General features: G+C 43.0%; 4 protein-coding genes and 1 long non-coding RNA gene across 9 annotated transcripts; 3 read left to right on the top strand and 2 right to left on the bottom strand.

Moving 5' to 3' along the window:
* Window positions 1–81,314: 81,314 nt before the first annotated feature.
* Window positions 81,315–100,923, bottom strand: LOC109899928 (G-protein coupled receptor family C group 5 member C). 3 transcript variants are annotated; one of them, XM_020495570.2, is made up of 5 exons: window positions 100,600–100,923; window positions 90,758–91,838; window positions 84,968–85,068; window positions 84,538–84,617; window positions 81,315–83,621 (listed from the first exon to the last, which is right to left on the bottom strand). In XM_020495570.2, exons 2-5 carry the CDS (start codon window positions 91,821–91,823, stop codon window positions 83,483–83,485), a joined length of 1,386 nt encoding a protein of 461 aa, XP_020351159.1. In that variant the 5' UTR covers window positions 91,824–91,838; window positions 100,600–100,923; the 3' UTR covers window positions 81,315–83,482. The 3 variants fall into 3 exon arrangements, with proteins under 3 accessions (XP_020351159.1, XP_020351160.1, XP_020351161.1); XM_020495571.2 differs by having other exon boundaries at window positions 84,486–84,617; window positions 100,600–100,922; XM_020495572.2 differs by lacking the exon at window positions 84,538–84,617 and having other exon boundaries at window positions 83,468–83,621.
* Window positions 100,924–114,769: 13,846 nt separating this feature from the next.
* On the bottom strand, window positions 114,770–169,018 carry gpr142 (G protein-coupled receptor 142). Its single transcript, XM_031836491.1, is given in 8 exon segments — window positions 114,770–117,177; window positions 117,179–117,841; window positions 118,167–118,324; window positions 120,070–120,230; window positions 159,772–159,834; window positions 160,106–160,203; window positions 168,021–168,356; window positions 168,989–169,018. Coding segments are annotated over 8 exon segments (1,659 nt in total). The 3' UTR covers window positions 114,770–117,027.
* A 4,688-nt stretch (window positions 169,019–173,706) lies between these two features.
* btbd17a (BTB (POZ) domain containing 17a) lies at window positions 173,707–199,604 on the top strand. Its single transcript, XM_020493975.2, has 6 exons — window positions 173,707–174,078; window positions 178,941–179,068; window positions 179,286–179,443; window positions 195,935–196,093; window positions 196,379–196,538; window positions 198,013–199,604. Exons 1-6 carry the CDS (start codon window positions 173,976–173,978, stop codon window positions 198,766–198,768), a joined length of 1,464 nt encoding a protein of 487 aa, XP_020349564.1. The 5' UTR covers window positions 173,707–173,975; the 3' UTR covers window positions 198,769–199,604.
* Window positions 199,605–208,009: 8,405 nt separating this feature from the next.
* map2k6 (mitogen-activated protein kinase kinase 6) lies at window positions 208,010–251,715 on the top strand. Of its 3 annotated transcripts, XM_031835397.1 has the most exons (13): window positions 208,058–208,566; window positions 211,674–211,771; window positions 237,199–237,262; window positions 239,485–239,533; window positions 240,532–240,645; window positions 240,916–241,035; window positions 244,039–244,155; window positions 245,326–245,377; window positions 246,173–246,300; window positions 247,199–247,276; window positions 248,700–248,839; window positions 250,202–250,247; window positions 250,562–251,715. In XM_031835397.1, exons 5-13 carry the CDS (start codon window positions 240,607–240,609, stop codon window positions 250,637–250,639), a joined length of 798 nt encoding a protein of 265 aa, XP_031691257.1. In that variant the 5' UTR covers window positions 208,058–208,566; window positions 211,674–211,771; window positions 237,199–237,262; window positions 239,485–239,533; window positions 240,532–240,606; the 3' UTR covers window positions 250,640–251,715. The 3 variants fall into 3 exon arrangements, 2 of the variants coding, with proteins under 2 accessions (XP_020351162.1, XP_031691257.1); XM_020495573.2 differs by lacking the exon at window positions 211,674–211,771 and having other exon boundaries at window positions 208,010–208,566; XR_002256528.2 differs by lacking the exon at window positions 211,674–211,771 and having other exon boundaries at window positions 208,048–208,566; window positions 250,056–250,247.
* Window positions 214,090–215,861, top strand: LOC116376189 (uncharacterized). The gene is made up of 2 exons (XR_004211583.1): window positions 214,090–214,736; window positions 215,338–215,861. It is a non-coding gene; the product is annotated as an uncharacterized LOC116376189 (long non-coding RNA).
* Window positions 251,716–288,358: the final 36,643 nt, after the last annotated feature.

Raw genomic sequence — 288,358 nt, 5'->3', positions numbered from 1 at the left:
TGTCCACAAGATGTCAGTGGATAATATCTATGGATTTGGCCTTCAGTTGAAACATGTCCCACCATCCAACCTTTTTATGCAAGTGAAGTACATAACAAAATGTCATGACAGGCCTGATGGAAACAGCACATTTTTTGGTAAACTTTCCAAATGTTGTCGACAACTATTTAACTAACTCTTTAGCAGTCTTATAGCTTGGAGGTAGAAGCTGTTCAGGTTCCTATTGGTTCCAGACCTACAGTGTATGACTTGGGTGGCTGGAGTCTTTGACAATTTTTAGGGCCTTCCATAGACACCGTCTGGTATAGAGGTCCTGGGTGGCATGGAGCTCGGCCTCAGTGATGTACTTGGCCATACACACTACCCTCTGTAGCGCCTTGCTGTCGAACACCAAACAGTTGCCATACCAAGCGGTGTTGAAGCCAGTCAAGATGCTCTCAATGGTGCAGCTGTAGAACTTTTTGATGTGGATACGGGCATGCTCGGCTCTCCATTTCCTGTAGTCCACGATCAGCTACTTTGTCTTGCTAACATTGAGGCAGAGGTTGTCCTGGCACCACACTGCCAGGTCTCCGAAGTCCTCCCTGTAGGCTGCCTCGTTGTCTGTAATCAGGCCTATCACCGTTGTGTCATCTGCAAACTTAATGATAGTGTTAGAGTCGTGCGCGGTCACACAGTCGTGGGTGAACAGGGAGTACAGGAGGGGACTAAGCATGCACACCTGAGGGGCCCCGTTTTGAGGGTCAGCGTGGCAGATGTGTTGTTGCCTTCTCTCACCACCTAGGGGTGGCCCTTAAAGAAGTCCATTATCCAGTTTCATAGAGGGAGGTGTTTAGACCCATGGTCCTTAGCTTAGTGATGAGTTTGGAGGGCACAATAGTGTTGAACGCTGAGCTGTAGTCAATGAACAGCATTCTCACATAGGTGTTCCTTTTGTCCATTTGGAAAAAGGCAGTGTGGAGTGCAATAGATTGCATCACCCGTGGATCTCTTGGAATGGTATGCAAATTTGTCCATAATAACTCATCATGTAGGCTAGACACGCACAATGCGAGCTGTTGGTTATAGCGCACATGCCAAGACCATAGTGAGTACATTTGCTATATAACGCAATTTTCTTTGCGACAAAACCATCAGTAGAGTTGAAAAAACATTGGAAAACCATTTTCTATTCGGTATATGGGAATGGTTATGTGCGCTTCGTCATCACGCACAGGCTTTTATCCACAACAAGTCAATTTGATGTCAACATATCTCTGCTGGGAAAATGTGCATATTGTTTTTATGCAAATTTTTGAACATTGCATGTAAATCTGCCCAATTGGATGAAAACCTACCCAGCTAGCACATAATGTTCTGATAACCACATGTTTCTTAGAGCTTGGTGAGAGTGTGTTTGTTCTATGGTTATTTTGGATACAACCTTCCCACAACTTTCTAGGAATGGTGCAGGATAATTGCTTGGCTTTGTGACATTCTCAGTACATTTACATTACAGTAGCAATGCAACGACCGATATGACATTTTTGGCCGATACAGATATCTGATATTTTCCTTGCCCCCCCAAAAATTATACCGATATTTAAAAAAATTGCGGCCTTTTGAGCATTCTAGTACAGTTAAATAGTTAACACATACATGCACTGATGCAGCGGTCTATGGCACTGCATTTCAGTGCAAGAGGCATCACTACAGTCCCTGGTTTGAATCCAGGCTCTATCACATCCGGCCGTGATTGGGAGTCCCATAGGGCAATGCACAATTGGCCCAGCTTCATCCGGGTTTGGCCGGGGTAGGCCGTCATTGTAAATAAGAATTTGTTTTTAGCTGACTTGCCTAGTTAAATAAAAGGTTACACACACACACACACACACACACACACACACACACACTGACCCAAAAAATGTTTTGTTGGTATTTACGTATGTCCCCATTACCAGTAAGACATAATCAAAAACGTTTTCTTTCAAATACTTGCTGTGCTGTTTCCTTGATCATTTCTTCAGTCGTTTCATTCTCAGACAGGATTTCTATGGAACGCGTTTGCGTCTTTGCGTGTCAAAAAAGATACGTGTCAAATAACACTATTTGACATACCAAATAAGCTTGTTGACCAATCAGGATCTGAATATGACTGCACGTCACATAATAATTTAATGCGTTCATACATTTTTTATGTAGTTATTACACATTGATTACACTAGCACTCGTATTTCATGTCACAACAATTCATCAATATGTATGCTATGAAGCTGGTAAAGTTGTTCTTCCCCAAAAACATATCAAAACTACATGATCTGTTTCAGGAGCTATACTATATATATCTAGGTTTCATCATCTAAAATCATCTAATGTGAAGCTAGCTAGCCACAATAAGGATTTGCCACAATAGTGGACTTATCGGTTAGCCTTCAAAATAAAAGTATGGCATTCTTCTATTTGTATTCATTTGCATCAAATTTGGATCACAGTCAATGACACTTTTATTTTGAAGGCAAACCGCAAATTCCACTATTGTGCCTAATCCTTATTGTGGCTAGCTTCAGAACATTACCCGGTCCGGTTGAGCCTCACTAGTCAGATGAAGCTAGCTGCTTATAACGTTAGCTTTGGGCAACAGGGTTAAGTAGCTGGCTAGCTATTTATTTTCATTAACTGAAGTTCAGTTTCAATAGGCGAACAACAAGTGGCAACCAGCTAATACTTACAAGGATTCCTAAATCATTGCTAAGAATAATGAAAATGACTGCAGTTTCTACTGGTCATTGTTTTCAGGCTGGTTGTATTGGTGCTAGCTAGGTACCAAGCTAAAGCTAGCTACCCCAGAAGTTGCGGTCGAACAATTTTATTTTATTTATTTCACCTTTATTTAACCAGGTAGGCCAGTTGAGAACAAGTTCTCATTTACAACTGCGACCTGGCCAAGATAAAGCAAAGCATTGCGACACAAACAACAGTTACACATGGGATAAACAAACGTACAGTCAATAACACAATAAAACAATTTGTATACAATGAGTGCAAATGAAGTAAGGCAATAAATAGGCCAATAGTGGTGAAGTAATTACAATTTATCAATGATGTTATGTGGCAATTTAGCAATGATTTTACGTGGCGTCATTAAATAGGTATGAACGGCAGCTTTGACGTCGGTTTTTAACATCGGCATTAAACTAGACATTGGGCAGATACCGATGTTGGCATTTTTAGCTAATATCGTCCGATTCCGATATGTTCACATTTATATTGTGTATCCCTAATTAACAGAATGTTTCCGAAAAGTTCGAACATGGTTACATGGTTTCAATGTTGGTAATGTTCTAGGAAACTTTTCCAACTGGTTTGACATTGGGAATGTTCTCAAACACTTCAGAGAACTTTAACTGTGGGAATTTCAGTAGTTCAGCATAACGTTTTCTACATTTCTTCATGGGTCTATTTAAAGTCATGTTCTAAAATTGTTCAGAGAACTTTAAGAAAAGTTTCCATAAAAAACACAAGAAAACGTATTTCCTTTAAAATGGGGTCAGTTTGAATCAGCTTTGTATACATAAAAAAACATGGCATGCTCGCTCCATCCCGGGGTGCAGTGGATTAATTCCATGGCTAGAGAACCGAAGATAAAAAAATCCAAATACCTTCACAGATCTTCATTGTAAAGGGTTTAAACACTGTTTCCCATGCTTGTTCAATGAACCATAAACAATTAATGAACATGCACCTGTGGAACGGTCGTTAAGACACTAATAGCTTACAGATGGTAGGCAATTAACAGTTATGAAAACTTAGGACACTAAAGAGGCCTTTCTACTGACTCTGAAAAACACCAAAAGAAAGAAGACCAGGGTCCCTGCTCATCTGCGTGAACGTGCCTTATGCAAGGAGGCATGAGGACTGCAGATGTGTCCAGGGCAATAAATTGCATTGTCTAAACTGTGAGACGCCTAAGACAGCTCTACAGGGAGACAGGACGGACAGCTGATCGACCTCGCAGTAGCAGACCACGTGTCACAACACCTGCCCAGGATCGGTACATCCAAACATCACACCTGCGGGACAGGTACAGGATGGCAACAACAACTGCCCTAGTTACACCAGGAACACACAATCCCTCCATCAGTGCTCAAACTGTCTGCAATAGGCTGAAAGAGGCTGGACTGAGGGCTTGTAGGTCTGTTGTAAGGCAGGTCCTCACCAGACATCACTGGAAATAACATCGCCTGTGGGCACAAACCCACCGTCGCTGGACCAGACAGGATAAGCAAAAGTGCTCTTCACTGACGAGTCGTGGTTTTATCACACCAGGGGTGATGGTCGGATTCGCATTTATCACCGAAGGAATGAACGTTATACTGAGGCCTGTACTCTGGAGCGGGATCGATTTGGAGGTGGAGGGTCCGTCATGGTCTGGGGCTGTGTATCACAGCATCATCGGACTGAGTTTGTTGTCATTGCAGGCAATCACAATGCTGTGTGTTACAGGGAAGACGTCCTCCTCCCTCATTTGGTACCCTTCGTGCAGGCTCATCCTGACATGACCCTCCACTATGACAATGCCACCAGCCATACTGCTCGTTCTGTGCGTGATTTCCTGCAAGACAGAAATGCTAGTGTTCTACCATGGCCAGCGAAGAACCCGGATCTCAATCCCATTGAGCACCTCTGGGACCTGTTGGATCAGACGGTGAGGGCTAGGGCCATTCCCCCCAGAAATGTCTGGGAACTTGCAGGTGCCTTGGTAGAAGAGTGAGGTAAAATCTCACAACAAGAACTGGCAAATCTGGTGCAGTCCATGAGGAGATGCACTGCAGTTCTTAATGCAGCTGGTGGCCACACCAGATACTGACTGTTACTTTTGATTTTGGCCCCCCTTTGTTCAGGGACACATATTTGAATTTCTGTTAGTCACATGTCTGTGGAACTTGTTCAGTTTGTCTTAGTTGTTGAATCTTGTTATGTTCATAGAAATATTTACACGTTACGTTTTCTGAAAATAAATGCAGTTGACAGTGAGAGGACGTTTCTTTTTTTGCTGAGTTTAGGTTTGAATCTCACTGTTGTGTCACAATGAAAATAAATATTTTGCATGATTAATTCATAAGAAAATTAATTTCCATGTGTCTTATCTGTGCATGGAGTAAAACAAATGTTAACCCAAAATAAGCTACTAGTGTTATTTAAAGATTTAGTGAAAGTTTTAAGGAAGTTATTTAAAAACCTCCAACCTCCATCATTTCCACTCTCAGAACATTAATAAAACCTCCCTGGAAAACTTGAAAAGAACCAGAATAAAACGTTCTCAAAACCTCCCTGCCACCTAAAAGTAAACGTTCCCAGATCAGCCTTAATGTTCACTTCTGTAACAGTCTTCGTCATCTGAAGAAGAGTAATCATCAGACCAAAGTGCAGCGTGGTTAGTGTTCATGCTTGTTTTAATAAAACTGAACACTATAACACAAATAAACAGTGCAAAACAGTGCAAAACAGTGCAAAACACTAAACAGAAATTAACTACCCACAAAAACCCTGTGGGAAAAGGTCAGGAAAGTATGGCTTTGTTCCCAGAACCAATGTGAAACCAAAACATCACGTTTCCACAACTTCCAAAGAGCCAAATGTCCTAGCTGGGTAGCTACTGTCTCAATGATTTTGCCAAGAATTACTGAGAAAATGAATGTACAGCATGGAGGTACATTTATAAACAATGCATATTTAAACTGATATTTTCCTGGGGAGATTTGGAATACAGATGGTAGATACATTTTGTGTCCTGCTGGCTTTACATCAATACATGTCTACTTTCAACAAAGAGAGACCCCTGCTTCATCACTACTATATCAAGCTAAGGTTGCATGAAGCATATGAGTATATCCCAATGGACTGTCCTGTTGCCAAGCACTACCTGCTTAGAGAGTTGTAGAGCCATGCATCTGCCCTGTCAGATTCTGTCATTAGTGCATGAGGAAGAGTCTACCATACTATACAGGAGCTCTATACAGGAACTACTTTTTGTTTTAGTTATATATAATGCTCTATGTTTTTAGCAGCATACCAACTAGTCTCCTCTGTTCTACAGTATGCCAATTTTAACATATCGATGCTGGTCCTTTCCATGTTTCAGTTCCTTGCAACTACTCACACCTTGAAAAAACAATTTTTCCTTTGACTGTATTACAATGGTTGGCAAACATACACAGCACAATTGTACCTTTCATCCAGAGGTTTTTAGTATTTTATTTGGATCCCCTTTAGCTGCTGCTGAAGCAACAGTGACTCTTCCTGGGGTCCACAAGGTCTATTGACATTAGGCTACTAGCCTACCTCTGTGTGTGACTGTGAATCATGGAAGTCAATATTTACACTAACAGGAATCTCTGTCACTGTATAGCCAGTCTAAAGACATGCGATAAGTTATGTTATTTCTCTACACAGGCTAAACTACTAAAGCGGAAGGGAGAGGTAGAGAGGTAAATAGGGACAGAGAGAGAGAAATAATGAGAAACAGAGAGAGAGAACACCATTGTATATGCAACCCATATTTATGTTTAGTTATTTCCTTTTTGTACTTTAACCATTTGCACATTGTTACAACACTGTATATGGACATAATATGATATTCGAAATTACAGAATCACCCACCACACACGGACCGAGCAGCGTGGAAACAGGCAGCGACCGCAGGAAAAGCGAAAGGAGGAATGGACATGGGAAGACGTATTGGATGGCAAAGGTTGTTACACTTGGGAGGAGATACTGGCTGGAAGAGATCGCCTCCCATGGGAACAGGTGGAAGCACTGAGGAGAGCAGAGGCAGCCGGAGATAAGAGTCGACGATACGAGGGAACACGGTTGGCAAGGAAACCCGAAAAGCACCCCCAAAAATGTATTGGGGGGGGGCTCAGAGGGAGAGTGGCTGAGTCGGGTGTCAGACCTGAGCCAACTCTCCCTGCTAATCGTGAAGAGCAATGGCAGTGGGAGAGGCTGCATCACTTGGAGTATTGGACATGGGAGGAGGAACTGGACGGAAAAGGACCCTGGGCTCAGCCTGGAGAATATCGCCGTCCCAAGGAAGAACTAGAGGCGGCTAAAGCAGAGAGGCGCTGGTATGAGGAGGCAGCACGGCGACGCGGATGGAAGCCTGAGAGTCGGCCCCAAAAATGTATTGTCGGGGGGCTTACAGGGAGTATGGCTATGCCAGGTAGGAGACCTGCGCAAACTCCCTGTGCTTACCGGGGGGCTAAAGAGACCGGGCAGGCACCGTGTTATGCTAGTGAGCGCACGGTGTCTCCAGTGCGGGTGCATAGCCCGGTACGGTTCATACCAGCCCTTCGTATTGGCCGGGCTAGAGTGGGCATCGAGCCAGGTAAGCTTGGGCAGGCTCGGTGCTCAAGAGCTCCAGTGCGCCTGCACGGTCCGGTCTATCCAGAGCCACCTCCACACACCAGTCCTCCGGTAGCAGCTCCCCGCACCAGGCTTCCTGTGCGTGTCCTCGCTCCAGTATCACCAGTGCCCGCACCACGCATCAGGCCTACAGTGCGCCTCGCCTCTCCTGTGCTGTCGGAGTCTCCTGTCTGACCAGCGCAGCCAGCGTTTTCCTCCTCTCCTGCGCTGTCGGAGTCTCCTGTCTGACCAGCGCAGCCAGCGTTTTCCTCCTCTCCTGCGCTGTCGGAGTCTCCCGCCTGTTCAGCGCTATCAGAGCCTTTCTTCTCTACAGTGCTGCCGGAGCCTCCTGCCTGTTTGAAGCAGCCTGAGCTGCCAGTCTGCAGGGTGCTGTCAGCCTGCATGGAGCAGTTAGAGCTGTCAGTCTGCATGAAGCAGCCAGAGATGTCAGTCTGCAAGGAGCTGCCAGTCTGCAAGGAGCTGTCAGTCTGCAAGGAGCTGTCAGTCTGCAAGGAGCTGTCAGCCTGCATGGAGCAGTCAGAGCTGTCATTCTGCAAGGAGCTGCCAGTCTGCAGGGAGCTGTCAGTCTGCAAGGAGCTGTCAGTCTGCAAGGAGCTGTCAGTCTGCAAGGAGCTGCCAGTCTGCAAGGAGCTGCCAGTCTGAGCCAACTCTCCCTGCTAATCGTGAAGAGCAATGGCAGTGGGAGAGGCTGCATCACTTGGAGTATTGGACATGGGAGGAGGAACTGGACGGAAAAGGACCCTGGGCTCAGCCTGGAGAATATCGCCGTCCCAAGGAAGAACTAGAGGCGGCTAAAGCAGAGAGGCGCTGGTATGAGGAGGCAGCACGGCGACGCGGATGGAAGCCTGAGAGTCGGCCCCAAAAATGTATTGTCGGGGGGCTTACAGGGAGTACGGCTATGCCAGGTAGGAGACCTGCGCAAACTCCCTGTGCTTACCGGGGGGCTAAAGAGACCGGGCAGGCACCGTGTTATGCTAGTGAGTGCACGGTGTCTCCAGTGCGGGTGCATAGCCCGGTATGGTTCATACCAGCCCTTCGTATTGGCCGGGCTAGAGTGGGCATCGAGCCAGGTAAGCTTGGGCAGGCTCGGTGCTCAAGAGCTCCAGTGCGCCTGCACGGTCCGGTCTATCCAGAGCCACCTCCACACACCAGTCCTCCGGTAGCAGCTCCCCGCACCAGGCTTCCTGTGCGTGTCCTCGCTCCAGTATCACCAGTGCCCGCACCACGCATCAGGCCTACAGTGCGCCTCGCCTCTCCTGCGCTGTCGGAGTCTCCTGTCTGACCAGCGCAGCCAGCGTTTTCCTCCTCTCCTGCGCTGTCGGAGTCTCCCGCCTGTTCAGCGCTATCAGAACCTTTCTTCTCTACAGCGCTGCCGGAGCCTCCTGCCTGTTTGAAGCAGCCTGAGCTGCCAGTCTGCAGGGTGCTGTCAGCCTGCATGGAGCAGTTAGAGCTGTCAGTCTGCATGAAGCAGCCAGAGCTGTCAGTCTGCAAGGAGCTGCCAGTCTGCAAGGAGCTGTCAGTCTGCAAGGAGCTGTCAGTCTGCAAGGAGCTGTCAGCCTGCATGGAGCAGTCAGCGCTGTCAGTCTGCAAGGAGCTGCCAGTCTGCAAGGAGCTGTCAGTCTGCAAGGAGCTGTCAGCCTGCATGGAGCAGTCAGAGCTTTCAGTCTGCATGAAGCAGCCAGAGCTGTCAGTCTGCAAGGAGCTGCCAGTCTGCAAGGAGCTGCCAGTCTGCAATGAGCTGCCAGTCTGCAAGGAGCTGCCAGTCTGCAAGGAGCTGTCAGCCTGCATGGAGCAGTCAGAGCTGTCAGTCTGCATAGAGCAGCTAGATCCGCCAGTCAACCAGAATCTTCCAGATCTGCTAGTCAACCAGAATCTTCCAGATCTGCTAGTCAACCTGAATCTTCCAGATCCGCCAGCCAGCCAGGATCTACCGGAGCCTACTACCTACCTGAGCTTCATCTCAGTACTGGGCTTCCTCTCAGTACTGGGCTTCCTCTCAGTACTGGGCTTCCCCTCAGTTCCGGGCTGCCCCTCAGTCCCGAGCTGCCCCTCAGTCCCGAGCTGCCCCTCAGTCCCGAGCTGCCCCTCAGTCCCGAGCTGCCCCTCAGTCCCGAGCTGTTCCTCAGTCCCGAGATGCCCCTCAGTCACGAGCTGCTCCTCAGTTCTGTGGGGTTCTGGGTGAGGACTATTAGGCCATGGTCGGCAGCGAGGGTGGATTATCCCAGGACGCGAAGGGGAGGAACTATGACATTTATGGAGTGGGGTCCACGTCCCGAGCCGGAGCCGCCACCATGGACAGACGCCCACCCGGACCCTCCCTATGGTTTTGAGGTGCGTCCGGGAGTCCGCACCTTGGGGGGGGGGGGGGGGGGGGGGGGTCTGTCACGCCTTGGTCTTAGTATTTAGTGTTTTCTTTAATTATTTGTTCAGGCCAGGGTGTGACATGGGTTATTGTGTTGTCGTATAGTTTTTTTTTGTAGGCATTGGGATTGTGGTTGATTAGGGGTGTGTCGAGTGTAGGCTTGGCTGCCTGAGGCGGTTCTCAATCAGCAGTCAGGTGCTTCTCGTTGCCTCTTATTGGGAACCGTATTTAGGTAGCCTGAGTTCGCTTTGTATTTCGTGGGTGATTGTTCCTGTCTCTGTGTAGTGTTCACCAGATAGGCTGTAATAGTTTCACGTTCTGTTTGTTGTTTTTGTATTTATTAGTTATTTCATGTATCGTCACTTTTTTCATTAAAGAACATGAGTAACCACAACGCTGCATTTCGGTCCGACTCTCTTTCAACGAACGAAGAACGCCGTTACAGATATGTTTATTTTTTAACCATTCCATTGTAGATTTTGCTTTATGTTTTGGATCATTGTCTTGTTGGAAGACAAATCTCCGTCCCAGTCTCAGGTCTTTTGCAGACTCCATCAGGTTTTCTTCCAGAATGGTCCTGTATTTGGCTCCATCCATCTTCCCATCAATTTTAACCATCTTCCCTGTCCCTGCTGAAGAAAAGCAGGCCCAAACCATGATGCTGCCACCTCCATGTTTGACAGTGGGGATGGTGTGTTCAGGGTGATGAGCTGTGTTGCTTTTACGCCAAACATAACGTTTTGCATTGTTGCCAAAAAGTTCAATTTTGGTTTCATCTGACCAGAGCACCTTCTTCCACATGTTTGGTGTGTCTCCCAGGTGGCTTGTGGCAAACTTTAAACAACACTTTTCATGGATATCTTTAAGAAATGGCTTTCTTCTTGCCACTCTTCCATAAAGGCCAGATTTGTGCAATATACGACTGATTGTTGTCCTATGGAAAGAGTCTCCCACCTCAGCTGTAGATCTCTGCAGTTCATCCAGAGTGATCATGGGCCTCTTGGCTGCATCTCTGATCAGTCTTCTCCTTGTATGAGCTGAAAGTTTAGAGGGACGGCCAGGTCTTGGTAGATTTGCAGTGGTCTGATACTCCTTCCATTTCAATATTATCGCTTGCACAGTGCTCCTTGGGATGTTTAAAGCTTGGGAAATCTTTTTGTATCCAAATCCGGCTTTAAACTTCTTCACAACAGTATCTCGGACCTGCCTGGTGTGTTCCTTGTTCTTCATGATGCTCTCTGCACTTTTAACGGACTTCTGAGACTATCACAGTGCAGGTGCATTTATACGGAGACTTGATTAAACACAGGTGGATTGTATTTATCATCATTAGTCATTTAGGTCAACATTGGATCATTCAGAGATCCTCACTGAACTTCTGGAGAGAGTTTGCTGCACTGAAAGTAAAGGGGCTGAATAATTTTGCACGCCCAATTTTTCAGTTTTTGATTTGTTAAAAAAGTTTGAAATATCCAATAAATGTCGCTCCACTTCATGATTGTGTCCCACTTGTTGTTGATTCTTCACAAAAAAATACAGTTTTATATCTTTATGTTTGAAGCCTGAAATGTGGCAAAAGGTCGCAAAGTTCAAGGGGGCCGAATACTTTCGCAAGGCACTGTATATACACTTATGTTCAACCACTCCACAAATGTATTGTTAAACTATAGTCTAAGTCGGTTACGACATCTACTTCGTGCATGACACAAGTCATTTTTCCAACAATTGTTTACAGGCAGATTATTTCACTTATAATTACCTGTATCACAATTCTAGTGGGTCAGAAGTTTACATACACTAAGTTGACTGTGCCTTTAAACAGCTTGGAAATTCCAGAAAATTATGTCATAGCTTTAGAAGCTTCTGATAGGCTAATTGACATAATTTGATTCAATTGTAGGTGTACCTGTGGATGTATTTCAAGGCCTACCTTCAAACTCAATGCCTCTGCTTGACAAAAATGGGAAAATCAAAAGAAATCAGCCAAGACCTGAGAACAAACATAGCAGACCTCCACAAGTCTGGTTCATCCTTGGGAGCAATTTCCAAACACCTGAAGGTACCACTTTCATCTGTACAAACAATAGTACACAAGTATAAACACCATGAGACCACGCAGCCGTCATACCGCTCAGGAAGGAGACGCATTCTGTCTCCTGGAGATGAAAGTACTTTGGTGCGAAAAGTGCAAATCAATCCCAGAACAACAGCAAAGGACCTTGTGAAGATGCTGGAGGAAACAGATACAAAAGTATCTATATCCACAGTAAAATGAGTCCTATATCGACATAACCTGTAAGGCCGCTCAGCAAGGAAGAAGCCACTGCTCCAAATCCGCCATAAAAAAAGCCAGACTAAGGTTTGCAACTGCACATGGGGACAAAGATCGTACTTTTTGGAGAAATGTTCTCTGGTCTGATTAAACAAAAATAGAACTGTTTGGCCATAATGACCATCGATATATTTGGAGGAAAAAGGGGGAGGTTTGCAAGCTGAAGAACACCATCCCAACCGTGAAGCACTTGGGTGGCAGCATCATGTTGTGGGGGTGCTTTGCTGCAGGAGGGACTGGTGCACTTCACAAAATAGATGGCATCATGAGGAGGCAAAATTATGTGGATATATTGAAGCAGCATCTCAAGACATTCAGGAAGTTAAATCTTGTTGGAAAATGGTGTTGGGGTAAAAGCATTTAACGTTATAAAATCCATGTACACAAACAACAGGTGTGCGGTTAAAATGGGCAAAAAACACATTTCTTTCCACAGGGCCGTGGCGTGAGACAGGGATGCAGCTTAAGCCACACCCTCTTCAACACACACACACACACACACACACACACATATATATATATATATATATATATATATCAACGAATTGGCGAGGGCACTAGAACAGTCTGCAGCATCCGGCCCTACTATTGAAGTCAAAAGTTTGCTGATCTGGTGCTTCTGATCCCAACTATTGAGGGCCTACAGCGGCACCTAGATCTTCTGCACAGATTCTGTCAGACCTGGGCCCTGATGGTAAATTGTAAGACAAAAATAATGGTGTTCCAAATTAGGATCAGACTAAAAATACTTGAATCGGTTATATAACCCATTGCCCTTTATGGTTGTGAGGTCTGGGGTCTGCTCACCAACCAATAATTCACAAAATGGGACAAACATCAAATTGAGACTCTGCAGACAGAATTCTGCAAAAATATCCTCTGTGTACAATGTAAAACACCAAATAATGCATGTAGAGCAGAATTAGGCTGATACCCGCTAATGATCAGAATCCAGAAAAGAGACGTTAAATTCTACAACCACTTAAAAGGAAGCGATTCCCAAACCTTCCATAACAAAGCCATCACCTACAGAGAAATGTACCTGGAGAAAAGCCCCTAAGTAAACTGGTCCTGAGGCTTGGTTCACAAACACAAACAGACCCCACAGAGCCCCAGGACAGCAACATAATTAGACCCAACCAAATCATGAGAAAACAAAAAGAAAATTACTTGACACATTGGAAAGAATTTACAAAAAAACAGAGCAAGCTAGGATGCTATTTGGTCCTAAACAGAGAGTACACAGTGTCAGAATACCTGACCACTGTGACTGACCCGAAATTAAGGAAATTGTTGACTATGTACAGAGAAAGGCAGCCAAAGGCAGACCTGGCCCTCAAGAGAAGACAGTCTATGTGGTCCGATCACTCTTACTCCTCATCAGAGGAGGAGTACGAAAACCCTTACAGGAGGTTGTTGGTCAAGGTCTTGCAATACATAGCCCCATCCATCCTCTCCTCAATACGGTGCAGTCGTCCTGTCCCCTTTGCAGAAAAGCATCCCCAAAGAATTATGTTTCCACCTCCATGCTTCACGGTTGGGATGGTGTTCTTGGGGTTGTACTCACCCTTCTTCTTCCTCCAAACATGGCGAGTGGAGTTTAGACCAAAAAGCTATATTTTTGTCTCATCAGACCACATGACCTTCTCCCATTCCTCCTCTGAATCATCCAGATGGTGACTGGCAAACTTCAGACGGGCCTGGACATGCGCGGCGTAGTGTGTTACTAATGGTTTTCTTTGAGACTGTGGTCCCAGCTCTCTTCAGGTCATTGACCAGGTTCTGCCGTGTAGTTCTGGGCTGATCCCTCACCTTCCTCATGATCATTGATGCCCCACGAGGTGAGATCTTGCATGGAGACCCAGACCGAGGGTGATTGACCATCATCTTGAACTTCTTCCATTTTCTAATAATTGCGCCAACAGTTGTTGCCTTCTCACCAAGCTGCTTGCCTATTGTCCTGTAGCCCATCCCAGCCTTGTGCAGGTCTACAATTTTACCCCTGATGTCCTTACACAGCTCTCAGGTCTTGGCCATTGTGGAGAGGTTGGAGTCTGTTTGATTGAGTGTGTGGACAGGTGTCTTTTATACAGGTAACGAGTTCAAACAGGTGCAGTTAATACAGGTAATGAGTGGAGAACAGGAGTGCTTCTTAAAGAAAAACTAACAGGTCTGTGAGACCCGGAATTCTTACTGGTTGGTAGGTGATAAAATACTTATGTCACGCAATAAAATGCAAATTAATTACTTAAAAATCATACAATGTGATTTTCAGGATTTTGGTTTTAGATTCCGTCTCTCACAGTTGAAGTGTTCCTATGATAAAAATTACAGACCTCTACATGCTTTGTAAGTAGGAAAACCTGCAAAATCGGCAGTGTATCAAATACTTGTTCTCCCCACTGTATATAGAGCAGCAGCCTCTAAGGTGCAGGGTTTAGTAACCGGGTGGTAGCCGGCTAGTGATGGCTATTGAACAGTCTGATGGCCTTGAGATAGAAGCTTGTGGGAAGTTTATGCAAAATAACCATAGGACAATCACGCTCTCACCTAGTAAGAAAGAAGAGAGAGAGAATCGTCCTCTTTCTCACACACTACTGTCCCGTGTGCATCTGAAGCAAGCTGTCTGCCCCCCTTGTCTGGATAGGGTTTCACTCCACACCTGTGCCCTTGGAAACCATGTAACCTCAGTTTTCCTCAGGCAGGTATTTTCTTAAGGCCCTCAGCTGAAATTAAAGGGATATTTAGAGATTTTAAGCCCTTTATCTACTTCCCCAGAGTCCGATGAACTGGTATTTGCGCTACAGCTACTGTTGTTAGCATTGGCTTGCAAAACTACCTCTATCTTTCTTCATACTGGACGCAGAGATAAACATTGCATCTATGAGTTCATCTGAGTTCATCCGTTGAAGGGTCAGACACACCAAAAAGTTAGACTAGGACTTCAAAAAAATACAAAATATATGCATGTTACATCATATTACATTTCACATGAACAGTGTTGGCATGGATTGCCTAAAAGCTACAGGGGATAAAGAGCTTTAGCTGTGCTTATACCTTTGTTTGCAGCCCTGTGACTGTGGGCCACACAATGGGCCTGTCTGGCAGCCCCTGGACAACTGTTTCACATTCCTCAAACTGGTGGCCGCTCTGCAATGTCCCTGTCCCACTTTAGAGGGGAAACACTCACACTAGTGACAGTAGTGTACTCCATACATCAGTGTTTTCCATCTCCAGTCCTCCAGTTCCCCCAACAGCACACATTTGTTTTGTAGCCCTGGACAAAAACACCTGCTTCAACTTGTCAAGGGCTTGATGATCAGTTGACAAGTAGAATCAGGTGTGCTAGTCCGGGACCACAACACAAATATGTACTGTTGAGTGTACTGGAGGACCGAAGTTGGGAAACACTGCCATACATCATGACCAAAAATAGATGGTCTTGTGGTCTTAAACTGAAGCGGGGAAAATCTGTTTCTCTGATCTCAGTTTCTCTTCCGTTTAATTCTTGGCGAAGCCACTGTTTTCCTCCATGAGTGACAGAAGAAGTTCAAGGGGTTAATTTATGCGATTGTGGGCCATGCATTAGTTCTATTTCTAGCTACTTGCGTGTAGCATTCCCATGACAGTCTGACTGTGCAGTACTTGACAGAAGAAGCAGCTGTGTCAACAGGCTGGGCAAACACCTGCAGACCTCCTCCCCTGATTGCTCAAACAGGGGATAGTCAGAGTAACTCAGTATTAGCACAGTATTAACACATTAGTAGGTAACACAGGAATACTGACACATCAAGCTCTTTCCCTTAACCACCCTCTACTAACAACTCATTTACAAAACATTTTTTGGGGGGTTGCCTGTTTTGCATGTTATTTTGGCATTAATACGTGTCACATATCAGCTTGCATACAATTTAAAACAAAATATTATAATAATTGAGTTAATAAAGCCCAAACAAAAGCATGGTCTCTTTTTTTCTTTCTTGAGTAAGCCATCTCAAAAATGCAGGTGTTTCAGCCTAGCTATGTCACGCTGTATAATGATAGGAGACAGGCGAGGGACTACGTAATGGTTTTATTTATTTCGCCACCCAAAATAAAGTATGTCATGAAAATGACGGGGACAAAGCCCAAAACAATACAACAGAGCACAGATCAACGGACATGGGGACAATAATCGACAAGAACAATGGGGAACAGAGAGCACATACACTTACTAATCAGGGGGAATGGGAACCAAATCAAATCAAAGTTTATTTGTCACGTGCGCCGAATACAACAGGTGTTACCTACCTTACAGTCAAATGCATACTTACAGGCTCTAACCAATAGTGCAAAAAAGGTATTAGGTGAACAATAGGTAGGTAAAGAAATAAAACAACAGTAAAAAGGCAGGCTATATACAGTAGCGAGGCTATAAAAGTAGGGAGGCTACATACAGACACCGGTTATTCAGGCTGATTGAGGTAGTATGTACATGTAGATATGGTTAAAGTGACTATGCATATATGATGAACAAAGTAGCAATAGCGTAAAAGAGGAGTTGGCGGGTGGTGGGTGGGACACAATGCAGATAGCCCGGTTAGCCAATGTGAGGGAGCACTGGTTGGTCAGCCCAATTGCGGTAGAATGTACATGAATATATAATTAAAGTGACTATGCATATATGATAAACAGAGAGTAGCAGCAGCGTAAAAAGAGGGGTTGGGGGGGTAATGAGCATAATGAGACAAGACAGTCCAGGGTTGATGGTAATGAATCCAATTCAGTGACGCCTAGAAGGCCATTGACGTAGACCTCCGGAGCTGGTGAATGGAATGAGCAGCAGTACTGGGGGGATCCGTGACAAGCTCAGTGCTTTTCTCTGGTGGGGCAGCCAGTGAAAAATATGGAGCGTAGGTGTAGGTAATGTTCTCTAGTTGCGCCATGATTGGATAATGTTCTCTAGTTGCGCCGTGATTGGTGTTCTGTCACTCATGGAGACACTACGTTACCACCAAATCTAAGGGTAGACCTCGAAAATTCAAGCCCCTGGGTGCTGCCATAGAGTTACATTAGAAGTGCCCATCTAAGAAGGCTCATGGTCATTGGCCACAGATGAAATTACATCAAATCACGTTATATCTACAGTACCTTTGATTGGAATGATCATGTCAACAAAATACTTTAACATATTACTTAAGTAGTTTTTTGGGGTATCTGTACTTTACTTTACGATTTATATTTTTGGCAACTTTTACATTTACTTCACTACATTCCTAAAGAAAATAATGTACTTTTTACTCCATACATTTTTCCTGACACCCAAAAGTACTCGTTAACTTTTTAACAGGAAAATGGTCAAATTCATGCATTTATGAAGAGAAAATCCCTGGTCATAACTACTGCCTCTGATCTGGTGGACTCACTAAATACAAATGCTTTGTTTGCAAATTATGTCTGAGTGTTGGAGTGTGCCCCTGGCTATCTGTAAATACAAATAAAAAATTTAATTGTGCCGTCTGGTTTGCTTAATATAAGGAATTTGAAATGATTTATACTTTTATTTGAGCAATTCCATTTCCTTTGGTAATTAAGTATATTTCAAATCAAATACTTTTAGACATTTACTCAAGTACAATTTTACTGGGTGACTCACTTTTACTTGAGTCATTTTCTATTAAGGTATCTTTACTTTTACTCAAGTATGACAATTGAGTACTTTTTCCACCACTGCTGTGTGGTCCCAAGTATGGGTTAAAGGGTCTATTTTCCAAGCTTAAAATTATAGATTGGGAAAGTTCAAGACACCTGGGAACTCGGGGAAAAAACAAACTCTGACTGGGAAAAGTACGTTTTGAATGGTCATCCAACTCGGAATTGTAAGTCGGGAACTGGGGCCTCTTTCTAGAGCTACGACCTCATCATGATTTGACCCTTTTCTGAATTCCCAGGTGTCTTGAAAGCACCATAAATCCAGAGAATGACAGACATTGATGACCAAAGTTTGATGACAAAATTTGCCCATGAAGGACCGCCGCACTGTTCAAGTGTGTACAGCACAACAAGGTGAGTCCAAAATTGTCCTGTATGCTGCTGAATAAATTATGTAATATGCCAGGTGAGATTTGTGTACTTTAGCTAAGAAAGTAATACTAAGTGTATGTTGTGTTAGTAGCCCATGTACCTCACCCTAATATTTTGGTCAATTTTCCCCTCTTAATTTTACCTTCTGTTCTAACTTGGTGGTACACATGTAGCCTATAAACTGTTTTAGAGAAATGTAATCATTCAATATTGTAAGAGCTTTCATTGTCTGCTTATATGCCCCCTTTATTTATCCTAGGGTTCTGACTTGGTGTACATGGAGAACACTATAAAACGGCCCATGTTCTGAATTCTGTCGCTGTACATTTCAAAAGTGCTGAACAAATAGTTATATTGACTACGTCTGTCCTAGCTTGCTCATTAATGTCTTAATCGAAATTATGGATTGCCTCTTATCCGCTTGTCATCCCCTTATGCAATTGTTTGTATATCTCAATTGTCAGTAGAAACAACATTTGTTTAAAAAGACAGTAAATGAGGCTGAATGAGCTGTTTCGCTGCCAGACAAGGTTCCGCTGATAGCCAGTTGTAGCAGTGGTAAGGTGTTGGGACTCTGCTGTTGGCACAACTTTATGTAGGCCCTAACAGTTTGTGGGACCGTTTTTCACCATATAGTACAAATAATGTATTGTTTAGTGTTGTGTAGTGGCTTTGCTGGCATGCATCCCCCCCAATAATTGTTTTTGCCCCACCAAGATTTACATGCTAAAATCGTAACTGAGTGCACGTGAGATTTGGTTCTGGGTTGTGAGATGAGCTGTTCAGGGGATGACACTGTGGTTGTCCGTAGTAGCAGGACAGGGGCTGTTGTGGTGTTCAGATGGTGCCCTTCCTCAAAGTCCTGCCGTCAGTGTAATATCTCCCATGGCCCTGCCTTCCCCTGGCTCTCTTCTCTCACAGGACCAGCTTTGTCCCAGACACACAAAGACCACACTGTTCATCTCATCTCCGCTGGCAGTGGAGTAGCCACAGATCCAAAATGACATCTTAGTGACACCCCAGACTCCTCACCTGTCAGGATGGCCACAGGCCACAGTGTTTAAAGCATGAGAGGGGGGGGGGGGGTAGACAGGATTAGGGGAAGAGGAGGACACAGAGATCTGTCCCGAGGGGATATTTTTGAGCATGTCTGTTCCTACAGTAGTTGGCAGTATTTTATATTTTTTTGCATCCAGAGCATCCGTTTGGATTTTTATACAATGTGTGGGTATCTATTATTCTCATGCATCAAGACCATGCCATAGATATGTTGATATGGTATAACTCTGTGGTTATCACCCCACAGTTATGGGCTCCCGAGTGGCACAGCAGTCTAAGGCACTGCATCTCAGTGCTTGAGGCGTCACTACAGACACCCTGGTACGTATCCAGGCTGGATCACAACCGGCTGTGATTGGGAGTCCCATAGGGCGGTGTGCAATTGGCTCAGTGTCATCCGGTTTTGGCCGGTGTAGGCTGTCACTGTAAATAAGAATTTGTTCTTAACTGACTTGCCTTGTTAAATAAAGGTAAAATAAAAAAATCCATCAATAGTGTGAAACAGTTAACGGTAATGACTGTGGTGGTGATGATCTGGTACAACAAAGCCCTTCTCCGCAGAGAGGTAGAGCCCAGAGCAGATAATGAGATAAACAAGGGAGGGAGTCATCAGAACACTCCAATTAAGCACATGAATACAGAGACAATCACATGGGCAGTTAGTAGTGACGAGAGCTAACCCCCGAAGGGATAGAGAGCAGAATGAAAATCTTCACAGGGATAGGTGTTATATTCCCCTGAACATCTTTCTCCAAAAGCATCTGGTTGATTACAAAGAGTTTGCTTACGAAAAAGTAGTCTAGCACTTGGTTCTGGGTTCAGAGATTAATTAAAAATAAACTGGTTTTTATTGCTCTCTTTAAAATGAAAAAGCAGTTCAAGCATTTCAGTGTCAACTATACTGTATGACTCACTCACTCACTCGATATCACAGGTTCTAGTGTTGCTATGGTTTCCTCCGTAAATTGACTGTTCATCTCGCAGGTGCTTATGTTTGCGGATGGTGTGAGTGGAGTGCCTTTGGCCTTGACATAACTCAACACAATAAGTCAAGTTACATACAGTTGATGTACACAGTAACAGCTGTAATGGACCATAGCCATATACACTGAGTGCACAAAACATTAGGAACACCTTTCCATGACAGACTGACAAGGTGAATCCAGGTGAAAGCTATGATCTCTTATTGATGTCACATATTAAATCCACTTCAATCAGTGTATATGAAGGAGAGGAGAAAGGTTAAATAAGGATTTTTAAGCCTTAAGACAATTGAGACATGAGTTGTGTATGTGTTCAATTCAGTGGGAGAATGGGCAAGACAAAATATTTAAGGAACCTTTGAACAGGGTATAGTACTGTACTAGGCCAGCCGCACCGCTTTGAGTGTGTAAAGAACTGCAATACTGCTATGTTTTTCACACTCAACAGTTTCCTGCGTGTTTCAAGAATGGTCCACCACCCAAAGGACATCCAGCCAACTGACAAAACAGTTAACATGGGCCAGCATCCCTGTGGAACGCTTTCGACACCTTGTAGAGTCCATTCCCCAATGAGTTGAAAGCAAAGGGAGTGCAACTCAATATTAAGAAAGTGTTCCCAATATTTTGTACACTCAGTGTAGATTTGCACTGTATATGTAACATTTGGATCTGCTATGGACAGTTAATTACTGTAGTTGTGAGACAAATGTGTACTCCTATATCACATGCTTCAACAGGTCTCTCTCTGTTTGCCTTGACCACAGGGCTGTTGTAACTGTCACCAGCTCTATGCAAACTGCTCCCCAGCCTTGTGAGTCCTGTGCCTGCTCCATGGGCCAGTCCGGGGCCTACAGAGAGGGTCCCCAGTCCGGGGCCTACAGAGAGGGTCCCCAGTCCGGGGCCTGCAGATAGGGTCCCCAGTCCGGGCCTGCAGCGAGGGTCCCCGTTCAGGGGGCCTGCGGCAAGGGTCCCCAGTCCGGGGCCTGCGGCAAGGGTCCCCAGTCCGGGGCCTGCAGCGAGGGTCCCCGGTCCGGGGTCGGCGACGAGGGTCCCTGCACCAGAGGCGCCACCAAAGTGGGGGGAGCCAGAGGTGGAGCGGGGTCTGTGTCTCGCACCAGAGCCGCCACCAAGATAGATGCCAACCCAGACCCTCCCCTATAGTGTCAGGTTTGCAGCCGGAGTTCGCACCTTTGGGGTGGGGGGGAGTACTGTCACGCAGTGTGACTCGGGTGGGAAAGTCTATGCTTTCTGGTTCTTTGTTTTTGGCCGGGTATGATTCTCAATCAGCGACAGCTGTCTATCGTTGTCTCTGATTGGGAATCATACTTAGGCAGCCTTTTTTCTTTTTCTCATTTGTGGGTTGTTGTCTTCGTTTAATGCATGTATAGCCTTACGGAGCTTCACGTTCGTTTTTGTAGCTTATTGTTTTGTTGGCGACATTTAAAAAAGAAAGAAAAATGTACGCTCACCACGCTGCACCTTGGTCCGGTCATTTTCAAGACGACGCTCGTGAGAGTACCTGTTTCCTCCAGCAACTTCACAAGGTCCTTTGCTGTTGTTTTGGGATTGATTTGCACTTTTCGCACCAAAGTATGTTCATCTCCAGGAGACAGAATGCGTCTCCTTCCTGAGCGGTATGACGGCTGCGTGGTCCCATGGTGTTTATACTTGCGTACTATTGTTTGTACAGATGAACATGGTACCTTCAGGCATTTGGACATTTCTCCCAAGGATGAACCAGACTTGTGGAGGTCTACAATATTTTTTCTGAGGTCTTGGCTGTTTCCTTTTGATTTTCCCATGATGTCAAGCAAAGAGGCACTTCGTTTGAAGGTAGGCCTTGAAATACATCCACAGGTACACCTCCAATTGACTCAAATAATGTATATTAGCCTATCAGAAGCTTCTAAAGCCATGACATCATTTTCTGGAATTTTCCAAGCTGTTTAAAAGCACAGTCAACTTAGTGTATGTAAACTTCTGACCCACTAGAATTGTGATACAGTGAATTATATGTGAAATAGTCTGTCTAAACAATTGTTGGAAAAATGACTTGTGTCATGAACAAACAAAGTAGATGTCCTAACCGACTTGCCAAAACTATAGTTTGTTAACAAGAAATTTGTGGAGTGGTTGAAAAACGAGTGTATGTAAACTTAAGTGTAAGTGCATATAAACTTCTGACATCAACTGTATATACAGTGTGTGCAAATGAGGTAAGATTGGGGAGGTAAGGCAATAAATAGGCCGTAGTGGCGAAGTAATTACAATTTCAGCAATTAAACACTGGAGTGATAGATGTGCAGAAGATGAATGTGCAAGTAGAGATACTGGGGTGCAAAGGAGGAAAAAAAAGAATAACAATATGTGGATGAGGTAGTTGGATGGGATATGTACAGATGGTCTATGTTCTGCTGCAATGATCGGTCAACTGCTCTGACAGCTGATGCTTAAAGTTAGTGAGGGAGATATGAGTCTCCAGCTTCAGTGATTTTTGCAATTCATTCCAGTCATTGGCAGCAGAGAACTGGAAGGAAAGTCGACCAAAGGTGGAATAGGCTTTGGGGTGACCAGTGAAATAAGGTGGGGAGATAAGGTGGGGCTTTACCTAGAAAAGACATAGATGACTTGGAGCCAGTGGGCCAGCCAACGAGAGCATACAGGTCGCAGTGGTGGGTAGTATATGGGCCTTTGGTGACAAAACGGATGGCACTGTGATAGACTGCATCCAATTGGCTGAGTAGAGTGTTGGAGGCTATTTTGTAAATTACATCGCCGAAGTCAAGGATCCGTAGGATAGTCAATTTTTTGAGGGTATGTTTGGCAGCATGAGTGAAGGAGCGAAATAGGAAGCAGATTCTAGATTTACTTTTGGATTGGAGATGTTTAATGTGAGTCTGGAAGGAGAGTTTACAGTCTAACCAGACACTTAGGTACTTGTAATTGTCAACATATTCTAAGTCAGAACCGTCCAGAGTAGTGATGCTAGTCGGACGGGTTGACAGGTGCAGGCAGCGATCGGTTGAAGAGCATGCATTTAGTTTTTCTTGCATTTAAGAGCAGTTGGAGGCCACGGAAGGAGAGTTGTATGGCATTGAAGCTCGTCTGGAGGTTTGTTAACACAGTGTCAAAAGAAGGGCCAGAAGTATACAGAATGGTTTCATCTGCGAAGAGGTGGATCAGAGAATCACCAGCTGCAAGAGCGACATCATTGATGTATACAGAGAAAAGAGTCGGCCTGAGAATTGAACCCTGTGGCACCCCATAGAGACTGCCAGAGGTCCGGACAACAGGCTCTCCGATTTGACACACGGAAGTCAGTCTGAGAAGTAGTTGGTGAAACAGGCGAGGAAGTCATTTGAGAAACCAAGGCTGTTGAGTCTGCCAATAAGAATGTTGTGATTGACAGAGACGAAAAGCCTTGGCAAGGTCGATGAATTCGGCTGCAGAGTATTGTCTTTTATCGATGGCGGTTATGATATCGTTTAGGACCTTGCGCGTGGCTGAGGTGCACCCATGACCAGCTCTGAAACCAGATTGCATAGCGGAGAATGTACGGTGGGATTCGAAATGGTTGGTGATCTGTTTGTTAACTTGGCTTTCGAAGACCTTAGAAAGGCAGGGTAGGATAGATATAGGTCTGTAACAGTTTGGGTCTAGAGTGTCTCCCCCTTTGAATAGGGAGATGACCGCGGCAGCTTTCCAATTCTTGGGGATCTCAGATGTCACGATAGAGAGGTTGAACAGGCTAGTAATAGGGGTTGCAACAATTGCGGCAGATAATTTTAGAAAGAGAGGGTCCAGATTGTCTAGCCCAGCTGATTTGTAGGGGTCCAGATTTTGCAACTCGTTCAGAACATCAGATATGTGGATTTGAGTGAAGGGGAAATGGAGGTTTGGGCAAGTTACTGTGGGGGGTGCAGGGCTGTTGACCAGGGTTGGGGTAGCCAGGTGGAAAGCATGGCCAGCAATAGAACATGCTTATTGAAGCTTTCAATTATTGTGGATTTATCGGTGATGACAGTGTTTCCTAGCCTCAGTGCATTCGGCAGCTGGGAGGAGGTGCTCTTATTCTCCATGGACTTTACTGTGCCCCAGAACTTTCTGGAGTTTGTGCTACAGGATGCACATTTCGGTTTGAATAATCTAGCCTTTGCTTTCCTAACTGCCTGTGTATATTGGTTCCTAACTTCCCTGAAAAGCTGCATATCGCGGGGTCTATTCGATGCTAATGCAGTACGCCACAGGATGTTTTTGTGCTGGTCAAGGACAGTCAGGTCTGAAGTGAACCAAGGCCTATATCTGTTCCTGGTTAAATTTTTTGGGGAATGGGACATGCTTATTTAAGATGGTGAGGAAAGCACTTTTAAAGAATAACCAGGCATCCTCTACTGACGGAATGAGGTCAATATCCTTCCAGAATACCCGGACCAGGTCGATTAGAAATACCTGCTTGCTGAAGTGTTTTAGAGAGCGTTTGACAGTGATGAGTGCTGGTCATTTGACCGCAGACCCATTGCGGACGCAGGCAATGAGGCAGTGATCGCTGAGATCCTGGTTGAAGACTGCAGAGGTGTATTCACTGGGCAGGTTGGTCAGGATGATATCTATGAGGGTGTCCGTGCTTACGGATTTGTGGTTGTACCTGGTAAATTCATTGATAATTTGTGTGAGATTGAGGGAATCTATCTTAGACTGTAGGACGGCCGGGGTGTTTAGCATGTCCCAGTTTAGGTCACCTAACAGTACGAGCTCTGAAGATAGATGGGGGGCAATCAATTCACACATGGTGTCCAGGGCATAGCTTGGGGCAGAAGGTGGTCTATAACAAGCCACAACTGGGACAAACTTGTTTCTGGAAAGGTGGATTTTTAGAAGTAGAAGCTGGAATTGTTTGGACACAGACCTAGATAGTATGACAGAACTCTGCAGGCTATCTCTTCAGTAGTTTGCAACTCCACCCCCTTTGGCAGTTCTTTCATGTGGAAAAACTAGCACGAGGCTAGTTCCAGGATCACTGGTGCTTGCTTCGGGACAGAGACGTTAGCCAGGGGGTAGCCACTCGGATAGCAGTTAGCTAGCTGCGATGATCCAGGTTCAGAGCTTGTAGTAGGAAACCAGAGACGTGGAGAACAAGCAGTCCGGTATGCGCTGTGCAGACTGGCAGGAGTTAACTGGGCTAAGATTAGCTGATGACAGCTAGCAGTGGCTAACTGACTACTCGTAGCTAGTTAGCTGGCTAGCTTCTGTTGGGGGTTCCGGTTCTAAAGTATAGAAAATAGCAGATCCATACCACATTGGGTAAGGCGGGTTGCAGGATCCTCTGGGATGTTGAAACTGAGATTAATAATATTTAAAATATATATGAAATATATACAAAGGAAACAATATATATATATACACGGGACAAGACAAAGACGTCTGAACTGCAACGCCATCTTGGATTTCAAATCAAATCAAATCAAATTTATTTATATAGCCCTTCGTACATCAGCTGATATCTCAAAGTGCTGTACAGAAACCCAGCCTAAAACCCCAAACAGCAAGCAATGCAGGTGTAGAAGCACGGTGGCTAGGAAAAACTCCCTAGAAAGGCCAAAACCTAGGAAGAAACCTAGAGAGGAACCAGGCTATGTGGGGTGGCCAGTCCTCTTCTGGCTGTGCCAGGTGGAGATTATAACAGAACATGGCCAAGATGTTCAAATGTTCATAAATGACCAGTATGGTCGAATAATAATAAGGCAGAACAGTTGAAACTGGAGCAGCAGCACAGTCAGGTGGAAGTTGAAACTGGAGCAGCAGCATGGCCAGGTGGACTGGGGACAGCAAGGAGTCATCATGTCAGGTAGTCCTGGGGCATGGTCCTAGGGCTCAGGTCAGTTGAAACTGGAACAGCAGCATGGCCAGGTGGACTGGGGACAGCAAGGAGTCATCATGTCAGGTAGTCCTGGGGCATGGTCCTAGGGCTCAGGTCCTCCGAGAGAGAGAAAGAAAGAGAGAAGGATAGAATTAGAGAACGCACACTTAGATTCACACAGGACACCGAATAGGACAGGAGAAGTACTCCAGATATAACAAACTGACCCCAGCCCCCCGACACATAAACTACTGCAGCATAAATACTGGAGGCTGAGACAGGAGGGGTCAGGAGACACTGTGGCCCCATCCGAGGACACCCCCGGACAGGGCCAAACAGGAAGGATATAACCCCACCCACTTTGCCAAAGCACAGATTTGACTGAGTCTGAGTCAGAACTGGCACTCTATTCCCTATTAAAAACAAAAAAACTAAGTTTTAAGTGAGATGTCAGCATTGTTATGAATTCTAATAAAAAGGGATATTCACATGAACACCACAATGCCTATTCCACCTATGCTATACCAAGGTTTTCCAGCACACAGCTTTGACCTGCTACAGTAGCTATGTTGGTATTTTATTGCAAACTATGCATGGGCAGGTTGTTTAGGATTCAAACCTTTTCAAACAGCCTAATTCATACTCTTCAGATGGATAATGGACTTAAGTGTCCTGCTATTCAAATGTTGTATATGGGTATGTCATTTGACTATGTATTTTTAGATGTAGGCCTATTGTAAATGTGTACAAGTACAGACATAACTTTAAGCTACATATTATTTTAAGAGGTAATAAACTGTCCACTGATCAGTACAGCGTTTGATAAAACAGGACCATATTTGAAATACACCACAAGTGGTTCTGAGCTTATGTCAATATTACACATGTAAGCTAACACTTACAGAAATCAAGAATGAAGACAGACTCCATCTATCTGAGCTACTGTGTCCAACACACCACCACTTGTTGCTATGTTGGGCACCTACTGACTAAAATAGTATGTTATGATTATTATTTTTCAATTACATGTATTGCTCTAATATAGGTTTAAGGAAATACAGGCTCCACATTACTACAAGACAAAACATCCCAATCAAGCCAGATGGTCTTGTAAGTATAAAAGCAAAGCTTGCTTAGGTAGCGCAATGGGATAATGTCTCACTGTGGTGTGTGAAGGATCCAATACTTGACCTTGTATGTGGTACAAATCACATTGTGGAAGCATCTCCTCTACGAGTATGAATTAGGCTCTGAGGTTTGAATCCTAAGCAACCTGCCTACAGTTTGAAGTACAATACCAACATAGCTAGTGTAGCAGGTCAAAGCTGTGTGCTGGAAAATCTTGGTAGAACATGGGTGGAATAGGCTTTGTGGTACTCATGTGAATTTAGGCTGGGTAGTAGCCTAGCGGTTAAGAGGTTGGGCCAGTAACCATAAAGGTTGGTTGTTTGAATCCCTGAACTGACTAGGTGAAATCAGTCAATGTGCCCTTGAGCAAGGCTCTTAACCAATCCTAATTGCTCCTGTAAATCGCTTTGGATAAGAGCATCTGCTAAATTACTAAAATGCAGTTTATTTTTCAGCTTCAGACCTATGCCTACTTCTCACTTGAAACAAAAAAAGATAACATCTGGCTCTCAGTTAACGACTGTAGTTGTGAGGCAAATCTGTACTCCATTATCACATGCTTCAACAGGTCTCTCTCTGTTTGCCTTGACCACAGAGCTGTTTTAACTGTCACCAGCTATATGCAAACTTCTGGTAAAGCCTTCCTGAGGGAGAAAGAGTCGCCTTCCCTCTAGGTCATAACTGAATTCCAAACCGATCCCCTTATTGATTCAGCAACTCGCACTGAGGAGGACTAGAACTGTGTTTTATAAATATTATTCATATGTTTTTTTTCTCATTCACATCTGTCACGAACCGGCTCAAAGCCCGTAAGAAAAGGGAGACAACGTGGAGATAAGGAGTAACAAAATATATATTTATTAAATAAAGTAAACTAAGTACAATATACAATGGTGTGTGTAATCAGTAATCAGTAGTGTAAGTGAGTGTTTTGCATGCATGAATGTGATAATGCAGGGTGTTGAAAAGGTGCCAAAGCAAACAACCAAAAGGCCACCAAGATACACAACAAAATCTGTAAAGGTGTCTGCATGGAGAGAGTCTCCTCCATGAATGGGGAAGTGGTGTATTTATCCTGACACAGCGGACCCAGGTGTTTCCCATGTAGCTGACGACCCTCCCAACTCCGCCCACTAGCATCCTAATAAGGAAACAAGAACAAGGAGAGAATACGGCAGACAGAGTGGGAGGGTCGTCACATCCCCCCATAAAACCGGGGACCAACAAGGACCCCGGAACAACATACCGGCCCCTGCGTCCCCAAATTGACACGGCCCCTGCGTCCCCAAATTGACACAGCCCCTGTGTCCCCAAATTGACATGGCCCCTGCGTCCCCAAATTTATGAGGGGTTACGTGTTCACACTTCCACTTGCCCCAGCCAACCTCCTCCTCCCCAGACCTTGCGCACAGGAAGCAACGTTTAAGAGGAAAGAAGAACACAAGACCAGGAGGGAACAGACAGGAAAGAGAGCATGACAACACCAAACAATGGTCAGTCACGTAAACATTCAGGAACAGGGCACAAGAGACCGCATCAGCTACAAACTCCAACGAAAGAACATCCCAGTGTCCTTCTTAATATTTACAACTCCCAACGATTCATAGTCACTTCCTAACGATTCATAGTCACTTCCCAACAATTCAGTCACTTCCCAACGATTCATTGTCACTTCCCAACAATTCATAGTCACTTCCCAACGATTCATAGTCACTTCCCAATGATTCATAGTCACTTCCCAACGATTCATAGTCACTTCCCAAGTATCTGCATATATCACTACATCCTCCAGATAAACAGCGCACCCGGTCAGACCTGCGACAACCCTGTTCATAATTCGCTGAAAAGTGGCAGGTGCATTACGCAGACCGAAACTCATAACCGAATACGAGTACAGACCAAGTGCCCTAGTCGTCAGTGGCACCTGCCAATAGCCTTTTAACAGGTCAAATTTGCTCACAAACTTAGCTGCACCGATTTGATCAACGCAGGCCTCCATCCGAGGAAGAAGAAATGAATCTGGCTTTGTGACACTGTTTACCTTACGGTAGTCCGTACAAAATCAGTTTGTACCATCCAGTTTACTGACCAAGATACAGGGAGAAGCCCAACTGGAGAAAGGCTCTGCTATCTTACTCTCCACCATGTACCTGACCTCAGCATCCAGACAACACAGTTTCTCTGAAGAAACTTTATAGAACCGCTGACGAATGGGGTCAGCATCATCAATGTCAATATCATGTTATATTAAGTTTGTACGTGTAGGGGTATCAGAAAACAATCCTGGAAATCTCCAAATCAGAACCACCATCTCTTTCCGCCCATCAACAGGTAGGTGTGTGAGAAGGCTGTCTAAAACATCCAGTGTCTCTGAATTTTTCAATCTACCCTGCGGTATGCAATCGTCATGACCAGGAACATCTTCCTCCTCATGCACAGATCTAGCCTGACAAGAACCCAAGGAAACAACGGTATCAGCCAAAACAACAGGGTTTTACCGTCCTCTGTAGACTCCCACTGTTCAGTATCAGAGGAACGTGCATAATAGGTTTTTAGCAAATTTACATTTCCTTTGTTCTGGAGTGGCAACTAGATAATTTCGCTCAGTGTACTGGCGCACCACTGTATATGGACCTTGAAACCTACCCTTTTTAGAACGAGGCAGAGGACCCACACAGCCAATAATCAGATACTCAAAAAGGTTGGCTGAGTACAGGAATAGGAAACAATGGTACCGGCTTAATAGCTTGATTAGGTTTACCAGTTAATTGACAGGTGTGACAAAAATCAGAAACATCCCTCTTTAATCTAGGCCAAAAGAAATGTCTTAATATGCGATTGTAGGTTTTCCTCACCCCCATATGTCCTGCAACGTTGTTGTGAGAAGTTGCCAACACCAGCTCACGAAGCTTAACTGGTACAACAACCTGACTAATTGTCTCCCCCAGAAAACAACTACCATGAGACACCCACTTTCTCATCAGGACATCCTCTTGGAGAAAATACCCATGGGTGACATCTCCCAACTGTTCTACAGGCACAATTTGGTCACGCAACTCTTCCAACGTGGGGTCATCCCGTTGCGCATTGATTAGATCTGAGCGGGTAACAGATAACGGGATAACAGGGAAAGCAGTGACGTACTTTTTTGTATTATTATCATCATTAGTCGGCGCAGTGACCAGTTCGCCACGGCTCATAGAACGTGTCACTGCAGACGGAGAGAACACCTCTGGGAAACTCTGTACACTCATCAGGAATCCCAACAAATGACGGCTTAGTGGAAACCACTAGAGATGGAAATACGACAGGCCATACACGCTCACCAGCCAAGTTATTCCCAAGGATAATGTCAATACCCTCAATAGGCAACGAAGGACGCACCCCCATAACAACTTCACCTTTCACCAGTTCACAATCCAACATCAGTTTATGCAATGGAACTGACAGAGTGTTCAAACCTATTCCCCTAATTAGAACACTATTCCCTGAATCAGTCTCAGCAGAAAAGGGTAACAGACTTGAACACAAATGATTCAGAGGCAGCTGTGTCTCTCAGGATCTTCACTGGCACTAGGTCCTTACTTCCTAACATAGACACAAAAACCTCCGCAATGAAAGGTAAATAGCCTTGATCAATATGGACTTTCACATGCTCCTGGGCCTGAGGCAATGAGTCATGAGTGAACTGATGTGGAACAGGCGCAGCTAACACGGTAGGCTTAGATTTAGCGTAAGCACACGTACTGAATTTACCCTTTGCCCTGCCAACCAGACATTTGTTTTTCCAATGACCTGAACCTTGACAGTAGTAACACTCTTGACCAAAGTCAGCTTTACCACGGGAGTCAGGCTCAACCCTAGTTGAATAGAACTCTGCCCTTGAACCAAAGTATCTCGGCGAGCGAGGCCCAAATCTATCTGAACGCCCCCACTCATTCCGAATACTGGCTCTGCAAAGACACTTGTGAGTCAACACATACTCTTCCGCCAAAACCGCAGCTTCAGCGACAGTCTTTACTTTTTGTTCGTTAATATATATGTGGCAATACGATCAGGGATTGTGTCCTTGAATTGCTCTAACATAATAAGATCACACAGCCCTTGGAAAGTCACAACTGCAGAGACGGACACCAGCGATTAAACTGTGAAGATAATTCTCGCACAAACTCAACACAAGTCTGTTTATCATCCCTTTTTAAAGTTATAAATCGTTGGCGGTCTCAGGGACCAATTCATAAATCTGTAAAACAGCCGTTTTAACCTTATCATAACTGGCACTGTCGTGTACACTAAGAGGTGAATATGCTTCCTGCGCTTTACCAGTCAGCACACACTGCAACATTAAAGTGCGGTCAGAATCAGGCCAACTCCTAGCGTCAGCAACACGCTCAAACAACGAAAATAATGTCTCAGGGTCCTTTTCATTAAACTGAGGCAATAACCGTAAGTTCCCAACAATATCAAATGTGTCCGGGGAACGACCAAAAGAGGAACGACCCCTAGGTAAATCTGGGTCACCTTCCCAGAACAAACTCTCCCCTGAGATCTTTCCTTCCCTAACCAACTCTATCCGTTCTTGTTGCAGCTTGATTTTAGTACGCTCCATATCTAGTTTAAATTCCAATTCCTTTTCATACTTTACACGATCATGCTCCAGCTTCTCCCAATCATGCTCTAGCTTCTCTCGATCATGCTCCAGCTTCTCCCAATCATGCTCCAGCTTCTCCCAATCATGCTCTAGCTTCTCCCAATCATGCCCTAGCTGTAACAGAAGCAGTTCTTTCTGCTGTTCAAAAAGAAGACCACTAGGACTAACCGATGGAATGGCCATTGTAACGTTATGGGGAGACGAGTCTTCAGCAGAGGCTGCCCCAGTGGTAACTTCAAGAATACCACTCTCCATCAGATTGGCCTTCAGTATCAACCTAATAGAATTTCAGACGCTTATCACTAATTTCAACCTTTTAGTGTTCAGCGACCTTCAACATAATTCTAACAATTCCTCTGATGGAAAGCGAATTAACTCATCTACATAAGACGCCATAGTTACAAGAAAATCTCGCTCTTCCCCTCTGCTGAGCACATCAGACCACAACCAGAAAAATGACAATCACCCTGAGCACCACAGAAGAGAGATGATACAGAGCTTTCCCAAAACCTACAATAACTCAACCCTAGTCCTCATGGGGTTTTGCGGTGGGTATTTACGCACTGTAGCCCGCTGGCCATGAAATAGAACTCCCCAGCATGCTGGTAAATTCCACCAAGCCACGGATGTGCCCCGAGACAACTGCTCAGTCCAGACACCACACAAAAATAAATATTAACCATGCCCAACACATTCCAAAAATGAAACACGTCACTAAGCCTATCAGGGGAAAAAGGCTATAGCTCCAGGTAGCAAGTTCCACTATCCTACCCAAATAGCCCACTGAGGTACACAGCCGATTAACTCACATCCGACCAATGTCCCAACAGAAAGTAGAACAAGAGTTTCCAGGATGGGCAGGGCCTGGAAACTAACCATTATACTCTCCAACACAGCACACAAACGAAACAACAAAGGCAACCAATACTGGGCCTATCAAACTCAAACAAAAAAAATATGCAAACCAAACACGTACAGAATTTAACATACCTCCACGTTCTCCCAAACCAATAACTTCAAAGATCCCAGATGAGCGCCAACTTGTCACAAACCGGCTCAAAGCCCGTAACAAAAGGGAGACAACGTGGAGATAAGGAGTAACAAAATATATATTTATTAAATAAAGTAAACTAAGTACAATATACAATGGTGTGTGTAATCAGTAGTGTGAGTGTTTTGCATTCATGAATGTGATAATGCAGGGTGTTGAAAAGGTGCCAAAGCAAACAACCAAAAGGCCACCACAATACACAACCAAATCTGTAAAGGTGTCTGCATGGAGAGAGTCTCCACCATGAATGGGGAAGTGGTGTATTTATCCTATGACACAGCGGGCCCAGGTGGGGCCCAGGTGTCCCATGTAGCTGACGACCCTCCCAACTCCGCCCACTGGCATCCTAATAAGGAAACAAGAACAAAGAGAGAATACGGCAGACAGAGTGGGATAGTCGTCACACATCTCTCTTTTTTTACCTGTGCTGTTGAAGTTTGGAGAATAAGAATTTCACTGTACACTGTGATTACATCTGCGACCCAGTGCATGTGACTAATAAACTCATCTAATCTAATACAAAATGGCACCCTATTCCCCATGATGTGGCTCATGGACCAATAGCTCTGGTCAAACCCAGTGTACTATATAGGGAATAGGGTGCCATTTGGTAAACATCCTATGTTTTTCCAGTGATGTACATTCCAGTCAAGAGTTTGGACACACGTACTCATTCAAGGGTTGTTCTTTATTTTTACTATTTTCTACATTGTAGAATAATAGTGAAGACATAACAACTATGAAATAACACCTACGAACTCATGTAGTAACCAAAAAAAGTGTTAAAAAAATCAAAATATATTTTCGATTTTAGATTCTTCAAAGTAGCCACCCTTTGCCTTGATGACAGCTTTACACACTCTTGGCATTCTCTCAACCAGCTTCAATTGGCATGCTTTTCCAACAGTCTTGAAGGAGTTCCCACATATGCTGAGTACTTGTTAGCAGCTTTTCCTTCACTCTGTGGTTCAACTCATCCCAAACCATTTCAATTGGGTTGAGGTCGGGTGATTGTGGAGACCAGGTCATCTGATGAAGCACTCCATCACTCTGCTTCTTGGTTAAATAACCCTTACACAGCCTCAAGGTGTGTTGGGTCATTCTCCTGTTGAAAAACAAATGATAATCCCACTAAGCGCAAACCAGATGGGATGGAGTATCACTGCAGAATGCTGTGGTAGCCATGCAGGTTAAGTGTGCCTTGAATTCTAAGTGTGCCTTGAATTCCTCCTCCTCCATGCTTCATGGTGGGAACCACACATGCGGAGATCATCCGTTCACCTACTCTGCGTCTCACAAAGACACAGCAGTTGGAACCAAAAATCTCAAATTGGGACTCATCAGACCAAAGGATAGATTTCCACCGGTCTAATATCCATTGCTTGTGTTTCTTGGCCTAGGCACATCTCTTCTTATTATTGTTGACCTTTAGTAGGAGTTTCTTTGCAGCAATTCAACCATGAAGGCCTGATTCACGCAGTCTCCTCTGAACAGTTGATGTTGAGATGTGTCTGTTACCTGAACTCTGTGAAGCATTTATTTGGGCTGCAATCTGAGGTGCAGTTAACTCTAATGAACTTATCCTCTGCAGCAGAGGTAACTCTGGGTCTTCCTTTCTGTGGCGGTCCTCAGGAGAGACAGTTTCATCATTACGCTTGATTATTTATGAGACTGCACTTTAAGAAACTTTCAAAGTTCTTGAAATTTTCTGGATTGATTGACCTTCATGTCTTAAAGTAATGATGGACTGTCATTTCTCTTTGCTTATTTGAGTTGTTGTTTTCATAATATGGACTTGGTCTTTTACCAAATAGATCTATCTTCTGTATACCCCCCCCGACCTTGTTATAACACAACTGATTGACTCAAATGCATTAAGAAGGAAAGAAATTCCACAAATGAGCTTTTCACAAGGCACATCTGTTAATTGAAATGCATTCCAGGTGACTGGAAGCTGGTTGAGAGAATGCCAAGAGTGTCCAAAGCTGTCATCAAGGCAAAGGGTGGCTACTTTGAAGAATCTCAAATATAGAATATATTTAGATTTTTTTAACACTTTTTTTGTTTGCTACATGATTCCATATGTGTTATTTCATAGTTTTGATGTCTTCACTATTATTCTACAATGTAGAAAATAGTACAAATAAAGAAAAACCCTGGAATGAGTAGGTGTGACAAACTTTTGACTAGTATTGTATAACCTGATTGACCAGTGACCGCACAGCAGTCCTACATAGCAATGCTGTCAGTCATCACTTCTCACACCAACAGTTAGAACACCCAACGGGGCCTCTGGCAGGGCAGGGGCCACGTGGAGCAGCTAGTGGTAGTGATGTAAGCCTGTTGGTAAACAGGACAGAGGTTCAGGCCAGGTTCATGAGTCCATAATGAAAGGCTTTTTGTTTACATAGAGGGGGAACATGTAGCCTATATGTTCAGGAAGAGCATTTGTCAAACACCACTTTATCCCAACACCTTGCTTACACCCTGCTTACACCCTGCTTACACCACCCTGCTAACCTTGAAATCCAAACCAAATGCGGTATGTTTCACTGACATTTCAGAACTGTTTCTGATAAATAATAGATTGGATTAGTGGAAAAGCCAATAAAAAAAACGTTAATTAATGTCAAAGTAGTGGGAGGAAGAGATTGGTAAATCTAAACAATCCTATCAAGCTTCAATAAACAAAAACACTACAATCAATGTCTCGCTATCACTGATTCATTAGTCCATATTGTGCCATTCAGTTTATTGCCTGGCTTTATTTTATAGATCAGTTACGCGCAGGTCTGCAGTTGCAGAGGAGGACTGTTCATTCGACCAGAATGTTCCGGATATGTTTGCCTTGGATGTGTAGTGTATTAGCTAGTTCCTAATGTTACCACATTCATCAATGGCTGCTGGTGATTCTCAGTTTGTTTGCTGAGGGGCCCTCGGTCCTGGGGCAGTGGACAAGAGGTGGGCTGGAGGCTGGCTGAACGGGGGCTGGCCTGGACGGGACTGTTATTGCAATGGGACAGAGGGGCTTTGATGGGAAGCCTGGTCCTGCACTGCCATAGATTATGTGCGTGTGTGCAGGTGCCTGTGTGTGTGTCTTACTCTCAGTCAGAGAGAGAACATGTTCCTGAACTAAGTTTATCAGGCAGAGCTCTACCTGGGTAAACATCAGACCACAGAGTCAAAGGTTCTCTATCACGTAGGCCTACGCCATTAGAAATAAGGCTACAGTATTGTTCCCTGGGGTACAAAAAGTATCACAATACACATCATGTACTTTCAGAGGTACACATAATGATGTCACATGGTACTGTTCGATACCTTTTAGGGTACATGTGTGGATAAAGAGTATAATTATCCCTTTTTGTAAACCATATTTTGAATATAAATGCACAATCATCACACTCTCACAAGGTATAATGATGAATTTTTGCTAACTTAAAGGAACTAACAGCTTTGAGGTGGTACTCTAAAAAAGGGACATTTGTGCCATAACTATTATTCTCGTCATATTTCTCAGCATGCTCTACTGTAGGTCTATTATTCTGAATTGGTTTTAACATCTGTGTTTTTCCATGGACATTAATTGATTGATTAATCTTATGCTACACAAAGATAAATAACATACATTCTTCTAAACTAATCCAATCAGTTAAATGTTTTAAACCTGTTATCGAAATGGTTGTTCCAGTTTAAATGGCTTAGTTGGTCTACTCACAACGTTTTCTAACCCTGACAGTCACTAGGGATGTGGGTGTGCGCGCCCGCACTTCAATGTTAGGCAAGTTTTTCTTGAAAACAATCTCATGGAGAGGTTGGTGGTAAGATGGCGGACAGGAGGAAAGTAAAACACATGATGTGTAAATATGGAGTGGGGGAGAAGGAGGAAAGTGGAATATGTTTTGAGTGAATATGGAATGGAGAGTAACACAGAACTTTTGGAAGAGCTACAAAAGGAAATTGAATGTGACGAGAGTGAGGTTGAATGAACTGTGGTGGTAGGTGCAGTGATGATCGCAGAGAAGGAGCAGAGTGTAGTGGTGCAGTGAGGAAGTTTGGCATCAAGAGCAAAAAGAGGAATGAATACACGCTCCATTAGTTTAGGAGATGGAACCTGACGAGAGTGAGGATGAAATACCTGAGGACCGCAGAGTTTAACTGTAATGATAATATATGCCTAGGAACTCACTTGGTGAACACTACAGTGCTGTAAATAAATACATTCAACAACCATGTCTCTGTCACTAACAAATACAGTAATGGGTGGTAACTCTACAATTATCTTAAAGGCAAGGCATACTGGGAAAATATATTGGAGGTGTGGCTTTCCGATAGTTATTTTTGGCCACCTGTGAGTGGAAGTGTTGTGCCACTTTAATTGTTCTATGGTAGAGGTACATTTTTGTCATTATTAAGGAACAAATAGCTTCGTCACTGTGGTGGTACTCTGTAAAGGCAAAAAGTATTTGTGGAGAAAGTTACTATCTGAGAAATGAACTTGGGTACAATTAGGTACCTTAAAGTACAGGAGGACGCTACACGATACCACCCCAGTGACAAAGTAGTTGTACCTCTTTAGGATCAATTCTATGGTTGAGATGGTGCTAACAGAGAGGGCCTCGTCTTGAGCTACAATAAGGAAAAATTCCAGGTAAACAGAAAGTGTCCGGATGTAAAGATACTTTAATAGAAAAGGACTGAAGTAAAAGTAAAAGTCACCGAGTAAAATACTACTTGAGTAAAAGTCTAGAAGTATTTGGTTTAAAAAAATACTTACGCATCAAAGTAAATGGAATTGCTAAAATGTACAGTACTTAAGTATCAAAAGTAAAAGTACATGGAATTGCTAAAAGTAAAAGTATAAATCATTTCAAATTCCTTAAACCGGACGGCCCAATTATTTTTATTGACAGATAGCCAGGGGCACACTCCAACTCTCAGACTAATTTACATACGAAAAAACTGGATGACTTTCCAATTGTTTCTACCCTCAGACCAGCAAGCTGCTGAATAGCCACCACTAGTCAGCAATCTGCTCCCCCTCCCCCTGCTGCTCCCCCTATGGACATTTCCCCCCGCTACTCCTTCTATGGACATTTCCCCCCCACACCCCATCAAACGTCACTTACCTTACATGCTGCTCCTCCAGTGGACATTCCCCTCACCAACTTACTTTTATTCTGGCCCAACTCCAATGACATTCATCACTGTTGCAGTTGTTAATATGTATATTATTGATTTGTTTTTATTATACTTTTTATTGTTTTTATTTCACTTGTCCCCCACACCCGTCAATGCTCATGCTCCTCCCCCTATGGTCATTTCCCTCCTATCACCAAAACAGTGCTTACACTGCCTCCACCCCGATGGACATTTATTTATTCATCAATGCTACAGTGAAGATCTATATAGTGCTATTTCTATTCATATTGTTGTTGTTTTTTATTACCATTTTCATTATTTTATTTAACTTAGTCCTGCATGTTGAAGCTCGGGGCCTAAGATTTTCACTATACCCTGCAATCACTCCTGCAATCCTCTATTCATGTGACCAATAAACACTCTGAATCTCTGAAATATACCATATTAATATTTTTCAATGTGTTTATCCAAACTGTGTCCAATGTGGTGTGTGATATGCTGTCCAAGTGTACCATGTTTGAGGTCATTTCGCAGACACTTTCATTCAAAGTCGGTGTCCAATATGCTGTCGACTGTGGTGTCCAATATGGTGTCCAATGATTGTGGACTCAAATGAGGATATAATAGGCTCTATGCATTTTTCCGCCTCCAACGTTCTAATATATTTCCGACAGGGTTGATGACTTCCGGAGCGAGTTCTGCTATTGTTTTTATCATTAGCTTACTAGCTATCGTCGATGCCTTTCTGACTGAAATAGTTTGCAATGACTACGTTTAAATTACAGCCCCGCGAAGGAGGTGCTAATGAACATTGTTCAGTGCCTCTGTGTTCAGTTTCTTCCAAATGTAATGGTATTGTGAGCTTTCATCGTTTCCCAGTCGATATAGAGCTCAGAAAAAGGTGGTTAGTGGCAGTACGTCGTGACAACTTTACTGTCACCAAACACACAAAGGTGTGTAGTACACATTTAGTTGAAAGTAACTTTGTTGAGGGAAAGATTGGGGGGCGACAATACCTAAAAAGAGGTGTTGTTCCTATTGTCTTCGTGTGGAACTGGCAAATTCAAAAGAGACCTTGTGTTGTAGTGAATATCAGTTTGTGTGCAGCTTGTATTAGCTTTAATTAGGCAATGAGTAACAGGGGTGGGGGAAAGAAATCAGGTAAACACAGAACAGCCAGAATGCAAGATTGAATACAATGTTAGAGATGTGTAATTGATTAATTGAACTGTTGAACATTTGCTGAAATACATTTTTTTAAACAAATCTATTCAACTGTAGATTTCTTCACAAGAACATCAATACTTATTTTTCATAAAACCACTAAACTTGGCACCCATGCAGGGGATCCATTCAGGTGCGAGAGACACTTCTGCAAGTAGTGGTAAAAATAAAAGTGGTCAACCTTCTCTCTTATAGTTTTTGAAACCTGTAGATCTTTATATATCCTTTCAACTAGGATGTCCTCCTGTGCACAGCTGACAAAGTCACACCAGCTACAACCTGTGAGAAGGATTTGACCTTGCACCTGCCAGTAGTAAGCATGACATCTCTTCAACTTCAGCTCTCCATTCTGTATCTTCAGGTAAGGGCAGTCAACATAACATGGTACATTTGGGCACTTGACCTCTAAGAGTCCAAAGTGTGGTCTTATACTGGGATCAAACATGATGCCATCTGGAGAGGATCCTAACCATGGAGCATCTGGGTGCACTACGAAGCCACACGGAAAGAAGTTAACAATCTTCAGTGTGCAGTACTCCTGTACAGCCACTGGCTCCATGCCTAGCCCCCTCTTCATATCCATGGTCTGCATACAAGATCCCTTGAACATCCGCTCAGCTAGGTGGTCAGCTGAGGTCTCTCCCCGGACATGGCAAACCTCTCGGAAACGAGAGGATGATATTCTCATTTTCCTGAGCTGATGCCATTCCGGGCTGCTGCTCTGCTCCCTTGTAGCAACCTCGACTTTGTGTGACATCTCGTAGGTTGTCTCTAATGCCTTGAGGTGGAACTGCTCCTGATGGCTAAGGACATAAGCACACTGGGAATCCTGAAGCCTGTAGCCATCTAATGGAAGTATTGGTGGAGAAGGAGCATCGGCAATCTTCACAATTTCACGGGTCTTTGGCAGTGGAAGCTGATAGGACAGAACACTGCCGCATTGCACTGGCCCAAAGGCGGACTCAACCAGGTGCACGTCAGCTGACATTTGTTGTCACAAGAGGTGCAGTAAGTGGAGAAAAGTTGGCATACGTTTCTGAGATGCGGAGAAGGTGTCAGGCATGTATCCATTGAGTGCTTTGTAGAGAGAACTTCTGCAAAACATCAGGTTGGAGAGATTACTATGACAAAGACTCATGAAACTTTTCCAGAAACAGCACAAGCCCGAACGTTCAAATAAAATGAATTAAAATATACAGATTTATAGATTATATATTTCCCCCCAGTCTTTGTCCCAAACATTTGTCATTACATCGTAAAGACGCCACTGTTTAGGCTGTTTGGCCCTGTCCGGGGGTGTCCTCGGATGGGGCCACAGTGTCTCCTGACCCCTCCTGTCTCAGCCTCCAGTATTTATGCTGCAGTAGTTTATGTGTCGGGGGGCTAGGGTCAGTTTGTTATATCTGGAGTACTTCTCCTGTCCCATCCGGTGTCCTGTGTGAATTTAAGTATGCCCTCTCTAATTCTCTCTTTCTCTCTTTCTTTCTCTCTCTCGGAGGACCTGGGCCCTAGGATCCATGCCTCAGGACTACCTGACATCATGACTCTTTGCTGTCCCCAGTCCACCTGGCCGTGCTGCTGCTCCAGTTGCAACTGTTCTGCCTGTGATTATTATTATTTGACCATGCTGGTCATTTATGAACATTTGAACATCTTGGCCATGTTCTGTTATAATCTCCACCCGGCACAGCCAGAAGAGGACTGGCCACCCCACTCTAGGTTTCTTCCTAGGTTTTGGCCTTTCTAGGGAGTTTTACCTAGCCACCGTGCTTCTACACCTGCATTGCTTGCTGTTTGGGGTTTTAGGCTGGGTTTCTGCACAGCACTTTGAGACATCAGCTGATGTATGAAGGGCTATATAAATACATTTGATTTGATTTGATTTAACATCTGGAAACAATAACAAGAAAATGTTTTCTAAAATGTTTCCATTCTAGGAACCTCCAACTTACCTTATTCTATCAGCACATGAGTTAGTAGGTTTACAGAACTCTATCCCACCAACCGGACCTGGCTTCAACACTCTAATTAACAAGGATTTACCGTTACATAGGCTGAATACTTTTCAGGTGCGTTTTCTTATGGACATTGATAGACTCACAAGTGTTCTTGGCTTGTGCCAAAGCTGTTCTGTGTCTGTGCAGCTGTGAACTGGTGGTGCAGCAGGAATGTTTAGTTGAGAGTAGTGCACTGTCTGGTAAAGAAGGGCCACCTGATGATTGCACAGAGCACTTCCTGCAACACAGGAACAGTGGCTTTGGACCCTATCTGTGAAGGTAAGTGAAGTGACTGAAGTGAGAAACAAGAATGATGCGGTCCATAAATAACAATAAACATAGTAGTGTCTACAGGAATACATTGTGTCTCAGTAACACAATTACCAAACACTGCATCAACAGATCTTTACCAAATAACCTGTTAAGTGGGCAATTCTAAATTGGGATTGGGACCATCATTAATATATATCTACTGATAAGATTAAACGTTGATACTGCCTCCAACACATTTTGACCATGATGACAGTGTCTCACAGGAGATGTTTAACAAGGTCCCTAGTAGCTATCTATAACCTTTCCCTACTCTCATGCTGTGCGGCTTTTCACTCTTCCTCATGGACCTGTGGCAGGCAGCCCTCACGGTGATCTCCCCTTTGTTAGATACTGTGTAGAAGACATGAATAACAATGATTTTTAGCTAGCAAATATAGCTAGCAAGCATAACTTAACCAAGCTAACGAAAATACACACATTCTCAGGTAGATTCTCTCAACGTTACACAATTTTACGAAGTAACTAGCGAGCTACAGTTATTAGTTAAATTAGCTAGCTAATGATTGTAGCTAGCTAACGTCATATCTGTCATTGACTTGGTACTCACTCATAGTTGTCTATCTATGTAGCTTCCTATATACATCTTGAACCCCTTTTCATTCTTGCTAGCTGGAGTCTCGGAGGCTGATTTAACAATTCGATGTACATCATTAATATTCATTTGAGGCAAGTCCTGAAGACACCTAGTAAAAAACTGCGACATATTGGTAGTAACGTTATATCGTCGATAAAACTAGACTGACCAGAAATTGCCAAACCGATAGGAAGTGTATTTAGAACGTTCGATCATGGAATGTGCATAAGGGCTATTAACATAGACAAAGATTGTATCCGTCTGACCTCTTTGCATGTGTTACAGTGAGTTGTGATGTAATACAGTATTCTGACACCTTACATTTCATGGGAACACAGACATTTGCACACAGTAAAAAAGCCATCTTAACCAATTGCTTTATCAGAGTTATTCTGTGAGTTGAGTGGTCAAAAGGACAAGAATTTGAGCTAATGTGTTAAAGTTTGTTTACTCAACGAACTCTGCTCGAAGTGAACTGAATTTGAAAAAACACGTGTAGTAAAATGACAAATTCATGTTTGCCTTTGGAAGGCAACACTGTAAAAAAGCCAACTCAACCAGAGAGAATAAAGTAGATGTCACGGGTCAAAATTTTGATTGATGACCCTATGTGAACCTATGTGAACTCTATGTGAACCCTATGTAGTGATGACGTGTGCATGTCTTCTGGTCAGGCAAGCCTGGTTAGGTGGGGGCTATGGGGTGAGTAAGGGTCCATTTGACAGGCCGTTAATGATTGATGACCCAAGCCTGATAGACAAGCCTGGTTAGGTGGGGGCTATGGGGTGAGTAAGGGTCCCTTTGACAGGCCGTTAATGATTGATGACCCAAGCCTGATTTATGACCCTATGTAATGATTTATGACCCTATGTCATGTAGAAGGGTGCATGCCCTGGGTTGAGTAAGTGACCATGTGTCAGGTCAACCTGTTACTGTTTCTCACGGTTTGGGTTGGTTAAGGCCCCTTATAAAGCCGCTGAACAATACCTGTTTAAGACTGTACATGATAACCCCCCTGAATATTAAACAAAAAGGACACCTATGCCAATTTTAGGGATGTTATGCTCGGCTTGTCATGAACCCAGTGACCAAAGCCTTGAAGAAGTTCTGTGTGAAGCTCCAGAATGTTTTAAAGGATTTTTGGGTACGAGTGAGGGCCACATGTCTTACATATTCCACCCGGAGGATTCTACGGTAAAGATATTCACAGACCGTGGACCCAAACCCCTTTATCCTGCAAAACCTGGGAGTTTTCCCCCGGCTCTGGGGATGAGAGAATGGCTAAACATCAGGCTGGCTCTTTGTAAAATTGAACAGGTCCTAAGTGTTACAAATGTGCCAGGATATGCGTTGGAAGAACAGGTCTGCGGCCGCAGTGATCTCAAGGCTCTAAGAATTGCTTCAATGGACTATAGCCCTGACAACAAAGTGACAATTTTAGCCTGTGACCTTTATGATAAGGCTAATGCTACAAAGTCTGTCAATTCTCCGGTAGCTTCCAGAGCCCGCAAACATGTAAACTTTTTTATTCCTGTGTTTAGTTTTAAATGGGTGGATTATCCAATTTTCATAACACTTATGAATAAGCTGGACATTCTCTTCCAAAATGGGGAACAGTTAAAGCGCTGGGCGAGGCTTTCCTTGAGACAGAGTCAAGACCAAAAGGCCCGACGGCGGATCTACCCCTGGAGTGAAAACTTACCATGTGTTGATGGACATAGCAAGAGAGCCTTGCCTTTTGAGGGTGAACTCGACACGGACAATGGCGGTTGGTTGCATAAGCCCCCAGGATCTGTAAGAAAGGCATCGTAAAATACCTTAAGAATGTAACGATATAAAATGTATGTACTAAATATTTTGAATGAAATAAATGGTTTTAAAATCAGAATCTCACCACGTTATGAACTCTCGCGTTTGTTCACTCTTAGCGCAGTCTGTCCCTGAGAAAAATCTTGCGGAAAAAGCCATGTGCGCGCGCATGTGCGTGAGGGAGTTTTCTGTAGTGGCTGTGTGTGTGTGTGTGTGTGTGTGTGTGTTTCAAAAACAGAAAAAGGGGGGCGGGTTGTTTGTTAAAAAAATACCCTTGCATGCCTGGTGGGTCGTTTGAAACCAAGGTTTACACTAGCCTGCAAAACAGATGCCTACCCCCCAACAATAATATTGTGTCTTACGACTCCTAATCTTAAAGGCCTTTCATAAAACTATTTTTTTAGGTGGGCTAAAAAGTCATTCATCCCAGCGATGTCGAGAACAACACACCCCCATGCATCTAGGTGCTAGCACCCCGGAGATTTTAGAAGCTCCAAAAGGATCCTAATGTTTAGACACACCCAATACCATGTGTTTGAAATGTGTCAAATATACCATGGGCGGGGGTATAGCCCGAAAAAAACGACAAACCCCAAATGCTATGTAAAAAAATCATTCAGGGGTTTTTCTCTAGGTCGTAGGGTACAAAAGCGCTAGAAACCATGGGCAATGTTAGCAGCGTTTTAGTTCCGATGCAAACAGCACCTCCAGAAACTCCAAGAATCGTTATCGGACTGAAGCGTTAAAAAAGATAATCGGGGAAAACAGTCTAATGGATCTATCGCAAGGTGAGTTCTTGAAATAAATCTTTATTAGATTTGATTGTTGTGGGGAATTGTTTGAAAAGCGTGGGATGTTATAGAAATATTAAACAATCATTAGGATCAGTATGCTTACCGTATAACAAGGCAATATTAGCTAAAGTGATTATAGCTTTAATATTGTCGAATGTTTTATAGATTCTGAAGCATTCACGCAGATACTCCGAGGTATAACTGAGCTCGAACCATCCAATGGGGCTCCGAAACAAAGTGCCTACAAACAAACGCCTGCCCTGAATTGTCAACGTAAGTAAGCTCCAAGAATTCCATACATAAAAATATTTATACCTTAAAAACAAAAAGTGTGGGCATCTTATATTAAAAGTTATTTTATATGTTTACAGAGGACCTAAAGCCTAGAAGGTTAAACGATGCCCTATGGAGCCTGAACGGTTTCTGCGAAGCATATGACTACGAGACAATTCTGCCCTACTCCCAGGATGTATTTACACAAAAGCAGCGAACAGAGACTTTAAACGGCAGGTCAACTCCCCTTGGCCAGGACAACGTTGTCCCCCATATTTCTAAACACCAAAGGATAATTAGTGCTCAGATCCACAGTTCCGCTTCACCCGAACAATTCTACTTGGCCGATATTCACGAGACGTCGTTCCAAGGACTAGGTATGAATCAATTATATATTATTATTTATATATATTATTATTTTAATATTTATATATTTTTTTTATGCCGGAATATGTTAAAACAAGGCCTAATGCTGTTTTTTGTTTGTTTGTTTGTTTTTTTCAGGCTCCCCATCTACCGAACCTGCAGATGCTGTAATACAGGTTGAACAAAGACAACAGCCCCTGGTTTCAGAGCTTCTTCAGAACAGCCCTCGTCAAAAAAGCCGAGGTATTTAATTAATGTATTGTTAATATATAGGCTTATATCTGAAATGTATTTGGCATTTTTAACATATTTGAGGGTTAATAACCTATTTGTGTATGTATTATTTTTATTTCAGACTCCTCACCGGCTTATGAACACAACGCACAAACATCGGAGGATGCCCAGACAAGCATCCCCGAGGAGGCTCCAAAGACACCAGCGAAACCTGATGATGTCAAAGATTTAAATGACATTTCTGAGGTAGACGATTTGATGTTCTGTGAAGCTGCCAACCTTCTTGAATCGGCCAATTCTGTGGGGGAAACAGCAGATTCTGAAATAGACCAGGAACGTTTTTTCAAAGCGTTTACCCTGGGTTTAAAATCACGAAAGGCTCTACTCCAGAGGCGCATGTGTATTCTACTCGAGCATCAATACAATCAGGATGTGTCATTCTGGCGTAGCGAGCTACCCCGTATGTTAAAAAACATTAGGGCTAAAACAAGCAAATACCGCCGTTAAAAAACACACATGTAAACACACACACACACACACATCCTTAATTAGACAGATGGCGCCCCCTATAGACCAAAGTGAGACAATTGAAACCCTCTTAGCCAGGATCCCTACAGAGCTCCAAGATATAGTTAACCATATGAATGATTCGGGGGTAATTGACATAATGACAATAGATGAAAATCTATTATCCCAGATTCCCTCCGAACTCATAGACATTATTACACGTATGAATGAGTCAGGGCCTTCCGAGGAAAACATGTTAACACAGATTCCCGAAACCATCATATCTCTAATTACCCAGCTTAACGCGAGCCCTAGGTTTAATTCGGCCCCACAGACACCTCTAAGACAGCCTTTAACAACATTGTCCGAAGAGTCTGAAAGTCAATATGATGTTTTTGAACAGTTGGACAAATGTCTAGCAAATCTGGAGGGGGGCGGTCTTGAGATCAGTGTACAGAACGAGAGCGCTAGGTTTAATTCGGCACCCCAGACACCTATAAATCAGCCTTTAACACCAATGTCCGAAGAGTCTGAAACCCAATACGATGTTTTTGAACAGTTGGACAATTGCCTAGCAAATCTGGAGGGGGGAGGTCTTGATCGAAGTGTACATGTTTTGCGTCGAAATAAATTCAACAATATTGAGGTTCGCCAGTTTTTCAATTTCGCATGGGGGGGTCAGATTCGGGAATATGCTGTGTTTTACGTAATGCTTATGGACACTTTGAATGAACTGTTAGCGAGGATTAGAGATTATAGCGAACCTAGGGATCTCTTACAGTTGGAAATTTGTGGAGACAGTCTACAGAGCAAGGTATCGCTTATTTTACAGAATGGTGAAGCAGAGCTTGAACAATTTGTTAAACTGCTAGAACGCCTTGTTCAGTCAAATTTAAACGTGCTAGCAGATAGGACCCTCGAACTTGTAGTACAATTAGTACGCCAACCACAAGGGGGCGGGGGTCAGAGACGAAAGCTCGAGAGTTTAATGCAGTCCGAAATCATAAGCAATAAAAGGGCCTATCTCATAAACGTTCACAATCCAGGTAATAAGCTATGTTTTGCCATAGGTTTGGCCCACTTACTCAGCCCCGGATGTACTGATCAAGCCGCGTTACATAAAGCTCGAGAGCTACAAACTGCGGTGGGTCTCGGTATACAGGATGCTGTGGCTTTCTCAGACATAGTCAAATTTGAAAACTTTCTGAACATCAAGATTGTGGTTTTGTACCACAGTAGGGCTAATGACGCTCTCCTCAAGTTCCAAAATATACCCGAACCACATCCTAAGACTATGTACTTTTATGTGCAAAATGAGCATTACTATGCCGTAACTAACATCACAGCCTTTTTAGGCGCGCCATATGTCTGTCCAGCCTGTCATACCGGCTACACACGCATGGGGGGGCACTCGTGCCGTTACAACTGTTCAGTATGTCTGGATAAACATTGCCCTATGCAGCCGCTAAACTTGACCCCCTGTGCGGATTGTCACCGCACATGTCGTTCGGCCTACTGTTACGAAAAACACAAAACTGAAACATGGCATCCCAAGGCATGTAAATCTGTAAGCAGTTGTGACATTAACAAGAAATGTCCAAAATGTCATTGCAATTACAACCTTAAAATAGATAGCCCTAAACCTCATGTTTGTGGAATTATACACTGCCCAATCTGTAAAGGTCCTTTGAAAAGCAGAGACGCGGAAGCGGTTCAAGAAGTAACACATGAGTGTTACATTCAGCCCTTGGCTGAAGATGAACATACAGAGAAATATGTGTTTTATGATTTTGAGACAACTCAGCAATCAGGGGTTCATTTGCCTATTTTTGTGTCAACCATGACTTTCAAGGGTGAAAAATGGTCGGCCGAGGGACCCGATTGTGCCCGACTCTTTCTAAAACATTTTAGAAAAGCCCAGTACAGAAACTTCACGTTTATAGCTCACAATGCTAGGGCCTATGACTCCTATCTGCTTCTGAACCCTTTGATACAGCAAGGCGTGGCACCCAGTGTCATAGCTCAAGGGAGTAAAATATTATGCTTTGTTGACCCCGCCTTCAAACAGAGATACATTGACAGCTTAAGCTTCTTACCCATGAGATTGGCTCAAATGCCAGAGGCCTTGGGTTTTGAAAACTCTGTCAAAGGCTATTTCCCTCATTTCTTCACATCTGAGGAGAATCTACATTATATAGGATCTTATCCAAATCAAATCAAATCAAATTTATTTATATAGCCCTTCGTACATCAGCTGATATCTCAAAGTGCTGTACAGAAACCCAGCCTAAAACCCCAAACAGCAAGCAATGCAGGTGGAGAAGCACAGTGGCTAGGAAAAACTCCCTAGAAAGGCCAATACCTAGGAAGAAACCTAGAGAGGAACCAGGCTATGTGGGGTGGCCAGTCCTCTTCTGGCTGTGCCGGGTGGAGATTATAACAGAACATGGTCAAGATGTTCAATGTTCATAAATGACCAGCATGGTCGAATAATAATAAGGCAGAACAGTTGAAACTAGAGCAGCAGCACAGTCAGGTGGAAGTTGAAACTGGAGCAGCAGCATGGCCAGGTAGACTGGCATGGCCAGGTAGACAGGTATCCAGCCCCCGAAATGTACGGGTGTGATCAAATGTCTCCCAAAGAGCGTGAGAGATTCATGACATGGTACGAGACCGTAAGACATGGCACTTTTGATTTCCATAAAGAGATGGAATCATACTGTGACAATGACGTTGTTATACTTCGTGAAGGATGCCTCAGATTCAGAGAAGAGGTAATCAAAGATGCGGGCATTGACCCCTGGAGCTGTACAACTATTGCATCAGCGTGCATGAAAACCTATCGTACACACTATCTAACTCCTGAATCTATAGCTATCCCATCGCCAGACAACTACCGACGCCAATTCAAGGCCTACTCTAGTGGTTCCATTCAATGGTTGGAGTACTTGGCCCAGGATAAAGATATTTTTATCCAACATGCTTTGAATCGGGGGGAGAAGGCTTTTGGGCCTTACCATGTAGATGGATACACACAGATTGACGGGGTTGAGACAGTGTATGAGTACAACGGTTGTTTCTTCCACGGTTGTAAATTATGCTTTGTCCCCCACACCTTGTGTGTCCTAACCCAAAAGACTTTTGGGGAAATGTACCAAGAGTTTCAAGACAAACTGAATTCTTTAAAGGCTACTTACGGGTTAAAAGTTGTGGTTTTGTGGGAGCACGAATGGACAGCCCTCAAAAAGGCAGATCCTAGTGTTAAGGCCTTCCTTACCCATTATGACCCTCCAGAGCCCCTGGAACCGCGACAGGCCTTGTTTGGAGGCCGGACCAATGCTTTGACATTGCGTTATGTAGCTCAACCCGACGAGACAATAGGCTATGTAGATTTTACATCCCTATATCCTCATGTAATGAGTTCCTCATTCTATCCTATAGGGCATCCTGAAATTATTCACAGCGACTTTGACGAACCCCAAAATTATTTTGGTTTAATCAAAGCGACTGTCTACCCTCCTAGGGGGCTGTTTATACCTGTGTTGCCTTACAAGGGTCCTAAAGGAAAACTTTTCTTTCCCCTTTGTCGCACATGCTGTGAAAACCACAACCAGGAAAACCCCTGTGATCACACAGATCAAGAAAGAGCCCTGACCGGTGTATGGGTCACTGTAGAATTCTCTAAGGCTTTAGAGAAGGGGTATCGTGTGGCCAAAATCTTTGAAGTGTGGAACTTTTCCAGGAAATCAGACACACTTTTTAAAGAGTACATCAAAACCTTCTTGAGATGCAAGCAGATGGCTTCAGGCTATCCTGCATCGGTCACAGATCAAGAAAGTAAAGACCAGTACATTCAAGACTACCATGACAGAGAAGGCATACTTCTTGACCCTGACAGAATAGAGATCAACAAAACCAAAAGAAATGTGTCGAAATTGTACTTGAACTCCCTTTGGGGGAAATTAGCGCAGAGATGCAATATGCTAACAACTTCGATCATTAAAGACCCCGAAGAATTTTTGGAATTTGTTTTTTCGGACCAATACGAAATTTCACATTTTTCCTTCTTGAGTCAAGACATTGCCTTGGTGCAATGGAGGCGCCACCAAAAGTGGGTTCTACCCCCGGGTAATGTAAATGTGTTTCTTGCAGCATTTACCACAGCCTATGGCCGCCTTGAACTGTACACCCTCATGGAACAGCTTCAGAGGCGGGTTCTTTACCACGACACAGACTCTGTGGTCTATGTAAGCAAACCGGGGGATTGGACCCCCCCACTTAGCAACTATCTTGGGGGTTTAACGAGTGAACTCGAAGAGGGTGACCATATTACAGAATGGTCCTCATGTGGTCCAAAAAGCTATGCTTTTAGGACTAAAGCCAATCACGTGGTGTTGAAAGCCAAAGGCGTGACTCAAAACTATGAAAATGCACCGCGTGTAAACTTGGAATCAATCACGCGCTTGGTCGAGGGGTTCGTAAAGGACAAGAATAGTGACTTGGAGATTTTGAGCTCCTACAACAAAATAGTGAGGGATAAAAAGGGGTTCCATCTAAGAAACGCACCACTCACTAAAAGATTCAGGGTAGTCTATGACAAGAGACAGCTATTGCCTGACGGTACCACATTGCCCTTTGGCTACTGACTTATGCTACAAGCCCCAGTGTGTCTTAAAGCTTAAGATATTATGACTGCTGTCGAGGGTTTTGACCCCCGGCTACAATTGCCTTTTTCAGCATTAATTGCAGGACCTTCAAACAGTGGCAAAACTTTTTTTGTAAAAAGTATTTTAGAGAATTCTGAACATGTGTTATCTCAAAAGCCTGACAATATTGTATGGTGTTATTCATGTTACCAACCTCTGTATGATGAATTATTGAAGACAATAAAAATCAAGTTTGTTGAAGGAATACCCGATTCTCTGTCTGATGATGAACTTCTCCCCCCACATGTAAATAATCTGCTGGTTTTGGACGATATGCTATTTGCTGGTAGCGAACACCCTGAAATTGCACGAGCTTTTACCCAATATACTCATCATAGAAACCTGTCCGTGCTTTACTTGGTCCAGAATGTGTTTCACCAAGGTAAAAATAGTCGGACCATTAGCTTGAATGCCAACTACATGGTATTGTTTAAAAATCCTAGAGACAAACTGCAAATTAGCACTCTAGCTCAGCAGATGTACCCTGGACGGAAATCATACTTTATGGAGAGCTATGAGGACGCTACCAAAGAGCCATTTTCTTATTTAATCGTGGATTTAAAAGCAAATACTCCAGAACACCTTAGGCTACGTACAGGGCTGTTTCCGGGGGAGAGGCCTGCTGCATACCTTCCTAAAAAGTAAACGCTATGTCTCTGCGTTTAAAAAGAAACCTCCCCCTCTTGAGAAGGCTAGTAGGTTCTACAGCTAAAGAACGGAAGGCCATCTTGGGTCGCTGTTCTTCAGATCTCATATTAGCCCTATGTGAGATTGCTTTGAATCTTCTCAAAGGACGCATTCCACTCACCCTGAACCAATTGAAAAAATTAAGGAGACAAAAGACAGCGATCAAACTCTTTGCCAATAAAAGGGCCAGTCTTCAAAAGAAAAGACATAGTATACAACAGTCTGGGGGTTTTCTTCTACCTTTACTCAGTATAGCCGTGCCCTTCATCACCAGCCTTATTGCGGCCAGACGTGGTGGTTGAACACGTGGTGTGATGGCCACTAAAATGTACTTGGTGCCTCAACAAGAGTTGGATAGACTTAAAAAACAAATGCAGGGTCCTGAAGATATCAGACAAACAGCGGAAAATGATTTGGATACGGCCATGAAGGATGTTTTGAACCGAAAAGGATTGAACCCCTATGATAAGATTCAAAAATACACAAACCTAATGCAAAGGTATTTGACTCGGGTAAAGCAAGGGGAGAGAGAGACTAACCATTTAACCCTTTCCCTACCGGACCTTTTAACAGATGTCGAACCTAACGATAGCCATGCCCCTGTAAGGCCTGTACCGTCGATCTTACCTAGTGGAGATAATATGTCGGGTGAAGCTCAAATGCCATTTGAAGATAAAGTTATGCATGACCTACTGACACATGTGCCTTTACGTAACAGGAAGAATGTTAAATACATTATGAACAAGATAAAAGACTCAAAGGGGATAGCTGCTTGGAACGACTCTGGAGAGTTTATCCTTCAGGGCTCTGTGGTTAGGGGGTCCCATATGCAGGACTTGCTTAAAAGTACCACGGCTGCCCACAAGGTTGCTGATGACCGAAGGCCTCCCGGCTGGCGTCAGTTTCTTAAGGCCCTGGCAATCCTCAACATCCCCCTCTCCGGTGTACCCAACCATAAGCTTCGTCAACAGATTCAAGCTTTAAAACAAAAGCCTTCAACGAGATACAGCACCCCTAAAGATGCCCCAACGACACCGGCCCCATATGAAAGCGATGATGCTAACTCATTTACTCCCATGAACGTCTCAGGACCTTTTCCTAAACCCGATCTCTCGGCGTGGTTAGACTTTTGAAAATGACTTTTGAATGACTATGATTAAATTCAATAAATTTTTTATTTGAAAAATAAGCAAGTTAACATTTGTGGCATTCTTGAAACATATGACGTGAGCATACGCCTTGATTACGCGTTCTTAAAGGACACACATTTGAACACTTTTGATATTTTCTAACAAAACAAGATACAAGGTTATCATTACTTCTTAAATCATCCTTATAAAGAGACATAACATCTTCAAAAGAAACTCCCCGGGCTCTTTGGCACAGGTAAAATACACAGTGGTGACCGCATGTAGTGGAAAGGTTATCTTGCACTTGTTTGATGTTGTAGTAGATCTTTGTACCGTTTAGGGTCAAAAAATCTTTAATAGATTTAGGGAAATGTGAAAAACCGGGGGGAAAGCCATAGGAATCAAAAAAAGTTGAGATTTTTCGTCCACCTTCCTGTTCTAATGTCATAGCTAGCCAATGTTCACCAGGCATGTGTTTAGGATGGGTATTGACAATAAACATTGCAGGCCTCTCAGACCATATCTCCATAGGTAATTCATCACAAGCCAACACTCCACAAAATTGTTTTCCAATCAAGCGGCTCATGAGCCCGTCCAACTCTTGGGTATTCATGTCTTTGTTCAAAGGTCCTTAATAATAATCCACTAAGACCTGTCTTCGGGCATTCACTTCCAAGATTGAATCAGAGCATGCGTAAACAATCATGCTAACTGTACAGGCTAAAGGTGTACGGAAACGCATTTCCAGCCTGAGGTTACCTTGGGACACCACAGACAGATTTCCTGAGGTGTCATCATCAGGTGATAAATTGAAAGCATACAATGTGTAACCCTCTGCAAAATCATTTCTGTCAATAGGTAAAGAGAGATCTTTTAGATGTCGCCCTGTAGCCAGGAATAGATTGTAAAATTCTCGCACAGATATGTTGTTATTAAATTGTGGTTGGAAAGCCTTCGCCGGAACCTGACGTCCGTCCTGACAGAGCGCTACATACTCTGCATTGAAGTGCTGAAAATTAAAGGGGTTTTTATCTAAACTGCCCGTATTAGAGGCGTGATCAACCAGACCTATAACCACATATCTAGGTAAAGGGCCTAGAAATAGGTTTTCTTGACTGCAGATTCTACTGCCCACAGGTATGCTAAAGGTTTTCATGGTAATTCTTTGGAGAGGGTAAAGGGCATTTCCTTTCATCAAAGCATGTGAGTGACCCAGGCGCACGGCCGGAGATACAGATACTTTTTTAATAAAAAGGGTTGCCCCCAACACTTTCAAACTAAAATCCCCGTCTTGGGGAGACATCAGGCAAAAATCATCCTTGGCCCTGGTTAATTTTAATCTTAAATCAACCGAATTTAAGAGTAACCGTTCTTGAAAGAAAATGTCAGAGTGTATAGGGCCTAGCAAATGAAACTCTCGAGATTCGGCGCAGTAGCGAGCTCGTGCCGCTAGTCCTTTGTTTGCACCGGTGGAAGGGTCTGTCGATTCCATAGAGGCTCCTGCAGTATCCTTGCTAAACAGCCCGGCGCTAAATTGGGTTTTGAGAGTGTCTTCGGAGTAGTTTAGTAAACACTCCATGATGGCTCTATAAGGGTATGTAGCGCTGCTTTGACTGATTAGGCGTTCACCCAAAGTCACATCAACTTGGGAGAAAATGGTGGCCAAGGGGTAATTAATGAGACTCACTTTGGCATCGTCTGCAATATTAGACCCATCTCTTTTGGTCACTTTTAGACGTAAATGCACCAAGGTGTTGTTGAGGTCCAGATAGTTGTCACCATGGCCTGGTATGAAAAATTCGATAGGCCCGTTATCGGTAATAGCAGAGAGAGGGGCTATCTCCACATAACTGGATCTATCTATTGAATGCTGCGTTAACGGTGCCGTGAAAAGATCAAGTTCTGTCTTTATAGCTTCAGAGGACATTCGATGTAAAAGAGCCATGTCACTTATTCTTTTAGAAAATACTTCCTAGTATTCTTTTAGCCTGTTTTGGTACAGACCTCCTCACTTTACCCCGTCTTTGACTTACTGAGGTTCTTTTAACAGTTAACCGCCGCTTTTTAGGTGCAGGTCTACGCCTTAAACCAGGGGGTCTCTTTTTTGGCCTTCGAGACAATATCATAAGCCCCGAGCCTTCTTGATGCTCCACCTCTGGTGACGCCCTTCGGGTCATAGCATTGGCTACAACCTCACTTACTATATTTTTAGCCGCTGATTTTAAATGTGGTTTGGCTATGCTGAAGCCTCTCTTCATAAACGGTAAAACCATCCTGAAGAGGTTACGGAATATACCTCCTATCCCCGAACCATACATTGTCGGCGCTCCATGATATCCTGGTAGTCCATTACCCACTTGATCCACATAGTATGAAACATAACGGTTAGGGTCGAGCTGATGGTGCTCCATAACCCTTTTATTTGTATTATGTTTATAAATATAATACAGCTATTATATATGTAGAGAGGTTTTGGTGGGTCTAAAGTGGAGTTTTACAATCGTTTTACCATAAGTAAATTCAATGTTTTCGTTCTGATCCGTTTTAAGCTCAACCAGAATGTTTTCAATATAGTTCTTGCTGACATGTACGTAGTGCGGCTTGTCATAATTGACAGTGACGATGTCCCCATCCTTGCCGTCTATATGAACTGTTCGCAGGAGGGGCACACAGCTGTCTCCGACCCTTTGATAGGTTATGATGTCGGTATAGACAAATATGTTGTAAAAGCCTGCATGTATATCCGCAGGGAATGGGAATAATTTATCGTTCACATACGTCCATTTATTGGGACCCATCCCCAACATGTAGGATAAATTACCGCTGGTCTTTATACCTCCGTTAGCAGGCCCTGAGATTTGTATCCTTTTATGGATTGGATTGTAGAATAGGAATATTTCCATCTTGTTCAGGGTTAGGTGTTCATTCAACTCTGAGACGATCCTGTCGACGGTTCTATAGAAACCTTTTTTAAGCTTAATAAGTTTCGCAGGTTCCGAGAACCTTTTGCAATAAAAATCACGGTCCTTAGCTTTGATATTATACCAACTATGGGGGTATGTAATCTCGCTGAGACCTACTTCCCAAGCCTCTGATAACTCTATAGGCTTTGGAAAATTGGTTGTATACTTCGAACTCTGATTATTACGATATATCTGTGCCGACGCATTACTGGGGAGAGTCAGGTAGAAGCCGCTGTGTTCCATGATGCCCAACTGTGTACACGCGAATGATGCGCTAGTTATCATGACTAGGGGTTTAAATTAACCCCCGTTGCCTCCACCACATCCTGCTCCAATACCCAACTGTTGAACTTTTGAGGCCAGTTTTTCCAGCGGACCAGCAACCATTTTTTACCCTTTTCTCTCTTCTGATCTAGAATCTCCTCCACGTGAAAGACTTTGTCTTTACCCAACTGGACCTTCTGTAATTCCTTCTCATAAAAAGATCCCTCTATAAGATCCCCGTCATAATCTTTTAATTTGTAGACCGGCGGAATGCGTGGCAGACATTCGGTAACGGTAAACAACTCCGAGCTAAAGCCTTGTTCGTATTTTTTGTCGAAAACACCCCTCAACTTTGATATACGCACCAAGTCACCCACTAGGAATTTAAAAGTCATTTTTTTCTTACGGCGAAGTGGGAACAAACCATACATATTTTTAAAGACTTGAAAAGAGTTTTCCGAAGAGACCTCCGAGGGCTTCATACGTATAGTCTTATGGTAGCTGTGGTTGTAACCGTTTACTAAATCCTGAACTATGTCTGTATATCGGTTGGTGTTGTGAGCTGTAAAATAGCGCCACATCCGCTCTTTCAAAGTCCTATTAAAGCGTTCCACAACCGAAGCTTTCAAATCAGAGCCTGTAGCAAAATGTACTATATTATACTTATTCATTAGCTTCTGAAATGTTTGATTAAAAAATTCTTTTCCGCCATCCGTCTGCACTTTCTTGGGGGCGCCTCCTGCCTTCAAGATCGATTCAAAGGCCCTGGTCACCTCTGCCCCGCTCTTATTTTTTAACACCCTTACATAGGCTAATTTAGAGAAAATATCTATAACCGTTAGCATGTAGCGATTTCCATCATTTTTATCGGCAAGGGACTGCATGTCACATAGATCCGCCTGAAATTGGGATAATGGATGCGTAGAAAAAACTCTATTTCTTGGAAAATGTTTTCTTACAGGTTTATGTAGAGTGTAGGCATCTTGCTCTGATAACCATTCATTCACTTTAGCATCGCTTAACAGACTACCTGTTTCTTCGACTATAGCTCTCTGTAAACGCTCTTTACCCCCATAAGACCCGGGGTTAGAGGGATTATAATATATGTTTTTCAACAGCTGCTCAGCCATCCTTCTTGCCTCTCTGAGGTACAATAACTGTAATGAGCCACTTTCATATAACGACAACATTTCAGTTTGTGAATTTTTATTTTAAGAATGCAACAATTATTACGTATACAGACAATTCAGGATTTGTTGCAAGATACAAGTCCCCGTTTTCTCAACAATCACAGCATGCAACACCCTGTATATATTGTTTAGATTTACAGGTTTGTTTCGCTGAATTTTTAAAACACACACGTCTGATATATAAGTATATAAACAACAAATATGATACACATTCACATTAAAGGGTGGTTCAAACAAATAATGTAAAATCTTAGCCAAAGTGATTTCTAGTTCTTCAGAATCCTCAACAAGCCTTGATACCATATGTGACCATTGTAAACTCTCGCCCGTATGTCGGACATGTTTCATGATTTGCTCCATTTTTAACACACGCTCTACAATAACCCCTGTATTGTGGGTTGTGTAGAACTTTACATTGTTCACTTTATTTTCAATAATCTGATGCATAACATTTGTAAGGTCTCTCAAAAGAAAAAATGTATTTATTCGCTCAAACATCGTAGACACATAGTTACCCATAGCTCTAAATAAACAAAATGTCACTCGGTCTCTTGGGATTTATTGAGCCAGAAAAGCATCACATCAGCCATCACAGCTTCCCTGTATTTGTTGTCGTCCACCAGGGTGTGTCGGATTTCTTTGAGTTTCTCATGGATGAAGAGGGCCTCCTTCAGTTCATGTAGGAAGGCTTCGGTTACCCCGTAAACTCTAGGGATAGACGGCGCAATACCCATAGACTCCAGGGCGATGACCAGCGCTGGTATAAAACGGCAGGACCACAGTCTTTTCACCAGCTCCTCAAAATGATTGAAAAAGTAGTATCTAGGAGGGTCGTAGAGGCAAGGATGACGACGCTGGCTGGGATGATTGATCTCACAGCCGATGCATTTTTCTCGTATATATTCGCCAATCACCACGTTTAAAAGTGTAGCTACAGAGGCCTTGATTGTATCCACAAAAACAGTACTGGCCACCCCATCAAACACATCCTCAGGCTGGGTAAATGTCGGGGGTGTCACGGGTCTTGCCAGGGGTGCGTAGAGTGTAGGGCTTCGTGGCATAGAGTCTTTAGTGTCGGGCCCCCATGACGTAGTGGCTTCCTCGTAGATGGTCTGGAGATCCATGGTGTATGCTGAAATGAAGAACTGTCTGCTTTTTTTCTTTTTATTGTAGAACAAGGCCCTTGGGTATCTGGGGGGGCGGGGTTAAAGCATCCGCTTACTTAGTTTTCTTCTGACGCTGTATCTTCTTGAGGCTCTTTTGCATCGTAATCTTTACGATTCGTATATATTATGCACTTCTTTAAATGAACAAGGCTCTGACGCTGTTGGCTCTGTACAAAGAGAGCATCCAACGGTTGCAACATTTTCAATTCCAGTACATCCCAACTGTTAAAAGGAATAAGCAGACGCAGTCGGGTATCCCCAGTCAGGCCACCACCCCTAAGTTTGTGGTTTCGGATTGCCTCGGTGCCGATATAGAACTCCACGCTGCCGCACGGTCGGCCATTCTTTCTTTGTATTTTCACCCTGTGAAATATTTGTCCTGAGGAGTCCGGGGTACCTTCCCAACGGGTCTCGTGGCCCGTGAACACACTATACCCCTTGGTGATAAGGCTCAGTTCAGGACACACAACCTTGCGAAAAACCGACCAGTCTTCAACACCATATTCCAAGCCTACAGTCTGGTCTGTATATTCTTCTCCTTCATCTACCGTATAGAGGGTCACTCTACAGGCCAGGTAATCAAACCGATACCCCCACTGCTGGCCATTAGACATCAACACTTGATCTGTCAGAGCATTTGCTGGCGGTATTTGGGTTCTATACACATTTAAAAAACGTTTTTTTGGCGCATCATATATTGCTGGTTGATACTTTGCCCTTGCTCTATGGGCAACCCGAAGGCCTGTTTCAGTTGTTACAGTCATCACTGCTTTGGTACCAATCCCAAATTCCATGGTTATTCTTAAGATCTTGTGCACTCTTAAACAGGTATTGTTCAGCGGCTTTATAAGGGGCCTTAACCAACCCAAACCGTGAGAAACAGTAACAGGTTGACCTGACACATGGTCACTTACTCAACCCAGGGCATGCACCCTTCTACATGACATAGGGTCATAAATCATTACATAGGGTCATAAATCAGGCTTGGGTCATCAATCATTAACGGCCTGTCAAAGGGACCCTTACTCACCCCATAGCCCCCACCTAACCAGGCTTGTCTATCAGGCTTGGGTCATCAATCATTAACGGCCTGTCAAATGGACCCTTACTCACCCCATAGCCCCCACCTAACCAGGCTTGCCTGACCAGAAGACATGCACACGTCATCACTACATAGGGTTCACATAGAGTTCACATAGGTTCACATAGGGTCATCAATCAAAATTTTGACCCGTGACATCTACTCTATTCTCTCTTCAACCAATTGCTTAAAAGCCCTGTGTTTTATATATACACTGCTCAAAAAAATAAAGGGAACACATAAACAACACAATGTAACTCCAAGTCAATCATACTTCTGTGAAATCAAACTGTCCACTTAGGAAGCAACACTGATTGACAATACATTTCACATGCTGTTGTGCAAATGGAATAGACAACAGGTGGAAATTATAGGCAATTAGCAGACACCCCCAATAAAGGAGTGGTTCTGCAGGTGGTGACCACAGACCACTTCTCAGTTCCTATGCTTCCTGGCTGATGTTTTGGTGCTTTCACTCTAGTGGTAGCATGAGACGGAGTCTACAACCCACACAAGTGGCTCAGGTAGTGCAGCTCATCCAGGATGGCACATCAATGCGAGCTGTGGCAAGAAGGTTTGCTGTGTCTGTCAGCGTAGTGTCCAGAGCATGGAGGCGCTACCAGGAGACAGGCCAGTATATCAGGAGACGTGGAGGAGGCCGTAGGAGGGCAACAACCCAGCAGCAGGACCGCTACCTCTGCCTTTGTGCAAGGAGGAGCAGGAGGAGCACTGCCAGAGCCCTGCAAAATGACCTCCAGCAGGCCACAAATGTGCATGTGTCTGCTCAAACGGTCAGAAACAGACTACATGAGGGTGGTATGAGGGCCCGACGTCCACAGGTAGGGGTTGTGCTTACAGCCCAACACCGTGCAAGACATTTGGCATTTGCCAGAGAACACCAAGATTGGCAAATTCGCCACTGGCGCCCTGTGCTCTTCACAGATGAAAGCAGGTTCACACTGAGCACGTGACAGACGTGACAGAGTCTGGAGACGCTGTGGAGAACATTCTGCTGCCAGCAACATCCTCCAGCATGACCGGTTTGGCGGTGGGTCAGTCATGTTGTGGGGTGAACATTTCTTTGGGGGGGCCGCACAGCCCTCCATGTGCTCGCCAGAGGTAGCCTGACTGCCATTAGGTACCGAGATGAGATCCTCAGACCCCTTGTGAGACCATATGCTGGTGCAGTTGGCCCTGGGTTCCTCCTAATGCAAGACAATGCTATAACTCATGTGGCTAGAGTGTGTCAGCAGTTCCTGCAAGAGGAAGGCATTGATGCTATGGAACGGGCTCCTCTTTGTTCACTGCTGTTCACCCCCGGATTTTCAAGGGCCAGCGAGAGCTCACCGGACGCCGCCGGAACCGCGACGCTTTCCAGGGCTTGGGCCCCTCTCTCGGGGCGAACCCATTCCAGGGCGCCCTGCCCTTCACAAAGAAAAGAGAACTCTCCCCGGGGCTCCCGCCAGCTTCTCCGGGATCGGTCGCGTTACCGCACTGGACGCCTCGCGGCGCCCATCTCCGCCACTCCGGATTCGGGGATCTGAACCCGACTCCCTTTCGATCGGCCGGGGGCGACGGAGGCCATCGCCCCTCCCTTCCGAACGGCGTTCGCCCATCTCTTAGGACCGACTGACCCATGTTCAACTGCTTGGGGTGCCTGCTGTGGAGTTGAAGTCCCTGCTGCATCGAGCCTTTGTCGTCCTGGTGTTGGAAGACCCAATCTTGGGCTCTCACTGACGAGTTCCGCCTGGTGGGGAGCTGTGAGGATAGATTGGCGTAGGCCACGTAACTCCTGCTTGAGGTCTTCGTCCCTCCTCTCAAGGCAGGTGAAAAGTTGCTGAAAAAGGGTTACCATGGTTGGGTGTGGTTCTGGTCCCCCAACTGCTCCTTCAGTCAGCAGCTCACCCAGTTCTGGTTGTCTTTGGCCCCGCGGTCGGGCTCCTAGTTTCTCATACTTGACCTCTTCTTCACCAGACGATTCCATGGGATCGCCCGTTCCCCAGACCTGAATCCAATTGAGCACATCTGGGACATCATGTCTCGCTCCATCCACCAACACCACGTTGCACCACAGACTGTCCAGGAGTTGGCGGATGCTTTAGTCCAGGTCTGGGAGGAGATCCCTCAGGAGACCAACCGCCACCTCATCAGGAGCATGCCCAGGCATTGTAGGGAGGTCATACAGCCACCTGGAGGCCACACACACTACTGAGCCTCATTTTGACTTGTTTTAAGGACATTACATCAAAGTTGGATCAGCCTGTAGTGTGGTTTTCCACTTTAATTTTGAGTGCGACTCCAAATCCAGACCTCCATGGGTTGATAAATTTCATTTCCATTGATAATTTTTGTGTGGTCTTGTTGTCAGCACATTCAACTATGTAAAGAAAAAAGTATTTAATAAGGATATTTCATTCATTCAGATCTAGGATGTGTTATTTTAGTGTTCCCTTTATTTTTTGAGCAGTGTATTTCCACACTATGAGGTTGGAATAATACTGTGAAATTGTGACAACGATGATAATGCCCTTTAAATGTAAGAGCTGTTTGAAAAGACCCTCTGAAATTTCAGCCTGTTTTGGTGGGATGGAGTTTTGGTCTGCTTGGTGACGTGAGTTAATGAGTTAATAGACCAATAAGAAAGAGAGTTTTCCAAACCTCTCTGCTAATAACAGCTAGTTTTCAGTTTTCCCCTCCCCACTCAGATCACTCCCTGACAGTCCTAGCAAAATTCTTGCTAAGAAGATATTTTGGTTTCTTTATGAAAAGTTGAATTGAAAACAATCACAGTAAGGTACTTAATTGTACACAGAAATGCTTTGATATTGAGATAAAACGGCTGCATTGGACCTTCAATCAGCATTAATATGTGAGTTGAGGGTAATAAAAAAATACAAGAGTTTTAGCTAATTTGTTCCAGTTTGTTTACTCAACAAACTCTGCTCAAAGTGAGCTGAATTTGAACAAGCTTGTTGAGTAAAATTACAAATTCATGTTTGCTCAAAACTACACCCATCATCATATTTCACAGCATGCTGTATTGCAGGCTGATTTTCAGAATGGTTTCTTTCAATACCTGTGTTGTTGCATTTACATTGATTGGTTGATTAATCATATGCTACACAAACATAAATAACATACAATTTTCTAAACTAATCCAATGTGTTAGTAGTTGGAAATGAAAACTTAAAAAGAAAGACCATTAGATCATGACCTTTTCCATTCATCCTACAAATCATGATAGCCCTGAGATTCCTAGCATCGGGATCCTTTCAAGCCTTGCTTGCAGGGACAGTGGGAGTTAGAAAGTCCTCTGTGAGTCGGGTGGTTAGGGCAGGTATGATGCACTGTGTCATCATGTGCAAAGAGTTATCAAGTTCCTATCAACTGCAGCTGAACAAATAAGCACCAAACAAACGTTTTTTGAGGTGGCTAAATTCCCCAATGTTATGTGGCAATAAAGGTCAGTGACGATGACAAGCTTCTGTCAAAACATGTCTACATAAGTAGAGTTTGCACTCCACCAAAATGTATTATTTCAGTAAGCCTTATAAGTATCTGATGTAATCTTACCATTTCTCCTGATAGGATCCACGTGATGAGGAGGAAATTTAGGTTAATCGAAAGAACTTCCACTCTATCAATGTGCAACTAGTCTGCAATGCCACACTAGCCTTCACAAATGTTTTTGACGAATGGCCCAGGAGCACACATGACTCCTTCATTGTATCAAATTCAGCCCTTGTAGTTTGAGGAACGTCACATTCCTGATATTTTTATATAGTTTGAAAAAATGTAACCAGGCAAGTCAGTTAAGAACAAATTCTTATTTACAATGATGGCCTACACCGGCCAAACCCAGATGATGCTGGGCCAATTGTGCGCCATCCTTTGGGACTCCCAATCACAGCCAGTTGTGATACAGCCTGGAATCAAACCTGGGTGTCTGTAGTAATGCCTCCAGCACTGAGATGCAGTGCCTTAGACCACTGCGCCACTCAGGAGCCCCCAAATGGCTGGCTATTAGGTGAAGAAATCAGACATCACTAACCCTTTCTTTCCTTTACCTGTTACCTGTGTAATTGTTTTGTGGTCCACAGCACATGTAAAAAGGTGTTGCTTCTTATGATATCAATTTACTACTTTGTATGTTTGGGGTTTCAGGTGATCAATCAATCAATCAATCAATCAAATGTATTTACAAGGCCCTTCTTACATCAGCTGATGTCACAGTGCTTGTCCAGGCCGGAACATAGGAAGAAACCTAGAGAGGAACCAGGCCATGAGGTTGGCCAGTTCTCTTCTGGTTATGCCGGGTGGAGATTATAACAGAACATGGCCAAGATGTTCAAATGTTCATAGATGACCATCAGGGTCAAATAATAATAATCCCAGTGGTTGTAGAGGGTGCAACAGGTCAGCACCTCAGGAGTAAATGTCAGTTGGCTTTTCATAGCCGAACTTTCAGAGTATCTCTACCGCTCTTGCTGTCTCTAGAGAGTTGAAAACAGCAGGTCTGGGACAAGGTAGCACATCTGGCGAACAGATCAGGGTTCCATAGCCGCAGGCAGAACAGTTGAAACTGGAGCAGCAGCACGACCAGGTGGACTGGGGACAGCAAGGAGTCATCAGGCCAGGTAGTCCTGAGGCATGGTCCTAGGGCTCAGGACCTCAGAGAGAAAGAAAGAATGAAAGAAAGAAAGAAAGAAAGAGAGAAAAAGAAAGAGAGAATTAGAGAGAACATACTTAAATTCACACAGGACACCGGGTAAGACAGGAGAAATACTCCAGATATAACAGATTGACCCTAGTCCCCGACACAAACTATTGCAGCATAAATACTGGAGGCTGAGACAGGAGGGGTCAGGAGACACTGTGGATCCGTCCGACGATACACCCAGATAGGGCCAAACAGGCAGGATATAACCCCACCCACTTTGCCAAAGCACAGCCCCCACATAACTAGAGGGATATCTTCAACCACCAACTTACTATCCTGAGACAAGGCCAGGTATAGCCCACAAAGATCTCCCCCACGGCAAGAACCCAAGGGGGGACACCAACCTGGACAGGAAGATAGTGGCTATGGACAAAAAATGTGGCTCATGACACCAATCCTACACACTAACCACAATGCAAAAGAGAACTACAACCATGCTCAGATGAAAATGAGGAGTTTAGTAGAGAGATCTATCGGATTCCTACAATCCAGATACAGATGCATTGACCGCTCTGGGGGCGTTATGTCATACAGACCAGAAAAAACATGCAAGATCATAACCTCAGAATGTATCTTGCACTACATCTGCATACAAAACAGGATGCCACATCCCAATACACCTGACATTCCACCAGCTGTACCTGATCAGGATGTTGCCGCTGACCACAATGCCACTGGTAGATGCAGTGATGGCCTACAAACAAGAAATGACCTCATAATGAGGAGATTCACATGCAAAAAGGTTTGTTTGATATCGAAACAGATTTATTTTAGGATATTAATTTTCAAGTCTTCTTCGCTTCTCCATGGCAATCTTCTTCTCCAGGGCTAGCTTCTCCCTCTCCAGGGCTAGCTTCTCCTTCTCCAGGGCTAGCTTCTCCCTCTCCAGGGCTAGCTTCTCCTTCTCCAGGGCTAGCTTCTCCCTCTCCAGGGCTAGCTTCTCCTTCTCCAGGGCTAATCTCTCACTTTCCACCATTAACAGCTCCTCCTGCAACCTACGCAGGACTGTGACCTACCCCAGGAGCATCTTCTGGAAAACCACCATCTCCTCCACACCACCAAGCCTCCTTGTCTGGGGTGGCACTGGTTCGTACATTAGGGTATCATGATGGATAAGGATCCGAGACAGGCGCATCTCTTCTGTGTCTTCAGTGATATCTGTTGAGAAAATACAATGAATCCGCTATGGAAATTATATGTGTTGTAGGCCTATTATAGAAGAAGAATAAACTTGTGAAATTAGAAATCAAACAAACACCCACCTCTGCTTGCTCTTCTGTCATATGATCATGATGATCCATGGCTCCCACATCTGAGCACAGAGGATTATGGATGAGGTCTAGTGTTATTTCTGGAAGGTCAGACACATCATGTCAGCATGACAACAACATTTCAAGAACTGTAGGCTGTTGAGAGAAGTAATAAGTGTAACGTTAGCTGCACGACTGGACCATGAATGTTTTCTTGCGCCACAGACACAGTTGGTTAATGGGCATTTAAATACCGCAAGAAAACATATCTAGCTAGCTAGTAATTGACAATATATTACAATATTCTAGAAGTGTTAAATAGCTAGAGTTAACTTGTCAATTTTCAAAGAAGAACTTGGCTAACTTAGCTAACGTTGACGGCGTTAGCTATGTTGGCTAATTAGCTAATGTTGTTATGTGCTAGCTAACTTACTGGTCGTGCAGTCCGAGTCAGACTTTGCCATTCTCGCCCATCCTCCCCAATAGCAACCTTTTCCTGGCTGCTATTTCCTCCACCATCACTTCAAGCTCTTGTTTGCTGAAGTTTTTATTGCGCTTTACTTATTTATCCATTATGTTTTTGATATAGCTAGCCTGATGTCTAAGATGTGTGAAAAAAAAAGTTTTTTATGTGTGTATAAAGGGTTCGCGAGCCAACAAAACATGTTTTACTCTCGAGACATAAAGCAGATAAATAAATGTACTGTAATAAAATGGAAATATTGACACTTTATTATATTGGACCAAATCCTATCATCCCTGTCACACAGGCTTATTTATTGGTTTCAAGCACATCACTAATGTCAATACCACATAAGAAGATATTTACAAAGTTCTTAAGAAAGATATTTACGAAGTTCCTAAGACAACTATGAATTCCTATGAACATTTTGAGGAATTGCACTTAAGAACTATCTTAAGAACTTCTCATTTTTTTCCTTAAGAAGCTTCTTACCTTTTTACGTAAATGGTGTTTTGTGAATCCGGGCCCAGTTGATTCAAAGTTACAGTTGTTGGATATCCTCATTGTGTCTGGATTCCAATGGGAATTACACATCACTTTGATAATGTGGCTTGCTGTGGCCTCTAAACCAGGAGTTTCAGACCACTGTGTTAGGGTGTAACTAGGACTTCAAATAAATGCCTTACAGTGCCTTCAAAAAGTATTCACACCCCTGATGGTGAAGTTATTACTTTTGATGATGTATCAATACACCCAGTCGCTACAAAGATACAGGCGACCTTCCTAACTCGGTTGATGGACAGGAAGGAAACCACTCAGGGATTTTACCATGAGGTCAATGGTGACTTTGAAACACAGAGTTCGAAGGCTGTGAGAAGAAGAAAACTGAGGATCGATCAACAACGTTTTAGTTACTCCACAACACTAACCTATTTGACAGAGTGAAAAGAAGGAAGCATGACCAGAATAAGAATATTCCAAAACATGCATTCTGTTTGCAAAAATGCACTAAAGTAATACTGCAAAAATTGTAGCAAAGCAACACACTTTTACAATGTGGCAAGTAAATGTGTTATGCTTGTGGCAATTCCAATACAACACATTACTGAGTACCACCATTTTTTTCAAGTATAGTGGTGGCTGTGTCAAGTTATGGATATGCTTGTACTCGTTAAGGACTGCAAAGTTTTTCGGGATAAAAATGAAAGGAGCAGCACAGGCGAAATCCTAGAGGAAAACTTAGTTCAGTCTGATTTCCACCATACACCGGAAGATGAATTCACCTTTCAGCAGGACAATAACCTAAAAAAACAAGGCCAAATCTACACTGGAGTTGCTTACTAAGAAGACATTGAATGTTCCTAAGTGGCCGAGTTACAGTTTTGAATTAAATCTGCATAAAAATCTATGGCAAGAACTGAAAATGGTTGTCTAGCAATGATCAACAACCAATTTGACAGAGATTGAAGAATTTTCCAAAGAATAACTGGCAAATCCAGGTGTGGAAAGCTCTTAGAGACTTACCCAGAAAGACTCACAGCTGTAATCGCTGCCAAACGTGTATCTAACATGTATTAACTCACGGGTTTGAATACTTATCTAATCAAGCGATATGTTTTTATTCCCTAATTATTATTTTTTACAACTATCACACTTTTCTTCCACATCACAGAGTATTTTGTGTGGATTGTTGACAAGAAATAACAACTAAATCAATTAATCTGACTTTGTAACACAATACATTTGGAAATAGTAATGGGGTGTGAATACTTTCTGAAGACACTGCATGTTTGGTCAGAAAGAGTATAAACTTAATGACGCAACCTTCACTTTGGACACACTTGGGAAAGGCTACAGTACTGAAAGCCATTGAGTAGAACAACCATGTCTCTGTCGCTAACAAATACAGTCCTGGGTGGTAACTCCTATTCACTTGAAAGGCAAGGCACACTGGAAAATATGCAAATAAGGTAGAATAAATTCTCAAGTTGAATTGCATGTTCAATCAATCTAAAATTAAAATTTGAATGAACATACAATTCAACTTGAGAATGTATCTTGGTTCAGCTTCATGCCCTAATGATGAGCAAACTCGCAGTCCCATTGCAGCAGGTTGCCTTACAATTGTACGTTGAATCAATATACTTATTTAAATTGTTGTTGTGAGAGATACTAAGGCTTCAGTGACCAGAACACACACAGTCATTTCTGATTCATAGTAACGTAAGCTTATCCAGGAATGGTGTTGATTTTCCCATTGACGTCATATTATTGTCCACTAGGGTTGAGGAGTAACTGATTTCATGTAATCAGTTACATGTAATCTGATTACAAAACAACTGTAACTGTAATCAGTTACGTTAACAGCAAAAATATTGTAATCAGATTACAGATACTTTTGAAAAACTAGATCATTACTTCTTGGAATACATTTAAATTCATAAAGAATGTTTGTGAAATGATACATTATGACACTTTTATGTTTTCTCAAAGACATTTTATTCAGCATTGAAAATAGGCGCAAGTTTAAGTTTGTTCCAACTGAGTGAGTCTGACCACAAGTCAGAGACCGCTATTGCTTTGGCCCAGGCATGCCGGGATAAAATGGTGATTAAAAGCATCACTTATCCCATTCTTCTCAGTTATGATGCCATATTTAAAAGGATCACCAGCAGAGTCCGAGATAGAGCTTAAAAAGTAGCTTGATTTAGCTTTCAAAATTGAGATAGTAAATCTGATTCTCAATTGTCTGAAAGATTGCCAGTCCACTACAGAGTCAGTTTTCCTTGCTTTTTGCCCAGGCCTGAGCAAGGAATGAGCTCAGATAGCTGAAGCTCAGATAGCTAATAGCCCTGAATAGCCTCTGAATTGTTTAAAAGTGTCTTGTTTATCTGCCAGAGGAATAAATAATGGAGAACACATTTTCTAGAGCCATGTCAGAGTCAGGAATACAGGAGATGGTGGCTAAATCATAGTAGAACATGTCATGTAAAATCCCCTGAGGAGAAAACATTTAAAAATGCATCTTCTTAATTAAACAAGGATTAGTATTTTGCTGTTTGTTATCTCTAATACATGCTATGGGATAATGATCACTGAGATCATATGCAAATACTCCACTAGACAAATATTTTTGAGGATTACTAGTCAGAATAAAATCAATCAATGAGGATTTCTACAAAAGTTTTTTTTCTCACACATTTAGCCCTATTGGTTTTGAGATCAACTGAGAGATTCAAATCAATGCACATAGTCTTAAATTGGCCGAGGATAGCCAAATGACGAATTCCGAGGACAGAAAAGCCGTTAAACACTCAGATATAGCACCAATAGCATCCGCCATAGCAGCAGGTGTACAGTAAATCTCAGCTACTGTATGTGTATTCTGGTTTATGGACACTTCTACAACCAGGAGCTCAGATTTCTTGGGGAAAACCCTATTTAAAGATTGTGATGCCATTAAATGTTATTTTACATACAGTACCAGTCAAGGTTAATGGGCTTTATTTTTACTATTTTCTACATTGTAGAATAATAGTGAATACATCAAAACTATGAAATAACACATGGAATCATGCAGTAACCAAATAAGTGTTAAACAAATCAAAATATATTTTATATTTAAGATTCTTCAAAGTAGCCACCATTTGCCTTTATTACAGCTTTGCACACTCTTGGCATTCTCTCAACCAGCTTCATGAGGTAGTCACCTGGAATGCATTTAAATAACAGGTGTGCCTTGTTAAAAGGTAATTTGTGGAATATATTTTCCTTCTTAATGCGTTGAAGCCAATCAGTTGTGACAAAGTAGGGGTGGTATACAGAAGATAGCCCTATTTGGTAAAAGACCAATCCCATAATATGGCAAGAACAGGTCAAATAAGGAAAGAGAAATGACAGTCCATCATTACTTTAAGACATGAAGGTCAGTCAATCCGGAAAATTTCAAGAACTTTGAAAGTTTCTTCAAGTGCAGTGGCAAAAACCATCAAGCGCTGTGATGAAACTGACTCTCATGAGGACCGCCACTGGAAAGGAAGACCCAGAGTCACCTCTGCTGCAGAGGATGAATTCATTAGAGTTGCCAGCCTCAGAAATTGCGCCCCCCAAAAAATTATTTAAAGAGTTCATGTAACACACACATCTCAACATCAACTGCTCAGAGGAGATTGCGTGAATCAGACCTTCATGGTTGAATTGCTGCAAAGAAACTGCTACTAAAGGACACCAATAATAATAAGAGACTTGTTGGGGAAGAAACATGAGCAATGGACATTAGACCGGTGGAAATCTGTCCTTTGGTCTGATGAGTCCAAATTTGAGATTTTTGGTTCCAACCGCCGTGTCTTTGTGAGACTCAGAGTAGGTGAACGGATGATCTCTGCATGTGTGGTTCCCACCATGAAGCATGGAGGAGGAGGTGTGATGTTGTGGGTTGCTTTGTTGGTGACACTGTCAGTGATTTATTTAGAATTCAAGGCACACTTAACCAGCATGGCTACCACAGCATTCTGCAGCAATACACCATCCCATCTGGTTTGCACTTAGTGGGACTTTCATTTGTTTTTCAACAGGACAATGACACAACACACCTCCAGGCTGTGTAAGGGATTTTTCACCGAGAGTGATAGAGTGCTGCATCAGATGACCTGGCCTCCACAATCCCCTGACCTCAACCCAATTGAGATAGTTTGCGATGTGTTGGACCACAGAGTGAAGGAAAAGCAGCCAAAAAGTGATCAATATATGTGGGAACTCCTTCAAGACTGTTGGAAAAACTGGTTGAGAGATTGCCAAGAGTGTGTAAAGCTGTCATCAAGGTAATGGGTGGCTACTTTGAAGAATCTCAAATGTAAGATATATTTGGATTTGTTTAACACTATTTTGGTTACTACATAATTACATATGTTATTTCATCATTTTTTTATCGTTTTTTACAATGTAGAAAATAGTAAAAAATAAAGAAAAACTCTTGAATGAGTAGGTGTTCCCAAACTTTTGACTGGTACTGTATATGGTCACTTCTCTACCTTTCTGTAATCTGTCACATCTAAATACATTATAATCATTCACTTCAATGTTTTTTATCAGAGACAGAACCATTTAACCATGTTTCAGCGACCAGAATGTCAGGGCAAGAGTCCTCTACTCAAGTTACAGTTGTGTAAATGTTTTTTTTTATCATAGGCCAAGCCCCCTACGAGATTTAAAGTCAAATGGGGTGTTTAGATCATTCCTATAAGCGTTAACAGGCATAGGGTCATCTGCAGCTATTTGATGAGAAAGTTGAAACTTTGCCAAGGTCCCTGGCCATACACGTGAGAGCAGAGCAGGCTAAGCATTTGACAGACCTCCCTCAAGTCGCTGGATGCAGGGGCTCGGGCGGGAACTGGGAACAGTGTTGCCAGAGCTCAGTTCACCCGGGTGAAACTCCCAGCTGGCGAAGTGCCAAACTCAGCATATGAGTGCTGATGATGTGAATGATACTGTACATAGTGTGGACTGCAGTCCCAAAGAGATGCTGGCATTTACCCTCTGGATGGTGGCAGGGTGGAAATCTCTCCTCTGGAGCAAGGACCTTGTGAAGATGCTGGAGGAAACAGGTACAAAAGTATCTTTATCCACAGTAAAACGAGTCCTATATTGACATAACCTGAAAGGCCGCTCAGCAAGGAAGAAGCCACTGCTCCAAAACCGCCATAAGAAAGACAGACTATGGTTTGCAACTGCACAAAGGGACAAAGGTCGTACTTTTTGGAGATGTCCTCTGGTCTGATGAAACAAAAATAGAACTGTTTGCCATAATGATCGTTATGTCTGGAGGAAAAAGGGGGATGCTTGCAAGCCGAAGAACACCATCCCAAATGTGAAGCACGGTGGTGGAAGCATCATGTTGTGGGTGTGCTTTGGTGCAGGAGGGACTGGTGTACTTCACAAAATAGATGGCATAATCATGAGGAAGCAAAATTATGAAGCAATATATTGAAGCAACATCTCAACACATCAATCAGGAAGTTAAAGCGTGGTTGCAAATGGGTCTTCCAAATGGACAATGACCCCAAGCATACTTCCCAAGTTGTGGCAAAATGGCTTAAGAACAACAAAGTCAAGGTATTGGAGTGACCATCACCCCTGACCTCAATCCTATAGAAAATTTGTGGGCAGAACTGAAAAATCCTATAGAAAATTTATGGGCAGAACTGAAAAAGCGTGTGTGCTCAAGGAGGCCTAGAAACCTGACTCAGTTACACGAGCTCTGTCAGGAGGAATGGGCCAAAATTCACCCAACATTTTGTGGAATGCTTGTGGAAGGCTACCCAAAATGTTTGACCCAAGTTAAACAATTTAAGGCAATGCTACCAAATACTAATTGAGTATATGTAAACTTCTGACCCACTGGGAATGTGATGAAAGAAATACAAGCTAAAATAAATAATTCTCTCTACTATTATTCTGACATTTCACATTCTTAAAATAAAGTGGTTGATCCTAACTGGCCTAAGATAGGGAATTTCGACTAGGATTAAAAAACTGAGTTTAAATGTAGTTGGCTAAGGTGTATGTAAACTTCCGACTTCAACTGTATAATTTCTTACCCTTTAGTGTGTGTACTTTACCCTATGTATACCCCAATGGACATAGAACACAGACTAGATGTGGGTAGTGATGCTTTTCTTAATGCGCTGACCACAGAATTAAAAGGAATTCTACTGCATCTCTATGGCTCCCCTGACCTTGTGTTCACAGACAGGGTTTGTTTTTCACATTGATCAGAATATTCCCTCTCACTTCCTCTGAGCCTATGGTCTGATCTCAAGGTTAGGTCTTTCCAATAAATCTATTCCTGCATCACACATTCCGCATCACACACACTCCTCTGGGCGTTAGAAAGAGAACGTAGTGCACAATATAGGGAATAGCGTGCCAATTGGGATGTGCCCATTGTGTAACAGAGTCATATGAACTTAACCTATGTGTGGGCGCTAACACAAAGAACCACATCTATCTATTTAATCTACCCACCCTTACATAATATATCAAGTCTTTGTTATAACCACATTTCTGTATGTACATCACAGAATGGGTTTCATAAACCTACATTGTTTTCATCACAGAATGGGTTTCGTAAGCCTACAACCATTTCGTGACCCTACATTGTTGAGGTAGGATTGTCCTAGAAAATATCCGGTTCTCCTTCTTCTCTGCCCATCAAAGAAAATATAGCTTTTCCTCCTCCTGAGCCAGCAGCATTCAACAACACTTGATAGAGATAGTTTAGACTTGTGTGGGGGAGCCCTTCCCTAGCTATTTAGCGCTTGGAGGTTATCAAGGTCAACCTTCTGTAGTTGGAATCAGACATAAATCACATTCAGCCACCCTGACGCCCACTTACAGGAGAGAGAGCGAGAGCGTGAGAGAGAGAATAGGTGCTATCACAATGGAAGGTTTGCGTTGATTAGCTTTAGTTTTCATGGTTGCAAGACTGAAGAGGCAGCAGTCAGTTTATGCCACAATGGCATGGGGCCAAAGCTTGAGGGTAGGCAGCTCATACACATGTGCTAACTGACAGACTTCAACAGATGCACAACACATTCAAAGCATACCCTCCTCTCAGTCTATCCCTATCCATTACAGCCCTAGGATTATAGCCCTGTATAGGGTGTTGCCAGCACCAGCATTTGTCATCATAACAAACCTGAATAACCCATCCCAGATATACAGACCTGAATAGCCCATCCCAGATATAGAGACCTGAATAGCCTATCCCAGATAGTGGAATCGCTCCAACTAACACTTGCCAGGATAACAGATAAACAACAGGCAACTGCAATGGTAACTTGGGTGGTGATTCACTAGACCAGATAGTAAGACAGTATGATGTTTGATTTGTACAAGCTCTATAACAAGGCACGAGTGGGTATTCTGGACCACTTTAGGGCTCTCTTCTGTTGTCAAAATTCAACCAGGGAGAGAACTCTGGATAGATATACTGTCTTACTTTAGGTCTCTCTTATGTTGTCATAATACAACCAGGGAGAGAACTATGGATACATACTGTATACTGTATCTTTCATATCAAAAGCACAAAATAGATTATACAACAAACATAAATGAATTATTTCCATCCCCTTTGATGACTGGTATCGTTCCATCAATCTAATGTCAGTCAGTGTAACTGGATACACTATTACTATGACCACACACATGATCTAATGACATGCTATTATGAAAATAAGCAGAACGGTTTTTGGGTGTCTCCCAATTCTCTGTCCACTGGTGTATCAGAATGTCTGAGTATTAGAAGTACTGTATATGTGTCATCAGACACCTATCAAATAATGGCATAGCAAACTATTTAGCACAAATAATTATTATATCATTTTTGATTATGTGAACAGTTTATTTTGTCCTTTTCCACAACAACCTAACAAAACCAAATTGCCCATGCAGTGGCCAGCTACTCTATAACACCTGACTTATCTTCTCTAACACACAATGGGCCTTTGTGGTTTAGTACACACTCTTATCCAGAGTGACTTACAGTAGTGAGTATATACATTTTTGTACTTTTTCCCGTACTGGTCCACCGTGGGAATCGAATCCACAACCCTTGCATTGCAACCACCATGCTCTACCAACTGAACCACACGGGACCCTGTGATTAGTCAACTGATAGGCAAAACAAATGAGGGGTGTGAAAGTCAACACACAAGTCTCACTCATGAAACAATAGCACATTCTTGGCTGTGAATGCAACCCACCACTCTACATTCTTTTAGCTATCTCCTTATACCACTCTAATAAAAATAGTACTTAAAAACTGTGTTGTTATCCAACTTGTAACCCTGGCCTTAACTAACCTGTTGTTGTACTCTTATATCACCCAGTGCGCCCCAAATGGCACCCTATTCCCTACAGGGTGAACTACTTTTGACCAGAACCCTATGGGCACTATAGGATAAAGGGTGCCATTTTGAATGAACACTCAGTGTGACACATAGAGACCCTGAGGGGAGTTCCACAGAGGCCCTTATCAAGGTGGCTATGGAAATAACCCATGCAACAGGGAGCGAGAGAGCAGAGAATTAAGTACTTTTCCGCCACCAATCAACTGTGTCCTTTGAGATGGCATCTATCTAGTCTGGGAAATCCCATACCTAGGGCAACAGTATGTTGGAACATTGTTAATGTGGGAGGCAACCCGTCTGCCGAGGGAAACTAGCATTTTTCCAGAGAGATCCTATTAATTTACTAATTCCTTATTCTATTGATGTCTACAGTCTCTACACACAGCGGCAAAGACCAGTGACCTGACAACACTGGGTTAGAGCTTTGCTGTGCTATTTCCCCATCACATGAATTTGCATGCCAGACTTTGTAATAGCAATGTTGACAACTATAATTTAACTATAATACAATATACACTGAGTGGCCAGTTTATTAGATACACAATCTAGTACCAGGTCAGACCCCTCTTTGCCTCCAGAACAGCATGACTTATTCAGGGCATGGAAACATTGCTCAATTTGTATCAAGGGACCTAATGTGTGCCAGGAAAACATTCTCCACACCGTTAAACCACCGCCACCAGCCTGTACCGTTGACACCAGGCAGGATGGAGCCATGGACTCATGCTACTTACACCAAATCCTGACTCTGCAATCAGTGTGATGCAACAGGAACTGGGATTCGTTGGACCAGGCAATGTTTTTTCCACTCCTCAATTGTCCAGTGTTTGTGATAAAATGCCCACTGAAGCGGCTTCTTCTTGTTTTTAGCTGATAGGAGTGGAACCCGGTGTGATCATCTCCTGCAATAGCCCCTCTGTGACAAGGGAAAGGGGAAACCTAGTCAGTTGTACAACTGAATGCATTCAAATGAAATGTGTCTTCCGCATTTAACACAAACCGTTGGACCAACGTTATTTGCCTGTTTTTGGCTAGCTGTTAGCTTGCATGATTTTTGCCTTTCTCCTTTGACCTCTCACCGACAAGCTGAATTGTTAGGTTAGATTACTCGTTGGGTATTATGGCATTGTCGGAACTAGAAGCACAAGCATTTTGCTACACTCGCATTAACATCTGCTAACCATGTGTATGTGACAAATACAATTTGATTTGGATTTGATTTGTTTTTGCCCACAGGACTACCGTTGAATGGATGTTTTTTGTTTGTCGCACCATTCTCGGTAAACCCTAGACACTGCCTGTGTGAAAAGCCCAGGAGGATAGCCGATTCTGAGATACGGGAATGATGATACTATGCCCAAACTCACTTAGGTCACTCATTTTGCCCATTCGAACGTTCAGTCGAACAGTAGCAGAATGCCTGTCTGCCTGCTTTATATAGCAAGCCACAGCCACATGACTGACTGTCTGTAAGAGCGAACCATTTTTGTGAACAGGGTGGTGTACCTAATAAACAGGCCACTCAGTGTATAGTATATTATGTAGTCTCTGAAGGTTGCAAGATCAAATCCCCGAGCTGACAAGGTACAAATCTGTCGTTCTGCCCCTGAACAGGCAGTTAACCCACTGTTCCTAGGCCGTCATTGAAAATAAGAATTGGTTCTTAACTGACTTGCCTAGATAAATCAAATCAAATTTTATTTGTCACATACACATGGTTAGCAGATGTTAATGCGAGGGTAGCGAAATGCTTGTGCTTCTAGTTCCGACAATGCAGTAATAACCAACAAGTAATCTAACTAACAATTCCAAAACTACTGTCTTATACACACAAGTGTAAGGGGATAAAGAATATGTACATAAAGATATATGAATGAGTGATGGTACAGAGCGGCATAGGCAAGATACAGTAGATGGTATCGAGTACAGTATATACATATGAGATGAGTATGTAAACAAAATGGCATAGTTAAAGTGGCTAGTGAAACATGTATTACATAAAGATGCAGTAGATGATATAGAGTACAGTATATACGTATACATCTGAGATGAATAATGTAGGGTATGTAAACATTATATTAGGTAGCATTGTTTAAAGTGGCTAGTGATATATTTGACATCATTTCCCATCAATTCCCATTATTAAAGTGGCTGGAGTTGAGTCAGTGTGTTGGCAGCAGCCACTCAATGTTAGTGGTGGCTGTTTAACAGTCTGATGGCCATGAGATAGAAGCTGTTTTTCAGTCTCTCGGTCCCAGCTTTGATGTACCTGTACTGACCTCGCCTTCTGGATGATAGCGGGGTGAACAGGCAGTGGCTCGGGTGGTTGTTGTCCTTGATGATCTTTATGGCCTTCCTGTAACATCGGGTGGTGTAGGTGTCCTGGAGGGCAGGTAGTTTGCCCCCGGTGATGCGTTGTGCAGACCTCACTACCCTCTGGAGAGCCTTACGGTTGTGGGCGGAGCAGTTGCCGTACCAGGCGGTGATACAGCCTGCCAGGATGCTCTCGATTGTGCATCTGTAGAAGTTTGTGAGTGCTTTTGGTGACAAGCCGAATTTCTTCAACCTCCTGAGGTTGAAGAGGCGCTGCTGCGCCTTCTTCACAATGCTGTCCGTGTGGGTGGACCAATTCAGTTTGTCTGTGATGTGTATGCCGAGGAACTTAAAACTTGCTACCCTCTCCACTACTGTTCCATCGATGTGGATAGGGGGGTGTTCCCTCTGCTGTTTCCTGAAGTCCACAATCATCTCCTTAGTTTTGTTGACGTTGAGTGTGAGGTTATTTGCCTGACACCACACTCCGAGGGCCCTCCCTGTAGGCCGTCTCGTCGTTGTTGGTAATCAAGCCTACCACTGTTGTGTCGTCCGCAAACTTGATGATTGAGTTGGAGGCGTGCGTGGCCACGCAGTCATGGGTGAACAGGGAGTACAGGAGAGGGATCAGAACGCACCCTTGTGGGGCCCCAGTGTTGAGGATCAGCGGGGTGGAGATGAGGTTGCCTACCCTCACCACCTGGGGGCGGCCCGTCAGGAAGTCCAGTACCCAGTTGCACAGGGCGGGGTCGAGACCCAGGGTCTATGGTGTTAAATGCCGAGCTGTAGTCGATGAACAGCATTCTCACATAGGTATTCCTCTTGTCCAGGTGGGTTAGGGCAGTGTGCAGTGTGGTTGAGATTGCATCGTCTGTGGACCTATTTTGGCGGTAAGCAAATTGGAGTGGGTCTAGGGTGTCAGGTAGGGTGGAGGTGATATGGTCCTTGACTAGTCTCTCAAAGCACTTCATGATGACGGAAGTGAGTGCTACGGGGCGGTAGTCGTTTAGCTCAGTTACCTTAGCTTTCTTAGGAACAGGAACAATGGTGGCCCTCTTGAAGCATGTGGGAACAGCAGACTGGGATAGGGATTGATTGAATATGTCCGTAAACACACCAGCCAGCTGGTCTGCACATGCTCTGAGGGCGTGATTGACTGTAGACCCTGCCACATACCTCTTGTGTCTGAGCCGTTGAATTGAGATTCTACTTTGTCTCTATACTGACGCTTAGCTTGTTTGATTGCCTTGCGGAGGGAATACAGTGCCTTGCGAAAGTATTCGGCCCCCTTGAACTTTGCGACCTTTTGCCACATTTCAGGCTTCAAACATAAAGATATAAAACTGTATTTTTTTGTGAAGAATCAACAACAAGTGGGACACAATCATGAAGTGGAACGACATTTATTGGATATTTCAAACTTTTTTAACAAATCAAAAACTGAAAAATTGGGCGTGCAAAATTATTCAGCCCCTTTACTTTCAGTGCAGCAAACTCTCTCCAGAAGTTCAGTGAGGATCTCTGAATGATCCAATGTTGACCTAAATGACTAATGATGATAAATACAATCCACCTGTGTGTAATCAAGTCTCCGTATAAATGCACCTGCACTGTGATAGTCTCAGAGGTCCGTTAAAAGCGCAGAGAGCATCATGAAGAACAAGGAACACACCAGGCAGGTCCGAGATACTGTTGTGAAGAAGTTTAAAGCCGGATTTGGATACAAAAAGATTTCCCAAGCTTGAAACATCCCAAGGAGCACTGTGCAAGCGATAATATTGAAATGGAAGGAGTATCAGACCACTGCAAATCTACCAAGACCTGGCCGTCCCTCTAAACTTTCAGCTCATACAAGGAGAAGACTGATCAGAGATGCAGCCAAGAGGCCCATGATCACTCTGGATGAACTGCAGAGATCTACAGCTGAGGTGGGAGACTTGTCCATAAGACAACAATCAGTCGTATATTGCACAAATCTGGCCTTTATGGAAGAGTGGCAAGAAGAAAGCCATTTCTTAAAGATATCCATAAAAAGTGTCGTTTAAAGTTTGCCACAAGCCAACTGGGAGACACACCAAACATGTGGAAGAAGGTGCTCTGGTCAGATGAAACCAAAATTGAACTTTTTGGCAACAATGCAAAACGTTATGTTTGGCGTAAAAGCAACACAGCTCATCACCCTGAACACACCATCCCTACTGTCAAACATGGTGGTGGCAGCATCATGGTTTGGGCCTGCTTTTCTTCAGCAGGGACAGGGAAGATGGTTAAAATTGATGGGAAGATGGATGGAGCCAAATACAGGACCATTCTGGAAGAAAACCTGATGGAGTCTGCAAAAGACCTGAGACTGGGACGGAGATTTGTCTTCCAACAAGACAATGATCCAAAACATAAAGCAAAATCAACAATGGAATGGTTCAAAAATAAACATATCCAGGTGTTAGAATGGCCAAGGCAAAGTCCAGACCTGAATCCAATCGAGAATCTGTGGAAAGAACTGAAAACTGCTGTTCACAAATGCTCTCCATCCAACCTCACTGAGCTCGAGCTGTTTTGCAAGGAGGAATGGGAAAACATTTCAGTCTCTCGATGTGCAAAACTGATAGAGACATACCCCAAGCGACTTACTGCTGTAATCGCAGCAAAAGGTGGCGCTACAAAGTATTAACTTAAGAGGGCTGAATAATTTTGCACGCACAATTTTTCAGTTTTTGATTTGTTAAAAAAGTTTGAAATATCCAATAAATGTCGTTCCACTTCATGATTGTGTCCCACTTGTTGTTGATTCTTCACAAAAAAATACAGTTTTATATCTTTATGTTTGAAGCCTGAAATGTGGCAAAAGGTCGCAAAGTTCAAGGGGGCCGAATACCTTCGCAAGGCACTGTAGCTACACTGTTTGTATTCGGTCATGTTTCCGGTCACCTTGCCCTGATTAAAAGCAGTGGTTCGTGCTTTCAGTTTCACGTGAATGCTGCCATCAATCCACGGTTTCTGGTTTGGGAATGTTTTAATCGTTGCTATGGGAACGACATCTCCACATTCTAATGAACTCGCTCACCGAATCAGCGTATTCGTCAATGTTGTTGTCTGACGCAATACGAAACATATCCCAGTCCACGTGATGGAAGCAGTCTTGGAGTGTGGAATCAGATTGGTCGGACCAGCGTTGAACAGACCTCAGTGTGGGAGCTTCTTGTTTTAGTTTCTGTCTGTAGGCAGGGATCAACAAAATGGAGTCGTGGTCAGCTTTTCCGAAAGGAGGGCGGGGCAGGGCCTTATATGCGTCGCGGAAGTTAGAATAGAGAGATCCAAGGTTTTGCCAGCCCTGGTTGCACAATCGATATGCTGATACAATTTAGGGAGTCTTGTTTTCAGATTAGCCTTGTTAAAATCCCCAGCTACAATGAATGCAGCCTCAGGATGTATGGATTCCAGTTTGCAAAGAGTCAAATAAAGTTTATTCAGAGCCATCGATGTGTCTGCTTGGGGGGGAATATATACGGCTGTGATTATAATCGAAGAGAATTCCCTTGGTAGATAATGCGGTCGACATTTGATTGTGTGGAATTCTAAATCAGGTGAACAGAAGGACTTGAGTTCCTGTATGCTTTTGTGACCACACCACGTCTCGTTAGCCATAAGGCATACGCCCCCGCCCCTCTTCTTACCAGAAAGATGTTTGTTTCTGTCGGCGCGATGCGTGGAGAAACCAGCTGGCTGCACCGACTCCGATAGCGTCTCTCCAGTGAGCCATGTTTCCGTGAAGCAAAGAACGTTACAGTCTCTGATGTCCCTCTGGAATGCTACCCTTGCTCGGATTTCATCAACCTTGTTGTCAAGAGACTGGACATTGGCGAGAAGTATACTGGGGAGTGGTGCACGATGAGCCCGTCTCCGGAGTCTGACCAGAAGACCGCTCCGTTTCCCTCTTTTACGAAGTCGTTTTTTGGGTCGCCGGTTGGGATCCATTCCGTTGTCCTGGGTGAAAGGCAGAACACAGGATCCGCTTCGCGAAAGTCATATTCTTGGTCGTACTGATGGTGAGTTGATGCTGCTCTTATATTCAGTAGTTCTTCTCGACTGTATGTAATAAAACCTAAGATGACTTGGGGTACTAATGTAAGAAATAACACGTAAAAAAAACAAAAACTGCATAGTTTCCTAGGAACGCGAAGTGAGGCGGCCATCTCTGTCGGCGCCGGAAGTAAAGGTAAAATTAAAATAAAATAAAACATATGGGCATTTATTATAGTATTAGGGTAATTAACAGTATAAGATATTACCGGAATTAGGGTTTTATTTATGACAGATTCTCTTCCGACTATGTATTTCACCAGTGAATCTTTATTATTTGGGACATTAATGGTTGTTGATACAGAATGTGCATTCAAATAATGAATTTTGGTTTTTAAACTTCATATTAGATTTACATTTCAGGATTGCAATTACAAGTGTAGGCTCAAATCTGATTTGATAAAAAAAGTAAGTACTGTAAATAGCTATGTTAAAAATATATTTCAAATTCATACAACAGTTCATACAAGTGCTTCCATACATACAGTATGTAGTGAGGAGACATTCATTGGCATGGTATTTACATGAACTCATTCAACACCCTTTAGCTACAACTGAAATAGCTATGTGAACTTTATGAAAGTGATATCCACAAGCTAAGCACTAAACATTGACAGTTTTTAGGTATTTTCTTAAAACTGCACTGTTGGGAATGGGCTCATAAGTAAGCATTTCACTGTAAGGTCTACACCTGTTGTATTCGGCGCTCGTGACAAATAAAATTAGATTTGATTGGATTTTGATTTAATAATATTGGCCCTTACTTCATTTAAAGCAAGCAAGTGCACACTATTTGAATGCTTAACCTATAACTAAGTGTATTCATATTAGTTGGTATCCCAGAGACAGAAGAGTCCTTTCCAAAGATTCCATGGAACCATAGAGATGTTCCAGATATGGAATTTTCCACTCTTAATGATTCCTTCTCTGGGAACCCAGGGATGGCAGGTAAATCCCATGACACCGTCACACCTGTTGGCCGCTCGCTTGACTGATCTTGTCGTTGCCCGCACTTCCATCTGAGTGTGTGTGTATGTTTACTATATAGCCACCTTTGTTGCCAAAATACCCCCCCCCCCATGCAGAGAGAAAGTCTGACAATAATTTCCCACCATTCCAGCATGCTCACAGTTCATCTGTCACAGTACGTCCAGCGGAGAGATTAGCTCAGCTCACAGTGAGAGGAATGGTAACCTTAACAAAATATATTATTTTCTCCCTAAGCCATGGGTATACCGTCTGCTCTGTGGGTTGCTTTAACTGCAGATTGCTTTGATCTATAGAGGGTTATGTCAAACACAAACAGCAAATTGGCCAGTGTTGATTTTTCAGTGTAACTTTTCTTGTGTTTATTCAGGAGATAAATTCACTCTGTAAGAGTGAAAGTAACACTCAATTGGGTAAAATATTCCAAAGTGTTAGTGTTAATAAGCATAGTTATTGTTTTACACTGTGGAGAGTTAAACAGTCCCATCAAAAGCATGCCTATCATTATCATATTTCCCAGCATGCTCTACTGCAGGTTGATTTTTTAGGATTGCTTTTAATGTCTGTGTTTTTACATGTACATTGATTGATTAATCTTAAACTACACAAAGATAAATGACATACATTTTTCTAAACTAACCCAATCACTTAGTTATATTTATTGCACCCGTTACTAAAATTGTTGTTTCAGTTTAAATGATTTAGGTAGTCTTATCAATTTTCAAAAGAAGAAGAACCCTGACAATCATTCTGAATGCAGGTTGCAAGTGAATAACAATTTTAACTATAGTATATCCCAACTCTGGCTGGATTTCAATAGGAATTACACATCACTTCGAGAGCCAGCATAATGTAATTTGCAGGCCTAATTTGGTGTGCAAACCGTGACTTTCTTAACACCTCTGTGTTAGGATGAAACTAGGTCATGATACATGTACTATCATAGAGTCATAGTTTTAGATACTCAGTAGGTGAAAGCTACAGGCCTTTTAAATTAAATTCAGTAAGCATGTCTCTATCGTTGACAAATACAGTCATGGGTGGTAACTTTACAATTCACTTGAAAAGAAAAGGCACTCTGGGAAATAAGCAAATTTGTCTAGTGTTACGTTTTACTCTGTAGGTGTTGCATAATACTCTACAGTAGAGCTATGCAAACACCACAATCAAGATCCTATGAACAGTTTAAGAGTTGAATGGGAAACACTGCAACAGAGTTCAATCTTTAACAGTTTCAAAAGTGTTATATTAACACCAGTTCAGTGAGACTCATATGTTCACTGAAAATAGTGTACATTTAACACTTTCAGAGTTAAATGTACACCATTGATTTTGCTGTGCAGGACTGTCCATTTATAGATAGGCAAATTGTTTGTATCGATCACCCAAATGTCACCTCTGGAGTCTGATAGGCTGGTCGCTTTAGAGCCAGCTCATATTAAGAATCCAATGGACAACAGCAAAATAGAGTCAACAGATTTGAATAAAATGGATGAACATAAATGTCTTGAGGAGAGAGGTGTAACGTAAAGTCTGTGTTCACCACTGGGATTTCTTGTGTAGTCCATTACCCTGAAAAAAAGAGAGATGATATTGTTAAAAACTGTTTTGGGGCAATTCCATGGTAACGGAATTACGCTGGGACTTTAAAATGTATGCCAAACTTAAACCATTGATTTCAAAAGCTTAACAAACCATACAACTCCATGCAAAAGGTCTACCTTCAACAAGGAAGTGTAAAATCTCAGTCTCACCGTAATTCTGTTATTGTGGAATTGCACATGAGGCTAATGTCATAAATATGAGTAGTGTAATGATAGTCCTAATGCAATGTGCGTGTGAAAAAAATATTGAATTGATAAGAGGACTGTCCATAACACCAGAAAGAAGTAAGAAACCCACAGGACAAATGAAGTGAAAGATAAGACAGGTCCAAAACAGGAACATCTCAATAAGAGAAAAAGACAAAAACAATATATTCCCTGGGAATGTAGAACTAAAAACCATCCAATGGGAATGTAGAACTAAAAACCATCCAATGGGAATGTAGAACTAAAAACCATCCGATAGGAATGTAGAACTAAACACCATCCAATAAGCGTGTACAAGAGCAGGAAGAGAATACACATGCTCGTCAAGGTGAAACATAGACAAAGAGAGAATTCATCAGGAGGAACCCGTAGGTAGAACAAGTTGCTATGGATACAGGTATACGACAGAGTTGAGAGGATTGCTTGTGCTGTGTGCAGACAGAGGCTAGAGAAAGGTGAGGAGAATGTGTCCGAGTACAGCAGGTGTTCGTCTCAAATCGCACCCTATTCCCTATTTAGTGCACTACTTTTGACCGGGCTCTGGTCAAAAGTAGTGTAATATAAAATGAATACTGTGCCATTTGGGACGCACGCCAGAGGACATGGGCTGTCTATCTCCACCTACACTGTGGCCCTGTTGTGTCTGTGTGTCTGCGGCCTCGACGGTGCATACTGACAGGGTACTGCCCCCTCTGTGGGCCGGGAAGCTGTTGTTGATGGAGGCTCGGGGGATGCGAGACTCATAGGACATTTCCTGCTGCAGTCAGCGATACACATGGGCCACAACATGCACATCAGCATCCAGACAAAAGAGAAGGGAATAATATTTAAACAAATGGATACTAATATGGGTCCTCTTTCTTTTTAAGAGATAATTGAAAAACAAAAAACAACAATCTGAGGATGTATGTGTGTGTGTGTGTGTGTGTGTGTGTGTGTGTGTGTGTGTGTGTGTGTGTGTGTGTGTGTGTGTGTGTGTGTGTGTGTGTGTGTGTGTGTGTGTGTGTGTGTGTGTGTGTGTGTGTGTGTGTGTGTGTGTGTGTGTGTGTGTGTGTGTGTGTGTGCACGCGAGCGCATATGGACAAACAACTGATGGCCAGTACTCACATTCCCCATTCCCTTGCTAATGATAGCTAGCTCTGTGGGCTGGTAGACAGAACTGCGGAGCTGACCACTGTAGCCACTGTATGGGGACACAACCTTCGGACCTGAAAGGTACAACAAGAAAACAGACAACATCTGAATAATAAACGTAGGGACAATGGGTACTTTCTTTATATAAATACATATTCAACTTCTAATCTCAATCAATCCAACTTAGTCAGATATTCAGCTCTGAAATGTTGTCCTTCTCTAGGTCAGGGGTATTCAACTCTAAACCTACAAGGGCTGTTGGCTGCTGTTTTTTTGTTCTACGTGATAATTAATTGTGCCAACCTGATCTGTAGAGGAGCACAATGAAAAACTCAGTGGAACTAGCTTTGAAGTCCAGAGTTGAGTTTGAGGGCTCTAGGTATTCAGTGTTCCCAAGCAACCAGTCATGGTTTTAACCACCATGACAAGATCATAAACCACTGATTTAGGCTATAAGGGTGGAATTCAGACCCAAGTTATGTGCGCTTCAATGGAACTTAATTCCCGTTTTATGCAATTTTCTCTCTGTGCCTATTCTGACAATTTAAGCATGGGGAAATTCATGTGCCAGCCAGGTATTCGTTTAGGGTGGAGATCACATAAATGGAGGAGTGGCAGATGTGTGACTACAGATGCACCATAATTAGACCTGGACTTAATTCCCTCATATTTCAACCACCCTTATGCACGAGGAAACCATGAATAAGGTCTAGCTAACTTTTCAGTTCCAAGTAGAAAAACAGATGCGAGATGCAAGGCATATCCGAGCAGAATGACAGTTGTGCCAAATTTAACCTTTGTGCACTCTAGAATATTTAATTATATTCCCCAACTTTTCCTGTTTCCTACAATTTCCTATTATGTTCAATGTTATAAGCCAATATCAGTAGCGACCGTAAGTAACAAGCACACATATTTAACTGCCAATTTAGTGTTAGTGCCTTTCAGTTGGTAGGCTTACCCTACATTTCATTACATTGTTTGATTTAGACAATTTTTATTGGTTTCCTCTGTAAACACTGTCACGTCCATGTGGTTGTTGCTGAGGGTCGCTAGCAATAATGAATAATATTGAATTACAAGTTACAAGGGACATGTAGCCTATTTGAATCATTATGTAATGCAGACAAAATATGACTGTTTAAACCTGAAGCCTGGAGCACGGTTCATGACGACTGGACCGTTGTTATCACAGTTCCATCATCAGTGAGGATTAAGGTCGATTTATATGACTATTGTTCAACCACTATTGTACACTTTTCTCCCCTTCCAATATTTCATGGATTGAACTGAATATGGCAACTTTCAGGATGATCTGTTATTTTTATGAAGTAGGTAGATTCATAAATACTCTCCTAACTCTAAATCAGCGTTTCCCCAACATGGGAGGGGTCGCCTTATCTGAGAATGGGGTCACTGCAGAAACAGGTTTATACTCAGACTCAGATGCAGCGAAGCTATCAAGCTCAATTTATAAGACGTCAGTATCGCTATCCTCCTTGTATATCTGTAATATTGACAATGAAACAAATACTAAGGGTGCAGTTTGGTTTTCAGTGGGAAACTAAAGCTGTCACGGTCATTAGGTTTAGTTTTGGACTCAGATACAGATTGAGTTTGATAGCTCAGCTGCAAGACGTAACTGTTCGTGTCGCTACGCTCCTTGTATGTTGTTATACTGCAATTGTCATAGCCACAAATCAAAAAATAAACACTGACTATTGATTACATTACCTTTTCTTTTGTTTTTACATGGTGGGGTCGCAATACTTTTCTGATTTTTGATCAACTAAAAGGAGATTAATATGCATATTTTGATGGCTTTCTTTATTGATCCCTGTTCTCTCAATATATTCTAGTGAGTATGTCGAGAAAATTAAAATTTAAAGGTACACCGTATTTAAAGGGATAGCTTTAGATAAATGTACTGAAAATTCCATGACAAAATCTGTTGGCCAACAAGTGAGAGGATTTTTGGCGTTTTAACTAAATTTATTCAGTGCGCATAAGGCAGCCACACACAAGAGCTCGTTACGCACAGTACCAAATACTGTGAAGTGCTTAAATCAAAACACGTAAAAAATGTATAGATTTCCTAAGTCTGAATTGGCCCCTAACTATATTATCTCAATTTGTGCATTCAACTGTGCCTCCTCTATAAACAATGGTAGTGCAAATCAGACCTGTGCAGGAAATTCTGTAGCTTGTTTGAAAATTCCAACTTTCGAAATACTCGAGGTAGTCGAACATAGAGAATCAACTAAAGTCAACTATTGGCAACTATTTCCTTTGATATTCAAATACAGGTCTCAGAAAACCAAATAATACTTGAAGATATTTGAATATATGCAAGTTATTTGAAAACAACCAACAATGACTCATTGGCTGCTAAATATTTGATGAAGAACCAAAAACTAGAACAGGTAGTTTAACTGGTCTAAATATATTATCATTAACACGTGGTATTTATCAATCGAAATAATGGAAATACATAATGGAAAGTAATAAACTGATTTTGTTTTATTACATTAATGTTTACATCATTGTCATAGCCTATGGTTCTTTAACAGTAATTTTAGATCTTGGTTAATCATTTAAGATGGTGATTGCATTTGATGAACATCAGCGTATCAAATGTTTTGTTGAGGTCTGAACGTTCTTCCAGTGATGCTGAAACAAACATAATTTCCTTATTCTGTCCAATGCCATCAGTTACAGTATGTAGGTTCAGGTACATCCCTCATTCCCAAATGAATGGAAAAGATAAGCACAGAATGAACCAGGGAATTACATAGCACTTATCTTTCCATTTAGCATTGAGGAATATACATGGATCTACACAACAAATTACCTGGGACATGGACTTATAAGCAAAAAAAATGTGTTAAAAAATGTAATTAATAATAATTATTATATAATATTATATTTTCCAGCATGCTCTATTGCAGGTTGATTTTTAGAATTGTTTGTTTCAATAGCTATGTTTTTGTATTCACATTGATTAATCTTATGCTACACGGAGATACATAACATACATTTTTCTAAACAAATCCATTCAGTTAGATTTTTTTGTAACCGTTACTGAAATGTTTGTTCCAGTTGAGTTGGCTTAGGTAGTCTCCACCCAATGTTTCTAATCATGGTGCTCATTCTGAACGCAGGCTGTAGGTGAATAACAATTCTACCTGTTGGGTAGTTTAACTCCTGCTGGATTCCAGTAGAATTTAGACACTCCATTTGCAAGCCAGTATAATACTGTATGATTTGCAGTTAGAATTCCAAAACTCTGCAAAATTCCAAGATTTTCCCCACAATCCTTCAAACAGGATTTTGTGAGACTACTCACATGCCAATTATGCACTCATAACTAAAGGTACAAAGGAAAACTTTACTGGGTAGTGTTTGTACCCCTTTAAGAACAAATCTAAAAAATAAGTATATTAGAGAGCTATACAACAGCCTGGAATTCATGGTTTACAGGCCATGAAGTAATGTGTAATTCCTATTGTATTCCAGCCAGTGTGGGGACATCCACCTATTGGATGTTTTAATACCTCCAACCTGTATTTAGAATGACTGCCAGAGTTGGGAAGACTAAACTATGAGACTACCTAAAGCATCTAAACTGGAACAGCCATTTCAGTAAATGGGTGCAATAAGTCCAAGTAACATATTACATTAGTTCAGAAACTGTTTGCAATTTATATGAGTAGCATCAGATACATTAATTAATTAATTAATATATGTACATGCACAAACATAGATATTGAAACAAACCATTCTAAAAAATAAACCAGCAACAGATCATGCTAGGAAATTTGATAACGATGGGCGTGGTTTTGGTTCAAAGTGATGTGTATGAGTTTCAAGCCCCTGTATTAGGCTAAAACAAATAAGGCCTTATGAAATAAGCATGGTATTTCGTTAACATTTGAAACAAAACAATTTTATGATAGCTTAGGATCTGAGTTGGTGAAGTCCATCGGACAGAAAATGGATGAATGCAACAACCATTTCTCTGTCCTTAACAAATACAGGGCACTCAGGGAAATATTTGAATAAGGCTTTACACTAAGCAGTGTGTTAATTTAACACTGTTCCGGTGTCTATATGGATCCACAGACGCAACACTTGATTTAACACTGCTTAGTGTAAAGCCTTAAAAATGATATATTTTTTAAGTAACACTGGAGAAGTACTGTGCAGTACAGTGCTGTGCAGTACAGTGTCACAACTTATTTATACTTATCTGTACACAATATCATTGTTTGATTGGTTTGACTTGATTATCTACACCTGGGGCCTGTTCAAGAGAATGAAAATGTACAGAACGTTCAGATGTTCTGATTCAGAGGGGTTAGGTTAAATGTGGAAGACACATTTCAGTTGAATTCATTCTGTTGTGCAACTGACTAGGTATCTATGGAGACGGCACAGTAACGCAAACACAAGCATTGATATTGGGACTGAATCAGAGCTGAGGAGTGTGTTGTGTCAACATTTATGTATGCATGGGACACTGGTTAGGTCACTGTTCTATTCTAGACATGTACGAACGTTTGAGTAATTACAAACTCCCATTGAATCACCTGGTGGATCGGTGGTAATGGAACGCGTGTGTGGGAGAGGTGACTCGGTAGCTTAACTTTTAAATAAGTCCTCTGGCTAAACATAGACAGTGACTGACTATTTAATGTTTTCATAGCTCTCTCTCATCATCCTTCGTTCTCAATCTCAACCAGAAAATGTTCATTTGTTTTAAAACAAACATTCCCTTTTACGATTTAATATAATCGCCAAATATGGAAGGATTATTTTTCTCCCAACATTCTCCGTTCTCTTCTCATTATTAGTTTGATGGGCTAGGCCAAATGTTATTTAGTTTAATTTATTCAAACATGATATTCCAGTCATTAAAAATGGTGTCCCTCTATCTTCTAATATTGTCTTGATAGGGCGTGGTGCCAGCTGATCTCTCAGCAGACCAGACCAGGACATACAGTAAGCTAATCTCTGTCAGGACAGAGCTGCTAACTCAAAAGGCGCCATCCGCCATCCACATTACCATGTGCTATTATCCCTCCCACTTTAACCTAAGCCATAGTATGCGTCCCAAAGGGCACCCTATTCCCTATATAGTGCACTACGTTTGACCAGAGACCTATGTGCCCTGGTCAAAAGAAGTGCATGCACTACATAGGAAACAGGCTGCCATTTGGAACACAAACCTTGTGGTGATGAGATGAGGCTAGGGCATGTTGAGGGCAGGTAGAGCAGCATCAAAGAGATAGAGTGGGAGGAGGGACACAGTGTCCTGTCTGGCCCGGCTGCATCCTACTAGATCAGATACGGGTCACCAACAGGATTAAAACCATCAGCATATCAAATTCTGAAGAGTTTGGAGAATGTAAACTGGGTGTGAAATTCATTACCGTTTCGATGCCATTTATTGTTACTTCTTCACTGACAGTGTGTGAAGATCACTCCATGCAGACAACAACATTCCCTTATTCATGTGTCGGACTGTACTGATGCAAGCTTCAGTGGCCCTCTTAATGAACATCCCCCTCTAATGTTTGCTAGGTGTGTTAGAATCATCCACTGTATGTGATTTGCCAGCAAGAGGACAAAACATCCTGTCTAGTGAGGTGTACTAATTAGTGAAGCCAGGTAATTAGTCGGTCAACAAGTGTCAGTGTGTCTTTGTGAATGTGTGTGTTTGTGCGCGCCTGTGTGTGAATACCTGAATGTATGTCTACATACCTGAGTTTTCATCCATAGAGAAAGCCTTGTTCTCCATAAACATATTCTGGGCTCCTTGATCCTTCAGGATGGTCTCGTAGCCCACCCCTCTACTGGGGTACAGGTCCTCTCTGAACCCCGGCGCCCCCCCGTCCTCCTGAGTCAGAGAGCAGATCTCTGGGATGGTGTAGAGGACCAGGAACACCCAGGCGTTGCTGACCAGGGCGATGGCCAGGGTAGGGTCATCCCAGCTGGGTCCACCGGTCCTCAGGTTCCCCCAGATGTACATGGTGATCCAGGCCACCCAGATGAACACAGAGAGGAGACCCGTGACGAGGAGTATTGCTCCCTCCTGGCGTCTCTGCTTGTGTTTCCCGCACAGGGAGGGTAAGGATGCCAATACGACAGCTAGGAGAAGATTCAGTACGTAGATCAGCGACATTACAAAGTCCTGGTTGGCGATGTTACAGGGCACGTCGGCGGCCGTGCCTAGTGCTGTCCCAGTAACGTTGAGCGGTGACAGTGGGTAGCGAACAATGGTAATGATCAGCCACTCTGTGTTAATGACCACCTCCACCAGCCAGAGCCCCAGGGCTCCCAGACACAGAACCCAGGCCCGGGGCCCCTGATCCCCCCTGCGGGCCAGGAGGTTCAGCCTCACACACTGCATGAGAAGACATGTGAAGCACCCAGCAAACAGCACCCCGAAGAGGAAGCGCCGCGAGGCACAGGTGGCGAAGTCCTTCCCTACGATGAAGGAGAAAGTGAGGCAGAAGAGGCCCAGGGTACAGATCAGGAAGCAGGCATGGAGCCCCACGGAGCTCCTCTTGTTCTTGTCTGTGATGAATGGTAGGCTGGCCAGGAGGACGATGAGGAGGATAATGGAACCCACCACGCCTGCCGCCGCGAATGACTCCAGTACGATGCCCCATACGGCACTGAGGTCACACAGGCTATAATACAGGGAGCCTACATTGGAGCCACATCCTCCTGGGGCCACACTGGTGGCCATAGAGAAGGGGAGAGACCAGAAAGTGACAGCGGTCGGGAGCAGAAGGAGATGAAGCCTCTTGAGTGTCCGATCCATGGAATTCAGCAGAACCTGTTCACACAGAAAGAGAAGAGGGAGAACGTTTTTTAAGAGGATGAGAAGTGAGAAACTAGTGACTTTGTCATCTCTTCAAAAGAGTCACTCTCGATACACCCAACCAGCTAAATCAGGAGCAAACAAATTAAACATACTGTAATCAGGATGTAGTGGTGTTTACCCACATCACACAAGCAACTGATGGAGAGATTCTGTTTCTGTTCAAAATGGCTAGATTTCAGTGTTTTCTGAGAAATCCTCAGGAGGTAAGAATAAGCCAGCAACACGAAAACACAAGTGGAGGTATTGCTGAAGCTGGCATTGATCCCTTCTAAGAATCATTGAGTGAATTACAGGATACATTAGGGTTAAGTGCCTTGCTCAAGGTACACATAAATATATTTTTCCCCTAGGAGAAACCAATTAACTTTTGCTTAATGGCCCAACACTCTTAACCACTAGGCTACCTGCCGCCCCAGTGATAACACTTAGGAATGTCAGTTGAGACACTCTTGTTGAGTCACACTCATTGGATAGCACAGTACAGGAAACACACTCACATATTGTATGTGCTGCTTGAACTATAAGTTGAACTTGAGATGAGGTTCCATGAGCCTTTCAAGGTTTTCTATTTTTATACCAAGACTTCTCCTCATGAAGAGTTTGTCAAACCCATCTAAACAACTGCCAAATGGTTTTATTAAGCACCCCTACAGTAGTCCCAGACGTCTTTTAGTGCTGTGCCATGCTGTTTGTCTCTGTCAGATTACGTAATACTGAGTTGACGACAGCCATCTTATAACCAAATAGATGGAATTGTTGTAGTGGCGGATGCTGTTTAGTTTCCTGCCATGGAGCCAGTGCTTAGCCATAAGATAAATACTTTCCAGGTGCATTAATTCAATAACCCTCATCTAATAACTTTTTCTGGCCGCAATTCTGCCAATAATGTAACAAAGCTAATGTTGGGGACTAGAGGGTAAGTAGCACAACATCCGTCAATTGTTTGTGGAGGGAAGTGAAAGACAATTGTTTTGAACCTCTTGATCTCACACATACAAACACGTGCACAGGCTAGTGCCACACACACTCACTCACACACTCACTCTCTCTCACACACATACACACTCACAACTCACACACACTCTTACTCACACTCTCACTCACGCTCACACAAACTCACATGCACTCTCACTGTCTCACTCATACTCTCACTCACACAAACTCGCACTCTCCCTCTGTTTCACTCTCACACACACAAACATGGTCTCTGTTCCCAACCTTAAAACCAAGAAAAAGCATGGATATGTTAACCATTCCACTTCTGCCATTAACTCTTTCAATCACCAACTGAGGTCATTCAACCTTAAACTGAATACCATGAAGAATGTTTCATTTGTATTATTTTTTTGCCATGTATCAGTTTCACTCATTGGTTGATACTGGTACTCCCTCTATTTAGCTCCACATTGATCTGGTACTGGTACTCCCTCTATTTAGCTCCACATTGATCTGGTACTGGTACTCCCTCTATTTAGCTCCACATTGATCTGGTACTGGTACTCCCTCTATTTAGCTCCACATTGATCTGGTACTGGTACTCCCTCTATTTAGCTCCACATTGATCTGGTACTGGTACTCCCTCTATTTAGCTCCACATTGATCTGGTACTGGTACTCCCTCTATTTAGCTCCACATTGATCTGGTACTGGTACTCCCTCTATTTAGCTCCACATTGATCTGGTACTGGTACTCCCTCTATTTAGCTCCACATTGATCTGGTACTGGTACTCCCTCTATTTAGCTCCACATTGATCTGGTACTGGTACTCCCTCTATTTAGCTCCACATTGATCTGGTACTGGTACTCCCTCTATTTAGCTCCACATTGATCTGGTACTGGTACTCCCTCTATTTAGCTCCACATTGATCTGGTACTGGTACTCCCTCTATTTAGCTCCACATTGATCTGGTACTGGTACTCCCTCTATTTAGCTCCACATTGATCTGGTACTGGTACTCCCTCTATTTAGCTCCACATTGATCTGGTACTGGTACTCCCTCTATTTAGCTCCACATTGATCTGGTACTGGTACTCCCTCTATTTAGCTCCACATTGATCTGGTACTGGTACTCCCTCTATTTAGCTCCACATTGATCTGGTACTGGTACTCCCTCTATTTAGCTCCACATTGATCTGGTACTGGTACTCCCTCTATTTAGCTCCACATTGATCTGGTACTGGTACTCCCTCTATTTAGCTCCACATTGATCTGGTACTGGTACTCCCTCTATTTAGCTCCACATTGATCTGGTACTGGTACTCCCTCTATTTAGCTCCACATTGATCTGGTACTGGTACTCCCTCTATATAGCTCCACATTGATCTGGTACTGGTACTCCCTCTATATAGCTCCACATTGATCTGGTACTGGTACTCCCTCTATATAGCTCCATTCTTTTATTTGTATTATTAAACTCTGCCTCGTTGGGAAGGGCTCATCAGCAAACATTTCACGATAAAGTCAACACCAGTTGTATTCGGCGCATGTGACCAATGCAATTTGATTTGAAATATTGTTTTTCCTTTTACAGGTATTATTCTTAATCCATCGACAATACGAATCTCAAAACCTCGCTGAAGACTTGACAGGCAGTAGCTCTGACAAATCACTCCAGAATATCACCCTTTCAAACCAATGAAATTACAGAGAAGGCAGGAATATAATGTTGCAGAAAAAAGGGCTCACCTGCTCAGGTGTGTACTGTGCGTGCAACAAAAGCGACAGTCAATGCTGTGTTCATCTGAAAATCTATTGATTACAGTTTTTAACAATCACTTTGGCACTAATTTCAGAACCTTGTGGTCATTTTTCAAAACTCTAGACCCAAAACTCAAAACGGTCATCACTTGTAACACAGTCAGTTCAATGTTCAAAACATTGCATTGTGCATTCATATCTTTAAAGAAACCTTGCACTTGCAGAATCATTGGTTCAAATAACTCATTTATCATGAAATACCATAGGAACATTCATTTAGATCACCCACACACAAGATACCGATAGTTTCACTGTGTAGTTGTTCGTTCAATCATTAAATATTGCAGTACAAAATATGTGATACATATTTCATTATGCTACTACACGTAAATACATCAATGTAAAAGGACTAGTAGAGAGAATACTACAGACACAGTGGAATCATTAAACTAAATATGAAATTTATTGATGAAATACAATAAAATCACAACATAGGTTTCTTTGAATCAAAGCAAAAATAATTAGCTACAAAAAAAGAAAAAAAAAGAGTTAAAGGTCATCTGCAGTGTTCTTCACCTGGCTTACTGTAAAACATCACTGCAGTGCTCCTCACCTGGCTTACTGTAAAACATCACTGCAGTGTTCTTCACCTGGCTTACTGTAAAACATCACTGCAGTGTTCTTCACCTGGCTTACTGTAAAACATCACTGCAGTGCTCCTCACCTGGCTTACTGTAAAACATCACTGCAGTGTTCTTCACCTGGCTTACTGTAAAACATCACTGCAGTGTTCTTCACCTGGCTTACTGTAAAACATATCTGCAGTGTTCTTCACCTGGCTTACTGTAAAACATCACTGCAGTGTTCTTCACCTGGCTTACTGTAAAACATCACTGCAGTGCTCCTCACCTGGCTTACTGTAAAACATCACTGCAGTGTTCTTCACCTGGCTTACTGTAAAACATCACTGCAGTGTTCTTCACCTGGCTTACTGTAAAACATCTCTGCAGTGTTCTTCACCTGGCTTACTGTAAAACATCACTGCAGTGCTCCTCACCTGGCTTACTGTAAAACATCACTGCAGTGTTCTTCACCTGGCTTACTGTAAAACATCACTGCAGTGTTCTTCACCTGGCTTACTGTAAAACATCACTGCAGTGTTCTTCACCTGGCTTACTGTAAAACATCACTGCAGTATTCTTCACCTGGCTTACTGTAAAACATCACTGCAGTGTTCTTCACCTGGCTTACTGTAAAACATCACTGCAGTGTTCTTCACCTGGCTTACTGTAAAACATCACTGCAGTGCTCCTCACCTGGCTTACTGTAAAACATCACTGCAGTGTTCTTCACCTGGCTTACTGTAAAACATCACTGCAGTGTTCTTCACCTGGCTTACTGTAAAACATCACTGCAGTGTTCTTCACCTGGCTTACTGTAAAACATCACTGCAGTGCTCCTCACCTGGCTTACTGTAAAACATCACTGCAGTGTTCTTCACCTGGCTTACTGTAAAACATCACTGCAGTGTTCCTCACCTGGCTTACTGTAAAACATCACTGCAGTGTTCCTCACCTGGCTTACTGTAAAACATCACTGCAGTGTTCCTCACCTGGCTTACTGTAAAACATCACTGCAGTGTTCCTCACCTGGCTTACTGTAAAACATCACTGCAGTGTTCCTCACCTGGCTTACTGTAAAACATCACTGCAGTGTTCCTCACCTGGCTTACTGTAAAACATCACTGCAGTGTTCTTCACCTGGCTTACTGTAGAACATCACTGCAGTGTTCCTCACCTGGCTTACGGTAAAACATCACCTCAGTGTTCTTCACCTGGCTTACTGTAAAACATCACTGCAGTGTTCTTCACCTGGCTTACTGTAAAACATCACTGCAGTGTTCCTCACCTGGCTTACTGTAAAACATCACTGCAGTGTTCCTCACCTGGCTTACTGTAAAACATCACTGCAGTGTTCCTCACCTGGCTTACTGTAAAACATCACTGCAGTGTTCCTCACCTGGCTTACTGTAAAACATCACTGCAGTGTTCTTCACCTGGCTTACTGTAGAACATCACTGCAGTGTTCCTCACCTGGCTTACGGTAAAACATCACCTCAGTGTTCTTCACCTGGCTTACTGTAAAACATCACTGCAGTGTTCTTCACCTGGCTTACTGTAAAACATCACTGCAGTGTTCTTCACCTGGCTTACTGTAAAACATCACTGCAGTGTTCTTCACCTGGCTTACTGTAAAACATCACTGCAGTGTTCTTCACCTGGCTTACTGTAAAACATCACTGCAGTGTTCATCACCTGGCTTACGGTAAAAAGCAAAACAAAAGATTGATTACTGTACTTCTTTATTTCCATCAACCCTGTCTTGTGGATTTGGCCACAGGTTCTCATCCACATCACAATAGATGTTTTCATAGCCAAACATCTTGGAAAGAATCTTCGGGCATGGCGAATCCAGGTCTGACACTGGTCTGCCGTGATGTCATTGCATGCGTCATCCATGGCCTGGAGAAGGGTGGCTTGTTTGTGAGGGCGCCTATCATATACCGTCCACCTACATGTGGAGAAAAATTCCTCAATCGGTTTAAGGAAAGGAGAGTATGGGGGTAAGTACAGGGTGGTAAATTATGGTTGGGCCTGAAACCATGCTTGCACCATTTGAGCATGGTGGGACCTGACATTATCCCACACAATGACATACAGTGAGGGAAAAAAGTATTTGATCCCCTGCTGATTTTGTACGTTTGCCCACTGACAAAGAAATTATGTCTATAATTTTAATGGTAGGTTAATTTGAACAGTGAGAGACAGAATAACAACAACAAAATCCAGAAAAACACATGTCAAAAATGTTATAAATGAATTTGCATTTTAATGAGGGAAATAAGTATTTAACCCCTCTGCAAAACATGACTTAGTACTCGGTGGCAAAACCCTTGTTGGCAATCACGAGGTCAGACGTTTCTTGTAGTTGGCCACCAGGTTTGCACACATCTCAGGAGAGATTTTGTCCCACTCCTCTTTGCAGATCTTCTCCAAGTCATTAAGGTTTCGAGGCTGATGTTTGGCATCTCGAACCTTCAGCTCCCTCCACAGATTTTCTATGGGATTAAGGTCTGGAGACTGGTTAGGCCACTCCAGGACCTTAATGTGCTTCTTCTTGAGCCACTTCTTTGTTGCCTTGGCTGTGTGTTTTGGGTCATTGTCATGCTGGAATACCCATCCACGACCCATTTTCAATGCCCTGGTTGAGGGAAGGAGGTTCTCACCCAAGATTTGATGGTACATGGCCCCGTCCATCATCCCTTTGATGCGGTGAAGTTGTCCTGTCCCCTTAGCAGAAAAACACCCCCAAAGCATAATGTTTCCACCTCCATGTTTGATGGTGGGGATGGTATTCTTGGGGTCATAGGCAGTATTCATCCTCCTCCAAACACGGCGAGTTGAGTTGATGCCAAAGAGCTCCATTTTGGTCTCATCTGACCACAACACTTTCACCCAGTTGTCCTCTGAATCATTCAGATGTTCATTGGCAAACTTCAGACGGGCATGTATTTGTGCTTTCTTGAGCAGGGGGACCTTGTGGGTGCTGCAGGATTTCAGTCCTTCACGGCGTAGTGTGTTACCAATTGTTTTCTTGGTGACTATGGTCCCAGCTGCCTTGATATCATTGGCAAGATCCTCCCGTGTAGTTCTGGGCTGATTCCTCACCGTTCTCATGATCATTGCAACTCCACGAGGTGAGATCTTGCATGGAGCCCCAGGCCGAGGGAGATTGACAGTTCTTTTGTGTTTCTTCCATTTGTGAATAATCGCACCAACTGTTGTCACCTTTACCTTGCTTGGCGATGGTCTTGTAGCCAATTCCAGCCTTGTGTAGGTCTACAATCTTGTCTCTGACATCCTTGGAGAGTTCTTTGGTCTTGGCCATGGTGGAGAGTTTGGAATCTGATTGATTGATTGCTTTTGTGGACAGGTGTCTTTTATAGGGGTAACAAGCTGAGATTAGGAGCGCTCCCTTTAAGAGTGTGCTCCTAATCTCAGCTCGTTACCAGTATAAAAGACACCTGGGAGCCAGAAATCTTTCTGATTGAGAGGGGGTCAAATATTTATTTCCCTCATTAAAATGCAAATCTATTCACAGTTTTTTACAATCACTTTGGCACTAATTTTGGCACTAAAACTCTAACACTTTTTCCAATTGCTTGGATACAATATACATAAAGCTAATATAATTTGTTCATTGAACTAAAATCACCTGTTCAAAATGACACATCAAAGTATTACCATTTCAAAATGCAATTCACACATTACATCTGAGATGACTGTCTATTCATTTCATTACAATGATCTAACTATCAATTGATACAACTGCTCAAAATGGTAAGGTACTGTTACTTTACTCTTAATGCATAGTTTTATGGAAACTGACAAACAATATTCCATGTTTAGATCATGAAAGTTTCAGGATAACAAGATCCATTGACACCAATTACCATGGAACATTAACCAATTGGACTATATTATCTATGGGGATGTAATATTTCATCCTCATTCTTTATCAGACACTGTTTCTATGGTCCCATGTACCACTTTTCCAGACCATGTTTTCAGATTTTACATTATTGTACACTCACTAGCCATTTTATTAGGTACACCTATTGAGTACTGGGTAGGACCCCCTTTTGCCTCCACAACAGCCTGAATTATTCATGGTGTTGTACGTTAAGAGATGCCCTTCTGCACACCACTGTTTTAAACAGCTGCTATTTGAGCATTTGTGGCCTTTCTGTTAGCTTGAATGAGTCTGGACATTCTCCTCTGTGTTTTTTAACATAGAAATGCCGCTCACTGAATGTGTTTTGTTTGTCGCACCATTCTCTGTAAACTCTAGAGACTGTTGTGCATAAAAATCCCAGGAGGGCAGCTGTTTCTGAGATGCTAGAATCACCATGTGTGGCATCAACAATCATACCACGGTCAAACTGGCTCTGATTACTCATCTTGCCTGATCTAATGCTTGGTCGAACAACATCTAAAGCTCTCTACTCGATATACTCTATATATTGAGTTGCAGGCAGCCACATGATTCGCTGTTCGAATGTAACTTTCTTTGATGAGCTAAATCAGGTCTGTAGAGCTGATGGCATCAAATGAGCATTTTGATCATTGGTTGTGAGTTTTATGACTAGAGTTTTGAAAATGACATCAAGGTTCCTGAAATTAGTGCCAAAGTGATTGTAAAAAACTGTAATATGTAAGTGTATATAAGCAGTGGTTTCTGGGGAACCAAAGGGGTGCATATTTTTGTTTCTACCCACATGTACATACTCTATTACCTCAATTACCTAGCACACCTGCACGTTGACTCAGTACTGGTACTTCTTGTATATAGCCTCACTATTGTTTTTATTGTCTTACGATTTCCTTTAATTTAATTGAGGAAATATTTGTCTTACATTTTAACTCTGCACTGTTGGGAATGTGCTCGTAAGTAAGCATTTCACTGTAAAGTCTACACCTGGTGTATTCAGGATGTGATCAATACAACTTTTATTTGATTTGATTTCAAGGATAAACTCGTCATCGGGCTTTGATGATTTGAATCAGGTGTGGTAGTTGTTTTGTAAAAATGGATACCCTCAGGATTAAGAAACACTGGGCTATATAGTGTTAATATGTCATATTTTGGACATATTTTGGACACAAAAAATGAATTTAACCTTTATATAACATGACGTACATAACGTACCTCATGTTTGCTTCACCAAAGTTTGAATCGCAAAATCTCTTCAGAACAGATACATGAAGCTCAACTATAGGCTTTTAACTAACTGTTAAATATTTTTTAGAACAATTTACAAAAACCCACGAAAGTTGTATAGTCTCTACTGGCTTTTGAGTGTCGCTATTAGACCGTGCGTATTGATTGTGTTACTAAACACTTAACTGTACCTTCATCTCTTCACAAATTAAATTAATCTGTTGAGGACCTTACCTTCAGATGTCTGACTGTTGTAAATGTTTGTTGTTCTTGGTGGTCCTTGATATTGTCGCTACTTGCAATTCACCTGTTCCAACCCACACTGACAAAAAAAAACGTGCTCTACATTGTCCCCAGGTAGCCTACATCCAGTGGGATAAAAGTTGATAGCTCTTTGAAAATGTTGCCTATATTCCGTTTCTAGTGGTTTTGAATGACCCTGCAATCTCTGCTTTTGGTCAATTCTGAAATAATTACGTTGGGGTTGGATCTCACAATACTAGGCTTCTAGAGCTGTTCATGCAGAGCGATTGGTCCCTGGATAGTGACTGCCTACTCTCTCTCTCTCTCTCTCTCTCTCTCTCTCTCTCTCTCTCTCTCTCTCTCTCTCTCTCTCTCAAACACACAAACACCATTTTGATTAATACCAACAGGGTTGAGTGTCACTGTAAATAGAATAATACAAGGAACTTTTTGTCTTGTTAACTCTACAAAGATAACAAATACAATGTATTACTTCTAAGGGAAGGGGGATGTGTGAACCACTTTCTAATTGACACTTTACAAAGATGTTTGATTCGAATAAGTCAAGCTGGCACATAAATTACTGCACTGCCAGGAAAAGCATTTGCAAAGTCTATTTTCAAGGTCTTTGCGCCAGTCGTGCGTTCCATGTCCAAGTTGCTGCATTTGACCGTGGTGACCTCGAAGGTATTCAAAGTGTCTTTTCCCCGCTCCATGGATTGAACATTTATATGCAATTGGGTCATCAAGACTAGAAGTAGATCATTGTAAATAAATTAGGCTATCTATTCGCGCCTCTCCACAGAACATGTATAGCCTATGATGAAATAGAGACTCCCAATGTGTCAATAGCCTAGTTTTGCATCTGCACACACAGATTATCTTTCTTAATAAGATCTAAAAAAGTAGGTATGAGGAGACACCTGGTGGTAGGGCAGTGTTTACAGGGCAGTGGTTACTGGGCAGTGGTTACAGGGCAGTGGTTACTGGGCAGTGGTTACAGGGCAGTGGTTACTGGGCAGTGGTTACAGGGCAGTGGTTACTGGGCAGTGGTTACAGGGCAGTGGTTACAGGGCAGTGGTTACAGGGCAGTGTTTACAGGGCAGTGTTTACAGGGCAGTGTTTACTGGGCAGTGGTTACAGGGCAGTGTTTACAGGGCAGTGGTTACAGGGCAGTGTTTACAGGGCAGTGTTTACAGGGCAGTGGTTACAGGGCAGTGTTTACAGGGCAGTGTTTACAGGGCAGTGTTTACAGGGCAGTGTTTACAGGGCAGTGGTTACTGGGCAGTGTTTACAGGGCAGTGTTTACAGGGCAGTGGTTACAGGGCAGTGTTTACAGGGCAGTGGTTACTGGGCAGTGGTTACAGGGCAGTGTTTACAGGGCAGTGGTTACAGGGCAGTGTTTACAGGGCAGTGGTTACAGGGCAGTGTTTACAGGGCAGTGGTTACAGGGCAGTGTTTACTGGGCAGTGGTTACAGGGCAGTGGTTACTGGGCAGTGGTTACTGGGCAGTGGTTACAGGACAGTGGTTACAGGGCAGTGGTTACAGGGCAGTGGTTACTGGGCAGTGGTTACTGGGCAGTGGTTACTGGGCAGTGGTTACAGGGCAGTGGTTACAGGGCAGTGGTTACAGGGCAGTGTTTACAGGGCAGTGGTTACAGGGCAGTGGTTACTGGGCAGTGTTTACAGGGCAGTGGTTACAGGACAGTGGTTACAGGGCAGTGGTTACAGGGCAGTGTTTACAGGGCAGTGGTTACAGGGCAGTGTTTACAGGGCAGTGGTTACAGGGCAGTGTTTACTGGGCAGTGGTTACAGGGCAGTGGTTACTGGGCAGTGGTTACAGGGCAGTGGTTACTGGGCAGTGGTTACAGGACAGTGGTTACTGGGCAGTGGTTACTGGGCAGTGGTTACAGGGCAGTGGTTACTGGGCAGTGGTTACTGGGCAGTGGTTACAGGACAGTGGTTACTGGGCAGTGGTTACTGGGCAGTGGTTAATAGACTAGTAGGCCTAGTCCAACTGTTGATTATTTTGACATCAAAGCCACAAGGTGGCAGCCCACTCCATGAACTAGAATATGTCACAAATGGCTATTTGAAATGCAGTCCCTTTGCTTTTGATTGTGATAATACCATTGTTTTCATCTTCCTTCTAAACAGTCAGTTGTCAATTTTATTATTGCCATTAGATTGTGAGAAAAACACTTCTTCCACCCTCCTGTGTAAAAAAAAGCATGTTTGTTAGACAGTGTTGTTGCCTGGTTGATACCTTCTCTCTGGTCTCTGTAAGCTGCCCACCAATTCCCGCCACACCACAATGACACAATCAACATGGCCTCTAAAAGGACAAATAGAAGAATGTCTGGTTTCTTTCCTCCAGTGGTTGTTGCTGTTGTTGCCCATGTGACAGGGTAACCTCATCCAAAAATACATCAACTGGCTATCCATGATGTGTGTTGTGGTACAGACACAGCTATATGAATGTAACATATGGACAGAGATACAATTGTGTTTTACTTCTGTGCCTGGGAATAGCCTTTAAAGAACAGCCTTCTTTAAAATCACATCCCCATTTAATCCACACAGTGGGCCAGGGCCGGCCCTTGCCTTTTGGGCCCCCCACCTTGCGGGCAAACATTTAAATGGCCTGAATTCATTTCCTAAAATTGCAGTTACAATTTGCAGTTTTATTTGCAGTTTTAAAGCAAGTTTGCTGGAATTATATATATTTTTGCTATGGGGCGGAGAGAAGTTTCAACTTGTGGCGGCAGGGTAGCCTAGTGGTTAGAGCGTTGGACTCGTAACCGGAAGGTTGCAAGTTCAAACCCCTGAGCTGATAAGGTACAAATCTGTCGTTTGGCCCCTGAACAGGCAGTTAACCCACTGTTCTTAGGCCATCATTGAAAATAAGAATTTGTTCTTAACTGACTTGCCTAGTTAAATAAAGGTAAAATAAAACTTCTACAACCATGATTACTATTAAGTTTAGATAGCTGGCTAGACTAACTTACCAAGATAAAAAACATGTTAGCTGACATGGGTTGAGTGACTGTCAGTGACTGATTAAACAAGCGATACCTACATTTTGAATTACACCTTGTGTATTCTATTATTCTAACACTCAAGCTAAGGCATCCATTAATCGGGCCCCTAAGCGACCGCTTATGTCGTTTTCTGCCTAGGGCTGGCCCTGCTGTAGGCTATTTTCTCCAGAGGTATCTCTCTCTCCACAGAATCCTCACTGTGTGAACATAGAATCTCTGGAGGTTTATAGGTTGTTATCAATAAGCGTCACAGTAAGGTGCAGAACGTTCAATTCACCTAGGGGGCAGGGAGACTCCCAGCTCCGCCATTGACAACTGAATGTTGTTTTCAAGGGAATATCAAAGACATTTTACAACTATTTTTTTGTAATACGATCACCTCTTGAAGAGCAGTTAGATTCTTCTGATTACTCTATGCAAAGGACAACCATCTCTGCAGCACTCCACCAATCAGGCCTTTATGCTAGAGTGGTCAGACGGAAGCCCCTCCTCAGTAAAAGGCACATGACAGCCTGCTTGGAGTTTTCCAAAGCCACCTAAAGGACTCTTAGACCATGAGAAACAAGGTTCTCTGGTATGATAAAACCAAGATTTAACTCTTTGGCCTGAATGCCAAGCGTCACGTCTGGAGGAAACCAGGAACCATACCTACGGTGAAGCATGGTGGTGGCAGCATCATGCTGTGTGGATGTTTTTCAGTGGCAGTGACTGGGAGACTAGTCGGGCTCAAGGGAAAGATGAACGGAACAAAGAACTAAGAGATCCTTGATAAAAACCTGCTCCAGAGCACGCAGGACCTCAGACTGGGGTGAAGGTTTACCTTTCAACAGGACAAGGACCTTAAACACACAGCCAAGACAGCGCAGGAGTGACTTAGGGACAAATCTCTGGATGTCCTTGAGTGTCCCAGCCAGAGCCCAGACTTGAACCCTATAAAACATTTTTGGAGAGTCCTGAAAAAATTGTACAGCGATGCTCCCCATCCAACCTGACAGAGATTGAGAATGGGAGAAACTCCCCAAACAAACAGGTGTGACAGGCTTGTAGCGTCATACCCAAAAAGACTTGAGGCTGTAATCGCTGCCAAAGGTGTTTCAATATAGGACTGAGTAAAGGGTCTGACTACTTAAATGTGATATTTCAGTTTCTAAAAAATTTAAATTTCTAAAAAACGGTTTTTGCTTTTTCATTATGGGGTATTGTGAGTAGATTGATGAGGGGAAAAAACAATTGAATCCGTTTTAGAATATGGCTGTAACATAACAAAATGTAGAAAAAGTCAACAGGTCTGAATACTTTCCGAATACATTGTAGCTACCTAGCTAGCTGAACAAACAACTTGTGTAATTTATCTTGACCCACCAAATCTCAGCGTAACACCTGCATTTTGGACATTTTGACAAATGTGTAAGCAATTGTCAAAAACTGTAATGCCTGTATCATGTTGTTTTGTCTGCCTTATTAATACTTGTACCATGTTGTGTTGTCATAGGTGGTGTCTCTCTCGTCTCTCGTCTGCTTATGTATCTGTGCTGTCGCCAAGTGTGTTCTGTCTGTGTTGCCCATCTTGTCTTACACTTTCTTTTAATCCTCGCCCCCTGCCACACGAGGACTTTTGCTTCTAGCCATCATTGTAAACAAGAATGTTTTCTTAACTGGCCTGCCAGGTGAAATAAAGGTCAAATCAAAATAAAAGTAATGGGCTAACCCAGAGTCAGTTTAGCTACAGGCTAGAAATAACACAATCATTCTGACAGTAATTCACAGTTAAGCTGTTCCATCTATGGGCTAATGTTGTGAAAAACCATTACCTTATACTACAATTTCATTTTGCTGCTTTGTCGACATTCTCTTTCTTCAGCTCCGCCACATGGCTTTCACTGGCACTCAGGCTGGACTAAAGGGCGACATTCTCTGTCTTCACTTCCCCCACCTTCCTTTCATTGGCACTCAGGCTGGACTAAAGGGCAGCATTCTCTGTCTTCACTTCCCCCACATTCCTTTCACTGGCACTCAGGCTGGACTAAAGGGCAGCATTCTCTGTCTTCACTTCCCCCACCTTCCTTTCACTGGCACTCAGGCTGGACTAAAGGGCAGCATTCTCTGTCTTCACTTCCCCCACCTTCCTTTCACTGGCACTCAGGCTGGACTAAAGGGCGACATTCTCTGTCTTCACTTCCCCCACCTTCCTTTCACTGGCTGCCACTCTGGCCTCCAAGGCTGATAGTTGTGCTGCTTGGGTGGCACTGGGGCTCCTGAGAAGCGCTGCGGTCTAAGTCACTGCATCTCAGTGCTTGAGGCGTCACTACAGAAACTCTGGTTTGATTCCAGGCTAAATCACATCCGGCCGTGATTGGGAGTCTCATAGGGCAGTGCACAATTGGCCCACCGTTGTGATTGCCTGGTGTTGGTGGTCATTGTAAATAAGAATTTGTTCTTAACTGACTTGCCTAGTTATATAAAAAAAAATATATATATCTTTCTTCAGCTCTACCAACTCTCCCTCACTAGCTGTCAGTCTGGACTCAATGGTAGCATTCTTTCTCTTCAGCTCTGCCTCACTGGCTGTCACTTTGGCCTGCGCGGTTGTCAGCTCGGTCTCTAATTCTTCTACAGTTCTTGTATTGAGGACCGTATTGATTTCTATTTTGTACACCATGTCCTCGCTGTTCCTCAATCTGTTCTCTATGTTCCTCAGCTCGACTCTCTGCTCCACCACCATGTCTCTCAGCTCTGTCAGCTCAGCTCAGCTTTGGTTATTTCTAGAGCTTCACCCTCACTCTCTCCCTGAGCCCACCATTCCCCAGATTGTTTCAGATGGCAAGCATGCGGATGCCTTTAGTTATCTTCAACACCAGTAGAAGTAGTAAACGAAATAATGAATACCATTAAACATTTATTTTCTTTACATACAAAAGTACAACTCTAGATCAGTGCTTGATGACAGGACAAGATCATTCTGTGCATTACATTATTGTGCTGTGGTGGGGAAAGATAGCCTGGTCCCAGATCTGTTTGTGCTGTCTTATCAATTCCAACTGACCATATCACTCCCAGAGATCTGGGAACAGGTGAAGGAAAGCATTCATAACCTAAAACCACAAAGTAAACATTGATCATGAAGCCACTTGACAACAGTGAGACAGTGAGGCAACATACAAGACAAGAGCAACATGCCGATAGAAATGTATTTTCTTTAGGTTTTCAATTCTCCATAACATTCATTTAAAGAAACACGTCGGGCAGGCAGCACGAAAACATCTTAGCTTCACTTTCATAGCATTTAAGTAAATATCAAAGGGATCATCTGAGTGCGCCATCAGGTTAGTGTGTTGGACACACTGCATTGTAAAAGGGGAAAATTACAGTTTTATAGTAAGAGCAATGTTGGTTGACAGATAAGTGCATCTTTTTCAGCTTGCACTCTCCCCCGAATTGTACTTAAAGGGTTACAAACGCTTGTCGCTGTGTTAGTACCCTTTAAGTTACATCCTTTATACCATTCATTAAAGGTATATAATTGCACCCCAGTTTGTACCTTTCTTACATATATTCCACAGGTATATATGTTAGAAAAGGTACAATTTTGCCTTTTCAGGGTACCACCACAGTGACAAAGCCGTTTGCTCCTTTTAAGTGGCAATAATGACCCGCTTCTCTATACCAAGTCCCTCACATGTACACACACCTCTAGTGATGTGCAGTTCACAAATGATTTGTTATTTTTGAATGACTTTTTTTATTGACTCGAGAGGGATGAATAGTTTTTCAGAGTGTGTCGTTTCAAGGAATTCTACAGCAAGGTTAATATGCACTCCTCCGGCTCAGCTGCTCTGGACACGTGATCCAACCAGAAATTGTTTATCATGTGTGCGAGGGAAAATAGATCAGGCTGCAGGCTGACCTAGACAAGAAAGTAATTGTTTTGAACTGAAGATTGACCACATGGTGAAAGAATGAATGCTATTAATTGATTATTCAGTGTCAACGATGGACACAGTTTTGTAGAACCAAAACATACACAGGCTGCCTCTGCTCAACACTCAAACTCGAGAACAAATCATTTGGGGGTCTGCGTCAGTACGCAAAAGATTTCGTGCTAATCTCCCTTGCTGCAGTCAAGCAGTGTCATTCCGCCAAGAGTCATTCTAATCCGGTTGCTGCCACAACTAGACCTTGTTACAAAGATATCAATAAACAATATTTTTTTGTATGTGTAGCAATCACAAATGTACATTGCTTGAAGCACACTTTCATAAGTCCCATAACAAATGACAGCTCCAATTAGCCCCTTATGGTGAATGACATGTGAACGAGAGGCTTGTAGAATCATGACTCTTTCGAGTTTTCACTTCATCGTTCGCTGGTAGGGGGTCTTGCATGCTCTGGGCATTACTGAAACAAGTTCAAAGACTTGTTCTTTGACTGAAGGAGTTTGAAAAGATCAGAGTCAGTAAAAAGAGCTGAACTTCCCATCACTACATCCCTGACACCAATGCAGCAAATTCAGGGGGTAGCCCTGACTAGGACTCAAATCTGGGTCCAGTGAATGAATGTCAAACAAACACCCATTACACCAAGAGGTCAGGTTTACATGATCATGGTTTAGTGGCCACATCAGACCTGCAAATCACATTATGCTGGTTTGCAAAGTGATGTTTAATTCCCATTGGATTCCAGTCAGAGTTAGATCATCCAACATATGGAATTGTTTTATTCACCCACATACTACATTCAGAAAGACTGCCAGGGTTAGAAACATTGAAAAAGGAGACCACCTAAACCATTTAAACTGGAGCAACCATTTCAGTATCAGGTACAATAAATCTAAATAACTGATTGGATTAGTTATGAAAAAATATATGGTATTTATCTTTGTGTAGCATAAGATTAGTCAATCAATTAAAGTACATTGCCAGGTCGCAATTGTAAATGAGAACTTGTTCTCAACTTGCCTACCTGGTTAAATAAAGGTTAAATAAAAAAGAAACATGTAAAAACACAGATATTAAAAACAATCCTAAAAAACAAAATCTAACTGCAGTAGATCATGCTGGGAAATATGATAATGATGGGCGTGGTTTTAATTGGACTGTTTTACCCTCCACGGAGTAAAACATACTTCATCACACTCTCACACTCAACTCTAGTTATTAACACCAACACTGGGGTTATTTTACACCACTGAGTAATCATTTAAAACAACACTAGAAATGTTACACTGAAAAATCCACACTAGGTAACACTGGACAATTTGCTCTGAACCTTATGGTACAAATGACCTTTTTAGGGTAGAACCACGGTGACAAAGCCGTTAGTTCCATTAAAGTAGCAAAAGTTCATAATTGTACGTTATGGTTGGGCACATACAGTATGTACCTTTCTTCAATACATTCTAAATTTGGAGCTTTTCTGCTAAGCAAAGGTACAGATCACAACCGTCAAGAATCATTAGTGCACCCTTGAGGTACACAGAATATGCTTGCACCCCGGGGAAACAGAAATGTACCTTCCCCGTACCCCTTTTAAAGTGATAGTGTGATGATTATACCTTTATATCTAAATGATTGGGTACAGAAAATATACCATATACTAGATTATCTGCCCCATGTACCCTAAAAGTTAGCGAACTGTACCATATGAGATTATATGCGTACATCTAAAGGTACTTTATGTGTAGTTTGAACTTGTTGTACCCCAGGGAACAATAAAGTAGCCTAACATTCCCCCTTTCTGAGCATGGGGAGCACATTGAGATGAAACATTCCTTTAGAGTTGTAATCAACAACCAACATGTTTTCTATGCCGTGGTTCTCATTGTGAGATATAAACAGCTGGTAGAGAGCAGAGCAGGTCACACTGATGGGGGTGGAGTGTATAGCAGTTGGCCTAGACAGGTGTCTGAGCAGGCACACAACATATGATAAGCAGGTAGACAGACGAGCTGGGGACGTGTGGCAAGAGGGGAAAACCTTCCTCTTCCATGTCCCTCCCTCCCTCCCTTCCTCTTCCCTCCTCCTCTTCTCTCCCCTCCTCCATAAAGGAGCATTGCTTGTATCCCAAATGGCACCCTGCTCCCTATAAAGAGCACTACCTAGTGCGTTCCATTTGGGACACAGACGTAATCATCATCACTAAAGCTGTGTCGGCGCCTCCATTAAGATACTAATCAGAGCTTGCCCTGATATATCACCACCGTGTTAACATTTAAACTCTAAACTGTTTTCTCCCATGATCCCTCGTGATACCGCCGACGTCTCCACTGTGTGTGTCCCCCCCGGGGTCGACCCAGTTACAACCTGTTAGGCTATGGTCACTGGAGACATGGGGGGAATTGTTAGATGGACAGCTGTACACAGAGCAGAGTGGACACCTCCGAGTGCTGTCACACTCTCCCTCTCTTAGCTGGGTGAAGAATGGACACATAGATTGACTCTCAGAAGTCAGTATGCTATGGTCACTAGCAGGACGACATGAACACACAGCTGCATGAGGTAACATCTGTGGCTGTGCCTGAGGCCGGGCACCCTCTGAGCTAACAGGATGAATACATAGAGAGACTCTTAGAACTCAGTATGGATGGATGGACACACACAGCTGCACACAGAGGGGACAGCTCTAAGCAAATCAAAATCAAATCACATTTTATTTGTCACATGCGCCGATTACAACAGGTTTAGACATTATCGTGAAATTCTTACTTACAAGCCCTTAACCAACAATGCAGTTCAAGAAATAGAGTTAAAAAATATTTACAAAACAAACTAAAGTTTTAAAAAATCAAATCAAATCACAAAGTAACAAGAAAATTACATAACACAGACGAGGCTATATACAGGGGATACAGATACCAAGTCAATGTGCAGGGGTACAGGTAGGTTGAGGTAATTTGAAAGGTGACTATGCATAGATGATAAACAGTGAGTAGCAGCATTGTAAAAACAAAGAGGGGGGGGGCTTCCTCTGATACCACTTAGTATATAGGTCCTGGATGTCAGGAAGCTTGGCCCCACTGATGTACTGGGCTGTACACACTATCCTATGTAGCGTCTTACGGTCAGATACCAAGCAGTTGCATACCAGGCGGTGATGCAACAGGTCAGGATGCTCTAGATGGTGCAGCAGTTTAACTTTTTGAGGATTTTGGGAACCATGCCAAATCTTTTCAGAAAAGGTATTGTCATGCCCTCTTCACAACTGTCTTGGTGTGTTTGGACCATGATAGTTCATTGGTGATGTGGACACCAAGGAACTTGAATCTCTCGACCGCTCCACTTCAACCCCGTCGATGTTACCTGGGGCATGTTTGGCCCTCCTTTTCCTATAGTCCACGAACAGCTCCTTTGTCTTGCTCGCATTGAGGGAGAGGTTGTTGTCCTGGCTCCACACTGTCAAGTCTCTGACCTCCCCTCTATAGGCTGTTTCATTGTTGTAGGTGATCAGGCACTGTTGTGTCATCAGCAAACTTAATGATGGTGTTGGAGTCATGCTTGGCTACAATGAACAATGAACAGCATTCTCACATAGGTGTTCATTTTGTCCAGGTGGTTAAGGGCAGTGTGGAGTGTGATTGCGATTGCATCATCTGTGGATCTGTTGAGGTGATATGCAAATTGGAGTGGGTCTAGGGTTCCCGTAATGATGGGATTGATGTGAGCCATGACCAGCCTTTCAAAGCACTTCATGGCTACCAACGTGAGTGCTACGGGGCGGGAATCATTTAGGCAGGTTACCTTCACTATCTTGGACACAGTGACTATGGTGGTCTGTGTGAAACATGTAGGTATTACAGACTCGGCCAGGGAGAGAATGAAAATGTCAGTGAAGATGTTGCCTGTTATCCATGGCTTCTGGTTGGGATATGTACGTACAGTCACTGTGGGGATGACATCGTCGATGCACTTATTGATGAAGCCGGTGACTAAGGTGGTGTACTCCTCAATGCCATTGGATGAATCCAGGGACATATCTGTGCTAGCAAAACAGTCCTGTAGCACAGCATCCGCATCATCTGACCACTTCCTTATTGAGCGAGTCACTGGTACTTTCTGCTTTAGTTTAGGCTTGCAAGCAGGAATCAGGAGGATAGAATTATGTTCAGATTTGGAGGGCGAGGGAAAGCTTTGTATGCATCTCTATGTGTGGAGTAAAGGAGGTCTAGATTCTTTTCCCTCTGGTTGCACATTAAACATGCTGGTAGAAATGAGTTCAAACGGATTTAAGTTTGCCTGCATTAAAGTCCCCGGCTACTAGGAGCGCCGCTTCTGGATGAGCATTTTCTTGTTTGCTTATGACCTTATACAGCTCGTTGAGTGTGGTCTTAGTGCCAGCATTGGTTTGTCGTGGTAAATAGACGACTACAAATAGTATAGATGACAACTCTCTTGGTAGATAGTGTGGTCTACAGCTTATCATGAGGTATTCTACAATACCTTGAGCAATATTATTGACAAATTGACACCCTCGCCCCTCGTTTTACCAGACGTAGCTGCTCTGTCCTGCCGATGCACTGAGAAGCCAGCCAGCTCTATTTTATCCATGCTGTCCTTCAGCCACGTCTTGGTGAAACATAAGCTATTACAGTTTTTAATGTTCCGTTGGTAGGATAGTCTTAATCGTAGATCGTCCAGTTTGTTTTCCAACTATTGCACGTTGGCCAATAATACGGACAGTGCGTTACTGTCTATTAGAGAGATACTTGTCAGTGGAGGGGTACACGATGAGCTGGTGGCACTTGGAGACATGAAACAGAATAACTTAATTTCTATGCTTCTCTGGTATTGAACTTCATACTGTACATATCAAAAAACTACAATCACATTATATGACTGTACTGCTTAACCCTATAGTATACTGTATTAAACAACTACTGTACAATCACATTATATGACTGTGCTTAGCCCTGTAGTATATCGTACTATAAACTGGGTGGTTTAAGCCCTGAATGCTGATTGGCTGAAAGCCATGGTATATGAGACCGTAAACCACGGGTATGAGACAACTTTTATTTTTACTGTTGTAATTACATTTCTAACCAGTTTATAATAGCAATAAGGTACCTCGTAGTTTGAGGTATAGGGCTGTATCCAGGCACACCGCGTTGTGTTGTGCATAAGAACAGCCCTTAGCCAGGGTATATTAGCCATATACCACACCCCCTTTATATTTTATGACTGACTTGCTTAACCCTATACTATAGCGTATTAAACAACCACTGTACAATCACATTATATGACTGTACTGCTCAAAGAGATTCACAGAGATTGGTATTTGTTTGGTTGGTCTTGTGCTCATGTATGATAATACATGAGCACTGGTATGGTAATATGATGATTATAACATGTATGCTAATAAATCAAACATAATAGTATGTTGATTACTCATCCAACTGGTCACACACTTAGAATATGTGGACAACTACAAATACCCAGGTTCTGGTTAGACTGTAAACTCTCCTTTCAGACTCACATTAAACATCTCCAATCCAAAATTAAATCTAGAATCGGCTTCCTATTTCGCAACGAAGCATCCTTCACTCATGCTGCCAAACATACCCTCGTAAAACTGACCATCCTACCGATCCTCGACTTTGGCGATGTCATTTACAAAACAGCCTCCAACACTCTACTCAACAAATTGCATGCAGTCTAACACAGTGCCATCCGTTTTGTCCCCAAAGCCCCATATACTACCCACCACTGCGACCTGTACGCTCTCGTTGGCTGGCCCTCGCTTCATACTCGTTGCCAAACTCACTGGCTCCAGATCATCTACAAGTCTCTGCTAGGTAAAGCCCTGCCTTATCTCAGCTCACTGGTCACCATAGCAACACCCACCCGTAGCATGCGCTCCAGCAGGTATATCTCACTGGTCACTCCCAAAGCCAATTCTTCCTTTGGCCGCCTCTCCTTCCAGTTCTCTGCTGCCAATGACTGGAACGAACTGCAAAAATCACTAAAGCTGGAGACTCTTACCTCCCTCACTAGCTTTAAGCACCAGCTGTCAGAGCAGCTCACAGATCTCTCCACCTGTACATAGCTCATCTGTAAATTAGCCCATCCAATCTACCTCATCCCCATACTATATTTATGTATTAATCTTGCTCCTTTGCACCCCAGTATCTCTAGTTGCACATACATCTTCTGCACATTCTATCATTCCAGTGTTTAATTGCTATATTGTAATTAATTTGCCACCATGACCTATTTATTGCCTTACCTCTCTTATCCTACCTCATTTGCACATGCTGTATATATATCTTTCTACTCTATTATTGATTGTATGTTTGTTTATTCCATGTGTAACTCTGTGTTGTTGTATGTGTCGAACTGCTTTGTTTTGGCCAGGTCGCAGTTGCAAATGAGAACTTGTTCTCAACTAGCTTACCTGGTTAAATAAAGGTGAAATAAAGTAAAACACACATTAGCTATTTACAAACACTAAACCGCAAGGAATGATCCAGTTGTAGTGGGAACAATGAGCATTTAGGCTGCCATCTGAAAGACTTAAGGTTATAACAATTGTCAGGGCAGGTAGTCATTTTAGTGTGCTTTCACATGTTCATGATTTAAAATGAGTGAAGGCTGCTGAGGGGAGGAGGGCTCATAATAATGTCCACAACTGAGCGAATGGAATGGCATCAAACACATGGAAACCATTTGTTTGATGCATTTGATACCATTTCACCTATTCCGCCACAGCCATTACCACAAGCCCGTCTTCCCCAATTGAGGTGCCACCAACCTCCTGTGTTTAAAATGTATTTTATACACTCCTGAGTGGCGCAGCTGTCTAAGGCACTGCATCACAGTGCTTGAAGTGTCCCTATAGACCTGGGTTAAATCCCAGGCTGGGTCATAACCTGCTGTGACAGAGAGTCCCATAGGGCGGCACACAATTGGCCCAGGGTCATCTGGGTTAGAACAGGGCTTGGCCAGGGGGGCTTTACTTGGCTCTTTGCACTCTAGCAACTCCTTGTGGTGGGCTGGGCAACTGCAGGCGGACCTCACTTGTCAGTTGAATGGCATTTCCTCTGACATTGGTGCAGTTTGCTTTTGGATTAAGCGGGCAGGTTTTAAGGAGCGCGGTTTGGTGGGTCATATTTTTCTTGACTTGACCTTGCCTCTCCCAAGCACGTTGGGGAGTTGCAGCGATGAGACACGGTCGCAATTGGATGTCACAAAAAAAGTGTATAAAGTAGGCAAATAGCTTACTCTCAAAGTATAAAAAATACAAAATATATGCCATTTAGCAGTCGGTTTTATCCAAAACAACTTACAAGTGCATACATTTCACCTATGGGTGGTTGCAGAAATTGAACCCACTACTCTGACATTACAAGCACTATGCTCTACCAACTGAGCTACAGAGGAACACAGGAGATGTAATCAACAAACATGTGTCCTTCTCTCTTACTGCCTGCTCCTATTAGTGCAAACAAATGAACTATCTTATGTAGTTGACACGTCTTCTCAAACCAGTTATACAATGGCTATGAGGAGGACAGAAAAGTATGTCCTTATTTAAAAGCCTTTCACTGAGGACTAATTGATGAGCCAGAGGTGCGTGATTAAATGGTTATTTCAAGATCAAAGTCTAAACATTGTTCATCAACTCTTGGGGCTAAATGAATTAATTGCATTAAAAAGTAATACACCAACAGATTGCACTTGCCAACTGTTGCATCAGTCATTAATTAGATGCATGTATAGAGAAGAGAACACTCAGCTCCAAACAAATACTAATGTCACAAAGTGCTTGTTGATCCCATTTACACACGATAGTGCAAATTTGTCAGTAAGTGTGGATGTTTCAGGAGGACACTTTAGCCCTGTGCTATTTACAATGAAACACAGGGGTCTCATGCCTTATTGATGAAATATCTCATATTAAAAATTGTCATTTGAATTTGTCCTTATCGCCTTATTGATGTTTCTAGGGGCATGCACAGGAGCAGATGGAAAATGTACTTTCTGTGTGCCGTCCGTCAGTCTGATGTGAGATTTGTTTAGCTAGCTGAGCTGAAGCCCACAGGGGGAGTGTGTTTGTAGAACAGGGTCTTCTTCCCCTGCTGCGGCTTTTAGGCACTTACAGCAAGCATTCATTTAAACCTCCACCCACTTGCATTTTCATGAAAAATAACCACAGCTGTGGTTTGCTCCTCGCTCTCACTGTTGAAATGAAGTACTTAATGCTATTTGTTTGCTTGATTTGTTCAGTTGTGCTGCTCAGCAAGCCTGTCACACTGTCATTTGGGCAAATAGGCATGTGGAGTGTTCTCTCCATAGTAAAGAATAATGCACTATATGAAAATACACTCTTACTATTACTTAACTTATGTTCTGTAAAGGAAGAGCATTTTGCATTTCCTTCTATTGTAAAGTGATTCACATAGAACTAAACTGTCCCCCTGTAGACAACTGAGAGGAAATGGTGAGGCTATGCTCAATGTGTAAATAGATAGATGAGCCATTCACTTTAAGTAGCATGCACATGATGAAAGCATCATCTCTTTTCACAGCGTCTCTTCTCTCTATGTGTTAACTAAAGCACCATGTTCATCTGCAGCCAATAAGACCAAATAATGTCCATATGGCATTATTCTTTTTACCAATATAAACAATAGCATGTCACATAATTACAACAAGCTTCCATATATGGAAAGTAACATAAAGTCAAGCCAAGCACTCGTAATGTCACAAGCCAAATCTTCCCCCTAACGAAAAATAAATACTTTGTGCCATTTTAAACTGATTCCCGCTGGACATAATAAATAACATGTTGAATCAGAAAACATTCTGCTTGTTTTGAGTCCAACAACAGTTCAGGAAAAGGCCCTTTGAGAATGTTCACTTCAAAGGGTGATTGGCAGCTGTCCACGGAACATGGCTGGAATGCACTCTGTGGTTCTCTGTGGTTCAGAGGTCATAAGTGCTTAGGGCAACCGTGGGATAGGGGGATGGATGGTGGGATGGAGGGATAGAGAGATGGGGCAATAAGAGGATGGGTAAAGGGGGTTGATCTGGGGTCTCAGGGTGAAGGTCACATGGTTCGTGGGATGAGGGGATGGGGTGAGTGGAGGGTTTGGTCTCAATTAAGGGGGTGTCTAAACTTCAAGGTCACTTGGTCTGTGGGATGGGGTGTTGGGGGGACAGTGGAATGGGGGGATGGAGGGGACGGATAGAGGCATGGAATAGGAGAAGGAGGGAAGAGGGTACAGGGTTTGTCTCAATTAGGGAGGTCCCATAGTTAAGGTCGAAGTCACATTGTTCATGGGCTGGAGGAATGGCATAATAGAGGGGATGGAGAGATGGGGTGGACGAGGGGGTTTGTCTCAATTAGAGGGGTCTCATCTCAGGATTAAGGATCAAGGTCAGGGTCACATGGTCTCGTTAGCCCTGCAGGGTGTTAGGGGGGTGCGGTTGGTAGTCTCGGTGTGAGCGTTTGTCCCGCTAGACAGCAAGGACGTAGAGACTTTGTCTTGGGCCTGCTGGTTGTGGATAATCCTTCGGTGGTACAACGGACCCCCCCCTGAGCAACAGAACATCCCTCACGGACGCTCTGAATGGCTTACTGACAAAACAGTAGAGGAAGAAGTTGACTGCAGTGTTGAGCATGGCCAGCATGTTAGACAGGTCATAGGCAAGGTGGACCCGCCAGTTCTTGTGGACCGAGGACACGTATAGATGATAGATGACCACTATAGTCCTGGGGGCCCAAAGGATGGCGAACGCGGAGGTAATGGCGAGCAGCATGGCAGTGCTCTTACCCAGGCGCCGCTGCGGGGCCACTCGGGCCCCGCTACCACCACGCTCCTCCTGGCACGGGACCTGTCTCTGCCGCGCCTGCAGCCGGCGAATGATCAGCAAGTTCAGAACCAGGAAGATGCTACACGGCAGGAAGTAGATTATCATCACGTGTGTCCATATGAGGGCAGAGTCCAGGGAGGTGGGCGGGCGGGCGACGCGCCACATGTCAGACCACCAGAAGAAGGGTATGCCTGACAACAGCGCCAGGAAAAAGACGATGGTGATAATCCGCCGCGCTCGTGCCGGGTAGCTGATCTGGCGGTGGAGGAGCGGATGGCACAGTGCCACGTAGCGGTCCACGGTTAGGGGTACGGTGGCCCAGATAGAGGCGTGGTTGGCAGCAAACTCTGCCATGCTAACTGAGCGCAGGAGGAGGGTGGGGACCTAGAATACAATTAAACACAAAAATTTCATTTTTTGTGAGAAGTCAGGACAAAGAGAAAGGAAATTCACAATAACAGCAAAACGATAACGTTGATCTACTGTACTTTAAACAACATGTAGGCAGGTCGATTAGAATTCAAACTTCTCCCAAAACAGATCACTACACCTTTATCGTCCATTCATTACAACAAACAATAAAATGTTGTTCTTTGCTCATTTCTCAACCTAATTGTGCCCACTTTTTTTCAGTGCACTGTCAGGGTTTTGAGCTGGCAATCCTTTAGCTATACGTCCACCTCCTTAACCACTGGACTACTGTACCTACTTCACGGTGGAACACAGCTGTTTCTAGCAGAAAGCCCACGAAGATAATGAAGAGCTGGGAGAGGATGTCAGAGCCTGTCAGAGCCAGCAGGTACACATGCATAGCCTTCTTAGTACGGGCTGCCAGCCGGGATAGAGCCACTGCAGTCAATATGTTTACTGATAGATTGAAGGGGGAGGGAGTGGAGAGAGGCAGGGCGGGAGTGGGGAGGCAGAGAGAGGGAGGAGGGAGAGAGGGGAGGCAGAGAGAGGGTGGGGGATAGAGAGAGGGCAGGGTGGAGAAGGAGAGGGGGAAGGGGGAGAGAGGGGAGGGAGAGTGAGTAAGAGAGCGATAGAGAGAGAACATTTATTTAAACACCATTTGAAGTTCATTATACACTACATGACCAAAAGTATGTGGACACCTGCTTATCAAACATCTCCTTCCAAAATCATGGGCATTAATATAATTAATCCCGAAGGTGTTCGATGGGGTTGAGGTCAGGGCTCTGTGCAGGCCAGTGAAGTTCTTCCACACTGATTTCGACAAACCATTCCTGCGTGGACCACATTGTAATGCTGAAACAGGAAAGGGCCTCCAAACTGTTGCCACAAAGTTGGAAGCACAGAATCGTCTTATTGTATGCTGAAGCATTAAGATTTCCCTTGACTGAAACTAAGAGGCCTACACAGAAACATGAAAAACAGCCCCTGTCCAATGGCGGCAAGCTTTACACCACTCCAGCCAACTCGCATTGCACATGGTGATCTTAGTGTTGTGTGCGGCTGCTTGACCATGGAAACCCATTTCATGGAGCTTCCTACAAACAGTTATTGTGCTGACGTTGCTTTCAGAGGCAGTTTGGAACTCGGTAGTGACTGTTGCAACCAAGGACAAACGATTTTTACGCACAATGCGCTTCAACACTCGACGGTCCAGTTCTGTGAGCTTATGTGGTCTGTCACTTCGCGGCTGAGCCAATGCTGCTCCTAGACATTTCCACTTAAAAATAACAGCACTTGCAGTTGACCGGGGCAGCTCTAGCAGGTCAGAAATTTGACAAACAGATTTGTTGGAAAGGTGGCATCCTATGACGGTGCCACGTTGAAAGTCACTGAGCTCTTCAGTAAGGCCATTTTACTGCCAATGTTTGTCTATGGAGATTGCATGGCCGTGTGCTCGATATTATACACCTGTCAGCAATGGGTGTGGCTGAAATAGTTGAATCTACTAATTTCAAGGGGTGTCCACATACATTTATACATATAGTCTACTTGGCTCATGAGGTATTACCGGAAGATATTCTATGGAGGAGGGAGATATTTGTTCTCAGGAAGCAGATAGTATTTCCAAGAGTCCCTTTTTTTATAGCCTGGCTGCAGTGTCTGTGTATATGTGTCTGTGTCTGTGTATGTGTATGTGTGTGTTTTTCCAGTAGTGTGACATACAGTAGCTGCATAGATTTCAGCTGTATTCATATGTAATCAGCTATCATTGTCTGGGTTTCTTTTCGGCAACTTGTCAATAGCACGATATTCCCACTAAAAACAATTGGTGCACATCTGTCTTCAGCCCTCCGCTCCCACCCACAGGCCACTCAATCCCCACTGGGAGTAATTAGTGCCAAAAGGTCAGCTGGAGGATTCAGAGTGAGGGAATGCAGGCGGCTGATCTCAGATGAGCCCTCTAGTCTCCTGCTTCCCCTCCCTCCCTACAACCATCCCTGCCTATGTTGGATCAATAGCACATCACTGGGATCGGCACGTCTGCAAATGTTGTAGCCCCACAACAACACTGACAACACAGTTTACTTGAACTGAACACAATCCATTAATGTGACTGTTGTTTTGTCTTGTTGGTCAGGAATGTTGGAGTGTTCATTTTGGAGACTGCATGTGTGTGTGTACTGTATGTATGCATGTACCTGGTACTCCCACACAGAGGAGGGAGCTATAATAGATGACAGGGAAGAAGCCCAGGACACATGTAGACCTCTGCAGATCCCCGTCTCCTGGTTTCAGACCCTGCTCTGAAGAGCTGGGCACTGTTATGTTGGGCCAATCAAACATGACCTTGGTCGTTCTCCTGGAAGAGAGAGGGAAAGATTTGAAGGGAGGGTGGGAAATGGGAAGAGAGGGAGGAAGGGAGATGGAGAGACAAAGAGATGGAGGGAGGGAGGGAGATATAACTATAACTATAAAATAACCATAAAACTATAACTATAAAATAACTATAAAATTACACTGAAAAAATATATAAATGCAACATGCAACAATTTCTACAATTTTACTGAGTTACATATAAGGAAATCTATCAACTGAAATGAATTCATTAGGCAATAATCTATGGATTTGACATGACTGGGAATACAGATATGCATCTGCAAAGTTGCTGGATATTGGCGGGAACTGCAAAACTCTGTCGTACACGTTGATCTAGAGCTTTCCAAACATGCTCAATGGGTGGTGACATGTATGGTGAGTATGCAGGCCATGGAAGAACTGGGACATTTTCAGCTTCCAGGAATTGTGTACAGATCCTAGTGACATGGGGCTGTGCATTATAATGCTGAAATATGAGGTGATGCCGCGGATGAATGGCCTCAAGACAATAGGCCTCAGGATCTCGTCATGGTATCTCTATGCATTCCAATTGCCATCAATAAAATTGATTTGTGGTTGTTGTATGTAGTTTATGACTGCCATACTATAATCTCACCATGGGGCACTCTGTTCACAACGTTGACATCAGCAAACCGCTCGCCCACATGACACCATACACACTGCCTGCCATCTGCCCGGTACAGTTGAAAACGGGATTCATCCGTGAAGATCACACTCAGTATACAGTACCAGTCAAAGGTTTGGACACACCTACTCATTCAAGGGTTTTTCTTCATTGTAGAATAATAGTGTTGATGTCTTCACTATCATTCTCCAATGTAGAAAATAGTAAAAAAAATAAGAAAAACCCTTGAATAAGTAGGTGTTTCCAAACTTTTTACTGGTACTGCATATACATATATATAAACTCATCAGACGTCATGATACGTCATCAGAAGTGCTCACTGAATTTGAGGGCTGAGAGAAGAGAGGGTGTGTCGGTTAAGTGTTTGGAATGCAGCCATTGACTGACCAGGTGAATCAAATCAAATCAAATACAATTTGATAAGTCACGTGAAATTTCAGCTGTATTTATATGTAATCAGCTATCATTGTCTGGGTTTCTTTAGGTTTTGGGTTTTCTATAGTTTTATGGTTATTTTATAGTTATAGTTATATCTCCCTCCCTCCCTCCATCTCTTTGTCTCTCCATCTCGTTTCCTCCCTCTCTTCCCATTTCCCACCCTCCCTTCAAATATTTCCCTCTCTCTTCCAGGAGAACGACCAAGGTCATGTCAAGGCACTGTGAAATGCTTACTTACGAGCCCCTAACCAACAATGCAGTTTAAAAACATATATATATATAAATACAGTGCGGCAAAAAAGTATTTAGTCAGCCACCAATTGTGCAAGTTCTCCCACTTAAAAAGATGAGAGAGGCCTGTAATTTTCATCATAGGTACACTTCAACTATGGCATCCAAAATCCTGAAAATCACATTGTAGGATTTTTTACGAATTTATTTGCAAATTATGGTGGAAAATAAGTATTTGGTCACCTACAAACAAGCAAGATTTCTGGCTCTCACAGACCTGTAACTTCTTCTTTAAGAGGCTCCTCTGTCCTCCACTTGTTACCTGTATTAATGGCACCTCTTTGAACTTCTTATCAGTATAAAAGACACCTGTCCACAACCTCAAACAGTCACACTCCAAACTCCACTATGGCCAAGACCAAAGAGCTGTCAAAAGACACCAGAAACAAAATTGTAGACCTGCACCAGGCAATTATTAGGAAATGGAAGACATACAAGCCCACTGATAATCTACTTTGATCTGGGGCTCCACGCAAGATCTCACCCCGTGGGGTCAAAATGATCATAAGAATGGTGAGCAAAAATCCCAGAACCACACGGGGGGACCTAGTGAATGACCTGCAGAGAGCTGGGACCAAAGTAACAAAGCCTACCATCAGTAACACACGACGCCGCCAGGGACTGAAATCCTGCAGTGCCAGACGTGTCCCCCTGCTTAAGCCAGTACATGTCCAGGCCCGTCTGAAGTTTGCTAGAGAGCATTTGGATGATCCAGAAGAAGATTGGGAGAATGTCATATGGTCAGATGAAACCAAAATATAACTTCTTGGTAAAAACTCAACTCGTCGTGTTTGGAGGACAAAGAATGCTGAGTTGCATCCAAAGAACACCATACCTACTGTGAAGCATGGGGGTGGAAACATCATTCTTTGGGGCTGTTTTTCTGCAAAGGGACCAGGATGACTGATCCATGTAAAGGAAAGAATGAATTGGGCCATGCATCGTGAGATTTTGAATGAAAACCTCCTTCCATCAGCAAGGGCATTGAAGATGAAACGTGGCTTGGTCTTTCAGCATGACAATGATCCCAAACACACCGCCCGGGCAACGAAGGAGTGGCTTCGTAAGAAGCATTTCAAGGTCCTGGAGTGGCCTAGCCAGTCTCCAGATCTCAACCCCATAGAAAATCTTTGGAGGGAGTTGAAAGTCCGTGATGCCCAGCAACAGCCCCAAAACATCACTGCTCTAGAGGAGATGTGCATGGAGGAATGGGCCAAAATACCAGCAACAGTGTGTGAAAACCTTGTGAAGACTTACAGAAAACTTTTGACCTCTGTCATTGCCAACAAAGGGTATATAACAAAGTATTGAGATAAACTTTTGTTATTGACCAAATACTTATCTTCCACCATAATTTGCAAATAAATTCATTAAAAATCCTACAATGTGATTTTCTGGATTTTTTTTCTCATTTTGTCTGTCTTCGTTGAAGTTTACCTGTGATGTAAATTACATGCCTCTCTCATCTTTTTAAGTGGGAGAACTTGCACAATTGGTGGCTGACTAAATACTTTTTTTGCCCCACTGTATTTATGTATATAAGAAAAGCACATTTTTGGTCCATTAAAATAACAAAACATGTATCAGAAATACAGTGTAGACGTTGTTAATGTTGTAAATGACTATTGTAGCTGGAAACGGCTGATTTTGTATGGAATATCTACATAGGCGTACAGAGGCCCATTATCAGCAACCATCACTCTTGTGTTCGAATGGCATGTTGTGTTAGCTAATCCAAGTTTATAATTATAAAAGGCTAAATGATCCTTAGAAAACCCTTTTGCAATTATGTTAGCACAGCTGAAAACTGAAAACGGGCCTTCTTTAGACTAGTTGAGTATCTGGAGCATCAGCATTTGTGGGTTTGATTACAGGCTCAAAGTGTCCAGAAACAAAGGCCTTTCTTCTGAATCTCGTCAGTCTATTCTTGTTCTGAGAAATTAAGGCTATTCCATGTGAGAAATTGGAAAGAAACTGAAGATCTCGTACAACGCTATGCACTACTCCCTTCACTGAATAGCGCAAACTGGCTCTAACCAGAATAGAAAGAGTGGGAGGCCCCGGTGCATAACTGAGCAAGAGCACAAGTACATTAGAGTGTCTAGTTTGAGAAACAGACATCTCACAAGTCTTCAACTGGCAGCTTCATTAAATTGTACCCTCAAAACAGCTGTCTCAATGTCAACAGTGAAGAGGTGACTCCGGGATGCTGGCCTTCTAGGCAAAGTTCCTCGGTCCAGTGTCTGTGTTTTTTGCCCATCTTAATCTTTTATTTTTATTGGCCAGTCTGAGATATGGCTTTTTTCTTTGCAACTCTGCCTAGAAGGAATCAGGAGGATAAAATGATGGTCAGATTTGCCTAATGGAGGGCGAGGGACAGCTTCGTATGTGTTTCTGTGTGTGGAGTAAAGGTGGTCCAGAGTTTCTTCCCCCCCATTTAATGTGCTGATAGAAATTTGCTAAGACGGATTTAAGTTTCCCTGCATTAAAGTCCCTGGCTACTAGGAGTGCCGCCTCTGGGTGAGTGTTTTCCTGTTTGCTTATGGTGGAATACAGCTCATTCAGTGTGGTCTTAGTGCCAGCATCAGTCTGTGGTGGTATGTAGACAGCTACGAAAAATACAGATGAAAACTCTCTAGGTAGATCGTGTGGTCTACAGCTTATCATGAGATACTCTTCCTAAAATGAGCAAAACCTCAAGACTTCCTTAGATATCGTGCACCAGCTGTTATTTACAAAAAAAACTGTCTGCCGCCCCTTGTCTTACCAGACACCGCTGTTCTGTCCTGCCGGTACAGCAAACAACCAGCCAGCTGTATGCCTGTAAGCCTGATGGTGCTGTCTTTGGAACGAATCTTTCTGTTTTAACAGTATTCCACTTCTTATCCATTTCCAGCCCTTGTAATCTACCAGTGAAATATGTTGTAATGAATTCTTTATTATAATGTCTGTTTACTCCGCTGTGCTCCACTCCGTCAATATCTTTATCTTTATTTAGTAACCCTTTCCTAAGCTTCTAAAGATAACTATTAAAAAAGGTTCTACTGTATATAGCACCAAAAAGAGTTCCGCTATAGTTACAACCCTTTTTGGTGCTGTATACAACCACTTTCAATGGTTCCTTATAGAACCTTTATGGATAATGATTATTTAAAGAACATTTGTCAATCTCAAAGGTTCTACAAGGAACCATATGAAGAACCATGTAGGGTCATTTTTTCCCCGGTTAGACATATTATATTGTCAAAATTCTATAGGTGTTATTATTGACAAGTTGAATCAAGTGAGCTACCTCTGGAACAGCTGAGGGTTCCTGAGGAGAAATGTAAAACTGATGTAGACAAAAGTTCTCAAATGACACAAGGCCATACCATCACTGGTCATCATCATATTTACAGTGGGGCAAAAAAACGTATTTAGTCAACCACCAATTGTGCAAGTTCTCCCACTTAAAAAGATGAGAGAGGCCTGTAATTTTCAACATAGGTACACTTCAACTATGGCATACAAAATGGCAAAAAACAAATCCTGAAAATCACATTGTAGGATTTTTAATGAATTTATTTGCAAATTATGGTGGAAAATAAGTATTTGGTCACCTACAAACAAGCAAGATTTATGGTTCTCACAGACCTGTAACTTCTTCTTTAAGAGGCTCCTCTGTCCTCCACTCATTACCTGTATTAATGGCACCTGTTTGGACTTGTTATCAGTTTAAAAGACACCTGTCCACAACCTCAAACAGTCACACTCCAAACTCCACTATGGCCAAGACCAAAGAGCTGTCAAAGGACACCAGAAACAAAATTGTAGACCTGCACCAGGCTGGGAAGACTGAATCTACAATAGGTAAGCAGCTTGGTTTGAAGAAATCAACTGTGGGAGCAATTATTAGGAAATGGATGACATACAAGACCACTGATAATCTCCCTCGATCTGGGGCTCCACGCAAGATCTCACCCCGTGGGGGCAAAATGATCACAAGACCGGTAAGCAAAAATCCCAGAACCACACGGGGGGACCTAGTGAATGACCTGCAGAGAGCTGGGACCAAAGTAACAAAGCCTACCATCAGCAAGGGCATTGAAGATGAAACGTGGCTAGGTCTTTCAGCATGACAATGATCCCAAACACACCGCCCGGGCAACGAAGGAGTGGCTTCGTAAGAAGCATTTCAAGGTCCTGGAGTGGCCTAGCCAGTCTCCAGATCTCAACCCCATGGAAAATCTTTGGAGGGAGTTGAAAGTCCGTGTTGCCCAGCAACAGCCCCAAAACATCACTGCTCTAGAGGAGATCTGCATGGAGGAATGGGCCGAAATACCAGCAACAGTGTGTGAAAACCTTGTGAAAACTTACAGAAAACGTTTGACCTCTGTCATTGCAAACAAAGGGTATATAACAAAGTATTGAGAAACTTTTGTTATTGACCAAATACTTATTTTCCACCATAATTTGCAAATAAATTCATAAAAAATCCTACAATGTGATTTTCTGGATTTTTTTCCCTCATTTTGTCTGTCATAGTTTAAGTGTACCTATGATGAAAATTACAGGCCTCTCTCATCTTTTTAAGTGGGAGAACCTGCACAATTGGTGGCTGACTAATTACTTTTTTGCCCCACTGTAACATGTCATGGCATAACACAACAGATTAGATAAACTGGAACAACCCTCACTCATGGTTGCACAAAATGAGCTGTGCGAAAAAAAAACAACTACATATTCAAATAGAGGAAAGAAAGTTTTTTTGAACTGCAAAAAACCATTGAAGGGTTCAGTGTTCTTTGAATCATTATGGTTCCACATAGAAAAATCACCCTTCCAAAGCAACCCTTAAAGGAACCCTCTTTTCTTACTGTGTTTACAATGCTATGGGCTCTGGTCAAAAGTAGAGCATAGGTTGCTGTTTTGGATGCTCATCTTAGGACAAGCTCTGAGAAAAATTATAGTGATGAGAGAAACACATTTCTCTACTTCGTCTCTAGTATGATAGAGTGACAATGACTACACCAGCTAGCAGTCGCGAGTCAACAAACCTGCTATCCTCTCTGTAATACAACATTGTCTATAAGAGGTAGAATTATCCACAGAAAAGTATTCCACTATATACAAATCCAAGTCCAGCCATTGATATTGGTTTTGATTCAAATCCTCAATGTCAATAGAAAGTGCAGACACAAAAAGATGCCTGCATATGGATTTTTATTATTCACACTATATTCACACTATTTTTCATACTACTACTCCCTTATTACAAGAGGCAGCTGTGAATGTTTAGATTCCTGGAAGGACATTAGTTTTTTTAGCAAGATGTTCTTTATTACAGTAGTCAGCATATATAGTCAACGATAAGACCGTATGCCTGAGACATTCTGTACCAAGTTATTGACTACTTACTATAAGGTTAGTAGTCAATGTACAGCCTGAGACATTGAACATTGGGACAGTCCTTCTTGTGCTAGGTCAAAGTCATGGTCCTCCAACTGTAAGGTTTCCCCCAGTGGATTCAGGATCCTTGACAGAAATTATGTGTCCCAGAGAGGCTACACATGCTGAGGGTGGGATTGGACTGTGGATTAATGGCTCGCTGCTCTGTCTCCACTGAGAATGACTGTCCCCACCTTAATTGGTGTTAGAGCAACGACACCATACTGCTCTTCAGCAGCAGTCTGTAAAGCCTACACCACCATTAAAGTATTGCTACCCAGGGGAAATATAGTCATATTGTATAGATCTGATATACTCATAGACAATCTCCATTCCCACCAGGCTGGTTTGCCAGCAAAGCATCAGCCTGAGCCGAGACAAAGGTCTCTGTGGAAATCTATGTGCAAATGAGGAAAACGCCTCATTCAAGACAACCAAATTAATAGCCACTACCCAACCCATGCAGGGTCTCATATGCAAATGCCTGTAGTGTATGGGACTGTATTCAGGCACTATTATAATAAAGGAAAGGGCTGCCCTGGGGTTCAGCTCCATCCAGATGAACAGTGGGGGATGGAGTGCCTGTCAGTGGAGCAAAGGTAGCCTGGTCCCAACGACCCATGCCATCGATGACCATATACAGTGGGGCAAAAAAGTATTTAGTCAGCCACCAATTGTGCAGGTTCTCCCACTTAAAAAGATGAGAGAGGCCTGTAATTTACATCATAGGTACACTTCAACTATGACAGACAAAATGAGAAAGAAAATCCAGAAAATCACATTGTAGGATTTTTAATGAATTTATTTATGGTGGAAAATAACTATTTGGTCAATAACAAAAGTTTATCTCAATACTTTGTTATATACCCTTTGTTGGCAATGACAGAGGTCAAACGTTTTCTGCAAATTCAAGCATTTGGATGCAATTCTTTGTCCTCCAAACACGACGAGTTGAGTTTTTACCAAAAAGTTATATTTTGGTTTCATCTGACCATATGACATTCTCCCAATCTTCTTCTGGATCATCCAAATGCTCTCTAGTAAACTTCAGACGGGCCTGGACATGTACTGGCTTAAGCAGGGGGACAAGTCTGGCACTGCAGGATTTCAGTCCCTGGCGGCGTAGTGTGTTACTGATGGTAGGCTTTGTTACTTTGGTCCCAGCTCTCTGCAGGTCATTCACTAGGTTCCTCCGTGTGGTTCTGGGATTTTTACTTACCGTTCTTGTGATAAATTTGACCCCACAGGGTGAGATCTTGCGTGGAGCCCCAGATCGAGGGAGATTATCAGTGGTCTTGTATGTCTTCCATTTCCTAATAATTGCTCCCACAGTTGATTTCTTCAAACCAAGCTGCTTACCTATTGCAGATTCAGTCTTCCCAGCCTGGTGCAGGTCTACAATTTTGTTTCTGGTGTCCTTTGACAGCTCTTTGGTCTTGGCCATAGTGGAGTTTGGAGTGTGACTGTTTGAGGTTGTGGACAGGTGTCTTTTAAACTGATAACAAGTTCAAACAGGTGCCATTAATACAGGTAATGAGTGGAGGACAGAGGAGCCTCTTAAAGAAGAAGTTACAGGTCTGTGAGAGCCAGAAATCTTGCTTGTTTGTAGGTGACCAAATACTTATTTTCCACCATAATTTGCAAATAAATTCGTAAAAAATCCTACAATGTGATTTTCAGGATTTTGGATGCCATAGTTGAAGTGTACCTATGATGAAAATTACAGGCCTCTCTCATCTTTTTAAGTGGGAGAACTTGCACAATTGGTGGCTGACTAAATACTTTTTTGCCCCACTGTAGGAGCTGGCAAGACAACACAGAGCAAATTCTCCAGTGTCCATATGGGTCCACACTTTTGAGTGTTAAATTAACACTGTGCTTAGTGCAGACGCTGTTACACTTAGTCAGTTACGGAACTAACACTTTCAGTTTGATGAATAACACCTTGTCATGATGTTGCCCTCTTTGGGTATAGCAAGCCACATGGCCACACAGTATAAGAGGCAGAGTACACTGGGGCACATTCTCCTATAATGTCGTGTAACCATATTTACCTTGGTGGTTTGTTTATGCATTTCTGTGAATTACTTAGTTAGTAATAAATAAATGATTTTTAGACAATTGATGCATGGATGACTCATAGTGAAGACTGGGTTCATGCAGATAACCAACCATTTATGACGTTTGGAATGAGACTAACGTGAGGTAAAGTAAATAATTAATTAATCAGAAGACTATTGATCAGATATGAAAATATCTGAAAAGTTATTTTAGGAAATGATAACTTTGTAATCTGAATATTTTCCTTGGTGCCCCGACTTCCTAGTTCATTACAGTTACATGATTAATCAGTCTAATTGCGTAATAACTAATTACAGAGAATCTTTGATAAAACTATAAGTCTTCAATTTAATGATAGTAAAGACACAACAACCTCATATAGTATTTTTAACACTAGAAAGGGTATATAGTTAACACCAATGGTGTTATGCAATAACACTTCATGTAGTATTTTTCACCATGACACCAAAAGGTACATATCTCTTGACAAGGTCACTCACTCAGTGTTGGGTTAAGGACAATACAATAAAAGTTTTTATTGCCACATGCCCGTATGTAAGTATATCACTTAAACTGGTACAACACTTCCATTCACAGGGTGCCAAAAATAACATATTGAAAGCCACACCCCCAACAAGCCATGCCTCCAATACAGTGGCAACCCGTCATTCAGGACAGGTGGGGCAGAGCCTATTTTGCATGTCATTTTGGCATTAATACGTGTCACATATCAGTTTACAAACATTGTAAAAAAAAATATATATATATATATATATATATATATATATCATTGAGTTAATAAAGCTGCATACAAACATGGTCTCTTTCTTGTTTTCTTGAGTAAGGCAGCTCCAAAATGCAGGTGTTTCAGCCTAGCTCAGTGCTTTCTATGGTGGTGGGGCAAGCCAGCAGAAAAAATGGAGCGTTGCGCCGTGATTGGCTCAGTGATCTGTCACTCATGCGGCCATTATGTCATCGCCAAGTCCAAGGGTAGAGCTAGAAAATTCTAGCCCTTTGGGTGCTGCCATAGTTACATTAGAAGTTCCCATCCAAAAAGGCTCAAGGTCATTGGGCACAGATAAAATGACGCCAAATCACATTATATGTACAGTAGCTAGGAGTCATCATCATGAATCAAGTTGACAATCTACTGGCAAATACTTTTTAATCCTTGTCATATGAAGATAAATAATGAAGCGAAATTCTAGATAAAACATATTGGTGCTCATTGGCCATTGGACCTAAACATTACACAACAAGTAGGAAATCGCAAATTCAACAATGAGTGGTTTGGAAGGAATCACTGACAGTGGCTAACTGCAAGCATTGCGAAGCAATCACTAGCATGCTATTCAGTGGAGTGGCTGTGTGGTCCCAAATATGGGATTAAGGGGCTCTATTCCAGGTCTAAAATGATAAACATTCAACATTGGCCATGCTGTCAATGAAGCATGATTTGTGCCAAGCTCAAAACAACTTAACTCGGATCTGCGAAAACTTGACTTCGGTGAGTTCAAGACAACTGGGAAGTCGGGAATAAACAAGCTCTGACTGGCAAAATATATTTTGAATGGTCATCTAACTCGGATTTGTAAATCCGGCCTTTTTCTAGAGCGAAGACCTGAAAATCAATGACATCATCATGATTCGACCTTGTTTTTTCCAAGTTCCCAGTTGTTTTGCACCATAAATCCAGAGAATGCCAGACTTTGACAATAAAATTTGCTCATGAAAGACTGCCGTGCCACCTTCTTGTTCAATAATGTATTGTTTGCTGCTGCATAAATGGTGTAATATGCCAGGGAGATATGTATACTGTAGCTAAGAAAGCAATACTTAGTGTATGTTGTGTAGTAAGATCTTCGTAGCCCATGTGCCTCACCCTAATAATTTGGTCTATTTACCCATTTTAATTTTGCCTACTGTTCTGACTGGGTGTACATGTAGCCTATAACTTGTTTTAGAGAAATGTAATCATTGAATATTGTAAGAGCTTTCATTGTCTGCTTATAAGCCCCCTTTATTTATCCTACGGTTCTGACTTGGTGCACAGGGAGAGTATTGTAAGAATGGCCCATGTTCAGAATTATGTCGCTGTACATTTCAAAAGTGCTAAACAAATAGGTATATTGACTATGTCCGTCCTAGCTCGCTCATTAATGTCTTAATCAAAATGACAGATTGCCTCTTATCCGCTTGTCGTCCCCTTATGCCATACTTTGTATATCTCAATTGTCAGTAGAAACCACATTTGTTTAAGCAAGTCAACCATATCAGCTATGGTTTTTTTAAAGGCAGTAAATGAGGTTGAATGAACTGTTTTGCTGCCAGACAAGGCTCCGCTGACAGCCAGGTTTAGCAGTTGTAAGATGTTGGGACTGCTGTTGGGACAGGTTTATATAGGCCGTTTCTGGGCACTGTTTGTCACCGTTACAGTGCAATTCATATATTCTTTAGTGTTGTGTTGTGGCTTTGCTGGCATTGATTTTTATGCCCCACCAAGATTTAAATGTTAAATCGCCACTGCTCCAATATCATTTCCCAGTATACCTTTTCGAGTGACCACCCATGACTGTAGTTGTTAGTGACAGAGATATGTTTGTTGAATTTGTTCATGTTCAGTCTTGTGGACTTCACCAAAAGAGATCCTGCTGTAGGTGAATGTTATCATTAAAATTAATTGTTATGACAATACATATATCATAAGTCCTTACTTTGATGGCCAGGTTTTACCTTAACACAGAGGTGTTAGGAACCTCTGGTTTACAGGCCACATCAGGCCTGAAAGTTACAGTATTCTGTCTTTCAAAGTGATTCTTATTGAATCCAGGTAGATCCAACAGTGGACTTTTTATTCACTCACAACCTGCATTCAGAAGAACTAACTTGCTCTATAATACAGAATGAGTACTACTTGGATTTCAATTACTTATTTTTTTTACATTCATTTATAAAAAAACTATATTGAAAATAAATATGTTGATTTTGCAAGTGTTAAAATATATTGTTGAACATAATATATTCTACAGGCATATCTGTCACGCTCTGGCCATAGAGAGGCTTTTATTCTCTATTTTGGTTAGGCCAGGGTGTGACTAGGGTGGGAATTCTATGTTCAGTTCCTATGTTTTGTATTTCTTTGTTGTTTGGCCGGTGTGGTTCTCAATCAGAGGCAGCTGTCGATCGTTGTCTCTGATTGAGAACCATACTTAGGTAGCTTTTTCCCACATGGGTTTTGTGGGTAGTTGTTTTCTGTTTTGTGTCTTCCTGCACCTGACAGGACTGTTTCGGTTTTTGTTCATTCTCTTTGTTATTTTGGTTAATCAGTGTTCAGTTCCAATAATAAAGATGAACACGTACCACGCTACACCTTGGTCCTCCACTCCTTCCAACAGCTGTTACAATATCGGAGTTGTGATCCAATTTATAAGCATTACCAACAGAGTGAATGTGAAAATGCATTCAAAATGGTCGCCCTCTGCTGGTGATTTGCAGGATGTGCAAAGATACAAGTAAAAGGAGGGTTGTGAATGGTAACATTGGCTAGGTTTCCATCCAATTGGGGACAGATTTTCATGCGAATATTCTAAAATCTGCCTGAAGAAAGTATGTGCATTTTCACACCAGTTGTGTGTTTCCAACAGACGGAGTTGTTGCGGATTAAAGTCAGTGTGTGATGACAGAGTACACAAAAACAAATGTTTCACTTACGTTTTCATACACTGAATAAAAATCTAAAGTGTCACGCCCTGGTCTTAGTATTTTTGTGTTTTATTTATTTATTTGGTCAGGCCAGGGTGTGACATGGGTTTATTTTGTGGTGTGTCATGTATTGGGGTTTTTCGTAGGTTTTGGGATTGTGGCTTAGTGGGGTTTTCTATCATAGTCTATGGCTGTCTAATTGGTTCTCAATTAGAGGCAGGTGATTATCGTTGTCTCTGATTGGGAACCATATTTAGCCAGCCATATTCTTTGAGTGTTTCGTGGGTGATTGTTCCTGTCTCTGTGTTAGTTGTCACCAGATAGGTTGTATAGGTTTTCACGTTCCGTTTTTGTATTATCGTGTTTATTCGTTTATTAAACATGTATCAAAATTACCACCCTGCATTTTGGTCCGACTCTCCTTCGACGGAAGAAAACCGTAACATAAAGTTCAATGTGTTTCCATCGCATTTTTAATTCTACCGATAGTTTTGTTAAAGGCTTTAAATAGCAAATGTTCCTGCTCTGGTCTTGGCACGTGTAGGCTATTCCACCACCATTTCTCGCATAATTAATTTCACAAATGCAGGAATGTCCACATGAATTGCAGGCTGCAGTAGCACAATGTTGGTTGGAATGGTTTGTTTCAACATCTTTGTTTGTGCATGTACTGTACATTGATTAATCTTGTGCTACACAAACATAAATAAACATACATTTTTCTAAACTAATCAGCCAGTTAGATTTTTTACACCCTGTTACTGAAATGTTTGAGTTGAATTGCCTTAGGTAATTATAATCCACAAAACGTATGTAATAACTCCATTATGTTGCAATTATAAAGCAATTGCCAAAGTCCTATGGAACAATGTTTCTATTGTAATGATCACAAAGTTACGGTAACACTTGACATCAAGTTCTTCTATATATGTAGTATTACCTTATGTCTCACTTATTAAGAAAAAAATACGTGTTACATCATTTTGAAGCTGCAAAGGTGGTCTACTCTCATGTTGAGGTGATGCCATGTTCCTCATGTATTTAATTATACCTTTAAGATTAAGATTCATATCTAAGTGCCCTCCAAACCATGTGCTTATGATCATAGATTTAGACTAATTAAACTAAGTGTTGTAGTTTTTAGTTCTTCATTTAATATTTGGCAGCCATCGAGTAAATATTTTTTGGGCGTCAAATAATTTGTATATATTCAAATAGCTTCAAAAATGATTTGGTTTTCTGAGAGGTATTCAAAATACTTTCAAATATGATTTGTTTTTCTGAAACCCGTATTTGAATAGCAAATAAAATAGTTGCCTTGTAGTTGAAACTCTTTCTAAACTATATTCGACTACCTTGAGAATTTGAAAAGTTGGTATCTTCAAATAAACTACAAAATATAACTATTTTTGGCCCAGGTCTGCTCAACATTGGTTATTAACACCAACACTGAGGTTCCTTTACACCATTGAGTGCTAATTCCATTCTTAGAGAGTTAATTTAACTCCTGCATCAACAATAGAAATGCTACACTGAAAAATCAACACTAGGTAACACTGGCCGATTTGCTGTGCATGAACAGTCCTGGGACAAGGCTAGATCTGAGCGGGGTTTGGTATCTTGTGTCCACCCTTGAGCTGAAATAACCTCTATCTTTAGATTAGCCCCTCTGCTCCACTCAGTCTTCTCAATTATTCATGCAAAGGGGCAGTTTCAGTTCACCTGCTGGGCGCTCTTCTCGCGGGCTGGGACTGGGAGATAGAGATAGCTAGGGCAGGGCTCAAGGACAGAACGCCGGCTGGTGCGGTCAACATAGTGATATTGTGCATTTCGGTGATCTCACCATTTCAGATGAAGATCATAGAAAGGAGAGGAGAAGAATATATTTCACCTTTTGAGAGGAAAGTGAGGTGAGAGTTCAGGTTTCATTTTGGCAGCTAAGGCTGCTGCGTACAGTACAGTGCTGGTTGTGACAGGAGGACAAAGGGAAAAGCTGACTAGACACCATAATGTGCCAGTTAAAGAAGCCTTCAATTCACTCCTTTCAGTTCATAGTTAGACACTCTCACTCACTCACTCACTCACTCACTCACTCACTCACTCACTCACACACACACACACATGCACACACTGGTCGGAGCACTGCTGTTCACATTTTACAACTCTGAAACTGACCTGTATTTCCAGGGCAGGCGGCCACAGATATTAACATGACATAATCCAGAAATACACTTTGGCATCAGAAGTAATTGGCTGCCATTTTTACTCCACAAATCCTTCTGGAGTAGCTCTTCCATATTAAACTTGAGGTTGTTGAAAATAACATATCCTAGATGTGCAGATTCCCAGAAAGTACTTTTTAGTCAGACTCTCTCTCTGGTTCATTTTATATTCATGTCATTTAGCAGACACTCTTATCCAGAGAGACTTACATGAGCAATTAGGGTTAAGTGCCTTGCTCAAGGGCATATGGACAGACATTTCACCTAGACAGCACAGGGATTCAAAAGAGCAACTTTTGGTTACTGGCCCAAAGCTAGGATACCTGCCGCCCTTCTACCTTCTACTAGGGAGTTTTTCCTCCATGGTGTAAACTTTTACAATCCTGTGCACTATAAGGATTAACAATAAAAGTAAAACGAATGTAAAATATAATGTCAGAAAATATAGAACTGACACAACTGTGTACCTCAAAGAACAGTAAAACATACAGTACGAATCCAGTATATAAACATTTGAAGAGATAGCAGCCTTTCCCTTGTAATCTATACGGTCAGCATCTGTTGTACCTGTGATGCCAGACTAAACTAGTCATCATGTGTCATCAGGTAAAAGGAGAAGTAAGACTCTTACCTTTACAACCGTTCCTCACAGTATCTTCCCATCTGTCTCATGGGTCCCAGTGTCTGTTGACCTCCATCTGTAGCCGATTCCCTACCGCTGCAGCTGCCAGTGACACTAACGACCCACACAGCCACTGGAGAAGAGGAAGAGGAGAGGAAGAAGAACAGAACTGAGCTCCCTGCAGCAGGCTCATCACTGCGGTGAGTGCAAGAGTAAGTGAATGAGGAGAGGAGGAGAGGAGAGGTGAGACCGAGGAGAGGGAGAGAGAAAGAGAGAGAGGGAGGGGTGGGGATCAAGAAAAGGGATATTGATCTTAGGATGGATAGAAACAGGTAAAGGAGGGAAACTGTTTGTGGAAATCTTTTATTCAATAACCCTACAGTTCACATATACAGTGGGGCAAAAAAGTATTTAGTCAGCCACCAATTGTGCAAGTTCTCCCACTTAAAAAGATGAGAGAGGCCTGTAATTTTCATCATAGGTACACTTCAACTATGACAGACAAAATGAGAAAAAAAATCCAGAAAATCACATTGTAGGATTTTTAATGGATTTATTTGCAAATAATGGTGGAAAATAAGTATTTATATATACACTTCCGTTCACTTCCGTTCAAAAGTTTGGGGTCACATAGAAATGTCCTTGTTTTTGAAAGAAAAGCTAATTTTGTGTCCATTAAAATAACAAAAATTGATCAGAAATACAGAGTAGACAGAGTAGACATTGTTAATGTTGTAAATGACTATTGTAACTGGAATCAGCATTCCATTTTTTATGGAATATCTACATAGGCGTACAGGGGTCCATTATCAGCAACCATCACTCCGGTGTTCCAATGGCACGTTAAGAAATTGCCAAGAAACTGAAGATCTCGTACAACGCTGTGTACTACTCCCTTCACAGAACAGCGCAAACTGGCTCTAACCAGAATAAAAAGAGGAGTGGGAGGCCCCAGTGCACAACTGAGCAAGAGGACAACTACATTAGTGTCTAGTTTGAGAAACAAACACATCAAGTTGTAAAAACAGCTCAAGGATGATCAATGGAAACAGGATGGACCTGAGCTCAATTTCAAGTCTCAATAGCCAAGGGCCTGAACACTTATGTAAATAAGGTATTTCTGTTTTTATTTGTAATAAATGTACAAACCTTTCAAAAATACTGTTTTCACTTTGTAATTATGGGGTATTGTATGTACTGAAACCATTTTTTAAATACATTTTATAATAAGGCTGTAACTGTAACGGTTTTCTTTAGGTGAAGTAGAGGCGGACCAAAATGCAGCGTGGTTTCTTTGATTCATGTTTAATAACAAAAGATAAACACGGACACTACAAAAACAATAAACGTGGAAAACCAAAAACAGCCCTATCTGGTGCAAAACACAGAGACAGGAACAAGGACAATCACCCACAAAACCCAACACCAAACAGGCTACCTAAATATGGTTCCCAATCAGAGACAATGACGAACACCTGCCTCTGATTGAGAACCATATCAGGTCATACATAGAACTAGACAAACTAGACATGTAACATAGAATGCCCACTCAGCTCACACCCTGACCAACCAAAACATAGAAACATACAAAGCAAACTATGGTCAGGGTGTGACAGTAACGTAACAAAATGGGGAAAATGGGAAGGGGAAGGGGTCTGAATACTTTCCGAATGCACTGTACCGTATAATACAATACCAGAAATATGTGGACACCTGCTCGTCGTACATCTCATTCCAAAATCATGGCCAATAAAATTGATTTGGTCACCCCTTTGCTGCTATAACTGCCTTCACTCTTCTGGCAAGGCTTTCCACTAGATGTCAGAACATTTCTGCGAGGACTTGCTTCCATTCAGCCGCAACCGCATTCGTGAGGTCGGGCACTGATGTTGGGTGATTAGGTCTGGTTCGCAGTCAGCGTTCCAATTCATCCCAAAGGTGTTCGATGGGGTTGACGTCAGGGATTTTAAAAATATAAATATTTTTCACCTTTATTTAACCAGGTAGGCTAGTTGAGAACAAGTTCTCATTTGCAACTGTGACCTGGCCAAAATATAGCAAAGCAGTGCGACACAAACAACAACACAGAGTTACACATGGAATAAACAAACATACAGTCAATAATACCATAGAAAAAGTATATATACAGTGTGTGCAAATGAGGTAGGATAAGGGAGGTATGGCAATGAATAGGCCGTGGTGGCTAAATAATTACAATATAGCAGTTAAGCACTGGAGTGATAGATGTGCAGAAGATGAGTGTGCAAGTAGAGATACTGGGGTGCAAAGGAGCAAAATAAAAAATAAAAATAACAGTATGGGGATGAGGTAGATGGATGGGCTATTTACAGATGGGCTATGTACAGGTGCAGTGATCTGTGAGCAGCTCTGACAGCTGGTGCTTAAAGCTAGTGAGGGAGATATGAGTTTCCAGCTACAGTGATTTTTGCAGTTCATTCCAGTCATTGGCAGCAGAGAACTGGAAGGAAAGGCGGCCGAAAGAGGAATTGGCTTTGGGGGTGACCAGTAAAATGTACCTGCTGGAGCGCGTGCTACGGGTGGGTGCTGCTATGGTGACCAGTGAGCTGCGATAAGGTGGGGCTTAACCTAGCATAGACTTATAGGTGACCTGGAGACAGTGGGTCTGGTGATGAGCAGGAAGCAAGGGCCAGCCAACGAGAGCATACAGGTCACAGTGGTGGGTAGTATATGGGGCTTTGGTGACAAAAATGGATGGCACTGTGATAGACTGCATCCAATTTGCTGAGTAGTGTTGGAGGTTATTTTGTAAATGACATCGCCAAAGTCAAGGATCGGTAGGATGGTCAGTTTTACGAGGGTATGTACACTGTAGCGTTAGGATTTCCCTTCACTGGAAACAAGGGGCCTAGCCCGAACCATGTAAAACAGTCCCAGACCATTATTCCTCCTCCACCAAACGTTACAGTTGGCAGTATGCATTCGAGCAGGTAGAGTTCTTCTGGCATTCCCCCAAAACCAGATTCATCCATCAGACTGCCAGACGGTGAAGAGTGATTCCTTTCCACTGCTCCAGATCCCAATGGCGGCAAGCTTTACACCACTCCAGCCAACGCTTGGCATTGCGCATGGTGATCTTAGTCTTGTGTATGGCTGCTTAGCCATGGAAACCCATTTTGTGAAAATCCCAACGAACAGTTATTGTGCTGATGTTGCTTCCAGAGGCAGTTTGGAACTCGGTAGTGAATGTTACAACCAAGGACAGATGATTTTTATGTGCTACCCACTTTAACAATTGGCAGTCCCGTTCTGTGAGCTTGTGTGGCCTACCACTTCCCGGCTGAGCTGTTGTTACTCCAAGACGTTTCCACTTCACAATATATTTTTTTTATATATATATATTTTGTACCTTTATTTAACTAGGCAAGTCAGTTAAGAACATATTCTTATTTAAATTGACGGCATACCCCCGGCCAAACCCTAATGACGCTGGGCAAATTGTGCACCGCCCTATGAGACTCCCAATCACGTGATACAGCCTGGAACCAGGGTCTGTAGTGATGCCTCTAGCACTGAGATGCAGTGCCTTAGACCGCTGTGCCACTTGGGAGCACTTACATTTGACTGGCCTGCTTTAGCAGGGCAGAAATTTGACAAGCTCAGTTGATGGAAAGGTGGCATTCTATGACGGTGCCACGTTTAAAGTTACTGAGCTCTACAGTAAGGACATTCTATTGCCAATTTTTGTCTATGGGGATTGCATGGCGGTGTGCTCCCAAGTGGCACAGCGGTCTAAGGCACTGCATCTCAGTGCTGAAGGGGTGTCCACATACTTTTGCATATATAGTGTATTTGGCTCGTGGCAGCATTACGGTAGATATTCTATGGAGGAGGGAGATATTTGTTCTCAGAAAGCATATACTCAGTCTGTGTGTGTGTCTGTGTGTTTGTGTGTGTGTATTGTATGTCACGTAGAAAGTCACTGAGCTCTTCAGTACGGGCTATGGAGATTGCATGGCTGTGCTCTTGATTTTTTACACCTGTCAGCAACAAGTGTGGCTGAAATAGCCAAATCCACTAATTTGAAGGGGTATCCACCTACTTTTGTCTATGTCGTGTATTACAATACTTTCAATACCTATTATGTAATTTGTATTTCACTGGCCTAAACTACAATCCATTAATTTTGTAACAATTTAATTAGAACACATGTATTTTGTATGTTTTTTAATATAAAAAAAGAACATACAAGTAGCCGCTTAACTATAACAACATTCTCGGTCACGGTAACATAATATCTTTACTTGCATGAATGTGATATGTTCTTGTTTATCTACCTTAGTTCAATGCACTGACTGGAAGTCCCTCTGAATAAGAGTGTCTTCTAAATGACCAAAATGTTAATGTAAAAATGAACACTAATGAGCTCCAATTTGATCAAAATACAAATACATTTAGGAAAAACATATTACTTTACTTTATACAAGTTATTTAGGGCAGTTGGGGGGAGGCGTTGTTAAGTGAGGTGTTATTTTATCCTTTTTTTAAAGCTGATTTTGCTGTCTGTTAATTTGAGATGGAAGGGCATTTCGTGTAACAATGGCTCTAGTCTATACAATACCTTAATTTGTTTTGGACATCAGGGGACTGTGAAGAGACCCTGGTGGCATGTCTGGTGGGGTATGTACGTATGTATGTCTGTCAGAACTATGTTATTTGATTATACAAACTATTTGGAATGTTCATCATTGATATTTCTCATAAAAACAAGAAGTGATGGAGTCAATCTTTCTACTACTTTAAGCCAAGTGAGACTGGCATGAGAGACAGGCACAGACACATACACATGATAAGACACGCATTCTACACACACGTACACATGGATTTTGTGTGTGGTAATGGAGTAGTAGCCTGAGGGAACACACTAAATGTATTGGGTAAAGTGTTACGAAATGTAATGTCATGTAATATTTTAAATTGTATACAACTGCCTTAATGTTGCCTTGGCAGCAGCTAATGGGGATCCTTAATTAATACAAATACAAAAACAAATGCATCTTGTTGATATTTGCCCTCCTACAGTGAAGGGGAAGACGTGCTGCTCTGTTCTGGGCCAGCTACAGCTTTCCTAGGTCCTTTTTTGCAGCACTTGACCATATAACCAGGTAATCGTTAAGATGTGTCAGAACCAGAGCCTGCAGGACTTGTTAGGTCGAATGTGGGGTTAAAAAAGCAGAGCTTCTCTTTATCAAAGGCAGACTTCTCCACATTTTCCCAACAATTGAATCAATATGCCTTGACCATGACAATTTACAATCTAATATAACACCAAGAAGTTTTGTTTCCTTAACTTGCTTAACCGCCAACACCATTCATTACCAGATTCAGTTGAAGTCTGAAACTTAGGGAATGATTTGTACCAAATACAATGCTTTCATTTGTTATATGTTCAGGACTAATTTACTACTAGCCACCCATTCCAAAACTGACTGCAACTCTTTGTTAAGGGTTGCAGTGATTTCACTAGCTGTGGTTGCCGACTTCTATAATATTGAATCATCAGCGTACATAGACACATAGGCTTTGTTTAAGGCTAGTGGTAGATAATTAGTCAAAATAGAGAACAGTTAAGAAATAAGACAGCTGCCTTGCAGGATACCACACAAGCTTATATTAAATAAGACCCTCTGTGTTATATTGGATAGATAGAACTTAAACCGATTATATGGTAGGGGATGTAAAGCCATACAGTATCACATATATTTTTCCAATAACAGATTAGGGTCAATAATATCAAAGGCTGTACTAAAGTCTAACAATACAGCTCCCACCATCTTATTATCAATTTATTTAAGCCAATCATCAGTCATTTGTGTCAGTGCAGTACATGTTGAGTGCCCTTCTCCATTAACATGCAGAAAGTCCGTTGTTAATTTGTTCACAGAGAAATAGCATTGAATCTGGTCAAACACAATCTTTTCAAAACGTTTGCTGAGAGCCAAAAGCTGATTGGCCGACTGTTAGTACCAGTAAAGGATGCTTTGCCATTCTTGGGGTAGCCAAAATACTTTAGCTTCCCTCCAGGTCTGATGACAAAACTTTTTCTCAAGGCTCAGATTAAAGATATGACATACAGGAGTCACAATGTAGTCCTCTACCATCCTCAGTAGCTTTCCATCTAAGTTGTAAATACCAGGTGTTTTCTCATTATTATGGAAAACAATCATTTTTTCACCTCTCCCACACTAACTTTACAGAACTCAAAATGTCAATGTTTTCTTTAATTATTTGGACTTCTATGCATGAATATGATGGCTCACAGTTTGATGTTGGCATTTTATGTCTGAGTCATTCAAATAATTGGCAATATCAAAAGGTTTTCTGATAAATGAGCCTTCTGATTCAATGAAAGATGGAGTTGAATTAGTCTTTCTGCCCATAATTGAATTTAAAGTATTCCAAAGTGTTTTTACATCATACTTGATATAATTTATCTTAGTGTCTTAACACAGTTTCTTCTTTTTTTTCTTCAGTTTACTCACATAATTTCTCAATTTACAGTACATTTGCCAATTAGCTATGCAGCAAGACTTATTAGCCACACCTTTTGCTTAATCTCTCTCAACCATAACCTTTTTTAATTCCTCATCAATCCCGAACCATGAACTACCCCGAACCATGAAAAAGAGCTCTAGACCATTATTCCGATCTGCACAGAGCCCTGATCTCAAACCCCATCGAACACCTTTGGGATGAATTGGAACGCTGACTGTGAACCAGGCCTAATCCCCCAACGTAAGTGTCCAACCTCACTAATGCGCTTGTGGAAGCAATGTTCCAACATTCCAACAATGTTCCAACATCTAGTGGAAAGCCTTCCCATTAGAGTGGAGGCTGTTATAGCAGCAAAGAGGGGACCAACTACATATTAATGCCCATGATTTTGGAATGAGATGTTCCACAAGCAGGTGTCCACATACTTTTGGTCATGTAGTGTATGTTAATGAACCATAAACAACAATACCAAAAATATGTTATGCTACTGTATTCTGGTACTAAATTACAGTAAATTACTGCCAGGACATTAGCCAGTATATTACTGTAGATTTACAGAAAAAAGTTTTTAGATTTCAGAATTCTCACTAATACAGTGCCTTGCGAAAGTATTCTGCCCCCTTGAACTTTACGACCTTTTGCCACATTTCAGGCTTCCACTTCATGATTGTGTCCCACTTGTTGTTGATTCTTCACAAAAAAATACAGTTTTATATCATTATGTTTGAAGCCTGAAATGTGGCAAAAGGTCGCAAAGTTCAAGGGGGCCGAATACTTCCGCAAGGCACTGTATAGCCTTTTACAAGGCAAGCCTCAAAATATGTTAATGAGCCAGAGATTCTTTTGCCACCCAAAGAATTTCCCCACAATGCACCATAATTCACAGTCTGCTGATGTCAATATACAGCAATACAGGTGTAACAGTCCTTTACAATTGCTGTAATTTTATAGCAGTGTAGCGGAATGCCATTGGGCCCTCTTAATGCATTTCTCTTTACAAGTACTGGACTGTAAATATAGAATTACAGTAGCTAAGCATACATAATACATTGTAAGCCTCCAGATATATTAGCATCTTACAATTAGAATCTTACATACAATATGCAAATTAGGCAATTAGCAATTACCTGATGCTAATACAATTAGCATCAGGTAATTATCATAATAGTGAGTGGCGTATAGACAAACTAAGTGAATGTCCGCGTGAATTACATTTGCATTGCATTACATTAGCACTAATACACGACATTTTAATAAAACAATTATAACAATAATTATCTGTTCCTCATTGCTCTGTAGTCTTTTGGCATTGGGAGCTTGAGTAAGCAATAAAGCAACAGTTTGAATAATTAGATCTTCTAGCTGGAGCCAAGTATGGAATATTACAAATAGTTATGGAAATAGATTATGTTTTCAAGCATTAGAGTTTGCAGAAGAGGTCACCAACACTTTCTTTGCAGAAGAGGTCACCAATGTGCTCAACTGTACATTTGTGTCACGTTCTGATCTTAGTTCTGTTGTTATGCTTTTGTTTTAGTATTGTCAGGGCGTGAGTTGGGTGGGTTGTCTATGTTCCTTTTTCTATGTTTTGGGATTTCTGTGTTTGACTTGGTATGGTTCTCAATCAGAGGCAGCTGTCAATCGTTGTCCCTGATTGAGAACCATACTTAGGTAGCCTGGTTTCACTTTTGAGTGGTGGGTGATTGTTTCCTGTGTCTGTGTTTGTACCATACGGGACTGTTTCGATTTTCGTTTGTTCATTCACGTTGTTATTTTGTATTTTTGTAGTGTTCAGTTTTATATATTAAAATGGACACTTACCACGCTGCACATTGGTCCGACCTCTCTTACTCCTCGTCAGAAGAAGAGGACAATTGTTACAGAATCACCCACCACCAAAGGACCAAGCAGCGTGGTAACAGGCAGCAGCAGCGATCTCCAGACTCCTGGACATGGGAGGAGATCCTGGATGGCAAGGGACCCTGGGTACAGCCGGGAGAGTATCGCCGCCCCAAGGCAGAGCTGGAGGCAGCGAAAGCAGAGAGGCAGTGGTATGAGGAGACCTCACAGCAGCGCGGTTGGAAGCCCGAGAGGCAGCCCCAAAAATGTATTAGGAGGGGACACATGGGGGGTGTGGCGAAGTCAGGTAGGAGACCTGCGCCAACTCCCTGTGCTTACCATGGTGAGAAAGGGACCGGGCAGGCACCGTGTTATGCCGTGAGGCGCACGGTGTCCCCGGTGTGCAGGCATAGCCCGGTGCGGTACATAGCAGCACCTCGTATCGGCCGGGCTAGAGTGGGCATTGAGCCAGGTGCCATGAAGCCGGCTCAGCGCATCTGGTCTCCAGTGCGTCTCCTCGGGCCGGGGTACATGGCACCAGCCCTACGCCGTCTGTCCTGAGCTGCCAGAGCCGCCCGTCTGTCCTGAGCTGCCAGTCTATCAGGAGCTGCCGGAGCCGCCCGTCTGTCCTGAGCTGCCGGAGCCGCCCGTCTGTCCTGAGCTGCCAGAGCCACCCGTCTGTCCTGAGCTGCCAGAGCCGCCCGTCTGTCCTGAGCTGCCAGAGCCGCCCGTCTGTCCTGAGCTGCCAGAGCCTCCCGTCTGTCAGGGGATTCCAGAGCCGCCCGTCAGTCAGGAGCTGCCAGAGCCGCCCGTCAGCCAGGAGCTGCCAGACCGCCCGTCAGCCAGGAGCTGCCAGAGCCGTCAGTCAGCCAGGAGCTGCCGGAATCGCCCTTCACTCATTAAGCTGCCGGAGTCTCCCGCCTGTCCGGTGCTGCCGGAATCTCCCGTCCATTCGGGACCCGTGGCTTGGGTCCCCAGTCCGAGGTCGGCTGCGAGGGTCGCCACTCTAAAGAGGCCACGGAGGTGGTTAAAGAGGCGGAGAAAGACTATGGTGGAGTGGGGTCCATCTCCCGCGCCAGAGCCGCCACCATGGACAGACACCCACCCAGACCCTCCTCTATAGGTTCAGGTTTTGCGGCCGGAGTCCGCACCTTTTGGGGGGGGGGGGGGGGGGGGTACTGTCACGTTCTGACCTTATTTCTGTTGTTATGTTTTTGTTTTAGTATGGTCAGGGCGTGAGTTGGGTGGGATGTCTATGTTCCTTTTTCTATGTTTTGGGATTTCTGTGTTTGGCCTGGTATGGTTCTCAATCAGAGGCAGCTGTCAATCGTTGTCCCTGATTGAGAACCATACTTAGGTAGCCTGGTTTCACTTTTGAGTGGTGGGACTTTTTCGATTTTCATTTGTTCATTCACGTTGTTATTTTGTATTTTTGTAGTGTTCAGTTTTATATATTAAAATGGACACTTACCACGCTGCACATTGGTCCGACCTCTCTTACTCCTCGTCAGAAGAAGAGGACAATTGTTACAGAATCACCCACCACCAAAGGACCAAGCAGCGTGGTAACAGGCAGCAGCAGCGATCTCCAGACTCCTGGACATGGGAGGAGATCCTGGATGGCAAGGGACCCTGGGTACAGCCGGGAGAGTATCGCCGCCCCAAGGCAGAGCTGGAGGCAGCGAAAGCAGAGAGGCAGTGGTATGAGGAGACCTCACAGCAGCGCGGTTGGAAGCCCGAGAGGCAGCCCCAAAAATGTATTAGGAGGGGACACATGGGGGGTGTGGCGAAGTCAGGTAGGAGACCTGCGCCAACTCCCTGTGCTTACCATGGTGAGAAAGGGACCGGGCAGGCACCGTGTTATGCCGTGAGGCGCACGGTGTCCCCGGTGTGCAGGCATAGCCCGGTGCGGTACATAGCAGCACCTCGTATCGGCCGGGCTAGAGTGGGCATTGAGCCAGGTGCCATGAAGCCGGCTCAGCGCATCTGGTCTCCAGTGCGTCTCCTCGGGCCGGGGTACATGGCACCAGCCCTACGCCGTCTGTCCTGAGCTGCCAGAGCCGCCCGTCTGTCCTGAGCTGCCAGTCTATCAGGAGCTGCCGGAGCCGCCCGTCTGTCCTGAGCTGCCAGAGCCGCCCGTCTGTCCTGAGCTGCCAGAGCCGCCCGTCTGTCCTGAGCTGCCAGAGCCGCCCGTCTGTCCTGAGCTGCCAGAGCCTCCCGTCTGTCAGGGGATTCCAGAGCCGCCCGTCAGTCAGGAGCTGCCAGAGCCGCCCGTCAGCCAGGAGCTGCCAGACCGCCCGTCAGCCAGGAGCTGCCAGAGCCGTCAGTCAGCCAGGAGCTGCCGGAATCGCCCTTCACTCATTAAGCTGCCGGAGTCTCCCGCCTGTCCGGTGCTGCCGGAATCTCCCGTCCATTCGGGACCCGTGGCTTGGGTCCCCAGTCCGAGGTCGGCTGCGAGGGTCGCCACTCTAAAGAGGCCACGGAGGTGGTTAAAGAGGCGGAGAAAGACTATGGTGGAGTGGGGTCCATCTCCCGCGCCAGAGCCGCCACCATGGACAGACACCCACCCAGACCCTCCTCTATAGGTTCAGGTTTTGCGGCCGGAGTCCGCACCTTTTGGGGGGGGGGGGGGGGGGGGGGGGGGGGGGGGTACTGTCACGTTCTGACCTTATTTCTGTTGTTATGTTTTTGTTTTAGTATGGTCAGGGCGTGAGTTGGGTGGGATGTCTATGTTCCTTTTTCTATGTTTTGGGATTTCTGTGTTTGGCCTGGTATGGTTCTCAATCAGAGGCAGCTGTCAATCGTTGTCCCTGATTGAGAACCATACTTAGGTAGCCTGGTTTCACTTTTGAGTGGTGGGACTTTTTCGATTTTCATTTGTTCATTCACGTTGTTATTTTGTATTTTTGTAGTGTTCAGTTTTATATATTAAAATGGACACTTACCACGCTGCACATTGGTCCGACCTCTCTTACTCCTCGTCAGAAGAAGAGGACAATTGTTACAGAATCACCCACCACCAAAGGACCAAGCAGCGTGGTAACAGGCAGCAGCAGCGATCTCCAGACTCCTGGACATGGGAGGAGATCCTGGATGGCAAGGGACCCTGGGTACAGCCGGGAGAGTATCGCCGCCCCAAGGCAGAGCTGGAGGCAGCGAAAGCAGAGAGGCAGTGGTATGAGGAGACCTCACAGCAGCGCGGTTGGAAGCCCGAGAGGCAGCCCCAAAAATGTATTAGGAGGGGACACATGGGGGGTGTGGCGAAGTCAGGTAGGAGACCTGCGCCAACTCCCTGTGCTTACCATGGTGAGAAAGGGACCGGGCAGGCACCGTGTTATGCCGTGAGGCGCACGGTGTCCCCGGTGTGCAGGCATAGCCCGGTGCGGTACATAGCAGCACCTCGTATCGGCCGGGCTAGAGTGGGCATTGAGCCAGGTGCCATGAAGCCGGCTCAGCGCATCTGGTCTCCAGTGCGTCTCCTCGGGCCGGGGTACATGGCACCAGCCCTACGCCGTCTGTCCTGAGCTGCCAGAGCCGCCCGTCTGTCCTGAGCTGCCAGTCTATCAGGAGCTGCCGGAGCCGCCCGTCTGTCCTGAGCTGCCGGAGCCGCCCGTCTGTCCTGAGCTGCCAGAGCCGCCCGTCTGTCCTGAGCTGCCAGAGCCGCCCGTCTGTCCTGAGCTGCCAGAGCCGCCCGTCTATCCTGAGCTGCCAGAGCCTCCCGTCTGTCAGGGGATTCCAGGGCCGCCCGTCAGTCAGGAGCTGCCAGAGCCGCCCGTCAGCCAGGAGCTGCCAGACCGCCCGTCAGCCAGGAGCTGCCAGAGCCGTCAGTCAGCCAGGAGCTGCCGGAATCGCCCTTCACTCATTAAGCTGCCGGAGTCTCCCGCCTGTCCGGTGCTGCCGGAATCTCCCGTCCATTCGGGACCCGTGGCTTGGGTCCCCAGTCCGAGGTCGGCTGCGAGGGTCGCCACTCTAAAGAGGCCACGGAGGTGGTTAAAGAGGCGGAGAAAGACTATGGTGGAGTGGGGTCCATCTCCCGCGCCAGAGCCGCCACCATGGACAGACACCCACCCAGACCCTCCTCTATAGGTTCAGGTTTTGCGGCCGGAGTCCGCACCTTTTGGGGGGGGGGGGGGGGGGTACTGTCACGTTCTGACCTTATTTCTGTTGTTATGTTTTTGTTTTAGTATGGTCAGGGCGTGAGTTGGGTGGGATGTCTATGTTCCTTTTTCTATGTTTTGGGATTTCTGTGTTTGGCCTGGTATGGTTCTCAATCAGAGGCAGCTGTCAATCGTTGTCCCTGATTGAGAACCATACTTAGGTAGCCTGGTTTCACTTTTGAGTGGTGGGACTTTTTCGATTTTCATTTGTTCATTCACGTTGTTATTTTGTATTTTTGTAGTGTTCAGTTTTATATATTAAAATGGACACTTACCACGCTGCACATTGGTCCGACCTCTCTTACTCCTCGTCAGAAGAAGAGGACAATTGTTACAGAATCACCCACCACCAAAGGACCAAGCAGCGTGGTAACAGGCAGCAGCAGCGATCTCCAGACTCCTGGACATGGGAGGAGATCCTGGATGGCAAGGGACCCTGGGTACAGCCGGGAGAGTATCGCCGCCCCAAGGCAGAGCTGGAGGCAGCGAAAGCAGAGAGGCAGTGGTATGAGGAGACCTCACAGCAGCGCGGTTGGAAGCCCGAGAGGCAGCCCCAAAAATGTATTAGGAGGGGACACATGGGGGGTGTGGCGAAGTCAGGTAGGAGACCTGCGCCAACTCCCTGTGCTTACCATGGTGAGAAAGGGACCGGGCAGGCACCGTGTTATGCCGTGAGGCGCACGGTGTCCCCGGTGTGCAGGCATAGCCCGGTGCGGTACATAGCAGCACCTCGTATCGGCCGGGCTAGAGTGGGCATTGAGCCAGGTGCCATGAAGCCGGCTCAGCGCATCTGGTCTCCAGTGCGTCTCCTCGGGCCGGGGTACATGGCACCAGCCCTACGCCGTCTGTCCTGAGCTGCCAGAGCCGCCCGTCTGTCCTGAGCTGCCAGTCTATCAGGAGCTGCCGGAGCCGCCCGTCTGTCCTGAGCTGCCGGAGCCGCCCGTCTGTCCTGAGCTGCCAGAGCCGCCCGTCTGTCCTGAGCTGCCAGAGCCGCCCGTCTGTCCTGAGCTGCCAGAGCCGCCCGTCTATCCTGAGCTGCCAGAGCCTCCCGTCTGTCAGGGGATTCCAGGGCCGCCCGTCAGTCAGGAGCTGCCAGAGCCGCCCGTCAGCCAGGAGCTGCCAGACCGCCCGTCAGCCAGGAGCTGCCAGAGCCGTCAGTCAGCCAGGAGCTGCCGGAATCGCCCTTCACTCATTAAGCTGCCGGAGTCTCCCGCCTGTCCGGTGCTGCCGGAATCTCCCGTCCATTCGGGACCCGTGGCTTGGGTCCCCAGTCCGAGGTCGGCTGCGAGGGTCGCCACTCTAAAGAGGCCACGGAGGTGGTTAAAGAGGCGGAGAAAGACTATGGTGGAGTGGGGTCCATCTCCCGCGCCAGAGCCGCCACCATGGACAGACACCCACCCAGACCCTCCTCTATAGGTTCAGGTTTTGCGGCCGGAGTCCGCACCTTTTGGGGGGGGGGGGGGGGGGGGGTACTGTCACGTTCTGACCTTATTTCTGTTGTTATGTTTTTGTTTTAGTATGGTCAGGGCGTGAGTTGGGTGGGATGTCTATGTTCCTTTTTCTATGTTTTGGGATTTCTGTGTTTGGCCTGGTATGGTTCTCAATCAGAGGCAGCTGTCAATCGTTGTCCCTGATTGAGAACCATACTTAGGTAGCCTGGTTTCACTTTTGAGTGGTGGGACTTTTTCGATTTTCATTTGTTCATTCACGTTGTTATTTTGTATTTTTGTAGTGTTCAGTTTTATATATTAAAATGGACACTTAGCACGCTGCACAATGGTCCGAACTCTCTTACTCCTCGTCAGAAGAAGAGGACAATCATTGCAATTTGTCCCGTTATGGCTATCCTGCGGTGTTACATTGCAGATATGAGATGTGGCGGTGAGATGGGAGTGAGAGGGACTTCGAGGGGGTCAGAGATGTGGGGATCACCAGACCAATGTATTTTACTGGTGATTTGTCCCATTATGTCTCTCCTGTGGTTTCAGGTAGGACTGCAGATCAGAGAACACAGCAAGGAGGGCTAGGTGGGGGGTCGGAGATAGATGGGGATCGTCAGAGCGGAGCGGGGGTCTCCTCACCGTATGTACTATATGTTTACCATCCTACCTCCCCGCTTCTTGCACCACAGGCTCAGTCAAGTAGATAATGAACCCCAGAGCCATTGATCGTGCACAGGCATAGGTCGCTTTCAATCAGGCAGAGCTGATGGCCAGGGGCTGGGTGGTGCGTGGGAGGAAGAATATGCGTTAGGGGGGTCTTGGCACAAACACAAGAAGAGTGGATGCGAGATCTGCTTATTCTGAACGTACAGTTTTATGATACCTACTAATCTCTCTGCAAATATGCCCCATCACAGTCTAGTTTCAATCTACTCAGTCACTGCCTGCTACCTCCAACAGCTACAGAGGTCTCACTTCAGGGGTTGATGTCATTCGTTAAGAAGGAATGGTTTGTGTGTGTGTATGTGTTTTCAAGAAAGAATGAATCAGACAGAAATTAATCAGAGTTCTGTCCTTTCAAAGTCATAATATTTTATATTTTTCCAGGAGGTCACATTTAACAAGCTGTTTTATGATACCATCTCCTCACACTCACAGCAAGCTGTCTATGTCCCAAATGGCACCCTATTCCCTACATAGTGCACTGCTATTGACCAGAGCCCAATGGGCCCTAGTCAAAACTAGTGGGTTTTATAGGTAATAGAGTGTTATTTGGGACACAACCTGTCTCTCTCTCTCTCTCTGCCTCTAATGGTCAGATGTAAACCTGAGAGGAACCTGGCCTGTACTCTGTATTTTTCCATCTCTCGGTTATCCTGGATCCGAAGCCCTGCTGATATCTTGCACAGTCGGTCACACACACGCACACAGACACTCTATCTCACACAAACACACACACATACGCTCCAACCCCCACCTTTTTGTTTTTTCCCATGTTTAAGCAATTATTGCATTTCTGGGGTGGGCTATCAGCTGATCATCCCAATGCAGAAATCAGGTGTTCTGCTGCTGACAAACAGTCAAACTGCAATTGCCCCCTTTCCTGTCCCTGACCCATTATATAACTGGCTAAATGTCAAACATGCATGAAGTAAAGACAAGATTGAGAGCTCAGTTGAACTGTATGCACACGGAAATGATGTGGTTGAATTGTTGATGATCCCTTGTGTCCACATTATAACAGCCTTAGTCCATTATGGGTCTCTATAAGCATGGATATTCTTTTTTTCTGGATGAATGCTCTACTAAAAAAAAGGCATGTATAAAAAGGGACTTACTATGTCATGGATTGAATAATTTAGAATGCTTAGTTTAATTTATTTAATATGTAAGGCTATGAAGGATATTTTCCAGAAATAACACTTTGCTACGTGGCTATCTCTTTTAAGTTGTTTCCCATATACATGTAGGTCAGCGTTATCTCTGACTTCCAATGTCAGATTGGTTTTCTATCAGTTAATGTCATCTTTAGATTTATTTGATGTTGCCCTGAGGGACAAGCAGCTTTTTATTTCTCACTCAAGTGGATGATGTTAGAATGTCCTCCTTCCCGCATGAAAAAGTACTCCAGTATCACTACTCATCACCACTACACAAGATCTACACAAAACCTAGTGGGTTTACTACTTGATTGATATTGATTGATTATATACAGTGCCTTCAGAAGTTATTCACACCCAATGACTTTTTCCACATTTGCTTTAGCCTGAATTTAAAATGGATTAGATTGAATTTTTGTTTGTCATTGGCCTACACACAACACCCCATAATGTCAAAGTGGAAATGTTTACAAATTAATAAAAAATGAAAAGCTGAAACGTCTTGAGTCAATAAGTATTCAACCCCTTTGTTATGGAAAGCCTAAATATGTTCCGGAGTAGAAATGTACTTAACAAATCACGTAATATGGTGCATGGACTCACTCTGTGTGTAGTATTAGTGTTTAACATTCTTTTTTATGACTATCTCATCTCTGTACCCCACACATACAAATATCTGTAAGGTCCCGCAGTCGAGCAGTGAATTTCAAACACAGATTCAACCACAAGGACCAGGGAGGTTTTCCAATGCTTTGCAAAGAAGGGCCCCTATTGGTAAATGGGTAAACAACTTTTAAAAAGCAGACATTGAATATCCCTTTGAGCCTGGTGACATTTTTATTACACTTTGTATGGTGTATCAATACACCCAGTCACTACAAAGAAACAGGCATCCTTCCTAACTCAGTTGCCGGAGAGAAAGGAAACCACTCAGAGATTTCACTATGAGGCCAATGGTGACTTTAAAACAGTTACAGAGTTGAATAGCTGTGATAGGAGAAAACTGAGAATGGATCAACAACACTGTAGTTACTCCACAATATTAACCTAATTGACAGAGTGAAATGAAGGAAGCCTGTATAGAATACAATTATTCCTGTTTGCAACAAAGCACTAAAGCAATACTGCAAAAAATGTGGCAAAGCAAATAATATTTTGTCCTGAATACTAAGTGTTATGTCTGTGGCAAATCCAATCCAACACATTACAGAGCACATATTTTCATGCATAGTTGTGGCTGCATCATGTTATGGGAATACTTGTAATTGTTCAGGATTGGGAAGTTTTTCTGGATAAAAAAGAAACAGAATGGAGTTAAGAACAGGTAAAATCATTGGCCGAGTTCCAGTTTTGACTTAAATCTACTTGAAAATCTATGGCAAGACCTAAAAATGGTTGTATAGCAATGATCAACAACCAATTTGACAGAGCTTGAACATTTTTGGAAAGAATAATGTGCAAATGTTGCACAAACCATGTGTAGAAAGCTCTTACACTATGCCCAAACCGGATGCGTGCGTGCATCCACTTGCGTCATCGTGCGCAAATAGATTTTGTTCTCCTACACCAAAAGCGATAACGACACGCAGGTTGAAATGTCTAAACAAACTCTGAATCAATTATATTAATTTGGGGACAGGACGAAAAGCATTAAACATTTATGGCAATTGAGCTAGCTTGCTGTTGCTAGCTAATTTGTCCTATTTAGATAGATAGCTTGCTCTTACTAGCTAACTTGTACTGGGATGCAGGGATATACACATTGAGCTGTTATTTTACCTGAAATGCACAAGGTCCTCTTCTCCGACATTTAATCCACACATAAAACGGTCAACCGAATCATTTCTAGTCATCTCTCCTCCTTACAGAATTTTTCTTCTTTGGACATTTTATGGCGATTGGCAACTAACTTTCATAATAAGGTGTATTACCATAACCGACCTCAGTTCATCTTTCAATCACCCATGTGGGTGATGGCACGTGGGTATATGCTTCTAAAAGCCAATGCTGAGATGGGAGAGGCAGGACTTGCAGTGCATTCTGCGCCACAAATATAATACACTTCTATTTTAGCACCTGGCAATGCAGAGGCTCGTTGGCGCGTGCGAGCAATGTGGGTCCAATGCCTGAATAAAATGCATGTGTACATTTATTTTGCAATGCTCGTGCACGTGATGCGACTGGTGTGGTCAACATGTTGTGTTACAGCCTGAATTTAAAATGGATTAAAAAATATATTTTCTTGCCCATATACACACAATTACGGGGTATTGTGTGTATATAGGTGAGAATACAAATATATATATATATATATATATATATATTAAATACACTGTAACACAACAAAATGAAGGCACTGTACATGTATCTGTAACATGCTATACTATATTAAAGGATGGGAGCAAGTACTCACCTACACACATACATCGGTATGGTACTCCTGAAGAGCTCTCTCAACGTAGAGTCTTATCCTGGCAACCCCAGCCATTTCCACGGTCCCCAATCCAAGCAGACGTGATTGGTGGTGGTGCATTTGGTATTGCCTCCACAGGAAAGAAAACTGCAACCATCCTTGCATTCACCCTTGCTACACACTCCACAAACAATGTGACTTGTGTGCATCCGTCACTACGGCTGGGTAGAGTAGATTACTTAAAAGGCTGCTCTGTGCAATTAAAAGTCAAACTGGTCGTGGCATCTTTAACGATCCATCCATTTGAGCAGGATGCTGTGCAGATTGTTGCTCGCCCCTCAGACTTGCATCCCATAATCCCTGCCCCAATAATGAGTGCAGTGTAACACACAGGCAAATGACCTCACTTTCCTTTAGAGTAGATGTCAGTCTTTGGATAAGGCCCACTCAAACTTGAGTGGGCCACAACCATTTTTGTTCTACAACATCCACTGTGAGGAAATGTACGCTTTGAATGTTTTACTGTTCTTTCTTTTACCAGTGTTCACCAGATACTACAATCAGGATGAGATGACTTCCTTCTCTAGGGCAAATATGTAGCATACAAAATAATCTAACCGGTCCCTATATACTTTAGAGCACCCATTTGTTTTCTTGTTTCTGCAGCAGCAGTGTCGTCTGAACAGTGTCTAGTGAGTTACCTTTATCACTGAACCCTGCCCCTTTCATCATGTGATCGAATTGACTCAGCATGAAATATAATGTTTTGCCATTTTGAAATGTGGTTCCAACTTCAGATATGTTTTATTTCACCTTTATTTAACCAGGTAGGCCAGTTGAGAACACCTTTATTTAACCAGGTAGGCCAGTTGAGAACACCTTTATTTAACCAGGTAGGCCAGTTGAGAACACCTTTATTTAACCAGGTAGGCCAGTTGAGAACACCTTTATTTAACCAGGCAGGCCAGTTGAGAACACCTTTATTTAACCAGGTAGGCCAGTTGAGAACAAGTTCTCATTTACAACTGCAACCTGGCCAAGATAAAGCAAAAACAACAACACAGAGTTACACATAAACAAACGTACAGTCAATAACACAATATACAAATCTATGTACATTGTGTACAAATGTAGAAGAGTAGGGAGGTAAGGAAATAAACAGGCCATAGAGGCGAAATAATTAAAATTTAGCATTAATACTGTAGTGATAGATGTGCAGATGATGATGTGCAAGTAGAGATACTGGGGTGCAAAAGAGCAAGAGGGTAGTAATAATATGGGGGTGAGGTAGTTGGGTGTGCTATTTACAGATTGGCTGTGTACAGGTACAGCGATCGGTAAGCTGCTCTGAGAGCTGATGCTTAAAATTAGAGAGGTATAAGAGATATAAGACTCCAGCTTCAGAGATGTTTTGCAATTCGTTCCAGTCATTGGCAGCAGAGAACTGGAAGGAAAGGCGGCCAACGGAAGTGTTGGCTTTGGGGATGACCAGTGCAATATACCTGCTGAAGCGCGCTTCACAAAACAAATGGCATCATGAGGCAGGAAAATGATGTGGATATATTGATGATACATCTCAAGACAGTCAGGAAGTTAAAGCTTGGTCACAAATGGGTCTTCCAAATGGACAATGACCCCAAGCATACTTCCAAAGGTGGCAACATGGCTTAAGGACAACAAAGTCAAGGTATTGGAGTGGCCATCACAAAGCCCTGACCTCAATCCTATAAAAAAATTGTGGGCAGAACTGAAAAAGTGTGTGTGAACAAGGAGGCCTACAAACCTGACTCCGTTACACCAGCTCTGTCAGGAGGAATGGGCCAAAATTAACCCAACTTATTGTGGGAAGCTTGTGGAAGGGTACCTGAAATGTTTGACCTAAGTTAAACAATTTAAAGGCAATGCTCCCAAATACTAATTGAGTGTATGTAAACTTCTGACCCACTGGGAATGTGATGAAAGAAATAAAAGCTGAAATTAATCATCCTCTACTATTATTCTGACATTTCACATTCTTATAATAAAGTAGTGATCGTAACTGATCTAAGACAGGGAATTTTTTCCTCTGATTAAATGTCAGGAATTGTGAAAAACTGAGTTTAAATGTATTTGGCTAAGGGTTACGTAAACTTCCGACTTCAACTGTATATAAATGATGCACAGTTAGTACCTTCTACCACAATCTGCCATAACCATAACCATCAGGACAAGACCACAACGTAGCTCCAAGCCTTTTTAAACCTAGTCCAGGGGAGGCTCATGTCATTTGTAGTTGATGACATTCTATATTTCTCAGTTTTAGAATTAGGTACTTATTAGGCTATATATCGATGTATACCCAATGCAGCTCCTAATCTCTGATTCTCCACTGGGCGCACAATATCAAGTGCGCATATAGGTTACTTTGTGTGGCTTCAATCAAATGATCCATAGCCTATAGGCTATAGGCTACAAAGTTCATGCTCGGGGGAAGCACAGAGCAAAGTTATATTTCTAACGTAGCTGCTGGGATGGTGTAAAGAAAACTAGGCTGAATTACACACCGCAATGGATATTCCAACCCTGAGCACCGGCCTGCTCTGCCCTTGCTGATCAATAACGTTTTGTGTGCTGTCTAACCAATGGCTGTGCTATTTAGGCCTACATTGGCAGGCCTACGGAATCAAAGGCTTCTTCTGATTTATTTGTTGTTGATTAGGCCTAGTCCCAAAAAACGTTATTGCATGCGGACTAGCCTATAACCTATGTTCTGTTCAGTTTCAGAAGGAGAGCATGAAGATGAGAAGGAAGACCGAGGTCAACTTTGATATCTTGCACTACTATAATTTAATTTATTAATAAAAATATGTTTCTTACCCATGATGTATGCCTATTTATCAGTTATTGACCTCACAATAAGCCAGATTCAAGTAACTTACATTGTGATGCTGAAACTTGAAGAAGCAGCTGCGGGACAATCAATCGGAAATTGACAACTCATGGTGCTGAAAGTAGGCAAATTTGAGTAGCCATAATTTCAACCGTCTTTAATTAGACTTTACTAACAGCTTTGTGTTGGAGCCCCATTCTTCCTAGTTTAGAAATAAGAGGTAGACCTACCTGTTTGACAGATGAAATTAGGCTATATGCTGCTATATCCATAGATTTGTCAGTCAATTCCTCTACCCACCATGCACTCTTAAGGCTACCTTCCTGTCAGTGAAGGGCTGTTAAGTTTTAACCAAGACTGAATTGAGGGGTTATGATAGGCTTACTTTTAAAAACAAAAACAAAATATAAGCTTATTTTACTCCAATGTCTGCAAATAATTTAATTGTAAACAGTGTATTCATGGGTTGCAGGTTGCGTCATAATGTTATGAAGATTCTCTTGAGAACTGGTGACCTCTATACCAGCCAGTGTCTGAGGGAGGCCCGGGAAGATGATCAAAGACCCCAGCCACCCATGCCATAGACTTTCACTCTGTTACTGCACAGCAAGCGGTACTGGAGCGCAATATCTGGGACCAAAAGGCTCCTGAACAGTTTCTACCCCTAAGCCATAAGACTGCTGAACAGTTCATCAAATCGCCAACCGGACTATTTGCATTGACCCTTTATTTGCACTTACTCTCTTGCCCTGACTATATGCACACTCTCTGTACTGTACCCACACACTCACACATACTTACACTCCAACACACACACACACTACATATGCTCACACACACATGCATATTGACACATACGTGCACACACACACACACACACACACACTTTTACACTCTTCATGCTGCTGCTCTGTTAATTATCTATCCTGATTGCCTAGTCACGTCTACCTCTACCTACATGCCCATATTAGCTCAACTACCTCGTACCCCCTATGGTTGAGACATTTTTAGAACGTTCACAATAATGGCACAACCGTGTAACGGAGGTGCAACCCATGAATAGACTCAAAACAGGGTTCAAACCAGGGTCATCTAAATAGTCTACATACACCTTGCTCAGTCTTCACATTTTGCTGTCTTGAAATTAAATGTAGAAAGGGATTCATTTGAAATTTCTCCCTACAAATCTACACAACCTGCTCCACATTTTCAAAGTGAACAAACAATTATAGGACATTTTCCAAATCAACACAAAATAATGAATTTGTATGTTTTCACATCCCAGAGTTAACACTTGGTGGAAGCATCTTTGGCAGCTAATACAGCGGTGAATCATTTAGAATAAGATTTAATACATGAAAGTACAATATATAGACATCTTGGTTTGAATTTTCTTTCACATTGAAACGTGGAGTAGGTTGTGTAGATCAGGGGTAAAAATCTGATTTAATCCCTTTTTAGATACAATTTAAGGCAGCATAATGAGAACACAATGGGTGTAATGGTTGTGTAGACTTTGACTAGGCACTGTATATGGCTCTGGTTAAAACTATTATTTCAATCTCATGGATAGTCAGTCCATAGCTCTGTCTATAAATGTCTATGGTTACGTCTCTACAGCCCCATCCATCAGATGTTTACCAAAACAAGTGTCCTTAGTGTAGCTTTAAGGAAAATGGCAAGTAAAAACTATAAGAGAGTACATTATATTTATCCATTATTTTTGCAATGACTGATGGTTTCTAATACTGAAGCATTTGTTTAGCCATCAAATGTTTTTGTTTTTTAAATGATGTATGTTCATTCATTGTCTAGCTTTCATTTAAGTGATTGTTAGCAAGCTAATGAATGCTGTTACCATTGTCATTTCTACGTTTATATCTGGTTTTAATAACCCAAGGAGTATTTTTTTCAACCCCCCCAAAATGTTTTTTAAACATATTTTTTACCAACTGTAGACAACATAGGGGCCATTTTAAATCGTTTCGCGGGCCGGGCCTTGAGGTTGACACGTGACATTACATCTTCTCTGAAACTTAATTTCTGTGTCTGCTGTATTAGGTTAGTCAATCCAAGCCAAATACAGAGGACACAATACATCTAGGCATAGGTTTTGGTGTAGGATGCCTTCATAATCAGAGTAATGAATAAGAATTTGTTCTTAACTGACTTGCCTAAATAAATAAAGGTTAAATAAATGTTTAAAATGTTTAAAAATCAGGGCCTGTTTGTTGAGCCTTTGTTGATTGGTGACAAGTTATTACATAATCGTAGAAGTTGGGGTATAAGTAGACTTAGCTCTGCTAGTTGTAGAGATGTGTACATCTGTCGAGAGAAACAGGGGAAGAAGTAGTATGTGTCAACAGTGTGCGCAACTGGTAAACTGAAGTCAGGTGCAGGAAAGCAGAGATGAGTGAACAGGTACACTTTATTTGGCAGAAGGAAAACAGTCAGACGCAACTGCGTAATGACACTCCCGCCAAAGGCAAAAGCGAATAGCGCACTCGTCATACAAATAATGTACAGCATACAAAAACCAGCATGAGGCGTCACACATGACACGTAACGAACTATTACACACACAGACATGGGAGGAACAGAGGAATATATACACGTAGAGTGACGAGGGGATGCAAAACAGGTGTGCGGAAAAACAATACAAAACAAATGGAAAATGAAAGGTGGAGCGGCGATGGCTAGAAGACCGGTGACGTCGACCGCCGAGCACCGCCCGAACAAGAAGAGGAGCCGACTTCAGCGGGAGTCGCGATAGTACCCCCTCCCTGACGCGCGGCTCCAGCAGCGCACCGACACCGGCCTCGGGGACGTCCCGGAGGGCGAGGCGCAGGGCGATCCGGCCCGGAGATGGTGGAACTCCCGCAGCATTGAAGGATCCAACACGTCCTCCAACGGAACCCAGCACCTCTCCTCCGGACCGTACCCCTCCCACTCCATGAGGTACTGAAGGCCCCTCGCCCGACGCCTCGATGTCCAGAGGAGGCGGAGGAACCTGGAGACTCCTGGAGTGTCCAGCAATCACCGGCCTGAGGAGAGACACATGGAACAAGGGGTTAATACGGTAATCGTAATCGGGGGGAAGCTGTAACCTGTAACTAACCCCGTTCAGGGGTTAGGACTTTAAATGGCCCCACAAACCGCGGTCCCAGCTTCCAGCAGGGCAGGCGGAGGGGCAGGCTTCGGGTCGAGAGCCAGACCCGGTCCTGCAGTGCGAACACCGGGGCCTCACTGCGGTGGCGGTCTGCACTGGTTTTCTGACGCAGCACGGCCCGCTGGAGGTGAACATGGGCGGCGTACCATGTCTCCTCCGCGCGCCTGAACAAGTCGTCTACCACAGGAGCCTCGGTCTGACTCTGATGTCTAGGCGCCAGAACTGGCTGGTACCCCAGTACACACTGGAAGGGGGAGAGGTTAGTGGAGGAGTGGCGGAGCGAGTTCTGAGCCATCTCGGCCCAGGGCACGAACGCCGCCCACTCCCCCGGCCGGTCACAGAAACCTGCCCACATCCTGGTTCACTCTCTCCACCTGCCCATTACTCTCGGGATGAAACCCTGAAGTAAGGCTGATCGAGACCCCCAGACGTTCCATGAACGCCTTCCAGACCCTTGAAGTGAACTGCAGACCTCGATCAGACACTATATCCTCAGGTACCCCGTAGTGCCGGAAGACGTGCGTAAACAAGGTCTCCGCAGTCTGTAGGGCCATAGGGAGACCGGGCAGAGGGAGGAGACGGCAGGACTTAGAGAACCAATCCACAACGACCAGGATCGTGGTGTTTCCCTGTGAGGGAGGAAGATCGGTTAGAAAATCCACCGACAGGTGTGACCAAGGCTGTTGTGGAATGGGTAAGGGGTGTAGCTTCTCTCTGGGCAGGTGCCTAGGAGCCTTACACTGGGCACACACTGAGCAGGAGGAGACATAAACCCTCACGTCCTTGGCCAAGGTAGGCCACCAGTACTTCCCACTCAAACAGCGCACCGTCCGACTGATACCAGGATGACCAGAGGAGGGTGACGTGTGGGCCCAATAGATCAACCGGTCACGGACAGCGGACGGAACATACAGACACCCAGCGGGACACTGGAGGGGAGCGGGCTCTGCACGTAACGCCTGCTCAATGTCTGCGTCCAGCTCCCACAGCACCGGCGCTACCAGGCCGAGAGTATGGGAGTCTGATCCAAGGGCCACTCCTCAGTGTCATACAGCCGGGACAGTGCGTCTGCCTTCGCATTTTGGGAACCTGGTCTTTAGGACAGGGTGAAAACAAAACGGGTAAAAAAAACATGGATTCAGTCTCCTCGTTGCCCGGATGTAGTCCAGGTTGCGGTGGTCAGTGCAGGTGAGAAAAGGGTGTTTAGCCCCCTCAAGCCAATGTCTCCACGCCTTCAAAGCCTTGACCACAGCCAACAGCTCCTGGTCCCCCACATCAAATCAAATCAAATCAAATTTATTTATATAGCCCTTCGTACATCAGCTGATATCTCAAAGTGCTGTACAGAAACCCAGCCTAAAACCCCAAACAGCAAGCAATGCAGGTGTAGAAGCACGGTGGCTAGGAAAAACTCCCTAGAAAGGCCAATACCTAGGAAGAAACCTAGAGAGGAACCAGGCTATGTGGGGTGGCCAGTCCTCTTCTGGCTGTGCCGGGTGGAGATTATAACAGAACATGGCCAAGATGTTCAAATGTTCATAAATGACCAGCATGGTCGAATAATAATAAGGCAGAACAGTTGAAACTAGAGCAGCAGCATGGCCAGGTGGACTGGGGACAGCAAGGAGTCATCATGTCAGGTAGTCCTGGGGCATGGTCCTAGGGCTCAGGTCCTCCGAGAGAGAGAAAGAAAGAGCGAAGGAGAGAATTAGAGAACGCACACTTAGATTCACACAGGACACCGAATAGGACAGGAGAAGTACTCCAGATATAACAAACTGACCCCAGCCCCCCGACACATAAACTACTGCAGCATAAATACTGGAGGCTGAGACAGGAGGGGTCAGGAGACACTGTGGCCCCATCCGAGGACACCCCCGGACAGGGCCAAACAGGAAGGATATAACCCCACCCACTTTGCCAAAGCACAGCCCCCACACCACTAGAGGGATATCTTCAACCACCGACTTACCATCCTGAGACAAGGCTGAGTATAGCCCACAAAGATCTCCGCTACGGCACAACCCAAGGGGGGGGGGGGCGCCAACCCAGACAGGATGACCACAACAGTGAATCAACCCACTCAGGTGACGCACCCCCTCCAGGGACGGCAAGAGAGAGCCCCAGCAAGCCAGTGACTCAGCCCCTGTAATAGGGTTAGAGGCAGAGAATCCCAGTGGAAAGAGGGGAACCGGCCAGGCAGAGACAGCAAGGGCGGTTCGTTGCTCCAGAGCCTTTCCGTTCACCTTCCCACTCCTGGGCCAGACTACACTCAATCATATGACCCACTGAAGAGATGAGTCTTCAGTAAAGACTTAAAGGTTGAGACCGAGTTTGCGTCTCTGACATGGGTAGGCAGTCCGTTCCATAAAAATGGAGCTCTATAGGAGAAAGCCCTGCCTCCAGCTGTTTGCTTAGAAATTCTAGGGACAATTAGGAGGCCTGCGTCTTGTGACCGTAGCGTACGTGTAGGTATGTACGGCAGGACCAAATCAGAGAGATAGGTAGGAGCAAGCCCATGTAATGCTTTGTAGGTTAGCAGTAAAACCTTGAAATCAGCCCTTGCTTTGACAGGAAGCCAGTGTAGAGAGGCTAGCACTGGAGTAATATGATCAAATTTTTTGGTTCTAGTCAGGATTCTAGCAGCCGTATTTAGCACTAACTGAAGTTTATTTAGTGCTTTATCCGGGTAGCCAGAAAATAGAGCATTGCAGTAGTCTAACCTAGAAGTGACAAAAGCATGGATTAATTTTTCTGCATCATTTTTGGACAGAAAGTTTCTGATTTTTGCAATGTTACGTAGATGGAAAAAAGCTGTCCTTGAAATGGTCTTGATATGTTCTTCAAAAGAGAGATCAGGGTCCAGAGTAACACCGAGGTCCTTCACAGTTTTATTTGAGACGACTGTACAACCATTAAGATTAATTGTCAGATTCAACAGAAGATCTCTTTGTTTCTTGGGACCTAGAACAAGCATCTCTGTTTTGTCCGAGTTTAATAGTAGAAAGTTTGCAGCCATCCACTTCCTTATGTCTGAAACACATGCTTCTAGCGAGGGCAATTTTGGGGCTTCACCATGTTTCATTGAAATGTACAGCTGTGTGTCATCCGCATAGCAGTGAATGTTTACATTATGTTTTCGAATAACATCCCCAAGAGGTAAAATATATAGTGAAAACAATAGTGGTCCTAAAACGGAACCTTGAGGAACACCGAAATTTACAGTTGATTTGTCAGAGGACAAACCATTCACAGAGACAAACTGATATCTTTCCGACAGATAAGATCTAAACCAGGCCAGAACATGTCCGTGTAGACCAATTTGGGTTTCCAATCTCTCCAAAAGAATGTGGTGATCGATGGTATCAAAAGCAGCACTAAGGTCTAGGAGCACGAGGACAGATGCAGAGCCTCGGTCCGATGCCATTAAAATGTCATTTACCACCTTCACAAGTGCCGTCTCAGTGCTATGATGGGGTCTAAAACCAGACTGAAGCATTTCGTATACATTGTTTGTCTTCAGGAAGGCAGTGAGTTGCTGTGCAACAGCCTTCTCTAAAATTTTTGAGAGGAATGGAAGATTCGATATAGGCCGATAGTTTTTTATATTTTCTGGGTCAAGGTTTGGCTTTTTCAAGAGAGGCTTTATTACTGCCACTTTTAGTGAGTTTGGTACACATCCAGTGGATAGAGAGCCGTTTATTATGTTCAACATAGGAGGGCCAAGCACAGGAAGCAGCTCTTTCAGTAGTTTAGTTGGAATAGGGTCCAGTATGCAGCTTGAAGGTTTAGAGGCCATGATTATTTTCATCATTGTGTCAAGAGATATAGTACTAAAACACTTGAGCGTCTCTCTTGATCCTAGGTCCTGGCAGAGTTGTGCAGACTCAGGACAACTGAGGTTTGGAGGAATACGCAGGTTTAAAGAGGAGTCCGTAATTTGCTTTCTAATAATCATAATCTTTTCCTCAAAGAAGTTCATGAATTTATCACTGCTAAAGTGAAAGTCATCCTCTCTTGGGGAATGCTGCTTTTTAGTTAGCTTTGCGACAGTATTCAAAAGGAATTTCGGATTGTTCTTATTTTCCTCAATTAAGTTAGAAAAATAGGATGATCGAGCAGCAGTAAGGGCTCTACGGTACTGCACGGTGCCGTCCTTCCAAGCTAGTCGGAAGACTTCCAGTTTGGTGTGGCGCCATTTCCGTTCCAATTTTCTGGAAGCTTGCTTCAGAGCTCGGGTATTTTCTGTGTACCAGGGAGCTAGTTTCTTATGAGACATTTTTTTTGTTTTTAGGGGTGCAACTGCATCTAGGGTATTGCGCAAGGTTAGATTGAGATCCTCAGTTAGGTGGTTAACTGATTTTTGTCCTCTGGCGTCCTTGGGTAGGCAGAGGGAGTCTGGAAGGACATCAAGGAATCTTTGTGTTGTCTGTGAATTTATAGCACGACTTTTGATGTTCCTTGGTTGGGGTCTAAGCAGATTATTTGTTGCAATTGCAAACGTAATAAAATGGTGGTCCGATAGTCCAGGATTATGAGGAAAAACATTAAGATCCACCACATTTATTCCATGGGACAAAACTAGGTCCAGCGTATGACTGTGACAGTGAGTGGGTCCAGAGACATGTTGGACAAAACCCACTGAGTCGATGATGGCTCCGAAAGCCTTTTGGAGTGGGTCTGTGGACTTTTCCATGTGAATATTAAAGTCACCAAAGATTAGAATATTATCTGCTATGACTACAAGGTCCGATAGGAATTCAGGGAACTCAGTGAGAAACGCTGTATATGGCCCAGGAGGCCTGTAAACAGTAGCTATAAAAAGTGATTGAGTAGGCTGCATAGATTTCATGACTAGAAGCTCAAAAGACGAAAATGTCATTTTTTTTTTTGTAAATTGAAATTTGCTATCGTAAATGTTAGCAACACCTCCGCCTTTGCGGGATGCACTGGGGATATGGTCACTAGTGTAGCCAGGAGGTGAGGCCTCATTTAAAACAGTAAATTCATCAGGCTTAAGCCATGTTTCAGTCAGGCCAATCACATCAAGATTATGATCAGTGATTAGTTCATTGACTATAATTGCCTTTGAAGTAAGGGATCTAACATTAAGTAGCCCTATTTTGAGATGTGAGGTATCATGATCTCTTTCAGTAATGACAGGAATGGAGGTGGTCTTTATCCTAGTGAGATTGCTAAGGCGAACACCGCCATGTTTAGTTTTGCCCAACCTAGGTCGAGGCACAGACACGGTCTCAATGGTGATAGCTGAGCTGACTACACTGACTGTGCTAATGGCAGACTCCACTATGCTGGCAGGCTGGCTAACAGCCTGCTGCCTGGCCTGCACCCTATTTCATTGTGGAGCTAGAGGAGTTAGAGCCCTGTCTATGTTGGTAGATAAGATGAGAGCACCCCTCCAGCTAGGATGGAGTCCGTCACTCCTCAGCAGGTCAGGCTTGGTCCTGTTTGTGGGTGAGTCCCAGAAAGAGGGCCAATTATCTACAAATTCTATCTTTTGGGAGGGGCAGAAAACAGTTTTCAACCAGCGATTGAGTTGTGAGACTCTGCTGTAGAGCTCATCACTCCCCCTAACTGGGAGGGGGACAGAGACAATTACTCGATGCCGACACATCTTTCTAGCTGATATGCACGCAGAAGCTATGTTGCGCTTAGTGATTTCTGACTGTTTCATCCTAACATCGTTGGTGCCGACGTGGATAACAATATCTCTATACTCTCTACACTCGCCAGTTTTAGCTTTAGCCAGCACCATCTTCAGATTAGCCTTAACGTCGGTAGCCCTGCCCCCGGGTAAACAGTGTATGATCGCTGGATGATTCGCTTTAAGTCTAATACTGCGGGTAATGGAGTCGCCAATGACTAGAGTTTTCAATTTGTCAGAGCTAATGGTGGGAAGCTTCGGCGTCTCAGACCCCGTAACGGGAGGAGTAGAGACCAGAGAAGAATCGGCCTCTGACTCCGACCCGCTGCTTAATGGGGAAAACTGGTTGAAAGTTTCTGTCGGCTGAATGAGCGACACCGGTTGAGCGTTCCTACAGCATTTCCTTCCAGAAACCGTGAGAAAGTTGTCCGGCTGCGGGGACTGTGCCAGGGGATTTACACTACTATCTGTACTTACTGGTGCCACAGACGCTGTTTCATCCTTTCCTACACTGAAATTACCCTTGCCTAACGATTGCGTCTGAAGCTGGGCTTGCAGCACAGCTATCCTCGCCGTAAGGCGAGTACAGCGGCTGCAATTAGAAGGCATCATGTTAATGTTACTACTTAGCTTCGGCTGTTGGAGGTCCTGACGAATCGTGTCCAGATAAAGCGTCCGGAGTGAAAAAGTTGAGGAAAAAATAAATAAATATATGAACGGTAATTAAAAAGTGAAAACCGTAAAGTTGTCAGGTAGCAAAACAGGTTAGCAACAAAACGCACAGCAACTCGAAAACAAGCCTGCAAGTTGTGACCGGAAATGACGTCAGACGTCAGACGCTCAAACTGAATGAGATCATCATAGTTTTGTCCTCGGTGGCGTGCCCGAGCTAGCGAGAGCACGGCTCCTATCACAGCCTCGGACCAGTCCACCTCCACTATGAACGCCAAAGAGGGATCCGGATGGGCCAGCACGGGAGCCGAGGTAAACAGAGCTCTTAGGTGACCATAGCCCTGTCCGCCTCAGCCGACCACCGCAAATGTACCAGTCCCCCCTTCAGCAGTGAGGTAATGGGAGCCGCTACCTGATTAAAACCCCGGATAAACCTCCGGTAGTAATTGGCAAAAGCTAGAAACCGCTGCACCTCCTTTACCGTGGTGGGAGTCTGCCAATTACGCACAGCTGAAATGCAGTCACTCTCCATCTCCACCCCTGAGGTAGAAATGTGGTACCCTAGGAAGGAGATGGACTGTTGGAAGAACAGGCATTTCTCAGCCTTGACGTACAGGTCATGCTCCAATAGACGACCAAGCACACAGCACACCAGGGACACATGCTCGGAGCGTGTAGCGGAGTATATCAGAATGTCATCAATATACACCACTACACCCTGCCCGTGCAGGTCCCTGAAAATATCGTCTACAAAGGCTTGGAAGACTGATGGAGCATTCATCAACCCGTACGGAATGACGAGGTACTCATAACGGCCTGAGGTAGTACTGAAAGCGGTCTTCCACTCGTCTCCCTCCCGGAAACGCACCAGGTTGTAAGCGCTCTTGAGATCTAGCTTGGTGAAGAAGAGCGCCCCGTGTATTGACTCAATCGCTGTGGCTATGAGAGGTAGTGGGTAACTGTACCTCACAGTCATCTGGTTTAGACCTCAAAAGACAATACACGGGCGCAGACCTCCCTCCTTCTTCACAAAAAAGAAACTCGAGGAGGCGGGTAAAGTGGAGGACCGAATGTATCCCTGACACAGGGATTCGGAGACATATTTATTCCATCGCCGCCGTCTCCGCCTGTGACAGGGGATACACGTGACTCCTGGAAAGTGTGGCGTCTACCAGGTGATATATCACACAATCCCCCTGTCGATGGGGTGGTAATTGAGTCACCTTCTTTTTGGAGAAGGCGAGAGCCAAATCGGCATATTCAGGGGGAATGCGCATGGTGGAGACCTGGTCTGGACTTTCCACCGTAGTAGCACCAACGGAAACCCCTAAACACCTCCCCGAGCACTCCCGGGACCACCCAGTGAGAGCCCTCTGTTGCCATGAAATGGTGGGGCCATGACGAGCTAACCAGGGGAAATGCAGGAGAGTCAATGAGGAAGAGACTGATTCTCTCCTCGTGACCCCCCTGCGTCACCATGCCCAGGGGAGTGGTGGCCTCCCTAATCAACCCGACCGTAATGGTCGACTGTCCAAAGCGTGAACTGGGAAAAGCTTAACCACTGGAACAATGGGATCCCTAAACTATGGGCGAATGCTCTGTCAATAAAATTCCCAGCCACGCCTGAATCGACAAGCGCCTTATGCTGGGAATGCAGGGAAAAATCCGAAAATTGTACATGCACAAACAGGTGTACAACAGAGAGCTCTGGATAAGGGTGGTACAGGCTCACCTGGGGTGACGCCAGAGTGCCCAGCCTGCTGCCTCGACCCCCAGATGAACCAACCTGGCACCGACCGGCAGTGTGACCTCTGCGGCCACAGATGGTGCATGTGAAGGCCCCTCCTCTCCATAGGCACCAGAGCGGTGGTGCTGGGAGTGGGAACCCAGCACCACCGAATGGACAGGTCCACCAGCTGGTCGAAAGTGAGGGTGGTATCCCTGCAGGCCAACTCCCGATGGACATCCTCGCGCAGGCTGCAGCGGTAGTGGTCGATAAGGGCGGCCAGGGCCCGAAATTCCAGGGCGAGAGACACAAGACGAGGGCGGACACCCTCTCCCTTCCCGAGGGAGTCGGGTAAACAGTGGTCAGATATAGGTCCAGCTGTAGTAGGAAACCTTGGCAGCGTGCCGCCGTCCTATCATATTCCCTGGGAAGGGCGAGACGCATCCCACTGGGACCGGGTACAGGAGGGACGAGTAGTGGTAACCCCTGTTGTGCTGGTGGAAGCGCTGGAGGGACTCTCTGTCTCTCCCGGCGGTCTATGGTCTGGATTTATATATATATATATATATACGTATACTCTTCTGAGGGTAAGATGTATTGGTCCTCCAATGTCAAAATGTACAAAACATTACAGCTCTCGTGTTATAGTTTAGGCCAAACTAAATAAGTGGAGATTGTTTGCTACAATGAGAAGGAGCGGCGATGGGATAGAAGACCGTTGACGTCGAGCCCCACCCGAACAAGGAGAGGAGACGACTTCGGCGGGAGTCGTGACAGTATGGGAGGACATGAATATGTAAACTTGATGTCCTGCTGGAAAATGTCCTGGAAAAGGTTAAATGGATAGTTCACCCAAATTACAAAATTACATATTAGTTTCCTTACCCTGTAAGCAGTCTATGGACAAGGTATGCCAGCAATACATGCTTTGGTTTAGTTCCCCTGGCACTATTTACAAATGCTTACGTGTTTGGGAACAGTGCCAACCACTGCCATGGAAACTTAACCAAAGCATGGATTGCTGTCATATCTTATCCATAGACTGCTTACAGGGTAAGTAAACTAATGTGCAATTTTTTGTCATTTGTGGGAACTATCCCTTTAAGACGAGCTTGATCTCCAAATACCTGAGTTATTTTCTGTTTGTTCCTAGTTAAGGCCTATCTGAGTGATAATGCAGTAAGGCGACATCCCAAATGGCACCCGATCCCCTATATAGTGCACTACTTTTGACCAGAGGCCTGCTGTCATACCTTGTCCAAGGAATAGGGTGCCAATTGAGATGCAGCCTTAGAGCTTACAGTGCTGGTTCCTGCATGTTATCAGACTCATACCACTGCAATGACACTCCTCTTGGCTGACACATCCCATAAAAATGTACTCACAGATACCTTGATGGTGTCCCAAATGCCTTACCTATATAGTGCACTACTTTTGACCAGGGCTCTATATATAGGGATAAGGTAGCCTAGTAGTTAAGAGATTTGGGCCAGTAACTGAAACGTCACTGGTTTGATTCCCAGAGCCAACTAGGTGGAAAATCTTTCTATGTTCCCTTGAGCAAGGCACTTAAATCTAATTGCGCTGGTAAGAGTGTCTGCTAAAATGTGTTTCCTTTTGGGCAGGGTTGTGACGACATCAGTATCACAATACACAGTGGTATAATGGCAAGGAAACAAAACATGAAGTAGTTTTAAATTCTTTAGGAAAACTGCCCTAATGTTGGAAACAAACATCATTATAATTTTTTGTTGGCTTTTATTTTTATTTTTTTATTTTTTTACTTATATCACATAATATTTTACATGGAAAATCAAATATCGCGATACTGGTATTATCAAAACCCTACTTTTGGGAGGGATTTCTCGTCTTCGGTGTGTTTTGTGTAAATAATGAATTGTCACAGAAGTGCTTTCTCTGATAGGGAGCCATTAGGTGGAATGAGCTGATTTGCTATGCGAATGAATTCATCTGTTAACCTACAATGTGTACATACACTAATGTGATTGGTTAAAAACAACATCTTACAGTAAACAGAATTAATTTAGTAGTTAGTTCATTAACACAGATATTAGTTAGCAGGGGTTTAAAAATGACAAAACAAGCAATCAGACACACACACACACACACACACCCACAAACTCAAACAGTCAAAACAAGATACAGAGAATCAAATCAAATCAAATTTATTTATATAGCCCTTCGTACATCAGCTGATATCTCAAAGTGCTGTACAGAAAGCCAGCCTAAAACCCCAAACAGCAGGCAATGCAGGTGTAGAAGCACGGTGGCTAGGAAAAACTCCCTAGAAAGGCCAAAACCAAGGAAGAAACCTAGAGAGGAACCAGGCTATGTGGGGTGGCCAGTCCTCTTCTGGCTGTGCCGGGTGGAGATTATAACAGAACATGGCCAAGATGTTCAAATGTTCATAAATGACCAGCATGGTCGAATAATAATAAGGCAGAACAGTTGAAACTGGAGCAGCAGCACAGTCAGGTGGAAGTTGAAACTGGAGCAGCAGCATGGCCAGGTGGACTGGGGACAGCAAGGAGTCATCATGTCAGATAGTCCTGGGGCATGGTCCTAGGGCTCAGGTCAGTTGAAACTGGAACAGCAGCATGGCCAGGTGGACTGGGGACAGCAAGGAGTCATCATGTCAGGTAGTCCTGGGGCATGGTCCTAGGGCTCAGGTCCTCCGAGAGAGAGAAAGAAAGAGAAGGAGAGAATTAGAGAACGCACACTTAGATTCACACAGGACACCGAATAGGACAGGAGAAGTACTCCAGATATAACAAACTGACCCCAGCCCCCCGACACATAAACTACTGCAGCATAAATATAATGACTTTATCATCAGGGCGAAGGGAAGGGATCTCTTTATCTGGTGAGGACTCACAGATGGACATCATTATCTTCAGACTGTTTCCATGACGAATGCAAGGACTAATGTTGATGCCAAGAGTTAGATAGCACAGAGGCTATGAGGCTGTGACTCCTTTCGATCATACAGACAAGCAGACGTTTTGTGTTTGACGTGAAGTGAGCCTACCCTCTTGTGGCAATAGGATGCTAGTATTGATGATTGGCTAGTATTGATGATTGGTTTTGATTATACATTTTGCACAATGGGTTTATTGTGTATTTTCTGAGTTCTGGCACAACAATGTATATCTGAACACACATTAGGAAAGAGAGGGAAAAAATAGAGGAGAGGGAAAAAAGAGGAGAGCTTTCTCTGAGACCCATCCCAGAGTACTGGGTACTTGCCCACATGGTTAAAGTCCATGCACTCTCTGCTGACCAGGAATTTGTTCTTTGGGATCCCAGCCATACAATTTTGCCCCCTCTCCTCTCTGCTCTCCTAAAAGCCTAATTAAAAACCCAAAAGACAATGTGACTTCCTGCTTGGATGGTTATTGCCTTTGACAGGTTCATCATACATAATCAATAATCACCCCAGGACAGCCAGAATAGACTAAGGTCAACATTGATATGATACTGGACCACTGACTGCTACTGCTGCTGCTTCCGCAGCCAACCATTGATTATATTCTGCCTGGACTATCATGTTAAAGTTTGGGTCTTTGTGGAATCTTGGGGTAAATTAAAGCCAGTGCATGTTTAACCGGCAGAAAATGAATGGGGGCAGTGTACATTTTTATGCCGTTCCCTAACCCTATATACTGTCTGTATATTTCCTTTGTCTATCTTCGATTATGTGTTATCTATGCACAGAGCCACAACCAAAATGTTAATGGGGAAAATAAAGTCATTATCTTATCTAACCCTTACCTTAACCTTACTCTTTCCTAAACCTAACATTAATCCATTTTATTTCTTAGGGGAGAATGGGGTAAGTTGAGCCATTTTTTTAATTCAGTAAAGAATATAGTATTCTTTCTAACAAAGATATCTACATTCAGCATGTTGTGTATCCCTGGAAATAATCAGCATTCATGTAAACATAACCGGTTTGAAAACATAGCTTGTCCATAAAAAGTGGTCTCGTGGCGGTAAGTTGAGCCGCGAGACAAGCTAAGTTAACCTGCCTGCCTACAAATTTCTGTACAGAATTAAATATTACCACTACAATGTCTATCTTTACTTCCTAAACACTTAATTCAACACATTCACAATTGAATGTTGTCTTGTAATCATGTTCAGCATCTTTTAACACAGGCTTAACACCTAACAAACACTTTTAACATAGGCCAGGCCCTGTTGTTACCTCATATTGGGGTGGCAGGTAGCTTAGTGGTTAGAGCATTGGACTTGTAACCAAAAGGTTGCAAGATTGAATCCCTGAGCTGACAAGGTAAAAATCTGTTTTTCTTTCCCTGAACAAGGCAGTTAACCCACTGTTCCGAGGCCATCATTGAAAATAAGAATTTGTTCTTAACTGACCTGCATAGTTAAATAAAGGTAAAAATATATATATATTCCAGTGATAGTGCCTTGGAACAAAAAACATCTAATTGCTCAACTTACCTCATGGCCAACATTTTAACTATATATCTCAGGATGCACTGTCATACTATGTTTAGGACCTCATATTGAAGCTTATGGAGACCCCAATTTATGTATAGAAAAATTGTTAAATTATCTACTTTGGTTTAGATACAAGCATCATGAAACCACTAACACAAAAAAATTATTTGACTTTCAAAAAATTCTGTTTTTTGTACCTAACTTGTTTAACACTTTTTCCATTTGGTTGGTTCCTTCACAAACTCCATGAAATGATAACATCTTCTTAAATATTTTGTCAAATTATTAATTTGGTGTATATATTCCTAGAAACAACCTTACCCATTTGGCTTAATGTACCCCACTCTCCCCTATGCCTAAACTTAAATTATCATTCTTTAGTGGGGTCATAAGATCTGTTTTGTCTGTGTATAGGTCACATTCCAAAATATGTTTGCTCTACACAAACAGATGGAACGATTGACCATTGATTGCCTCATTTATTGTCTCTCTAATTAATTAAACGTGATCTCGCCTGAAGCCTTAGATACATTATTGGCTTGGGTCACTGTGTCACGCATAGGGACTGAGCTCGCTGGTAACACTGACACACAAACACATATACAATGTAATGTGCAGACTAACACTACCAAACCTAGTCAATACGTTCAAATGGCCTCAATTGTCCCATTTGTATAGTAACCTGATGATGCCAGCATACTAGCTATGATTAAATAATGGAATGAGATATACTGTATATTATTTAGAAAATGTTGATATTTTGGTTGGCTCAGAGCAGGCCACACGCACACACACATGTACTAACACACACACACGAACAAACACGCACTAACACACTCAGGCGCATAGATTTGTTTTGTACACCACAGCATGACATGTTACCATCAATTGATGTAGTAGTTCCTTTGCCAGTGAAGAAGCTCTATCCTAGCACCTTCCTAATACTCTATATCCTTCACATCGCAGCTATGTCCGCCCAAGGCCTGCTATACAGATCCAGATCAATGACATGCACTGAGCAGCAATACACCCAAATAAGAGAAAGTACTACAAAAATCAAAGCGGTCGTCATGACAATGGCCTACTCGGGCGGGCTGGAGACAGATTCATTCCACCAATCGATGGATGGTTCTATTGTATCTGTGCATGTGCAGAATCCTGCGGTCTGGAACTAGCGGATGTGTGCCAATGTCTATAGACCTAGAAGAGCCAGTGTCCCACATACAGACCCCTCTTTCCACTTTCAGCATCAGGCCAGACTGACCGACGGAGCAGGACAGCCATAGGATACCACATGTCCAGCTAAGAAGGGGAGAAGAGAGAGACAGAGAAGGGGATATAGAGGAGAAAGAGAAGAAGAGGAGAATAGACAGAGAGGGAGGTAGAGAAAGATTGAGAGGAGAAAGGGATACGAGTGAGACAGAAGAAAAGTACTTTCTGTAAGAGTAGAGGAAAAGAAGGAGAGATGCCTGCTGCCCTTCTCAGACCCAGAGTGGCCCTGGCCCAGACCAACCTGATCAGCACGCTGCTGTTGTCTCTCTGTCTCCACACCGGCTCCGTCACTGGAGGTAAGGCCACCCAACACCACCACTGTCTGTCTGACCCCAGTGACAACTCACCTTGCTGGGTAGGATAACAGCAACAGGGTTGAATTGAGATAACAAAACATTTCAGAGCAATGTATTGTAGATGGTCATTGTAGGTGCATATAAACCTTGGGGGCATAGTAAATGTAACAGTGGGAGTGTTTGATCCGTACCAAGCTAGCACATTTGGTTCCTTGGAGGTTTTGGGGACGTATTTTTAGGTTGCCGGTTCAGAGAAAGTTTTACTCTGATTTTGAGAACGTTTTCCAGTGCTCTATTACTTTCTTAAAACGTTCACTGAATGTTTCAATAAGACTTGTAATACCACTGCTGGCTTATTTTGGGTTCACTTTTTTGAACTCCAAGTACAGACAGGACACATGGAAATTAATTTCCTTGGGCATTACTCATCAAAAAACAGATGTATTTTTTTATTGTGACACAGCATCAGTGAGATGCAAACCTATAGGTTGTTATCAATAAAATGTCACTATAAGGTGCAGAGCGTTCGATTTGCCTGCTGGGGGGCAGGGAAATCCTAAGCTCCGCTAAAACCATTGATGGTGCCGTTTTCAAGGCATTGTTAAATACATGTTAACTATTTACTTTAGTATCGTCACATCTTAAAGAGCGTAGTCAGAACTACAAATGTCTGACTATTCCATGTAAAACAATTGTAGCTCCATCATCCGAGTTATACAGAAAGTAACTCCATGTGTTAAATGATCAGTAAACATCAATTGATCATGTAATTTCAGATACGTGAGGGTAGCCACACAATATCTCTCAAGATTGGCCACCATTAATTGGATATTTGAGTGATATAAAATAAAAGTTTAACTATATCTGACAAGTATGAGTGGTTTAGGTCATTTTCCATCCTTTGTGGGCTCTGCCTGTCAAGCATCAGAAGGGCACATTTGCCAATAATGTTTACTTTGCAAGCTACCAGTAGAAACTTTGTACAGTTGGTTAAACATATATTAAGTAGACCTAATGTACTTTTTTCACTGACCAATTTAGGCCTACCTAGAGGCATTAGCTAACATCCCTTTTTCAACATTGTTTTTAAGAGTTTTTCAAGATTGCTGCTGACAGACATGATTGGCTACATTGATTGATTGATCACGTCAAACTGGCTAACAAATATTGTTTGATTTGCTTGCCGTCTATAGTGATGATGACAGTAGTCCGACAGACAACTTTACCAGGACTTGCCAATGTCAAGCTCTTTCCAAAAGCCTAATTTCTGATGAAGCAAGTTAAATAACATGCCAAATGAATAGACTACCCTCACGTATCTGAAATTAAATGATCAATTGATGATTACTGATCATTAAAAGCATGCAGTTACTGTACTTGCTGTATAACTCTGATGATAGAGATAAACAGTTACTTGCTGTATAACTCTGATGATAGAGATAAACAGTTACTTGCTGTATAACTCTGATGATAGAGATAAACAGTTACTTGCTGTATAACTCTGATGATAGAGATAAACAGTTACTTGCTGTATAACTCTGATGATAGAGATAAACAGTTACTTGCTGTATAACTCTGATGATAGAGATAAACAGTTACTTGCTGTATAACTCGGATGATAAAGATAAAGAGTTACTTGCTGTATAACTCTGATGATAGAGATAAACAGTTACTTGCTGTATAACTCTGATGATAAAGATAAACAGTTACTTGCTGTATAACTCTGATGATAAAGATAAAGAGTTACTTGCTGTATAACTCTGATGATAGAGCTAAACAGTGACTTGCTGTATAACTCTGATGATAAAGATAAACAGTTACTTGCTGTATAACTCTGATGATAGAGATAAACAGTTACTTGCTGTATAACTCTGATGATAGAGCTAAACAGTTACTTGCTGTATAACTCTGATGATAGTGCTAAACAGTTACTTGCTGTATAACTGATGATAGAGCTAAACAGTTACTTGCTGTATAACTCTGATGATAGAGCTAAACAGTTACTTGCTGTATAACTCTGATGATAGTGCTAAACAGTTACTTGCTGTATAACTCTGATGATAGAGCTAAACAGTTACTTGCTGTATAACTCTGATGACAGAGATAAACAGTTACTTGCTGTATAACTCTGATGATAGAGCTAAATGTGGAATAATTGGAAATGTGTAGACTATGCTCTTCATGAGGTGATGATATTAAAACCAAATAGGTATAGCTAACATTTATTTAACAATCCCTTGAAAACTGCATGTAGCTAGTTGTCAATGTTTTAGCGAAGCTGCCCCCCAGCAGCCAAATCAAACACTCCGTACCGTATTGTGACGTTTTATTGATAAAGACCAATAATCTTCTCTTCCCTATCCATGGATTTAGTCCACTGTGCCACCAGAATAATATTCTTAAAACGTTCTTTGAATGTTACTAATGTTTTCTTGTGGTCTTCTTGAAGTTCTGAGTACATGACTTTAAATAGAACCATGAGGAAACCTGCAGAAAACGTTATGCCGAAGTACTGAAATACCCACGGAAGAACGTTGTTTCTTAGGCGCTAGCTGGGTATCCTGCACAATTCCCAGAAAGTTATGGGAAAGTTGTATGCAAAATAACCAGAGGACCACCACGCTCTCACCAAGTTCTAAGAAACATATGCTATGCTATGCACACTTGACCTACTCCAATTTTCCTACCGCTCCAACAGATCCACAGAAGATGCCATTTCCATCACTATTCACACAGCCGTAACACATCTATGTGAGAATGCTGTTCATTGAAAACAGTTCAGCATTCAACACTATTGTTCCCTCCAAGCTTGACACCAAGCTCAGAGCCCTGGTTCTGGAGACCACCCTCTGCAACCGGATTCTGGACTTCCTGATGGGCAGACCACAACAACCCCTCCTCTACACTGACTCTTAACACAGGGGCCCCCCAGGGGTGTGTCGTCAGCCCTCTGCTGTACTCCCTGTTCACCCACGACTGCGTTGTTTGCATGACACCAACTCTATCATCACGTTTGCTGCTGACACCATGCTTGTTGGCCTGATAACCTATAGTCAGCCTATAGGGAGGAGGTAAGTGAACTGGCATTGTGGTGCCAGTGTAACAGTATTGTTTCCATCCCTCTCCTTGCCCCTACCTGGGCTTGAAAAAGGAGCCCTCTGCACACATCAACAACTGACACCCACGAAGCATCGTTACCCATCACTCCACAAAAGCTGCAGCCCTTGCAGAGCAAGGGAAACAACTACTTCAAGGTCTCAGAGCGAGTGACGTCACCAATTGAAAGGCTATTAGCGCACACCCCGCTATCTAGCTAGCCATTTCCCCCCAGTTACACTCACCACCCTTTTGACCTCCTCCTTTTCTGCAGCAACCAGTAATCCACGTCAACAGCGTCAATGTAACAGTTTTGCTTCCGTCCCTCTCTTCGCCCCTACCTGGGCTCAAACCAGGGACCCTCTGCACACATCGACAACTGCCTCCCACGAAGCATCGTTGCCTATCGCTCCACAAAAGCCACGGCCCTTGCAGAGCAAGGGAAACAACTACTTCATGAGGTCTGATTGAAACTGTCTCTGAGCTATCTACAAGCCATCAGCGTGCTTAACACTTGAATTGGACTGAACACCTGCACTGACTCTCTGCACCTTAGCACACATGCACGAACTCAAGCACACACAGATATACACTCATCCACACACACACACATACATTCATGCTACACACACATCACAACTGCTGCTACCAGGCTCTTATTACGATTGCTAAATAATGCACAATTTCAACACTTGCCCCCAATTTTCCAATTCCCCCTTCCCCAAAACAAGTGTAAATATTGTACTATAAAATGTTTAATCTATTCTACTGAGCCATTTACTTTATATTCGTATTCTTATCTTATCTTATTTCTTATTGTTGTTGCATTGTCCAGAAGGAACCTGCAAGTAAGCATTTCGGTGGGCGGTGTATACCATGTGTATCCTGTACATACGAGTAATAAAACTTGAATGTCAGTGACTGACATAACAAGAGAAAAACTGCTGATGCACAACCAAATTTCTAAATTGCACCTTGTGGATTGTACCATTCTAACTATCAACAATAAGTTGAGACCCCGACTGAGTTTTGGGAAATTGATCCACAGGCCTACAAAAGGGCAGCTGCCAATTGCCCATTCCTGTTTTCAACAATTAATGCAGTCTTATAGTAATTTACACTGTCATCCTCATGCCTGTGTGAATCAGTACTGGTTGAGATTTCTGGAAACATTAAGTTAAAGTGTAAATTTACAGAAAGGTAACTGATGTTTCTTGTTCCCCTTTCTTCGGGAAAAGGAAGTTTGACCAACAGAAAAAGAGGAACTGCCTCTGACAAATTAATAAAAGTTAAAATAGATCTTCAATTCAAATAATATACAGTCTCTGAGTCCCATTTGAATCTGGTCAGGGCATGTATCACAAACTACATTAGCAGCACATTAATCAAAGTTGAATTAAAACTGACCTACAATCACCCAGTGTGCACAGCTGTGATGATTGATCCCATGGATTGGGACTCTACCCCCTACTCCCAATAGTCATGGTGAAGGTTGAGGGGGCATAGATTGGGCTTTGTCCCGTTTCTTTATTTAATGACCATCCTTTCCCCCTCCTTCTCTATCCATGGTGAGGGTGCCCAGGCCATCTCCTGCGTCTATGCCCTTGCTAAAGGGCAAATACACCACTTTTCAACCTCATATTAATTATCTCCAGCATCATACCAGTGTCTGCATGTGAATACGGTAAATGTTTTGGTTTTGTAGAAACAAAAAGTTAAACCATAGAATGTCATTGCCCTTTAAAACCTAAAACTTCCTATTCTAGGCATAATGAAGGCTGATGAGACCCAGAATGGTGGCGGGGACACCATCAGCCACTCCCTGGCCCTGGTGCAGCATCTGGAGGCCCTGCTGGCTCAGGGGAATGGCAGTGATGTGGCCCTCAGGGTGCAGGTAGGAAACTAGCCTAAAGAGTTAAAGAGGCGGGCCGGAGGGTTACCGGTTTAAATCCTAGGTCTTACTGGGAAAAATCTGGTGGCTGACACTGTCCTTGAACCTCTCTGTGTATGTATGTATGTGTCTTGGGAGGATAAAGGAAAGAGACAAATCACAGTGTTTGTGACTTTAAAAAAGTAATCTTCTTCTCTTCCTCCTCCTCCTCTTCTTCCAGACAGTGGGAGCAGAGCAGGTAAAGGTGATCCAGGCCCATTCCCTGATGCTGTCCCTGCAGAGCCCTGTGTTCGAGGAACTGCTGCTCAGCCGTAACGGCACCACCCTGGTCCTCCTGGAGACCGCTGAGTGTGCTGCCGTCTTCGACAAGTTCATCAGGTAATAATAATAATAACAACTAGATGGTAATTGTACATAAAGTACAATTGATGGGACTTGCTTTAACGCTTTAAACATATTTTTGTAGTAGTGGTATAAGTTTAAAAAGTTATACTTTACTATTTAAAGCAAAGCAGTTCTAAAGTATGTATGGTTTTGAAAAACGTTATAGTAGTGATAGTGTCTGCAGTAGTAATTGTAGTGACTGGTTATAGTTGAAAAGGTAAGTAGATGATAAGTTAGAATAGCTTGAAAGGTTTAAGAGTTACTGTTGGTGAGTTATATTGTGCTAATTTATGCTAATTTATATCGTTTTAGACAATAAACAATTAAAGATTTTGAAGTTAGGATTTCCTGAACATGTAAAAGTTGGTTTGCTGTGTCTAGATTGAAAGGTTCAAGAGTTACTGTTGGTGAGTTGTATTATGCTAATTTCAATTGTTTTAGACAATGAACAATTTAAGAATTTGAAGTTAGGATAGCCTGAACATGTAAAAGTTGTTTTAGTGTCTCGGACTTTACTCTTGGTGGGTTATTTATGCAACTGTATATAGTTATAGTTGATAAATATCTTTCAAACACTTGAAGTTAGGATAGCCTGAATGTTTTAAAGTTGATTTTATAGCTTAATCTAGCCCTGCAGACAAAGAACCATATATGTGCATCATTCGCCATTTTCAGATAATCAATCATTTCTAATTGTTTTTGTTTGTGAACCACATCTGGAGTTTTGCAGCCAAAATGTATATGAAGCACACTTAACTATTCCTACTAGTATTGGTATTTTTTAGTTACACAACACACACATTCTCCAGGTTTGTAACATTGTATCATTACTGACTGACCAGGACCTCAGTCCCTGTGTCTGTAAATCAACACATTACACCAAGAGCCTTGACAGTTTTGATGATGGTCTCATTAGGGCGCCATCCCACTCTTGACAGTCACAAAGACCTGCGTTCATGTCAGGCACTAATATCTCATTAAGGTACAAAAATAAACTGATGCCTGTATAATTCTACATGTCCCTAACAAGCCTAGCATAAATAATATTCTAATAATATGAACGAAAAATAAGCTAAAACAAAGTTGCGTCTATACAGGTCCATTAACACAAAACGAACAGTAACAATGATGATAGACAATCTGCTTGAATATCCTTGTCTAGCTTACACTACTTGAGTAATGGTCATACACTCTCTCTTTAGACCAGCAGCTGCAGGATTGCAACTTATGTTGGTGTATCATCTGCTTCACGTTCATTGAGTGTACAATAATATACCTATTCAGTCACTCCAAGCCTGAGAGAATCCAAGCTTGCTGCTTCTCGTATGGGACTGTGTAGAATCCGCTGCAAAGCTGCAACCTGCGCTTCTCCGTCAACTTTATACATTAAATTATGCACGTAACATTATAGCCACACACTCGCCCTTATGCAGGAATCAGTGTAATGTTACCGATAGCCATGAATCATCAGGTGGATAGATAGATGTAAATGATACGTTCTCCGGACTAATCTAGCAACCACTTTCTTAATGTATTGCCTATTCAAATCAAATCAAATTTATTTATATAGCCCTTCGTACATCAGCTGATATCTCAAAGTGCTGTACAGAAACCCAGCCTAAAACCCCAAACAGCAAGCAATGCAGGTGTAGAAGCACGGTGGCTAGGAAAAACTCCCTAGAAAGGCCAAAACCTAGGAAGAAACCTAGAGAGGAACCAGGCTATGTGGGGTGGCCAGTCCTCTTCTGGCTGTGCCGGGTGGAGATTATAACAGAACATGGCCAAAACTGGAGCAGCAGCACGGTCAGATGGACTGAGGACAGCAAGGAGTCATCATGTCAGGTAGTCCTGGGGCATGGTCCTAGGGCTCAGGTCCTCCGAGAGAGAGAAAAAAAGAGAGAATTAGAGAGGGCATATGTGGGGTGGCCAGTCCTCTTCTGGCTGTGCCGGGTGGAGATTATAACAGAACATGGCCAAGATGTTCAAATGTTCATAAATGACCAGCATGTTCGAATAATAAGAAGGCAGAACAATTGAAACTGGAGTAGCAGCACGGCCAGGTGGACTGGGGACAGCAAGGAGTCATCATGTCAGGTAATCCTGGGGCATGGTCCTAGGGCTCAGGTCCTCCGAGAGAGAGAAAGAAAGAGAGAAGGAGAGAATTAGAGAACGCACACTTAGATTCACACAGGACACCGAATAGGACAGGAGAAGTACTCCAGATATAACAAACTGACCCTAGCCCCCCGACACATAAACTACTGCAGCATAAATACTGCAGGCTGAGACAGGAGGGGTCAGGAGACACTGTGGCTCCATCCGAGGACACCCCCGGACAGGGCCAAACAGGAAGGATATAACCCCACCCACTTTGCCAAAGCACAGCCCCCACACCACTAGAGGGATATCTTCAACCACCAACTTACCATCCTGAGACAGGGCCGAGTATAGCCCACAAAGATCTCCGCCATGGCACAACCCAAGGGGGGGCGCCAACCCAGACAGGATGACCACATTATTAACTGATATGTTTCACTGCAGCTAGTTAAACAGAACTAAATAACGTCGTTAGCCAGCTAGCAAGCTAGCTTGGTTGATATATGGTTCTTCCACATACCTCTTTTGGACAAGTTTTCCCAGTTTTTTTGCCCTTTATGATTAATATAAGGTTTCCCCGAAGGCCTCAATGTCTTTCATTGCCTGTCCTTTCGTTCCTTTAGTTTGGTTTTTCTTTCCGACATTTTGGCAGCAGAAAATGAAAGTGCTTGTCAGTCCATTCTTAGTTGTGGACATAAAAGTTTTTTTTCACGTGAGCCTATTTTGATACATACAATACAGTCATTAGCGCATGAAAGTCTTGGGAAACCACTTAATTTAATAGAGCTGAAACAAATAATAATGTTTGAATGTCATTTAAAAAAATGTCACATATACAGTTGTTCGTCACAAGGGCAAGATTGTAGTCAGTATATTTGTTGTGGTCAGAAGTTATGTAGTTATGGTCAGTAGACTAGTCAGAAGTTGTGTGGTTATGGTTAGTAGTTGTGGTCAGTATCTGTATGGTTCAGTTGCTAGGCAACAGTAGCCTTGTCAACACTTATCCCTTATACTGTAGCTAATTAATTTTTATTTTACCTTTATTTAACTAGGCAAGTCAGTTAAGAACAAATTCTTATTTTCAATGACGGCCTAGGAACCACTGGTTAGCTGCCTGTTCAGGGGCAGAACGACCGATTTGTACCTTCCGGTTACTAGTCCAACGCTCTAACCACTAGGCTACCCTGCCGCCCCATGCTAAAATGCAGTTTGTGCTAAAACTAAATAAATACTGCACATAGACCCACAAAACTTATTTGCTAGATTCGTAACAGTGTTTATAGACAAAGCAAGAAAAGTGAATTTCAACGCGATGTAGTTTATTGGAATTTGGAGATGTTATTGGTAAATAATTAATCTGTTAGCTTCTGACATGACTTGCTGCATCTAGAAAGAGAGCAGTTGATGGGTAACAAAAAAAAAATCTATATCTACCGATTGATACAAGCTATTCCTAATATTTCTTCTGTTTTGAAAATCGGATAAGTAGATTAACATTTTATATGTTATATGTTTTTGTCTGACTTGCTGGGAGAGTGGTCATAGCGGCAGTTGTTTGGAAAAAGAGTGGTAAATGCAGTTACTAAAACAGCTGTACCGTTAGTTCCGTAGTGAATATTTTTGTTCCGTAAACAGATATAACTTTTTGTCTAACGTGTTGGGGCAGTGGTCAAAGTGGCAGCTGTCTGCAAAAAAAAATTCAGAAAATGTTGTTGATGTGGTTACTAAATCAGCTGTAATTTTTTTATCAAATCAAATTAATTTATATAGCCCTTCGTACATCAGCTGATATCTCAAAGTGCTGTACAGAAACCCAGCCTAAAACCCCAAACAGCAGGCAATGCAGGTGTAGAAGCACGGTGGCTAGGAAAAACTCCCTAGAAAGGCCAAAACCTAGGAAGAAACCTAGAGAGGAACCAGGCTATGTGGGGTGGCCAGTCCTCTTCTGGCTGTGCCGGGTGGAGATTGTAACAGAACATGGCCAAGATGTTCAAATGTTCATAAATGACCAGCATGGTCAAATAATAATAATCACAGGCAGAACAGTTGAAACTGGAGCAGCAGCACGGCCAGGTGGACTGGGGACAGCAAGGAGTCATCATGTCAGGTAGTCCTGAGGCATGGTCCTAGGGCTCAGGTCCTCCGAGAGAGAGAGAGAAAGAAAGAGAGAATTAGAGAGAGCATACTTAAATTCACACAGGACACCACCCTCCAGTGGTGTGGGGGCTGTGTGACCAGTGACTCAGCCCCTGTAATAGGGTTCGAGGATCCCAGTGGAAAGAGGGGAACTGGCCAGGCAGAGACAGCAAGGGCGGTTCATTGCTCCAGAGCCTTTCCGTTCACCTTCACACTCCTGGGCCAGACTACACTCAATCATATGACCCACTGAAGAGATGAGTCTTCAGTAAAGACTTAAAGGTTGAGACCGAGTTTGCGTCTCTCACATGGGTAGGCAGACCATTCCATAAAAATTGAGCTCTATAGGAGAAAGCCCTGCCTCCAGCTGAAATTCTAGGGACAATTAGGAGGCCTGCGTCTTGTGACCATAGCATACGTGTAGCATCATTTTTGGGGTTCAAAACCCATATTTGAGTAACAGAAGTAGACCAAGATGTAAACGCTTTAACTTCTTCCCTAAGTTGTTGCAACATGGTCAAAGTAGCTGATTTGTGTCAAAAGTTGCATTATTGCATTTACAGTGAATGGAAGATGGAAGTGATGATGTCACGATGGGGCTTTTTAGAATCTTGAGGAAATCCCAAACAAGGAAATGGAGGACAAAAAGTGTAATATTTTAAAAAGCATAAAAGTGATCAAAAGTTGTAAAGAAGCAACTCAAGTGCGATTGAAGCTGGGGCTTTGCTTTGCAAGCCCCACAATGATTAATTTGATTTATAAAGCACATTTCTCACATCAAAGGCGCTAAAGTGAGGGAGAGCATTGAGTGTGCTGCCTTCTAAGTTTGGGTGAAAAGGGAGACACTCGCATGCGCGCGCACACACACCACACACACACATATATATATATATATATATATACACACACACAGTGTGTGTTGCCATATCAGGTTCTTCAGTTGAGGAGGGAGACTAGAGGAAGTAGCCTGGTTAACCATGTGGACCGCTGCCCTCCCCACTAGAGGAAGTAGGTAATAAGTCAGAGGGAATTATATAATGAGGAATTCCCCTCCTGACAAGCATTACACACCAAGGTTTAGGGTTAATTGAAAAAAAATGGAGGAGGGAGTTTTACTGTATATGTCACAAATGCTTTATATACAGTATTTATGAAAGTGTACAACAGTTCTGTATTTTCATATAGCTTGTGAGACATCTTGTGGGTGTACTAAGTAACTGCAGCCTCTTGACTAATTCAGCATGGTTGGTTGGTGTGAGAATACAGTACATCAATGAGTAGTAAAACCTAATGGTCTATGGAGGAGTCAGCACATCAATCATTGATCATAGTAGTGTTGTCACGATACCATCATTTTTGGCTTCGATACCGATACTAGGTTTAGTATCTCAATACTTAATACCATCACAATACTCATTACCAAAATGATACCCAAACTAGAAAACATTACCAACCCCTACGCTCCGTATTTTCCGCTGGCTGCCCCACCACCAGACAAAGCACTGGGCTAGGCTGAAACACCTGCATTTTGGAGCTGCCATACTCAAGAATGCAAAAAAGAGACCAAATTTCTACATGGCATTATTAACTCAATGATTATTTATATTTTTACATCCTCAAACTTTTTTTATTTATTTTTTATTTCACCTTTATATAACCAGGTAGGCTAGTTGAGAACAAGTTCTCATTTGCAACTGCGACCTGGCCAAGATAAAGCATAGCAGTGTGAACAGACAACACAGAGTTACACATGGAGTAAACAATTAACAAGTCAATAACACAGTAGGAAAAAAAAAGAAAAAAAAAGAGAGTCTATATACATTGTGTGCAAAAGGCATGAGGAGGTAGGCGAATGATTACAATTTTGCAGATTAACACTGGAGTGATAAATGATCAGATGGTAATGTACAGGTAGAGATATTGGTGTGCAAAAGAGCAGAAAAGTAAATAAATAAAAACAGTATGGGGATGAGGTAGGTAAAAATGGGTGGGCTATTTACCGATAGACTATGTACAGCTGCAGCGATCGGTTAGCTGCTCAGATAGCAGATGTTTGAAGTTGGTGAGGGAGATAAAAGTCTCCAACTTCAGTGATTTTTGCAATTCGTTCCAGTCACAGGCAGCAGAGAACTGGAACGAAAAACAAATGATAGTCCCACTAAGTGCAAACCAGATTTGATGGCGTATCGCTGCAGAATGCTGTGGTTGCCATTCTGGTTAAGTATGCCTTGAATTCTAAATAATGCGGAGATAATCCGTTCACCTACTCTGCGTCTCACAAAGACACAGCGTTTGAAACCAAAAATCTCAAATTTGGACTCATCTGACCAAAGGACAGATTTCCACTGGTCCAATGTCCATTGCTCGTGTTTCTTGCCCCAAGCAAGTCTCTTCTTATTATTGGTGTCCTTTAGTGGGGATTTCTTTGCAGCAATTAGACCTTGAAGGCCTGATTCACACAATCTCCTCTGAACAGTTGATGTTGAGATATGTTTGTTACTTGAACAATGTGAAGCATTTATTTAGGCTGCCATTTCTGAGGCTGGTAACTAATGAACTTATCCTCTGCAGCAGAGGTTATATTGGGTCTTCCTTTCCTGTGGCAGTCCTCATGAGAGCCAGTTTCATCATAGCGCTTGATGGTTTTTGCGACTGCACTTGAAGAAACGTTCAAAGTTCTTCAAATCATGATCTTCATGTCTTAAAGTAATGATGGACTGTCATTTCTCTTTGCTTATTTGAGCTGTTCTTGCCATAATATGGACTTGGTCTTTTTAGAAAATAGGGCTATCTTCTGTATACCACCCCTACCTTGTCACAACACAACTGATTGGCTCAAACGCATTAAGAGGAAAGAAATTCCACAAATTAACTTTTAAAAGGCAATCAGTTGTGTTGCCTGTTAATTTAAATTCTTTCCATGTGACTACTTCATGAAGTGGCAACTGAGTGGCACTGCGGTCTAAGGCACTGCATATCAGTGCTAGAGGCGTCTCTACAGACCCTGATTCAATTCCAGACTTTAGGAGTATGCTTGGGGTCATTGTCCATTTGGAAGAGCCATTTGCGACCAAGATTTAACTTCCTGAGATGTTGCTTCAATATATCCACATAATTTTCCTTCCTCATGTTGCCATCTATTTTGTGAAGTGCACCAGTCCCTCCTGCAGCAAAGCACCCCCACAACATGATGCTGCCTGCTCCGTGCTTCATGGTTGGGATGGTGTTCTCGGCTTGAATGTTCTATTTTTGTTTCATCAGACCAGAGGACATTTCTCCAAAAAGTATGATCTTTGTCCCCATGTGCAGTTGCAAACTGTAGTCTGGCTTTTTTATGGTGGTTTTGGAGCAGTGGCTTCTTCCTTACTGAGCAGCCTTTGAGGTTAAGTTGATATAGGACTTGTTTTACTGTGGATATAGATACTTTCGTGCCTGTTTCCTCCAGCATCTTCACAAGGTCCTTTGCTGTTGTTCTGGGATTGATTTCCACTTTTCGCAGCAAAGTACGTTAATCTCTAGGAGACAGAACGCATCTCCTTCCTGAGCGGTATGATGGCTGTGTGGTCCCATGGTGTTTATACTTGCTACTTTTGTTTGTACAGATGAACGTGGTACCTTCAGGCATTTGGAAATTGCTCCCAAGGATGAACCAGACTTGTGGAGATCTACAATTTTTTCTGAGGTCTTGGCTGATTTCTTTTGATTTTCCCATGATGTCAAGCAAAGAGGCACTGAGTTTGAAGGCAGGCCTTGAAGTACATCCACAGGTACACCTCCATTTAACTCAAATGATGTCCATTAGCCTATCAGAAGCTTCTAAAACCATGACATCATTTTCTGCAAGCTGTTTAAAGGCACAGTCAACTTAGTGTATGTAAACTTCTGACCCACTGGAACGCTGATACTTGTCTGTAAACAAGTGTTGGAAAACTGACTTGTGTCATGCACAAAGTAGATGTTCTTACCGACTTTCCAAAACTATAGTTTGCTAACAAGAAATTTGTGGAGTGGTTGAAAAACAAGTTTTAATGACTCCAACATAAGTGTATGTAAACTTTAGACTTCAACTGTATAAAATATATTTTGATTTGTTTTACACTTTTTTGGTTACTACATGATTCCATATGTGTTATTTCATAGTTGTGATGTTCACGTTATTATTCAACAATGTAGAACATTTTAAAAAAGAAAGAAAAACCCATTAATTAGTAGGTGTGTCCAATCTTTTGATAGGTTTTTAGCTAAACATTTGAGGCTCAAAACCTTCCTTGAATGACCGGTCGCCACTGCTGCCAGGCCATTGCAGGATATCTTGGTTGACTCATTTTCCCCGGCTTTGTAAAGACTACAACCTGACAGAAGCCAAACTTCCTTGTTCCCACCCTCGAAGGCAGTCTTTTGAAAATTGGGGCGGATCTAGTTTACAGGTGCAATGTTACTGCGATGTCGCGATGTCACTGACTATCCTCAAAGATTGCTAAAGAATTATTATGAATCTGATGATTCCTCCTTCCAAGAAGAGCTGGACGTCGAAATGTTAATGTAATGGCCATCGTCGGTGGAAGAAGGTGAGGACCAAGGTGTAGCGTGGTAAGTGTTCATGATTTTTAATATAATGAACACTAAACAAAATAACAACTAGGAAGAACGAACAAACGAAACAGTCCTGTCTAGTGATGACACACAAAACAGAAATAAACACCCACGAAACACAGGTGGAAAAAGGCTACCTAAGTATGATTCTCAATCAGAGACAACTAACGACACCTGCCTCTGATTGAGAAGCACACCAGGCCAAACTCAAAAACCAACCTAGAAAACAAACATAGACTGCCCACCCCAACTCATGCCCTGACCATACTAAAACAAAGACAAAACAAAGGAACTAAGGTCAGAACGTGACAGTACCCCCCCCCTCCAAAGGTGCGGACTCCGGACGCAAAACCTAAACCTATCGGGGAGGGTCTGGGTGGGTGTCTGTCCGCGGTGGCAGCTCTTGCGCGGAACATGGACCCCACTCCACCATAGTCCTTCTCCGGCCTCTCTACCCGCCTCCGTGGCCTCTTTAACGCCGCGCCCCTCGCCGCCGACCTCGGACTGGAGACCCAAGCCACGGGTCCCGAATGGACGGGAGATTCCGGCAGCACCGGACGGATGGGAGATTCCGGCAGCACCGGACAGGCAGGAGATTCCGGCAGCACCGGACAGGCGGGAGACTCCGGCAGCTCCTGGCTTACTGACGGCTCTGGCAGCTCCTGGCTGACTGACGGCTCTGGCAGCTCCTGGCTGACTGACGGCTCTGGCAGCTCCTGGCTGACTGACGGCTCTGGCAGCTCCTGGCTGACTGGCAGCTCAGGACAGACTGGTGGCACTGGCAGCTCAGGACAGACGGGAGACTCTGGCAGCTTGGGACAGACGGGAGACTCTGGCAGCTCGGGACAGACGGGAGACTCTGGCAGCTCGGGACAGACGGGAGACTCTGGCAGCTCGGGACAGACGGGAGACTCTGGCAGCTCGGGACAGACGGGAGACTCTGGCAGCTCGGGACAGACGGGAGACTCTGGCAGCTCGGGACAGACGGGAGACTCTGGCAGCTCGGGACAGACGGGAGACTCTGGCGGCTCGGGACAGACGGCAGACTCTGGCAGCTCGGGACAGAATGGAGGCTCTGGCAGCGCTGGGCAGGAGGAAGGCTCTGGCAGCGCTGCACAGGCGGGAGCACCTGTAGGGAGGAGACGGAGAGACAGCCTGGAGCGGGGCTGCCACCGGAGGGCTGGTGCGTGGATGCCGAAACTAGCCCGTCCGATCGATGCCCAAACTAGCCCGTCCGATACGAGGCGCTGGGGTGATAACGCACCGCGCTATGCCTGCGCACCGGGGACACCGTGCGCCTCACGGCATAACACGGTGCCTGCCAGGTCCCTCTCTCTCCACGGTAAGCACGGTGAGTTGGCGCAGGTCTCCTACCTGACTTCGCCACACTCCCCGTGTGCCACCCCCCAATACATTTTTGGGTCTGCCTCTCGGGCTTCCAGCCGTGCTGCCGTACTAACTCCATTCGCCGGTATCCCTCCTCACACTGTTCCAGAGAATCCCAGGCGGGCTCCTGCACTCTCCCTGGATCGACCGACCACCTGTCCAGATCGCGCTGCTGCCTGATACCACGCCGCTTGGTCCTTGGTTGGTGGGTGTTTCTGTAACGGCAGTCGTCGGTGGAAGAAGGTGAGGACCAAGGTGCAGCGTGGTAAGTGTTCATGATTTTTAATATAATGAAAACTGAACACTAAACAAAATAACAACTAGGAAGAACGAACAAACGAAACAGTCCTGTCTAGTGATGACACATAAAAAACTGAAAATAAACACCCACGAAACACAGGTGGAAAAAGGCTACCTAAGTATGATTCTCAATCAGAGACAACTAACGACACCTGCCTCTGATTGAGAACCATACCAGGCCAAACTCAAAAACCAACCTAGAAAAACAAACAGACTGCCCACCCCAACTCACGCCCTAACCTGACCATACTAAAACAAAGACAAAACAAAGGAACTAAGGTCAGAACGTGACAGTTAAATGTTCTTTTTAAATAGGAAGATACAGCCTTATTTATTTCTAATCAAATCAAAGTTTATTTGTCACGTGGGCCGAATACAACAAGTGTAGACGTTACAGTGAAATGCTTACTTACAAGCCCTAACCAACTGTGCAATTTTTAAGAAAAAATAGGTATTAGGTAAACAATAGATAAGTAAAGAAATAAAAAAAAAGCTGTAAAATTACAGTGAAAATAACAGTAGCGAGGCTATATACAGGTGGTACTGGTACAGAGTCAATGTGCTGGGGAACCGGTTACTCAGTCTCAGTGCAAATAGTCCGGATATCCATTTGATTACCTGGTCAGAGCAAATTAGCTGTCTTGAATACAAGCAATGTTTACTTATTTCCTATAGTGACACACAACTGTTTTATTAAAACATGTTGACTGTATTTAGCCACTTGTCAGTACACTTGTATTTTTAATAGAAAACACCATTATATACAGTGCATTCGAAAAGTATACTTTTCCCACATTTTATTACATAAAAATTTAAACATTTTACTCATCAATCTACACACTCTACGCTATAATGACAAATCGAAAACAGGTTTCTAGAAATGTTTGCAAATTTCTAAGTCTTAAAAACTAAAATACCTTGTTTACATAAGTATTCAGACCCTTTGCTATGAGACTCGAAATTGAGCTCAGGTGCCTCCTGTTCCCATTGATCATCCTTGAAAAGGTTCGACAACTTGATTGGAGTCCACCTTAAAACATTTCTGCAGCATTGAAGGTCCCCAAGAACATAGTGGCTGTTACGTCCATCGTCGGAATGAGACCAAAGCGCAGCGTGGAAAGTGTACATCTTCTTTATTTAAAATAAACACTAAAAAACAACAAAAGATAAACAAACGTAAAGTTCTGCAGGGCTATACAGCTACTGTGCAAAAACAAGATCTCACAAACTTAGGTGGAAAATGGGGGGATGGAAGAACCTTCCAGAAGGACAACCTTCTCTGCAGCACTCAATCAATCAGGCTTTTATGGTGGAGTGGCCAGACGGAAGCCACTCTTTAGTAAAAGGCACATGACAGCCCTCTTGGAGATTTCCAAAAGTCACCCAAAGGACTTTCAGACCCTGAGAAACAAGATTCTCTGGTCTGATTAAACTAAAGTTGAACCCTTTGGCCTGAATGCCAAGCGTCACGTCTGGAGGAAACCTGGCACCATCCCTACGGTGAAGCATGGTGGTGGCAGCATCATGCTGTGGGGATGTTTTTCAGAGGCAGGGACTGCGAGACTAGTCAGGATCGAGGGAAAGATGAACGAAGCAACGTACAGAAAGATAATTGGTGAAAACCTACTCCAGAGTGCACAGGACCTTAGAAGGGGGGGGGGGGGGTTCATCTTCCAACAGGACAATGACCCTAAACACACAGCTAAGACAATGCAGGAGTGGCTTTGGAACAAGTCTCTGATTGTCTTTGAGTGAACCTGATCGAACATCTCTGGAGAGACCTGAAAATAGCTGTGCAGCAACGCCCCCCATCCATCCTGACAGAGCTTGAGAGGATCTGCAAAGAAGAATGGAGAAACTCCCCAAATACAGGTATGCCAAGCTTGTAGTATCATAACCAAGAAGACTTGAGGCTGTAATCGCTGCCAAAGGTGCTTCAACAATGTACTGAGTAAATGGTCTGAATACTTATGTAAATGTAATATTTCTGTATAAAAAAAATAACATTTCCCCAAATTTCTAAAAAACTGTTTTGCTTTGTCATAATGGGGTATTGTGTGTAGATTGATGAGCGGGGGTGGGGGACACACACGATTTAATACATTTATAAGACTGTATCCTAACAAAATGTGGATAAAAGTCACAGGATTTGAATAATTTCCAAATGCACTGTACATATGTACAACAGCTAGCAATATCTATACCACAACGCAGTTGTGAGCATACTAGGCATTCTCCACCAGAGCTGTTGCTAGAGAATTTAATGTTCATTTCTTTACCATAACCTGCCTCCAACCACGCCAGCCCAGTACCTCCACATCCAACTTCTTCACCTAAGGGATCATCTGAGAACAGCCACCCAGACAGCTGATGAAACTGTGGGTTTGCACAACAAAGAATTTCTGCACAAACGGTCAGAAACCGTCTCAGGGAAGCTCATCTGTGTGCTCGTCGTCCTCACCAGGGTCTTGACCTGACTGCAGTTCGGTGTCATAACCGACTTCAGTGGCAAATGCTCACCTTCGATGGCCACTGGCACGTTGGAAAAATGTGCTCATCTGTACCAGGTAGATGACTGACAGCGTGTATGGCATCATGGGGGCAAGAGGTTTGCTGATGTCAACGTTGTAAACAGTGCCCAATGGAGGCAGAGGGGTTATGGTATTGGTAGGCATAAGCTACGGACAATTAACACAAACGCATTTTATCGATTGCAATTTGAATGCACAGAGATACCGTGAAGAGAACCTGAGGCCCATTGTCATGCCATTCATCCACCGCCATCACCTCATGTTTCAGCATGATAATGCACAGCCCCATGTCCCAAGGATCTGTACACAATTCCTTGAAGCTGAAAATGTCCCAGTTCCATGCCTGCATACTCAACAGACATGTTACTCATTGAGCATGTTTAGGATGCTGTGGATCGACAGCGTGTTCCAGTTTCTGCCAATATCCAACAACCTCGCACCGACATTGAAGAGGACTGGGACAACATGCCACAGGCCACAATCAACAGCCTGATCAACTCTATGCAAAGGAGATGTGTTGCGCTGCATGAGGCAAATGGTGATCACACCAGATACTGACTGGTTTTCTGATCCACACCCCTACCTCTTTTTACAGTATCTGTGACCAACAAATGCATATCTGTATTCCAAGTCATGTGAAATCCATAGATTATGAATTTATTTCAATTGACTGAAATCTTAGAAATTGTTGCATGTTGCATTTATATTTTTGTTCAGTGGATATTATACTATAACGTCAGTCTAACCGAATATGGATGTTACGTTGGTTGAATGTTCCAGGCAGGTTCCAGAATGTTCTTCTACTGGTGAACCTCTTCTTGTGTTCGGTAATTGCAGCTGGTTTAGCCGGCTTTGGCGCTGTGGCGATGTTGGCAGGGATGTTGAGTTTCGGGGGCTGTGACTCTGGCTCCTTGTAGACAAGCGTCTGGTCCTTTCTGCACTCCACAGCCAGGTGGACAAGCCTGTTGTCCACATTCTTCACCATCTTCTGCTTCAACCGCTTGCAAAATATTTGTTTGTACTGCAAGTCTCCTGGAAAGTCATGAAGACTGATCATGAGGATACAATCAACCATGTTAGTCTGTAAACAAAAAAGGGCACAGTAGACTGGTATGCGTTTTGTTACACTCAATGAGTCAATGATGGAGCATTGAGATCGGCTTTTAGCAAAGATGTGAAAAGTTTGAGGGGGGCTTGACTTGTAGAGAGTCTAGTTGTGTATTATTGTATATGAGCACCTACAGTTGTGCTGTTGAGTAGACAAGCACTGCCAACAATATAGTGCCAACGAACTGACTGCAAAGGTGTGAAAAGGTTGAGAAATACTTGTCTGGTAGACAGTTTAGTGTATTGGTGATTTTTTTCTTCTTTGTGTCAATAGATCATGCATATTAACCTTCACACACAATACCCACCACCCAACAGACACCATTCAGTCGCCCACACCATCCCCTCCTTACTAATACCTAATTTTCTCAAATGTAGACTTCGCCTGAACAATCAACTAAGCCTCCATACTACAGTAGAAGTTGTAGTCTACTTGTAAACACAGCAACTATGACAACAAGACACCGACCATGTTTATGTCAAGCTCCAGTATATTTATTTGCTCATCATGGAGTCATTGAAAGATTTAGTAGATTTTAGTAAGATTTTATAAGGTGACACACTATTTCCTGGTGCTGAGCTTGGTGTTGAGGCCGCTGCAGATATTGATGGGATCAGACTCTAAATATAACACATATACTCACATTAGCCTCTACAGTAGTTATTTAACAAGCTAGCAGTTAGTTAACGTAACCTAACGAAGCTCATGTTAGCTTGCAAAGTTACAAATCACATCGCCAGATAGCAGCTTGCTAATTACATTGATATGCTTCGGAATGTCTAGCCAGCGTATTATGAAAGCTAGCTAGCTAGATTTTAGTTTAGATAAATAAACAAATGTAGTTCGCTAGCTATGACGTGACCATGCGTTGAGACTTCAGTTCCTTTTCAAAATCCTCTGGCTGAAAGTGCTGGCTTCAAACACAAGTAAAACTTTACATGTATGTTAGATGATCAAAGACTGTGTATGTTACCTGTGTGTGTGTGTGTTAGAGGTACTGTTTCAGTTGTCAGTTCAGTTCAGTTATGATATAGACTCATCAAGTGCAAACGTAAACAGTATTTATCCCTAACCAAGTTACCTAGTTTCTGAGAGACTGACCTCTGACCCCCTGCTCTTCTTTCTCTCTATCCTTCTCTCCTAGTATTATGGAAGGATCTTCCTGTGTATCCCTATCGCTGTTTTCCTCTCCTTGGTTTTAACATAATATACTGAACAAAAATTTAAACTGGAAGAACTTGTCCCGATTGGTATTTTTAAACCATTGATGAATGATCTTGAGACTGATTCCCTGACCTGTCAATGTTTTTAATTAGCTGTTTTTGATTTTGTTATTTTATTTTGTTTTTACTAGATTACTTGTAGTTTTTCATGTTGTTTGTCTGTAATTTTTGTAATGATTTGGTGCTGCCTATCTTGGCCAGGACGCTCTTGAAAAATAGATTTTAAATCTAAATGAGCCTTTCCTGGTTAAATAAAGGTTAAATAAAAAAATAAAAAAACGCAACATGCAACAATTTCAACAGATTACTAAATTACACTTCATATATAAAGAAAATCAGTCAATTGAAATACATTCATTAGGCCCTAATCTGTGCATTTCAAATGACTGGGCAGGGTCGCAGCCATGGATGGGCCTGGGAGGGTATAGGCCCACTCACTCAGAATTTGTTTTTCTCCACAAAAGGGCTTTATTAGAGACAGAAATACTCATCAGTTTCATCAGCTGTCCGGGTGGCTGGTCTCCGGATGTGGACGTCCTGGGCTGGCGTGGTTAAACGTGATCTGCTGTTCTGAGGCCGGTTGGACATACTGCCAAATTCTCTACAACGACGTTGCAGACGGCCTATGGTAGAGAAATTAACATTGCATTCTTTGGCAACAGCTCTGGTGGACATTGCTACAATCAACATGCCAAATGCACGCTCCCTAAAAACTTGAGACATCTGTGACATTGTGTTGTGTGACAAAACAGCACATTTTAGAGTAGCCTTTTATTGTCCCCAGAATAAAGTGCAGCTGTGTAATGATAATGCTGTTTAATCAGCTTCTTGATATGCCACACCTGTCAGGTGGATGGGTCATCTTGGCAAAGGAGAAATGCTCACTAACAGGGATGTAAACAAATGGGTGCAGAGCATTTGAGAGAAATAAGCTTTTTGTGCGTATGGAACATTTCTGGGATCTTTTATTTCAGCTCATGAAACATGAGACCAACACTTTACATGTTGTGTTTACATTTTTGTTCAGTATACAGTATATTTGTTGTTCCATTGTCCAACTAAGAGTTGTTGAATATCTATTAATCTCCCCCTTCTCACTCCCTCTATCCAGGTACCTGTATTGTGGAGAGATCTCCCTGTGTCTGGAGCAGGCCACCTCTCTACACAAGCTGGCCACTAAGTACCGCGTCCAGGGCCTTCAGCAGGGGGTCACCCAGTACATGACCCAGAACCTGGCCAGCAACTCCCCTTCTGGACACGTGGTGGAATGGTACTGTACCATTTATTTATTTAATGTTTATTTAACCAGGTCCCATTATTTAACCAAGTCCCATTGAGGTCAGAAGACGTCTTTCACAAGGGAGACCTGTATTTTCATTATGACATCCATACATTAGTCTTTACAATAAAGATTGCATTTATTAACAACTAGTTCAACTTGTAAAACATATACTTGACTTAAATAATTGTTATCACTATTACAGGTACAAGTACGTAAATGCATCCGTTGGTAACATGAAAGCATGGACTGGACTATTTGTTGACAACATTGCAGGTACCAGTACGCCCTGCAGACTGGAGACGTGGCCCTGCGGGACAGCTGTCTGCAGTACCTGTCCTGGAACCTGTCCTCTGTGCTGCAGAGTGGGGAGTGGACGCATGTCAGCAACGACCTGCTCATGACCCTGCTGCAGAGCTCAGACCTCATCCTGCAGGTACGACTGATCCCAGATCTGTTTGAGAGTCATTCCTCACAAAACTCAGACAACAACAAATACCATAATTTGGGCGATTTTCACGTAATGTAATCCATTGAATAGTCCTTTCTTAACGCATATTTAAGAAATAATTAATGAAAGTTTGCATATTTATGACATTTTGGCCTTTCATCTGTAGATGATACAAAGCTAAATTACTGTCATATGAAGCTTTACTGCTTGCTCTGTTATGAGCAGGGGCCGTAATAGCAAAGTACTTTGTTGAAGCACCTTTGGCAGTGATTACAGGCTCAAGTCTTCTTGAGTATGATGCTACAAGCTTGGTACACCTGTATTTGGGCAGTTTCTCCCATTCTTCTCTGCAGATCCTCTGAAGCACTGTCAGGTTGGATGAGGAGTGCAGCTATTTTCAAGTCTCTCCAGAGATGTTCAACTGAGTTCAAGTCCGGGCTCTGGCTGGGACACTCAAGGACATTCAGAGACTTGTCCCAAAGAAACTCCTGCTTTGTCGTGGCTATGTGCTTAGGGTTCTTGTCCTGTTGGAGCAGGTTTTCACCAAGGATCTCTCTGTTCTTTGCTCCGTTCAACTTTCTCTTAATCCTGACTAGACTCCTAGTCCCTGCTGCTGAAAAACATCCCCACAGCATGATGCTGCCACCACCATGCTTCACCGTAGGGATGGTGGAAGGTTTCCTCCAGATGTGACGCTTGGCATTCAGGCCAAAGAGGTCAATCTTGGTTTCATATTTTTTCTCATGGTCTGAGAGTCTTTGGGTCCATGCGGGCTGTCATGTGCCTTTTACTGAGGAGTGGTTTCCGTCTGGCCACTCTACCATAAAGGCCTGATTGGTGGAGTGCTGCAGAGATGGTTGTCCTTCTGGAAGATTCTCCCATCTCCACAGAGGAACTCTGGAGCTCTGTCAGACTGACAATCAGGGACTTGGTCACCTCCCTGACCAAGGCCCTTCTCCCCTGATTGCTCAGTTTGGCCGGGCGGCCAGCTCTAGGAGGAATCTTGGTGGTTGACAAACTTCTTCCATTTAAGAATGATGGAGGCCACTGTGTTCTTGGGGACCTTCAATGCTGCAGACATTTTTTGGTACCCTTCCTCAGATCTGTTCCTCGAGACAATCCTGTCTCGGAGCTCTACGGACAATTGCTTCAACCTTATGGCTTGATTTTTGCTCTGACATGCACTGTCAGCTGTGGGACCTTATATAGAGAGGTGTGTGCCTTTCCAAATCGTGTCCAATCAATTGAATTTACCACAGGTGGACTCCAATCTAGTTGTAGAACCATATCAAGGATGATCAATGGAAACAGGATGCACCTGAGCTCAATTTTGAGTCTCATAGCAAAGGGTCTGAATACTTTCCGAATATACTTGTGTCTAATGTAATACTGTCTGCAAAATTAATTTCCCCGACCTGTGGGAACAATAATGTTTTAAAAATGTGACTTTGAATTGCAGAGTGAAATGGAGCTCTTCGCGGCACTGGAGGCCTGGATCAACCAGAATGAACCGGATGCTCTAACGGCCGAGAACGCTCTGAGAGCCGTCCGTTATGCCATGATGCCCCCTCTGGAGCTCTTTCGCCTGCAGACCCAGTCTCCTGTTCTGGCCCGCTACCAGGAGTCGGTCCGGGACCTCCTCTACCAGTCCTACCAGTTCCACTCCTCCTCCCCCCTCCACATGGCCAAGTACTTTGACGTGAACTGCAGTCTCTTCATGCCCAGGAACTACCTCTCCCCTGCCTGGGGGAGTCCTTGGGTCATTAACAACCCCATGAGGGACGACCGCAGCACCAGCTTCCAGACGCAGCTGGGCCCCAGCGGCCATGATGCCAACAAGAGGGTGACCTGGAACTCCCTGTTCTCGCCCCGTTGGTTGCCCCTCAGCATGAGGCCAATGTACTCCGAACAAGGTTCCACACAGCCGACACGTGTTGACGGAGGCCGCCTGCGCATCATTATTACTCCCGCTACGTCGAGTGCAGAGTTTGCCGGGGTGAGCTTCCAGAAGACGGTGGTGGTGATGACGAGGAAGCAGGGAAAGATGGTGGTGAGACATGTTTATAATTTCCACCAGAGCACCGAGGAGACTGGTGACTTCCTGGTGGAAGCCGATCTGCACCGTAAGACATCTGAGTACCTGGTCGATGGTTCCCTCCATCTGCACATCGTGGTGAAGCCGCTCTACCAGACCCTCATAGCTACAAAGAAATGACCACCTCCACTCTTTCTATGCATCCCAATTCTCTATCCTTCTGCTCTGAGTGTGCACTTGTTCACTTCCCTTCAGGTCACTTGTTCACTTCCCTTCAGGTCACTTGTTCACTTCCCTTCATGCATGTGGAGGAGTGCATGAGTGCACACTTTGGGAGAAATCCCTCTCCGTACATGCAGTGATATGGTGGACACCATGTAAGCCAAGCACTGCCCTCTTAAAGCATCACACTCATATCGCATAATACGCAATGTCAAGGGAGAACCAACCCACCCCATCATGTCTGCAGTGTATGGGATACATGGATAGTAGACGATATCTGTTTGATAGCTTTTAGAAACATTTTGAACAGTATTTATTCAAGATCAATATGTCTTTCAAACATAGCTATGTTTTAAATACTATTTCTCTTGGTGATATTATACGCCAGGCATTTACCTTAAAGGGGTCTTTGCCATTCATCACATCTGACATGGTCACCTTGTCCAGGTGCTTATAGCCATTCTGTTTCTCATGTAGCATACCAAGGCCTACAAACCAAAGTACTAGAAATTGATAGTGAAATGGATTGAATCCATATAGCCAGTTTGTATAATAAATAACACTAAGTTTATCAAAAACATTTTTAGATTAGATTGTCACTTATTTTTATTAATAATAGTAAATATTAGTTATCTTAGAAAATGTAAAAAATCATACAAAGTTTGAGGAGCTTTTATTATTCTCAAGCTGTTCACCAAGGTTCAGAAACAGAGTGTTTCCTCTTCATTGACATTACTGTTGAAGATATATGTTGCTTGTGGTACCATCCAATAAAGCAAAGTTCTTCCAGGGCATTTTCTGTGTTTCCAATATTTTAGAGTGATGTATTACAAATATAGCTTATGTCTTTGTTTATTGATTATGCCAGCATATGAGTGCATTCAAATGGGGAACTTCCAAGTTTCATTTAATGTAAATCATAATACACTTTAAATGAATATTGTGACGTATCGCTACGACCTCCGCCTAGCCATCAAACAGGCAAAAGGACAATATCAGAATCCTATTATACCTGCTCCGACGCTCGACACACATGGCAGGGGCTACAGTGCATTACGGACTACAAATGAAGCCCTAGCCGTGACATGCCCAACGATACCTCTCTATCAGACAAACTCAAGGCCTTTTATGCCCACTTCGACAAAGAACAACAAGGAGCCCTGCGTAAGGCTCCCCGCTAATCCATAGGACTCGGTGATCTCTCTCTCCGAGGCTAACATGAGTAAGGTTTTTAAACAGGTCAACACTTGTAAGGCCACAGGGCAAGACAATATTCCAGGGCGTGTCCTCAGGGCATGTGCAGACCAGCTGGTAGGCATATTCAGATATGTTCAACCTCTCAATGTCCCAGTCTGTAATCCCCACATTTCAATCTAACTACCATCCTTGTTATCCCCCAAAAACTCCAAGCCATCCTGCCACAATAACTACCACCCTCAAGCACTCACATCTGTAATAATGAAGGGCATTGAAAGGCTGGTCATTGCACACATCAAGTCTATCATGCCAGACACCCTGGACCCACTCCAACTTGCATACTACCCCAACAGATCCATAGATGCCGCAATCTCAATTGCACTCCACTCTGCCCTCTCCCACCTTGAAAAGAGCAGTGCCTATGTGAGGATGCTGTTCATTGACTACTGCTCAGCGTTCAACACCATAGTGCGCTCTAAAGTCATCACCAGGCTGGGACTAAACACCCACCTCTGCAACTTGATCCTGGACTTCCTGACGGGTTGACACCAGGTATTTGTATTTATTATGAATCCCTATTATCTGCTGCCAAAGCCGTAGCTACTCTTCCTGGGGTCCAGCAAAATTAAGGTAGTTACATACAATTTTAAATTGTATATTGTCCCACCGGGAATCAGTATCAAGAAGAAAAAAGTATGAAAATGTATGCACTGACTACTGTAAGTCGCTCTGGATAAGAGCATTACAACACATAAAAACATTAAAACACATTAAAACACATAAATACATTTCACATCAGATTTCACAACACATTTAAACGTGTGCCCTCAGGCCACTACTCTACTACCACATATCTACAACACAAAACCCATGTGTACATGTGTGTAGAGTGCGTGTGTTTTCATGTGTGTGGTGGTAAGAGTCGGCAACAACACCTCCGCCACACTGACCCTCAACACGGTGGCACCAGGGGTGTGTGCTTAGCCACCTTCTGTACTCTCTTTTCCCTATTTCAAGCCATACGATTTCTTAAATTGTTTGTTAAATAGTTTATCCAAATAGCTACCCGGACTATATGCATTGACCCATATCGTGGAGAAATTAAAAGATTATGTTAATTATACTGTTAGGGTTCTTAGAACTCTATTGTGTCTGTGTGAACTGAGAGGAGCTTCTGAGATGTAACTCTAGCAACTGATTTAAGATGATCTTGTCCTCTCTCAGAGCCCGCATTCCATAGAAGGAGTTGGTGTTTGTGTGCCAGGAGGTACCAAGGTGAAGATGGCTCAGGTATGGATAATGATGAGAGGAACTTTGTTTTGGGGGCCAGACCCTGGTTTCTACACAATGAGAACAGTCTTTACAGCAGATACTGTCTAATGTGAATTATTGTCATCTTTCATACAAATCCTAACCTTGTGACCCATTCCGTATACAGGTATACAGGCCACCCCTATTACTAGCCTGTTCAACCTCTCTTTCGTGTCGTCTGAGATTCCCAAAGATTGGAAAGCAGCTGCGGTCATCCCCCTCTTCAAAGGGGGGGACACTCTTGACCCAAACTGCTACAGACCTATATCTATCCTACCGTGCCTTTCTAAGGTCTTCGAAAGCCAAGTCAACAAACAGATTACCGACCATTTCGAATCTCACCATACCTTCTCTGCTATGCAATCTGGTTTCAGAGCTGGTCATGGGTGCACCTCAGCCACGCTCAAGGTCCTAAACGATATCTTAACCGCCATCGATAAGAAACATTACTGTGCAGCCGTATTCATTGATCTGGCCAAGGCTTTCGACTCTGTCAATCACCATATCCTCATCGGCAGACTCGACAGCCTTGGTTTCTCAAATGATTGCCTCGCCTGGTTCACCAACTACTTCTCTGATAGAGTTCAGTGTGTCAAATCGGAGGGTCTGCTGTCCGGACCTCTGGCAGTTTCTATGGGGGTGCCACAGGGTTCAATTCTTGGACCGACTCTCTTCTCTGTATACATCAATGAGGTCGCTCTTGCTGCTGGTGAGTCCCTGATCCACCTCTACGCAGACGACACCATTCTGTATACTTCCGGCCCTTCTTTGGACACTGTGTTAACAACCCTCCAGGCAAGCTTCAATGCCATACAACTCTCCTTCCGTGGCCTCCAATTGCTCTTAAATACAAGTAAAACTAAATGCATGCTCTTCAACCGATCGCTACCTGCACCTACCCGCCTGTCCAACATCACTACTCTGGACGGCTCTGACTTAGAATACGTGGACAACTACAAATACTTAGGTGTCTGGTTAGACCGTAAACTCTCCTTCCAGACCCATATCAAACATCTCCAATCCAAAGTTAAATCTAGAATTGGCTTCCTATTTCGCAACAAAGCATCCTTCACTCATGCTGCCAAACATACCCTTGTAAAACTGACCATCCTACCAATCCTCGACTTTGGCGATGTCATTTACAAAATAGCCTCCAATACCCTACTCAACAAATTGGATGCAGTCTATCACAGTGCAATCCGTTTTATCACCAAAGCCCCATATACTACCCACCATTGTGACCTGTACGCTCTCGTTGGCTGGCCCTCGCTTCATACTCATCGCCAAACCCATTGGCTCCATGTCATCTACAAGACCCTGCTAGGTAAAGTCCCCCCTTATCTCAGCTCGCTGGTCACCATAGCATCTCCCACCTGTAGCACACGCTCCAGCAGGTATATCTCTCTAGTCACCCCTAAAACCAATTCTTTCTTTGGCCGCCTCTCCTTCCAGTTCTCTGCTGCCAATGACTGGAACGAACTACAAAAATCTCTGAAACTGGAAACACTTATCTCCCTCACTAGCTTTAAGCACCAACTTTCAGAGCAGCTCACAGATTACTGCGCCTGTACATAGCCCACCTATAATTTAGCCCAAACAACTACCTCTTTCCCAACTGTATTTAATTTTTATTTATTTATTTATTTTGCTCCTTTGCACCCCATTATTTTTATTTGTACTTTGCACATTCTTCCATTGCAAAACTACCATTCCAGTATTTTACTTGCTATATTGTATTTACTTTGCCATCATGGCCTTTTTGGCCTTTACCTCCCTTCTCACCTCATTTGCTCACATTGTATATAGACTTGTTTATACTGCATTATTGACTGTATGTTTGTTTTTACTCCATGTGTAACTCTGTGTCGTTTTATCTGTCGAACTGCTTTGCTTTATCTTGGCCAGGTCGCAATTGTAAATGAGAACTTGTTCTCAACTTGCCTACCTGGTTAAATAAAGGTAAAATTAAAAATTAAAAAATAAATATGTTGTTTGTCATGAACATTCAGGAGGATGTACTTTGCTATAATTTGCTGTGTCTCAAATCCACTCCTTGGGCTCTCAACAAATCATCTAGGGGTGATTCATCTACCAGCTTCATTATTGCAATAATTAATCGATGTTATTAATACAGTGGCTTGCGAAAGTATTCACCCCCTTGGCATTTTGCCTATTTTGTTGCCTTACAACCTGGAATTAAAATGGATTTTGGGGGGGTTTGTATCATTTGATTTACACAACATACCTACCACTTTGAAGATGCAAAATATTTTTTCTTGTGAAACAAACAAGAAATAAGACAAAAAAACAGAAGACTTGAGTGTACATAACTATTCACACCCCCCAAATTCAATACTTTGTAGAGCCACCTTATGCAGCAATTACAGCTGCACGTCTCTTGGGGTATGTCTCTATAAGCTTGGCACATCTAGCCATTGGGATATTTGCCCATTCTTCAAGGCAAAACCGCTCCAGCTCCTTCCAGTTGGATGGGTTCTGCTGGTGTACAACAATCTTTAAGTCATACCACAGATTGTCAATTAGATATAGGCCTGGGCTTTGACTAGGCCATTCCAAGAAATGTACATATTTCCCCTTAAACCACTCGAGTGTTGCTTTAGCAGTATGCTTCGGGTCATTGACCTGCTGGAAGGTGTACCTCCATCCCAGTCTCAAATCTCTGGAAGACTGAAACAGGTTTCCCTCAAGAATTTTCCTGTATTTAGCACCATCCATCATTCCCTTAATTCTGACCAGTTTCTCAGTCCCTGCCGATGAAAAACATCATGGGGATGGTGTTCTCAGGGTGATGAGAGGTGTTGGGTTTGCGCCAGACATAGCGTTTTCCTTGATGGCCAAAAAGCTCAATTTTAGTCTCATCTGACCAGAGTACCTTCTTCCATATTTTTAGTGAGACTCCCACATGCCTTTTGGCGAACACCAAACATGTTTGCTTAGTTTTTTCTTTAAGAAGTTGCTTTTTTTCTGGCCACTCTTCTGTAAAACCCAGCTCTGTGGAGTGTATGACTTAAAGTGGTCCTATGGACAGATACTCCAATCCCCACTGTGGATCTTTGAATTTCCTTCAGGTTTATATTTGGTCTCTTTGTTGCCTCTCTGATTAATGCCCTCCTTGCCAGGTCCATGAGTTTTGGTGGGCGGCCCTCTCTTGGCAGGTTTCTTGTGGTGCCATATTCTTTGAATTTTTTAATAATGGATTTAATGGTGCTCCAAAGTTTTGGATATTTTTTATAACTCAACCCTGATCTGTACTTCCCCATAACTTTGTCCCTGACCTGTTTGGAGAGATCCTTGGTCTTCATAGTGCCGCTTGCTTGGTGGTGTCCCTTGCTTAGTGGTGTTGCAGACTCTGGGGCCTTTCAGAACATGTACTGAGATCATGTGACAGATCATGTGACACTTAGATTGCATACAGGTGGACTTTATTTAACTAATTATGAGACTTCTGAAGGTAATTGGCTGCACCAGATCTTATTTAGGGGCTTCATAGCACGCACCACTTTTCCGTTTTTATTTGTTTAGAATTTTTTGAAACAATTATTTTTTTTCATTTCACTTCACCAATTTGGACTATTTTATGTGTCCATTACATGAAATGCAAATAAAAATCAATTTAAATTACAGGTTGTAATGCAACAAAATGGGAAAAACGCCAAGGGGGTGAATACTTTTGCAAGGCACTGTATGTTTTGAATAAAGTAATATTCTGATTGGTGATTGACCTTGTCTCTCCTCATTATTGATTAGAATTTCCACAACACCCCTTTTTGCACTAACATTTTTTACTCATAACATGCTGCTGCTACTGTTTACTATCTGTCACTTTATTTCTAGTTATATCTACCTCAATTACCTCATACCACTGCACATCGGCTCAGTACTGGTACCACTTGTCTATAGCCAGGTTATTATTGCTCATTCTGTATCTAGTATACTTTTATTATTACGTGTTTTAATTGTTGTTCACGAAGCACATGACAAATACAATTGTATTATATTTTCACCCACAACACCAACTCCATCACCAAGTTTGCTGATGACACAACCGTGGTCAGCCTGATCACCAATGCCGATGAGACAGCATACAGGGAGGAAGTCAGAGACCTGGCAGTGTGGTGCCTGGACAACAACCTCTCTCACAACATCAGCAAGATCAAGGAGCTGGTCGTGGACTTCAGGAAACAGGGGTGGGTGCACACCCTACATCCACGAGGCCGCAGTAAAGAGGGTCAAGATCTTCAAGTTCCTCTGTGTCCACATCGCTGAGGACTTATTATGGTCCTCTCACACCAGCACAGTTGTGAAGAATGCACGGCAGTGCATCTTCTCCCTCAGGAGGCTGAAAAGAGTTGTAATGGCCTCTCAGATGTCCTCAGTAACTTCTACAACTGCACCATCGCGACCATCCAGCCAGACTATTCTCCATGCTCCTGTCTGGCAGACGGTACCGGTACATCAAGGATCAGACCAGCAGATTCCTAAACAGCTTCTATCCCCTGGCCAATGTTAAATTATTGTTTGCCATTACCATTTGTATCTATCTATTTTATCCTGCTACTGGTCACTATTACTCCTGTTCACATGTATATATTACCTGTCACGAATCCCGCCGAAGATGGTGCCTCTTCCTGTTCGGGCGGCGCTCGGCGGTCGTCGGCGCCGGCCTACTAGCTGCCACCAATCCCCTTTCCTGTTTCATTTAGTTTTGTCTGATTAGTTGCACCTGTTTCTTGTTTAGGTTTTGGTTTTGGGCTATTTAATCCCGGTAGGCCCGTCGGCTTTTGTGCGAGCTTGTTTTCTTTTATTTGATGTGTGTGATTTCTGTGTAAGTATTTTGTTCTCGAACCGTTTCGTCCTGTTGTTTTGGACTGGGTCTTATTGCGCCCGTGTGTGTGGCGTTGACCGACACTGTTGTTTTGGGAATAAACATTCCATATCAACTACCCTGCTCTCTGCGCCTGACTCCTCCACCCACTACTTCTTGAAGTACATGACATTACCATAAGTATTTATATATTTCTGTTTTTTCCATGACATAGACTGACCAGGTGAATCCAGGATCCCTTATTGATGACACTTGTTAAATCCAGTGTGCCTTGCAAAAGTGATTACTGTCCTCGTTATGAAATTATCAACTTTACCCTGTATACCTAAAGATGACCATACAGTATACACCGAGTGTACAAAACATTAGAAACACCTGTTCTTTCCATGACATAGACTGACCAGGTGAATCCAGGTGAAAAATATTATCCTTTATTTACTGAAAGAATGTCCTATGAGCAAAAATCATTTTGTGATTCTTAACATTTGAAAAAAGACTTACATTTTTTAATGCTATATTTGGATTGGTTTGGGGTTGTTGGACCAAAAATTTGAATCGGTGACAGATGCATATTGTTCATTACACAGGTGCACCTTGTGCTGGGGACAATAAGAGGCCCCTCTAAAATGTGCAGTTCTGTCACACAACACAATGCCACGGATGTCTCAAGTTTTGAGGGAGCGTGAAATTGGTATGTCCACCAGAGCTGTTACTAGACAATTTAATGTTCATTTCTCTACCATAAGCCCCCTCCAACATCATTTTAGAAAGTTTGGCAGTACATCCAATTGGCCTCACAACCACAAACCATGTGTATCATGTTGTGTGGTCGAGCGACTTGCTGATGTCAACGTTGTGAACAGAGTGCCCCATGGTGGCGGTAGGGTTATGGTATGTGCAGGCATGTATTTTATGGATGGCAATTTGAATGCACAAAAATACATTTTTTTCTACGGTATCTGTGACCAACAGATGCATATCTGTATTCCCAGTCATGTGCAATCCATAGATTAAGGCCAAATTTATTTATTTCAATTTCCTCATGTGAACTGTAACTCAGTAATATCTTTGAAATTGTTGCATGTTGCGTTTATATTTTTGTTCATTATATATATATAATAAAATACCGGAATTAAGAGAAGATGCTATATAGCCATCAAACATGAAACAGTTCTTCATGGAAGAGTGGGTCAAAATTCCTCCACAGCGACGTGAGAGACTGATCAACAACTATAGGAAGTGTTTGGTTGGAGTCATTGTTGCTGAAGGTGGCACAACCAGTTGAGTGTAAGGGAGCAATTACTGTTACACACAGGGGCATTAGGTATTGCATAACTTTGTTTAGGAAATAAATGAAATAAGTATGTAACTGTTGTATTATTTGTTCACTCAGGTTCCCGTAATCTAATATTAGGTTTTGGTTGAGGATCTGATCAAATTCAGTATAAAAAATATGCTAAAGTAGAGACAATTAGAAAGGGGGAAAATACTTTTTCACAGCACTATAGGTATATAAAGTTTAATATAGCAGCCAGAGAAAACATGCTGATCATTTATCACACTTAGCCATACTCAGATACTGCAGTAAAGTAATACAATGCTGTAATACAGTATGCATAACTACATAATTGACTACAGTTCCCACAATCCTTTCGCCCAAGCAGTTAGAACGTTTGTACAACAGGCCAATGGTTCTTGATATCGGGAATCCTTGGGACGTCCCTACCCCCCATTGAAGTTGGCATTTAAATGGTTAAGGTAAGGATTTAGGTTAAGCAATGGTTAGGGTAGGGACGTCCCAATGATCCCCCATAGCACAAACCATAGGCCAATGGCTCACACCAAAGATGGTGGACAAATGAAGATAGTTCACTCAGGCATTTTACCATTGAAAAAAACTGTCAGTGCCGGTCTTCATAACATGGTGCGTGTCAGCTGGGTCTGGTCTACTTAGTTCATCGACTTTCATTGAACAAAAAAAACAAAAAAAACTGCGAGTGGTATGTCTCGCTTCCTCTTCCGTCGCTGGCTCGCACTGTCTGATCGAAATTAGTAGCTTTCAGCTGCCAGCCGTAGCCCATTATTTAAGTGCCGCTGAGAATTCTTTGCAATACAATTGCAAAATTACCAATTTCCAGACCGTTTTGCAGGGTTCCAGACCGTTTTGCAAGGTGTGCAATTGTAATATTGCTCTTTGCACGGACACACACGGTCCAAACGCAAAAAGGCTCCAAGTGCATAAAGATCGCTGCTTGTATTTTGCATCTTTATTGCAAAGCAAGCCGCTGAAGCAAGCTCCCGTGCGAGGGCGATGGAGGGAGGGAGTGAGAAAGAAGGCAAAGTCTTTTGTGCTTCCCCTCCCCCCGATCAAAGTAAAGGGGAAATGTCTCAGCCAAAGGGAGGTAAGAATATTACATGCGATCTGTGCAAAAATACTGATATGCAATCAGCTCTGCATTGTCTGCAGGTTGGATATAGTCAATGCATTTTAAAGTTTGATACGTTAAAAGGGTCAGCATTTCCTGTTTAGATCTTTTATTTTGCAGAGTTCCTGGTAAGACGATGCTGTCTAACAATCATTGCTAATTTTTACGGTATTTGCAGTCCTCTTGTACCAGAGATGTTATAGCTTAGATATAACCTTCATAGTCAGCAACACACTGCAGACTTAACATTGCAACGCCTTTAAAGCATGCACTATCCATACACATTTCGACGAGATGTTGCATGTGCAAGGTAATGCATCAAATACATGTATTGCACTGCATTTGCACTTTCACACAAGGTGCATCCATTAACTGCGAACTAATGCGTACAGTATTGTGCATGCGTTGTAGCCAGGTCAAGTTCAGTTCAAACGGATTTTTGAAAATCACACAAGTTACACTGACCATTTTCTTGTTGCTGTTTTGTTTTAACTGTCAGTGGTGCGCAATGGAAAATTATTGGGACGCCTCGTCCTAGTGACTGAGCTTTGTTCCTGCAGTAATAAATAATGTAGACATTTCAACAAATAAAAAGCTAAATGTAGATCTGCTGTGTGAACGTCTACTGATGCAAACAGCCAAAGGAACAGGGCAATATGCTATTAAAATACGAGTCTCCAAGCAAAAATGTCCTTGTCACAGTCAGTAAATAGCTAGTAGAATATTTTATGTCAGCTCTAACAGCTTTCCCTTACGAAAACAGATTGCATTATGCTGCAAATACTGCTTGCAAAATACGTTTTTTGTTATTGCAGTAATTTTACAGTGTTACGCCATAGCAACAATTATTGTGTCCAAAATATCAGTTGACTGCAGTTACTGCACTTTTACTAAAGTTTCAAAACAGCTATATTTTTTTGTAAGGAAATTCTCTCAAGACCACTGCACAAGAGTATGCCTAGAGAGAATAATCAGAACCAACTTCTATAACCATCTGGAATGCATTTCTACTGACCTAATGAATCCGCAGGTGTCAAATGTATTCTATGGAGGGATGAGTGTCTGCAGGTGTGCGCTGCTCCCTTGTACTTGGTTAATGAATGATTACTGATTTAATGATTACTGGTCACTGATTAATTAGGAGTTCCCCTCACCTGGTTGTCTTGGTCTCCATTGGACACACATTAAAAGAGAAACCAGCAGACTCTGGGCACTCCATGGAATTAGTTTTACACCCCTGATCTAATCTTTTCAGACAGCATTTGCATCTTTGAAAGTCTTGGAGTGTTTTCACACCACATGCCTAATTGTTTTATTACTTCTATAAATCCAGAAGTTTTTATGAGTCCCTCATTAGCCTCCACTGCTGGGGTGAACCTGAATTTTGACAGATCATCAAGGAGAAAGAATGTACAGTATATGAATCAAATAAGATTAGCATAGCCAGGAGTACAATTATCGGATGTGTCACAAAGGGCACCATATTCCTTCTAGTTAGGGCCATTACATTTTTCTGGGGGGACCAGTATTTCCAGCATTACTCACTAGGTTTGCTGCAGGTAGAATTTCCTGGGAGATGTTATTTAACTTCTTTGGTACAGGGGGCAGTATTTTCACTTCCGGATGAAAAGCGTGTCCAAAGTAAACGGCCTGCTACTCTGGCTCAGAAGCCAGGATATGCATATTATTAGTAGATTTGGATCTTAAACACCCTCAAGTTTCTAAAACTGTTTGAATGTTGTCTGTGAGTATAACAAAACTTATTTGGCACTCTTTTCAATGGGGTTTCATTGGGAATCTAGAATTGTAAGGCAGGGGCTTGCAGTTCCCATCGCTTCCACTGGATGTCAACAGTCTTTAGAAATTGGTTGAGGTTTTTCCTTTGTGTAATGACGAAGTACGGCCATCCAGAACTAGGGTAACTTGAAGTGTACTGTTAGAGGCGCGTGACAAGAAATGCTCGCTACACTTTGTTATCATCCTGTATTGAACGCTGTTTATCCTGTCTTCAATTTAATCAATTATTTACGTTAAAAAATACCTAAAGTTGTATTACAAAAGTAGTTTGAAATGTTTGGACAATGCTTACAGGTAACTTTTGAGATATTTTGTAGTCACGTTGCGCAAGTTGGATCAAACGCGCCAAATAAATTTACATTTTGGATATATATCGACATAATTAATTGAACAAAAGGACCATTTGTGATGTTTAACGATGCAGTTGTTGAGGAAGCCAATAGCTGATGTGGTGTACTCCTCAATGCCATCGGAGGAAACCTGGAACATATTGGAGTCTGTGATTAGTGAAAGTCCTGCAGCTTAGCATCTGCTTCATCTGACCACTTTTTTATTGATCTAGTCACTGATGCTTCCTGCTTTATTTTTTGCTTGTAAGCAGGAATCAGGAGGATAGAATTATGGTCAGATTTAGCAAATGGAGGGCGAGGGAGAGGTATGTTTGCGTCTCTGTGTGTGTGCAGTAAAGGTGGAGTTTTTTTCCCTCTGATTGCACATTTAACACGCTGATAGAAATTTGGTAAAACGGATTTAAGTTTCCCGACATTTAAAGTCCCCTGCTTCTAGGAGCGCCGCCTCTGGGTGAGTGTTTTCTTGCTTGCTTATGGCAGAATACAGCTCATTCAATGCTGTCTTAGTGCCAGCCTCTGACTATGGTGGTATGTAAACAGCTACGAAGAACACAGATGAAAACTCTCTTGGTAGATAGTGGGGTCTACAGCTTATCATGAGATACTCTACCTCTGGTGAGCAATAGCTCGAGACTTCCTTAGATATCGTGCACCAGCTGTTGTTTACAAAAATACATAGACCGCCACCCCTTGTCTTACCAGATGTCGCTGTTCTATCCTGCCGGTACATCATATAACCAGCCAACTGTATGTTGATGTTGTCGTCGTCCATCAGTTTTAATGTCCTGTTGGTAGTTTAATCTTCCGCGTAACTTGTCGATTTTATTGTCCAAAGATTGCAGGTTTGCTAGCAGAATGGAGGGAAGTGGGGGTTTATTCGATCGCCTACGAATTCTCAGAAGGCCTTCACCCTTCTTTCTCTGCCTCTTCACGCAGATCATGGGGATCGGGGCCTGTTCCCGAGGAAGCAGTGTATCCTTCATGTCGGGCTCGTCAAAGTCATGAAAGGAAAAAGGGGATTCTGCTAATCCGTAGTGAGTAATCGCAGTCCTGATGTCTAGAAGTTATTTTTCGGTCATAAAAGACAGTACCCGCAACATTATGTACAAAATAAGTTACAAACAACGCAAATTAACAAACAAAAAAACACAACCGGTTGGGGACTCGTAAAACGTCAGCCTTCATTTCCTGCGCCATTTTAATGATATACAGGATAATGTTGATAATTTAATAATGAGGAATCACTTTTGCGAGGCGCATGGATGGCCAAAGCTGGAGGAGAAAATAAGCTCACCAAAAAACATTCGATTTTGCGGTGGGGGTGGAATCCAAACTTCTGCTATATATTCATTGCAACAACAAAAAACAGGCTACATTGCACCCCCCCTACCTTATTCACACAAACACACACACATAGTACTTACACCCAAGACATGCATCATTTACACTCACACATACAGAAGCCAGCTCAGACAGATCCAGTTCAGAGGCCCAACTCATGAACTTCATCGGCAGCAGATTTGATTTGAATTTAGAATGGAAAATTAATGTGTTTATGCATTGAATGTCAAATCAAAATCAAATTTTATTTGTCACATACACATGGTTAGCAGATGTTAATGCGAGTGTAGCGAAATGCTTGTGCAGTGTATCATATCGCATTGAACAGAATCGCATAGATTCATTCTCTAATCAAACGGAATAATTTCAAACTTAAAGGTATTGTTCCTATATCAGAGCTAGGTTTGCACATTTTGGGGAAAATTCAGAAGTGGAAACTTTCTGTGGGAATATCAGAAATATATGCAAATTAATATTGATAGCGTTTAAATGTAGATGTTTTTTCATTGGATATATTTACCATATATGGAGACAGAAACATTTTACCTTATCATAAATAGACATAACTGCAAATGATTCAACCCTTCCAATAAAAAATAAAAAAACTATTTAGTTCCAAATTTAACTTGAATTAAATGAGTTGACCCTTCACATGGGATGAATTCACTGAATAACAAAAGGGAATATGATCCCCAGTGATCCATCGCATCTCCCAAAAATGTTTTCAACATACATCTGTAAAAGTATAGTCTAGAAACTAGACTTGGTTGGCTTCCATGTCTTCTCCCTGGACCTCCTCAATATCCACGTCTTGAACATCAGACTGAGGCCTCATCTTCACTGTCACTTTCCAACCTTGTTGAGGATGGCTTGTTGTCAGGCTCAAAAAGCCTCAGATTTGCCCAGATGGCCACCAATATTTCAACCCTTGTATTGGTCAGCCTGTTTTGTGCTTTGGTGTGTGTGTGTTTTCCCAAACAGGAACCAGTTGGCTCTGAGGCGGCTGATGTTGGTCGGATTTGGAGGATGATGGATGCAACAGGGGAAAGAGCCTCAGATCCACGAAGTCCCTTCCACCAGGTGGCTGATGACATTTTTTGGCACGATTGCCATATTGCATCTCCATCCCAAAGCCCTTGCTTGGAAGTGTACTTCGCCAGACTGCCAAGAACCTTGCCCTCATCCAGGCGAAGGTAGCGAGACACAGTAGTGATGACACCATAGGCCTTGTTGATCTCTGCACCAGACAGGATGCTCTTGCCAGCATACTTGGGGTCCAACATGTATGCTGCGGTGTGTATGGGCTTCAGACAGAAGTCTTCACGCTTTTTGATATATTTCAGAACTGCAGTTTCCTCTGCTTGGAGAAACAGTGAAGTGGGCAGGGCAGTATGGATTTCTTCTCTTACATCTACAAGCAGAGTCTGAAAATCAGACAGGATGACATCGTCTCCCTAAATCCGTGCATGCAATGGCTACTGCTATAGGTTTCAGGCTGCTTACCACTCTCCCAAAATACATAATTCAGGAGGATCCTCTTGATGGGGCTGTCCATATCGGCAGACTGTGATATGGCCATTTCTTGGAGAGACTCCTTCCCCTCCAGGAGACTGTCAAACATGATGACAACACCACCCCAACGGGTGTTGCTGGGCAGCTTCAATGTGGTGCTCTTATTCTTCTCACTTTAATTGGTGAGAACTTGATGACCCTTCACATACCTAACCATTTCCTTGGCTCTCTTGTAGAGTGTATCCATTGTTTTCAGTGCCATGATGTAATTGAGGAGCAGATTCAATGCATGCGCAGCACAGACAATGGGTGTGATGTGAGGGTCAGACTCCTCCACTTTAGACCAAGCAGCCTTCATGTTCGCAGCATTGTCTGTCATAAGTGCAAATACCTTCTGTGGTCCAAGGTCATTGATGACTACCTTCAGCTCATCTGCAATGTGGAGACCGGTGTGTCTTTTGTCCCTTGTGTCTGTGCTCTTGTAGAGTACTGGTTGAGGGGTGGAGATGATGTAGTTAATTATTCCTTGCCCACGAACATTCGACCACCCATCAGAGATGATTGCAATAGAGTCTGCATTCTCTATGATATGCTTGACGTTCACTTGAAAGCTGTTAAACTGGAGGATGACCCTTTGCAACCCTACCCCCAACATCATTTTTTTTGGTGGACCTGGACAAGCACACCTGATTCTACTTGTCAACTAATCATCAAGCCCTTGACAAATTGAATCGGGTGTTTTTGCCCGGGGGTCCAACAAAAATGTGTGCTGTTGGGGGTAGGGCTGTGACATAATGGTATTTTGGACGATGTAATTGGCCAGCTAAATGATTGCGGTGTCATTTTCTCCACTCCTGTGAATGTACAGCCATGGGTGGACTTTCAGCCATTGCAAGTGTACCCATAGGTGCAAAGCATGAAATAAAACCAGGTAGTAAAAGCAGGAAGTGTACCCATCAACATGTGCTGTGATTTGTTGATTCAACTGATCAATAACAACAAAAACATTCCACTGCATGAGCCACATCTGAGATGCGTTCAACAAGGGAAAAAGTTTGCGAACCCTAGCTAACATATAAAAATTTTGAAAAGGTAGTGTGTGGCAAATTAAAATGTAGAAGATGAAGAACAGCGGAAGCACTACGGGTGAGTAAAGGCACTATTTGTCAATTAACTTGCAATTGAACAAATGTTGAACTTTGTTCATTTACTTGTTTTGTTTTTAGCAGTGTAACTAGCTTTGTTACTTAGCTAACTAGAAACTCAAGCAGCCTCATCTTAGCAAGCTTAGCTGGCTAACATTAGCTAGCTTACTCACTAACCTTTAGCTAGGCAAACTGTTGAAGTTTGTTTTGTTCTATTTCAGGATTTAACTAGACCTACTCATCTGTAATGCTTCTGATCAATACATGAGAGCTCCGTTACCAAGAAGAGTGAGGCCTGGGAAAATTGTAGCTCTAATGCTTCAAGAGAAACATTTATACTGTGACATAGGAGACATGCGATGCGAAGTGTGTGTGTTGTTATGTAGCTACCTCCTCTTTGTCTTTCTCTTCTTTCTTTCCTTTTGCTAGCTTGTTCTCTCACTTTCAGAGAGAGAGAGAGAGAGACTGCCTTAGTGTGACTCAGTTGGTAGCGTTGCAACACATTCCCACGGGGGACCAGTATAAAAATGTATGCTCCCTTTTGACTGAAATGGAAATGTTGTTGATGTTCACTCATGATGCCAAAATATTGTTTCACACAGGTACAAGGCCATCATTGATGGAAATCAGAAGACTGGTCAGGGGAGAAGAAAGTGGGAGTTCTAGTTCATGGAGGATGCTGTGACCCCCTGCAGTCATTATATCATCTTTTCCCACACGGTCACCCACAGTAGCACACCTACGGTCACCCACACCTACAGTAGCACTGACACCCTGTCACCCTCTCTCTCTAATACAACACCTTATAATCCTCATACCAACACCACTCCCTACAAACAATCCAAAAATAATACCAGAAGAGATGCTCGAGGGCAAAACTGGACAGTATCATTGCACTTCAAGAAACAAAACAAACACTTCAAGCACAGAGTGAGAGAAACTATTTTCTTAAACAATTTACCGCTGCTCTCCAGAATGTCAAATAACAGTAGCCTGAATGTATTTTATTTATTGTTCATTTGTCAACTAATAACATTCTCCTGAGATTTTCCTTGATTGTATGTTTAACTGAAATTGTTAATAACTAATTGTTTTGGAACATGTTTTATTAAAATGGAAACATAAATAACTGGCTTTGTTAATTAACTTGTGCTTGCACACAAACACACACAAAAAATTCTCATGAAATCCAATAATAATTTTAAGAGGAATATAGTATCAAAATAAACTGGTGTGAGTGTAAATGTGTTTTGAAGCTTAGTTCTCCTTCTTCAGCTAGGCTAGTTCAGGTTCTCCCTCTTCAGCTAGGCCAGTTCAGGTTCTCCCTCTTCAGCTAGGCCAGTTCAGGTTCTCCATCTTCAGCTAGGCCAGTTCAGGTTCTCCCTCTTCAGCTAGGCCAGTTCAGGTTCTCCCTCTTCAGCTAGGCCAGTTCAGGTTCTCCCTCTTCAGCTAGGCCAGTTTAGGTTCTCCCTCTTCAGCTAGGCCAGTTCAGGTTCTCCCTCTTCAGCTAGGCCAGTTCAGGTTCTCCCTCTTCAGCTAGGCCAGTTCAGGTTCTCCCTCTTAAGCTAGGCCAGTTCAGGTTCTCCCTCTTCAGCTAGGCTAGTTCAGGTTCTCCCTCTTCAGATAGGCTAGTTCAGGTTCTCCCTCTTCAGCTAGGCTAGTTCGGGATCTCTCTTCAGCTAGGCTAGTTCGGGATCTCTCTCTTCAGCTAGGATAGTTCGGGATCTCTCTCTTCAGCTAGGATAGTTCGGGATCTCTCTCTCCAAGTGCAGCCGCCTCCGCCACTTGAGTAGCCCAAACGCCCTCTCAATGTGTCAAATTTTGGACCTGATTTTTGAAACGCTTTTGTTCATCTTGAAGGTGGCAGCTGTTTCTGAATGGGACAATTAAGTCCACACTCAGGGTATGCAAACTCCCTGAGCAGATGATATTGCTCGGGTAGTGGGTTGTTCTCCAGGTGGGTCTTAAGTTCGCTGGTCATGTACATTCTGGCATCGTGCACTGAACCAGCATTCGCTGTGTAGATGTTAACATGAGCTGGCTGTCGCATACTTCCTGGAGTTGAAAGGTGGAATGGCCATTTCTGTTTATGTAGTCATCTCTATTGTTGAAAGGTCCCCTGATGGTAATATGGGTGGCATCTATACACCCAATCACCCCAGGGAACCTTGTCTTTTTCTCGAACGCGGTCTGCACTGCTGATAGTTGCTCTACAGAAGACCACTTCACAGTCAAGCACCAGCTGTGTGAGGCCTGTGACCACTTGAACGAGGTGGTGATTCAATGTTCCTTTGTTGAGATTGAACTGGTCTGCCACTCCCCTGAAACTTTCCTGGTTGGCCATCAGCCACAGGGAGGCCAACACCCTATTTTTAATGAGTCTACCTCTGTGAGGCACCATAGGAGCCAGGTCCTCGCACAGTATCTGGAACAAAACAAAATAACAATCTGTTAGCTCTGTCTTTGAGCTAAAAACACTCAATGTTGAGTAATCTGTTACTCATTGGTTGCATTACTACAAAGTCTGCCAGTACCCTATTGATAGGCAGCTTACATAGGTTTACAGTGCAGAGTACTTTAATAGTATAACTTATGAGGATGGTGTTACTAAATTAATTAATTAGGCCTATTAAATTATTGGTAAATCATTTGCCTACTTTTTACATACATTGGGGAGAACAGGTATTTGATACACTGCAGATTTTGCAGGTTTTCCTACTTACAAAGCATGTAGAGGTCTGTCATTTTTATCATAGGTACACTTCAACAAAAATCCAGAAAATCACATTGTATGATTTTTAAGTAATTAATTAGCATTTTATTGCATGACATAAGTATTTGATCACCTACCAACCAGTAAGAATTCCGGCTCTCACAGACCTGTTAGTTTTTCTTTAAGAAGCCCTCCTGTTCTCTACTCATTACCTGTATTAACTGCACCTGTTTGAACTCGTTACCTGTATAAAAGACACCTGTCCACACACTCAATCAAACAGACTCCAACCTCTCCACAATGGCCAAGACCAGAGAGCTGTGTAAGGACATCAGGGCTAAAATTGTAGACCTGCACAAGGCTGGTATGGGCTACAGGACAATAGACAAGCAGCTTGGTGAGAAGGCAACAACTGTTGGAGCAATTATTAGAAAATGGAAGAAGTTCAAGATGACGATCAATCACCCTCGGTCTGGGGCTCCATGCAAGATCTTACCTCGTGGGGCATCAATGATCATGAGGAAGGTGAGGAATCAGCCCAGAACTACACGGCAGGACCTGGTCAATGACCTGAAGAGAGCTGGGACCACAGTCTCAAAGAAAACCATTAGTAACACACTACGACGTCATGGATTAAAATCCTGCAGCGCACACAAGGTCCCCCTGCTCAAGCCAGCGCATGTCCAGGCCCGTCTGAAGTTTGCCAATGACCATCTGGATGATCCAGAGGAGGAATTGGTGAAGGTCATGTGGTCTGATGAGACAAAAATAGAGCTTTTTGGTCTAAACTCCACTCGCCGTGTTTGTTTGGAAGAAGGATACAACCCCAAGAACATCATCTCAACCGTGAAGCTTGGAGGTGGAAACATCATTCTTTGGGGATGCTTTTCTGCAAAGGGGAGAGGACGACTGCACCATATTGAGGGGAGGATGGATGGGGCCCATGTATTGCGAGATCTTGGCTTCCCTCAGTAAGAGCATTGGGTCGTGGCTGGGTCTTCCAGCATGACAACGACCCGAAACTCACAGCCAGGGCAACTAAGGAAACTGGTCAGTCTATTCTTGTTTTGAGAAATGAAGGCTATTCCATGCTTGAAATTGACAAGAAACTGAAGATGTCATACAATGCTGTGTACTACTCCCTTCACAGAAAAGTGCAAACTGGCTCTAACCAGAATAGAAAGAGGAGTGGGAGGCCCCGGTGCAAAACTGAGCAAGAGGACAAGTACATTAGAGTGTCTAGTTTGAAAAACAGACGCCTCACAAGTCCTCAACTGGCAGCTTCATTAAATAGTACCTGCAAAACACCAGTCTCAACATCAACAGTGAAGAGGTGACTCCGGGATGCTGGCCTTCTAGGCAGAGTTGCAAAGAGAAAGCCATATCCCAGACTGGCCAATAAAAATACAAGATTAAGATGTGCAAAGGAGCAAAGACACTGGACAGAGGAACTCTGCCTAGAAGGCCAGCATCCCGGAGTCACCTCTTCACTGTCGACGTTGAGACTGGTGTTTTGCTAACATAATTGCAAAAGGGCTTTCTAATGATCAATTAGCCTTAAAATGATTAAAATTAAAATTATAAACTTGGATTAGCTAACACAACGTGCCATTGGAACACAGGAGTGATGGTTGCTGATAATGGGCCTCGCTACCCCTATGTGGATATTCCATTAAAATCTGCAGTTTCCAGCGACAATAGTCATTTATAACAATGTCTACACTGTATTTCTGATCAATTTGATGTTATTTTAATGGACCAAAAAGTGCTTTTCTTTGAAAAACAAGGACATTTCTAAGTGACCCCAAACTTTTGAACGGTAGTGTATAGTTTTTATACATTGGGGCAAAAAAGTATTTAGTCAGCCATCAATTGTGCAAGTTCTCCCACTTAAAAAGATGAGAGGCCTGTAATTTTCATCATAGGTACACCACAACTATGACAGACAAAATGAGAGAAAAAAAATCCAGAAAATCACATTGTAGGATTTTTTATGAATTTATTTGCAAATTATGGTGGAAAATAAGTATTTGGTCACCTACAAACAAGCAAGATTTCTGGCTCTCACAGACCTGTAACTTCTTCTTTAAGAGGCTCCTCTGTCCTCCACTCGTTACCTGTATTAATGGCACCTGTTTGAACTTGTTATCAGTATAAAAGACACCTGTCCACAACCTCAAACGGTCACACTCCAAACTCCACTATGGCCAAGACCAAAGAGCTGTCAAAGGACACCAGAAACAAAATTGTAGACCTGCACCAGGCTGGGAAGACTGAATCTGCAATAGGTAAGCAGCTTGGTTTGAAGAAATCAACTATGGGAGCAATTATTAGGAAATGGAAGACATACAAGACCACTGATAATATCCCTCGACCTGGGGCTCCACGCAAGATCTCAACCCGTGGGGTCAAAATGATCACAAGAACGGTGAGCAAAAATCCCAGAACCCACACAGGGGGACCTAGTGAATGACCTGCAGAGAGCTGGGACCAAAGTAACAAAGCCTACCATCAGTAACACACTATGCCGCCATGGACTCAAATCCTGCAGTGCCAGACGTGTCCAGGCCCGTCTGAAGTTTGCTAGAGAGCATTTGGATGATCCAGAAGAAGATTGGGAGAATGTCATATGGTCAGATGAAACCAAAATATAACTTTTTGGTAAAAACTCAACTCGTTGGGTTTGGAGGACAAAGAATGCTGAGTTGCATCCAAAGAACACCATACCTACTGTGAAGCATGGGGGTGGAAACATGCTTTGGGGCGGTTTTTCTGCAATGGGACCAGAACGACTGATCCGTGTAAAAGGAAAGAATGAATGGGGCCATGTATCGTGAGCTTTTGAGTCAAAACCTCCTTCCATCAGCAAGGGCATTGAAGATGAAACGTGGCTGGGTCTTTCAGCATGACAATGATCCCAAACACACCGCCCGGGCAACGAAGGAGTGGCTTCGTAAGAAGTCTCCAGTTCTCAACCCCATAGGAAATCTTTGGAGGGAGTTGAAAGTGCGTGTTGCCCAGCAACAGCCCCAAAACATCACTGCTCTAGAGGAGATCTGCATGGAGGAATGGGCCAAAATACCAGCAACAGTGTGTGAAAACCTTGTGAAGACTTGCAGAAAATCTCAAAGGGTACATAACAAAGTATTGAGAAACTTTTGTCATCGACGAAATACTTTATTTTCCACCATAATTTGCAAATAAATTCATTAAAATCCTACATTGTGATTTTCTGGATTTTTTTGTGCTCATTTTGTCTGTCATAGTTGAAGTGTACCTATGATGAAAACGACATGCCTCTCTCATCTTTTTAAGTGGGAGAACTTGCACAATTGGTGGCTGACTAAATACTTTTTTTGCCCCACTATATGTATATTTAATCACATTTTACTTAAGTATTCAGGCCCTTTACACAGTACTTTGTTGAAGCACATTGAGTCTTCTTGGGTATGACCATACAAGCTTGGCACACCTGTATTTGGGGAGTTTCTCCCATTCTGCTCTGCAGATTCTCTCAAGCTCTGTCAGGTTGGATGGGGAGCGTCGCTGCACAGGTATTTTCAGGTCTCCAGAGAAATCCGGGCTCTGGCTGGGCCACTCAAGGACATTCAGATACTTGTCCCGAAGCCACTCCTACGTTGTCTTGGCTGTGTGCTTATGGTCGTTGTCCTTTTGGAAGGTGAACCTTCACCCCAGTCTGAGGTCCTGAGCGCTCTGGAGCAGGTTTTCATCAGGGATCTCTCTGTACTTTGCTTAGTTCATCTTTCCTTCGATCCTTACTAGTCTCCCAGTCCCTGCCGCTGAAAAACATCCTCACAGCATGATGCTGCCACCACCATGTTTCACCGTAGGGATGGTCCAGGTTTCCTCAACGTTATGCTTGGCATTCAGGCCAAAGGGTTCCATCTTGGTGGGCTGTCATACATTTGACTGAGGAGTGGCTTCCGTCTGGCCACTACCATATAAAGGCCTGATTGTTGGAGTGCTGCAGAGATGGGTGTCCTTCTGGAAGGTTTCCCCATCTCCACAGAGTACCTCTTCATTTCTGTCAGAGTGATCATCGGGTTCTTGGCCACCTCCCTGACCAAGGCCCTTCTCCTCCTTTTGCTCAGTTTGGAAGATTCTTGGTGGTTTCTAACTTCTTCCATTTAAGAATGATGGAGGCCGCTGTGTTCTTGGGGACCTTCGATGCTGAAGACATTTTTTTTGTTCCCTTTTCCCGGTCTGTGCCTCAACACAATCCTGTTTCGGAACTTTACAGGCAATTCCTTTCGACATAATAACTTGGTTTTTGCTCTGACATGAACTGGCAACTGTGGGATGTTATATAGACAGGCGCGTGCCTTTCCAAATCATGTCCAATGAATTTACCACAGGTGGACTCCAATCAAGGATGATCAATGGAAATAGGATGCACCTGAGCTCAATTTTGAGTCACACAGCAAAGTGTCTGAATACTTATACGTTCTTTTTTTTTTTTTTTACATTTGCAAACATTTCTATTTTTTTTTTTCGCTTTGTCGTTATGGGGTTTTATGTGTAGATTGATGAGCAATTGTTTTTTATTTAATCCATTTTAGAATAAGGCTGTAATGTCACAAAATGTGGACAAAGTGAAGGTCTGAATACTTTCCGAATGCACTGCAGAATTATACATTTTTCTGCTTTTAATTCTGTTGCATGGGATGCAATTCTAGGTAAGTAGATAATTGAGACTGGGCTTGTTTTATTATTATTGATTTTATTAAGGAAATTGGACAGCGTTCAGACGTTATTGAAGAGGGGCACATATCATACGTAATACATCCGATACATTATGCAAATTACCTGGAAGGTCTCCCAACCCATTCCGAAAGTGAGCCCGAAAGGAGAGGTCACTGTATGTCGGGATCAACTCATCTTCAATCCCATCAATAGCGACTGCGAGTAGGGGAAGCAGTGCTTCAAAAAAATCGGGACCCCCAAAAAAAAAAAAAATTGCTATATCTGCAGCAAGCATATCTACTATTCTTGTTGCATCCATTTTTTGTTTTGCCAAAAACTAACAAATGGAACATGTTTGTTACAAACGTTCAACAAACAGTTTGCCACGAGCGTTGTTTGCTGCTACTGCATTCCGGGTGGCGTTGCTCAGGCAATTTAGGAGCAACAAAGTTTCATCACATTGTTAAGAGTCAATATTGCCGCAGAAACGTACTCAAACGCACGAATGCCCGGCCATCCCGTCTTCAGTCAGCTGTTCTCCCCTCCCCAAGTTAAATAAACGGTTATGACTACATCCATAACTGTAATTTATATGGTAATTGTGCCAGCCAGGGTTTCCTTTATGAACATGTGGCGCCGAACATTTGACCGGCAGCATTTGAATTTACTGGACCCATGTCCATTGGGTGTGCAACCTGATTAGAGCGTCCACCCACGGTGCTCAGAATGACAGAAAGCACTTTTCGATTAGTGTAATTAATCCTAACCTAACATGTAAGTCGAGGATGCAATGACCTGTGTCCTTACCGCACACTTTGTAGATGTTAGCATAATATTTACCTTTCCTCAGACGACAAGACGCGTTTCAAGTTTGGGGAAGAACATTTTCAGCATAAAAATTCACCTATATAATAAAGCATTTCATGCATCATCATTTGCAGACTTATGTAAGATAGCCTACTATTCATAATGTGATGAGTAGATTGAATAGTCATAATTTCGGCTAGCAATAATTCAATCACTGTTCGCAAAAAAGACTGTTCAATGCATAACTGAACGCCTAGAGTGTAGAGACCTGGGCTATAGGCTATATCACATACGTTTCTTCTTTCACGGGAAAAAGAAATTTCATGCAGTTTTGCTGAACTTGACATGACTGGTGACATTAGCACAATGTTTTTTAATAAGACAAATGACAGGGTAGCCTACTCTGCTGACAGTGACAAACAGATCAGTAAAAAGGACGTTTATAATAAGCCTCTGAGAAGGGGAAACACACATTGAATGTCACGTCCATCTAAACTGGAGAAGGAAATTATTATCCAAAAACAAACTTGTGGCACTGACCCAACAATGATAAAAGAGTGAATATGTGCAGTGCGCACTCACTGTGGATATGGCCTATGCTATCCACTGGTACCAATAAGATTGTCTATATGCCTACTGTAGTTGTCTAAATTAAGTTGAGAATTTTATAACTAAAAGACAGATTAAGAGTATTTTCAGTGTCTTCTCTTTACAGCAAAAGCCATTTGCTTTCCAAACTAGGTTTTCCTGTGATTATATTTAGAAATGTTGCGTAATTCCTGGCTGGGCCTCTACAATCATGTACTTAGTATTTGCAGTGTGCGCTGCCCAAATTGCACATTTTGCCTTTCCTTCTGACTGTAGGCAATGCAATTTAAAACAATCCACAATATATTTTTTGAAGACTAGGGGAAACTAATGATCCTCTGTGGTCAAATCATGCTTTAGTAGCCTATTTTGAATCATTTTATTTATTTCTGTAAAGATCGGAGTAGGCTAATTAGGCTATATAATTAAATTTACTTAGGGAAAGCGTCCCCTAGCCTAATGAACACGCCACGCCCCCTATGCACCAAAGTCAATCTACTACCCCCCATGGTAGAAAAGTTAGCTATTTCTATTGGTCAGCTTGTCGAGAAAGAAATAGCCCAAACAGACTCTAGGACAGTTGTGGGACGATAGATCCCAAATTCATACAACCAGTAGGCCTAGGCTACATAAAATATATTTTTTAAAGTATTAATCTGATGCAACAGATCAGAACGTTTTGCTTAAAATGTTGATAAACTATTATTTCTTAACATTATCAGCGCACAAGGCAGTAGGCTACCCACAAATGTTCATTTGGCTACCGGACAATGAAGGAAAGTTGAAAACCAATCAAACATGAGAGAAATAGGCTACTGGTTTCAATGGCATATGGTTGTCTTTATAAAATAATTACCTCCAGGGATATGGTCAGATTTTGCCTTGGCTGCTTTGAAGCAATGTAAAACATGCCTCATAATATGTAGTAAAATGTTCAAGTTTCAAACAATTAAGTAGCTAAATGTTTTCAAAATGCATACTGCCTCCAGCTCATTGCAAAGTGGTGTGTGACACGCTGATGTAGCCTTCCTTTCGTTACCTATGCATTTGAAGGGCGAATGGGAAGCGTGCTTCAATTACCAGTTGAGAAATAAAAATAAATAAATAAAAAGCTCTTTTTAAACGTGGCCCAAAAACATTTTTGTTTTACACACAATTGCATTTGAAATAATTGAACAATGATTTGGTTTATACAAGCGCTGTCTGACAGATTTTGCGCTCAAAGGCTCTGTATCTGTATGAAATTCCATGAAACTATGCAAATAACCCATGGTCCGGTAAGCATGATTGGTCAAAAATATTTACATCAACTGGTATTTCTATCAATGAATAGGCTAAAAAGCATTATTTTGCTATGGGATTTTATTTATTCTCCTGGACAATTGGCCGGTGCCAATTGAATTTTTGGGCTTTTCAACAAAAGAAAATGGCCAAAAGCCGGCTATTAGCGGCTAACTGAAAACCCTGGTGCCAGCCCTAGTTGGGGGTCCTCGAACACCGGAGTTGGGAAACACTGCTCTACAGTGAATGTTTGCAGGAATAGTTCAGATTAATATCCATACATTACAACATAATAAGACCACCACCCAAGCCATCTGTGTATTGAGCTTGATGCATCAGGACAATAGTTGGATGTGCATTGGGTTTGATGCATCATTACAATAGTTTGATGTATTATGAGGACAGTAGTCATCAGATAAATGAACACAGTCACAAAGTACAACATAATCAGGTTAGAAAACAGACCACCACAGTAGGGCTGGGAATTGCCAGGGACCTCACGATACAATATGATCACGATACTTCGGTGCAGATACGATATGTATTGCAATTCGAAACTGTGATTTTATTGCTATTTGATGTTCAAAACATATTGCTCACTATGTCTTCTGTAGAGAGATGAGAGAGCAAGGGAGCATGAATTTAGATCAGACATGGAAATAAAAGTGCTGAAAACACGTTGGCTCACAAATTAAAAAGAAGATGGGGAACAAGCTATAGGATGAATAATACAATAGTTATTTTTAAATCTAAAAATCAATACTTGGAGTCAAAGTATCGATATGATATTGGCCAAAATAATATTGTGATTAGTAACTATTGATTCCCACCCATCATTAGTAACCTTTCTGTGCATTGAGCTTGATACATCAGGACAGTAAGCGTCACGGCAGTTAGGCCTAACATGACACATTCATCTGAACAAGCTTTGAGGTCTCTGTGTGCTGGAGCTCTGTGTGAAGTGGAGTGTGTGCCGTGCAGCTGAAAATGCGAGGAGCATAAATCCAGGCTTGTCTTTCACCCTCCGAGGAGTAACCGCCCTGCGATGCATGCCATCACAGCAGGTCTCGAACACCGTTTTCTCCTTCCCTGCTCTCAAAGGGCAAGGGAAGGAGGGCATCTTAAATGCCACCCTATTCCCTATAATAGTGCACTACTTTTGGCCAGGGCCCATAGAGAATAGGCTGCCATTTGGGATGCAACGGGCCTCTGCTCAGTAGCTCAGTCCTCCTAGTGCATGTCAAGCACGCCAAAATAATAAAATCAATGGATCACAGCTGACTCTTAACGATGATCTTGAAGTTTCCTGAGTAAGCAACCAATGTTTTCAATACACATCATTGGCGGGGCTGACGCCTTTTGCAATGCTTTTCTCTTTGTATAAGCTCCCTCCCTGCAACCATCCTATTTTTGTAAATTATTTTTTATTCAGTGTTTATTTGACAGGAGGACCGTTTTTAGTAAATCCATGTCATGTATCTAATGAAATTACAGGCCGACCAATTCTAGTCTTTTGCCCAATTATTGGAAAAAGATCTGATCGAACAAAATAACATTTAGTGGAAAAAGATTGGCCTGCCTGTGTAAACGCAGCCTGTCAGGATAGAGGGTGAACTTTGGCTGCCCGGCTCAACTGGAGGCAAAACAGCACTTGTCATCATGGCTGGATTAAATGTGCACTTAGCTGTCCCCTGTCTGATTACCAGTTACATAAAACCTCCAGCTAGCACACGGAGGAAAGGAAAACATGTCATGCCGCTCCTCTTGCAAATTACTGCACTCTGGTTCCCACCGAGAGAGTGCATCGCATTGCATGGCATGCTATTCGACAGTTACATCCCAAATGGCACCCTATTTCCTACATAGTGCATTACTTTTGACTAGAACCCTATAGGCCCTTTTCAAAAGTAGTGCACTATATAGGGAATATGGTGCCATTTGGGACACACAGTGACAGTCCTCTGGATGTGCGACAGACAGACTGTCTGGAGGTAAATACACTTGAATTCATTCCAGATAGACATTTTGTTCCATATTTAAGTAATGATTATTAGGAAAGTTAGTTTAGCTACTCTTGCAATTTTTTTCCCTACATTTTGAATGAAAAGTGCTTGAATTATGTGAAACCCAGCTAAGAGGAATCGTGGATTTTATTTTAGCAACACACCTGTTAGGGTTTTGTAAACAGATCTCTCTCCAGTGTGTGTGTGTGTGTGTGTGTGTGTTGAATAAAACGTAGCAGGTCACCTGGTCCCAGCAGTCAATAGTATTTAATCTAATCTCGGGGGCCAATTTTTCTTTTTTCCTTCTTTCTGTTCTGTAACAGCCTCTCACCTCCAGCCAAATCTCCAGGCCGAAGCCTGGCCAAATCAAACAGCTCGGTAGGCCTACATCCTGTGAAAATCTGCTATGAGAGAGTTAGCAGGCTGCCACGCTTGGACTCGTAAATAATGCTAGCTCATGTTAGGCTGCTACCAGACCAGCAACTGTTATGGCTGCTTGTTACGAATACAAGTATCCTGAGTGTGTATCCTGTGTGTATTTCTTTTCTATCCTTCTCCCCTCACAGGTGACAATCATCATTCCCCAATCAGTCGCTAATCAGAAGACACCTGCTCCTTTTCTCTTACCCTATCACATCCCCTTTCCCTTGGTTTAAAAACCCAGTCAGTTGTATTCTCTGGAGATTGATCTCTTTGTGTTTTAATCTCTGTGTCTCAATCTATCGCAATATTGCTCACTCGTTATTGAGTTCTTTTTTTGTTTTTGTTCCTACATGTCACATTTGCCCAGAATTATGTGAATATGTATTGTTGTGCTTCATGGCTATTTGTTTGTTGGTGGGGAAAGGGGGTATCAAGACAAGTCGCCTATGGGCATACACTACCCATAGGTAAACTTTGTCTAAATACCATAGTTAGAACTGGGCGGACCACCCACTGTATTTTTGGTTGGTTAGTTAGCTGTATTGAAGTAGGCTAGTCTAGCTTAGGGGTGTTTTTGGATATTTGTTTATTTCCTTGGGTCCAGCTCAACCCCTTTTCCCGCCCCCCTTTACCGTGTGTTTAGAAATAAACCATGAGTGTTTGACGGTTATTTAGTTGTCTGTGGTTTTTCGTTCTCAGTTTTTCGCTATTATACTTGGCATGAGTTATGTTACGGGTCTCGTTACCATCCCCTCCTAGACTGCCGGGCCAAGGGGATTCGTAACGCTGCTCAAGACAAGTGCTTCCCTTAATTTCTAAGTTATCGACCTAATCTTACTATGCCTTGGGCCATTGTTGCACAGGTAGGCAAGTTGAGAACAAGTTCTCAATAAGCCAATATTCAGATATGGCTAGGACATCTGGGTTAGTGTGCTAAAGCAGTGAATAAAACAAACTTAGGGGGGAGGCTTCTAATGTTAACATGCATGAAACCAAGGCTATTACAGTTACAGAAGTCATCAAAAGAGAGCACCTGGGGAATAGGAGTGGAGCTAGGCACTGCAGGGCCTGGATTCACCTCTACATCACCAGAGGAGGAGTGGGATAAGGGTACGGCTAAAAGCTATGAGAATTGGTCGTCTAGGACATCCGGAACAGAGAGAAAGGAGGTTTCTTGGGGTGATAAAATGGCTTCAAAGCATAATGTACAGACAAGGGTATGGTAGGATGTGGAGGTAAACCTAGGCATTGAGTGATGAGAGAGATATTGTCTCTAGAAACATCATTGAAACCAGGTGATGTCATCACAGGTGTGGGTGGTGGAACTGAAAGGTTGGATAAGATATAATGAGCAGGGCTAGAGGCTCTACAGTGAAATAAGCCAATAAACACTAACCAGAACCGCAATGGACAAGACATATTGACTTTAAGGAGAGGCATGCATAGCCGAGTGATCATAAGGATCCAGTGAGTAGTGAGGTTGGTTGGGGTTACTGTGATTCAGACAGCTAGCCGGGTCATCGGTAGCAAGCTGGCAGAGGATGGAGGTCTGTTTTTAGCCACCTCGTGCGTTTCCATCGGTATATTAGTGGGGTTCCGTCTGGTAGAGGGGGACCAATGCAATTGGGCAAAATAGTTATAGTGATCCAAGAAAATTGTCCAATAGACCTATTCAGATAGCAGCCGATAAGACAGCTAACGATTAGCGGGCCGCAGATGGGCGTTCAGGTAACGTCGCAACGGAAGGGCCAGTTGGATAACTCCCTCGGGCAGATAACGTCGGTAGTCCAGTCGTGAAGGCCCGGTGGGGCTCCGCATCCGCAGTAAAACGGGTCCGGATAGGTGATTGTAGCCCAGGAGTGGCTGATGGAACTCTTCAGCTGGCTAGCTCCGGAATAATTGATGTTTGCTCCGGGACCGACGTAAGCCAATAGTCACTCGAATAGCAGCTAGCTAGCTGCAAGATCCAGATGTAAATGTCCAGAGCTTGCGGTAGAAATCTGGGGATATGGAGAGAAAATAGTTCCGGTATGCTCTGGTCTGAGTCGCGTTGTACAAAACTGGCGATAGCTTTTCGAGCTAAAGGATAGCTGATGACCACCAAACGTGGTTAGCTGAATACTAACGTTAGGCTAGCTTCTATTGTGGATTTCAGATTTGAGGTGAATAATACTTGTATTTTTATTTTAAATTGGTGGGTTGCAGGAGAGTTTTGAAGTTGAGTTTTTAGAAAATAAAATATAGGAAAAGATGTAAATATATATACACGGGACACGACAAGATGAGGACAAAGGACGTCTGACTGCTATGCCATCTTGGTTTAAACGTGATAAGTGCTAAAAACAGGTGTCCTAAATACGACATGAAGATCACATGTATTGGTCGGTCCCCCCATAGTTGAACAGTGATCTTATGTTGTAGTCATCGTGGTGAAGTTAACCACTACTTAAGCAGGACTGTGCACTGCAGTGACCTGAAGCTGATACACTTACGCACAGACAACTCCGCCGAGAGTATCGTTAGGTAAACCTCAACCGTCTAAGAAGCCTTGTGGTGACAAAATGGTTCCCAGTGGAGCTTCACAACATGACAGCTGTAACCCAAAGGATATATACTGAACAAAAATATAAATTCAAAAATGACTTAGTTACAATTCGTATCAGGAAATTGAAATAAATATATTGGGCCCTGCCGGTTGGACGCACTGCCAAATTCTATAAAACGATGTTGGAGGCGGCTTATATGGTTGAGAAATTAATATTCAATTCTCTGGCAACAGCTCTGGTGGACATTCCTGCAGTCGGCTTGCCAATTGCACGCTCCCCCAAAACTTGAGACACCAGTGGCATTGTGTTGTGACAAAACTGCACATTTTACAGTGGACATTTATTGTCCCCAGCACAAGCTGCACCTGTGTAATGATCATGCTGTTAAATAAGCTTATTGATATGCCACACTTGTCAGGTGGATTGATTATCTTGGCAAAGGAGAAATGCTTACTAACAGGGATGTAAACAAAAACATTTTAGAGAAATATGCTTTTTGTGCGTATGGCACATTTCTGGGCTCATTTCTTTCTGCACAAAAAACATGGGACCAACGCTTAACATGTTGCGTCTTATATTTTTGTTCAGTGTAGAATGCCTAGTATGCTCACAACTGCGTTGCGGTATAGATTTTGCTAGCTGTTGTGTGAATGCCTAGTATGCTCACAACTGCGTTGCGGTATAGATTTTGCTAGCTGTTGTGTGAATGCCTAGTATGCTCACAACTGCGTTGCGGTATAGATTTTGCTAGCTGCTGTGTGTGTATATATGTAATTGTATTATTTATTTTTTACAACTGTACTGACAAATGACTAAATGATTTCAGCTGCATCAAACCATTAAAGTGTTGACTTCAACTGGTTGATCAATTCATTGTGATATTCATGAAATGTATTTGGATAAACTAGCTTCAGTCTTACTGCTGAAACAAAGGATGCAGGTAGTTGGTTTATCATTTAAACTTTCATTTGTTGCCAAGTAAACATGTTTTAATTAAACGGTAGATTAGTCTGTCAATATAGAAAATAAGTAGACATGACTTGTATTTGCTCTAGAGACCGAGGTGAGTTTACACAGCAGTATGCAGGAACAGTTATCCCTGAACTTGAGACATCTGTGGCATTGTGTTACAAAACCATACATTTTAGGGGCCAAGCTGTTTAATCAGCTTCTTGATATGCCACACCTGTCAGGTGGATTGATTATCTTGGCAAAGGAGAAATGCTCACTAACAGGGGTTCTAAACAAAACATTTTTGAGAAATGTGCTTTTTGTGCGTATGGAACATTTCTGGGATCTTTTATTTCAGCTCATGAAACATGGGACCAACACTTTGGAAGTGTAGGGTATCTCTCAGACTGCCTGGGTGGCCAGTAGGGGCGTAACAGCCACAGGCTCAGGATATGTTATTTTCATCCCGCTCTCTCTGTCGGTCTCTGCTCTGGCCTGCCCCCCCTCCCATTTCTATTTCCCTCCGTCCATCCCTCATGCCGATGTCTTATTCATATCTTCCTCTGGGTCTCTGGAATTTAATTGAGGACCTCTTGAGATTGTTGGGATTCCGGGCCGTGTGGGTTTGGAAGAGGAAGAATAAGCGGGCTGATTGGCTCTGCCTGCTATGAATGCCACTCTGGGTTTATTATCTGCAGTGTGAGGCATGGGCCTATCTGGCTGCACAAAGATTTAGCTCTAAATTCACAGTGCTCGAAGCACTGTCTCTGGCAGCCTTGGTTTCAGCAAAGATCGCTCTGGCAGAGGTCACTGGCTGTTTTCTTCGCCATTTCTTTGGCTTCAGTACTACTGCTTTTAATTACATGCTGACTACACCGGGCATGTACGTGTGTGCGCTATTGTGTGCATGCTGATTTTGTCTATCCACACCAGATGCGATCAGAACATGCAAGTTTAAATACAAAATAACTCTGAACCAACTATATTCATTTGGGGACAGGTCGAAACACATGAAACATTCATGGACATTTAGCTAGCTTGCTGTTACAAGCTAATATGTCATTGAATATAAACATTAGGTTGTTGTTTTACCTGAAATGTACAAGGTCTTTTTTTTCTTTTTGCTGTATCTTTGTAGTATATCGACCCATTTTGTTCTCTACTCAGAATGTATCCACAGATAAAAGGGGAAACCTTGTTAGTTTCCAGTAATCTCTCCTAGTTGTCGTCTGTGGTTTTTATATGGCGTTGGCAATCAACTAAGGTGCATTACTGCAACCAACTGGAGTGGTGTGTGGTTCTCATTCGTCTCTGTCACCCGAGTGGGTACATTCTCCTAAAACCAATGAGGATATGGGAGAGACTGGACTTGCAGTAACTCAAGCGTCTAAAATAGAACCAAGTTCTAATAGAACCAAGTTCTATTTTAGCGCCTGGCTACTCAGATGCATGCAAGCAGTTTGGATGAAATTATTCATTAACAGAGTACCAGTCAAAAGTTTGGACACCTAGTTATTCAAGGGTTTTTCTTTATTTGTACTATGTTCTACATAGTAGGATAATAGTGATGATATCAAAACTATGAAATAACACAAATGGAATCATGTAATCAAAGTGTTAAACAAAAAAATATATATTTTAGATTATTCAAAGTAGCCACCCTTTCTTTGCCTTGACAGCTTTGCACGCTCTTGGCATTCTGTCAACCAGCTTCATGAGGTTGTCACCTGGAATGCTTTTCCAACAGTCTTGAAAGAGTTCCCACATATGCTAAGATATGATATGATATTATTAGTAGATTTGGATAGAAAACACTGAAGTTTCTAAAACTTTGAATCATGTCTGAGTATAACATAACTTATTTAGCAGGCGAGTGGTTATTATGCCAAAATTCTCACAGATGTGAAAATATATGAGCAGAATTGTAGTCTTAGGAAGAGCTTTTTTTGAAGGCCTGTTTTTGAAACTAACCATATTTTATTAGCTCAGGACAGACAATGCAGAATATTAGCTTATTCTTTCCCTGTACACTGTAAATTATATAATCTATTGATCCTATACCTTTCTCTCTTTTGTTCTGAGTAACAATCACTGGACATTTGTTCTAGCTCAACTGCATGTTCCATTTGTTGTGATTTTCCTCTCTGGAGAGATCTGATAGAATCCTAATGTTTAAACAGGCCTGCCATAGGTCTGCGTCCCAAATGGCACCTGTAGTGGACTACTTTTGACCAGGGTCCATAGTGCACTATATAGGGAATAGGGTGCCATTTGGGAAGTACACTAGGTCTGCTCCAATCACTTCGCCACATCTTGACTATGCGTGCCTGATTGAGCTATATTCAAATGTTTCTCTACTCATGTAATTCTTTGGCATGTATGTCAGTGCGTGCACTGTCTTTTTGTATCGTTACGAGTTACTTCCGTTTGCGCACATGTATGTATCTCCCATGCATGCAAATCTGTGAATGAATGTAAAGCAAGCCTATATGCTACATATTAAATCAGCATGCATTCAGCAGGGAGCGGTGTCTGGCTACGTTGTGATGATTTGCATGTTTGGCCTCTGGACTTGAGATGAAAGCTTTGAAAGATCTTCTTGATGGAGCAGAGCATGCCGTGTCTTGTCCTATCCCATTGAGCCTGAGACTGTGAGGCTGAGGCTTATTTCTGTGGAGTTTTGCTGAATCGCCTAGCAGCATGGCATGCCATGCACAATCATTGTGAAAGCCTGGTAAAGTTGGTGCCGGTGCTCAACCAAAACCATTAACCAGATATTATTTTTGGCCGAAGTTTGGGTTATGAAAATGCATTTTTTGAGGTAGTGAGGAGGCAGAGGACCAAAGAGGGAATGCCAGAAGTATACTTTGCCAGCCTGGCATGCATAGTCGTTGAGAAAGCTTGGGGAAGCTGGTGCCTGGTACATAATAACCACTCACAAATTCATTGTTTTGGCACAGAGACCAGTGAGAGTTGCCAGCAGCTTGTCCAAAGGATGTGTAACGTTGCATAACATACTGTTAGAAATGTATCGTTTAGAACAGATATGATTGTCAGATTAATTCTATTTCTATCTGCAATGTTCAGAACATTTCAGGCTGGCAGGGTATGTTATAGGAAGGCTCAGCCGCCCAAGTTTCACTGAACACACACGCCAGGTGTTGAATAGAGCAGGGAATATTTTGACAGTCTGAAACCTGCAGATAGAACAAAAACTGTTGGTCCAAATGTAGACGACTTAGAAGACTATAGTGTCGGTTTTCATTTAGGCTACTATTGTTGTCTGTGTAAATGCGTGTGGGAGGGACCCAAAGTGACATTTTGGTGCAACAAAGCTGCTTTGGAAAGTGGAAGCCATGAGGTATGCAGTGAGAGGCAGCACAGGGAGGTGGTGGGGGTGGCACACCCTGGGCTGTGGTTTCAACAGGACACCCTGTGTGGGTGTTTGATTTAGATTTGTGACCTTTCAGTTAGTATGGATGGTATCGTGGATTGGATGATCGTTTTCCTCACAATACTTGAGTGAAACTTTTTCAACCCAAAAAATACTAGTCATTGACTGAGTAGGCACTGTTAACAGTGAGCATTAGCCTACAACATCATAGCACAGACTTTGCATTGTCAGGTGGGTTTACCTGACAATGCAAAATACCGCTGTGGGATTCTCCCAAGTACTTGTCTTCAGTTACTTTTAAATGTTCTCACGTTTGAAAACTATGCCTCCTGGTGCAAGTCAAATCACTGCGCTCAAAGCCAGGTGGTGGCATCACCTGATTACAGTGTGTGACATGGATGTGTGGCCCAGCCCTGCTGTGTGAGCAGACCTGGATTTAAATATTATTTGAAATCGTTCAAATATTTTCAGTGTTTGCTTTAGTCTGCCTGGACTGCCAGGTGGGCGGGGTTTCCAATTTTGGGACTTTTAATATTGGTTCTGTTGCAACAGGCAAGCTAAATGACATGCAATTATTTCAAATGGTAGTTAAAGCCAGGTCTGTGTGTGGAAGCACTAGCTTCCTCATCCAGTCAGGGGAGGTGTGAACCAGATGCTTGCGTGCACGCTCATACATACACACACTTTGTCGGCGATGGCAACCTGTCACTCAGGCCCCAGTCACACCATCAGGAGTGTCAGTAATGCCCTGTTACTGTGACGTTGTGCCATTTAAACCCTCTGCCTGCTCAGTGCAGTACCTCCAGATGGCAAGAGCTCTAACCCACCTGGCTCCACCACTGCAGACATACAGTGCCTTGCGAAAGTATTCGGCCCCCTTGAACTTTGCAACCTTTTACCACATTTCAGGCTTCAAACATAAAGATATAAAACTGCATTTTTTTGTGAAGAATCAACAACAAGTGGGACACAATCATGAAGTGGAACGACATTTATTGGATATTTCAAACTTTTTTAACAAATCCAAAACTGAAAAATTGGGCGTGCAAAATTATTCAGCCCCTTTACTTTCAGTGCAGCAAACTCTCTCCAGAAGTTCAGTGAGGATCTCTGAATGATCCAGTGTTGACCTAAATGACTAATGATGATAAATACAATCCACCTGTGTGTAATCAAGTCTCCGTATAAATGCACCTGCACTGTGATAGTCTCAGAGGTCCGTTAAAAGCGCAGAGAGCATCATGAAGAACAAGGAACACACCAGGCAGGTCCGAGATACTGTTGTGAAGAAGTTTAAAGCCGGATTTGGATACAAAAATATTTCCCAAGCTTTAAACATCCCAAGGAGCACTGTGCAAGCGATAATATTGAAATGGAAGGAGTATCAAACCACTGCAAATCTACCAAGACCTGGCCGTCCCTCTAAACTTTCAGCTCATACAAGGAGAAGACTGATCAGAGATGCAGCCAAGAGGCCCATGGTCACTCTGGATGAACTGCAGAGATCTACAGCTGAGGTGGGAGACTCTGTCCATAGGACAACAATCAGTCGTATATTGCACAAATCTGGCCTTTATGGAAGAGTGGCAAGAAGAAAGCCATTTCTTAAAGATATCCATAAAAAGTGTTGTTTAAAGTTTGCCACAAGCCACCTGGGAGACACACCAAACATGTGGAAGAAGGTGCTCTGGTCAGATGAAAGCAAAATTGAACTTTTTGGCAACAATGCAAAATGTTATGATTGGCCTAAAAGCAACACAGCTCATCACCCTGAACACACCATCCCCACTGTCAAACATGGTGGTGGCAGCATCATGGTTTGGGCCTGCTTTTCTTCAGCAGGGACAGGGAAGATGGTTAAAATTGATGGGAAGATGGATGGAGCCAAATACAGGACCATTCTGGAAGAAAACCTGATGGAGTCTGCAAAAGACCTGAGACTGGGACGGAGATTTGTCTTCCAACAAGACAATGATCCAAAACATAAAGCAAAATCTACAATGGAATGGTTCAAAAATAAACATATCCAGGTGTTAGAATGGCCAAGTCAAAGTCCAGACCTGAATCCAATCGAGAATCTGTGGAAAGAACTGAAAACTGCTGTTCACAAATGCTCTCCATCCAACCTCACTGAGCTCGAGCTGTTTTGCAAGGAGGAATGGGAAAAAATGTCAGTCTCTCGATGTGCAAAACTGATAGAGACATACCCCAAGCGACTTACAGCTGTAATCGCAGCAAAAGGTGGCGCTACAAAGTATTAACTTAAGGGGGCTGAATAATTTTGCACGCCCAATTTTTCAGTTTTTGATTTGTTAAAAAAGTTTGAAATATCCAATAAATGTCGTTCCACTTCATGATTGTGTCCCACTTGTTGTTGATTCTTCACAAAAAAATACAGTTTTATATCTTTATGTTTGAAGCCTAAAATGTGGCAAAAGGTCGCAAAGTTCAAGGGGGCCGAATACTTTCACAAGGCACTGTATCTCCTCTCGCTGCTCGCAGTCTAACCCACCTGGCTCCACCACTGCAGACATATCTCCTCTCGCTGCTCGCAGTCTAACCCACCTGGCTCCACCACTGCAGACATATCTCCTCTCGCTGCTCGCAGTCTAACCCACCTGGCTCCACCACTGCAGACATATCTCCTCTCCTCTCGCTGATCGCAGTCTAACCCACCTGGCTCCACCACTGCAGACATATCTCCTCTCGCTGCTCGCAGTCTAAACCACCTGGCTCCACCACTGCAGACATATCTCCTCTCGCTGTCACAGGGCTTGTTGTGTTCAATTAGGATCTGGAGTCACTCACTGCATCCAACCGTAAGTGTCTGACTGGCTGTCGGGTGTTGGGCTTGGGCTCTGGAAGGGAAAATACACAAAGATGGGACATCTGAGATGACTAAAAGGAACATTTTTAGAAACTCCAGTTTACAATTGATTGTGGTCATCCAAACTGCTGTTCTTACTTTGTTGAATGTGATTTGCTGTCTTCAGGTGCGTATAATAGTATTGTTCTACAAGTTGTTTATTGCTGTCCTTTCTGTCTCCCTCCAGGTAAGAGGAAGCCGGTGCTCTCGCTCTCCAAGGACGTGTTTGAGCAGCCTCCTGCTGCTGCCGCGTAAGGCTTTCAGTTTTTATCTGCTTTATGACAACTCTTTGTGTATTCCAACACTGTTATTCCCCTTGTGTAATTACAAAAAACACTCACTATGCAATTAAAATGTGGTTACTAAAGTAGCCTAATAGTACCAACATTTTATTACCATGTCGTTACTAGGGTAATTACAATGTTACTTGAGTACAAAAGTACAAGAGCAACTTAATATATTGTGTTCCCCTGTTTTTTATGATACATGATAATATGAATGTCTTGTTTTGCACACTTTGTACAAAATAATAAAATGCAGGACGACAGGATCTTTATAAAACGTAGTTATACTTTATTAACTAAACTCTGGTGTAACAGATGTGATTGTATTCTCTTTTGTGTTGTGTAATACATAAAAGGTCATGTATTGGTCCCAGTTGCTCTGTCATAGAATGAGTACAAGATGTGTGACATGCACCAAGATGACTGCTGTAGCATAGATCACCTGCACAGAATTTTCAGACTGGGGAAAAATCACTAATATACTCTACCGGTCAAAAGCTTTAGAACACCTACTCATTGAAGGGTTATTCTTTATTTTTACTATTTTCTACATTGTAGAATGTGAAGACATAAAAACTATGACATAACACATGGATTCATGTAGTAAATATGTTTTATATTTGAGATTCTTCAAATAGCCACCCTTTGCCTTAATGACAGCTTTGCACACTCTTGGCATTCTCTCAACCAGCTTCATGAGGTTGTCACCTGGAATGCATTTCAATTAACAGGTGTGCCTTTTTAAAAGTTAATTCATGGAATTTTCTTGCAAATCAGTTGTGTTGTGACAAGGTAGGGGGGTATACAGAAGAGAGCCCTCTTTGGTAAAAGACCAAGTCCATATTATGGCAAGAACAGCTCAAATAAGTCCATTACTTTAAGACATGAAGGTCAGTTAATCCGGAACATTTCAAGAACTTTTAATGTTTTTTCAAGTGCAGTCACAAAAACCAAGCGCTATGATGAAACTGGCTCTCAGGAGGACCGCCACAGGAATGGCAAGTTGAACCATAAATAACCACTTTACACTGGTATGTTCGTGTCTCCGGCCATGATGAACTGCAATAACCTCACGACCTGGTTTGTGTTAACAAATCATAGCACAGTATGATATGACAGCAGAATGCCACTGATTTTTTTGAATTAAGTATGTTTCACATGAATAGTACAGGATACAATGCTGCTAAATCAACTTAATGATCCTAAAGATGTCACTGACGACTGTTTCCTCCCATGACTAATGAGGATAGAGGAGGCTAGTTAGAGATGACCTTTTGGATGCGTTCACATACTGTTATATTTGGCGCAATGCCCCAGTGAATATTGTTTATGGAGCACATTTTCACTGTCAAAGAGAAGATAACTCTGGACTAATGCTCAGTTATATTAACATTTAGGCTACATGCAGTTATTCACATGAAATGTGTAAATCATAATGAAATCATACCAGGGTTGGGGTCCATTCTGAATTGAGTTGCAAATTGCTCTAATTTCAATTAAATGATTGAATTAGAATATCATTGGAATTTGTTTTAAAGAAAGTAGAATTTATTTAAATGAAATCCAAATGGCTTATTTATTCTACACGCCACCAAATGAATGTTTATTTTGACATATGGTCAGCAATGCCATGCAGCATAAAGGTTGAAACGTTTCATTTTTAAAACTCAATTTAAACCATTTAAAATTTGAGGTCTGGAAACATTCCAGGATCATGTTTTGGGTTGTCCATAATAATGAATAATTCCTTTAACGTTTTTAAATATCAGAAGATGAAAAAAATCCCAGAATGCATTAGATCGAACACTGCAGTATGCAAGGGAACAATCTTAACATCTCTTGACAAAGAAGAAAAATACAGTGACATCTGAATTACAATCAAATTAATATTTGAAATGGTATGTGTATTTTTTGCATTAAGTGGCATATCCTTTCAATAAACTATTTGTCAAGTGAATGAGACATTCATGGTTCACCTCTCAGTTGAATTGGTTTAAATTATTAACATTTTACTTCAATTCAAATTTTCTGCATCTTGTGGGGTGTGGCCAATTGATTGTCTGAATTGAATTCATATAAATATATTAATTTAATTCAGAAATTCCAAATGTACCCCAACCCTGATGAATACAGAACATGATGTACATGAACTGTTTGTTTTTTTATCCTAACAACTGTCTACCTTACAGACCCCCAAGAGATTTGGATTCGAAAGCTTGTGTGACCATCGGAGAGAAGGTACCTCATCTAGTTAATGATCAGTATGCTATCTCTTACTGTCTCTCACCTTTCGTCTACCACTGTTCTTTCCCACACATGTTCCTTTGACAAAACCTTTATATAAAACTGAAGAACTTACATAAACATATGTTTTTACATCTGTGTATAGTTGTTCAAACCTCTGTATACTTTAGGTTGAGTTAGGTCCTCTGTCTGTGGTCTGGATGCAGAAAGCTGAAAGCTTGGCTCAATTAAGGGTCTGTGAGCCGTAAAGAACGGCCTAACAAACATTATGACCCAGATTGAACACTTCTGATTGTAGGCAGACTGGAATGTGCTTTACTGCCTGACGGGCAGTAAACATATTTATTTTAAACTCATCAAATAAGTGGAATTTTCCATTGGCAAAGATGCAAGGTTTTTTTGTCTTACAATATAGCCTGAAGTCAAAGTCAGGGCAGCAATTTATTTTTTGGTTCTTGTATAAAGTGTAAGAAAACAAATGGTCCCATGATTTACGTAAACTTTTCTTTCAGATGAAAAGGGGCATTTGTGGTGTCTTTGGACTCAACCCATCAACCCCTTAGAAGAGACTATATACAGTATTTAGTGTTTCAATGTTCAAAGCTTTCCATGTTGATAAAAAACTGGTTGGAGTAGATGTTTAAACAAAGACGTAGCTCAGAGCAAAGCAGCACTCTCAAATAAAGAGAATAAGAGATACTCCCACTTAAAATGACCCCGTATGTTGGTAGATTAGGATTTAGTCTTTCTTTTCGTGTTTGTCGCTCTCTGTTTCTGTTTGTTTGCACAAGATGAGGATTGGGTACCAAAAACCCCAATGACCTCTTGTGACTTAAATATTTGTATCCCTCTTTTTGTATTCAATGATTACTTCAAGTATGGGAGAAGTAAGGGAAGGAAGGGAGATTTTTACCCAGTATTGCTCTCTCTCATTACACCACCATGTTTTAATCCAGCCTGACATGGCACACTCCCCTGTCTGTCCTGTGCAGAACTTTGTGGTGAATGCCGATGACCTGGAGCAGATCGACGAGCTGGGAAGAGGGGCGTATGGTGTGGTGGACAAGATGAGGCACATGCCCAGTGGCTTGATCATGGCAGTGAAGGTATGTGAGATTTGATGATGTAATTGATGTCCACTTTCAGGAGATCTAGGTCAGGTTACTATATAGCAAAAGCACCTATACAGGCAGCCTAATTCTGGTATTTTGACCAATCAGGTCAGTTATTTTGCCAATAATTGGGCAAAAGATGAGAATTGGGCTGCCTTTGTTAACGCAGCCATAGTGACAGCTGTTGATGTAATAAGTTTGTTGGATGGCTGGATGGATGGATAGACTTGATTGATTTTTGATGTCCTTTCGCTCCCACCCTAGAGGATCCGTGCCACAGTGAACACCCAGGAACAGAAGAGACTGCTGATGGACCTGGACATCTCAATGAGGACAGTAGACTGCTTCTACACAGTCACCTTCTACGGCGCACTCTTCAGAGAGGTAACTAGCTACTTTATAACAATAATACTTAGACATTATAGGGTGTTTTTCTTAAACCCAAATACGCTTTACAATAAACAGCCTATTTGTTTATTTTGTGGCCATACGTTTTTACAATTGCAAAAGTTACTCTATGGGGTTCTCCTACTGACTTAGTTTATTCCTATAAGGAACATAGGCTTCCTACAATGTCATTACAAAGATATCAGAGGACAGAGCCTTGTAGATATGCTGTTAAGTATATTGGCACCCTTGCAATTTCAAACGGAGTGCAATCAATCAGAATGTTCTGTTTTTCTCTTTTTAAAACAGGCTATTTTTACCCTGTAAACAAATAAGATGAGGATTCCTCAAGGGTTCTATGGTAAGGGGGATTGTTCTATGTGGTGCAATAATTACTAAAATAACCCTTTGAACTCTTTAATGGTTCTTTGCCATTCAGAAAAGTGTTGTTTCATCTTTGAGTTATAATTCAAATGTGGCTCATTTAGAGTATTTTGAGGCTTGCTTTGCTCACAGTTCTTTTTGAGCAACCATGAGTGAGTGTCATTCCAGTTGATCTAATATCTCGTGTTATGTCATTACATGTTAAATGATGGTCCGTTGTCTTGTGAATGTTTTAAATCAGTGGTTCTCAATTATTTCATCAGGGATCACCAGCTGTGTTTATTTTATTTTACCTTTATTTAACTAGGCAAGTCAGTTAAGAACAAATTCTTATTTGCAATGATGGCCTACCCCGGCCAATCCCTAACCCGGTCAACACTGAGTCAATTGTGCGCCGCCTTGTGGGACTCCCAATTACGTCCGCATGTGATACAACCTGTAATCGAACCAGGGTCTGTAGTGAGACACCTATAGCACTGAGATGCAGTAGTGCCTTAGACCGCTGCGCCACTCGGAAGCCCGAGTGCTCTGCCGTACCAGATCTAGTACACATCATTCAACTTGTGAATTAACTAAATAATAACACCTATGCAATTCTAACAATTAAATATGGCTAACAATTATATATCCTTGTGTGCTTCTCCAAAGGGTTATTTGTAGATTATTTGAGATTGAGAAAGGTTCTACAAAGAACCAGTAAAAAGGGGTCTATAGGTTGATATCAATAAAACGTCACAATACAGTGCAGAGCGTTCCATATAGCTGCTGGGGGGCAAGGAGACCTCCAGCTCCCGCTAAAACCATTGAAAACTATGTGCTGTTTTCAAGTGATTGTTAAATAAGTGTTATAACTATTTGGTTTTAATATCATTACCTCTTGAAGAGCATAGTCAGAACTACACATTTCCAATGATTCCACATTTATCTCTATCGTCAGAGTTATACAGCAAGTAACTGTTTATCTCTATCATCAGAGTTATACAGCAAGTAACTGTTTATCTTTATCATCAGAGTTATACAGCAAGTAACTGTTTATCTCGATCATCAGAGTTATACAGCAAGTAACTGCATGCTTTTCATGATCACTAAACCTTGTTGTTGATCCGTCCTCAGTTTTTTCATATCACAACCATTAAACTCTAATGTTTTAAAATCACCATTGGCCTCATGGTGAAATCTCCGAGCAGTTTCCTTCCTCTCCGGAAACTGAGTTATGAAGGGAACCTGTATCTTTGTAGTGACTGGGTGTATTGATACACCATCCAAAGCCTAATTAATAACTTCAACATGCTCAAAGGGATATTCAACATCTGATTTTGATATTTTTTACACATCTACCAATCCGTGCTCTTTGTGTGACGAATTGAAAAACCTCGCCGGTCTTTGAAGTTGAATATCTGCTTGAAATTCACTGCTCGATTGAGGGTCCTTACAGATTATTGCATGTGTGGGGTACAGAGATGGGGTAATAATTCAAAAATCATGTTAAACACTATTATTGAACAGGGATTGAGTCCATGCAACTTATTATGCAGTTTGTTAAGCACATTTTTACTGTCTTGACTCAAGATATTTCAGCTTTTCATTTTTAATTTCTAACATTTTCTACAAACACAATTCCAGTTCACATTGTTATGTTGTGTGTGTGTGTGTATATCAGTGACAAACTCAATTTAATACAGTTTAAATTCAGGCTGTAACACAGAAAAATATAGAAAAAGTAAAGGCATGTAAATGCTTTCTGAAGGCACTGTATATAGCACCAAAAAGGGATCTGCTATGATTTTGTCACTATATAGAACCATTTTTTGTTAGTGTGTAGGCACCTGCAACTTAGCACAAGTAGGATAAATTACACTTGCCAAGAATCACTTGTCTCCAACCAAATTAGAATGTTGCATTTTTTTTAGTCCAGAACATTTTTTACTTTGTGGCCAGTTGTTAATTAAACAAATACAAGTGTAAACAAATTTTTTATTTTTTATTTAAACTTATTTTAGGAGAAACAGTGAATCGTGCATCGGTGCCAAAATATTTGGCACCATCTGTATGTGCATAGAGGCAGGTACCGAGTTACTATCTTAGTCCTCTTCCTGTGCATAGAGGCAGGTACCGAGTTACTATCTTAGTCCTCTTCCTAACTATATGGAACATAAGGCTTCCTACACTGCCATTACAGTCTTGATTTATACAATGACAGAGTACAATGATGTGCTGCCATTCAGACCGGTACCATAGAGATGTGGGAGGGCATAGCTTTTTATGTTGTAGTCAACATAAACAAATAAGAATTCCAGATTTTTCTGGATGTAGTTGCCTTCCTCCTGAAGAGAAGAGCGTTCCACAGGATATCCCTCCACAGCAGAGCACATTGGAAAAAGCTCTTTCCTGTTAGTCGAACCGTGTGTCAGGAATGTGGTCTGACTCTGTTGTGTTTTTCCAATCCCTCCCTCAACCACTTTCTCCATCTTTCTGTCTTCCACTCTTTCCATTTAATTTTCTCTCTATCGCCAATCTCTCTACCCCTCTATCCATCTCCCCCTTTCGACTCCCTCCATCTGTACATCATACTGTATCCTCCACTATATGAAAGATTGCCCCTTGTTATGTAATCAGGGTGATGTGTGGATCTGTATGGAGCTGATGGACACTTCTCTGGATAAATTCTACAAGCAGGTGATAGATAAAGGCATGACCATCCCCGAGGACATACTGGGAAAGATGGCTGTCTCGGTGAGTAGGACTAGGGCGCAGGGGACGATTTGGATTGGGCCCATGTACAATCATACTGGTAGAAGTTTCACCATATTGCTTATACCAATCAAATCCTCTCAGATCTCCACAAATGCATAGGGCATAGAGTGTAGGTGATGATTTGGGATTATTTGGTAAAAGCATACGTTTTCTTTATGTCCCATATTTGAAATGCAAGAGAGGCCATACATTGAGAGAGGATTCTAGGTGTAATTTAGATGTTGTCCACAAGATGGCAGAAGTGTGTGCAAAGTTTCCGACTGATCCAGTGAAGAATTACATCACTACACAATATTTTGTATCAATATAAATTCGGTGAATTTATGAATGTTCAAGTACATAACTATAGAGAACATACAAAAATGCTATGGTAATAAACAATTGAAGATTACACACTCCCAGGAATGTCATACATGATGGATCATTAGTATCCCTACAGAATACACACTAACCTTCACACATCTAGATGGTTGCTCGGGGTGGGTGTGGAGCCAGAGACAACAGTGGGGTCAAACTGTGGAACCCAGTTCCTACATTTGAATATACAAAACTATGTTACATTTTATCTCTGGGACCCTCAGGATGACAAATCAGAGCAAGATTACTGACTTTAAGTACATTATTTACCTTCAGAGTTGAATGTATCAAACCATTGTGTTTGTTGCGTTCTATCCTCAAACAACCATTTTTTTTTGCTGTAATAGCTACTGTAAATTTGATACTGCAGTTAGATTAACGAGCATTTAAGCTTTCTGCCCATATAAGACATGTCTATGTCCCTGAAAGTTGGCAGTTTTTTACAATGTCACATTATTGCATATTGAGCAACAACTGTCCCGGTTTAGGGACACCAGTCAGCCTAGAGTTATCAGTCAGCCTAGAGACCAAGATGAATAATACATGGGTTGGTTATGTGTAGGAATATACAGTATATTATGAACGTATTGTTGTCAGATCAGTCAGTCTCTAGACAAAGAGGAATAGCCTATTACTGTACGTGGGTATACATGTAGTTGACTAAATGTGTTAATTCATGCTAGATGCTTAATATAATAAGAATGAATAAATAATAGATGCAACCACATGGATTCCCCAATCTCCTCTTTCTGCTGGTGTTCTGTTCTTATGTTCTAATCTCCCTGGTTACAGGTAGTGAAGGCTTTGGAACATCTGCACAGTAACCTGTCAGTGATCCACCGAGGTAACATCAGAGTTAAATAAAACGTTTTATATTAAAATATATATATGTTACTGCCAGAAATAAAGGAAACACTTGAGTAAATGATGGATACAAAGTATGTTGTGGTTCCTGAGTTAATTAAGCAATTAACATCCCATCATGCTTAGGGTCACGTTTAAAGGGTATGTGTATATGTGTCTCAGTCCCCAGATCTCAACCCAATTGAACACATAGGGAGATTCTGGAGCAGCTCTTGAATGTTTTCCACCATCATCAAAACACTAAATGATGGAACTTCTCGTGGAAAAATGGTGTCGCATCCCTCCAATAGAGCATTGAAGCTGTTCTGGCGGCTTGTGGTGACCCAATGCCCTAATAAGACACGATGTTGGTGTTTCCTTTATGTTGGCAGTTACCTGTATTATGCATATCTATGGGGTACACCTTAAAACAGTTGGACTAGTGTCCATCCTTTAAAACCATGTCTCACCAAAGGTCAAAGACTCTATTTCTTGTGTCTAAAACCTCAGTGTTCCATGCGTCTGTTTCTGTATTAACATTGCATGTAGTAATTTAAGATGATTGCAGGTTACTAAAATAAAGTGAAAACTGTGCCTAGCCAGCAACCACAGTCCTGCTGCAAATGTGTTTTGAGGGCTGTGTGTTTGAGACTGTTATCTGCTTCCTTGTTCTGTCATTGTGGCTAACTGACTCGGCAGATTAAATCAGTGATGACCCTGTTTCTCTTTCACTTCCGTCACACTTCTCTGTCTCTTCCATATCTCTTTCCCTTTTTCTCCCCTCTCTCTCCCTCAGATGTGAAGCCATCAAATGTATTGATCAACACACAGGGCCAGGTGAAGATGTGTGACTTTGGGATCAGTGGTTACCTGGTGGACTCGGTGGCCAAGACCATAGACGCCGGCTGCAAGCCCTACATGGCGGTAAGTGGGTGTGTGCTAGGAGAGGTATAGGGGTTTTAAAAGATATACAAAATAGATGTCTACTCAGTAAAATCAAACTATTAAGGATTTAGGCTTAAAGATGCTCATGAGCCAAAGCAGGTCCCCAAAACTGTTGGACAGCTGTGTACGTCATCCAATTCCTATGATATGTTATGTCCTGCAAAAATAGTATGAAAATAAATACATTTCCTACAATTCACATGACCTATTACGAATTCCAATTCATACAATTTGTTACTTTAAAAAAAATATTTTTTTATACATTTAACCTTTATTTAACTAGGCAAGTCAGTTAAGAACAAATTCTTATTTACAATGACGGCCTACACCGGTCAAACCCGGACGACGCTGGGCCAATTGTGCACCACCCTATGGGCCTCCCAATCACGGCCGGTTGTGATACAGCCTGGAATCGATCCAGGGTGTCTAGGGATGCCTCAAGCACTGAGATGCAGTGCCTTAGACCACTGCGTCACTCAGGAGCCCAAATGCTGGCTCAGTGAATAATTGTTTAAAGAACAGAGATATGATACATGATGTTAATGAATTATTGTACAAGTTTGACTGAGCTGACTGCTTGCTGCCCGTATGTTTAAGTGCTACAGGTCTCTATGTTATGTCATTAGCCATGCCCTTTAATAACCACGGTTAGCTTTTAACTGCTGTGTGTCCACAGAGCCTTTGATTGGCTGAGCAATTTAAGGCCTGGTAGCACTCCGAGAACATAATGGGTTGTGTGTGTTTGAGGTACAGATGATGGGGGGGGGGGGGAGTTTGAGTCGTCTAGGACAACTAATGTTAGTTTGCAATACTAAAGTGATATTATCCGGGTCTCGTGTGTGTGTGTGTTTGTGCGCGGTTCTGTTCTGTCCCCCAGCCAGAGAGGATCAACCCAGAGATTAATCAGAAAGGCTACAACGTCAAGTCTGACATTTGGAGTTTAGGAATCACTATGGTGAGTCTCTATTCAAATTTTTACTTATGCAGATTATTAATTTATAATTATTAAAAAAGTGATTATTACACTAGTAGGCCTATATTATATTTATTAATGCTACAGTAACCACAGATTAAATATTTTACTTTAGTTTTCCTGGGTGACATTTTGTACATTGCTAGTAATAGTCATAAGTGGAGAAAAAAAAGTTATATTGAATTTAAAATAATTATTGTGCTAATAGAACATGTTTTTCATGTTCAAGAAAAGCTTTGTCTTTCAGTGAGACATAATGACCCTCTACTGCTCTGCTCCAGGAGAGCTGTTACATATTCCTCTCTCTCATTTGCACATCCTAAATTCTATCACACCCAATAACAGTTTTGTGTCAAAAGAACGTGATGATCCTCCAGCTGCCAATGGTAGTTTTCAGAAATGTAACTGTCTAGGGCAGGGGTATTCAACTCCTAACCTCCGGAGACTGCTGGTTTTCTCTTCTACCTGATAATTAATTGCACCCGCCTGGTGTCCAAGGTCTAAACTGGTGCCGATTAGAGGAGAATGAAGAATGAAAAACAGTGGAACTGTATTCAAGGTCCAGAGTTGAATTTGAGGGGTCTAATGTCACAAATCACCCAATTTCTGGCGTTTAACAACAGAATCTTTAGCTTAGTGCATTTTATGTACAACAATACAATGCTGCATTCCTGCATTGCTCCTCCATTACTAGGTCGCGTCATGCCATTGTTTTGAATGTTCTAAAGCCACCCTCTACCGGTGACGCAATACTGGTGCCCTAAAGTCGTGATAATCCAAGTCATTCTGGGCGGAGGCTAACGACTGTTTAGTGTAAATTACACAACAGTGCCTGGAAATACGATTATATTGCTAAAGTAGTCAAATGTTTAGTAGGAAACAACTTTGCCAGCATTATCATGTTGTCAAATTTACTTTCGACATACGGCAATGTTGTCATTAGCCAGCAAAGTTCCTCAAAAATAGCTAGCAATGCTAACGTTAGCTATCTGAAATCAGGTGACCTCTTGACCTTAGCTAACTAGCTACCGTCATCAAAATGATGACAAAAGGTTTTACCACAAATTATTTGCCTCTCTTTGAATGGCATTGTATTTCCAAGCCACTGTAATGCACTTTTGATGAAATGCTCATCAGCGCTCATTGACGATGCATTGAGTAGAATGCCCAGTTGCTCATCAGCGCTCATTGACGATGCATTGAGTAGAATGCCCAGTTGCTCATCAGCGCTCATTGACGATGCATTGAGTAGAATGCCCAGTTGCTCATCAGTATAAAACAAACGTTCAAAATAATATTGTGACGAAACATGCAACCAATGAATAGCCTGCCCTCTAGCAGTGCACTGTGATATCCTGTGCCCTGTCATCTCATTCCCTGTCATATCCTGTGCCCCCCTCTTCAGATTGAGCTGGCCATCTTGCGTTTTCCCTATGACTCGTGGGGCACCCCTTTCCAGCAGCTGAAGCAGGTGGTGGAGGAACCATCCCCCCAGCTTCCTGCTGACCAGTTCTCCCCTGAGTTTGTTGACTTCACCTCCCTGTGGTACGTTCTCCTCTCCTGTAAAGCTAGCCTGGTCCCAGATCTGTTTGGGCTGTCTTTCCAAGTCTATGGTCGTTGTTATGTTTGTCATGACAGTGACAATTGGATTTGGCAAGACATCAGAAGCAGATCTGGGACCAGGCTTACCTGTACATAATTTAGGCCCTACAAAAGTGTTGTCAAAAGTGTTGTCAGTTATGTCAGTATTTTCTTTCTGTACTTTGCCTCGTCTAATTCCACTCAAGGTCTTTGGCTATTGTATGAGTCCTACTTGAGCGCTTGCTGGATTGAGACTCACAAGTGAATTTCTCTTGACAAATTTTCCAGTTGTTGTTGTAATAGCCACAAGTACTTTATGACCAGGACAGAATGTGATGCATGTGCCTGGGTTCCAGAGACTAGGCCAACCTTTGTGGAATGTGTCTAAATGTGCATTCTCACCAGCCTGTTATGTCTACCGCGTACTGTTAGGCCTCCACACCAATTATTTAATATCTACTCATGCCGTTTTTCCCTTCACACAACCCTAAAAGGTTTTACATTTGTTTTACATGTAGGCCTACAGTACAGAAGATAAATTACATTTTTCCCACCATAAAACCTTGCTAATGGTCATCTTGGTCTGTTGTGTTGTACAATGTAGGCCCTAGTTTTTCAGTTTTATGGCTGTCCGAAATAGGAACGTATTACCTACAGCAGGGATGAGCAACTTTGATCTGGGTGGGGGCCACACAATCTGAACTAATCATGAGGGGCTGGCACTAGCCCTTTGGGAGCCCCCACCTTGCGAGCAAAAGATTTTAGCAGCCTCCCTCTTGACAGCAGAGAGAAAAAAATGTAAGCTTTAAAGTTAAGTTCCTGCATTTAGACATGGGGCGTAGAGAAAATGTTGCCATTTTAAAGCAAGTTTGCTGCAATTCTACACATTTTGCCATGGGGCAGAGAAGATTTAGGATTTTTATAACTAATTTCATATGTTTCTACTCATCGTGCCATGGGGCAATGATAATTTGTTTCAGTTTTACAGCTAATTTCCTGCAATTCTACTAATTTTGCCATACTGCTATAAATGTTTGCAGTTTTGAATATGAAACCTGTATGAGAATGATTAACAAAATCAATGCCCCCCCCCCGATCAATAATTTGACCATGATTACTGGACGTTTAGTTAGCTGGCTAGATGAATTTACCAATCTTTGGGTTTTTACTCCGTTGACAGGTCCATGTCCGCTTGCAGCTGATTCAATCTGGAGTAGAGTGGAGTGGGAGACACATTACCAGATATGAGTCATCTAACAGTATCTCTATATGAATCATAGACATTGCAGTTGTAATCCTTTCTCTCATTGCCCTTTTCATTCCCAGCTTAAAGAAAAATTCCAAAGAGCGGCCAAACTACCCAGAACTCATGGTGAGTGTGTTTTGAACTTTGGAGATGTCTTATTATTTAGTTACACACTTTATTTTCGACTCTAAGAAATGTTCAATACAAAGTGAATGTGAGCATGTCCTCTTCCATTACTAACAGTTGACCACTAGATGGCAGACTTAATCCAGTAATAATTTGTTTTGTAATAATCTCCCCACTTAATTTATATCCAATCAATGCTATTGATTATATATCAAACTTTTGTTGAGTATATTATTTTTATACTTTATTTGATTTTACATGAATCACTTAAATTGTCTCATTTATTTTCTTATCTTTTCTTCACTTCATCCCAGCAACACCCTTTTTTCATCTCCCACGAATCCAAAGAGACTGACGTGGCTTGCTTTGTCAAGGTCATCCTCGGGGACTGATCTAAGACAACGCTCTGACCAATTGCCACAGGGGGAGGCAGGCCTTTAAAAAAAAAGCACCAATCGCAAACCCTGTTACCTGCGGGACTCTACAACGCCTCCCCAGTTCCCGACCCCTCCCTCTGGCACAGATACAAATGGACAGTAGAGGAACTCCGAGGAGATGAATGATGCCCAACCATGTTGGAGGAATGAGGAGTTAGCCTTAAGGCCTCAAGGCCCTCACATATTAGATGTAGGCAGTGGAGCAACGTGTAATTTACTGTTGTTTTGAGGATTGGAGGGCCGGGCCATGTGTAATCTGGATTAATTTAACTGTATGAAATGCGACTCCCGCCGACTAATTTTGTCCCACCCTTGTTACTGTACTAGACCCACTGCTCAAACAGTGATTTGGATTTTAGTGAATTTAGGAACGTGTGGATTATGCCCTGTGCTATTGGTCAATCTCTAATATATTTTTAAACCTGGTGTGAAAACATAAAACAGAGTTTTAAAAACAACTAAAAGTGATAAATATACATATGTATAATCTAAATGTTTGTATTATACTCAAAGAAAGTTGCATTGGTTTACTAATAGACTGCACATGTACAGAACATATCTACTATATAATGAGTGGGTTTCAGTCCCCTTAGATAAACAGAGAGATTCAAATTCTATGACTGTCCAATGGTTGAGCTGTAGACCGCTAGACAGGCTGGAGGCCTCAGTCAGAACTGCAATGGGTTCTTCAAAGTATGTTACTGCAGTTTGCTCTCAACTGCTCTCTAATGTTGTGGGCTGTGTGTTTGGGTGGGTGGGTGGAAGCCTTCCATGCTTGTGTTGTGAGATATATGTGGGCGATGTCATTGTTGTGGGAGGGGTGCATCTAATCCTTCCTAGTCACATCCTGAATATTCTTCTGTTCAACTCGAATAGAACTGGAGATAAGTTATACAGTTATTATTTTTAAGATATATAGCTTTTATTTATACTGATGAGATACAGTATATTCCAGTGTGCTTATTTATTAACTGCTGTTTTTTTTTCCTTTTGAAAACTTTACATTAACAATAGAGAACTTTCTTATTTTACTGTTTGTGTGTATTTATTGTGTGTCGCACTTGACAGGTAATGCTGTACTGAAACAGTTACTCATAACGCAAGCCTTATACACTGACTATACATTAAGGACACCTGCTGTTTCCATGACATAGACTGACCAGGTGAAAGCTATGATCCCTTATTGATGCCACTTGTTAAATCCACTTCAATCAGTGTAGATGAGACAATGGATTGTCAGAGGGTGAATGGGCAAGACAAAAGTTAAGTGCCTTTGAACGGGTTATGGTAGTAGGTGCCCGGGGGCGTACCGGTTTGTGTCAAGAACTACAATGCTGCTGGGTTTATCAAGCGCAGCAGTTTCCCGTGTGTATCAAGAATGGTCCAACACCCCCGCACCACACACACAAAACAAAGGCTATCCAGCCAACTTGACACCACTGTGAGAGGCATTGGAGTCAACATCGCCACAGCAACCCTGTGGAACGCTTTTGACACCTTGTACGGTCCATGACCCGACGAATTGAGGCAGTTCTGAGGGTAAACGGGATATTAGGCGAATGTTCCTAATGTTTAGTATACACGGTGTATGTGCTGCTCTAAAAAGTCCAACAAAAACTATTGGTGGTCTCATCTTTATTTACTCAGCATGTGTCCCTTTCTGTCCAATTGGGTAATTTCTGAACAATATTTAGGGGACCCCTTTTGGCTCAAGCGCACCACAAGAAGCAAACAATGTATAGTCTCTTTTGTGCAGTGTCAGCCCCTCCACATTTCTCTACATTATCAAGTGTACTATATTGGCTTAAACACTGCAGGATTATATAGATTCAACATTAGCTTGCATAGGTTACATAATTCGTTTTCTGCGCTTAACCTCTCCCCCACACTTACCAAAACCCAGAATACTTTATAGTAACCCAGGCTACTTAATAACTAATAGGGTCAGCCCCTCCACATTTTTATATACCATCAAATGTACAGTACCTTCAGAATGTATTCATTCACACCCCTGTGAATTATTTTGTAACTGGTCTACACACAATACCCCGTAATGTCAAAGTGGAATTGTGTTTTCCCAAATTTGTACAAATGAATACAAATTAAAAACTAAAATGTCTTGAGGTAAGTTTTCAACACCTTTGTTATGGCAAGCCTGCATAAATTCAGGAGTAAAAATGTGCTTAATTTTGATTTGACTCATTCTGTGTGCAATAGTAGCTTTTAACATTTTTTTTATGACTCATCTCTGTACCCCACACATACAATTATCTGTAAGGTCAGTCAGCAGCCTCCACTGCTTTCAGCACGACGATGACCTAAAACACAAAGCCAAATCTACACTGGAGTTGCTTACTAAGAAGACAGTGAATGTTCCTGAGTGGCTGAGTTACAGTTTTGACTGAAATCTACTTGAACATTTTATGGCAAAACTTGAAAATGGTTGTCTAGCAATGATCAACAACCAATTTGACAGAACATTTTAAATAGAATAATGGGCAAATGTTGCATAATCCAGGTGTTGAAAACTCTTAGACTTACCCAGAAAGACTTCCAGCTAACATGTATTGACTCAGGGGTGTGAATACTTATGTAAATTAGATATTTATTTTATTTTCAATACATTTGCTAAAATGTATACATATGTTTTCACTTTGTCATTTTGGGGTACTGTGTATATATGAACAAAATGCAATAATCCATTTTGAATTCAGGCTGTAACATTAATAGCCTACATAAATGCAAATGCAATCGAAAATCACATCAAGTAGTATCATGCTTTAAAAACTCGCCTCACTGTGATTGATCAGTTTGAAGAAAGAAGTTCAACAAACTGGAATAAGTCAAGGGGTATGAATAGTTTCTGAAGGCACTGTACCTACTTGGACTGCAGTATCATTAACTCGCCACTTGCTTGCATAAATTGCAAATGTAGCTGTTAATGCACTTACCCTCTCAAGCCCAGTCAACTAGATTGGGAAAGGGGGATACCTAGTCAATTCAATGCATGCAACTGAAATGTGTCTGCCATAATCAACATCCACAGCACCCAGGGGACAGTGGGTTGACTGCCTTGCTCAGAACAGAGTTTTAAGTCTGGCGTTCACTAGTGGCTTGATGCTGTGGCAAAAACCATACAACTAATTTACGTGAGTTTTCAAAAACAACAGCATTTCTGAAACTAGACTAGTTTGATGGAATCCTTGGTTGTTGCATTTTGTTCTTGTGGTGGCTGATATTGTATAGTAGGTCATTGTCAATTACTATTGTGCTGCTTTCGTAGAGTGACTGGCAGGTTGGATGATGCTTTTGAGTCTCTTTGCCATTACGCAAGTACTCATGTCATCAATATGAAAACTTGAATTGTTATGATCAAGCAGAATGGGAAGGCAGGATCTTACTATGGCTGTTGTGGTAACCGTATTACTGCCACACCGGCAGTCATGAGTCATGACCGCAGTGAAATTCCATGTCCCCATTGAGCCACAGTAATCTCTGGACATGCACTCTGGACATGCGTTGGTAGTACACAATTCGCTAACCACGCTAATGGCCTGGTACTCAGCGCTCTGTTGTCCCTCTACCCCAGTGGTGTCAAACGGATTCCATGGAGGGCCTAGTATCTGCTGGTTTTTGGCCTTGCAATTCAGACCTAGACAACCACGTGAGGGGAATTCCTTACTAATTAGTGACCTTAATTCAACAATCAAGTACAAGGGAGGAGTGAAAACCGACAGTCACTCGGCCCTCCATGGAATGAGTTTGACACGTGCTCTAACCACTGACATCAATGCAAATGCAATCAAATGCAATCAAATCAAATGTTCTAATCATCTTATTTGTCATGTGTCGAATACAACAGTGAAATGCTTACTTACTTACAAGCCCGTTTAACCAACAATGCAGTTAAGAAAATAACTATACATTTTTTTTAAAGTATGAGATAAGAATAACATAATTAAAGAGCAGCAGTAAATAACAATATACAGGGGGAACTGGTAGAGGGTCAATGTGCGGGGGCACCGGTGTCGAGGTAATTGATGTAATTATGTACATGTAGGTAGATCAAACACATCAAAATAGTTTCATGCTTTTAAAACGATCACTGTGATCGATCAATTTGAAGAAAGAAGTTCAACAACAGGCTGAAACTGAGTGGAAAACATGGTCGTTGTGGATGTTGTTTCAAAACCTAACACAACGAAATGGAGAACGCTTTCTAAGGTGATGATTCATTCAAAACACCCCTATTATTGGAGCTTATGCACACGCTTAGGCCTATATATGAAACCAAGTCTGTGAGAAAAAAACTGGTTCATTGGACTGATTGATTGTGCAGGGCGGCTAACATTTAGCCTACAATTATAGTGAATTTGATTTAGAGTGGCCTTTTCATAATAAATAGGCTGATACATTGCTTTAGCTGCAGAATATCTCACTACTGTATGTTTCCATCTCCTTTCTCGTCTTCATTACTCTCGAGCTGTCACGTTGTTTGTAATAATGATGGTCGGATCAAGGCGCAGAGTACTTCGAGTTCCACATATTTTAATGAAAGTGAAACTTAAGCTAATACAAAACAAAATAAAGAATAAACGAACCGTGATGACAATGCAGTGCGAACAGGCAACTAAACATAAACAATATCCCATAACCCACAGGTGGAAAAAATGCTACTTAAGTATGATCCCCAATTAGGGACAACGATAACCAGCTGCCTCTAATTGGGAATCATACAAATCATCAACATAGAAAATCAAACCTAGAACCCCACATAGAAAATATAAAGTAGAACAGAAAAAAAATCCCCCACCCCAAAGGTGCGGACTCCGACCGCAAAACCTGAAACAAAAAGGGAGGGTTAGGGGGAGTGTCTAGTGTCGGCTCTGGTGCGGGGCGAAGTACCCACTCATCCAGCCATGGACCTTGAAGTTCCGGACCGTTTACCGTCGCAAGTGGTTCCGGACCGTGGACCGTCTCAGGAGTTTCCGGACCGGGGGCCGTCGCCAGAGGCTCCGGACCGGGAACCGTCGCCGGAAGCTCCGGACCGGGAACCGTTATCAGAAGCTCTGGACTGGGGATCTTCGCAGGAAGCCTGGTGCTTGGGGCCGGCACTGGTGGTACCGGGCTAGTGACACGCACCTCAGGGCGAGCGTGAGGAGCAGGCACAGGATGTAGTGGACTGGGGAGGCGCACTGGAGGCCTGATGAGTGGGGCTGGTACAGGTGGCACCGGACTAGTGACATAGGGCGAGTGCGGGGAGGAGGCACAGGACGTACTGGACTGGGGCCACGCACTTCAGGGAAAGTGCAAGGAGCAGGCACAGGACGCACCTGACTGGGAAGACGCACTTGAGGGAGAGTGCGAGGAGCAGGAACAGGACGCACCTGACTGGGAAAGTGCACTTGAGGGAGCTGGCACAGGACATACTGGGCTGTGAAGGTGCACTGGAGACCTGGTGCATATAGCCGGCATCAATTGTTCCGGTACTTTAAGATTCAAACCTCCCACTCCGTTATAAAACAGGAGTAGCTTAAGTGCATATGGGTGATGTCTTTTTTCCCCTGCCCCTGTTCCTGCCCGTTTGATAATGGGCCATTCTAAACTAATATGACATTTTAGGAAAGACAAGATTAAATTGAGGATAGTCTGATAAGTGAAAATATGATCACTTGATGATAAAACAGGGTGTGCAGCCTGAGGCAAGGAACAGAGCACAAGCTTTTTTTTGCGACTTTCTCAAATCATCAATAGCCTATAGTTGCGTCATGCAGCCCACATATACTTTGATTTCTAAAGTTTCCAAAATAACTCTAAATCTAGCATATATGACCTGTTTAAAATGATCACTATTACACTGAACATAGCAACTTCACATGCGCACTCGCATATAAAATCATAGAATATATATTTTTTTAAAGGCACAGGATTTATAAGTATATCTTGTCTGCTAAATGAACTATCCTATAGTCTATGGCATGGCGCACAGCCAGATAACATACAGTAGGCCAACTCATAATCTACTCTTCTGAAATACATTTTCTTCATAACATAATGCATCTTTAGACATGCCTAAAACAAATAACGGATGTATTGTGATGGTGTAAATGAAATAGATTTATTTGACTTGTTTAAATGTAGATGTTCCAAGGGTGTGCATCAGCAACTTGTATGTGTGGAGGCCTGGAGATACTAAACTCGTGTATGTTAATTAACGATCAATTGCAGTGAGACTGGCAGTAATTTGCATGACAGTAATCGGCTGACAAAATGTCATGACAGCAACAGCCCTAGGTATTATCGCATTTCAATAATGAAATACACAGTTCTCTGTCAATACATTGTTACCAGGTTGTCAGTTTGTGCTTTTTTTACATGTATTTTTTATTTCACCTTTATTTAACCAGGTAGACTTGTTGAGAACACCTTTATTTAACCAGGTAGACTTGTTGAGAACACCTTTATTTAACCAGGTAGACTTGTTGAGAACACCTTTATTTAACCAGGTAGACTTGTTGAGAACACCTTTATTTAACCAGGTAGACTTGTTGAGAACACCTTTATTTAACCAGGTAGACTTGTTGAGAACACCTTTATTTAACCAGGTAGACTTGTTGAGAACACCTTTATTTAACCAGGTAGACTTGTTGAGAACACCTTTATTTAACCAGGTAGACTTGTTGAGAACACCTTTATTTAACCAGGTAGACTTGTTGAGAACACCTTTATTTAACCAGGTAGACTTGTTGAGAACACCTTTATTTAACCAGGTAGACTTGTTGAGAACACCTTTATTTAACCAGGTAGACTTGTTGAGAACACCTTTATTTAACCAGGTAGACTTGTTGAGAACACCTTTATTTAACCAGGTAGACTTGTTGAGAACACCTTTATTTAACCAGGTAGACTTGTTGAGAACACCTTTATTTAACCAGGTAGACTTGTTGAGAACACGTTTATTTAACCAGGTAGACTTGTTGAGAACACCTTTATTTAACCAGGTAGACTTGTTGAGAACAAGTTCTCATTAACAACTGCGACCTGGCCAAGATAAAGCAAAGCAGTGCGACACAAACAACACAGAGTTACAAATGGAATTAACAAACATACAGTCAATAATACAATAGAGAAAGTCTATATACAGTGTGTGCAAATGAGGTAGGATAAGGGGGGTGAGGCAATAAATAGGCCATATTGGCGAAATTATTACAGTATGTCAAATGAAACACTGGGGTGATAGATGTGCAAAAGTTGAGTGTGAAAGTAGTGGCACTGGGGTGCAAAGGAGCAAAATAAATAACAATATGGTGATGAGGTAGTTGGATGGGCTATTTACAGATGGGCTATGTACAGGTGCAGTGGCTGCTCAGACAGCTAGCTGGTGCTTAACATGCATGAAACCAAGGCTTTTAAGGTTACAGAAGTCAACAAAATGAGAGCGCCTGGGGAATGGGAGTGGAGCTAGGCACTGCAGGGCCTGGATTAACCTCCACATCACCAGAGGAACAGAGTAGGATAAGGGTACGGCTAAGGCTAAAAGAACTGGTCATCTAGTACGTTCGGAACAGAGAGTAAAAGGAGCAGATTTCTGGGCACGGTGGAATAGATTCAAGGCATAATATACAGATACGGGTATGGTAGGATATGAATACAGTGGGGGTAAACCTGTGCATAGAGTGACGATGAAAGAAATATTGTCTCTAGAAATATCATTTAAACCAGGTGATGTCATCACGTGTGGGAGGTGGAACTAAAGTGTTAACTAAGGCGTATTGAGCAGGGCTAGAGGCTCGAGTGAAATAAGGCAGTCATTTCTAACCATAACATCTATGGACAAGGCATATTGACGTTAGGGAGAGGCATGCAAAGCCGAGTGATCATAGGAGTCCAGTGAGTGGCTTCAGGCAGTTAGTGGGCCGGGGCTAACAAGGTAGCAGAAAGGCCTTTGAGGGAAGTCGCGAAGGAAGAAAGTCTGTTGTGGCCCCCTCGTGCTGTTACGTCGGCAACCCCTACGGATCAGCAGGGCTCCGTGTGGTAAACCAGGCCAATTGGCAAAATAGGTATAGTTGCCAAAGAGTTTGTCCGATGGGCCTCTTAAGCTAACAGTCCAATGTGCTCTAGACATCGAGCAGGCCGCGGCTAGCAGGCTAGCGGATGGGCATTCAGGGGACGTCGCGATGGAGGAGCCAGTTGAGAGACCCCCTTGGGCGAATCACGTCGGTAGTTCAGTCGTGATGGGTCGGTGGGGGTCCACGCCAGTCGGCAAAATAGGTATTGAAGCCCAAGGAGTGGCTGATGGACCTCTATGGCTAGCCGGAATATGGGCCTAGCAGATTGGCCTAGCAAGGCTAGCTCCAGGCTTATTGGTTCTTGCTTTGGGACAGAGACGTTAGCCAGGAGTGGCCACTCGGATAGCAGCTAGCTAGCTGTGATGATCTAGGTGAAAAAAGCAGTGTGTCCTTTAAGTAAAATAGTTATATTATTTAAATATTGCTTAATGAGATTACAAAGATACAGAATTACAAACTGCATACATTCATACCTGTATTCCTGTCTCAAAGACCCAGATTTGAGCATGTGGTAAATTTGTGTTAAAGGCAGCTGTGTTCTCTGCGCCACTTTGGTGTTTAGTCCCACTTTTCTCTTTTGTCTTATTATGAAGTAGCGTGTTCTCTTCTATAAACTATACAAACATCCATGCATTGATGTCCTCCGCTTGTCTGTAGAGGCAGTCAGCCCTGGGCTATAAAACCTTTCCTGTCCTTCATATCTGTTGCGGCACCTTTCTTTCAGCTCTTTAACTTTGCCGATAACTTCTTCATTGAGGAAAATGTACTTACTACGATTGTGATATGTGGTTGTCTCGCCTAGCTATTTTAAGATGAATGCACTAACTGTAGGTCGCTCTGGATAAGAGCATCTGCTAAATGACTAAAATGTAAATGTCTCACTACAATCACAAACTCCATACCTTTCATTACCAGACCCCCTGCATCCCAGAGTAGTGGACCTATTGTCCTTCGCCTCTTGGCATGACAGGTGCTGTGCCATCAACAAACATGATTGCTAGGGTCTGCTCACCCACAATGTGGCACTGATTTTATCCCAGCACTGTTCAAAAGAATGTCTCTTTTGAATGGTGTTCCCCTGTTAGCAACTTAAAGCCCATCCTCTTCCATAACTGTTACTGTAAGACGGACAATGTTTTATTATATTAGATTAGACTAAAGATGGATTATAGGAACACAAGATATAGGTCATACTTTTTATATAGCACAGACATAAATACTTATTTTGTAATGGACAGGCAGTCCAATTCTGATATTTTTTCACTAATTGCTCTTTTGACCAATCAGATCAGCTCTGAAAAAGATCTGATGTGATTGGTCAGATACGAATTAGTGGAAAAAATATCAGAATTGGGCTGCTGATCTAAACGCAGCCTAGGTGTGTCCAGTAATCTCCACCCATCTCCTCCAATTCTGAAATAGTCCCATCATTCCAGCTTGCTATTTTTTTAAGTAGCTTTTAACTCTACACGCACGAACGCATGCACACGCACACTCCTTATCTCTCTCATACACACACACTGACCACTGTGAGTCTTGTGACCACCCACTGATGTCCTGGCTGGGTCCCTTTAGTTGCATTTAGACAGGCAACCCAATTCTGATCTTTTTTTCCACTAATTGGTCTTTTGACCAATCACATCAGATCTTTTCACTTCAGATCTTTTTTAGAGCTGATCTGATTGGTCAAAAGACCAATTAGTGGAAAAAATATCAGAATTGGGATGCCGGTCTAAACGCAGCTTAATAGGCCCAGTCTCCTCTCTATTCATCACACACACACTCTTTATCACTCTGATTAAATTAACCAGTGGGTCATAGAGCTGATTTGTAAAGCCAGGGAACACGTGAGTTCAGGCTGAGGACAGGAAATCTAAGTCGGGGACATTTTGTCTGTGGCCACCTATTATTTTGGGATAGACACTTAACATCAAATCAAACAGCTGGTCAGCGCCCACGCAGGATGGGGAATATTTGGTTCTGTTCCAAGATTAGTGTCCTGATTCGGTGATTAAGGACTTGTAATAGAACACAGGCAGTTAGTAATTACATCCCCATCTGCTAGTCTCTTTTACAGTGGCGATTTTAGCATGTAAATCTTGGTGGGTCAAACAAAGCCAGCAAAGCCACAACACTAAAGAATACATTAATTGCACTATAACGGTGACAAATGGTGCCCACAAACTGTTAGGGCCTACATAAAGCTGTCCCAACAGCAGAGCTTTCTTAGACTGAAGATGGACAATAGAATGAATCCTTACCACTGCTACACCTGGCTATCAACGGAGCCTTGTCTGGTGGCGAAACAGTTCATTCAGCCTCATTTACTCCCTTTTTTAAAAAACTAACTGATATGGCTGACTTGCTTAAACAAATGTGGTTTATACTGACAATTGAGATGTACAAACTATTGCATAAGGAAACAACAAGCGGATAAGAGGCAATCAGTAATTTCAATTAACACATTCATGAGCAAGCTAGGATGGATGTAGTCAATATAACATTTTTTTCAGCACTTTTGAAATGTACAGCAACATAATTCAGAACATGGGCTGTTCTTACAGTATTCTCCCTGTACACCAAGTCAAAACCATAAGATAAATTAAAGGTGACATATAAGCAGACAATGAAAGCTCTGAAAATATTTTATGATTACATTTCTCTAAAACAGGCTATAGGCTACATGAGCACCACCAAGTAAGAACAGTAGGCTAAGTTATGAGGGGGAAAGGGACCAAATAATTAGGGTGAGGCACATGGGCTACTAACAGCTTACTAAACAACATAAACTTCGTATTACTTTCTTAGCTACAGTATACATATCTCCCTGGCATGTTAAATCATTTATGCAGCAGCATACAATACATGTTTGGACCTGGCGCGACGGTCCTTCTTGTGGACAGATTTTGCCATCAAACTTTGTCATCAAAGTCTGGCATTCTTTGGATTTATAGTGCTTTCAAAACAACTGGAACTTGGGGAAAAAATAAGGTTGAATCATGATGTTACTGATCTTCAGGTTGGAGCTCTAGAAAGAGTCCAGAGTTCCCGACTTGGTTTTCCGAGTTGGATGAACGTTCAAAACATATTTTGACAGTCGGAGCTAGTTTTTTTCAGTTCTCAGTTGTTTTGAATCAAATCAAATCAAATGTAATTATATAGCCCTTCTTACATCAGCTGATATCTCAAAGTGCTGTACAGAAACCCAGCCTAAAACCCCAAACAGCAAGCAATGCAGGTGTAGAAGCACGGTGGCTAGGAAAAACTCCCTAGAAAGGCCAAAACCTAGGAAGAAACCTAGAGAGGAACCAGGCTATGTGGGGTGGCCAGTCCTCTTCTGGCTGTGCCGGGTGGAGATTGTAACAGAACATGGCCAAGATGTTCAAATGTTCATAAATGACCAGCATGGTCAAATCATAATAATCACAGGCAGAACAGTTGAAACTGGAGCAGCAGCACGGCCAGGTGGACTGGGGACAGCAAGGAGTCATCATGTCAGGTAGTCCTGAGGCATGGTCCTAGGGCTCAGGTCCTCCGAGAGAGAGAAAGAAAGAAAGAAAGAAAGAAAGAAAGAGAGAATTAGAGAGAGCATACTTAAATTCACACAGGACACCGGATAGGACAGGAGAAGTACTCCAGATATAACAAACTGACCCTAGCCCCCGACACATAAACTACTGCAGCATAAATACTGGAGGAACTCACTGAAGTCTGAGATTTCCCAGTTCCAAGTTTCCAATTGTTTTGAACGGGGCAGAAGTCATGCTGGATTGGCAGCGTGGGCAATGTATTCAAATTTTTCTGACCCATGGTGTGTTGCGAGTAAATGTTCATCCTTTTTTAAGCTTGGAAAAGAAACCCTTAAACCCAGACTCGGAGCACACACCCACTCCACTGAATAGCAGGCTAGTGAATGCTTTGCAAAGTTTGCAGTAAGCCACTGACTCATTGTTGAATTTGCAATTTCCAACATGTTGTGTAAAGTTTATGTTGATGAGGATGACTGCTTTCAAGCTTGCTAGCTAAGATTTTGAAAGTATGATGTTGACTTGATCAGTCCAATCAAAGCTATGGTAGATAACGTGATTTGATGTAATTTTGTCTTTGGAGAATGACATTGAGACGTCTTGGATGGGTACTTCTCATGTACATCTATAGCAGCACCTTGGTGGCTTACATTTTTGAGCTCTCACCATAGATTTTTCAGTGATGTAGTGTCCTCATGAGTTACAGAACACTCAGGCAATCACGGCGCAACTACCAACCCCTACGCTCCATATTTTCCGCTGGCTACCCCACCACCACAGAAAGCACTGAGCTAGGCTGAAACACCTGCATTTTGGAGCTGCCTTACTCAAGAAAGCAAAAAAGACACCATGTTTGTATGTGGCTTTATTATTATTATTATTTTTTTTATATTTTTTTTTACCTTTGAAACATTTTGAAACAGGCAATAACAACAAAAAATCTGAAGTTTGAATACACCTTAGGCAAATAAGTCCTGAGATTTAATCCATCCACTCCCTGTCTTAGGTCAGTTTTAAGAATGTTAAATGTCAGAATAATAGTAGAGAGAATTATTTATTTCAGCTTTTATTTATTTCATCACATTCCCAGTGGGTCAGAAGTGTACATACACCCAATTAGTATTTGGCCAGGTCTCAGTTGTAAATGAGAACTTGTTCTCAACTGGCCTACCTGGTTAAATAAAGGTGAAATAAAAAAATAACAATAATTAAATATGACTTTTTCTTTGCAACTCTGCCTAGAAGGCCAGCTTCCCAGAGTCGCCTCTTCACTGTTGACATTGAGACGGGTGTTTTGCAGGTATATATATATTTATATTTTATGTTTTAATTATTATTTTTATTTTGTTTGCTAAACAGGTGAGACTCCAAACAAGTGGAGCTATGCCTTTATGATTGGTCATCATTGCACTTTTAGCTGGCCAGTGCACTTGAAATTTGGTTCTGGTTTCTGAGATTGGTTGACAACCACATGAAAACAAATGGGACTCTTCACTCATGTTGCATTTGTTTCTTATATCTCGTCAAATACTATTCTATGTCAAGAAATCTATGCTTGATGCTGTTTATCTTTTAACTTAATCTTCGAACGCTGAAAAGCTTTAATATCTTTAGCATCATATAGCTTGCATTTGGTGAAAGGACGTTTCAGCTCAGCCAATGTTAGGGGCAGTTTGTGTGGTTAATGTTTGAATATACTATTTATATAGTTTCAAGTGGTGCTGTTGAAGTTGATTTGAAATTACATATGTTATTTATGTGCATAAGAGGTTGCGGACAGTTCTTTGTCATATTTAAATGTCTTGTGGATTGTCAGATGAGAGGAGAGTGCTCCGTTTTGTTCTGACCGTATAGATTCTATAATGTCAATTTTGGCTTTTGTCGGACAGTTGCGTTGTCAGACAATTGCGTTGTACTCTACGTATGCTGTGACTGAATATGTTTGGGGGGAGGGGTAGTGCTATCTTTATCACCACTGTTCCTGCACTGAGCTGTATTTTACTGTAAGATATCACCAGTCACATGTCTGACACACACACACACACACACACACACACACACACACACACACACACACACACACACACACACACACACACACACACACACACAGGAGTGTCCGTGCGTGTGTGTTCACATCTGTGTGTGTGTGTGTGTGTGTCTCAGTTCACGTCTGTGATTCTATTTGTGTGCTGGTTAGTAGTACCCACATGCCGTTGAAATTGCCACCCTGTGTTTGTCCTTGTGGCAGGATGTCACAGTGGAAAATATGTCCATTTGATTATATGTCCTCGTTATCATTTCCCACTGTCTGATGATTCTTCCTGGTTTCTGACTAAGAGTTTTTTCCAGCTGTATATTTTGGGACTTTGTGTTTGGTAAAATGTGAATTCTCCTTACGGGATTTGGAGGGTTGGTTATTAGTGAAAAAGGGTTGAGGTCACCGATCAGATAGGTAGAGATGAGTCGTTCTGAATAGTCAGAAAATAAGAATCATAGGAAGTAGTATTTGTCATCATCTTCCTCACCCTCTTCCTCCTCATAAAACCGGTGACATGATGACGTCCCATTCACAAACTGGAAATGAAATGCTTTCGTCAGTCTGTAGTTTCCCCCATTGTTTATGTTGGTCTCTATGGAATAAATAATGTATCTGTCAAGGAGAAGAAGCTGTTGTCTTCTCTATACACTTAAAGCCCTTTCTTCAGAAGCTCTAAATCAGTCGTGAGCAACATCATGGTGTAATGTTCTGTTATGCATTTGCCAGACTATATCAAGTGTAAATCGGTCGTGTGTGTCTGAGAAGTGTGTGATTTCATGGAAACGGATGCTTGAATACTATGCTTTTGTTTTCACACATTATTGCACAAAACTTTTGCTTGCATGTCCCGCGTTAAGGTGAGCTGTGTAGCCATCAGATTCACTGTGTTGTAATATAGAAACTTGTGTAACTTTGGAGCTTACCATCTCTCTGAGGCCGATGGATACCTGTATGCAGGTGTGGCCGATGTGAAATGGCTTGCTAGTTAACGGTGGTGCGTGCTAATAGTGTTTCAGTCGGTAACGTCATTTGCTCTGAGACCTAGAAGTAGTTGTTCCCCTTGCTTTGCAAGAGCCGTGGCTTTTGTGGAGCGATGGGTAATGATGCTCCGTGAGTGACTGTGGTTGATGTGTGCAGAGGGTCCCTGGTTCGAGCCCAGGTTGGGGCGAGGAGAGGGATGGAAGCTATACTGTTACATTGATGCTCTTGACCCGGATCACTGGTTGCTGCAGAAAAGGAGGAGCTCGTTTGCGGTGGTTCGCGCTAATAGTGTTTCAGTCACTTGATGCTTCGAGGGTGACTGTTGATGTTTGCAGAGGGTCCCTGGTTCGAGCCCAGGTTGGGGCGAGGAGAGGGACGGAAGCTATACTGTTACACAGGTACATGCAGCTGTGCTTGTCTTATAATGTCGCTGTGTTGAGCTCTTTTGTGGGGAATTCAATTCAAGCCATGATATAAGGGCACAAGGTGAGACCCAAATGCAGACACAGGAGGCAGATGGTAGAGCTCCAATATTTATTATAACAAAGGGAGTAGGAAAAGGCAGGTCGGGGACAGGCGAGAATTCATAAACCAGGTCAAATCAAATCAAATTTTATTTGTCACATACACATGGTTAGCAGATGTTAATGCGAGTGTAGCGAAATGCTTGTGCTTCTAGTTCCGACAATGCAGTAATAACCAACAAGTAATCTAACTAACAATTCCAAAACTACTGTCTTATACACAGTGTAAGGGGATAAAGAATATGTACATAAGGATATATGAATGAGTGATGGTACAGAGCCCCATAGGCAAGATACAGTAGATGATATCGAGTACAGTATATACATATGAGATGAGTATGTAAACAAAGTGGCATAGTTAAAGTGGCTAGTGATACATGTATTACATAAGGATGCAGTCGATGATATAGAGTACAGTATATACGTATGCATATGAGATGAATAATGTAGGGTATGTAAACATTATATAAGGTAGCATTGTTTAAAGTGGTTAGTGATATATTTACATAATTTCCCATCAATTCCCATTATTAAAGTGGCTGGAGTTGAGTCAGTGTCATTGTCAGTGTGTTGGCAGCAGCCACTCAATGTTAGTGGTGGCTGTTTAACAGTCTGATGGCCTTGAGATAGAAGCTGTTTTTCAGTCTCTCTGTCCCAGCTTTGATGCACCTGTACTGACCTCGCCTTCTGGATGATAGCGGGGTGAACAGGCAGTGGCTCGGGTGGTTGATGTCCTTGATGATCTTTATGGCCTTCCTGTAACATCGGGTGGTGTAGGTGTCCTGGAGGGCAGGTAGTTTGCCCCCAGTGATGCGTTGTGCAGACCTCACTACCCTCTGGAGAGCCTTACGGTTGAGGGCGGAGCAGTTGCCGTACCAGGCGGTGATACAGCCGGCCAGGATGCTCTCGATTGTGCATCTGTAGAAGTTTGTAAGTGCTTTTGGTGACAAGCCGAATTTCTTCAGCCTCCTGAGGTTGAAGAGGCGCTGCTGCGCCTTCTTCACGATGCTGTCTGTGTGAGTGGACCAATTCAGTTTGTCTGTGATGTGTATGCCGAGGAACTTAAAACTTGCTATCCTCTCCACTACTGTTCCATCGATGTGGATAGGGGGATGTTCCCTCTGCTGTTTCCTGAAGTCCACAATCATCTCCTTAGTTTTGTTGACGTTGAGTGTGAGGTTATTTTCCTGACACCACACTCCGAGGGCCCTCACCTCCTCCCTGTAGGCCGTCTCGTCGTTGTTGGTAATCAAGCCTACCACTGTCCAGACGATAGTACCAGACGATAGATAGTCTCGAGTTCAGGCCAGGCAGGGGTCAGAAACCAGATCAGAGTCCAAAACAGTACAAGGGAATAGGCAGACTGGTAGTTAGAACAGGCAGAGTGGTCAGGCAGGTGGGTTTGGAGTCAGGAAGGGCAAGGGTCAAAACCAGGAGGGCTATAAATAATCAGAGACTGGGAAAAATAGGTGCAAGGAAAAACGCTGGTTGACTTGGCAAACAAGACAAACTGGCACAGAGGGACAGGAAACACAGGGATATATACAACAGGGATAATAAGCGACACCTCGAGGGGGTGGAGACAATCACAAGGACAAGTGAACCAGATCAGGGTGTGACACAAGATTGTGTTGGTGAGAGTGAGACTAAGGGTGGGTGGACAGGTCCTTATTGTCAATGCTGACTGGTCTCAGAAAATATATTTTGCAGAGATGGTTGCAAATGCCACTGTAAGTAAGGAAGTGGGGAGGGGGCATATATTTGATTGTTTTGTTGCATGATGGGCGGTTGGGCAGGAGTTAACGTGGCAACAGATGCCTCCGGTAAGACAAAGCGTGGCAGCATGTGTCTATTTGTAAATAACAGCTGGTGCACAAAATCTAATTCTAAGGAAGTCTCGAGGTAGAGTATCTCATGATAAGCTGTAGACCACACTATTTACCAAGAGAGTTTTCATCTACATCAACAAGATGTATAAATCCATAAGCAAACAAGAAAATGCTCATCCAGAGACTGCTCTCCTAGTGGCCGGGGACTTTAATGCAGGGAAACTAAAATACGTTTTACCTACCAGCATGTTAAATGCGCAACCAGAGGGACAAAAAAACTAGACCACTATTTACTCCACACACAGAGATGCGTACAAGGCTCTCCCTCGCCCTCCATTTGTCAAATCTGACCATAACTCTATACTCCTGATTCCTGCTTACAAGCAAAAATGAAAGCAGGTGACTCGCTCAATAAGGAAGTGGTCAGATGACGAAGATGCTAAGCTACAGGACTGTTTCAGTCTGCTAGCACAGACTGGAATAAGTTCCGGGATTCCTCCGATGGCATTGAGGAGTACACCACATCAGTCACTGGCTTCATCAATAAGTACATTGATGACATTGTGTCACGAGAATTTTGCTATCTCAATGGATGAACTCAACTATCCCTCAAGCTTTGACCAATTTCCAGAGGTTGTAAGACTCTGGTTAATGAAGAATTAGACAAAGTCTCAGTCTGAAATAGATTTACACTTTATTCAGAGAGCGCTCTGCCCCTCAAATGCAGAGCAGGTCTTTTTATACACATACACACACAATTTCTTATCATAGGCTACTCCCTGCTTAGACAGGCACAATATTTTTTTCCCCACTAACCCTATACATAGTTCTCGTCTCACAGTTGCTCCCTGCTTGCATAGCTACAAAATAATACAATGCCCTAGTTATAATTCTAACCAAGCTACACACATCATCAGATTATATTCTTATGATTCTAACACATTTCACACAGTTTCAGGGTGGAATACTTTAGTCATTATCTTAAACATACAAATTCTTCTATCACATCGTGCCCACAGTGACCGTACCTACATACCCCAACCAGGATGCTTATAAGAAATCCCGCTATGCCCTCCAACGAACCATCAAACAGGCAAAGCGTCAATACAGGACTAAGATTGAATCGTACTACACCGGCTCCGACGCACGTCGGATTTGGCAGGGCTTGCAAACTATTACGGACTACAAAGGAAGCACAGACGCGAGCTAGCCAGTGAAACGAGCCAACCAGATGAGCTAAATAACTTCTATGCTCGCTTCGAGGCAAGGAATGTGCATGTGCTGACCAACTGGCAAGTGTCTTCACTTACATTTTCAACCTGACCGAGTCTGCAATACCAACATGTTTCAAGCAGACGACCATAGTCCTTGTGCCCAAGAACACCAAGATAACCTTCCTAAATGACTATCGACCCGTAGCACTCACGTCTGCACACATGAAGCTCTTTGAAAGGCTGGTCATGGCTCACATCAACAGCATTATCCCAGAAACACTAGACCCACTCCAATTTGCATACCGCCCCAACACATCCATATATGATGCAATCTCTATTGCACTCCACACTGCCCTTTCCCACCTGGACAAAAGGAACACCTACATGAGAATGCTATTCATTGACTACAGCTCAGCGTTAAACACCATAGTGCACTCAAAGCTCATCACTAAACTAAGGATCCTGGGGCTAAACACCTCCCTCTGCAACTGGATCCTGGACTTCCTGACGGGCTGCCCCCAGGTGGTAAGGGTAGGTAACAACACATCTGCCATGCTGATCCTCAACACAGGGGCCCCTTAGGGGCGCTGGCTATGTCCCCGTCCTGTACTCCCTGTTCACCCATGACTGCATGACCAAGCACGACGCCATCATTAAATTTGCCGATGACACAACAGGGAGGAGGTCAGATACCTGGCAGTGTGGTGCCAGGATAACAACCTCTCCCTCAACGTGATCAAGACAAAGGAGATGATTGTGGACTACGGGGCTGTAGTGGAAGAGGTTGAGAGCTTCAAGATCCTTGGTGTCCACATCACCAACAAACTATCATGGCCCAAATACACCAAGACAGTCGTGAAGAGGGCACGACAACATCTATTCCCCCTCAGGAGACTGAAAAAATTTGGCATGAGTCCTCAGATCCTCAAAGTTCTACAGCTGCACCATCGAGAGCATCCTGACTGATTGCATCACCACCTGTTATGGCAACTGCTCGGCCTCCGACCGCTAGGTACTACAGAGGGTAGTGCGTACGGCCCAGTACATCACTGGGGCCAAGCTTCCTGCCATCCAGGACCTCTATGCCAGGCGGTGTAAGAGGAAGGCCCAAAAATTTGCCACCCTAGTCATAGACTGTTCTCTCTGCTACAGCATGGCAAGCGATACCGGAGTGCCAAGTCTAGGTCCAAAAGGCTTCTTAACAGCTTCTACCCCCAAGCCATAAGACTCCTGAACAGCTAATCAAATGGCTACCTGGACTATTTGCATTGCCCCCACCCCAACCCTCATTTTTATGCTGATGCCACTCTCTGTTTATTATCCATGCATAGTCCCTTTACGTCAACCTACATGTACATATTACCTCAATTACCTTGACTAACCGGTGCCACCGCACGTTGACTCTGTACCGGTACCCCCTGTAAATAGCCTCGCTACTGTTATTTTATTGTTGCTCCTTAATTATTTCAAATTTTTCTATTTTTATTATTTGTATTTTTTACTTTAGTTTATTTAGTAAATACTTTGTAACTTTTTTTTCTTAAAATTGCATTGTTGGTTAATGGCTTGTAAGTAAATATTCCACTATTCAGCGCACGTGTAGCGGTTTTCCTCCTCTTCTGAGGAGGAGTAGGAAGGATCGGACCAATATGCAGCGTGGTACGTGTCCATGTTAATATTTATTTAAACTGAACACAAAACAAAATAACAAGAGAATGAACGAAAACAGCTGCCTCTGATTGGGAACCAGGCCAAACGCAGAAATACAAAAACATAGAATGCCCACCCCAAAAAGCAACTAAGGTCAGGATGTGACAGCATGTGACAAATACAATTTGATTTGATTTTCCAACAATGCAGAGATAAAGATAAAAAACATGAAATAGTGACGCAGTGAATAACAAATAATAATAATGAGTAAAAATAACATGGCTATAATTTTTTTATTTTTTGTTTAACCTTTATTTAACTAGGCAAGTCAGTTAAGAACAAATTCTTATTTACAATGACAGCCTACCAAAAGGCCTCCTGTTGGGACGGGGGCCTGGGATTAAAATAAATAAATACAATATAAATATAGGACAAAACACACATCACAACAAGAGAGACAACACTACATAAAGTGAAACCTAATACAACAACATAGCAAGGCAGCAACACATGACAACACAGCATGGTAGCAACTCAAAATAACAACAACAGCAACATGGTAGCAGCACAAAACAGTCAACAGCAGAAAGGTCAAGAAGGTAGAGACAACAATACATCACATAAAGCAGCCACAACTGTCAGTAAGAGTGTCCATGATTGAGTCTTTGAATGAATTGATTGAGATAAAACTGTCCAGTTTGAGTGTTTGTTGCAGCTCATTCCAGTTGCCTACCCATGTCAGAGATGCAAACTCAGTCTCAACCTTTAAGTCTTTACTGAAGACTCATCTCTTCAGTGGGTCATATGATTGAGTGTAGTCTGGCCCAGGAGTGGGAAGGTGAACGGAAAGGCTCTGGAGTAACGAACCGCCCTTGCTGTCTCTGCCTGGCCGGTTCCCCTCTTTCCACTGGGATTCTCTGCCTCTAACCCTATTACAGGGGCTGAGTCACTGGCTTACTGGGGCTCTCTCATGCCGTCCCTGGAAGGGGTGCGTCACCTGAGTGGGTTGACTCACTGATGTGGTCATCCTGTCTGGGTTGGCGCCCCCCCCTTGGGTTGTGCCGTGGTGGAGGTCTTTGTGGGCTATACTCAGCCTTGTCTCAGGATGGTAAGTTGGTGGTTGAAGATATCCCTCTAGTGGTGTGGGGGCTGTGCTTTGGCAAAGTGGGTGGGGTTATATCCTTCCTGTTTGGCCCTGTCCGGGGGTGTCCTCGGATGGGGCCACAGTGTCTCCTGACCCCTCCTGTCTCAGCCTCCAGTATTTATGCTGCAGTAGTTTATGTGTCGGGGGGCTAGGGTCAGTTTGTTATATCTAGAGTACTTCTCCTGTCCTATTCGGTGTCCTGTGTGAGTGTGCGTTCTCTAATTCTCTCCTTCTCTCTTTCTTTCTCTCTCTCGGAGGACCTGAGCCCTAGGACCATGCCCCAGGACTACCTGACATGATGACTCCTTGCTGTCCCCAGTCCACCTGGCTGTGCTGCTGCTCCAGTTTCAACTGTTCTGCCTTATTATGATTTGACCATGCTGGTCATTTATGAACATTTGAACATCTTGGCCATGTTCTGTTATAATCTCCACCCGGCACAGCCAGAAGAGGACTGGCCACCCCACATATGCTCTCTCTAATTCTCTCTTTCTTTCTCTCTCTCGGAGGACCTGAGCCCTAGGACCATGCCCCAGGACTACCTGACATGATGTCTCCTTGCTGTCCCCAGTCCACCTGACCGTGCTGCTGCTCCAGTTTCAACTGTTCTGCCTTATTATTATTCGACCATGCTGGTCATTTATGAACATTTGAACATCTTGGCCATGTTCTGTTATAAACTCCACCCGGCACAGCCAGAAGAGGACTGGCCACCCCACATAGCCTGGTTCCTCTCTAGGTTTCTTCCTAGGTTTTGGCCTTTCTAGGGAGTTTTTCCTAGCCACCGTGCTTCTACACCTGCATTGCTTGCTTTTTGGGGTTTTAGGCCGGGTTTCTGTTCAGCACTTTGAGATATCAGCTGATGTACGAAGGGCTATATAAATACATTTGATTTGATTTGATTTAGCTGCAGCAAACTGAAAAGAGGAGCGACCCAGGGATGTGTATGTTCTGTGGACCTTTAACAGAATGTGACTGGCAGAACGGGTGTTGTATGTGTAGGATGAGGGCTGCAGTAGATATCTCAAATAGGGGGGAGTGAGGGCAAAGAGGGTTTTATTAATAAGCATCAACCAGTGGGTCTTGTGACAGGTACAGTATATAGAGATGACCAGTTTAAAAAAAGAGTATAGAGTGCAGTGATGTGTCCCATAAGGAGCGTTGGTGGCAAATCTGATGGCCGAATTGGAAAGAACATCTAGCCGCTCGAGAGCACCTGTTACCTGCAGATCTGTAAATGTCTCCATAATCTAGCATGGGTAGGATGGTCATCTGAATCAAGGTTAGTTTGGCAGCTGGGGTGAAAGAGGAGTGATTACGATAGAGGAAACCAAGTCCAGATTGAACTGCAGCTTTGATATGTGTCGAGAGAAGGACAATGCACCATCTAGCCATACTCCCAAGTACTTGTATGAGTTGACTACCTCAAGCTCTAAACCATCAGTGGTAGTAATAACACCTGTGGGAAGAGGGGCATTCTTCTTACCAAACCACATGATCTTTGTTTTGGAGGTGTTCAGAACAAGGTTAAGGGTAGAGAAAGCTTGTTGGACACTAAGAAAGCTTTGTTGTAGAGTATTTAACACAAAATCCAGGGAGGAGCCAGCTGAGTATAAGACTGTATCATGTATCATCTGCATATAAATGGATGATAGAGCTTCCTACTGCCTGAGCTATGTTGTTGATGTAAATTGAGAATAGCGTGGGGCCTATGATTGAGACTTGGGGTACTCCCTTGGTGAAAGGCAGTGGCTGAGACAGCAGATTTTCTGACTTTGCACACTGCACTCTGAGAGAGGTAGTTAGTAAACCAGGCCAAAGACCCCTCAGAGACACCAATACTCCTTAGCCGGCCTATAAGAATGGAATGATCTACAGTATCAAAAGGTTTGGCCAAGTCAATAAAAATAGCAGCAAAATATTGCTTTACAATCAAGGGCAATGGTGACATCATTGAGGACCTTTAATTATTAAGGTTGCAGTGACACATTCATAACCTGAACGGAAACCAGATTGCATACCCGAGAGAATGTTATATACATCAAGAAAGTCAGATTATTGACAAGTTTTTCCAACACTTTTGATAAACAGGGAAACATGAAAATAGGCATATAACTGTTAGGATCAGCTTGATCTCCCCCTTTAAATTAAGGACGAACTGTGGCTGCCTTCCAAGCAATGGGAACCTCCCCGGAAAGGAGAGACAGGATAAAACGTTTGGAGATAGGCTTGGCGATGATAGGGGCAGCAACCTTAAAGAAGAATGGGTCTAAACCATCTGACTTTTTTGGGGTCAAGTTTAAGGAGCTCCTTTAGCACCTCGGACTCAGTGACTGCCTGCAGGGAGAAACTTTGTAGCAGTCAGGGGAAAAAAAGAGGGAGAAGCATTGGGGGAGTAGAAAATAACATGGCTATCTATATATAGGGAGTAGAAAATAACATGGCTTTATACAGGGAGGAGAAAATAACATGGCAATATATAGGGAGTACCAGTACTGAGTTGAGGGGTATGAGGTAATTGAGGTAGATACTGAAGGTACATATAGGTAGGGGTAAAGTGACTAGGCAACAGCATTGATAATAGACAGTAGCAGCAGCATATGTGTTGAGTGTGAAAGTGTAGTTGTCCAACTGAATGTATTGAACTGAAATGTGTCTTCTGCATTTAACCCAACCCCTCTAAATCAGAGAGGTGCAGGGGGCTGGCTTAATCAACATCCACGTCTTCGGTGCCGGGGAACAGTGGGTAAACTGCCTTGCTCAAGGGCACATCGACAGATCTTTATATTGTCAGCTTGGGGATTCAATCTATCAATCTGTGGTGGCAGGTAGCCTAGTGGTTAGAGCATTGAGCCAGTAACCGAAAGGTTGCTAAATCCCTGAGCTGACAAGGTATAAATCTGTTGTTCTGCCCCTGAAGAAGTCAGGGGCAGTTAACCCATTGTTTCTAGGCTTTCATTGTAAATATGAATTTGTTCTTAACTGACTTGCCTAGTTAAATAAAGGTAAAAAATATATATGTATTTTGCTTACTGGCCCAATGCTCTAACCACTAGGCTACCTGTGGCATCAGTGGGCGTATGTACTGTATGCTTTTGGGTGTCAGTGTATTCTAAGTGTGTGGTAGAGTCCAGTGTTTGTGCATAGAGTCGATGCAAGAGAGTTAGTGCAAAAAAGGGTCAACACAGATAGTCCGGGAAGCCATTTGATTAGCAATTTAGCAGTCTTGTTCAGCAGTCTTATGGCTTGGTGGGGTAGAAGCTGTTCAGGGTCCTGTTGGTTCCAGACTGGACCGCATGTCGTGCAGTAGCAGAGAGAACAGTCTATGGCTTGGGTGGCTGGAGTCTTTGAACATTTGTTGGGCCTTCCTCTGACACCACCTGGCATAGAGGTTCTGGATGACAGGAAGCTTGGCCCCAGTGATGCACTGGGATGTTCGCACTACCCTCTGTAGTGCCTTGCGGTTGGAGGCCGAGCAGGTGCCATACCAGGCAGTGATGCAACCAGTCAGGATTATCTTGATGGTGCAGCTGTAAAACCTTTTGAGGATCTGAGGACCCATGCCAAATCTTTAGGTTTTGTCGTGCCCTCTTCACGACTGTCTTGGTGTGTTTGGACCATGATAGTTTGTTGGTGATGTGGACACTAAGGAACTTGAAGCTCTCAACCTGCTCCACTGCAGCCCTTTTGATGAAAGTGGGGGTGTGCTCGGTTCTCTTTTTCCTGTAGTCCACAATCATCTCCTTTGTCTTGATCATGTTGAGGGAGAGGTTGTTGTCCTGGCAGGTCTCTGACCTCCTCCCTTATAGGCTCTCGTCGTTGTCGGTGATCAGGCCTACCACTTTTGTGTCATTGACAAACTTAATGATGGTGTTGGAGTCGTGCCTGGCTGTGCAGTCTTGAGTGAACAGGGAGTACATGAGGGGACTGAGCACGCACCCCTGAAGGGCCCCTGTGTTGAGGATCAGCGTGGCGGATGTGTTGTTACCTACCCTTACCACCTGGGGGCGGACCGTCAGAAAGTCCAGCATAGAGTTGCAGAGGGAGGTGTTTAGTCCCAGGGTGGTGATGATGTGAGCCATGACCAGCCTTTCAAAGCACTTCATGGCTACAGATGTGAGTGCTACGGGTCGGTAGTCATTTAGGCAGGTTACCTTTGTGTTCTTGGGCACTGGCACTATTGTGGTCTGCTTAAAACATGTTGGTATTACAGACTCGGACAGGGAGAAGTTGAAAATGTCAGTGAAGACACTTGCCAGTTGGTCAGCGCATGCTTGCATTACACGTCCTGGTAATCCGCCTGGCCCTGCGGCCTTGTGAATGTTAAAGGTCTTACTCACATCGGCCTCGGAGAGCGTGTTCACACAGTCTTCTGGAGCAGCTGTTTCTCTCATGCATGTTTCAGTGTTATTTGCCTTGAAGTAGTTTAGCTCATCTAGTAGGCTCGTGTCACTGGGCAGCTCTTGGTTGTGCTTCCCTTTGTAGTCTGTAATGGTTTGGAAGCCCTGCCACATCCAACGAGCGTTAGAGCTGGTGTAGTATGATTCGATCTTAGTCCTGTATTGACTCTTTGCCTGTTTGATAGTTTGTCGGAGGGCATAGTGGGATTTCTTATAAGCTTCCGGGTTAGAGTCCCATTCCTTGAAAGCGGCAGCTCTAGCCATCAGTGCGGATGTTGCCTGTAATCCATGGCTTCTGGTTGGGGTATGTACGTATGGTCACTGTGGAGACGACGTCATCGATGCAGTTATTGATGAAGCCTATAACTGATGTGGTGCACTCCTCAATGCCATCAGAGGAACCTCTGTGGCATATTCCAGTCTGTGCTAGCAAAACAGTTCTGCAGCTTGGCATCAGCTTCTTCTGACCACTAGTCACTGGTGCTTCCTGCTTTAATTTTTGCTTGTAAGCAGGAATCAGGAGGATTGAGTTATGGTCAGATTTGACAAATGGAGAGTGAGGGAGAGCTTTGAATGAGTCTCTGTGTGTGTGCAGTAAAGGTGGTCCAGAGGTTTTTTCCCTCTGGTTGCACATTTAACATGCTGATAGAAATGAGGTAAACGTATTTAAGTTTCCCTGCATTAAAGTCCTTGCTACTAGGAGCGCCGCCTCTGCTGAGCGTTTTCCTGTTTGCTTATGGCGGAATACAGATCATTCAGTGCTGTCTTAGTGCCACCCTCTGCCTGTGGTGGTATGTAAACAGCTACGAAGAATACAGATGAAAACTCTCTAGGTAGATAGTGTGGTCTACAGCTTATCATGAGATTACTCTACCTCAGGCGAGCAATAGCTGGGGACTTCCTTAGATATTGTGCACCATCAGTTATTTATGAAAATACATAGTCTGCCGCCCCTTGTCTTACCAGACGCCGCTGTTCTATCCTGCCGGTGCAGCGTATAACCAGCCAGCTGTATGTTGATAGTGTCGTAGTGTCCGCGTAGGTCATCTATTTTATTGTCCAAAGAATGCATGTTTGCTAGCAGAATGGAAGGAAGTGGGGGCTTATTCAATAGCCTACGAATTCTCAGAAGGCAGCCGGACCCTTTTTCTTCGCCTCTTCACGCAAATCACGGGGACCTGGGCCTGTTCCCGAGAAACCAGTATATCGTTCGCGTTGGACTCGTTAAAGGAAAAAAGGATTCTGCCAGTCAGTGGTGATTAATCGCAGTCCTGATGTCTAGAAGTTATTTTTCAGTCATAAGAGACAATAGTGGCAACATTATGTACAAAATCAATTTTAAAAAAAGTTACAAACAATGCAAATAAACGAACAAAAACACAATCGTTTGAGGACACGTCAAACCCAGGCCCAGAAGGCCTGATGTTTCTGAGATACTGGAACCGGCACGCCTGGCACTGACGATCATACCACTGTCAAAGTCGCTACCATAATTGGAATTAATGAATGAATGAAATTCATTGAGGGGAGTTGTTTGTATTTCACAGTATTTCATGTAATTACAATAGGTTGGTGCAAGGAGGTTGGTCGCTAGGTATTATGTTTACACATTACAGCATATTAATGAATATTTTGTTATATCACTTCTAGAGGCCTAAACAAAGGTTTCCAAACTGGCAGCAACTACAGGGCAAAACAGGCCGAAAGGACATGGCAAAATTCTCAATCATTTAAGGTGTAAGACTAGCTGCCACTCCAAACTGTCCTCTTTATATTTTAAATTGATGGCGCACATAACCACTTGGAGTTAAATTGGTACAGCATTCTCACTCTCAAATGCAACAAATATAGTCTCTTACAAGGCAAAATGTGTTAATGAGCCAGAAACAATACCATGCACCCACTAGTGGTCAAAAGGGTTTTGGCACTCCAAAGACACAGTTAGGTACTGTATTCTGTGGGGTTGAATTAGAGTATCATTCGGAAATACAGCAGCTCTTTCCCCACCCACAACTTTCCCACTATGCACCATAATTTACAGTTTGATGCAGTAAAATGTTTCAGAGTATTTTACTATTGATGATACCGACAATTACCACATAAATGACAGTTTTCTGCTCAGAAAAATTGATTTGTTCATTGTTTTGAACAAGAGAAGAATGAGTTAGGACATTATTGATGGCACCCCATAGGCAGTGACTGACTGTCAGTCTGTGTCCTCTGACCTGACCCTAATAGTCTGTCATTGACACACCACCTTGGAAGGCTGAGGTCTAACCGTGTCCCCAATGTCCAGCTCCAACCTTTTGGATATCCACTTTCATTGGAATGAGAATATACAGTAGCTAACCAAAATGTATTTTTAACAGCCCTTACATTTTCTGTGTGCCAACAAAGCTGTTTTTCCTCCTTGGCATAGTCAGACGTCATTTGCTTCCTCTCTCACCTCAGAGTTGGTCAATATACTCATAGACAATCTAGGAATGATGCCTTTCTTTTAGCTTTGGGCATGAGGGTTGGGTTAACGCTTTGTTATTGTCTCATACAATACTTGTTTTGCCCAATAGTTGACCCCTGACCTTTGGCTTAATACAACAGCCTCACCTGTTGATGCAATAATCAGATCTGGGTGAATGATAACTCTGAGATCTGCGCCAACCAAAATGTAAAAATGTGATACTCATTCTATTGAAGAAAAAAATATGTTTGTCACGTGCATATTGTATGTCCACTCACTCTAGGTAATGTCCCAGTATTAATGCTTCTGTATGGCCCAGCAGGGTCCTGGGTTGCATGAGTACTAGCTTGCTTTCTCTGTGCACTGGTTTGAATTTCACAATATAAGCGACTCACTTCCCATACTGACAGTTGATGATGTCATGGAAACTATTCTTTCTGAGTGCACTTAAAAATAATAATTCGTAATGAAACGCAGGCTCTCTCTCTCTTTTTGGGGTGGGGGTGGGCAGATTGGTTGAGGGTGGAGGTGGAGTTGGAGGGGGGGGGGTTCTGTTAGATTACATTTATTGAACGTGAATCTATGTAACCACGAGCAGCCCTTACGTCCTCCCTGGTCAAAGGCAAGAATTCCTCCTCCCCCACCTCCGATATTTGAAAAAGAAGAGGAAACAACGCCTGCTCTTAATGTCCTATTTTTTTTACGGCCCCGTACTGGCCAAAGTTTTTGAACGCTCTCACTGTAATTATATCACAGAACAAAGGCTTACTTGACTTCATTCTGCAGCCCCACTCTTTCTGCAGCAAAGCCCCAGCACTCACTACTCATGCAGCGCCCATTGAATATAATGGAGCGCCACTTAGGGCTGTGGGTTAGTAGCTGTGTGATGTGACAACTGATGTGACTGGGAGCAGTGGATATTTGTATTCCAGCTGGGGCAGAAAAAAAGGCCCAACTAAAGCATAAGGTCTTACATAAAGATGAAATGTAATTCTAAATCAAAGTCAGGAACTCTTTACAGAACCTTCTTTGACCCGTGTCTTACATGACGTCCCAAATTCACAGAGGTCGGTAATGGACCGAGAGATCCCAAAAGTAACTTTGCTGGATAACAATGGATGGTTTTGTAAGGGGAGAAAATATGGTGTGTGTGCGTGTGCATGCGTGTATGCGTGTATGTGTGTGTGTGTCTGTCCATTGGAGAGAGAGAGAACAAGTGAGAGTTGAAGCAGGCTACATGTTCTCAAACGGGAACAGGGAAAGAGTTGAACTTGTTCGGGTGGGGGTTTTCAAAGGAAAGAGGGGGTTCATGGAGGTTAGAGGAGGGCTTGTGCACCTGCGTTAAAGTAGCTTCTTGGGAAAGGGAAGAAAACAGGACGTGAAACTCAAACAACATCCTGTTGCTTCCCCTGCCTCCCCTCCTCCCTCCCTCCCTCCCTGCCTGCCTGCCTTCCTCCCCCCTTCTCTCCCTCCCTGCCTCCCCCTCTTCCATCTGTGTCTCTCCCTCCTCTCCCTCCCTGCTTCCCCCTCCTCCCTCCCCACTCCCACTCCCACTCCTGCCTCCCCCTCCCCCATCCCTACCTTCCCCTTCTCCCTCCCTCCCTGCCTGCCCTCCTCTCCCTCCCTGCGTAGCCCCACCCCAAATCCCTATGCTGTTTGTACTCATGCTATTCTTGCCTCCTGTGTAGATAATTGGAAAGGGATGAATCAGGGGTGGAGAATGGGGGTGAGGAGGGGCTCTTCCTGTTTTCTGGCCTATGCTCATCTCCACTATATTCACTGGCTTGACTGGACTGACTGACACACTCACAAACTCTTTCCTATTCATCTTTTTTATTCAAATCTGGGTTCGCAGATCCTGTTGTGAATGTGGGAAATGTGATTCCTTGCCCGTGTATGTTTGTGTCAACTCACGTATGTGATTCTCTTTCCGGTTTAGGTTAGTGTGAGTGAGAGGAAGAGCACGTCCTTATCTGTAAATATAGCTGAAGAGGTATGATCAAGCTTTCTAGTCAGTCACCTTAAAATACAGGATACCCTTCCTTGTGGGAAATGTTTAACACTTGTGGAAACCCCTTGGATAAAAAAGGAAACGTCCGAGGTCGAGATGCAGGAACATTCATCCTGTTACAAGTAAGAGGCACATTGGCTCTGCACAACCTGTTGTGTGAGTGTGTGTATGTGCATGCATGTGTTTGAGAGAGAGGTGGCCAACTACAAAAGAAAAGACTGGCAGGTTTGTCAGTCTTTTCTATTTCCTTAATAACTGAAGAAACACATGTATGAACTGTACCTGCTGGTGCAGTCAAGCCTTGTGGACAAAACCACATTAATTTCACGTTCCACATGTGATCATGTGATCTTATGTGAAGTTAATAAGATAACATGTGAAAGTGCAAATTCAATTTTCACATACAATTTTCACAAGTAATGAAATGGTATGGGGGTTTTAAGGTAAGTGGTATTCTGTTGAGCTAAAATAGCGTAAACATTTTTATTCAATATGATTACATTTGACATGAGCACGAAGTGCTAACTTTTCAATATGACCCCACCTGGGATTTGAACTCAAAATCTTGGGATTTAGGATAGTCTGACCATTCTACAGTGCCACAAAGTCTGACACAAAGTATGACACAAAGTAATTCTCAGAGGTCCCCTACAGATTCATTATCTATAATACATCTCTGTACTTAGCAAAAGAGTGCCTTCCGCACTGCTATATTAATCTGACTATTCTCTCATTATTGAGTTAATTTACTTATTACTGCAATTTGAGTGTTTTCTGTAAAGTTGTCCAACGTTGGTGGGCATATTATTCTGTTTTACTGTTACTCCAGTTTTTCTGGAGTGTATTTTTAACAAAGCTGAGATTTCTTTGAAGTGCAGAGTTTAGAAATACAGGTGAAAACATTTATTGACACAGACATGGTTGCAGGAAGTTTGGAATGCTATGAAAGTTCAAATCCTAGGCAATATCATGTTGAATAATTAATATTGTATAAACATACGCAATTGAATCATGTGTGTCAAATATGTTCGTTGAAAACACTGCGACTGTGCAATGTACTGGGGACATCCTAATTTTTTTGCAGGGTGTTACCAATGAAAGATATCCACAATTGAAACTTCATGTGAAATATCATCACATATGAAGTGTTCCCAAACCACAAGATTTCACATGTGAAAGGTTATGCAATCACATATGAAACTTCATGTGAAATATCACCACATGTAAAGTGTTCCAAAACCACAAGATTTCACATGTGAAAGGTTATGCAATCACATATGAAACTTCATGTAAAATATCACCACATGTAAAGTGTTCCAAAACCACAAGATTTCACATGTGAAAGGTTATGCAATCACATATGAAACTTCATGTGAAATATCACCACATGTAAAGTGTTCCAAAACCACAGTTTCACCTGATCAAATTTTACATTTGCAAAGTGGGAAAATTGCCATGTGAAATCATGGATTTTCCAAATGTGAAATCATGTTTTTTCCACAAGAGCAGTTCAAGCACGATTAAACGTATTCTATGCATATCTGCTTGCCCTGTTGAATCCTGATTGAAAATACATACACCTGTTTCTTCAGGCTTTACTGGCTTTTTTGTTGTTGTTGTTAATCTTGCTAAATATTGATAGATATTATCATGTTGCGTGACTGAAACGTCAAGCAAGAGAAATGCTGTGTGTTTAAGTGCTGTGCACAGGCACACGTTTGTGTAAGATCCACTTGGTCAATGTTAAGAGTTGGTCGTTCACACACGCACACGCACACACACACACACACACACACGCACACACACACACACACACACACACACACACACACACACACACACACACACACACACACACACACACAGAGTACAAAAAGAGGAACCCTGCTAAACAGGAAGTGACCATCCCGGTTGTGTGCAGTGGAAGGGGAAGAAGAAGTGTTAAAGTTATTAGCCAAGTGGGAGCAGGGTGTTTAGGGGGCATCCTGTGCACAACTAATGCTTCCTGCCCCTACTTCCATTTCCACAAAACAACGATAGAGCAGATCGGAGGGGAGAGGAGAGACACAGGAGTTCTGTACTCACTGACCAGCCAACACATTAACCGACCCCTTCCAGATACAGGACTTCTGTTCTTACTGTCCAGCCAACACATTAACCCACAACTCCCAGATACAGGACTTCTGTTCTTACTGTCCAGCCAACACATTAACCCACCTCTCCCAGATACAGGACTTCTGTTCTTACTGTCCAGCCAACACATTAACCCACCTCTCCCAGATACAGGAGTTCTGTGCTCACTGACCAGCCAACACATTAACCCATCCCTCCTAGATACAGGACTTCTCTACTCACTGACCAGCCAACACATTAACCCACCCCTCCTAGATACAGGACTTCTCTACTCACTGACCAGCCAAGACATTAACCCACCCCTCCTGGATACAGGACTTCTCTACTCACTGACCAGCAACACATTAACCCACCCCTCCTAGATACAGGACTTCTCTACTCACTGACCAGCAACACATTAACTCACCCCTCCTAGATACAGGACTTCTCTACTCACTGACCAGCCAAGACATTAACCCACCCCTCCTGGATACAGGACTTCTCTACTCACTGACCAGCCAACACATTAACCCACCCCTCCTAGATACAGGACTTCTCTACTCACTGACCAGCCAAGACATTAACCCACCCCTCCTAGATACAGGACTTCTCTACTCACTGACCAGCAACACATTAACCCACCCCTCCTAGATACAGGACTTCTCTACTCACTGACCAGCAACACATTAACTCACCCCTCCCAGATACAGGATTTCTGTACTCACTGACCAGCCAACACATGAACCCACCCTTCTGAGATACAGGTGCAGACACGCAAGGAAACTCACTGCAATAGAAGAACGTGTGCCACAGTATCCAAATCATACACATAGTTTCCCATGGATGGAACATTTTGTTTTTTTAGACAAGCGGGGGCATACACACACACAAACACATGCTTTGTACAGGATGTGACTAAGACATTTAAACGTGTTAACACTCACAAGGCTGCTGGCCCAGACAGCTACCATCCAGAAGGCGTGGTCAGTACAGGTGCATCAAAGCTGGGACCGAGAGACTGAAAAACAGCTTCTATCTCAAGGCCATCAGACTGTTAAACAGCCATCACTAGCACAGAGAGGATGTTGCCTATACAGACTTGAAATTGGCCACTTTTATAATGTTTACATATCTTGCATTACTCATCTCATATGTACAGTGGGGTAAAAAAGTATTTAGTCAGCCACCAATTGTGCAAGTTCTCCCACTTAAAAAGATGAGTGAGGCCTGTAATTTTCATCATAGGTACACTTCAACTATGACGGATAAAATTAGATTTTTTTCTCCAGAAAATCACATTGTAGGATTTTTTATGAATTTATTTGCAAATTATGGTGGAAAATAAGTATTTGGTCACCTACAAACAAGCAAGATTTCTGGCTCTCACAGACCTGTAACTTCTTCTTTAAGAGGCTCCTCTGTCCTCCACTCGTTACCTGTATTAATGGCACCTGTTTGAACTTGTTATCAGTATAAGACACATGTCCACAACCTCAAACGCCAAGACCAAAGAGCTGTCAAAGGACACCAGAAACAAAATTGTAGACCTGCACCAGGCTGGGAAGACTGAATCTGCAATGGGTAAGCAGCTTGGTTTGAAGAAATCAACTGTGGGAGCAATTATTAGGAAATGGAAGACATACAAGACCACTGATAATCTCCCTCGATCTGGGGCTCCACACAAGATCTCACCCCGTGGGGTCAAAATGATCACAAGAACGGTGAGCAGAAATCCCAGAACCACACGGGGTGACCTAGTGAATGACCTGCAGAGAGCTGGGACCAAAGTAACAAAGCCTACCATCAGTAACACACTATGCCGCCAGGGACTCAAATCCTGCAGTGCCAGACGTGTCCCCTTGTTTAAGCCAGTACATGTCCAGGCCCGTCTGAAGTTTGCTAGAGAGCATTTGGATGATCCAGAAGAAGATTGGGAGAATGTCATATGGTCAGATGAAACCAAAATATAACTTTTTGGTAAAAACTCAACACGTTGTGTTTGGAGGACAAAGAATGCTGAGTTGCATCCAAAGAACACCATACCTACTGTGAAGCATGGGGGTGGAAACATCATGCTTTGGGTCTGTTTTTCTGCAAAGGGACCAGGACGACTGATCCATGTAAAGGAAAGAATGAATGGGGCCATGTATCGTGAGATTTTGAGTGAGAACCTCCTTCCATCAGCAAGGGCATTGAAGATGAAACGTGACTGGGTCTTTCAGCATGACAATGAACCCAAACACACCGCCTGGGCAACGAAGGAGTGGCTTCGTAAGAAGCATTTCAAGGTCCTGGAGTGGCCTAGCCAGTCTCCAGATCTCAAACCCATAGAAAATCTTTGGAGGGAGTTGAAAGTCCGTGTTACCCAGCAACAGCCCCCAAACATCACTGCTCTAGAGGAGATCTGCATGGAGGAATGGGCCAAAATACCAGCAACAGTGTGTGAAAACCTTGTGAATACTTACAGAAAACGTTTGACCTCTGTCATTGCCAACAAAGGGTATATAACAAAGTATTAAGATAAACTTTTGTTATTGACTTATTTTCCACCATAATTTGCAAATAAATTCATAAAAAATCCTACAATGTGATTTTCTGGATTTTTTTTCTAATTTTGTCATAGTTGAAGTGTACTTATGATGAAAATTACAGGCCTCTCTCATCTTTTTAAGTGGGAGAACTTGCACAATTGGTGGCTGACTAAATACATTTTTGCCCAATAGCCAACTACTTCGCAGACAGAGTTCAGTGTGTCAAATTGGAGGGCCTGTTGTCCAGACCTCTGGCAGTCTCTATGGGGGTACCACAGGGTTCAATGCTCGGGCTGACTCTTTTCTCTGTATATATCAATGATGTCGCTCTTGCTGCGGGTGATTCCTTGATCCACCTCTACGCAGATGACACCATTCTGTATACATCTGGCCCTTCTTTGGACAATGTTAACTAACCTCGAAACGAGCTTCAACGCCATACAACACTCTTTCCGTGGCCTCCAACTGCTCTTAAATGCTTGTAAAACCAAATGCATGCTTTTCAACGGTTCGTTGCCTGCACCCGCACGACTAGCATCACTACCCTGGACGGTTCTGACCTAGAATATGTGGTCAACTACAAATACCTAGGTGTCTGGCTAGACTATAAACTCTCCTTCCAGACTCACATTAAACATATCCAATCCACAACGAAATCTAGAATCGGCCTTCTATTTCGCAACAACGCCGCCAAACTTACCCTCGTAAAACTAACTATCCTACTGATCCTCGACTTCGGCGATGTCATCTACAAAATAGCTTCCAATACTCTACTCAGCAAACTGGATGCAGTCTATCACAGTGCCATCCATTTTGTTACCAAAGCCCCTTATACCACCCACCACTGCGACCTGTATGCTCTAGTCGTCTGGTCCTCGCTACATATTTGTCGCCAGACCCACTGGCTCCAGGTCATCTATAAGTTTATGCTAGGTAAAGCTCCGCCTTATCTCAGCTCACTGGTCACGAAAACAACACCCACCCGTAGCACGCGGTCGAGCAGGTATATCTCACTGGTCATCCCCAAAGCCAACACCTCCTTTGGCTGCGTTTCCTTCCAGTTCTCTGCTGCCAATGACTGGAACGAATTTCAAAAATCGCTGAAGCTGGAGACTTATATTTCCCTCACTAACTTTAAACATCAGCTATCTGAGCAGCTAACGGATCGCTGCAGCTGTACATAGTCCATCTGTAAATAGCCCACCCAATCTAACTACCTCATCCCCATATTGTTTTTATTTACTTTTCTGCTCTTTTGCACACCAGTATCTCTACTTGCACATCATCATCTGTTCATTTATCACTCCAGTGTTAATCTGATAAATTATAATTACTTCGCTACAATGGCCTATTCATTGGCTACCTCCTCACACCATTTGCACTCACTGTATATAGACTTTATTTTTTTCTATTGTGTTATTGACTGTACGCTTTTTTATTCCATGTGTAACTCTGTTGTTGTTTGTGTCGCACTGCTTTGCTTTATCTTGGCCTGGTTGCAGTTGTAAATGAGAACTTGTTCTCAACTAGCTAACCTGGTTAAATAAAGGTGAAAAATAATAGGCGACGGTGGCGGACCGGGCTTCCGAGCGGCAGGGAGAAGGAGCGGCAGTTGTCTTGGTGGTGGCATTGGTAGAGGAGGTGGCAAGGGCGGCAGTGGTAGAGGAGGTGGAAGTGGAAGGCACGGTGGTGGGAGAAGTGGGTGGAGAGGACAAAAAAAAACACCCCAATCCCCCTGCCCCAGACTGATGTGACCCCTGAGGGAGAAAGTGCTGAGAAAGACGGCTCTGGAGATGTTTTGAGTGAGAGCTCCATGGATAGCACCATGAAGACGGTGTCAGGAGATACGGGAGAAGATACGGGAGAAGGGGGGGATTTCTGGAGGAACACCTCCCCCATGAAAGAGAAATGCTGAGGAGTGCTCCGACCCCGAACAGGGTGAGGAGAAAAAGAGCAAGGTGGAATGGGAGAGGTCCCAGGGGGAGAAAGAACCTAGAAACCCCCCCAACTCTCCCAACCGAATCTCCTTTTAAAGTCCAGTTTTAACCTTCTCTCCCTGTCATCCCCCCTTACCCCAGAGGGAGCGAGAGAAAGTACCTGAAAAGTGACCTCTTTTTAACAGTTTAAATGCCTTCTTTTACTCACGCCTTTAATGGCTTTTAACATCGCCACAATTCATGTTAGGAGTGTAAAAGCAGAAGTAAGAGCGATTTTATCGGTTTTATCATTCATTTACATAATAGGGTACCTGAGGATTGATTAGGAACATTGTTTGATATGTTTGGAAGAACTTTATTGGTAGCCTATGGGATTCATTTGTATGCATTTTGAACGAGGGAAACTGGTGGATTACTGAGTCTAGCGCGCCAATGAAACAGACTTTTTTTGGATATAAAGAAGGACTTTATCGAACAAAAGGACCATTTGTTATGTACCTGGGACCCTTGTGATTGCAACCAGATGATGATCTTCAAAGGTAAGTGATTTTTTTAAATCGCTATTTCTGACTTTCATGACGCATCTGCTTTGTTGGAAAATGTATGTAATGCTTTTGTGTGTGGTGTGCTGTCCTCAGATAATCGCATGGTGTGCTTTCGCCGTAAAGCCTTTTTGAAATCTGACAACGTGGCTGGATTAACAAGAAATTAAGCTTTTAACTTTACTAGGGTATTGGGCACTATTTTCACTTCCTGATGAAAAGTGCGCCCAAAGTAAACTGCCTGCTACTCAGGCCCAGAAGCTAGGATATGCATGTAATTGGTAGATACGGATAGAAAACACTCTAAAGTTTCCAGAACTGTTAAAATAATGTCTGTGAGTACAACAGAACTGATTTGGAAAGAGAAAATCTTAGAAAGAATCCATTGAGGAAGTGGGATTGTTTATGTTTGTAGTTTTCTATTGAATGTCATGACAGTAGCCATTGACTTAGGACTCAAATTGCACTTCCTATGGCTTCCACTAGATGTCAACAGTCTTAAGAAATTGTTTCAGGCTTGTATTCTGAAAAATGAGGGAGTAAGACCTCTCTGAATGAGTGGACACTGCAGTGGCCCAGAGATTTTTCATGCGCGCGACCGAGAGCGCACCTTTCTTGTTTACCTTTTATATTGATGATGTTATTGTCCGGTTGAAATATTATTGATTATTATGACTAAAAACAAACTGAGGATTGATTATAAA

Source organism: Oncorhynchus kisutch, linkage group LG11, assembly GCF_002021735.2.
Source record: "Oncorhynchus kisutch isolate 150728-3 linkage group LG11, Okis_V2, whole genome shotgun sequence".
Taxonomy (NCBI): domain Eukaryota; kingdom Metazoa; phylum Chordata; class Actinopteri; order Salmoniformes; family Salmonidae; genus Oncorhynchus; species Oncorhynchus kisutch.
Note: the sequence above shows the minus strand (reverse complement) of the source record. Positions and strands in the feature narration are given on the sequence as shown.

Coding starts and splice junctions, on each gene's coding strand:
- LOC109899928 (XM_020495570.2), bottom strand. CDS start 91,823: ATGGATCGGACACTCAAGAGGCTTCATCTCCTTCTGCTCCCGACCGCT. Junction 84,618..84,967: donor TTAGCAAGGGAATGGGGAAT/GTGAGTACTGGC, acceptor CGCTGACTGCAG/CAGGAAATGTCCTATGAGTC. Junction 83,622..84,537: donor CACAGAGGGGGCAGTACCCT/GTCAGTATGCAC, acceptor TCTTTTTTTCAG/GGTAATGGACTACACAAGAA.
- map2k6 (XM_020495573.2), top strand. CDS start 208,476: ATGGAGGGAGGGAGTGAGAAAGAAGGCAAAGTCTTTTGTGCTTCCCCT. Junction 244,156..245,325: donor TGGGAAAGATGGCTGTCTCG/GTGAGTAGGACT, acceptor CCCTGGTTACAG/GTAGTGAAGGCTTTGGAACA. Junction 250,248..250,561: donor CAAACTACCCAGAACTCATG/GTGAGTGTGTTT, acceptor ACTTCATCCCAG/CAACACCCTTTTTTCATCTC.
- btbd17a (XM_020493975.2), top strand. CDS start 173,976: ATGCCTGCTGCCCTTCTCAGACCCAGAGTGGCCCTGGCCCAGACCAAC. Junction 174,079..178,940: donor CACCGGCTCCGTCACTGGAG/GTAAGGCCACCC, acceptor TTCCTATTCTAG/GCATAATGAAGGCTGATGAG. Junction 179,069..179,285: donor ATGTGGCCCTCAGGGTGCAG/GTAGGAAACTAG, acceptor CTCTTCTTCCAG/ACAGTGGGAGCAGAGCAGGT.